The sequence below is a fragment of the Lynx canadensis genome, chromosome C1 (genome assembly GCF_007474595.2).
Source record: "Lynx canadensis isolate LIC74 chromosome C1, mLynCan4.pri.v2, whole genome shotgun sequence".
In the NCBI taxonomy this organism is placed as follows: Eukaryota; Metazoa; Chordata; class Mammalia; order Carnivora; family Felidae; genus Lynx; species Lynx canadensis.
The window spans coordinates 1,924,550-2,198,975 of NC_044310.1; the positions used below are offsets into that span (position 1 = coordinate 1,924,550).

Here is a 274,426-nt window from a genome sequence, read left to right on the forward strand (position 1 = left end):
CCCACAGAGAGCCAGATCACCCATATCATTCATTCATTCGTTCATTCATTCGTCCGTTCATTCATTCACACAGCCCACAGAGAGCCAGATCACCCACATCATTCATTCATTCATTCATTCGTTCATTTGTTCATTCGTTCGTTCATTCGTTTGTTCATTCATTCACACACCCCACAGAGAGCCAGATCACCCATATCATTCATTCGTTCGTTCATTCATTCATCCGTTCATTTGTTCATTCATTTGTTCGTTCGTTCATTCATTCATTCACACACCCCACAGAGAGCCAGATCACCCATATCATTCATTCATTGGTTCATTCATTCATTCGTTCATTCAATTCACATAGCCCACAGAGAGCCAGATCACCCATATCATTCATTCATTTGTTCATTCATTCGTTCGTTCATTCATTCATTCACACAGCCCACAGAGCCAGATCACCCATATCATTCATTCATTCATTCGTTCGTTCATTTATTTGTTCATTCATTCGTTTGTTCGTTCGTTCCTTCATTCATCCATTCATGCATTCACACAGCCCACAGAGAGCCCAGCAGGGCCCCAGCCTGGTGCCTGCCCTCCAGAACACACAGGGAGGTGCCGCAGCCACACATGCTTCGGAACACGGTCCAACCTGTGAAAGGAGGGGCTGGGGCCAGTGTCCGGCTGCCTCCGATCCCCGAGTTCGCGGGTCAAGGCAGCCTCCCAGCACAAGCACCATCCCGAAGCCTCTGAGGGGATCCAAGTCCCCACCCGCCCGGGGGGACACTCCTGCCCTGGGACAGCCAGGCGGGCCCAGGCAGCTGCCCAAGGCTGAGGGCCCGACTGCCCGCTTCCCGGAGCCTGGACTCGGAAACGGGCAGGTTCAGCTCGTCGACACTCACCACCGGGAGCAGGGCAGGTGCCTTCTGCAGCCCCACCCGGGCCACCCCCAGTGCCCCAGCCTGGCTGCGGCTGGGAAACAGGAAATGAAACCATGTTCGCTGCAGGATGAGCAGGCGCTCACAAGGCTCCCAAAGACAGTCCCGCCCGGGCTGGGCCCCGTCACCCCGATGCCGTCCACGTGTGCCCTGCCCACGCCCGCGGGGAGCAGAGTGTCTGTGGCCTCCAAGGGCTAGCGGAGGTAGCCAGCCTGGGCCCCCAAGCCACGGGGGCCACACCGCCCAAGACCCTCCTTGCATGATCTCCTGAGGCTTCCCAGGTGGGCTCGCCAGGCTCTTTGTGACAGCTCTGGGCCCAGCAGGTGCATCCGGGGCCGCCTGGGCCAAGGTGGGGCAGCTCCCAGTGCCACACACCCAAGGGCCAGAAACCTTGGCACCTCCCCCCTCAGACCAGAACGCAGGGGCTCAGCCAGCCCTGTGCTCCCAGGACACAGGAGATGGGAGGGCCATCCCGTGTCCACGCCTGGCACCACAGCTCAGCCAAGCAACGAACAGGCTGCCCAGCCCAGCCCTGCACCCAGTGACCCCGAGGAAGGACAGACAGGGGGACAGTCACTGCCTCTGAACACCACCCCTCGGGAGCCTCAGTGTCCCCACCTGCAAAGTGAGGTGGGGGCTGTGTCGACGTCGGAGGACTCACAGAGCAGTGTGAGCGCCCAGCAGAGTATCACGTCCCGGCTCCCTAGTCCCATAGCCTCTGCAGGGCTGTCCCGAGGGCGGTGACCCCGTATGCAGCTCAAATCAGGGACAGGCTGTGTGAGCTCCAGACGTGCCCACCAGTGGACGAGTTCTCCCCCTGGGGGCTGGAGGGAGAGGTCCTTGCACGGGTCTGGTGCCCAGTGCCAAGGACTGTGCCAGGACCAGCCACCCCATCCCGGCCACCTCCTCCCCAGGACCACCTCCCACCCTTCTAGGGGGTCCTCATCAACCTGGGAGTGGCCAGAAATGCCCGCCCCGGAAGGCAGCAGCTCCGGGGAGGTGGTGATCTGTCCTGGACGCAGCCCAGAAGAGCCAGCTTGAATCCATGTCCCAGCCTGCCCCACCCTCAGTCCGAAAGACAGCCCCGGAGGGGGGCAAATCCAGCCAGAGAGGGCTGGGGGTGAACAGGCCAGCACTGGGCACAGGCACAGAGACCCTAAAGTGATGGCGGTCCCCAGCAGGTGAGGGAAACCAGGACAGGGAGCCAGAATTCTGGGACTGGGCCCACCGGCCTGTGCCCACGGCCCTGAAGGAGGCGCTCAGGAGACCTCAGCTCCCAGCCCGGCCACTCTGACTTCCAGGGCGAATCTGGGTCCCCGGTACTGGATCCCGAGTCCCCAGGGAGAGCAGAAAGGCCCAGCGGCCTCAGTGCTCACACAAACCGCTGGCCCTTCTCCAGAGGCCGTCTCGCCTAGCTTGCAACAGGCGCCCAAACCCAGCCAGCATCGGGCAGAGCCGTCCGCCCCGCGTGCCCGCCAGGACGCAGCCGCAGCGCAAATGGGGACGTGTGGCCGCGCCCACCTGGCTAGGAGGGTGATGCTTGCAGGACAAGGTGTGAGCTCGCCTTTCCTGACAAACAAGTCGTGTCACAGGTTTGCCAAAACTCTAACCCTTCCTTTCCCCTGAGCAGAAAAGGCCCTGCCAGGCCTTGGGAAGGGAAGGACGAGCGCAGAGCCAGCCCATCTGACAGCCAGGGCCATGCCGGGGGGGGGGGGGGGGGGCGGGGGGGGGGGCGCTGCGCTGCCCCAGGGGGCTGGAAGAGTGAAGGCGGGGGCACTCCGCCGGGTGTCACGCCCCTTCTGTCTGTGGGGCCACCGAGTCCGGGACGTAATCCCCAGCTGGGAGCTGGGGCTAAGCACCCGGGTGTGCAGTGTCCAAGAATCTTCCCAAATTCCCAGTTAAACCAAGTGGCCACAGGTCCGCCGGGCTTCTCTGCCCCAGGCGCTCACAGGCCCGCACCCACCCACACATACCGTAGTTTGCTCAGGGTCGAGAGTCCCCAAGTCAAGGCGGCCGCATCCACTGGGGAGAGCACGGACGGACGCGTGGGGCGCCTGCACTCCGTCCTGCTCCGGACTGGCCTCGAGACTGGCTCTGCAGAAACCCAGCCCACAGCAGGACGGGCAGCAGCACGGGGCTCGGTGGGGATGCGGCCTCCTCCCTCCAGAGACCTCTGAGTGCGGGGCTGGCTGTAGAGGGCCCCACAACGGAAGGCTAATGCACAGGTTCATCTCGCCCTGGCCCCAAATGGCGGGGTGACCTCCCCGGTACCCGGGGCTCCCAGGGGAGATGCTGGCCAGAGAGACTGACCGGGGCAGGGGCTCCCGAGCAGCCGGTGCTGGCCGGAGGCCGGTCTGGCAGGACGTCGGCACCCTTGGCCGCCACCCCCTCCTCCTGCGGTAGCTGCCCTGTTGTCAGCTGGCCTGGCTCTGCGCGATGCTGCCCAGGCCCCACTTCGACCCGGGCACAGAGGGCCAGGCCCTGCTCTGGAATGCCTGGAGCCGCCAAGACCCGAGAGCAGATTCCGGGATGCCGAGGCCAGCTCCCTGCTTGCAGACCCCTCGTTAATTATCCTGCCGAGATGGGGAGGCAGGCACGAGCCCCAGGAATCCTGAAAACGAGCAATCAGCACATTTCCTGGAATTTGCCCCCGGAACAGCGCTGGGAGGCCAGCGCTTGGCAGGTGGGCGGCCAGCGCCTGGGGGGATGGGGTAGACAGGAGGCTGAGGCGCTCTCCAAGAGCCCTGAAAATAGCCGGGGGTCCGGGCCCACCCGGACCTGCTGTGCTCACCGCCCAGGCCCTCCCCCCACAGTCTCGGGGCACTGCTGGGATTGCAGACAGGGACGTGGCGGCCGAGGGGCACAACCGCTAAGGAGGCAGCACCAGGCCCAGAAAGGGCTCCTGAGCGCAGGGCTGCACGAGGCAGGAACTCTGCAGGAATTCAAACCCCAAAGCCTCTGCCGAGCCACAGAAGCCCCCACAGGGGCAGATTTCTGGGGCAGCGAGAAGGGGCCCAGCACGGCGGGGAGCTCACTCGGGAGGTGCCCCTTCCTGCATGGGGGGTCCTCACGGGGGGGGTGGAGGGAGGACCCCCATGGCCTCCTACGCAAGTTCCTTTCACAGGTGCCCATCCTCACCTGTGCGGAGACGTTCTCTCCCGTGTCCAGCCTGAGAGCTCCCCAAATGCAAGGACCACCCCCCATCTCGCACTAGCATCCCCGGCCCCCTCCAGCTAACTGTCCCGACCCGAAAGCCCATCTTTCCGCCCCTCCTGGAGTGGGCACCCGCCTGGGCCCACCACGGAGGCCTCCCCAGCTCTGCTCCCCTCTACTGGCGGAGAAGGCCCGAGGCAGCGACGGTCTGAAGGACCCAACGGTGCAGGAGGGCAAGGGGCAGCCTCTGCACGGAGCAGGGTCCCTGAGGGCCGGGGGACAGCAGCCTGCCCGGCTCAGCTCGGCCCAGCCCTTCCTCTGTCCAGATAGAAAGCGCCAAGCCATCAACCCTGGCCAGCTGGGTGCCGTACCATCGGGCACCGCTGCCTCCTGGCCAGCGGGCAGCTGCCAGGCTCTACAGTCCGGCGGACCCCCTGGGAAAAGTTTCCGGAGGCCCGGGAGAGGCCCCTTGGCCCCAAACATGCAGGAGGGAGTTCCTGCACTAGAGTCTGTCAATCCCAAGGTGACGACAGTCTGGGGACCCACATGGGGTACCCGCACTGCACAGACCCCCAGACACCACCCAGGCTCCCTCAACCCCAGTCAGTGGGGGGCCCCCAGGGGCATCCGGCCCTGCCCTGGCGGGTGCAAGAGGCTGTTTACACTGAGTCACCACTGACCCCAACAACTCAGGAAGTGACAGGGCTCAGTGTCCCCATCTGTAAAACGGGACGAGCACCCAGTCCACGCAGGGCACGCCCCAGGACCGCCCTTGTAAGGGACGAGCACTCCACGGAAAAGTCTGGGCCAACCCTGGGGAGGGAGGGCCAGGGCAGTGTGGCCGAGGCGGGCGAAGGGCAGGTTCACAGGGTCCTTTCAGGAGACCACCCATGAGGATGAGGCAGGGCTTGTAGCCTGGGGCAGCACGGGCAGGGGAGGCGCGGAGGCCGTGTCCTCTAATCTGAGCCTCGACCCTGCCTGGACGGTAGGCCCCACGTGGGCGGGGCCCACCGAGATGCCCACTCAGCCAATGCCCAGCCGGGGCGAGCTCTCGGCCCACCCCCAGGAGGGTTGCCCCGTGGCTCTCGGCTATAATTACACCATAAGACCACCCGACTCTGAAGTCAGCCCTGGGAGGGGCCCACAGCCCCACTGGGCACGAGGCCTGCCTGGAGGCCACAGTCATCCCAAAAGACAGAGGCGCCTTTGTGGTTGGCTGGAGCAGGGCGGGCGGGGGGGGGGGGGGGGTTGGCCAACCTGGTAGTTAAGTGATTCACTGTATGAACACGAACACCCCTCCCAGAGTCAGCCGCTTTGAAAGACCTGTTCGATTCTGCGCGTGGTTGGTCTCCACCGTCCCGGAGCAGACACATGGCCCTGCAGGGATGCGGCCCGGCCCGAGTGCGGGATGCACCCACAGTGACCACCCATGGGGCCCAGCCGACTGTCAAGGGCAGCGGGACCGAGGCCACAGGGCAGAGTCGAAGCCACTACCCACCCCTGCATTTGAGCCAGCAGGCCTCCCCTCCCAGGGGCTGCAGGGCTCCCCCCTCCCCACACACACACCCAGTGCCAGGAAGCAAGAGTCACTGGGCAGACGCCCAGGGCCACCTCCTGCAGGGAACTGGGGCTCTGGAAATTTCAGGAACTGTCTTCGAGGGAGGGGCTTGGTGCAGCTAAAGCAGGTGTGCATGGAGAAGACAAAGCCCACGGCCAGTCCGCCCACCCGGGGGGGAAAGCAGGGCAGAGCGGGCCGCCCGCAGCCGGAGGAGAGCCACGCACGGCAGGCCCCCACGTGCCTGGGTTTTCTCATGACCCAGAAACTGGACCCAACTCCTCAAAGGCTAGAGCCTGAGGGCAGCCTCCCAGGGAAGCCAAGGTGTGTCCCTGGCTTAAGCGAAAGGTGCCAGGTGCCCACAGGGGACGCCCCCCAACTCCTGGGCTCAGAAAGCAACCTCACACTGACAGCCAGCACGACTCAAATGGCCCTGCCACCCCACATGGCTGGTGCAGGGAACGGCGCAGGGAACCCACAACTGTGGCCCAGGACCAAGGTCAGAGGCAGGTCAGGACAGGTTAACCCGAGGCCACGCCCACAGGACAGTGGCTGAGCTGCCTCCAAGGGAATCGGGCCAGTGTAGGGCCACTGTGGCTGCCGGCCTCAGGACAGCAACCCTGTGGCAGGTGGCAGGACCACAGAGGTCCTGGAACCTGGCCTCTGCAGGCCGTGCCCTACACAACGAGACAACCCTGACCCAGGGCCCCAGCCCCTCCGAGGCGGGCAGCGCTGGCCCCTCGATGAGCTGGTCACAGAGGTTGGCCAGGAGCAGCCCTTGATGGTGTCTGGACCTCGGGCCGGGGGTCAGTCTCCCACCCTCAGACACAGCGGGCAGCACGGAAGGGTGGCCTGGGAGGGCCTGCTTCCTCCCCATTGATCAGTCATCCCAATTTAGAAACAGAGTCGCCCTTGAGGCCTGCCTCCTGCCCCCACACCCTCAGGGCAGCAGCCTGTTCCGGCAGCTCTGTTTCCCTGCACAGCCGCCTCCGGGGTCTCCCATCCGCTGGCTTCCTGCTCAGAAGGCAGACTGTCAGGGCACAGAGGCTCCAGGCAGGACCGCTGACTTCTCTCCCTGCTGGGTTGGCATGGGGGCAGAGCAACAGGTCACACTGGGTCCCCAGGGGCACCTGCCAGGCGGCCCCGGGAAGCAGGTCTTCCGCCAGCTCAGAGAGGGAGGCTAAGGGCCCTGGGGGTTCCAGGCTGACCCTCCTGCGGCCCCCGCCCAGGCCCTCCAGGCCGAGCTGGCTCACTGTCTCCTCTGTGCGGCTCTGCTCCAGCCTATCTTCCACCTGGAAAGCCCACCCTGAACCACCTGCACCTCCCCAAACCTTCCCCAGCCCACAGGCCCTCTTCCTCCAGGAAGCGCTCCGGGCTGCGCTCTGTTGGGCCTCGGTGCTGATGCCCTGATCGCTCAGCTGGACCCGAGAGCCAGAGTCCCAGAACTGCCTCAGAGACCTGCCCAACCCACCCATTTTACAGGTGAGGAAACTGAGGCCCAGAAGGGAACAAAAGCCAAAGCTTCTTGGACCCAGAAGGTACCTAGAGATAACCCAGGCCTGAGTTCTCAGTCTGCTTCTTACCCAAGAAGTCAAGTGAGATCGAGTCACAAGAAATGACCAGCGGCTGGGTCACGACGCCCAGTGCAAAAGCAAGCTGTGTCCCTAAATGTATGTGTTTCTTGCCTGTATTTTCCTTAAGACCCCATGCCCGGGGCCAGGAAGCACTCGCGTCACCGGCAGGTACTGGCTCACTCAGGAGCACGCGCTTGTGAGCCGGGTGTAGGGGTGGGACAAAGCCGTGTTTTCTGCTGGTGAGAACATTCCTGGTGGATCTGCAGGGCCCCCGGAGCCCAACAAGGGACAGCTACTGGCCCTGCTCTGCTGACATGCAGCTCACCCCCAGGGCGGGGAGGCCCCCAGTCCCGGGGGGTGTCCCTACCAGAGGGCCCACATGTGAGCAGCACCGTCCGGAAGCTCAGGCACGCTGTGCATGCAGTTACCGCAGGAACAAGGGACAGTCCCCAGCCAGCCGGTCATCTACCCTCAGGCCCTCACGCCCAGCAGACCGGGCCTCTGGGGGGAGAGAGCACCGCCCCCACCACAAGCCCCTTCCACCGGGACGCCCTGCGCCTCACCTGCGCTGGCGCCTGGGACTTGCACGGAACACCATTTGATCCCCACCCAACAGAAGGAGTGACTGGGGTCCAGGATGCTGTGCGCGGTCACACTGGCCCACCTACGGGACACGAAGCTGGCCCTGGCGGCAGAGGGCCTGGGCCGGGTGGCGTGGGGGCTCTGCTGCGGGGGCCCAGGGCCCAGCCCCCACACCCCGCCCCACGCCCCGGGCTCTGCCCGCACAGGCCCCCTTTGTGTCCCCTGGCTCCTGCAGAAAGCCTTCCGCCTTCCGGAGGGGGGATGGGGGCGGGTGGAGGTGGAACAAAGGGGCTAAGCCACCGGGCCCCCGAGGCCCCCAGCCCCAGGGAGAGGGGGCAGGCGGGGGAGGGCTCTTCCTAGGGCCCCGCCCCCTCCACGCTCCACCATTCACACAGCTGGGTCCTTTCCTCCCCCCTCTCTTTTGTTCAAACGAAAGAATTTGGGGGAACCAGAAAAAATATGGCTTTTATTTTCAAAACTGGAAGCAATTATAACTGGGGGGTTGGTTAAATATTGCCAACTGTGCTGAGGCTCAGGTCTGCCTCATCCGGACGGAGGAGAGACTGGAAGGTGGTGCTGGTGGACGTTTGGGCAGCAGCACAGACAAGGGCTGTCCCTGCAGGCGGCCCAGCCCTTCCACCTGGCCCTGCACACCCACCGTGCACACCCAGCCTCGCACACCCAGCCCTACGCACCCACCTGCGCGCACCCAGCTTTACACGGCCAGCCCCACGCACCCACCTGGGCACACCCAGCCCTGCACACCCACCTATGCACACCCAGCCCTGCACACCCACCTATGCACACCCAGCCCTGCACACCCACCTATGCACACCCAGCCGTACACACCCAGCCCTATACACCCACCTGTGCACACCCAGCCTTGCACGCCCAGCCCTACGTGCACACCTGTGCACACCCAGCACTACACCCCCAGCCCTGCACCACACCCAGCCTGCACACCACCCCTGCACACCAAGCCTTGCACACCCAGCCTGCACGCCCTCACACCCAGCCCTCACCCAGCCCTGCATAGCTGGCTCTGCACACCCAGCCTCTCTTCCAGGAGACGGCGTCTCATGAGGCAGCCCAGCAGCTGCCCTCCAGCTGGACCTGCTGCTTCCTGAAGGCCACATCTGTCCCACCCCTGACCAGCCACTCCCGGAAAGCCGACCTACCCCGGAGGACTCAGGCCGGTCACAGGGTGTACACGGCAGGGTGGGGACTTGGAGATCTGCCCCTCTCTCTCCAAAGCAGGTCTTGACGGGGCCCCACTGAAGCCTGGTGCGGGAAGACGGTGGAAGGTTCCGAGCACCCACTGCCCCGGCTCTGCTGGGACGTGACCAGCTACGTGGCCTCCCTGATCCCGGTTTCCTCTTCCACCAAGTGGATAAACTGAGGGTTCGGTGAGACGGCGCAAGTCTCCAGGCCCAGAGAGGCCCCCTGATGTGAACGCGGGGAGGGGGGGCTGCTCTGGAGGCAAAGCCAAGCCTAGAGCCCAGGCCCGGAAGCTAGAGGACAAGGCATGTGAGCACGGCTCCCCCCTCCCTAAGACCCCGTGTGTGGATCTGAGCCCACCGAGCAGGTGTCCTGGCCAGACAGGCCCCCTCCCATGGACACAGGGTCACTTGCTGACGCTGAGCGCCCCCCCACTCGATGCTCCCTCCCCATTCTGCCTCTGCAGGCCTCATGCCCCCCACCCCTGGCCCCGTGAGGCCAAGTGTCAGGGTCTCTGGGTGGGGGAGGCTGCTCAGCAGAGAGAGCACCAGCCCTCGAGACTCGGAGCTGGCCACCTGGACAGAGTCAGGCCAGGAGCGGGGGTGGCTGATGGCTGACAGGAAGCAGGGCATGGGAGGAAGGCCGGCCCTGAGGGGGTCAGGGCAGGTGTCCCCAGCTGCTTCCTGGAGGACGTGACCAAAGACAGGCCACACTCCAGCATCCCCTCACTGCCCTCCCCCCGCGGCAGGGACCACAGAGCATCCGTGCTGCCGACTTGGTAAGTCACATCCCTGACCTGGCAACGGCCCCAAAGCCAGCTCACCCCAGGACCAAGATGTGTCTCTTTCTCCAGCCTGCCTGGGGCGGGGGGGTCACAGCCCACAGAGGGGCTCAGGGTCCTAGAGGGCACAGGGCAGGCCCCCCAGCACCCAGAGGGCTTGAGAGACAGGGGGCCTCACTCCCTGGCCCAGGCATCGGTCCTCCCAGCACACAGAGCCCATGAAGCAGCGGGACTGAGGAGCTGGCTGAGCAGAGAACCTTCCAGCTAACAGAGGGTATCAGAAAAGCCACCAACCCGCCAGCTTGTGCAATGCTCAGCACCCTCAGCTACCGGCACCTGTCTCCCCAGGACCCCTACCCTCAGCCCATGCTGGGGACAGCAGGGGGGCCACCACACGTGAACATGCAGGGACCAGAGAGAGGGCTGGGTCTCCTCTATAAACAGAGAGCCTCCTGCTGCCTACAGTTTCCTGATGCCCACCCTCCCCCTGGCTGCCTGCTGGGCATCCGAAGCATTGAAGCATGGTGCAGGACGAACGCCCCGAAAGAAGCCCCCAGCCGCTCACCAGGAGCAAGTTCAAAGCACCGGAAGCCGTCGGGAGTATTTCACTTCCCCCGGCGGCCGTGGCTCTGCGCCCCGTGGCGACAGGACCCGGAAAGCTACACGTTCAATGAAGGCACCCCGGACCGAGCAGGAAACCCCGGAGAGGGGAGCTCTCGCTGATCCGTCGCAGAGAGATTAGGATGACCGTCTGCGGGGGTTCCTGTGACGCGTTTTCACGCACTTGTACTCCCTTTCCTTACAGAAACCCCGTCACCCGCACGTCTGCTCCAAGGCCCAACCCCCCTCCCAGCACCCCGACGGCACGTTGTTAAAAGGAAAACCGCAGGCCCCCAAAATGGCACCACGTAGTGTACGACCCAAGACCCAACCTGACTGCAGTGCAAAGCCCCGGGGGGGGGGGGGTCATCGCGGGAACCCTGGTTGGCACAAGGAAGCAAACCGGCAGATTCCGCTCCCCTTAGGAGGCCCCCCTTGCCTGCAGCCAGGGTTCTTGGCTGACGATTTCCTTTTTCCTGCCCTTTCTCTCTCTCCTTAAAAACCTTTCCTTTCTGTAGCCCCCGGGAGCTCCCCTCCCCCTTGTTATATGGGATTCTGCCCGGTTCATGAATCGATTCCTAAAGCCAATTCGATCTCTAAAATTCGCTCCGCTGAGTTTCTGCTATTTAACAGCATGTAGCGTGGCTGGGTTTTCGTGACACGTCACTTTACAGCTGTGCCCAGTTTTACTGAACCAGTCGCCTCCGATAGGACCCTGGCTGTCCCCCATCTTTGGGGACGCTGGAGGCTCCAGCAAGGCAGGAATGCCGTTTGCAGACCCTGGGACGGGCCGCTTCCCGGCCGCCCGGTAGCCCGGCCGGTCCCTGCCCATCTCTCCAGGGGAGGCCACAACTGGACAGGCCCTAAGATGAAGGGGTGTGGAGGCATCGGTGGAGGAAGGGGGTCTCAGGGTGCCCCCTCCTCCCAACAACTTCAGATGAGCCGCAGGGAGCAGGGTGAGGGGATGAGAGAATGCCCGGCCGTCCACTCACCGTACTGACAGCGGGGACCCTGGAACCCTCGGGGACAGCGGCACAGCTGGACTGAGCTGGGTGCGCAGTGACCGCCGTTAAAACAGAAGCCAGCGCTGCACCGGGCTGTGGAGAGAGGAGAGAAGGTGTGTGAGAAGGGGCCACAGCCTAGGGGCAGCCCCAGCCCAGCCACCAGCGACCCTGGGGACGGTCCCTGAAGTCTCCCCATAAGGCCAGGCCCGGAGCTGGATGGGACCCAGATCCTCACCTCACAGATAGCAAAGCCCAGACTACGCCTTGAAGCCCGAGCCCTTGAACCTTGGCTGGGGGGGGGGGGGGGGGTGGGGAGAGGGGAGGAGGTTTCCCGGGCCGGCAGTCCCAACCCTGCCACCAGATTAGGGTCCAGCTCTGTTCTGTCTTGGGTCATGCACTGGCCCAACACCACCAGAGCCTGCAACCCTCCCCCCACTTTCTTGAGGAGGTGAGGAAGGAGTCAGGGCCAGCAGGGGAACAGCCCCCCACTGAAAGGAAGGCTGCAGGCTTGGCTGAGGACCCGCCCCTGTCCAAGGGGACAGGCCCCCCAAGGAACCCCCCCCCCAACCCGGCAGGTGAGGGAAGAGGTCGCACGAGCAAACACTGAAGAACTGCCCCCCCCCCCCCCCCCCCCCCGCCCAGGCAGACAGAGCACAGGAGCCAGAGCCTGGCTTTCAAATGAGCATGTTTGACACAAGCACAAGGAAGAGGGAGGCTCCCTGTGTGGGAAAGGAACAGGTAGATAGGAAGAAGGACGGAGTAAGAGACCTGGAAACAAAACACGTGAAAACTCGACGCGTGGCTGTTACTGAAGGCTGGACGGATGCCTCGCAAAACGACTTCGGGATTTCCAAGGAACAGATGTGTTTAACGCTTCACGTTAGTTCATTTTTTAATTTATTTTTTATTTTTTTTAACGTGTATTTTTATTTTTGAGACAGAGAGAGACAGAGCATGAACGGGGGAGGGTCAGAGAGAGAGAGGGAGACACAGAATCTGAAACAGGCTCCAGGCTCTGAGCTGTCAGCGCAGAGCCCGACGTGGGGCTCGAACCCACGAACCGAGAGATCATGTCCTGAGCCAAAGTTGGACGCTTAACCGACTGAGCCACCCAGGCGCCCCGGTTTATTTATTTTGAGAGAGAGAGAATACCTAGCAGGCTCCATCCACACTGTTAGTGCAGAGCCTGAACCGGGGCTCGAAACCCACAAACAGTGAGATCATGACCTGAGCCGAAGTCGAATGCTTAACTGACTGAGCCACCCAGGCGCCCCAACATTAGCTCATTTTTTTTAATGAATTTTATGAATTCCTACTACGGTCCGGGGTCGCGACAGAGGCTCGGCTTGGGGACGCCCCCTCAGGCTGTCAGGGGGGCCAGGACTGTGCCCACAGGACCCTCAGGGGCCCTGGAAGGAACCGGTTGCCTCGAGAGAGTGAGAAATGCCAGGGCAGGCAGAGGTGACCCAGGCCCACGGCACCCACGGGTCTGCTGCCGCTGGGTGGCTCTGTTCTCTGAGGGCCAAGCAGGCAGAGGGAGGGCCGAGCCGGGGGAGTCCCGCGTGGCTGGAGAAGCCCCCCAGGAACCACCGTGCACACACCGCCCCACAGCCCAGATGCCTTAGCGGGCAAGGCAGGCGGCTTGGGTGTTGTGCACAGGCGTTCAAGCTCCGGTCTGATATTAGCCAGTGGGTCAGAAAGTCCTGTCAAGCTCCACGACTTGCACACATCGAATACAACATTCTTAGCGACGTTCACACGACCAAGGGTCCCCTCCACACCACTGCCTCAGCCTGAAGCCGCACACGCTACCCGCAGCAGCTGCCAGGGCTGAACCGGTCTCCTCGCCCACGATCTGGGGAGAAAAGGGGGAACACTGCTCTGGTGTACAGAGTGCGGGCTGGAGGTTTGAGGACGGTGACGGTTCACCGAGCGTTCCAGCCCCTCCCCGGACCAGGCCTTGGCTCTGGGGGGAAGGAGGGAGGCTCTGCCCGTATCCTCAGGCTGGCAGGGCCCTGAGGGGCGTCCAGTCGGCAGGATGGCAGATCCCGGGAGCGCAGTCCCCAGGGTGAGGGCGGCACGTGTGGACATCTTCCGTGGCATCTTAGCGCCACTTTCTCTCGAGGTGGGAGGCAAGAAACAGGTGCGCTTGGCTGGAACTCCCCATGCGTGCAGCGGGCGCAGTATCTGCCAGGCCACCTGCCCCGCCCTCCTCTGCGCCGGCCCCGCCCCTCCACACGGCCCCGCCCCCTCCACGCGGGGCCCGCCCCTCCACTGTGGCTGGGGTCCCGCACGCAGGCCCAGGCCTCGCCCCCAGAAGGGCCCCTCCTCTTCCCTTCCTCCGCTGGACAGTAGAGTGGCCTCAGGCGGGACGGGTGTGATCCAGGCTGGCGAGTTTCTCCTGGTCTTGCCAGGCCACCCACCCGCAGGCTCTGAGCACGCGGCCAAGGTCACCAACCGTGGGTGGCGAACGTCGGCCTTCTCCAGGCCAGCGCTGGGAATGAGCCCCTCCCTGGGCCCCTCTGCCGAAGCGGCCCGGAGACCCTACGTGCATTCTGCAGCTGGAGGAGGCCGGGGCTGGGGCGACCAACTCAGACCCAGGACGCAGTGCCCCGCCTGTGACCCTGCTGACTCCGGCTGCCGGCCTCCTGCGCACATCCCCTGCGGACGCCTCTGGCTTCTGTCCTCTCTCGGCAGCGAGGGCTGAGCCAGGAGCAGCGGAGCCCCATCCCTCCGCCAGCTCCCCCACGGCATCCCCAGAGGAGGGGCACGCCTGTCCATGGGATGGGTCTGAGGTCACATCCTGAGCAGACCTGCAGGCGACCTCAGCCCCTCCCTGCACCCCGCGCATGCCCAGTGCCGAATCCTCAGCTTCTCCAGGCCGGAGCCTGGAAGGGGGCTCTCTGGGCCGCAGCTCCAAGGTTGGAACCTGGGATCAGCCCCCCACCGAGACACGTGGTGGACGTGGGGGCTCAATAAAACCGCCCACACAGGCTCCCAGTGTGGGCCAGGCTCAAGGAAAGGTCAGATAGGCCACCCCAAATGCAGCCTATCAATCCGATGACGGCTGGTCCCCAGCTCCCAGCCTTAGCAAGGATAGCAGCGACACCAGCACCCGGCAGCGTCCTGCCTGTGGCCAAAGCCCGCCAGGCCAGCCGGAGGGAGGGTCTGTGAGACGCAGCCGGGTGCCCAGGAAAGTCTCCCAGGACTGCGGGGCACACACAGCACGGTGGAACCCCAGGAGGACACACCTGTCCCCAACACTTCTCCAGCAACCGGCCCTGGAGGCCAGGGGAGTCAGGGCTGGACCCGGCGCAAAGCACCTCCGTCTGCCATCGAGGGAGGCACTTAGGGGTTCGAACAACCCTGGGCGGGGGAGAGCGCAGACAAAGGGGGTGACAGCGAGGACGACACTGGCCCTGGGTCGCCCCGCAGGGCAGGTGGATCAGGGCCGTGGCTCAGGGCAGTCCTCAGCTCCTCCAGCAAAGCCGCAGGGCGGCCAGGTGTGGGAACCACAGTGCCCACCTCACAGCAAAGGGGGGCTGCGGGAGAGAGGCGCTTCCCCGGCAGCCCAGGGGACAGGACAGGCCCTGAGTCCCCCCCCCCCCTTCCGTCTCTCTGTCCCTGGTCTGTCCCCAAACCTGCCGGCTGGGGGCTAGAGGCCAGGACCACGGGCCCCCACCCCAACCTCCGCCCATCCCGGACCCTCGCGGCGGGGAGGGAGGCACTCCAGCTCCAAGCTCCGGAGGAAGAACCGAGCCAGTGCCTGCCCTGGGGCCTGGGGACTCCACGGGCGCCGCTGCGGGCACGCGCCCGCCACAGGCCTGTGCTGGAGGCCCGGGGGAGGAGCGCGTGGTCAGTGTGAGTGCCGGGGGCTGCGAGTACGGGTGCGAGCATACCCCCATGGGCGTGCAGTGCTCACACCGGTGAGCAGCACGGGTGCATGCGCGTGCACGTGAGCACGAGCACGTGTGTGCAGGTGCATTTGTGCGTGTGTGAGCACACAGCACACGTGTGTGCGCCTGTCTCAGGGTGAGCGTGTCAGCACGTGTGAGACCATCCACGTGAGCACGGGATTGTGTGCACACGCATGTGGGAGTGTGAGCACACTCGCATGCACGGGCGCGTGTGTGAGGCCGCGAGGCAGGTCAGCTGGCCTGGGTGGACAGCATGCTGGCCCAGGGCACGCGTGTGCACAAGTGCGAACGTGTGCCAGGCACGGCACCGTGCGGGGCTGCGTGCGACCGGGTGCGAGAGACCTGGGGGTGGGGGGTCACAGCAGGACAGCGTGCCCACCCCTAGCGACCCTGTGGGTGCTTACGTCCACACGGAGGACAGGAGGGCCAGGACGCCAGCTCTCCAAATTCCCACGCTGGGCGCGGGCTGACACGCGTCCAGAACGGAAACGGAAAAGTGAGCGTCAAGGCAGGAAAGCAGAGGGCGGCCGTCCCCAGGCCTCGCGGCTGCCCCCCGGCTGCTCCTTCCCTAACGCCCCCACCAGCGGGGCCCAGAGGAGGCGGCGGCCGTCCCGGGAGGGAGAGCTATAGGGCCAGCCTGCCAGGCAGTCAGCAGCCTGGGCTTCCGTCCCCCGGCCAGCCCCACAGCCCGTCCTGGGCTCCGGTGACAACGAACCATGTCAGTCCCTCCCCTACTGATGTGAAGCCCTCACAGGCCACAGACTTTTTCTAGCTCCCCCGGCATCCCCCGGGCAGCAAGAAGGCATGAGTGACCAAGATGGGGCGGGAAGCCCGTGGAGAAAGCTCCGGGTGGTCACTCCACAGTGTCCTCCCCAGGACCTGGTCACCTCTGAGGGTCTGCTCAGAGTCAAGGGCACGGCTGTCCCACACACTCTGGGCTCACACGGGGGTCCGGAGGGCTCTGAGGTCCTGGGCCCCCAGCCACGGCCACGGCTTCCAGACGCAGTTCCCACTGTCCACGCACTCAGAGTCCGACCCCTTCTCACCATGCTCCCTGATCCCCCAGGGCCAGCCCCGAGGTGGCTCCTCGACTTTGCCTCTGCCCTCCACAGCAGACCGTGTCCCTGCCCCACTCAGACCGTGCCCTGGCTCCCTGTCCTTACAAGGGCCCCGGGACCTCAGAAAGCGACCCCGTTTGGAAATAGAGTGTTTGCGGGTGTGACCAAGGTAGAGCCCGAGCCCACTCGGAGCAGGGCAGGCCCTGCTAGGAGAGAGGAGGTGACACAGGCAGGGAGGAGGCAGGAGGGGGCTGACGCGGCCACAAGCCAGCGGACGAAGGAAGGACCCCCACGCGCACCTAGACTGGACACCTCTGGCCTCCAGGGAGTAAATCTGAGCCGTTCCAAGGCCCGCCCGGCCTGCGGTCCCTTCCCCACCTCCGCGTTCTCCAGAGCGCGTCTCACCGGCCCGCACAGCATTGTTTGCAAGCTTTCCCGCGTGTCCACCTGCCCCAGGACAGCAGCCCCAGGAGCCTCTGCCTGAGAGCAGCGCCGGGCACCGCGTCGGCCCCGCACAGACGTCTGTCCAGTGGGTCAGCTGCGTCGGTGTTTCCCAGGGCCTGCTTTAAGGACCCTGCTTGTTTCGACTTTGTTGTGTCTTCCTCCTTTCTTTTCAAAGAAAGAATTGGTTGGGAACACTACGGTCTGTCTCAGGAATCCTCAGGGCACATTAGCATGTTAAATGCTCTGAGAAGTCCTGCAACAAAGGAACCAGAACTGCGAGGACCGCAGAACCCCTTCTGGTGCGGCTCCCAGCACCTGCTCGGGCCCTGCCTCTGCATCCCGTGGCCTCCTCAGATGGCCGGAGCCCAGCCCTATACGGACAGAGATCGGGGAGCCACAGAACGTATTCTCGGCACCGCATTCCTAGGTGCGTACATGTCAGGGTCAGGCCAGACACCCACCTTCACACTCAGGCCCGCCTTTGATGAGGGGGAGCCAGGACCCAGGGCCTCAGGGGGTCTAGGCAGAACCTGCACCTGACTGGGAGAGACGGGGACTTGCGAGAGCCGCTGGGCAGGAATCTGGCACCCCGACGGCAGAGGGGGTCAGCGCCAGGCTGCCCTGGGGATGCACGCAGAGGGGAGCCATGTGGACCCGGGGAAGCCCCCCGGTCACCAGGCAACGCACCCCACCCAGCCAGCACTTTTCCTTTTCGGTCACCTCCGGGTCACAAATGCCGCTTAGTGGGTCTCTGAGCAATCATGACGGCCATTAGAAGCTTCCTGCCATTCTCCCAGACGGCGTTAGGCCCCCTCTTCGATCCCACACGAACACACGGGGGGCCTGGACGTCGGCCCGCACACAGCTGCACTTCCAGGGCACGAGGCTGGTGGAGCGGGGGCGGGGGGGGCTGCTCCCTGCCCTGTCCCAGCCTGACCACCTCCCACTCCCCCTGGGCCACAGACAGTCTGCACTGGGACCGAGGGAAGGTGCCGGAAGCCATCAGAGGAACGGGACAAGGTCAGAGGATCCTGACCCCCAGGGAAGCGGGCACCCCTCCCAAGTGGGGCCCGGCACCCCGTCAGCGCTCGCACTCGGGAGCCCAGAGACCCTGCCCCAGCCCTGCCACCACAGGCAAGCCCATGGAGAGGCCAAAGGCCGCCCCGCAGACACTCACCTGACCCCCCAGGGCAGGGCCTCCCGGGCGCTGGGGGCTCTGGGCACCTGCTCAGCCCGGGAGAGGTCACAGCAGGAAGCACACTCCCTGTGCTGAGCCCACCTTCCCCAGCCACGGCGGTGCTCCCACTTGTGCTCCCGCCTTCCTCTGCCGCCCCCCGCCATCCGCTACACTTCCTCCTGCTCGGGGCCTCAGCAGGCTCCCTGAATGCTCCCACCCCCACACCCCCCAGGCCTCCCCTGCCCATCTGCACTCCAAAGCCACCCCGAAGCCCCAGCTGGCTCTGCGCTCCCCTTCACACCCCATCACATCAGCATCCTCGAGCAACCAGCCTCCCGTCGGGCCACACCTCCCAGAGCTCGGTGGGAGCTGAGCGACAGGGGGCAGGGTCCCAGGCTCAGGACCCTCCCCATGTGAACCCCCCAGTCCCTCCCCTTCCCATGCCGGCAGCCCAGACACCGGGGAACAAGTGGGTGTCCGGAGAGGCTGGATCACAGGGCTTTTTCTGGAACATTCAAATAAACAGATAAAACCCAAATACGTAAATAAGTAAATCCTGCACTAAAAATGATCCTTTAAAAACAACCTGGGTGGCGCCTGGGTGGCTCAGTCGGCTAAGCATCCGACTTCAGCTCAGGTCATGATCTCACCGTTTGTGAGTTCGAGCCCCACGTTGGGTTCTGTGCTGACAGCTCGGACCCTGGAGCTGCTTCAGATTCTGTCTCAGTCTCTCTCTGCCCCTCCCCTGCTCGTGTTCTGTCTGTCTGTCTCTCTCTCTCTCTCTCTCTCTCTCTCAAAAATAAATAAACATTAAAAAAAAAAAAAGTCAAGAAAGGCAAAGCCTCCAGTTCAGGATACACGCAGAGACCGGTGACAACCGGGACCGCCAAGGACAGGCACTGTGGCCGAGACCCGACCCCCAACAATGTCCTCACCGCCACAGCCCTGACCGCAGCCGATCTCCTCCACCTCTGCAAGGCCAAGGCCGCTCTGCCCCTCTACCGCATCCCCGCTTCTGCCAGTGGGGCCAGACCGGGCAGGACAGACCGTGGTGGCCGCTGGCCCTGCACGCCTCTGCTGAAATTGGCCTCCCATCCCTGAAAAGCCAGCATTTGGGCCCCGTCTCTGCCATGGAGAGAGGCCAACAGGGCCTCCCAGGGTCTGGCCGGCCCTTGGGCCCTGCGGCCGCTCCCTGGCCCTGCCTCTGGGACGGTCTCTCTGAGACACGGGTAAAACCAAGGGTTATGGGACCCCAGCTCATGAGCCTGGGCTGTGGGAACGTGGGGTACAGACCCCGGCCTGCACCCGGGCTCCCCCCGTCCTTGCCTGTGACAGGCTACACCCCAGTGCCCCCAAACCAGGAAGCCAAGCCCAGAGGGCCCCCCACCCCCGGGCCACCATGTGGCTATACATCCGTGTCCCCTCCCAGGTGTAAAAGGCCACGCTCCTCACCCCCACCCGCACCTCCTCCGCCCGCCCCCGTCACCCACCAGATCGGTAGGGACGCCTCTGGCAGGTCTGAGGAGCCCCGGCCTCACAGCGGAAACCAGGAGCCTTGGCTTTGATGTCTGCACCCCCACTCAACAGACCCCTTTGTTTTCCTAGAAGCCGGAAGCAGGGAACACACACATCACCACGATCAGAGAGCGATCAGAGGGCGTGGGGAGAAGGGCCGCTGCCGGGGGTGGGGGGCTGGCCGGCATCCAGGCGCCCCCCCCTCGTCCCCCAAGGCTCTCCTGCCCACAGGGAGGTGGGGAGGCTGGCCAGCATCCAGGCGTTTCCCTCCGCATCCCCCACCCCCAGGCTCTCCTGCCCACAGGGAGGTGGAGCTGCTTCCTCGCCTCCTCCCTCCTGCTCCCTTCCTGGGGAGAATTATTCATTTCCTCTCCCAGAAAACAGCACCCACCATCCTTCTCTTCCCCTTCTCCAACTGGAGTTCGTGTAAAAACGTCTCTGCCCCTGTTCAGCGGCTCCCACGTTCCCCGTGTGTGGAGGGGCCCAGGGGCAGAGACAGGCTGGAACACGGCCCCCCAAGTCTGGTTCCCATCCCAGCAGGGGGGAGCCGGGACCCCCAGCCACCGCCACAGCATGGCCCTGTCCGTCGCCTCACATCAGAGGGCGCCACGGAATTGTTTCAGGGGAGGCCAGACCTCCGAGGCCACTTCTCTGGGAAGGGATGCGGCCTCCTCTTACCCAGTTACCCCAACTGCCCACCCACCTGTCCCCACACCCTCCTGTGCCCACACCTACCTGCTGGCCCACCTGTGCCCACACACCTGTGCCCATACCCACCTGCTGGCCCAACTGTCCCCGCACACACCTGTCCCCACACCCTCCGGTGCCCACACCCACAGGCCAGGAACGGCTTCCCCAATACCCTCTGCCGCCAGACTCCACAGCTGTGACCCCCCCTTCCATTCGAGAAGCAGAGGCATCACAGTGAGGCTCTCGTGTGCTGACACACGGGCTCCCCGTCCCTCCTGCGTCGATCAGGACCCCCTCTCCCTGAGGGAGGCAGTGACAAACCTCCACTAGGCACCTGGGGAGTCTGAGGCCCATGGCTCTAGGACGGGAGGCAGGACAGGAGCTGCCGTCTCGAATGTCCACAGAGGCCGGGGGCCACCGCCCAGCCCCGGGCCCTCCTGGGAACACGGGCCCGCAAGACCCAAGAGCAGGGGTGTGGCTACGGTGGGCTGGCTCCGTGACAGGGCCCTGAAGAGGTTCCTGAGCCCACACACGCCACCGCGTGGTCCCGGGGCTGCCCTCAGACCCCTCCCCCGGGTGCCAGGCCCTGGCCGACAGCCCCCCACCCTCCGCTCGGAGCCCCCACCAGCCCCAGCCCTCTTTCCTTGGCCCCCGCCCGCATCAGCCTACGGAGCTCACTCTTCTATCATTCTGTTTTACAGCCTGGGCGGGGGGCAGAGGGGGGAACTCTCACGCTGTGGGAAGTGCCACCAGGTGCAGAGACAGGGTCTCTACCCCCACCGCCGGAGGACGATCCCTTCAGACGCGGCCTCTTCTGAGGCCCAGATTTAGTGCTGGGGGAGGACACTCACGGGAGAGGCAGCCCTGGTCACCGGGCTGCTGGCTCCACCCGGGGCAGCACCTGAACACGGTCTGCGCCTCCATGGCATACACCTGCCTGTGGCCCGTGTAGTAGATGGTTCTAGAAAAGAAGGGAGAAGGGAAACGTTTACCGTGGAGACACAGCTCTGGCGGCACGTCCCGCTGCTTTTGGCTCTCGCCCACCCACCCCTCCCCACGCTGGCTCCCCGACCGTTCCCTTCAGGTCCGGGCTCCGAGGTGGGGGGAAGGTCTGTGAGCCACACCCGCACGAAGAGGGGCAGCAGGGCACACGTGGCTGCCCTGGAACCAGGACCAATGGCCCCGGCCAGCTCCGCCCGTGGGGCTGCTGCCCCCTTCCCTCTCCGCCCCTGCTGGGGCCCAGCTCCAAGCCAGCGTCAGGACGGGCTCCAGGCCAGGTTTGAGGCCTTCGGGGTCAGACTCGAAATGTCCAGCCGAGGACCAAGAGTGGCTTCCAAGGTGCCCAGTGCTAGGCAGGCTGTGCCCTGGATAGTGCCAGTTCAGACCCCAGGCTCCCAGTACACCAGACAGCAGGACCACCCCGAGCGCTCGCGGTTTGCGAGGGCCTTCTTCCCCACCTGCGGGGTGGAGGGTTGAGCCGAGGACCCAGGGTGACCGGGAGGACAGCCGTGGACAACAGCAGAGGAGCCAGACTGTGGTCACACACAGCACTGCCATCAGAGGGGAGCAGGCGGGAGGGACCCTCAGAGGAGAGGGGACAGGGCGGCCTGGGTCCAAGGCCGGTTCCTGTTCAGGATGGGGGCAGCTCTCACAAAGGCTGAGCGGAGAGAGACAGAGCCCCAAGCAGGAGCTGGGAGGGGGTCCACGCTGGAAGGAGGCACCCGGGTCTGGCCAGTCTGGGGCCTGGCACGGGCAGTGCCCATAGGAGGGCGTTGACTAAACCAGAAAGAGACCAGCTCCCCTGGAGGCTGCCCCAGGCCACCTGCAGCCCCGGGACCTTTGGGGCCGCCCTCTGCATGGCGGGCTGGCCAACCCCAGCCTCCACCCTGCTTCTCTGCACAGCAGCAGGCCCCACAGGGTGGCCTTGGAGGAGCAGTGGTCAAGGGGTCCACCTCCCACAGTCCTGGGACTCGCCCCGCGGCCTCGACCTTGGAGCCGCAGCCAGGGTGGGGGGCAGAAGTGCCTTGGTCTCACATCGCCCACACAGCCCCCCGTCTCAGTGGCACCCCACAGCCCCAGGCTCCTACATCCTGGCTCCACTCCTGCCGGGCCTCAGCCTTCGGAAGGGTCTCTGCCATTCCGGAAAGCTCCATTCCCCCTTGTTCAGAGTGAGTTACAACTGATTCTCCGTCCTCATCCCTGCCCCGCCCACCTCCACCCTTACCCGGTGACGGTCAGCCAGACGGACAGCTAACTGCCCCAGCCCGGCCTCTCTGTTCTCACCTAGAGGCGAAGACTGCTGACCTTATTTGGAAGCAGGGTCTTTCCCAATGGAAACAAACTGAGAGGAGCCCGTACTGACTTCGGGTGGGCTCGCAGTCCAAGGACTGACGTCCTCGGAAGACAGGGAACGGTCACAGACACACCGTTGGAGGGCCTCGTGACCACCGCGGCAGAGACTGGGGAGAGGCAGGTGTGAGCCAGGACACGGCCACCACCAGGACCCGGGGCAGGGAGAGGCCTGGGACAGAAGGAACCAGCTGTGCCCACACCTGGGTCTCAGGCCCCCAGGCAGAGAACACTGAAGCCCCGCCCCCACAGTCTGTCACAACCTGTTACAGCAGCAACAGGAAACTAACGCGGGACCGGGTGCTCAGCCCCTGCCCTTGGGTCCGTGGCCGTGAGGTCCTTGTGTCCATGGGACAGGACTGGTCACAGGCCGTGGGGAGGTGGGCAGGAAGGCCGGGGAAGAGGGACAGAGAGCGGAGTAACAGAACAAAAGGAAGGGGGTGACCCGAGGCCACCCCTGCCCCACCGCCGTCTGTGGGAAAGGTGACCGGGGCCCGTCCAACAGCCATGGGGTCAAGGACCCTTGAGCCCCGGGAGCGGCCCGAGGGCCCGGCATGCCCTTTCCAGGTGAGCAAACACCCTCCTGCCTGCTGGGGCTTGGCCGCAGGGAGCCGTGGGAAACCCACGGCCACCGTGGGGACCGGGACCCCACCAACAAGGCAGGCCACTTCCCGGAAGCGTGAGTTCATGTGCCCGCTGCACACAGCAGCTCGGGAGAGCTTTGCAAAACATCACTTCGGCAGGACATGAAACCGCTTGCCTGGAGAGACACCGACCGCAGCAGTGGACGGCTCTTGGCAGAGCAAACGGTGTTCGGGCCCTTCCGCCGTAAATATTTATCCCTCTCCCGGGGCTACGTGCTGCTGCGCGCGGTCGCCCGGAGAACGGAGCCGGCCGGCCCATCTGCCACCTCCCCGCGCCCCCGCCCTTGGGAGTTAGAGACCCCTGCGACACAGCTGGTGGGCCTGCTGCCCCGTCGCTCCCCTGCAGCCCACACGGGACACCCCACGCGGGATCTGGCCACCGCCCGGGAGCTGGCTTACGGCAGGGCCAGGGGCGACAGGGGGTGGGGGGTCGGGCGGGCCTGGAGGGAAGGGTTCTGGGAGGGCTCCGGGCTCCTCCGAGCACCCTTTCCCTCCCTCCTCCCCCTGCACAGGCCACACCCCCCAAAGGGCAGGGGGCCTTTCCCGTGGGCTGGGGAGCCCCTCCCCCCGGCACAGCCTGAGCTGGTGGTTTGTCGGGGAGACCCTCCTGATGCGCCAGGAGCTGGCAGGTGGGGAAAGGGGGCCAGGGGGCAGGGCCGGCCACCCAGGCAAGCTGGGGCCCCTGTGCGTTCCTGAAGGATGAAGGGGACCGTGCCTGGCAGAGGCCACAGCCTCGACGGCCACTGGAGAAACGTGTGCACGAGGCGTGTGGGCAACTGCCCTCAGACAGCACATGGGGCTCGCTTGTGGCACCGCGGGAGGGGACACACCCACTACGGCGCAGCGGGCGCCCCACAGAAGGGAAGCGGTTAGCACAGGTCGCAGAAACCCTACAGGACACAGAGGTGGTAAGACAGCTCTCATCCACGTGGGGTGGAGGACCACGGGGGGAGCAGCCCACGTGGCTGCATTCCAGGCCAGGCGCCCCCACCCCCCGCAGGCCAGGGACCCAAACTGCCCCAGCCCCATCACCTCAAGCTGGGCCAGGAGACGATGCCAGGAACCCGTTCCGCATGTGGCCCCTCCTGAGCCTTCCCAGGAGACCCCCACACACAACACAGACCACTCCCCACTCCCTGGCAGGAAACGTGGCACAGACCCATGGCCCCCGCCCCACGTGACCGGGCAGCAAGGCCCTCGCAGACAGTGGGACTTTCCTCCCAGGGCCCCAGACGCTCCGCCAGGAGACTGAAGGTGCCCGGATGCTCCCGCCCCTACCCAGGCCAGCCTGGGGACCAGCCACAGGGAAATCGGGGAACTGTCCGCCCTGGGGGCTCCCTCAGCACACACGTACCCCCCTCCCACGCTCCAGCCCTGGGACCACGGGGCCCCTGGCAGCTTCTAGAAACAGCACCTCTCCCCACGGGTCGTCGTGGGGACACGGCTGACATGACCTCATTCCCGATCTGTGAATGCTGGTGGCCGCACACACGAGGAGGCCCGGAGGACCGCACAGAGCACACCTCTGGGGGCAGCAGGAGGGCAGACATCTTCCTTCTGCCCCCGGTTCCCAGCGTCGACGCCCCTGACCTTTGGGCAGGACCCTCCGTGGCTGAGGGGCCACCCTATGCCCCACGGCACGGGCAGCGGCATCCCTACCCCCACCCGCTGGCTATGGCACCCACCCTCGGCGCACCTGGAACAAGGGACGCTGCCCTCAGAGACCACCAAGGGCCCGCGGGGGGAGCTGGCACCCCACACGGATGACGCCACGCAGGCGACCCTCGAAGGCCACGCTGCGAAGCTGGACGCCACACCCCACGTGAGGGCCGCTCCCACCTTCCCTGCACCTAATGGGGGAGCTGCCCGAGCTGAGGCCCCCCCACCATCCGGCTCTGCAGTCGGGCAGATTCCAGAGAGAGGAGAGGTATGCAAAGGCACTCCTTAATTTGATTTTGAAATAAAATCTTGAGCAAGAAAAGGTTTGGCACTGGCTCCCCCGGGAATGAGGCCCAGGGCTCGGCCGAAGCAGCTCCCACAGGGCACCCAGCAGGCCGGGCACCCCACTCTTCCCCTCGCGTGTGGCCACCCCTGCTCCCAGCACCCCGCCTCGGCCACAGGACTCCGTCCTCCTCAGAGCACCCTCCCAGAGTCCCCTCCTCCCTGCAGGGCCCACTGAGCAGCAATGCTCTGTCTGTGAGCTGCCCTCCGGGGCGGGAAAAGCTTTGGCATCAGGCGCAGGGCAGCGGGAAGGGGTGTGGACGGCCCTGGGACCAGGAGAGCCCCCCCCCACCCCGGCCGCCCGCTCGCACACCGGACCTGGGGCCCCAGCACATACCTCCGCTCGTGGCTGACGCACCACGCCTGCCGCCCGCAGCCCGGCTTCCACACGGGCACGGTTCGGCTGAAAGCCTGCACACAGGGCTGGGTTCGGCCCACCAGGGTCAGCTCCTGCTCGGCGCACACGTGCGGCCTGGGACAGAGGACAGACGGTCAGTAGGCCCCAGTCCAGGGCGTGGAGCCACCAGGGGTGGGGTGCCAGCAGGGCCAGGCCCCGCGGTGCCCGTCCCAGGCCTGCGGCAGGGCCAGGCTCGAGGTGTGGGAAGAGGACGAGGAGGGACGGCCACAGGGCCACATCCTGCAGACCCCCTGCAGGGGCCCCATACCACCCACAGGACTATTGTAGCTTTGCCCGGACAACAGGGGCCTGAGGGTCAGCGGGAACAGTGACACGGACCCCGCGTCCGTGTGACTCCCTTCCCAGGCCCCCACCTCCCAGCCATCCTGGCCTCAGAGATGTCCCCTGAGCTGCCCCCGCTGGGCACACGGAGTTCGCTCCAGGTGGGACAAAGTGTGGAAGGCGGGGAGCCTCCAGGGAGCGTGGAAGGGGTGCAAGGCGGAGCCCTCTGATGTCAGTGGCTCCCCAGTGCCCTTGACCCCCCCGCCCCCACATAAGGACAGGAGAGTGCCTCGCTCAGGAAGGAGGTGGTTATAGAGAAGGGGCCTGGGAGGTGGGGGGAGGGGCCGCTGCCCCAGCCAGACACAGGCAAATTTCAAATTTCAGGAGACAAGGCACAAAGTTTTCGAGGCCAGCCAGATTCCACAGCCTCTGAGGAAGGGGACGGGGGGCGGGCTCGTCTCTCCCGTGGACACCCTCAGGGTCACGCAACCCTGTGGGCTCACTCCCACTGGCCACTCTCCCATCCCCTAGTCACCTGCGTGACTTCTCCCGAGGCCCGTGGGCCCGGGCTCCCCCTCCGGCTCTGCTGCTCCCTCCGCAGCCCCCCAAAACAGTCCCCGCTCTGCTGGCTGCCCGCTGGCCTCCCGGGGACGGGGGTGAGCGCGGCACCGATCCCCTCGGGGGAGTTCCCAGCCCTTCAGAAGCACAGCTTGGGCCAACTTTTCCATCTTCGGGGCGGAGGAGGTGGGATGGGGGAGGGAACAGACATAGAGACGAAGTGTCAGCCCGAGTGGCAGGACAGTCACAGGCCTGTCCTTGCAGTTGGCTCCTGGTTCCCATCTGGAGAGGCAAGGCAATTCCCAGACTACAAAGCAAACAGTTCCGTGGGACATCTGCTCCCGGGCAGAGAGGGGCTCCTGGAGGCCGGCGCCTCAGCCCAGAGCCGAGGAGAAGGTGGGCACGTGAGGCGTCCCTTTGGGGCAGGCGGTTCCAGGCCAGCAGGCCCCAGGATGATGGCCCCAGGGTGAGGAGACAGGAAGGGGAAAAGCAGGCGGGGAGGGAGAGGCAGGCAGCCCCGCCCAGCTGGCGAAGCCGGGCTGCGTGCACACCCTCGTGCAGGAGGAGGGCTAGGCTCCCCAGAAGCGTCTCGGTCGTGTCTGTCTTTACAAGCTCCCCTTTTGAACCCCAGGGTGGGCCTCCGAACACACGTCCCCCTGGACCAGGCGCAACCCTTGAACTTGGAAGCCTGCAGGCTCGGCCCTGGGCCGGTTGGAGCTCCAGCGTAGGGGACACTGTCTCCCCATCCCCAGACCCCGCCAGCAGCCCTGGGCCAGCCCTGTGTGTAGTGAGCGGTCACTCCAGGCCCCAGGAAGATAAGCCAACCATTCTTCCAGCAGAAATGCACTTAGAGGCATAAATAAATAAATAAATAAATAAATAAATAAAGACATGTGGTAGGGTTTTCAGTCTGGACACGGTCGGCCAGCGGGAACCCAAGAACCAGCCACAAGCTCCCACACGTCCACAAAGGCCACCCTGGGCCACGGGTCAGTGGGACCCCTACTCCACGGCACCCCTCTTCTCTTTGTCTCCCCCAGAGGCCCACCAGGAAAACCAGTCACAGACAGTGGGGAGGCCTGTGCGGGGCCCTACGGGCTCATCAGACCTCCCCCAGGGGAAGGGGGCAGGGGGCACAGGACCAGCGAGGACAAAGCACTTTCAGGGACCCCGGCTGTTCTCTTGGCCCCCTCCCCTGCTCCTCTGGGGCACAAGGAGCAAAAAGCAAATTCTGGCACCCAGAGCCCACCGGCTTCCAGCACTCCGGGGTCTAGCAGAAAGCTGTCCCCTGTTGAGCTGGCCAGCGGAGCTCAATGCTGCCTAGCGCCAGGTGCCTCAGAGACAATCAGAGACAATGGGGCTGTGGAAGGTGTACCCCGAGGTGCCACAGAACTCAGTCTGCCCAGGGCCATCTGAGAACAGAAGCCTAGCCAAGAAACAGGGACACAGGCCCCCATAGGGGAAGCCACCCCTGACACGTGGGAGGCTCCCTGAGGAGGAGGAAGGGGAGGAAGAGACAGGGCAGAGGAGGCTTCGGGAAAAGCAGGAAGCAGAAAGAGGTCTCCTGCGACCCACTGCTTGCCCCAGAGTGGCCAGAGGCTTCCCGGAGCCCTAGGTGACATGCCAACCAGGGTCAGGGGCCGCCCGCCGCTGTGATAATCCCTTCTGAGCCTGCAGCTTCCCTTGGACAAATGAACTCACTGGGATCACAGGAAAGAAAAATGTCCAGCAGAAGTCATGCAGAGTCGGGACTCAGGCCACTCACATTTCTGGATGCAAAGGCCACAAGGAAATCTTCCTGCCTGGGGCAAAGCAAGACCCGGGGTGGGGGGATGGGGGTCCTGGGGCACCGACTTGCCCTGCCCCCCAGCTCTGCCCCACCAGGTGCACTGGGCCCTCTGGGCGAGTGCCGGGCAGGGGTCCCTAACCCGGGCCGGGCCACTGGCCTGCCCCTTTGCAGCACCCTGCAGGAGCCCTGGGCTGGGGGCCCCCAGCAGGCACCTCCCCTCCTCCCCCTCCTCTCTGGCTCACTTTGGCACCAGCGGTCCTGGGAGGCCAACACGGGATGGATCTGCCGGTTAAGAGAGACCGCTAAACGGCCCGTTGGGGAATCATCTTTCAAAACTGAATTCATCTCCGCTGGCTCCCGGACCCTCTCTTCCTGCCCATTCTGGTGCTGAATTCCTTCTGTCTCTCAGCCCCAGCACGCACGTGTTTAACACATAAACCACGTCCAGCCACCACCACTACCGCCCCCCCCCTCCGCGTCTGGGCGCTCCCCGCCCCTGCACAGGCCCCCCAGGCCCCCGGAGGCAGCTTTGGAAGGAAGTGAGAAGGGGCTGCTTCCTTCCTGCTCGCTAGCCAGACCCTGCCCACGAGGACCCCGACTGGAGCGCGGCGTCTGCCAGAGCGCGCGGTCGCACATGACGGAGTGGAGGGTCACCGACAGGGTAAGGGGAGGAGGAGGTGGCCCCGCCACGGAAGCGCCCCCAGACCCAAGCCCCGACCCCCGTGTCTTAACCACTCCCTCCCCAGGGGCGGCAAAGAGCCCAACTTTGTCAGGGCCCCAGGGACAAAGCTGCTCAGGGGCCCGGGGCTCCGCTACTCACATGCCGGGCTGCAGGCGGGGCAGGGCGCCCGCCGGACCCGCGGGGAGCAGCAGCACCAGGGCCAGGGCCACCGCGCGCCCCGCCGCCGTCGCCTCCGGAAGGACAGGCATCGCGCCCGCCGCCCCGCGCCGGCTCCCTCCTGCGACCCCCAGCTCACTGGACGTCCCGGCGGACCCTCGGAGCCGCCGCCCGCACGTGCGCCATGGCCGGGGACGCGCGGGACGCAGCCGCAGGTGCGGAGGGTCCGGCTTCCCGCCCCGCCGGCGCCCGCTTCGCGCGACACTGCGCGCTCGGCCCCGGCGCCAGAGGCCGGCCCGCCTTTGCCACGCCCCCGGCCCGGACCCCCGCCCCGGCCCCGCCCACCGCCCGGCCCCGCCCCCAACCCTCCTCGGGTCCTCGCCGCGAGCCTCGCGCGCTCGGCTGCTCCGAGGCCGCCGGGTCTAGATGCCCTGCGGGCGAGTGGCCACCACCTCCGGCGGACCTCGGGCCCAGGCGCCCATCTCTGGGGGAGCCCTCCGCCCTCCCTCCGTCCCTCTTAAGTCTCTGCGGGCGCTCGGTCCGTTGTCACCGGCTGCCCTCTCCCCTCCCTTGCCGGGCCGGGGGCAAGGGGGTGGGGGGTAACGGCCCTCCCCGTGCCTCTGGGTGCTCCCCCTTGGGCACCCGCGTCGCGGATCACCGACCACCCCCTGGGCATTTTTACCCTTGTTCTGTGCAGGGCGTTCTTGGCCCGTGGCCTGAAGTGGGCGAGCCGGCCAGGGCGGGAGCCTCCCTCCGGAGACCCTGCTTCTCGCCAGTGTAACCTGGTTGGGGCGGCTGCCTGGCTTAGTCAGTAGAGCCTGCGCCTCTTGATCTTGGGGTCCTGAGTGCAAGCCCCAGGCTGGGCGTAGAGGTAACTTAAATGAAGCTGGGTGGGGTTTGGAATTCACTTACTCCAGGGGTGACGACTAGGTGCTCCAGGGTCCAGGGGCCCGTGGGGGTCCCTGGGGTGGAAACAACCCCCTCCGGAGGTTTTTGAAAAGCCGGGGAAGGTGCAGCCTGGGTAGGACCTGAGGAGTGGCCGGGACTTAGGACCCGCTAGCCACCCGTGTGCCCGGCCCAGCTGCAGAGGCCCACGGGTGGTCAGGGCTCACTTCCGAAGCTGGCAGGCCTCTTTCTTGGGGTTTTCGTCCTTGCCACTTCCCGTGGTCTGGGTGACTGGCCCTCGCCTTGCCCTCCTACAAAGCGCAGGAACTCCTGGCTGGGAGGGGCTTGGGAGACAGGGACCCCCAGCTGTCCAGGAGCAGTGGAGATGTGGCAGTGGCCCCCGCCCCCCGCCGAGGATCTGAGCCCTCCACACCACCTGGAGGGTTATAGTCATCGGCCGAGATGGCAGATGGGGAAACTGAGGTCAGAGTGGGGAGCAGCACCCCCAAGTCGCCCAGCTTGTAAACCGCAGGTCTGAGAATGGAACGCAGGGTCTGGCTCTGGGGACCTTTGGTAAACGCCCTACTCTGCGGCTGTGAACCTAAGAATAGCTCTAAAGCACATGGGGTAGGTGGAAGTCCCGCAAATCTGACTGCCCCACGGGAGTGTCCCAGTCTATCCAGCTGCCGGAACAGAGCACCGCAGACCCAGCAGGGTGAACAACGGACATCCCCCACCGCACCCCCACCGCCCCGTTCTGGAGACGGGAAGTCCAAGATCAAGGTGCCGGCCACTGGTGCCAGGAGAGCACCCTCCTGGCTTGCGGACGGCTGCCCGCTCTCGAAGTTCTCCCTCGGCAGAGAGGGGGCGGCCAGGAGAGAAGGCACTGTTGTCTCTTCCTCTTCTTAGAAGGCACCAGCCCTATAGGGCCCCACCCTTATGACCTCATTTACCTTAACTACCTCCTGAAAGGCCCTGTTCCAATACAGGCACACTGGGATTTAGGGCTTCGACTTGTGAATTCGGGAGGGGCACAGTTCCGTCCATAGCTGGGTGATTTCACTGTCTTTAGAGACGCCCGCACCCCCACCTGTCCCCTCTGCCCAGCCCGGAGGCAGAGGGCATGCTCGGCTCTGGGAGGGGACGCGGGAAATCAGCACCACAGCTGGTTGGAGCCAGAGACAGGGGAATCCTGTAGATACACAAACTATGGCAACTGGAACCCCGCGCCAAATATTTTTGCCACGTCTGCGGGAAGTCTTTGGGGAGCCAGCTCTGAAGTTCATTTCTAAACCTCCTCATGTGCCCCGGAAGAGAAGCAAAACCAAAGAAACAATCCACTCAAGCGTGGCGGCTAGGACGGAGACTCTGGGGCAGGTGCTGGCCAGCTACGTTCCCCTGGACCGGCCCTGTGCCTTGTGCGTGGCCCTGGACACCGTCCTTCTGTTCTTCCGTCCTCACGCGTGAGCCAGAAGCAACAGAGAGGCACCTCCGGAGTTGGTGCCCGCCGAGCCTTGGATTCTACTGCTTGGTGAACGGACAGGCCTGGCCCACACCGCACCGCAGCCGCTCTCTTCTCCCACCCCCGGGGTGGGACGCAGCATCCGGAAAGGGGTCACCAGGGTGTTTGAGGTCACCTGCCACACCGAGAGCAAAAACCTGCCCATTCACGAAAAGCACCAGGTGTCGGGGGACAGCGGTACCGTGGGCCGAACTGTGTCTCCAAAAAGATACAGCCACGTCCTATCCCCCAGTACCTGCACATGTGACTGGATCTGGGGAGAGGGTCTTTGCCGATGTGATTAAAGATGTCAGGATGAAATCACCCTGGACTTACGGCGGCCCTAAACCCACTGATAGGTGTCCTTATGGAGAACGGAGGGAGAGTTGGGACACACAGACAGACAAGGAGAAGGCCATATGGCCTCAGGGAGGCAGAGGTCCGGCCGTGTGCCTGCAGGTGAAGGAAGGCCAGAGGCGGCCACCGAGAGGCCTGGACAGGTGTCCCTCAGTGCCAGAGGGATTTCAGGTTTCCGGCCTCCAAAGAAGGAGGAGAGAAGAATGGGCTGCTGTTTTAGCCACCCAGCCTGCGGATTTCTTCCGGTAGCCCAGGAAGCCAGCAGCCATGGCGAGGCCGACCAGCACCTTCCCCTGGGGCTCCTGGCCGAGAGGGGAGCTGGCCATCCTGGGGGCTCGCGGAGGGCCCCTCCCTCCAGACATCGCAGCAGCACGTGGACACTGAGCGAGCAGAGGCTCCCTGGGGAAGCCAAGTGTGGGAGATGCGGAGTTTGTTGCTGGACACGCTTTCTGCGGGGTGGCCCTTGCGTTTCTTAGAAACAAGGCAGTATGCGTCCCCCTCGCCAGCTGTGCCGGCCAGAACCGGGGCTGACGCTCCAGTCCTTGACAGTGTGCATTCCAAGATCTCCTGGCCCCCAACCTAGCCTGCTGTCCCCAGCACCCTCCTGGCTGCAGCTCGCCCGAGGGAAGCACATCAAAGCTTGACCTCCTCATGGATCCCACGGTGGCTGCAGCTCCTGCCAGGTGTGGAGAGAGACCTCGGGGCACCCGGACCCAGCAAGGTGGGCGGCCTGGTGGAGACAGAGAAAAACCCCCATTCTGGCCGAGGCATTCAGAATGTGTGACAAAGTCACCATGAAAACAACTCAGCTTTTAGAAACTGCAGGAGAACACTCCCTTTCCAATTCTCCAAATCCTGCTTGCCTTAAAGCCATCATGTTTTGGGGCGCCTGGGTGGCTCAGTCAGTTAGGCGTGTGACTCTTGATTTCGGCCCAGGTCGTGATCTCCAGTTCGTGAGTTCGAACCCTGAGTCAGGATCCGCACTGACAGTGCGGAGCCTGCTTGGGATTCTCTCTCTCCCTCTCTCTCTCTCTCTCTCTGCCCCTTCCCCAATTTCTCTCCCTCTCTCTCTCTCTCCCTCTCTCTCTCTCTCTCTCTTTCCCTCTCCCTCCCTCTCTCTCTCTCAAAATAAATAAACAATTATTTTTAAAAAGCCACATTTGGAAGCCTGCCCTCTTGGTCCCTAGCCCCCCATCCTCTGGGAAGGGTGTTTCTCTGTCCACGTCGCCCCTACTTCCGCCGTGACCTGCCCAAGTCAAAGATTAAGGGCCGTCTCTGCCACATAACATCTGATAGCTCTCAGGCGGATCCCTAGGGGCCACAGTGCTACGCAGCCTCGAATGCAGCTCTGGTCCCTTTGGGGAGGGAGAGGTCTCGCCCAGAGTGCACTGTCTCTGGAAGACGAGCTCGGCCCACGGCCCCTGCAGTCGGGAATATTCTCTGGGCTACGCACTAGCCTCCAACAGTCCAGCTCTGAGCTCCCACCCTTGGGGCTCCCATGCGGCACGTGCCTGGCCCCTCGTGCCCCTGACCGCCGCTTCCATCAGAGGCGGATTTTGTAAAACCCTAAACCACAACACCGGGAAGATAAGGTAGGCATCCACACTCCCCTGCCCTCCGCGGGAAGAGAAGACAAACTGGTTTCATCTCACGCCGCGCACTGTGCGAGGCGCCCCGGTTCGAAGGCCCCGTGTGGCCACTCTGCCACCTGCTGACGGGAGGGGAGCAGCCTGTCAAAGTCCCTGGAAAGAAGTCTCGCACGCCCAGGGGGACCCGGCCGGGAGCCGCCTTCCCCTGCCCGATGGCCAGCGTGCGCACGTGTGTGGAGAGAGCGTTTCTGTCGGGGCCTGGTCACCGTGTGCACACATACTGCCCATCTGCCCTGGCAGAACTGTGTCCCCCGAACAGATATGTTCAAGTCCTGACCCCGCTCCCACGAGTGCGGCCTCGTTTGGAGATACAGTCTCTGCAGCTACAGCAGGTCAAGATGAGGGCATGGGGTGAGTTCTCGTCCAACGAGACACACAGGACACGGGGGACACGGCCATGTGACAACAGACGCAAAGGTTGTCGGCATGAGGTCCCAGGCGGAGGGACACCGAGGACTGCCAGTCACTGCCAGACGCTGGAGAGGCCAGGGCGGTTTCCCTACAGGCTTCAGAGGGAGCGGAGCCCTGCAGACAAGCCGGCCTCGGGCCTCTGGCCTCCAGCACTGGGGACAAGTCCCTGGTGTTCGGGCCCCGGAGTGCGGGGGGGTGGGACTTCCCTGTGGCAGCCTGGGAGCTGGTGCACCAGCCGATGCTATTTGTCACCTACCACGACACGCACACGTCATCTCTCGTCATTTCTGCAACTTGCGGGCCTACTGGGTGCCCCCCACACCCACCCGAGGCTCGGGCACCGGGCCAGCATCCTCCTCCTCCTCCCGTCCATTGCTGCTGCCATCCTGGGGACCTCAGGACCCACCCATCTGACGGGTCCCGGGCCCCTGCCTACCCAGTCTTTCATGCCAACACCGCAGCAACCGGTCCCAAGACAGAGACTGGGACTGGCCACCACGCAGAGCGTCCTGTCTGTGGCATCTCGCTGCCAACACCCACCCGTGGGCCACAGCGCCCGGACACCCAGGTCTTTCTCTCCCTACACCGACGCGCTCCCTCCGGGCTCTGACTCTTCGTACCTCCCTCTGTTGGGTGGCTACCTGGCCCCCGTACGCAGAGGGCAGGGGGACCCCAAAGAAAGAGGCAGACGCTCCTGGCTGGTGATTGGTGGGCAGCAGGTGTGATAAGCTACTTACGAGGCTGGTCTTGGGCGCCGCAGGCCGAGGGGATCCCCGCGCCCACCCGCCAGAATCTCACGACAGAGGCCTCCGCGGGGCTCCTGCTGTGGGAATGAGGGGTCATAGCCCACATCCGGGCGGGGGTGAGGGGCCGGCTCCAGGGTCCACCGGCGGTCACGTCCTCTCCGTGACCTCCTCCCACGCCAGGCCCCCGGTGACCCGTGACCGGCTCTCAGTCTCACGGGCCCCCTCCTCCGCAGCGGGCTCTGCGTGGTCAACAAGGGGCGGCACTAGCCTGGAGGGGGCTCGTTCGGTGGCTTTCTGGCTCCACTGGGGGCAGAGGCCACAGCAAAAGTGCGGGCACATGCAGGAGAAAACACACATCGGGACGGGAATTCCCAAAATAAGTGACGGTTTTTTCCACCAAGAGCCCCATGACCGGACCCACTGGTTTATGAGATGCCCTGGGCTGGGGATCAGACGGTTCAGGGCGCTGCCCTGTGTCCTCAGTGTGACTTAATAAAGACGACACCGTAGCAGACTCCTCGGGTCTGAACACACAACTCCTCGAGAGGCAGGAGGCGTGTCCAAGGCCATCCTGTATCCTGTTCCGGAGCGCGGCTCTCCCGTCAGGGACCCTGCAGTGCTCGGCGAGGACTCGCTTTGTTGGCTGTCCCTCACGGCTTGTGGGCGGCTTTGGCGAGGGCCTCTGCGCGCTGTGGCGCCTTCTGGCCCGTAGAGGGCAGACACGGCTCCCGACGACCGGACCCATGGGAACAGAAGGAGCACAGCTGGTCTCCGGGTGAGGGAGGTGCTGCACACACGTACGTGTTGGGGGGGGGGGGCAGGGCAGCATGGTCAGGTGTGAGGACTGGGTGGGTGGGTGCGCCCGGCCAGGAACCCCCGTTTCACGGTGTGTGTTCCATTCCAGCCACCGTGCGTTTCCACCGGCCCAGCTTGTGCCAGATACTGGGGTCCCAGGGAGACTGGGGGGCCCCCCTCACGCATTCCGGGGCCACCCCATCGCAAGCTCAGGCAGACAGCTCCTCTCCCAGGCGTGACGGGCCCAAGGTTCCCGGTAGCACAACGCGTTGATCCAGGGTCCGGGGGCAATGGCTGCTTCCCACCAGTTCCACACGGGGCCGGCCGGTGTTGGGTGCCTCTGCAGGGGTCCTCAGGCTGGCCCGTGGGGCACAACAGGCCCTGAAATTGTAAGAACCCGACAGTAACTCAGTGCACTGGCAAGGTGATTACCTGTCGGGAATTAATCTGCGGGTTCCATATCCTATGTTTCCTTCCTACGACCCCTGCTGCTTGCCGGTTAGGGGGGCGGGGGCTCCACATGGTGGCCTTTGAAATGTGACCCCCAATCACCGTCTGTTCGACAAGGATATCCATCCGTGGTGCTCAGCGGCCCGGATGGTGGCAGCCTGGTTTGTGTGGTGACAGGAGGCCTGGGTTGGGCCAGATGCAGCCTCCGCACGAACCGGGGCTTGTGGGGAGCCTCACTCAGAGGGTGGCACCGGTCTGTCTATAACGTGCCGGTCCCTTACCAGCCCGGGGTTCCGGAGGACGGCCCCAGGCTCCTTGGCCTCCTTGGCATTACGCCACCTCGCCTGGGCACGGTCGTGGCCATTCTTTCTGGGCGCACCCTCTGCTGGGTCTACTGGGGGTCACCTGCTAGGGCTCATCCTCGGGCTGGGGCGTCAGCTTCCTGATTGGGGAGGGGGGGGCAGGGGGCCCAGTGCCTCTCGAGCCAGGATGCGGAAGACGCTGGTGGACCACCTGAAGCTCTCGCGGCTCAACCCGAACGTCCTTCCACGTATCCTGACCCCACAGAGGCTCGTTCACGATCGTCACCCCTCGGCTTCCGAGCCCGAAGGCCCCTCCCTTTCCAACAGCCCGCCAGCACAGAGGGTTAACGGCCAGAACCCACGAGTGGTCACCAGCCAGACCGCCGAGTTCCGCCCAGAGGCGGCTGTGGTTGGTCCCTGTTGCCGTCCACACGGTGTCACTGTTGAGCTGAATGGTAACTATGGTCCGTGTGGACAGATTGCCTCGAACAGACCCGTCCGTACAGCGGGCGTCAGCGGGCGGCGGCGGAATCCGTCATCTGTCTCGTTCCCTCCCCGCGGGCTGGCACGGGGTGGGGGGCGGGGCACGTGAGGATCGGCGCCCGCGGGCTCGAGTGGCACCCGCATCTCCGGAGACGGCGGGCTGGCGGACGGGGCGCTGCTCTGCGGCACACAGGCGCGCCGCTTGCTGAGCGTGGGGGTTTGCGCCCGGCTGAGGTGCGCGGGTGGGCGACGTCCTCACCCACGCGTGGCGGGCGGGGAAGGTCTCGCCGCCATCCGCTGTGCCTCCGTGGGGCGCTCCACTGGAGGAGCTCGGGGCACACTGCTCAGGGCTGCCGCTCTCGGGGGCCCCTTCCAGAGCTGGAACCAGAATCCTGGGGACAGTCGTCGTCTCTGCCACAGCCCCCAACTGGTACCCCCCGGTGACACAGACACGCCCTACTGGAAGGGCGGCCCTGCTTGGGAGACCCCAGACCTTTCACCTGCTTCTCTCATGTTCTCAGAGGCTGCTCCCTGCTCCGTCTCCGGCCCCCCATGCCCCCCGAAGGGACAGAAGCACCGTGCCGGGTGGGGATAAAAGTCCTCCCAAGCCCCCAAATCCCTACACAGGCTCGCACCTGTTTCCTGTCCCCAGGGGTTGGATAGGCTGGCATCTGATCCATCACACATTCTGGGAAGGTGTGCATCTTACACGACCACACAGCTCCCCAAAACCTTACGGGGGGGGTGCCTGGGCTCCACCCCCCCCCCACACACACACAGGTGCTCCAGCAAGGCCCCCAGAGTGTCCTGCTGCAGGGACAAGCCTTCACATGCAAACGCCGCGTCACCAACGTAATGGGGGGAGGAGGACAGGGACAGGACTGCTACCCCTTGACATGGTGGGGGGCTGGCAGGTAGCCCCCGGTCCGCTGCTGCCCCTCCCATGTGAAGGCAAATGGACTTTAGTTCTCACAAGCCTGCACTCGCCCGAGTCTTTTCCATGAATCTCCTTGAAGAGGAAGTAGGTTTGCCAAGCGTTCGAGTAAAACCATACGCATCTGCGCATGAGAAAACACGAAACACTTACAAATCGCCACATCTACACATGTGCTGAGGGGGCCTTGTGATGCACTGAGGAGGAAAGTTGGACATTCCCGTGACACATATCGTTTTTTTTTTAATGTTTATTTTTGAGAGAGAGAGAGAGAGAGAGAGAGAGCACGCTGGGGAAGGGCAGGGGTGGGGGGCGGGACAGAGAATCCCAAGCAGGCTCTGAGCTGAGCACAGAGCTCCATGTGGGGCCCGAACCCATGAACTGTGAGACCACGGCCTGAGCTGAAGTCAGACGCTTAACTAACTGAGCCACCCAGGCGCCCCCCCCCCTCTGTGACATATGCCTTAAAATTATGGCTGATGCCTTCTTACCGGGACACATCAGATTTTTAGGAATTTTGTATATAAATCTGCCCTAACACAAGTCTAACGTCCCTGCTGTCTTGACCACACTTCCCATGGGAGTTAACGTGTCCAGTAAGCCTCATTAGCATAATCTCTCTCTGCCAGGAGAGAGAACCCGTCTTTTGAGATGTTTCAGGGACCTCCGCAAAATCCCAAAGATAGTTCAAGGCCAACGAGGCTTCACCCAGAATTTGACTTTTGGGATCAGCTCTCCATTTAATGAAAATGACAATGAAAGGGGCCCTGGGTGGCTGGACCGGTGGTTGAGCGGTAACTCTTGATGTCACCTCTGGTTATGATCTCAGGGTCCGTGGGTTCAAGCCCCACGTCTGCTTCAGATGCTCTGTCTCCCTCTTTCTGGCCCTCTCCCACTCACGCACTCTCTCTCTCTCTCTCTCTGAAAAATAAATAAACGGTAAGAAATTAAAAAACATAAAATGACAACGAAAGGCTTCAAAGGCAATACGGAAAGTTAAACAGTTATTAAAATAAACCCTTAGTTCTTTTAATAGAGAAGACCCCATTTCCGGAAGTAATCAAAGACCTGATAAAAACAGTGGACGCAGGCAAGTATTTTAATAAGACACAGAATCTTTGTCTTCTAGGTAGATGACCTAAAAGGTAAAGGAAAACCTTTCATAATTCCATCAAGAGAGACCAATCACCCAAGCAACCTTTGTCCTTTCACCAGACGAAAGACAATTTTCGATTTTTCCTAGGTACATCATTGATACGAAAGCGTATTTTTCTGCAAGGCGATTGAACAGAGCCCTTTTACAAATTACTCTCCGCAGTACCCTCGGGGGAGACAGACGTCGCACACAGGGAACACTCACCTGTACACGTCCGTAAACACGCAGATGGGCACGGACACTCCAGCCTCACAACGGTGTAACAGTGGAAACCCACCGCGTCTCCGGCAGGTGGAACAGGTGAGGGCCGCCTCCCGAGGCTGAGGCTTTTCACTGACGTTTGTGGAGAGGACGTCGAAGATTTGGCTTTGCCCTGGACCGGCAGTCCTGCAGAGGCCGTGATGGAGAGGCGGGCAGGGACCTTCCCCGGCAGGGTCTGTGTCCTGACCCAGAGGCAGGCGATCCAGTTACTGGTTCCGTCATCCCCGGGAGCTTGCACCTCAGACATGATGACACTTCCGGCTTCCAGAAGCAGAGGAACAATGCAAGTCTTCTCCTGGGAGTTTTGGGGTATGTTCTCAATTATTAGAAGTCTAGACTAATGACTATCTAAGATTTTCCTTCGTTACCGGTGGGTGGGGCCGCCCGGGGCACTCCCACAGTTCGCCGTCAATCACAGCCCTCTCCCCTCCGCGCCCCACTTTCTGGGGGACTCCACCTGTCAGCGTCCCGCTCCGGCTCCGTCAGGAGCACTGGGCCATCCGTCCTCCCAGCTTGCGCCCTCCTAGCTTTGCGAGACGGCTTGGGGAGCCTCTAGCTTATCACCCTGCGCTCCCACCTCGCCTGCCAGCCCCAGCCCAGCAGAGCGTGGCGCCCTCCCCTAACCTCGGCTCTCCTGCAGCTTTCCAGCCCCGGCTTCAGCCACTTGGAGGCATCGGTGCCCAACGGAGCACCGCAGGGGCCTCGGGCGCAGGAGCACAGGCTCTGAACCTCGGGGCATCCTAGCTTTGTGGACGGGACAACCTCTCTGGGCTGTTTGCTCCTCGGGAAAAGGGGTATCCCTGCCCCCCATGCATGAGTGTTGGGAGCAGAGGCAATATCTGCGATACAGCGGCACTCAGGACCAGCGTAAAAGAGAGCAACCGCCGGGGCGCCTGGGTGGCTCAGTCGGTTGGGCGTCCGACTTCGGCTCAGGTCATGATCTCACAGTCTGTGGGTTCGAGCCCCGCATCGGGCTCCGTGCTGACGGCCCAGAGCCTGGAGCCTGTTTCGGATTCTGTGTCTCCCCCATTCATGCTCTGTCTCTCTCTGTCTCAAAAATAAATAAACGTTAATAAAAAAAAAGTTAAAAAAAAAAAAAAGAGTAACCGCTGACCCAGACACGACTCTTGACACGGGCCTGGCAGAGTGCCAGCCACGTCACGTCATTTGGCCCCCCTGTGGCCATTGGAAGTAGGAACTATTATCTCCCAGAGTCAGTACGAAAGCAAACAGGGCACAGAGGGTTGAAGGGAGCTGGCCCTCGTGGCCAGACGTAGAGGAGGCAGGGTCCAGGCCCAGACAGCAGGGCTCCCGGGCCCACACGCCAGCTGCCATCCCTGATGGGTCCCCGCTCTGCTCCAACTCCCCTGGGTGGTGACAGGAGACCCAAGAGAGGGGTCAGCAGGCCCCCCAGGGGCCCACCCCACAGGGACAGGGCAGAGCACACTCAGCCCCGGCTGTGGTTGCCAGAGAAGAGGGGCTCCCCCAACCCCCGCGGGGACAGGGCCCAAAGAGGGCGTCACCGGCCCTGGGGTCACCAGAAGGCAGCAGCGTCTGTCCCACCCCACCTCAGCAGGCCAGAGGGGATAGAAGCACTCTGCCGCCCACATTTGCACACTCACTTAACACTCTTTGAGATCTCTGTGTTTTTTTGCAGGGAGCCAAGTACCAAAACTATGCCAGTATTGAGAGTCGGAAGTCAGCTAGAGAGGAGCTGGGGGCAAGGTGGCAGTAGGAGTGATTTTGTGGTTTCCAACCTCCGGGGCGGGGGGAGGGGGGCTAGCCACCCAAGAGGAACAGGTGATGAACGTGCGCCCTGCTTCCCAGCCTCGCCTAGCCCTTAATTTCATTACAATATATTGACATTGCCGTCTGGACCTCTCCCCGCCCCCACTCACGCCTCAGGGGGGAGGACGGGCCTTGATGGTTCCAGCCAGGACCTAGTAGGGCCCCAACTCCCCCTCCCAACCGACAAGAAGCCACCTCAGTGGGAGACCACCCTGGCTGTGAGCCATGAAAGACAGCCCTGCCCCCCTGGGCCCGCCCCCTCCCCCATCCTGAGAGTGCACCGTCCTGAACAAACCGCTTTGTGCTCGCTACCTTCCCTCTGGCTGTCTGTACTCGAGGCAGAGTCCTCACGTATGTCTTTTGCCGAGAATGCAAGCACCGAGCCCTCCGGTTCCCAAGAGGCTCTCCCGCCAGTAACAGTACCCGTGGAATCTGGTGCCAGCTTGGCGATGCTGACATTCAAGGGCAGCTGCCGGTGGTGCCGAGGGCCCCCTGTGTGCAGGGCTGCAGCGCCCTCCCTGGAGGGAGGTCCTGGGAGACAGGAGGTTGGGCCATCCTTGAATTGTGAATCTCGTACAAACCGAGAGGGCATCCGAGTCTGCACGGCCCCGGAGGGGCTTAGCTCGTGGGCAGAGCTGTGCCGGCCCAGGGGATGTCCCCAGAACTCTCCGAACCTGCTCTTGCACATGTGGCGTGCGGTGTGGCCAGCCCTGGGCTCTGGTGAAATTTGAAGAACTGTGAAACTGGCTGTAAACCCCAAGGTGCAACCATATGCAAAGGGCTGGTTCCACTGAACTTTCCTAACTAATAAGGCACGCACACAGAGGAAAAAGCGAAGAACAAAACAGTAATCGAGTCATGGTGAATGGCAACGTCTCCTAGGGAGGGTGGTCTTAGACCCAGTGTGGCAGGATGGACCCAGTAGGGGTGAGGCAAGGCTTTCAGGGTTGGGGGAGTGGGGGAGTAAGAGGGTGGCCTGAGTAGAAGCAGCGAAGTCCCAAGTGACCAACTGGGGGAGGATTTGGAAGGGGCTGCAAACTGTCACGGATGCACAGCCCTTGGGTGCAAAGAGGGTGGTGAGGAAGTCCTGGGGCCCGTGGGGGCAAAGACCGAAGCTGGGGCCCCTGACAGGGAGGGCAGATGCCTAGGGTGGCACCAGCCCTGGGCAAAGAGGTCACCCACAGGAGGAACAGATGTGGCTCTAGTGTCCAGGGGACAAGAGCTGGGACCTGGAATGGATCTTTGACGCGTGGCTGTGGTAAGTGACCCGGCTGTGTGCCTCAGTGTCCTTTTCTGTGAAACAGGGATCAGAGGAGGGCAGCTTCCTAGGCTCAGTGAGGACTCTAGGCTGGTCACAGCGCTGGGCGCACCGCCCGGCCGCTCCATCTCTGGAGGCAAGCTGTGCTCAGGACAGAAGCGGGGCCCGCAGCTCCTCCTGGAAGCCCACGCCACCTCAGCCTTTTTGGACAGGGCCTCTAGAGCCCGCGGCCCTTCCCGGCATCGGGGCGCGTCCTGGGACGGTGAGACCGGGACCGCGAGGGAGGGTTGGGGGGTGTCCCGGGGAGAGGGGCGGTGACCGCGGGGGGCGGGCAGGGACACGGGTCGAGCGTGGAGGGGTGGGGGGGGGGGCGGAGACGTCTCGGGGCGCGGGGGACGCGTGCGGGGAGAGGGGCGGTGACGTGAGATGGTGATGGAGGAGGTGGGGCGCGTCCGATGGGGAGAAGGGGCGGTGACCCGGTGGGGGGGGGGGCGGGGGAGACGGGTCTGGGGGTGGAGACCGCGGAGGGGGACACGTCGGGGCGGGGGAGTACGGAGATCGCGGAGGGGGAACGGGCCAGGGGCGGTGACGGCGGGCGGGGGACGCGTCCGGGGGTGGCCGGCAGTGACCAAGGGCCGGGGTCGCGTCCGGGGGACGGTGAGGTGAGACGGTGATCGAGGGGGTGGGGCGCATCCGGTAGGGGGAGGGGCGGTGGCCGCGGGGGCGGAGACCAGGGACTACGGGCGCGTCCAGGTTGGGGCGGTGACGAGGGGCTGGTCGCCCCCTTTACTGGGATCGGGCACACTCATCTCCTGACGCACCCTCTGCGTCTCCCTGGCAACCAGCCGCGGCCCCGCCCCTCCCCTCGCGTCGCGTACAGAGGAAATGGGCGTGCGCGCGGCGTGCGCTTCCGGCTTGGCGAGGGGCGGGAGCGATTGTGAACGGGCGGCGCGTAGGGCCAATCGCGGAAGACGGCTGGGGAAGAGCCAATCGCCAGGGCCGGTGGGCGCGGGTAGGGGGCGGAGCCTCGGGCGGGGCTGGCGAGGCCGAGCCAATCGCACCGGCCCTCGGGGCGGTAGCTGCGGCGACCGAGACGGCGGCCTCGTCGGGTCTGGGTCCGGGGTCGGGGTCTGGGGCGGCGGCGGGCGCGGCCATGCTGCAGCTGCGGGACTCGGTGGACTCGGCCGGCACGAGCCCCACGGCGCTGCTGGCGGCCGGCGAGGAGGTCGGGGCGGGCGGCGCGGGCGGGGGGCGGCCGGGGGCGGGCACTCCGCTGCGCCAGACGCTGTGGCCGCTCAGCATCCACGACCCCACGCGCCGCGCCCGCGTCAAGGAGTACTTCGTCTTCCGGGTGAGGCGGGCGTGGGACCGGGGCGGCCCGGGAGGGGGGTGCTGGGACGGGAGGGGAGCGGGGCGGAGAGTGACACCCCCCCCCCCGCCCTCTGCCCGCGCAGCCCGGCACCATCGAGCAGGCGGTGGAGGAGATCGGCGTGGTGGTGCGGCCGGTGGAGGACGGCGACATTCAGGGCGTGTGGCTGCTGACCGAGTGAGCGGGGCGCGCGGGGCGTGGGGACCGGCCGGGTGGCCTGTGAGCCGGGCGGCGCCCGGTGACTCGTGTCGTCTGCGGGCAGGGTTGACCACTGGAACAACGAGAAGGAGCGGCTGGTGCTCATCACAGACCAGGCACTGCTCATCTGCAAGTACGACTTCATCAGCCTTCAGTGCCAGCAGGTGGTCAGGGTCGCCTTAAACGCGGTGGACACCATCTCCTGCGGAGAGTTCCAGTTTCCCCCCAAATCGCTCAACAAGTAAGACTGTGGGACACAGAGCCTTAGTACCAGGGCCTGTAGCAGGTCCGTCCCAAATCGGCCCCCTGGTTGTCCTGAGTCTGCCATTCTGCGGGAACATAAAAGCGTCTGCTTCAAATCGATAGTTTCTTAGAATAGAAGCAAGTGGGCAGCAGGTGCATTAAAAGGAATTCTGGCACAGAAGACAGCTATCAGGCTGGTAGTAAGATGAACTTGAGGTCTGTTGAAGCAGAGGTGATGTGGTGTTCTTAAGATGAGAGCCACATTCGGTGTGTGTCACCTCTGTCACATCAAGGTCTGCTCTGGTTAAATTTTAACAGAAAAAAAAAGCATCGTTTTTATTTACTGATGTTACTAAAGGCAGAAGATAGTTACTGACCTGCTTTCAGAAGGGCGGATCGTGAAATACGAGAAGCCTGGACTTTAATACAAGGTAGAGCTTTGCTGCAGGGATGTGATCGGGGCTGTACCCAAGTCAAGACCGCTAACCGGCCGGCCGTGGGGCCTCCTGGACAAAGGGCCTGAGGCTACAGACATGTTGTTCTCGTGGTTAGCCTGCCTGCAGCGCCTTCCCGTTGCTGTTGAACTACACTAATAGCATAAAGGGTGTCGGGCCCAAGCCAAAACAACGGCGTTGGTTTGTAGTATTCAAAGTGCTCGGTGCGGGTGACTGGAGACCCCCGGCCCTGAGTGACACAGGTCCTGTCCGCGGTCCCAGAGCAGCCCCCTAACGTTACACCCCGTACCTGCTGGGCTGCCAGGGAGCACTGTGGCCTGCTGGGTGACGTGAAAGCTTCTTTCTTTGTAGGCGAGAAGGTTTTGGGATCCGCATTCAGTGGGACAAACAGAGCCGCCCTTCCTTCATAAACAGATGGAACCCCTGGTCCACCAACATGCCCTATGCCACGTTCATAGAGCACCCCATGGCTGGTGCGGATGAGAAGACAGCGTCTCTGTGCCAAGTAAGACCGTGAGGGCAGGGCTGTGCAGCCGTGATGGCGACACTCGGCCTGTGTGGCTGTTGAGCATCTGGACTGTTCTGTGTCCTAGTAAAACTGAGAAAACAAACTTTTAAGTTTTAGAAATTTTAGCTAACTTATGTTTAAATAGCCCCATGTGGCTAGTGGCTCTTGGTCAGGGTAGCTATATGACATCGCCCCTTGTGGCCATGGTCACCTTGGAGAAGGGCCCGGAAGGGCTCTGGGCAGTCTGTGCTGGGCCAGCAGGCTGCGTGCTCGCCAGCAGAGGAGGCCCTGGGGCCACCGGTGAGGGGAGTTGGGCCTCCCTCGCCAGTCGCGCACTTGGCCTGCTCACTAGTCTGGCGGGTGGTGGTGAGGATTGAGTAGGTCCCTGACGACACAAGTGCTCTGTGAGGCCTGTCGTCTGTCCCAGTGAGCACAGAGCTAGGATCTGACCTTTCCAGAGAGGCGCATCGAGGAGCCGAGGGGAGGGGCTGCCAGGGTGTGGCTGGAAAGGCACGTCCTCCGAGGGCAGGGACGGGGCTGGCACAGGAAGGGGTGGTCCGTTCCACGTGTAGACCACTGACCGGCAACGTGATTTCTGTCTTTACAGCTGGAAAGTTTCAAAGCTCTGCTAATCCAAGCTGTCAAGAAAGCCCAGAAAGAGAATCCTTTGCCAGGACAAGCCAGTGGCGTGCTGGTCTTGGATCGTCCCCTCCTCATCGAGACCTACGTGGGACTCATGTCCTTCATTAACAACGAGGCTAAACTGGGCTATTCCATGACCAGAGGCAAAATAGGCTTCTAGATGGCGCCCACAGGTAGACTTGGGGACGCGGGGCCTCAGACCGGGGCCAGCTCCGCTGCACCGGCAGAGTCGGGGCTGTTAACCTCTAGGGATCTGAGTGTGATTAGAATAGTCGAACGCATTCCCTGCTATCCCTGGGTTTTGGAAGTCTGGTAATAGGAGTCACAGACAAAAAAGCAAGGTGAATCCAGCGGTCCCGCTCGTGGCTGGTGTTCCATCTTCTAGAACTTGTTTCCGTGTTTCTCCCAGAGTGTCTCCATTCGGCTTCTCGTGGTCCTGCCCAGCCCTCCAGCATGTGAATAAACATGTGCCCCCACCAGAGCCTCCCCGCTAGCACTCCACCCGTGTGGATGGTTCCATCCAGGGAGGGCCCCAAACCCCAGTGCCTGGAGTGGCAAATAAGTTTATACTTAGTGTCAAGTTTTGTATTTGGAAATCTAATCCATTTTTTTAAAGCTAAGTGCAAAACAAGCCAGCAGACTGGTGAAGTAAACAGGGGACAGTCTGCCTTGTCGGCTCCCGGATGGACAGTTGCTTTTGTGCAAATACGTCTTTGACCTGAAGTCACACTTTTTCTGAAGTTATATCGTGTTCGTATTTGTGGCATCTTTCCCAGGCCCCAAAGCTGGCAGGAAATCATTTTTAGACAATTCATTAATTTCAGTCACCTTGGTAGGTAGTTCTTTGACAGCTCTACGTGCTTTACGTTTGTACGGTCACGTTCGTATTTAAGATGGGGACTGCTCAGTTTGCTTTCGGAGAATGCCCTTTTGAAAAAGGAGCCGTATTATTAGAGTCTCGTGAAGCCGCTAACGCCCGGCTTGGTTACCGCAGTGCCCACGCAAACGCGAGGCTTTATTGGTGTTGCCCTGAACGTGCCTGGGGCTGGGCGGCCCGCCGAGCACGTCCGTGTGGGAACCGTGGCCCCCCCGCCCGCGGCCCCCACACATCGTCGGCTTGCTGGCTTGCCTGGAAGCTTTGTTATCAACCCCAAGCGCTGGTGCAGGGCGTCCTCCCCATTCACAGCTCTGGTGTAGCTCTAACCCGCGTGGATGTGATCCAGATCATAGCCTGTCCACATCGAGAGGCCGCCGCCTCCATCCTGCCTGGGTCCTGAGCCTTTGCTTTTGGTCTCACAGTAAAGACGTTTACAACCGAATGGATATCGTTCTTTCTTTGAGATCGTTATTCAAAGCAGGGGCGACAACCAAGAAAAGTCACCTCTGAAGTGTGTACGTTAAAGCTTTGTAAACCTGCCACCTTGCTGTGCACGTTCAGGAGGATGCTAGGGAAGTACGGTCCCCTGAGTTCGCTCACAGAAAAACCCAGAGTGACGGGCCAACTGTCTAGCTTTTAGGAAGACGAGTCCAGGTTTGGAGCCCTGCTTCATTCATCACAAGCACCTGAACGTAGAGGTGGGGGGACTCTGTGCGGAGCCGGCCTTGACCCGACGGCCCTGGGGCCGGCAGCTCCTGTCCCCGCGCTCCAGCACGCACCCCATGTGAAAACCGAGCCCGCTCTCCAGAAGGTTCAGTGACCAGGAACGGGGGCGCCAGAGCAGAGCAGGATGTCTGTCTGAGGGGGAAGTTGCTGCCTGGGGTCAGTGACTTTGTGTAAGACCGTGAACCCAAAACCTGAAACAAACCAGAAAACCTTCCTATGACTTAAACCTGTCACGAAAACCAGCATCAGCCGTCTCATGAGTTAGCAAATGTTTATTTTAAATAAAAATTAGTTTCATACCATACATATTTACAGGAATGCTATACAAAAATAAAAGCCGGTCATTTCATCTGGGCCACTGTTGGGGAACACCCCCCGCCCCCCAGAAGCCCCGCACCTTCCCCGTGGCTGCCACGTGCCGCGGTGTTCTCTCATCTCGGCCGGGCCTGGGCACTCGCAGGTCCTACGTGTGGTCACCTGGCCGTCCAAAGGCCGTGCCAACCCTGTCCTCGGTTTCCAGGAAACACAGGCAGAAGTGGTCCTTACTGAGGAGGGCCAGTGAGTCCCCGTTTAAATGCCAGCACAGAGAAAGCACCTGAAAGTCACCTGGAGAAAGACAGGCAGCCGGAGGGTGAAAGGGTGAGGCCAGGGTCCCAGGGTGAGCGCGACCCCAAATCCTGTGGCCGAAGGACAGGCCTGGAGAGACCCAGCTGCAGCCCCAAAGCTCAACTCGGGTGGGCGTCTCTGTGTCCCGTGAGAGCTCGGAGTGGTGGACCCCCACCCGGTGTGTGATGCCAGGGACCGGCCTGAGGTCTCCCCAGATGTGCCCAGAGGGACTCCGACCGTACACCCGAGGCGGTCGCCCACACGAGCCACGGTGCCCAGGTCGGCTGGGAGGGGCTCATCTGTTAGGGTTCTGCCTACAGCCGGTCACAAGCGCCACTGCGCTCACCTTCCCCAGGCACCTGCACGGACACGCAGCCCGCTGGCGACCACAGGTACACCTTGCCGCCTCCCGTGCAGATGGCCAGCCGGGGCTGCTGCGGGTCCCACTGGAAGGAGCGCACGGGGGACAGCTGCTCCAGCACCACGAAGAGCCTCAGCTTCTGAATGTCCCAGATCCAGACGGCGTTCGGGACACTGTCTGAGGAGGGAAGACGCGGACACCCTGCTTCAGCGTCCCCGCCTGGGATGCACGCTGGGGGGCAGGCCACAAGCCCCGTGGACGTGGCTGCTCCGGTGTCTACGAGCCGGATGGTCCCCCCGCCCAGGCTTAGAGCCCACAAGGGCGGGTTTGGCGGTTTTTACAGCCCTCAAAACACGTGAGCCCCCTTCCCGCACGAAACGGGCTGTGGCTGTGGTGGCGCCCGGACCCTGCTCTTCACCCGACGGCAAGCAGCGGGCGGAGGCACCAAGACACCGCGCCTCCGGAAGCTTCTGTGGGCACAGCGTCCCGGCAGGAGAACGCGACGTGCTGGAAGCCCGTCACCCGGGTTTCGCTCACCCGGTCTTCATGCCTGGGCACCGGAGGAAACGGGGAGGGGCACGGCCTGCGAGCGCGGCCACTGACCGCTTCTCGTCGCCAGGAAGTAGCTGTCCGGGCTGAAGGCCAGCGCTCCGATGCCGATTTTCGGGTTCGCTCTGTCGGCAACAGGCTTCAGGGTCTGTAAGGAGACTGGCACGGAGGCGATCTCATCTAGAACACGGAAAGGGAGGGGACAGGAGCCGCTGGCCTCGTCCACTCAGTTCAGACGGAAGGAAAAGAGGACTTCTAACCCACGGAGGCAAGATGCTATGGAAACAGAGGCTTAAGGGGACCCGGCCACGGCGCTGGAGCCCGTGTTGCGGGTCAGCGTGCCAGGTGCCCCCGTGGCGGGGTCTGTGTAGCGGAGAGAGCACGTGTGAGCGGGCAGGGGTGTGGCAACTCTGTGCCTTCCCCTCAGTTTTGCCATACACCTAAACTGCTCTAAAAAAGTCTTAAAAAAAACAAAAAGCCATTATAAAACTCACGGCAAAAGGTGGTAAGGTGATGATGGAAGGCCAGGTGAGCGGGTGTGCTGGCTGTGCCCCCCCCCCCCCCCGTCCGGGTGCTTACTGAGGGGGGCTGGGCCGCGGACACCACACGACCTGGGGGCTGCTCCCCCACCTCCTGTACCTCGTTAGCCCACCATACCGATGCCGGGACTGAGGCACAGGCCACCTGCCCAGGACCCGCGGCCAGTTCCGCAGCCCCACCCCCTCTGGCTCCTCCAAGGGCATCTTACTGGTCCTTAAAGAACCACCTGCAGAGCGCCGCCTGTCACACTGGAACCGCCAGCCCTCCGACGCGAAGAAACATCCCTTCCCCGCCCCCCTCCTCCGGTCAGGCGAGTCTAGTGACCCGCAGGTGGGAGGACACAAGCCGGGAGGTGTCCCTGGCAAACGAGGGAGCACCCCCGCCCCCCACCCCCCAGCTGCTCACACTTGGTCTCCGCGGGGGAGGCCACGCCGGCCGCTGCTCTGGGCGGGGGGAAGGCCAGGCGGCCCGGCGCCAGCCGCGGAGTCTTCTCGGCTTCCTTGTACACGACCTGGAAGACACGACGGTCCTGCCACCACCACCGCCCACGCAGGAGCAGAGGCGGTGACGCACTGGGTAGTGGTGACGCTGGACCTCGACGCGAGGCGCTGCCGTTCCTGGTGACGGACACGGAGACGCCGGGCCACCGGCGCCCACTCCCCCGCGGGGGCGCCCGGCCTGGGTCCCACCCCAAGCCCCACCCCGAGCCCGCCCCTCGGGGGAGTGGCCTGTGCTGGCTGCGGGTTCGTAAGCGCCCAACCGACCGCTGGCCAGTGAGGACACAAGCGTCTCAGTGGTGCCAAGTGACAGACGCAAGTCCTGGGAACGAGGGGACGTCTGTGTCCCGAAGCCTGATGGGCCCATGAGGCCGAGGCGGTGAGGCAGCCCGGCTGCCCCCTGGCCTCAGAACGAGCTCGAGCTGCAGGCCGGGAGGGCCGAGCAAACCCTTTGCGGCCCGCGCGGTTGGCCTGCTCAGCCTCGGCCTCCCACAACCATGGATGGCTTCACCCGCCTGCACCTCCAGCCAGGTCCCACCTCGGGACCTCCGCCCCAGCCTCGCCTCCCCAGCTGTCCCCTCCCCCTCCCCTCCCCTCCCCTCCCCTTCCACACGGCTACCTGCAGCCCTACTCCTGGTGGCCTCCCTCGTATTTCCCACATGTGGGACAGCTCCCCAAGGTTGGGGTCTGTCTGTCCCCTGCTAAAAAGGACACACATGCCCACCTCAGGCCCTTTGTACTTCATGTTCTTGCTCCCAGAACTGCTCCTCCCTCCGATGCCGTATCACTTCTTCCTGGCCCCTGACCCTGCCTGCCCCAGGGACACCTGCCCCCCACTTCTCAGGTCTGCTTCTCCAGCCCCAAATGCCCGGTGCTTGTGGGTGAGGGACCCTGGGTACTCTGCCGAGGGCAGGAACAGACCTGAGAGTGACCCATCTGGGGAGTGGGGAGGGCAGGGCAAGGACACCACTTCGGATCCTTTGGGAATTGGTCGAGTCGAACATTTGAAATGTTACCGTAATGGAAGTTTCTGGTGATGTGAGTACCGACATCATCATGAATAATGTAAAGTGAAAAAAGACTTTTTCTACCTCCCTTCTCCAAATGTGGCTCAAATAGAAACCTGCATTCCAGGGAGGGAGGAAGATGGCGGCTAAGGACGACGCTGGGCTCAGCGCGTCCTGCTGATCGCTTAGATTCTACCCACATCTGCCTAATTTACCCCGATAACCACGAGAAGACTAGCAGAACGGACTCTCCGGAGCCGAGCGCAGACGAGAGGCCCACGGAAGAGGGTAGGAAGGGCGGAGGGGCGGTGCACGCTCCACAGACTGGCGGGAGGGAGCTGGGGCGGTGGAGGGGCAGCCAGCCCGCCCGGCAAGGCAGAGCCCCCGAGTCTGGCTGGCAAAAGCGGAGGGGCCGGACGGAGTGTGTTCTGTCAGCCAGTGAGACTTCACATCTGGAAGGTTATAAGCTAACAGCTCTGCTCGGAGAACAGGAGGGCCGGAGGACAACGGGAGGGAGCGCTGTTGAGCCCCGGACGACAGAGCGCAGCTTGGCGGGGAACAAAGGCGCTGGGAAGCGCCTTCTCCCTCGCCCACCCCCCAGCCAAAATCCCAAAGGGAACCAGTTCCTGTCACGGAACTTGCTTGCACCGCGCAAACACCCGACGCTGTGCTTCTGCGGATCCATCCCTCCGACGGGTCGGCCTCCCTCCCGGTGCCGCAGGGCTCCTCCTGAAGCGGATCGCCGAAGGAAAAGCGAGCTGAGCCTGCCCCTCCCACCCCTGTGCACCTTGCGGATCCACCCCGGCTAATACGCCAGATCCCATCGAAGCAGCACCACCAGCCTGGCAGTGTGCACGTAGCCCAGACAGGGGCCACACCACTCCACAGTGAGTCCTGCCCCTGGGAGACGGGAAGATAAGGTACACGCCAGTCTGACTGTGGCCCCAGCGGTGGGCTGGGGACAGACAGCGGCTCTGACTGTGGCCCCGCCCACCAACGCAAGTTACTCCAGACAGCACGGGGGGAAGTGCCCTGCAGTCCCGCGCCACCCCAGGGACTATCCAAAATGATGAAATGGAGGAATTCTCCTCAAAAGAAACTCCAGAAAATAGCGACAGCTAACGAACTGATCAAAAACGATTTAAGCAATACAGCAGAAAATGAATTTAAAATAATAGTCATAAAATTAATCGCTGGGCTTGAAAACAGGATAGGGGACAGCAGAGAATCTATTGCTACAGAGATCAAGGGACTAAGGAACAGTCAGGAGGAGCTAAAAATGCTATAAATGAGCTGCAAAATAAAATGGAGGTGACCACAGCTCGGATTGAAGAGGCAGAGGAGACAACAGGTGAATTGGAAGATAAAATTATGGAAAAAGAGGAAGCTGAGAAAAAGAGAGATAAAAAAAATCCAGGAGGACGAGGGGAGACTTAAAGAACTAAGTGACACAATTAAACGTAATAACATATGCATAATTGGGATTCCAGAGGAGGAAGAGAGAGGGAAAGGCGCTGAAGACGTACTTGAAGAAATCATAGCTGAGAACTTCCCTGATCTGGGGAAGGAAAAGGGCACTGAAATCCAAGAGGCACAGAGAACTCCCTCCAGATGTAACTTGAATCGATCTTCTGCACGACATATCATAGTCAAACTGGCAAAATACAAGGATAAAGAGAGAATTCTGAAAGCAGCTAGGGATAAACGCGCCTTAACATACAAAGGTAGACACATAAGGGTAGCAGCAGACCTATCTACTGAAACTTGGCAGGCCAGAAAGGAATGGCAGGAAATCTTCAATGTGATGAACAGGAAAAATAATGCAGCCAAGAATCCTTTACCCAGCAAGTCTGTCATTCAAAATAGAAGGAGAAATAAAGGTTTTCTCAAACAAACAAAAACTGAAGGAATTCATCATCACTAAACGAGCCCTACAAGAGATCCTAAGGGGGACTCTGTGAATGAAATGTTGCAAGGACCACAAAGGACCAGAGACACCACTACAAGCATGAAATCTATAGATAACATAATAACTCTAAACCCATATCTTTCAATAATAACACTGAATGTAAATGGACTAAATGCGCCAATCAAAAGACATAGGGTATCAGAATGGATAAAAAAAAACAAGACCCATCTATCTGCTGTCTACAAGAGACTCATTTTAGACCTGAGGACACCTTCAGATTGAAAGTGAGGGGATGGAGAACTATCTATCATGCTACTGGAAGTCAAAAGAAAGCTGGAGTAGCCACACTTATATCAGACAAACTAGACTTCAAATTAAAGGCTGTAACAAGAGATGAAGAAAGGCATTATATAATCATTATAGGGTCTATCCATCAGGAAGAGCTAACAATTATAAATGTCTATGCACCGAACACGGGAGCCCCCAAATACATAAAACAATTAATCAAAAACATAAGCAACCTTATTGATAAGGATGTGGTAATTGCAGGGGACTTTAATACTCCATTTACAACGTTGGACAGATCATCTAGACACAGGATCAACAAAAAACAAGGGCGGCCCTGAATGATACACTGGATCAGATGGACTTGATATATTTAGAACTCTGCATCCCAAAGCAACAGAATATACTCTCTTCTCGCGTGCACATGGAACCTTCTCCAAGATAGATCACATACTGGGTCACAAAACAGCCTTTCATAAGTATACAAGAATTGAGATCATACCATGCATACTTTCAGACCACAATGCTCTGAAGCTTGAAATCAACAACAGGAAAACGTCTGGAAAACCTCCAAAAGCATGGAGGTTAAAGAACACCCTACTAAAGAATGAATGGGTCAAGCAGGCAATTAGAGAAGAAATTAAAAAATATATGGAAACAAATGAAAATGAAAATACAACAATCCAAACGCTTTGGGATGCAGCAAAGGCAGTCCTGAGAGGAAAATACATTGCAATCCAGGCCTATCTCAAGAAACAAGAAAAATCCCAAATACAAAATCTAACAGCACACCTAAAGGAAATAGAAGCAGAATAGCAAAGACAGCCTAAACCCAGCAGAAGAAGAGAAATAATAAAGATCAGAGCAGAAATAAACAATTTAGAATCTACAAAAACTGTAGAGCAGATCAACGAAACCAAGAGTTGGTTTTTTGAAAAAATAAACAAAATTGACAAACCTCTAGCCAGGCTTCTCAAAAAGAAAAGGGAGATGGCCCAAATAGATAAAATCATGAATGAAAATGGAATTGTTACAACCAATCCCTCAGAGATACAAGCAATTATCAGGGAATACTATGAAAAATTACATGCCAACAAACTGGACAACCTGGGAGAAATGGACACATCCCTAAACACCCACACGCTTCCAAAACTCAATCAGGAGGAAACAGAAAGCTTGAACAGACCCATGACCAGCGAATAAATTGAATCAGTTATCCAAACTCTCCCAACAAATAACAGTCCAGGACCAGAAGGCTTCCCAGGGGAATTCTACCAGACATTTAAAGCAGAGATAATACCTATCCTTCTCAAGCTGTTCCAAAAAATAGAAAGGGAAGGAAAACTTCCAGACTCATTCTATGAAGCCAGCATTACTTTGATTCCTAAACCAGACAGAGACCCAGTAAAAAAAGAGAACTACAGGCCAATATCCCTGATGAATATGAATGCAAAAATTCTCAATAAGATACTAGCAAATCGAATTCAAAAGCATATAAAAAGAATTATTCACCATGATCAAGTGGGATTCATTCCTGGGCTGCAGGGCTGGTTCAACATTCGCAAATCAATCAATGTGATACATCACATTAATAAAAGAAAAAAACCATATGATCCTGTCAATCGATGCAGAAAAAGCATTTGACAAAATTCAGCATCCTTTCTTAATAAAAACCCTCGAGAAAGTCGGGATAGAAGGAACATACCTTAAACAGCATAAAAGCCATTTATGAAAAGCCCACAGCTAATATCATCCTCAATGGGGAAAAACTGAGAGCTTTCCCCCTGAGATCAGGAACACGACAGGGATGCCCACTCTCACCGCTGTTGTTTAACACAGTGTTGGAAGTGCTAGCATCAGCAATCAGACAACAAAAGGAAATCAAAAGCATCAAAATTGGCAAAGATGAAGTCAAGATTTCACTCTTTGCAGATGACATAATATTATACATGGAAAACCTGACAGACTCCACCAAAAGTCTGCTACAACTGATACATGAATTCATCAAAGTCGCAGGATACAAAATCAATGTACAGAAATCAGTTGCATTCTTCTATGCTAATAATGAGGCAACAGAAAGACAAATAAAGAAACTGATCCCATTCACAACTGCACCAAGAAGCATAAAATACCTAGAAATAAACCTAACCAAAGATGTAAAAGATCTGTATGCTGAAAACTACAGAAACCTTATGAAGAAAATTGAAGACGTTACAAAGAAATGGAAAAACATTCCGTGCTCATGGACTGAAAGAATAAATATTGTTAAAATGTCAATACTACCCAAAGCCATCTACACATTCAATGCAATCCCAATCAAAATTGCACCAGCATTCTTCTTGAAGCTAGAACAAGCAATCCTAAAATTTGTATGGAACCACAAAAGACCCCGAATAAGGCAAAGTAATACTGAAGAAGAAAATCAAAGCAGGAGGCATCACAATCCCAGACTTTAGCCTCTGCTACAAAGCTGTAATCATCAGGACAGCATGGTATTGGCACAAAAACAGACACATAGGGGCGCCTGGGTGGCTCAGTTGGTTGGGCGTCCGACTTCGCCTCAGGTCATGATCTCGTGGTCCGTGAGTTCGAGCCCTGCATCGGGTTCTGGGCTGACAGCTCGGAGCCTGGAGCCTGTTTTGGATTCTGTGTCTCCCTCTCTCTCTGACCCTCCCCTGCTCATGCTCTGTCTCTCTCTGTCTCAAAAATAAATAAATGTTAAAAAACAAAAACAAAAACAAAAAACAAAAACAGACACATAGACCAATGGAATAGAATGGAAACCCCAGAACTAGACCCACAAAAATATGGCCAACTAATCTTTGACAAAGCAGGAAAGAATATCCAATGGAAAAAAGACAGTCTCTTTAACAAATGGTGCTGGGAGAACTGGACAGCAACATGCAGAAGGATGAAACTAGACCACTTTCTCACACCATTCACAAAAACAAACTCAAAATGGATGAAGGACCTAAATGTGAGACAGGAAACCATCAAAACCCTAGAGGAGAAAGCAGGGAAAAACCTCTCTGACTTCAGCCGCAGCAATTTCTTACTTGACACATCCCCAAAGGCAAGGGAATTAAAAGCAAAAATGAACTACTGGGACCTCATGAAGATAAAAAGCTTCTGCACAGCAAAGGAAACAATCAACAAAACTAAAAGGCAACCAACGGAATGGGAAAAGATATTTGCAAATGACACATTGGACAAAGGGCTAGTATCCAAATCTATAAAGAACTCACCAAACTCCACACCCGAAACACAAATAATCCAGTGAAGAAATGGACAGAAAGCATGAATAGACACTTCTCTAAAGAAGACATCCAGATGGCCAACAGGCACATGAAAAGATGCTCAACGTCGCTCCTCATCAGAGAAATAAAAATCAAAACCACACTGAGACACCACCTCACGCCGGTCAGAGTGGCTAAAAGGAACAAATCAGGAGACTATAGATGCTGGAGAGGATGTGGAGAAACGGGAACCGTCTTGCACTGTTGGTGGGAATGCAAACTGGTGCAGCCACTCTGGAAAACAGTGTGGAGGTTCCTCAAAAAATTAAAAACAGATCTACCCTATGACCCAGCAATAGCACTGCTAGGAATTTACCCAAGGGATACAGGAGTGCTGATGCATAGGGGCACTTGTACCCCAATGTTTATAGCAGCACTTTCAACAATAGCCAAATTATGGAAAGAGCCTAAATGTCCACCAACTGATGAATAGGTAAAGAAATTGTGGTTTAAATACACAATGGAATACTACTTGCCAATGAGAAAGAACGAAATATGGCCCTTTGTAGCAACGTGGATGGAACTGGAGAGTGTGATGCTAAGTGAAATAAGTCATACAGAGAAAGACAGATACCATATGGTTTCACTTTTATGTGGATCCTGAGAAACTTAACAGAAGACCAGGGGGGAGGAGAAGGGGGGAAAAATGGTTAGAGAGGGAGGGAGCCAAAACATAAGAGACTCCTAAAAGCTGAGAACTGAGGGTTGATGGGGGGTGGGAGGGAGGGGAAAGTGGGTGATGGGCACTGAGGAGGGCACCTGTTGGGATGAGCCCTGGGTGTTGTATGGAAAGCAAGTTGACAATAAATTTCATAAAAAAAAACGAAGGGAAGGGAGATGCATTCCAGACTTACTATTTTGGGATTGTTAATGGTGGCTGGGTGCCCGAACTCTGTGATCATTTTCCAAGTCACGTGATTAAGGATGCGCACCTGAGGGGAGAGAGTGCGCGTGAGGGCCCCTGGCGGGCGCCGTGCCCGCAGCATCTCCACGTGTGCTACTGGGTCTCACCTTCCCGTCATAGCTTCCGATGGCCAGGAACTGACTGCTGGGGCTCCAGGCCACAGACTTGACGCCCAGGGACCACTCGTAGGCACAGTACGCGGACAAGAGCCGGCCGTCCAAGGAGTAGAGCAGGACCTTGTACTGTGGGAGACAGTGCAGATGTTGACGCTCACCCTGACCGGAGCATGGGGGGGGGGGGGGGGGGGGTGGAATGGGGACACAGCCGATGGCCAGCGGGAGGTCAGAAGGAAGACCGGTGGAGCGGGACAGGCCCTCCCGCAGAGGGGACAGTGGGGACCTTGGCCGTAAACGTAAGGACTCGCTGGTCAAAGGGCTGGGCTTGGCCTCGGAGCCTGGTGAGCCGACCGAGCCTCCACATTCAGAAAGCGTCGGGTAAACACAGGTCAAAGCGCCCCAACACACAGGGTCTGCCTGGTCACCCTGCATACCTCCAGGCAGGTGTCCCACACTGCCAGCACACAGCCGTTTGGGGCCCACTCGATCCCTGCGAGGTCCTGGGTCTCTGTGTCAAAGTGCTTCCAAAGCGAGACAGGGAAACATTAAATTCGAAAGTGTTTTCTTGAACAAATACACATTTTATCACTGACGTTGGGAACACGTTTAGTATTTAATTTCCTTGTACAGAAATGGACAATGTCTCCAGCCCTGTCCTTCCGTCGTTAAAATCCTGCCTGAGCACTCAGGAGGCCCCAGGCGGGCCAGCACGCAGCTGGAGCCCACCGGGCAGGACAGTGCCCAGCACTGCTGGCTGTGACGCAGCTCCCGCGGCCTGGCACCACCCCCCCCCCGCCCCCCACTCCCTCCCCCTTCCCGCCTGGCTCGGCCTCACTCCTGGAAGATCAGCCCGGGCGAGATCCCGCCAGGACACCCCGTGCCCGGGCCGATGGGGCCACCTCCGTGCTCTGGCAGGAGGGGCACTGCCAGTCCGAAGGCCTCTCCGCACCCACCCGGCCCGTGGAGCTGAGCCCAGCCAGGGGAGGAGGGCCCCGCGCACCCGGCCGGGGCCCATGGAGGCTGGCCCAGAGCAGACCCTCCCAGGGCAGCAGCCCCTGGGCGAACTGCACGCACGGCCCTGACAAGAGGACAGCGGCTCACGCCGATGGCCTGTGGCCGCCCCGCTCACCGGCAGGCCCCCCCCCTCCCCCCCTCCCCGGGCGTGCCCTCCGGTGACCCGCCCGCCATGAGATGGCGCTGCCGCGACCCCTCCCAAAGGTGCCCGGGGCCTCGGAGACGCGAGGCGTCAGCCGCCCCCGCCCCGCGGCCGGCAGGGCACCCCCTACCCGCAGGAGCTGCCAGTCGCTGCAGACGAAGACGCTCACGTGGTCCTGGCAGTCGCGCCGCTCCGCCAGCGCCATGTAGCGGCCGTCCCGGGTAAAGGAGACCCCTGGCGGGAGGACAGGGACACCCCGCTGCAGCCCCAGGGAGCGGTGACAAACCAGAAGCAGGGGTCACGGGGAGGGACGGGCGCCCGCAGCCAGACGGAGGGGCGGAGGGCGACACCGCGGCCTCGGTGCAGCAGCCCAGGCACCCCCCCCCCCCCGACCCCCGACCCCCAACCCCCGACCGGCAAGGGATCTGACGGAAAACCGCAGGAACCGGGCCCCCGAAGAACCACAAAGTGTCACTGAAAATGCAGCTCCTGACGGATCGTCGTTTTTGGAGCACAAATCGTAGGGAGCTCAGCCAGCTTCTCATCACACCCAGTTTTACTTTTTTAAAAGAGTATCTTATTTACTTTTGAGACCGAGAGAAAGCAACAGCTGGGGGTGGGGGGGCGGTGGCAGAGAGAGAGGGAGACGGGAACCCAAGCGGGCTCCGCCCCGACAGCACAGAGCCCGACGTGGGGCTTGAACCTGGGAGCGCAGAGATCACGAGCTGAGCCCAAGGCGGACCCTCAGCCGGCCGACTGAGCCACGCAGGCGCCCCAACTTCCTACGTGTACTTTTGAATTACTCGGGAGAAGAAAACGTAAGGTCGGAGTTTAGAAATAAGCTTTGGTTGCAAATGTGAAACCGTATTTTCCGTTCTGTGTTAGTCGCAAGGCCCCAGGCCCTAGCTCACACTTGGTGAGCCACAAGAACACACAAGGCGCTGCTGTCTGCACCCATCGCGGCAACTTCACGATTCAGGGATGGGCACCCCACTCGCTCTCCGCGGTCCAACCGAGTCCCGCGGTGGCAGGCTGGGTGGGGTGGCCGTCCTCTCCCCGGCACAGAGACCACAGAGCTGGCCAACAGAAGTCTGGAGGCTTGAAGTGCAGAACTGGGGGGGGGGGGAGGGGGGCAGGTCCTGGGACACACATCAACCGAAGGGACCTGATCCCCAGTCCTACGACAGGAAGGGAACCGCACGTAAAGCCTACTTCTCTGAGGTCCTTTAAACCACTGTGGTTCTATCTTGAAAGGGGAGCCCTTGTCCTCGGGAGACACACACGGAACTATTCACAGAGAAGCATCAGCTGGTCTGGGGCGTAGAGAAAGAAGCTGGCCACACGCTGATAAGCCGCTGAGACTACTGTGCCCGTAAATTTTCCGTATTAAAAAAGTGTCCCTCTCCCCCCCCCCCCCCCCCCCCCCCCACCCCCGGGCCCTGAACAAAAACAACAAAGAAACAGCTTTCAAATCAGCTTCGGCCGACTCACCCTGCTGACAGGCTTTGGGGTATTTGATGTAAGACACGGACTTTGTGCACAAGGACCAGACAGTTATCCGCAGCTGTCGAGGAGAAGGGGAAAGAGAAACGGTGCAGGTTTAGCAGCTGGGAAGACGGCGGTTAAGTCATAGACAGGCATCAGTGACCCAGTAAGAGGTTTACTGCAGAACTAAGAACAGCAGTTGCTCCTGGGTGTCCCCCCCCCCCCCAAGTCTCCCGTCCTTTAAAATTTCATGCTCCTGGTGTTTGGTTTTCTTTTTGTAACAGTATCGCGTGAGCGACACAAAGTCGAATATAAGTGCATTTAGTTTAAAATTTCAAAGTAACTGCGGTTTTCCTCTCCTAACAAACGCGCAGACGCCGGCAGGCAAGCTGTCCAGGACGCTGGGTGTCCCGGGGACTGAGCGAGGTCAACCTGCTTGGTCCTCTGCCTCAGCAGACTCGTGAGCAGGAGGTGGGGGCAGAAGGGCCCGTGCGGTGGCCTCGCTGCACGGCTGCTTCCCCACAGGGTTTCTGGGGGTGACCGCTCTGTCAGCCGGCCGTCCCCTCCTCTCCCGCCCGCGTGCCTGGCAGGGTGGTCACGGACACCCGTCCCCAGGAAAAGCCCACAGTATAGCTTTTAAGCGTTCAAACACCCGTCTACATTTACATCTAATATTGAGGTTCTATGACCCCCTAGATCCCATTAGAGTTTAAAAGGGAATAACCAGAATTTCTTAACCCCGATTCCTAGTTTTGTTTCTAAAAACTGTCTCCGTGCCCTTCCCGTTGGCTGACGTGGCAGTTCACTACTTGACGAGCGTCCAACAGCTGACTCTGAACAAGGACAACGCTGGAAAACACACTGACCTGGTTTCCAGATTTACTGTGAAGTACAACAATCAGAGAGTATGCTGTTCGCACAAAGCGAGGCTAATAGGTCAATGGAACAAGACAGAATCCGGAAACAGACCTGCACACACACAGGCAACGGGTTTTTGACAGAAGCGCGAGTGGAAAAGATCTAAACTCAAAATAGGTCCTATGTCTACACTTAGGAGCCCAAACCATAAAACTTGTAGAAGAAAACAGAATAAACTCTTTTTGGATCTTGGGTTGGGTGGGGATTTCTTTAGATGCACAAAACATAAAAAAAACAAAACAAAAAAACCTGATCCGTTAGACTCCATTAAGAGGAAACACTTCTGCTCTTTAAAAGAAGCTGTTAACTGAGAGGGCAACCTGTAGGAGAAAACACTTGCCAGGCGCGTGTCTAGGAAAGGACTCGCATCCGGAACATAGTAGAAGAAACTTCACAGTTGAGCAACGTGACTAGCCACCCGATAAGGAAACGGACAGACAAGTCCTACGATAACGGGCATGTGACAGAAGTCTAATGGCATTAGTCATGAGGACAATGCAAACTAAAACCACAGGCAGGGGCGTCTGGGAGGCTCAGGTGGCTGGGCGTCCAACTTCAGCTCAGGTCATGATCTCTGGGTTTGTGAGATCGAGCCCCATGTCGGGCTGTGTGCCGACAGCTAGGAGGCTGCTTGGGATTCTCTCTCCCTCTCTCTCTCTCTCTCTCTGTCTCTCTCTCTGCCTCTTCCCCACTTGTGCTCTCTGTCTCTCTCTTTCTCAAAATAAATAAACTTAAAAACAAAAACCCACAGGGAGACACCACGACACAAGACTGACTACAGCAGAAAACCGCACTGACGCGTGTCGAGGGTCGTGACAGTGTAGACACCTGAGCTCTAACCTGGGGGGGGGCAGCCACGTTAGAGAGCAGTCGGCAGTTTCCTGAAGCGTTCCGCACGCGCCCCCCCTGGCACCCCCTCCTAGGGATTTACCCGAGTCAAATGACGTGCGTCCCAGCAGCTCGTTCCGGACGGCGCCCACGGGAAAGCGCCCACGGCCTGCCAGATGGTGGACGGAAAGCAGATGCTGTGTCCCCGTGCCACGGAATGGCGCCCGGCCACGAGGGACCGCCGCTGATACCCTCAGTGACAGCACAGCGCTGAGTGACAGAGGCCAAACACAGAGCCCCCCACGCCACGTGGCCCCACCGACAGAGAAGCAGGCAGTGGCTATCCGGGAGCAGCGGTGGGCGCGGACGGGGCTGTCCACGTCCCGGCTGAGCTGCGCGCCTCAAGGGGCGAATGGTGCTCGTCGGTGGTTTTAACTGGCTTTGTGGACACGTAAGAAAAAGGTTTTCGGCTTATTTTTTTTGAGGCAGCTACGGGCTGTTTACAACACAGACAGACACTGAAATTTAAGGACACGGGAAGGTGGAAAAGTAACAGGAGTGAAAAAGAAAAACCACGAGAGCCACAGGCTAGGCGAACAGCTGACAAAACAGGTTTGTGAGGCAAAAAGATCCACGAGGGACCACGAACGATGAGTTACAATCAAGGCTCCACTGGCCGTGAAGACATAACATCCTCCGTCCGAGCGCAGCTGGTAACAGCACCTCACAAGTACAGTAAACAAACCAACACCACAAGGGCAACGGGAGGGGGCAGCCCCACAGACACCGACACGCTACAAACCCGGGGACGTAAACAGTGTGGCACGGCAAACCGGCGTGCCAACAGCGGAAGAGGAAGGAAAATCGGAAATTTTATGTAAACATGAAGAAATTCAGTTCTTGATAAACGTCGTTGGGAAAAAGATAGACGTGGATCCCTTCCTCACACCACACAGTCCACAGGAACCCGAAGCGCGTATTAATCAAGTGTGCGAGAGTGTGCATGTGTGTAAAACAAGGTATGAAAGCACTCAACCTCACTAATAGTCAGGAAACAAGTAAAACCACAATGCACTTCCTCTGTAGCTCCACTGGCCTCGCAGCTACCTATCATCTATCTATCTATCTATCTATCTATCTATGTATCTATCTATCTATCTATTTATTTTTGAGAGAGACAGAGACAGAATGCGAGTGGGTTAGGGGCAGAGAGAGAGAGGGAGACACAGAATCCGAAGCAGGCTCCAGGGTCCGAGCTGTCAGCACAGAGCCTGACGCGGGGCTCGAACTCACAAACCGAGAGATCATGACCCGAGCTGAGGTTGGACGCTCAACCGACGGAGCCACCCCCGTGGCCCTGAAGTTGTTTTTTAAGATTAGATTCATGCTGGGGCACCTGGCTGGCTCAGTTGGGGAAGTATGTGACTCGTGATCTCCGTGTTGTGAGTTCAAGCCCCATGTTGGATGTAGAGATTACTTAAATAAAAATAAAACTTTAAAAAATAATAATAGTAAATAAACTTAGACTCGTGTTGTCAGGAACTTGAATGAACTTAGAAGGAAATTAGAATCTCACTCATTTTTCTTTTTTTATGTTTATTTAATTTTGGGAGAGACAGAGTGCTAGCAGCGGAGGGGCAGAGAGAGACTGGGGGGTGGGGAGGAGACCGAATCCGAAGCAGGCTCCAGGCTCTGAGCTGTCAGCACAAAGCCTGACTCGGGGCTCGAACTCACGAACTGTGAGGTTATGACCTGAGCCAAAGTCAGACGCTTAACCGACTGAGCCCCCCAGGCGCCCCAGGACTGGCAGTCAGTTTAAATCCCGATAAAAAGCTTTGGAAAGTCGAATGCCATCTACTATAAGCAGGCAGTCCCCCAGGCTACCCCCGACAGGGTGCCTCAATATAGGTCACGTACAATATACTCCCGGCACCATGGCCCCTACCCCCTTGAACACCGGTAGCAGCAGCAGAGGGCAGACGGGTGTGCCGTGACTTCCCCTGCGAGGAACAGCAGAGTGAGCCACACCTTCCAGACCGACGAACACCGAGGGCGAAGAGAACCACCCCGGAATACAGAGGACGAACTCGCGTCAGCAAACTGGAAACAGATGCAAAGCAAGCAACAGTGTATACGCTCGTTATGCATGCGCACACGTGTGCACGCACACACACACGACCCAAAGGAAAGCAAGAACGGGTTAACACAGAACGCAGGGTCCGTCCCGCCTCTGTGGGGCATGCAGGCAGCCCTGCTCTGGGCCTCGGGGGTGGGGTGGGGCACACAGTGCTTCACCCTCGGGGACCCTGTGCAAAGGGCCTGTCACATTCGTGTACGGGAGGCAGGGAGGCCCTGGCACACGCCCGTCTGGACACTGGATTCTGGCCCCAAGAATTCTAATCACGGAGACTGTCGGGTGAGGCCGTATAAACAGTTCAACACGTCTGAAAACTTCCAAGTTGCAAACGTCTTTAAAAGGCCAACGTGTGCAGCTCTGGGTCTCGGTCCACTTTCTGTCTGACTCCGGATTTCAGCTCAGGTCATGATCTCGCGTGAGATCGAGCCTCTCACTGGGCTCTGCACCAAGCATATGGAGCCTGCTCAAGATTCTCTCTCCCTCCCTCCCTCTCTCTCTGCCCCCACCCCCACTCTCTCTCAAATTAAAAATGAATGAATGGGGGCGCCTGGGTGGCTCAGTCGGTTGAGCGTCCGACTTCAGCTCAGGTCATGATCTCGCGGCTCGTGGGTTCGGGCCCCGCATCGGGCTCTGTGCTGACAGCTCGGAGCCTGGAGCCTGGAGCCTGCTTTGGATTCTGTGTCGTCCTCTCTCTCTGCCCCTAGGCCACTCGCATTCTGTCTCTGTCTCTCTCAGAAATAAATAAACATTAAAAAAATAAATAAAATAAAATAAAATAAAATAAAATAAAATATAAAAAAAAAATGAATGAATGAATGAAAAGTCACCATGTGCACCGCAAGGAAACCAAGTGCCCTGCGTCCTGCTCAGTCTCCGACAGCCTGTATGAGCAGACACCACATCAAAAGCGGTCTTAAACCGTAACAGAAGGTACGTGAAACCACACGGCCATCTGAAGCGGCCGACTCAGCCGCCCCCTCACGGCTGGACACAGACCTTCTCCCACATGATGCCAACTTGAAAAAGACCCGATGATGACATCCCACAGGGTCGCCCGGCACCCTCACGGCTGGGCACAGACACTCGCCCTCGCCACACGCACGCACTGTCCCCTCTGCAGCCTGGGGCGGGGCTCCTGCAGGGCACCGGGCAGCCCAGGCCTGGGGGTTCGGGCCCACACCCTGGGTCATGACGCCCCCTCAAAAGGCACATCGTTAACGGGATCTGCGCGTTTTTCTGTCTTTGAAAACAACACTGCTGACACCAAAGACCTTCTACCCCAACACCTTATATGTGCAAATTCCCTAACTTTGGCGGGGGGGGGGGGGGGGGGCCCCAGCGAGGCTCGGACAGGACGCAGCAGCGACCGGTGGTCACAGGTCAGGCATCTTAAAGATGTAAAGTCGATCGTAGCGAATCCATCTTCTACCCCCGAAGTAAAGGAACTGTTTAATTCTTAAATCCTGTCATTTAAAACCCACGTTACTTTTCCTTAAATTTGGGCAGAAAGATCATATAACAACCGTGTCGACCTAAGACACACATCTTTCTCCGTCTCTCCCTCTCTCCCCACATATGTATATACATATCTGAAAGATACACATCGTTCTCCAAAATTCACCCGCCTGACCGCTACCCAGCAATTTCCGGAGAAAGGCGCGAGGAGTCACCCTCCTCCGCTCGACGATGTGTGCCGGGGCCTTTGCACTTACGTGGAACTCGGTTGTGTTGAGGATGTGGCGGCCGTCGGGGCTCCAGCAGGAGGCCACCAGCCCGGCCGAGCCCTCGTCGATCCTGCAGTGCCACTCGGGCTGCTCCAGGGACCACACCTGGATGCGCAACGGACAGAAACGCAGACCCACGACACGTGAGCGCACGCGCGTCAAGCTGGAAAACAGCCGGTTCAACGGCACACGGCCAGGACACAGGGCGCGTTTCCACATCCGCCACGAGGCAGGGCTGGGGCCGGACCGCGGCACAAAAGCCACGCTCCCGGGGGACTTAGCAGTGGTGGTTTTAAAGCCCTTCGCCAGCCCTCCAAGCTCCTTCGGGGAAACTTCACATCTGCTAGAAACGCATCTTCGCGCTTCCCCCAACCCGTGAGGCCCAAGCTTCTAGACAGCTGTCTGCGGACACTTCCTCTTACTGAATTCTACCTGATGACACATTAAGGCTAGTTAAGTGTTTTCCTGTTTTCAAAGTACTTAAGCTATTAGGGAACCGTTATAATTTTAAGAGGAAACCGGCTTGAGCCGCCTCGCCTTTTTTCTCAAACTACAAGGGCACAGAAGAGGCTGCTCCTTCCCCGTTACCCTCAGGCAAGAGCCCCTGGCTGGGAGCCCCGCGGGCGGCGCACCTGAACCTGCCCCCGCTTGTACATGGCGCACAGGATGAAGAGGGAGTCCGCCGACCACTCGATGTGCTGGATCTGGTCCAGGCACGTGTACAGGTGAAGGATCTGGAGGGTGTGCACATCCCGGACCACTAAGCGGTACTGGACGCAAGAAGCCTAAAAACGGGAAAAAAAAAAAGCCCTTGATGGTCTAACAGTCTAAGGGAAGGGAGCTCAGGAGCCGGTGCTCCCCTCCGTCCAGGAATTCTAGCTCCCTCTGTCCTTCCGGACGTATTTCCTGCCTGGACGGCCTCATGCTCACAGACTGTCACCCCCTCTAAGGATAAGGGTTCACGAAAAGACAAGGTTGAAATACACAAACTAGGTGTTGACGTTGCTCCAGGATAAGACATTCTGTTAAAACTCTCTACTAGGTCATTTTTTACTTTCTGACTCGCATCTTAAAAACTAAAGCGGGACACGGCGTGGGACCAGCTCTTCTGTGAACTAAGCCAGCACTCTGCTGCTTTAACCACCAGCAGACAAGGCACAGGGAGTGCGGACGGGGGCCTCAGGGTCCTTGGTGAGAAGGACCACGGAGACGTAAGGACGAGGCAACAGAAAAATACGTATTTGTCCCTGCCCCCAGGCCCTGGCACAGGACTCCTCGAGTCCTTGAAACGTCCTGGGCGGTAGGAGCGTCTTTTGTTCTAACGAGGCAACTCTAAGTGGGCTCCTGGCCACCAGAAATACCAGCCATGATTAGAAGCTTGGAATGTTCAGTCCCACTCCCCCTTCTCCAGAGAGGGGAGAAGGGCTAGAAGCGGAGTTAATAATTCATCACGAGGAATCCTCTGTAAAATGCCAACAGGACAGTGTTCAGAGAGCTCCAGGCCGGTGAACACAGGCACACAGGGCAGGTGACGCACCCACCCCCACGGGGACAGCGGCTCCTGCACTCGGGACCCTCCTGGACCTTGTCTTCTGGATCTCTTCACCTGGATCCTCTCTGGTCTCCTTTAGCACAAGTGTCTGAGTTCTGTGAGCCACGCTGGCAAATCAGCCGAACCCGAGGAGGGGGCTGTGGGAGCCCCTGACTGGTGGCCCAGGCAGACGGAAGTTGTGCGGAGCTCGAGGACCCGCAGCTCTGGCTGGAATCTGAAGCGGGGGGCACAGGGGCGCGTGGGGGCACAGCTGGTGAAGCGCCCGCCTTCGGCTCACGTCACGATCTCATGCTTCAGGAGTTCCAGCCCCACATCGGGCTCACCGCTGTCAGCACGGAGCCCACTGCAGATCCTGTCCCCCTCTCTGCCGCGCCCCTGCTCATGCTCTTTCTCTCTCTCTCAAAAATGAAAAAAAATAAAATAAAATAAACAAGAAAATAAACATTAAAAAAAATGCAGTGGGTGGGCGGTCCGCCTCGGGTCTCCAGGGGGACAGTGCCAGAATCGAGCTGTGTGGCACCCGCTGGTGTCCTGGGGGCTTGTGTGTTGTGACACAGCCCCAGCTCCTGGCAAACGTGACGGGAAGTGTCAGCAGTGCGGCGAGTGTAACAGCAGCCGCGGGACAGCAGAGGCGAGCAGCAGCAGCAGGCTGACGCTTTCCCGACACAGGAGGGGACGCAGGGAGGTTTCTCTTCCACTGCGGGGACTTATTCTGAGTACTGACCGTGAAGATGTTTAAGCGTTAATCCTGTTTTCTTGAAGAGGCAGTCTGTGTCCACATTTGTTAATAATATCCATATCTAAGCAAATTATTTGGGTATACTCATCAGATTTTAGATTATATTATAGTTGAAAAATCAAGAACTTGTTTAAAAAAAATTTTTTTTTAATGTTTATTTAGTTTCGAGAGAGGGAGAGAGGGAGAGCGAGCGAGCAGTGGAAGGGCAGAGAGAGAGAGAGGGAGATACAGAATCCGAAGCAGCTCCAGGCTCTGAGCTGTCAGCACAGAGCCCAACACTGGGCTCGAACTCATACACCCCGAGATCATGACCTGAGCCAAAGTCGCACGCTTAACTGACTGGGCCACCCAGGCACCCCAAGAACTGATTTTTAAATGTTAATTGCTTCGTTCTTATCAAGATCAAACTCAATTATTGGTTTGTGTTTTAGAAACCTTTTCCTTTCCTTTTCCAAACCTTCCTTTTCCTTTTGAAAAAAACCTTGGGGCGCCTGGGGGGGCTCCTTGTGATCTCATGGTTTGTGAGGGAGTGTGAGTTCTGTGAGTTTGAGCCGTGGGCTCCATGACGCTGACGAGGAGCCTGCTTGGGATTCTCTCTCTCCCTCTCTCTCCCTCCCTCTCTTTCTCTCTCTCTCTCTCTCACCTCTCTCTGCCCCTCCCCCACTCGTACGCTCTCACTCCCAAAAATAAAGTTTAAAAAACACACCTCATGAGTCTTCCTTGTAAAAAGAAGAAGGGGAGCGTAACTTCAGGTGAGAACATGTGTCACATTGTAGCTTTGTCATCAGTTACAATGAGCTCCTTAAGACAGGGAGCATGTGTCATGGCGTGGAAAAACCATTATCAGATCTGTTGCAAGATATTAAAAACGGCAACACAGACCTACTTTCTTCAGGATTTAGGATAGAGCTTCGAAGAACAAGACTCCAGTAACACCATATTTCCACCAGGGTGGAGAAGCCAAAAAAAAAAAAAAAAAAAGCACCAAAACGAAGCAAAGGAACATAGTCTCTCTCTTTATAATTCAGTGGAATTTTCATAGACGATTTTTTTAAACAACGAATTTATGGGGAGCACTTCAAAAAATACGCGACGGTTTCTGGGGGTGAACTTGAAGCTGAAGACATTGTGTATCTCTTAGCAGAATGCTAATTTATGTATTTAGGATAATACCTCCACAAAGGAGTTCCAGTTTCAAAGAGCTGCACAAAGAACAGGAATGTTCAGGTTCAAACTGAAAAGTCATGAAGCGTTGGTGAGTTAACATACAGAACTAAACAGACACACTTTCTTTTTTTTTTTTTTTTTTTTTAACAGACACACTTTCTATAAGGCTGATCTTTTCCTGAATGGACTTCCAGTGCCAATCATACCGCCAGGTCCCGAGGATACACACTGATGATGCTGGTGTGTTTCCTGCACAGACTGGCTCAGCGATTCCAGCAGCATTTGGTCGCGCCCCCCCCCCCCCCCCCCGTGATGAACAGCTCGAATCCCAATCGTTCGAATAAACAGCAGTGCGGACGACTGGACTCATCTGGGCAGAGACTGCTGGTTATTTCAATCGCTTATTTGCCATATGGTGGGGGGCGGAGAGGACTAGCAAAGACAGTCGCTGCACCAGGTTACAGCCAACAGAACTAGGTATGTCCCCCCATGTGTCAAAATAACAACAACGAGCTGATATCCTCTGTACCCTCAAATGTGTGACGACAACACTGCCATTACCTGCCTCTGACAGATGGAAACTGGGGTGTAGGGAGGCTGGCACCTGCCCACGCCCCATTCCCCCGGGGCCCCTGCTTGGGGCATCTGTCGAGTCCCCAGCCCCGGTGTCCGCCCGGGCCACGTGCCCTGGGTCCCCTGCTCCAGGGCGCCTGCCTCGGTGTCCGCCCGGGGCCCCCGTCCGAGTCCCCAGCCCAGGGTCCCCTGCCTCGGGTGTCAGCCGGGGTCACTTGCCCTGGATCCCCAGCCTCGGGTGTCAGCCCGGGGCCCCTGCTTGAGGCCCGCACGGGCGGACCCCCAAGCTGCCCCCTCCCCCCGGGCCCCGCGGCCGCTCACCAGGTACTTGCCGTCCGGGGAGAACTTGCAGAGCAGGCCGGAGAGCTTGAACACCTCGGAGAAGTTCATGGCGGCCTCCGATCCCCGGCCCCGGGCGCTCCACTCCCGCCGGGTCTGCGGCAACCTCCAACACCGCGGCCGGAAGTGACGGAGGGCGGAAGCACCTCGTAGCCTATCAGGGCCCCGGGTGCCCGCGCAGCATTGTGGGGCTTGTAGTTCGCGCGTTCCCGCGCCGCCGCGCTTCTCGCCACCAGGACGATCCGCCCCCCAGCGAGGGTTGACACCGAAAACGCGGGACGCGCGCTCAAGTTGAATTTCAGGCACACAACGAATCATTTTTGTGGGAAAATGCTCTCAGATACTGTATGGGACAAACACCAAAAAAGTACCCGCTTATCTGAACTTCAAATGTAAACGGGCGTCCTGTGTGTCCGCTTACGTTTGAGTGTTTATACTTACACGTGAATACGCTTAGATGTAACTACGTTTACGGACACCTACGCGCTTCTATCTAAATACGTAATAGTGTATATACACACATTGTATGTTATACACGGTGAATAAGTACGTATCCGTTTTCTGGGTTTTTTTCTTTTCTTTTTTCTTTCTTTTTGGCTGAACTGGGCAACCCTGCCTGCAGGGAGGCCCTCGCCTCCCCTCGGGCACTACGCAGATCTGGGGAGAATGCCTTTGGCGTTTGCACCCGCGCGGAGGAGAGGGAGAGCGCAGGACGCGACCTGGAACCTGCCCACGCAGGACGGCGCGCGCCTGTGTCAGCGCGGGTTTTGCGCACCTTGCTGGCGCCCCCGCGAGCGCCTTGTCCTCTCGCCCTCTGGGAACCCCTGGTCCTCTTCCCCCGAAGGAGGCTTGCCCCATGACCCGACCAGGCCCTGCCTGCCAGAGCCTCCGCAGTCTACCCGGGCCGGCGGACCCAGACACTCACGCTCGCCCCTCCCTTCTGAGAACCCAGACCCAGCCTGGGCCCTCCCCACACCTCTGCGCTCACAGCCCCCGGCCTGCAGCCTGCCGACGTCCCCCGCCACCCCCCTTTGGAACACACGGGCAGGGGATGCGTGCACGCGTCCAGCTAGGCGGTACCAGACTTTTCTGTGCCGGGCCAGCTTCATCCGTCTTTCTGTCTCCAGCCCCCGCGAATCTAAACCAGTGGGTGAGCAGTAAAGGTGTGTGGAAGTGAGCCAGGTCCGCCAGGGGAACGCGGACCCAGGCGGCCAGAGAACCCAGTTTGCACCAGCCCGGCTCGTACGCAGTTCCACAGGCGACACTGACACGAGGGTCACGCGAGCCTGGGGACGCCGGTTCGGAGGCCGATAACGGGTCCCGAGAGCACCGGAACGCAGTTCACGGCGGGTGCACGCCGCGAGAGCCTTTCCAAACGTGTCCTGCGGGTCGGGTTCTCTGGCCAAGGACCCGCCCAGAGTGGGTCCAGACCCGTGGAGCCGTGGGTGACACCGGTCCGAGGGAAGACTCGGCCCGAGGCCGGTGTCTGAGCGTAGAGAGCAATTCCGAGTGCCCGATCCACGTGTCGCCGTGGACGCCCAAGCGCACCTGCGCGAAGAAGAGAAACCAGCCCTGGGGGGCGGCAGGCGGCGGCCAGGGGAGGGAGGGAGCAGGGTGCGCGCCGCGACCTGGGAGTGTTTGCGTCACCAGGTCCTCCCCAGGGGCCAAGGGACACAACCTCCGCCCAGGATGAGTGTGGGCTGGGGCCAGACAGTCGTTCCCAGAGGGTCCCCGCGGATCCGCAATGCCGAGCGGGGCCGGGGAGCGGCCGTGACCTCGGCTCGGTGTCAGTATAGATGGCGCGCCCTCCTCAGAGTCTCACTGGAGCCCCACGGGCGCAAACGGCCCCACCCAATCCCCTCGCCCTGGGACCGCGCCCCTCACCCCTGCTCCCGGCAGCGAGGGCGGACACTCCGCGGACCAGGACGGCTCTTCCCCTGCTCCCGGGGGTCTGAGCGCCCCGCGCACGGAGGAGCCCGGAGCCGGTGGGGGCGGGAGGGCCGCCCGGGGTGTCGGGAAAATGCGGCGTCTGGGGGGTGGGGTGGGGTGGGGCGGGGGGAGCAAGGCGTCGGGACGCGGAGCCTGCTTGGCTGCCCGCCCTCGCTCCCGCGCGCCCTCGCCCGCGGCCCCCAAGCTGGCCGAGAGGGTCGCGGTCCCAATCTCGCCTGCGTCCGGCCCGGGGTAGGCGGCCCAGCGGGCTCCGCAGGGGCGACGCGCGCCAAAAGGCGGCGGGAAGGAGGCGGGGCAGAGCGCGCCCGGGACCCCGACTCGCACGCGGCCAGCTGGGGGGGCGGGGCGCCGGCGGCCACCTCGGCCTCGGCCCGGCCCCGCCGCCCGCGCTCCTCCCGCCGCGCTGAGCGGCCCGCGCTGCCTTCCCGCCCGGCCGGCGGCGCCAGGCGCTAACTTCCGCGGCCGCCCCTGCCCGCGGCGCCTCCCCTCCGCGCGCGCATATAACCCGCCTGGGCCGCCCGTGCCCGCCGTGTACCCACTGCCGGGCCGGCTCCGGCGTCGATGCCCCCGGGCTCCGACTGCACCAGGTAGGAAGCGCCGCGAGCCCGCGCGAGGGGGCCTGGGCGTGGCGCCGCGCGGCCTGCGGGGGCCGGAGCGCGGGGCTGGGGGGCACACGGGCTCAGAAGCTAGGGGTTGCGAGGAGGGGGCGAGCGTGCGGGAGCTGGGAGAGAGGATGACGTGGGGCACCCCTCCGGGGTCCGACCGGCCCCTGGGACGCCGCGCGGGTGGCAGGGAAGTGGCCGGAGTTCAGCCCGCGAGGAGATGGGGGGAGGGGGGGGGCCTGCCAGCAGTGGCTCTGGGGGGAGGAACAGCGTCGCTGGGATTCCCGGAGGGCCTACCTCCAGCTGACCCCTCTCCACCCCAGCGTCTGAGGGGAGGCTCCGAAGGTGACGGGGAAGAGGCCGGGTCGGAGTGCAGGTGCCGATGGAAGTTGGTGAGCGTCCCTGTCGCTGACAAGCTCCTCCCCGCCGGTGCCCTCTCGCGCCGTCTGCACCCAAGAGGGCTGTAGAAATCCGGCCGCGTTACTCCCCACTTCCCCGAGGCTGAGACCCAGTGCTCCCCTGGACCCCGGCGCTGGGCGTGACCACCAAGCCACATCCATGGGGCCAGTCACTAAAGAGCCAGGGTTCCAGAGGGACATCTCCAGGTGGTTCCGAGCTGGCCAAGGGTGCCTGGTCTGTCTTCTGAGCCTGTTTCAGGAGGAGCAGAGTCAGGCCCCCGGCCCACCCTGGGGAAGCAGCTCCTCTGCCCTGGCTCCCTCGCTCCCTACCCTCCTTCCCTCGCATCCACTGTCCTTTCAGCCTTTGGAGGGAGGGAGCTATCGTTACCTTCTTACTCAGCTTGCATTTTTGTCTGGTCCCTAACCGGATATGCAGAAAGTGTGCACACGGCTACATAAATAGACGGGGGACAGGTGGACCATTGTCAACCAGCAAGGGACCAGAGAGACAGTACATGGTTAACTTCTGACCGGAGGTCAATCGGTCCCAACGATTGTTTATTAAATCACTGGACATTTGGGAACCGTTAGCACAATGGTTTGGTTCTGTTTGCTCTCGTTGTTGCTGTTTATTTGTATAGACTTCATAATCACCTCTGGAAGAAGACGAGTACAGAAATGTATCGCATTCCCGGGCTGGGGTCTACTGTTAGGTCCAGCCACCCATCTTTTGATTTACCCATTAAAAAGGCATTGCACTGAGAACAATTTGAGATTTTGCAACATGCAGATTCACGGATTGTGCGTGTGATTTTAAAAATAAGAGGCTGCGGGGCTGTGCCTGCTCAGCGGCCTGTCGGCCGGGGCTGCCGCAGGTGAGCTGGCCCGGCAGCTGGCACTTGTAGATTGTCCGCAGTGCTTATGCCCTGCTCGCTGTCTTTCTAGTGAAGGCCATGGGGAACAGGGTCGTCTCTCCAATTTCTGAAGGGTAGCCCATGGGAAGGCCAGTCTGAGACAGAGATTAAGCAGGGGGATGTGGAAGTCAGAATGCTGGGGTTCGAATCCCCTCTCCCCAATTACAAGGCAATGCCTGTCTTTCACGAAGTGGCTCAAAAGTGATGGCAGATGGTTCCAGGTGCCGCTGCCCAGCTGGGAGAGCCAGGAGCCGGGGCGTGGGGGCAGCTCTGGGGCGGCCAGCAGGTCTCCCCTGGGAGGGAATGGAGTGGCTGGCATCCAGGCAGGAATCTGCCCAGGGCTTGGGCGGAGGCTGATGGCCCCAGTGAGGGGCACTGCCTCCAGGATGCCTCCGTTCGGGATTTATTTATAGAGTATGCCCCACCCACATCTGGGAGTGGATTTGTAACATTGAGCACATGCGAAGACACAGCTAGGGTGGAGGTGGAGAGCCTGAGGGAGGACATAGGGAGAGAGGCAGACATTCACCCCCCCGGGTTCTGATACCTGAAAGGGAACCAACTCATCTCATGGGTGGGAGGGTGGGTGGGGGCGGCAGGTTCATCCACGTGGGAGACAGTTTCGAGGGGAATTTACCCTCTAGATACTTGTATGAAAGGCGTCACCAACATGAAGTAAAATAAAATAAAATAAAATAAAATAAAATAAGATAAAATATAAAATAAAATAAAATATAAAATAAAATATAAAATACAAAATATAAAATAACAATAAAATAAAACATAAAATAAAATATAAAGTATAAAATAAAAAATAAAATAAAATATAAAATAAAATATAAAATAACAATAAAATAAAACATAAAATAAAATATAAAGTATAAAATAATAAATAAAATAAAATATAAAATAAAATATAAAATAAAATAACAATAAAATAAAATAAAACAAAATAAAATGTAAAGTATAAAATAAAAAATAAAATAAAATATAAAATATAGAATAAAATAAAAAAGATAAAATAAAACAAAATAAAATATAAAATAAAATAAAAAATAAGGTAAAATAAAACATAAAATAAAACATAAAATAAAATATAAAATATAAAATAAAATAGGGTGCCTGGGTGGCTCAGTCGGTTAAGCGTCCGACTTCGGCTCAGGTCATGATCTCGCGGTTCGTGGGTTCGAGCCCCACATAGGGCTCTGTGCTGACAGCTCAGAGCCTGGAGCCTGTTTCAGATTCTGTGTCTCCCTCTCTCTCTGCCCCTCCCCCACTTGCACTCTGTCTCTCTCTGTCTCAAAAATAAATAAAAATTTAAAAAAATTTAAAAAATAAAAAAATAAAATAAAATAAAAAATAAGATAAAATAAAATATAAAATAAAGCATAAAATAAAATATGAAATAAAATATAAAAACAAAATACAAAATAAAATACAAAATAAAACAAAATATAAAATAAAATAAAAAATAAAATAAAATAACAAAATAAAACATAAAATAAAACATAAAATAAAACAGAATAAAATAAGGGGGGAAAAAAGACGTCGCCCACACGGTGAACCTCCGGTTTGCCAGAAAGGCAGAAACATTTTCCAAGTGGGTTTCTTCCGTCCGGCCCCCATGAAAGGGGAACGTATACCTTTATTTCCCAGTTTGGGTATTTCTGTGGGAGTGACGAGTCAATGTTTTTAAAACATGTCATGTTCTCATGTATTACCTTCATAGAGCAAGAAAGGGGAAAGGAGCAGATGGCATCTCCCTCGCCACCCTAGGGGTCTTCTCTCCAGGTGGGACCGGCTTTCTTATGCACCGGTTCCCCCTCCCCCTCCCCGCCTACCCCTGCCGAGTGGGTCCAGGTCCTGCCCGGGTTTCTTTCACAAACGCAGAGGACACATCAAAACACACAACCACGTCTCCTTGACAAGTTGCCTCTGAAGCAAGTTACGTGGGACGCCTGGCAAGTCCTTTCCTTGTGTGTCAGGTAGAGGAAGGTGGATTCTGGTTTCTAGAAAAGTTCCCTCTGCTCACTGGGCTTCAAGTTAAAGACACGTCATGGCCAGGTGGGCTCCAAGAGACAAGCTCAAGCGGTTATAAACTTTCCATGTGTCCCCCCTGTCCGCCCACCCCCCCACCTCTGCCCACTCTGAGCAGGATTCCTTAGCAGAGCAGACATTTGCTCATCAAAAGTGCTTTCTTTTCCGGGACACGCTGCCCTAAATCAGAGACCCAAAGAGAAAAAAAAAAACTTCAGCCAAACAAGTTTTGGTTGAACAGCTCTGATAATACCTAACATCGAGCGGTGGCGCAAGCTGGGACTGAGCTGAATGCTCGGTACATTCTTTCCCTGTAATCCTCACAGCCCGCGGACTGGGTGCTCGCTTACAGAGGGGAGGTGGAGATGTCGGAGACTCGCGCACTTGCCCAAGGTTACAAACAGCAGGGTGCAGGAGTCGGGGCTCCAGGGCCGAGAGCTCAGCCGGGACTGGAGCCGCGGGGCTCCGCCACCCGTGCGGCGACCTCAGGGCACCGCCCGACCCTGGTGCTGTGGGACCATCTAAACCGGAATGAAGGGATGCTGTGACCTGCGGTGGGGAAAGAGGAAACCTTTCTTTGTATCATTTCTGCAGCATGAATTTCAGCATCCCGTCCGATTGTGGACGTGACAGCAAACCCCTATTTTAGTGGCGCCTGTGACCTTTCCTGTGAGAGGAATCACCGATGTTTTCACCGTGCATCACAGTGGCCGTAGAAATGAAAAAATTTCGTATCTGCTTGTCACCAAGTTGAAATGAGGAGTTATGAGACCCGCGGTGGGACCTTGTCATTTCATGCGTAAAGAAACACGTCCAGATTTAAGTCACAAATTTTCGTTTTGATAGCTGTGGTGGTTTTCTGGAGCACCGACCGTAACAGATTACAGAGACTGGGCGGCTTAAACAACAGAAACTTACTCTCTCCGGGTCTGGGGACCAGAAGTCTCAAATCAGGGCGTGGCTGTGACTGTTTGGCGGGGGAGGGGGGGGGCAGAGCCTGAGCGGCCGTCCTGATCTAGGCGAGTTCCCAGGGTGTTCATGTGTATGGGAGCTGTGGGCCCGCCTGCCTCCCCGTCTCCCTAGGGAGGCCCTAGCCTTTCCCTCCTGTGAGCTGCCCACGGGAACCCACCTGGGATCCCCGGAGGGCAGGATTCCCCAGGGAAGGCTGGTGCAGCCCCCTCCCGCCCTCACCAGGCAGGCACAGAACACCTGGGCACTGCCCATCGGGCCGTTTCAGCAGCCAGGGTGCGGGGCCCGAGCGCGCAGGGCCAGGCTGGGAACCCGGTGCAGCCAGGGACATCTCTCCTTTGTGATCCTGCTCAGAGTGGCTGCGTGCAGGAAGTTCCTGTCCCTGATGCGCGCCCAGCACCAGCTGGTGAATCGCTCCCTGTGGCCCTGGATGCCTGTGGGGAGGGGGCAGGGGCTGTAATTGCTCACCTGCTGCTCCGAGGTGCCAAGCCCTGGGGGAGGGGGCGGACATCTGGGGAAGCCTCTGGCTAATTGGGCAGGTGGCTTCTCCCTGGGGGAAGTGGGGGGGGGTTGCACCGGTTCCTTTAAAATGGGCAGGGAGGATGTCCCCTCACCCCTCCTGCCCCGTCTCCTGGGGATTTCAGAGGTGACTTCCTGGGTTCTGTTTCCTCCATCGGTCTGCACCACAGGAGCAAGATGCAGAGGTGTGTCTTCTGAGGCTCACCTGGGCCGTGCACACTCTGGCGGGGCTGGGTGGGGGCGGGCGGAGGGGGCAGGGACGGGTCCTGGCGTGGGTCCTGCCCTCCCGCCAAGCGATGCCCAGTAGAGGGGACGTGAGGATTGTGGGCCACCTGCCACAGCGACAGGCGTCACTTTTGCAGAGGTGGCAGCCGTCACGAGGGAAAGCTCCTAAGTGTGGGCGCACAGTTAAATAAACAGACCCGAACGGTGCTTCCCCAGACCGCGTGCTCTGGCACCTGCCCCATGCAAATGTGGGTCTGCGTTAGGGAGCGAGTGAGGGCCGCTAGGCATTGGGGTGTAAATCGAGGCCCTCCACGTCGAACCGCTGTGATCCGCACCGTCTCAACTGCCCGCTCCCTCTTCCTGGCCGTTTTCTGCTTCCCCCTGGCCCCGACCACCAGCAAAACCCCGTAATTAGGCATCTCTTGTCGGGTTTTTTTTCTTTCGGAGGAAGGCAAGCCTCAACTTGCTTCTGGGTTCTTAATTTTTGATCAGGGATGCTCCTTGACTAATTATTTGGCAGTAATGAGGGAGGAGGCATCGAGGGGGGGGACGTCTCCCTGAGCTTTCAGACCAAGCCGTAAATGTAAGGATGAGGCATTTGGTAAACAGGACGCTAATTGGATTAATGCGAAATAATGAGTTCTAGTGAAAATAACAGAAAAGACGATTGTAAGATTGAGGTCAAGGTAATTCCAAGAACACTGTCCAAATCTCCCCCTGGTCGATTTGATCTCTGAAAATATTTAGAATAAGACAAAGAGTCTACTCTCCACGGTGAAATGTGTAGGAGAGTAATTTCTGGACAGCATGTTTTATTTTTTTTTAATTTTTTTTTAACGTTTATTTATTTTTGAGACAGAGAGAGAGAGACACAGCATGAACGGGGGAGGGGCAGAGAGAGAAGGAGACACAGAATCGGAAGCAGGCTCCAGGCTCTGAGCCATCAGCCCAGAGCCCGACGCGGGGCTCGAACTCGCGGACCGCGAGATCGTGACCTGAGCTGAAGTCGGATGCTTAACCGACTGAGCCACCCAGGTGCCCCTGGACAGCATGTTTTAAAACAAGAAAGGCTCAAGGGGAGTGGCACGGGGTAAAGGGCTGGGAACCCTGGCCGGCTGCTTTTCCAGAGTTTCCGGGACTGTCTGGCCCCAGATCAGTGTGAGTGACGAGCAGAGCTTGAGTTACTGACTTTCTCCTTCTTCCAGTTACTGTAGTGAAAACCCCTCTATTTGCTTTGTCTCTCCAACTCCCTTCTCTGGCAGCCAGGACAGCCCTGCCAAATCCAAGAGGCCGGGTATGGACCAGTGCTTTGCCCTTTGTGACCTTTCGAATTTCGTGCTATTCGAAGGCATTCCATTGATGAGAGTTCTTGATGGTAAAAGGTGACAAAATCATGGTGAGGGTGGCCCTGCTTAGGAACCGGCTAGAAAGGGGCTCAAATCCACCCCAGATGTGCTACTTAGTCATGTGATCTTGCAAAGCTTGGCTTTTGTAGGATGAGAGGAAGAAATGTCTTCCCAGAAACACTGTGGTCCCGGAGCGCCGCCCACAGTCCCTCATCTGGGCCCCTCATCTGGGTGTCATACTGGGGGCCACTGGTGTTTCAGAATTCAGATTGAAAGAAGAATACTTTAGAAGAGTAGCACAGTACCTGCATCTTGTATTAAAATTTTTTTTGAATGTTAATTTATTTTTGAGAGAGAGAGAGAGACAGAGCGTGAACGGGGGAGGAGCAGAGAGAGAGAGGGAGACAAGGATCTGAATCAGCTCCAGGCTCCAAGCTGTCAGCACAGAGCCCAATGCGGGGCTCGAACCCACGGACCATGAGATCATGACCTGAGCCGAAGTCGGACCCTCAACCGACTGAGCCACCCAGGCCCCCCCCCACCATGAATCTTGTTTAGAAACACCACCAACGGGTCCGATGGAAACACCCCGCAGTCCGGCTCTCCCCGGTTCCTGCAGCAGAGTGCCAATGAACGTTTACACTGAGTGGGTTTAGAGTTTGCGTCTGCCCAGCGGAGTCTGCCCCAGACAGAGGGAAAGAACTCCCAGTTTTCTGAGCTCTCCGGATTCCCAAAAATGTACGGAAGTGAGGCTAGGCTGTATTCCACTGAAGACTTAATTTGCGCATTCATTCATGGCTCGTGTGTGAGGGGGCGCCCACCCTTTCCCTGCAGGGTCTGAGCAGGCAGGTGGGGGCCACGCCCAGGACCCACCGGACCTTGGCACCCTGCCGAGGGCCTGGGAGCGGGCTTTGTTCATGGGGGTGGGGGGTGTGGGGACGGGTCTTGACAGTGGGATGGGGTGGGGGGACAGCTGGGGGGCAAGAGAGCCCGTCCCCACGGCTCCAGCAAGCCCCTTCCCTCGACGTTTGAAAACCTGCACTCAGGAGGGGGGGTGGTCAGACACCTGATGCTCAGGAGACAGGAGCCCAGTGACGGCCTTGAACCGTGAAAAACAGAAACAGACACGGGAAGTACGCGTGCCGCCCGGGTGCGCCTGGAGGAGGCGGCTCGGTCACGCGATTTGTGCGGGGTTTATTTCCAGCCTCTAACCGCCCCACGTTGGAGAAGTCACGCGACCTCCGCGCCTCCCTTTCCTGGGCTGTAAGATGGGGTCAGTAGTTTTTCTCGTGGGGCTGATGTGAGGGCCTGGGACTAGGGCCTGTAAGGCACTCAACACGGTCCCCGTGCAGAGAAAGCCGGGTGTCAGGCTGGAGCAGGAGGTGTCCCGGCCTGTGCGCTGCCTTGGGGCCGCTGTTTCGCTTTCGAGCACGTTTCCGGGGTCTCGTCCTTGCGAAGCAGGGGTGGCTGGTAACCGTGAGGGAGCAGGAGGCGCAGAGGCGAGGGAGGAAGGGCGGCTGAGCAAACAGCCACCAAGGTCCCCCCGCCCGACCGCAGAGAGGCGCGCCCTGTGTCTCCCCTGCGGAAGCGGGACCTTCCAACTCAGGAATGAATAAATGCCGACCCTGGGCCTTCTCCTGGAAGAGGGAGGGCCCCCCAGACACCCATGTCCCAAGGCCCCAGACCTCTGGTCATGTTATTCACGCGGCCAAAGGGACAGTGACTCAGTCGGGGACCTGGAGGTGGTGATGACCCTGGAGCGTCCAGCTAGGACCATGGCATCCCACAGGTCCCTGTAACCTGGAGGCTGGAGGGTCAGGGACAGAGGGGGCCGTGCCTGTGGAAGCAGAGCCTGCAGGCGTGGGCTCTGAATCTGCAGGAAGGGGCCTCGAGCCGAGGGACATGAGCACCCTGGCAGCTGGAAGAGGCCGGAAGTGGGAGGAAGCAGCCCTGCCACCATCTTGATTTTGGGCCCACGAGACTCCCCACACTCCGGGCTCCGGAACCCTGAGAGAGTGCGCGTGCGGCCACACGGACGGAGCCTCGGGTGACGTCCTGCTCTCATCCTGCTCGAAAGACGCCCAGGCCCCGGGCCAAGGTTCACACCTGGACCTCGCGGATGAACATCGGGCCCCGGCCGAGGCAAGAGCGTCCCGGGAAGAGCTTTCCAACAGGGTCTTGTGGTGGCAGGAAGTTGTGTAGGAATGCTCGTCCGGCTCCCCACTGAGCACCCCAAGCTGGTGGCCATTCTCACTGCCTCGACTGTGTCCAGAGGCCCGTCTGACACCATCACTCAGGGCCACCCACCCACCTTTGGTCTCAGACAGGGACGTCGGGGGCTGTGGCAAGGGTTCTGTGAGCCCTAAGTGTTCAGGGCTGTGTGTCCACCACCCAGCTCAGAAGGCAGGGCCCCAGCCTCCCGAGTCAGGCCGTCCGTCTCTCTACAGGGGATGGGCTGGGAAGGAGGGCGTGCCAGGAGGTCACCCCCACAGGAGCCCTGGTGATGAGATCTCAGGCCATGAGATCTCATGGGCCGGGTGGGGGGGGGGGGGAACCCTCCCAGGGTCGCATGGCTTCAATGAGGGCCGCTTCCCCGACGTGCAGGTCACGGCACCTACCTGCTGTGGTCAACAGCCGGCCGTGGGCAGCCTGGCATTGCCCCCTGGCTGCTTTGCCTCTTTTCCAGGACCAGGGAACACCTCCCTCCCGCCACCGCCCACTGTCCCTGCGTGGCCACGATGCCTCACACCTGCAGGCGTGTGCACACGCACACAGGACTCCCGCAGCCCCATCCCACGCCTGACACACGGGCTGCACACGGACGCGGGCTATTCTGCAGAAATGTGTCCGTGTTCAGCAGGAGTCGGGGAGCCCACAGCTGCAGGCCGATGCTTCCCCAGGAACAGTCAGGGAGCAGAGCCCCTCGCCCTGGGTGGCCGCCCCCCCCCCCCGCCCTCCCAGGGAGTCCAGGTGAGAGCACCCTGGCAGCGTCCCTCAGAAGTGTGTGCGTGCGTGTGTGCTGTGTCCCTGAAGGGCGAGGGCTTTGGCTCCCGGGTCGGCCGCATCTTCAGTTCCCATCCAGCCCGGAGACCTTACCCTGCAGGGTACCCTGCCCCCCGCCCCCCCCCGAGGGTTTCTCCCCAGACTCCACGGGGCCGCGGGGTCTGCTCCGGGGGCTCCAGGAAACCACTGCAAACAACGTTCCCCCAACTTGTGTTACGTGAAACTGGATTGGTCTCCTGTTGCCGCTGTAACAAATTACCACAAATTTAGCGGCCTAGAGCCCCGTGGATTTGCTTTCCCGTAGTTCCGGAGGTCAGAAGCCTGAAATCCGTCTTTCTGGGCTAAAATCAAGGTGCAGGCGCGGGGTGCTCCTGGAGGTTCGAGGGGGAGAATGCATCGCTTGGATTTTCCAGCTTCTAGAGGCACCTGCACTTCCTGCCTTGTGGTCCCTTCCTCCCTCTGCAAAGCCAGCAGGTCAGCACCTGTGCGCCCCCCTGACTTGCTGCCTCCCTCTAACCAGGACGCTGTGGTTATACTGGGTCCCCCCGCCCAGTACAAGATGCCTCCGCCCCTGGGTGTGTCCCTTAATCCTGTCCGCATGGTCCCTTCTCCTGTCAGGTGGCTTGAGCTTTCTATGCTGCTGCCTGTGGCGGGGGAAGGAGGGGCAGTGAGTGGTGACACAGGTTAGGGTCCCAAATCTGGGCTTCCTCAGGGTCCTTCTGGCCAGTTGTTAAAAACATGTGCTTGGAGCGCTATCGACAATAGCCAAACTATGGAAAGAGCCCAGATGTCCGTCGACTGATGAATGGATAAAGAAGATGTGGTTTATGTATATAGTGGAATATTACTCGCGACCAAAAAGGATGACTTCTTGCCATTTGCAACAACGTGGATGGACCTAGAGTGTATAATGCTAAGTGAACTAAGTCATACAGAGAAAGGCAGATACCATATGTTTTCACTGCTATGTGGAATTTAAGAAACAAAACATGATCATAGGAGAAGGGAAGGAAAAGCAATATAAAAACAGATACAGAGGCAAATCATGAGAGACTCCTAAATACAGAGAACGAACCTAGGGTTGCTGGCGGCGTGTTGTGGGGGGATGGGCTAGACGGGTGATGGGCATTAAGGAGGACACTTGCTGAGATGAGCACTGGGTGTCATATGTAAGTGATGAGTCACTAAATTCTCCTGACACCATTAATACACTTGATGTTAGCTAACCTGGATTTAAATTAAAAACAGATAAGTAAATAAATAACCCCCAAGATCTAGGTGCTAGGAAAAAAGAAAGAAAGAAAGAAAGAAACAAAAACCACGTGCTTGGAAAATCAGAATGCGGTCTCGAGGCCGCGTATTACACGGAATTACCCGAATTTGCCATGTGTGTGCGTGTACGTGTGCTCCCACACATACTGGCAGCACAAAACAGTTGAATATCAACTTCCTGGTTGGACCTAACGTTGAAAAAGGTGGGTCCTTTTTCAATCACCCGCTGCTTAGAATCACCCACTGACACGTCACGGGTGGAATGTTGTGTGTGTGGAACTCGCTGTAGCTGGAGGGCAGCCTGCCGCGGAGGCCGGGGGTAGGTTCACGGGCTGGTTGCACTGTGCTCTCTGTTTCTGTGTGTGTGTGGAAATTTCTCTGATGAGGACGACAGGGGGACGTGCGGGCGTGGCTGACACAGCCCCACTCTGAGCCCAGCTTCCAGCTCTGCTTCCTGCGGCCAGGGGCCTGTCCCCAGGTCGCTGTGCGGAGGGCATGGTGCTGCCCGCCAGCCCCAGGGCTCCCAGCCACGCTCCGCCCCGGCGGCCCCAGGCTCCAGGCCGGCCACGCTGCTTCCTTGGTTCCAATGTCATTGCCTAGGCGACCGGGACGCTGCCTCCACCGCCTGCCTGCCCAGCCACGAGCTGCTTTGGGCCTCCCGGCCGCCTCCGCCTCCGCACCGACCCCGACCCACCCTCGGGGCCCAGGCTCCACCAAGGTAGGCTTGGGCTCAGCCTGGCTGCCTCTCTCAGGTCCTGTCCTGGCCTCCTGGCCACAGAGCAGCCACCTGCTGGGGGGGGACAGAGCCCCCTTCCCGCTGCCTTCCACCTGGCACCCAGGAGTGGGGTGCCCTGGGGGCACGGAGGGCAGACAGGGAGCCCGTGTCCGTGGTTCCCCTGATGGGCAAGGAAGACCAACCCCTTCTGGTGGCGCTTTGCAGAGCCCTCTGCCCCTGGGGGGCCCTGAGTGACCCAAAGGGCCCCGGGTGGGGGGGGGGCAGGCTGGGTGGGGGCAGAAGCGGCTTCCTTCCGGCTGCCTCCTCCCCTTGGCCTGCTGGGAACTCTCTCTCTCCACTTCCTGCCAAGGAGGCACGGCCTGCCCAGGCCAGGCATCACCCTCCTTAGCTTCTTGTGTGGCTCAGTCGTGGTCGATAGGTGTGGCCATCCCCGCTGCACAGGCCAGAAAACAGAGGCCCCACACGTGCAGGCCGAAGGCACTGAACCTGTAGCTGGTCGCAGCGCGTGAACCGGCGTGAACCGGCTTGGAAGGGGAGGCGGGACACGTGTCCTCATCCCCCTGCCCCTCTGTCGGCGCGGTCCGTTATGCCATGCGCTCCCAGCTCGTCTGGACCCCGCCAAGGCCTGCCTCACCGACCGCCTGCCTCTGGGCTCGCCGGGCCCACGTGTGCCTGCCAGGATGACCTTGTCCTCGAATGTCCCGCTGCGTCCCCGCTAGAGCTGGGCCCTGAATCTTGCTCCCCGTACTCCACAGGCTCAGGGCCCTTTGTGTGGCCTCCAGAGGGCCCCGTCCCTTTTCCGGCCCACCCTGCTATTCCTGCTGTCCCCGACCTAAAGGCTGCCAGGGCCTGTCCTTGGCCGAGCTCCACCCTGTCGGTGCCCATTCTCCCCGGGCCCCCAAGTTCAATGTCCGCTTGGGAGACCTGCAAACGACGACGGTCATCTGGGCCTTCGCGCACCCTTGTGCTGACGCTGGCCGTGATCCACACCCCTTCACGGCGCCCTTTACACTAGGGGGTAAAAGCTGGTTTATTTGTCTGTCCCCCAATAGAGGGGACCTCCTGGAGAGCAGGGCTGCCTGGTGGGGACGAGAGTGGGCTCGGACCCGGTCTGCGCTTCCCAGCTGTGTGGCCCAGGGCAGGTGACCTATCCTCTCTGTGCTTCTGTGAGAGCGTCTGGAGAGTAGGGGTGCAGCCTGCTTTCCTTCCTCCTGGGTGATTGAGGTCAATAAATACAGAACACCCAGGCTGGAGCTGGGACTGGGCATCGTCGTCAGAAAGATAACCCCCAGGCTGAGGGCGTGGGGGGCAGGGCGGAGCCCGTGGGACAGAGACAGCTCTGTGGAACGCTGATGGATGTTTCTGGAGCGAGTGAGGGATGGCTGGCCGGCTTGGGGGAAGTCACGTGGGATGTGCAGGGGACCTCAGAGCAGGGAGGAACATACTGTGGGAGTCGGACTGAGTGTCAGCAAAGCAGCTGGTGTCAGTGACTTTGGGGGGGGGGAACCCCAGGCAGTTAGTGTGTTTCCAGGCCCAGAGCAGGCGTCCAGAGCACCGGAGGGTCTGCATGGGGGTTGGGGGACACACCTGAGGGGCATCTCCTTCTAGGAAAGTAGAGGTGTCTAGAGGAGGGTGGCTGGGAGGGACGATGGTTTGGGAACAACCGTCCAGAGCACGGTTGAAGGAGCTCACGGGCTTGTCTGGGGAAGAGGAGATTCCAGAGGACAGAGCAGGCGCCTCCAACGATGCCACGCTGGCCTGTGGAAGTGTGACCCCTCGGGGCAGAAACAGGGCCTGGGAGAGGAGGGTTGGAGGAGACAGAGAGGTCAGGGGTGCCTGGCAGCCCCGTGGGTGAGAGGCAGTGTCTGGTCACCGGCACGGGGCTCCACGGCCACCCCCTCCTGGCGGTCCCCGAGGTGGAGGCTCTTCCAGAGAGCCAGGGACCGTGCCGGTCACCTGTGCAGACAGGGAGCAGCTGTCACCTCAGTGTGCCGAGCGAACGCTCCCGGGCTCTGGGGATGCAGCAGTGACCGAGCCCCGGGGGAGCTGACATCTAGAGGAGGAAGCAGGGGGCCCGTCCAAGCCGCCGGGGCATTCCAAAGCTTCCTCCTGTGATGGGACACGGGTCTGTCTCAGCCTGCAGGCGCCTCGTTCCTGCAGAGACCAGGATGCGGGGCGGGGGTTCTGCTAACGAGTCGGGGACGGGCCAGTGACCGTTGCTACCCCTGGGCCAGGGCCTGGCTTATGCCTCCACTGTCGCCTGCTCTGAGCGACCCCTGGCCAACTGCAACCCGTCGCTGTTTCTCGAGCTCCCAATATGTCTCTGGATCACCCTGCAGGCTTCTTCCCACACACCGCAGGAAACAGCGGCTCAGAATGGGCAATACACCTGTCCAGGGTCATACAGCTGCCAAACAGCAGAGGTGGGCTGGCTGGGCGTGGACGGAGGGGGAGACGGAGCAGGGGTGTGGGGCAGTGCCGAGCTGCAGAGCAGGGGACAGGAGCCGTGTGCCTCGGCAGGACCTGCAGGTGTTGGGGGGAAGGACTCCGGCAGATCTGCAGAGGGCAGGGGGGCCCTCGCCGCGGGTGGGGGCTTCGGGGTGCCGGGCAAAGAAAGGGCTGGGCAAGGGGCTTTCCAGGCAGGATGCTTGGTGTGCAGGTGGGGTTGCAGGCTGAGGAGGGTCGGGCCACGTTGAGGGCAGGGGTCATGAGCAAGGTTGCTGGAGCCAGACTGCTGGGTAGGGCTCTCGGCCCCAATTAGCTGTGTGCCCTTGGACGGGTGCCCTCACCTCTCTGTGCGTGTTCCCACATTGATGGTAAAATGAGCCGCAGATCTGCTGGTCTCACGGCACCCCCCCTCGGGGATGCCGTGCTGGTTCGCGAGCCTTGGGTGTTTCCGGTTTAGTTCCTCTTCCAGGAGCTGGTCTGCGACAGCCCTTTCCCACGGGGCTGCTGGGGCATCGCCGATCAGCCGAGCCCTTCTCCCAGCCGAGGCCTGAACTCAGCCCCAGGAAGCTTGTGTTACCATTGTTTCCTTCTAGAAGTGCACAAAGCCCACGTGGTCAGAGGGCCTGTCTTACGTGAGTGCAAAGCCAACCCCTAGACTCAAAGCAAAACTTCTGGCAACCTGACTCACAGTTCTCTGGGCGGGCCCAGGTGCCAGGGGAAGGAGGCTGTGGGCCACGACGGAGGCCGGTGGCCGGGGTAAGAGGCTGGCAGATGAGAGGGGGCAGGGCCGGGCAGGGGGGGCTCCTGGGGTGGCTCCAGAGTCTCCCCCCACCCCCTTCGAGCGGGCCCCAGCCCAGGAGGGAGAGAGGGCAGCTGAATCGGGTACCTCCAGCTGTTTTCATATTTCACAAGTGCACCCTGGCCCAGGGTGGGGAAGCTAAATTTGTCCCTCCTTCCCAGGGCTTGGTCTCCCCCCAGCATGGGCAGAGGGGCGGCAGGGAGTGGTCTCCGGGGGACATGAGGCCCCTAGTCATGCCCCCCTCTCTGGGCCCCGCGGGACCCCGTCTCTCCGGGGCGAGGATCTGGCCGGCCCTGTCCTGACCCAGCCTACCCTACCCTGCGTGGCAAGGTCAGCCCAGCTCTCCTGTGGCCACGTGGCCTGGGCCACAGGCAGGGGAGGGGGGCGAAGGTGGCTGCTGCCACTGCCCCCGGCTCCCTGAGGAGGGAGGCACTCCAGCCAGGTCCTCCAGCCAGGCCGCCCCCCCACGAGGCCAGGGCCACCCTTGTTGCAGTGGGCGGCAGGAGCAACAGAGGCCTCTTGGCCCCAACCGCCCTGAATGCCCCGAGCGTCCTGCTGGAATTCGGCGGGGCCGCCACCCAGGGAAGGACGCCATTTCCCAGAGGGGTGGCCTGCCCACTCCGTCCTCCCCTGACAGCTGCCTGAGCCCTCCACCCAGGTAGGGGGACTTCTGGGTGCCAGAACGTTCTCAGTGCCCTTGAATTGGGGCCACAGGGGTGACTAGAAGGGGTCCAGCCCAGGATGGCCCGGGTCCCCTCCTGCGATGGTCAGTCTGCTGCGTCAGTGTTTACTTGTGGGAGAAGGGGCCTCATCACGGCCGTTGTGACAGAGCGGAGGAGACGAGTGTTTGTGAGTGGGGGTCAGGATGGAGCTCTTGGGCCTCGTTTCTTAGAACTGAAGGAAGTTGCCCCTCCTGGTGTGTGGGCACCCAGATGGCTGGGGGTGGGGGGTGCGGGCCCCGTGTTGGCCCTGTCTCGGGGCTCTATAGGCGGCTGGGACTGCCGTTCCCACGCGTGGGGTGCCTCTGTTTGCGGGGGCCTCGCGGGGGCCCCAGTTTTTCAGATGTGGCGTTGGAGCCCGGGGCAGGCAGCGGGGACAGGCAAGCAACCCTCCCTGACTAGCAAGGCTGTCCTGTGGCCACACAGCTGAGGGGTGCTCCCCACCTGCCAGTGACGGGGCAGAATGAGGGGCATCCTGGCTAGGAGTCAGGGAGGACAGATGCTTCCTAAGGAGGCTGGGGTCTGGCCTGGCCTAGGAGGATACAGGTGGGGTGGGGGCCACGTGGGGACAGGATGGGGTCATAGATGGGCCACATGCAGATAGGGTGGGGGCCATAGAGGGGACCCGTGGGGACAGGGGGGGGCCGTGGAGGAGACATGTGGGGACGGGGTGGGGGCCGTGGAGGGGACATGTGGGGACAGGTAGGGACAGAGAGGGGACAGGGTAGAGGTCAGGGAGGGGACACAGGGGACAAGGCAGGGGGCATGGAGGGGACAGGGTAGCAGGCAGGGAGGGGACGCGTGGGGACTGGCTGTGACAGGTGGTGTGAATACCCAGAGGCCCTGTCCAGGGCGTGGCCAGCAGCACCTAGAAGCAGTGGTGTGGCCCGTGTCTCCCCTGCGCACTGACCTCTGGGCCTGTGGGTTCTCCGCTGTGAGGGGCTGCGTGTTCTGTGCGGTGTTGGGGAGCACCCCTGCCCCCGCTCCCAGAAGTGACTAAAAATGAAAATATCAGCAGATGCCAGGTCTCCCTGGTGAGAAAACCCGTGAGTCACATCGAGAGGCTAAAAGCGGGGAGGGTGGTACCCCCGCTCGAGTGAGCTGGGGTTGAGGGCCCACCCCGCATGCCCTGCACCCAAAACCTGGATCCACCCACGTGGCTCCTGGATCCTCGAGGGCGCGGGCATTTCCGTCCAGGGCGGCTGGCTCCGTGCGAGACGCTCGTCGACACTTTACAGCTCCGTTACCGCCCAAGAGCGTTTCTCACACCCCCCCATACACATGTGGTTTTTAAGATGATTTGCAGCGTTTGCAAAAGCAATTTCCATTAGGTCCGAGAGCCACGTTTCCGTGGTGGACGTGGTCCCAAATTTAAGGCGTGGGCCTTCGGGGGTCACCGGGGACCCTTTGCAGGGAGAGGTTTTGGAGTCGATTTCTTTCTCTCACCTCTGCTGTCCGCGGCCGAAATGCTGCCGTGGGGATAGGGAAGACCGTGCCCCTGCCCCCGCCCCTGTCCCTGTCCCGTGGAGAGAGGAGCGGGGCCCACGGGGTCCTGGGAGGACGCCCGGGGAGGGGCCTGCGTCTCTGCAGCCCCGATCCTCGCCCGACATCACCATATCCTCACACCCTGGCAGGCGCCCCGGCACCGACAGGGACCGGTCTACAGCTCCGTGGGCTCATGGTCCAGGGGGCCTGGGGTCAGGGCCACCAGCTCTGGGGAATTTCCCAGGGACATTGGAAATCGCGGAGCACCGTGGCTTCCTGGCTCCAGCCCCACGCGTCCGCTGAGCAGGGCAGGGCAGGCTTCCGGACCTTCCTTTTGCCGGTGGAACACCTGAGCGGAAGTCACCGGGGGAGGCCAGTGGCCGTCCTCGGGACTGGGTGAGCAGGGCCTGGGGGATGCTCTCCCCGCCAGGGTCTGTCTCAGAGGCGTGGTGAACCCCGGGAGCTAAAGATGCAGGGTTCTGAGCCCCCTCCGCGGGAGCCCCTTGGAGGAGGCTCAGTCTGTGTGTCTGTCTGCCATGGACACGCGGTGGGCGGAGTCCCACGACGCGTGGTCCTTGGCGTCGGCCTCTCTCACTCAACACGACGTTCTCGAGGCTCGTGGCCGCTGCGGCGGGTGTCCACGCTTCCTTGTGCGGAGTAACACCGCGCTGTGTGGACGGACCGTGTCTATCCATTCATCTGTCCCGCACACTCGAGCCGCTGGCATCTTTTGGCTCCTGGGGTCAGTGCGGCCGTGAAGGGGGGGCCTGCAGGGTCTTCCTGACCGTTTGCTGGATGCCGTCAGCCAAGCGGTTTCCATCTCTGGGCTTGGACGGTCCGTCTGCAAAACGAACAGAGTGGGTGAGTCGAGCTTCGTGTCGGCACGCACTACCCACACCGAGAGGCCGCTCCGGCCGGTCCCCGCTCCCCCGTGGGGAGCGGGTGAGGCGGGTTTCTGCCCAGCCTCGGCTGCAGGCGCTGTTCTGCCTCCTACCAAACCCGCCCCATCCCGACCTCACCTCCGCTGGGCTTTGGACAGCTCAGCTCAGGGTGGGAGTGACCTCCCCAGAATAGGAGGCATGCAAGTCAGCACTGCCCAGCCTTGCTAAACCCCTTGTGGGGAGAGCGTGCGCTGGAGGCGTGCGTGCCGTCAGGGGTGACTAACTTAATCTTGAACTCTGAGGGGACCATTCCGTCGTCCTTGTGCGTAGGGCTGTGCTGTACGACCTCAGCAGGTCACTGAATTTCTCTGAGCCCGTGGGAGAGTTGGTTTGGGGCCCGTGCTTTCTAAGCTGCCTGCCCCGGGGCCATCCTGTTTGGCCGGCCTTCGCCCGGGGGCCTCCTTTAGCCAGGGCCCGGCCCCCGAGGCGGCCCCGCTGGCTCGTGCCACTGCTCCAGAGACCAGCGGCCCGGCACGTGGCGGTACCGGGAGAGGGCCACAGACCTCCACCATCGCCCGCCTACCTGGGGACATGGTGACAGATTGCGGGTGTGCCCTCCCTCCCCCAAAGGCTCTGGGCAGGTCTGGGCCTGCCCGCTTGGTCACTGCCAGGCAGACGGTGGCCAGGCTGATTCCCACGGCCCTCTGCCAAGGACCCGGAGGCGGGCCCGGGGAGGCACCACCTCGGCCCGGGTGGGGCAGCGGGCAGGGTGGGCTTTGGTGTCCCTGCCCCTCCCCGCAGGGGGACGGAGGATGGGGGCCCCAGCTGTGCCGGGCCTGGGCAAGGCCATGGCGGGGTGGGGGCTGGGTGTGGACGCTCTCAGGAGAGGAAGCTCTGGGGACAAAGGCCGGTGTGGCCGGGCGTCTCCTGTGACAGGAGAGCACCATGCGGCGGTCCTGCTGCTGTGACAGCTTCACAGCCATGGCCTTGGGCTGCCTCGTGGGGTCCGAGTTGCTTTTGTGTCCAGCCGGGGGGGGGGGGGGGGGGGGGGGGGGCGGGGAGGACCCTGTCTCAGAGGCAGACGGCTGTCTCAACGTGCTGCAGCCTCGGGGCACAGCAGGACTCAAGCCCGGGGCTCTGCTCCAGCCTCTGGGCGTGCCCGGCACATGCCCTTCCCGAGAGGGAGTGGCCTGGGATCTGAGCCGTCCTCGTGTCCCGGGGCATCGGGATCCCCCAAACCCGGCTTGAGCCCCGAAGGCCAAACCCGGAGACACAGCTCAGAGCAATGGTGACCACACCCGTCGGGGCCTTATTGCGGTCCAGGCACAGCCCACTGTATGCAGCACCTGTCTGTTCCCCAGCTCCCACGGGGCCCTGCGGCAGCCTCCCGAGAGGGTGCCGTGGTCACCCCCACCCCGTAGGTGGCAGCTCTGAGAAGCCCCTGCCGTGCCAGGCACCGCCCGGCCCCCCAACCTGGGTCTGGAGTCAGGCCCGCCCGTCTGCAAGGCCGGACCCGGGCCCGGAAAGTGGAGGACGGACGGGGGTGGGGGGAGTGCGAAGGGGTGCCCTGCCTTTGGCGGCGTCTGCATCGGTGTCACGGGCCCTGCCCAGACCCCACGGATGCTGAAGGAGGGCGGGGGCCGGCCTTCCCAAGCACCCACTGTCCTTCTTCCCTCCTCGCAGAGCCAGCTGCCCTCCGGGCCGGGTGCAAGGAAGATGTCCCAGCCCACCGCCGCCGCCGATGAGGGGGCCACGTTCGAGCACCTGTGGAGATCCCTGTGAGTACCTCCTCCAGCCCCCCAGGGCCGGACTCGGGCAGGGCGAGGCTCGGGGGGCTTTCTCCTGGGGGTGCGGCGTCCAAAGTCTGGGCTCTTTCCTCCAGCCAGCACTCCTGGGCCAGGAGGGGTCCAGGGGACAGAGTTCACGTGTGGCCACGCACCCCGGGCACAGACACTAGCCCTGGCGAGGCCGGCAGAGGAGGGAGGGGGAGCAGAGGAGACAGGCGATGGGGTGAAGGGCTCCTGCGGGCAGGACAGGTGTAGGCCTAGCGCATGAGCTCGGGGCCTGGGTGCCCCGGGGCTGACGGCTCTGTTCCCCTCTTCCCAGGGAACCAGACAGCACCTACTTTGACCTTCCCCAGCCAAGCCAGGGAAATAACGCAGTGGTGAGCGGCTCAGGGGCCAGCATGGATGTCTTGCACTTGCAGGGCATGACCACGCCCGTCATGGTGAGTGGGGCGGCTGTCTGCGGGGGTCTCAGGACAGGGGCGGTAAGTGTGGACTGTTCTGTCTTGGGAGCTTGCAGAACCGGGACACTGGTTCTCAGGAGTACAGCTTCCTCGGTAGGCTTGTGAGGACGTTTCAGTTTCAAAACAGAAAACGTATCAGCTCATGAGACTGTTAATCCACGGGCAGGAATGGATTCAGGCATGGCTGGATCCAGGCGTAGGAACGGATTCGGGCATGGCTGGATCCAGGCGTAGGAATGGCTGGATTTAGATGTTGCAACAGCCTCTGCGTCTCCTGCCCTGCTCTCTCCATGATGGTGCCAGGCTCCAGCAGCACCTCCACCCCCTCTCTGCCACCGAGGCCTGGACACCCTGCTGCGGTGTCTCGGGTCCTACCGCTCTTGCGTTCCTCTTGGCAAGAAGGCAGGGCTGTGCTAACTGGGTGGTGGCCACGTCCCTGCTTCTTTCTCTGGCCGCCCGCTGCAAGGCACTGGTGCGCCAGAAGGAGGTTGCAGAATGCAAGAAGGGGGTGTGAGGACCCCTGGCCCCCGGGGAGATCTAGTGACGCCTGCTGTCCCCACCACATGCCTGGTGGTTGCCAGCCCCCCCCACCCCAGGTTGCTACATACCCCCAGACGGCAGCGGTGCTGGTCCCTGGCCTCTCTGCGGCCAAGTGTCTGTCTCAGGGCACCAGCACCAGGCCGAGAGCCTGGGCCCAGGAAGGAGGCGGTGCTGGGAGCTCTAGAGGCCAGGAGGACCTGGCCCCCATTCCCTAAAGCCCCTGTCCAGAAGTTGGAGCCCCTCACCCCAACACACACCCGTCTGAGGCACCTTGAGCATCTGGCAGATAGCGAGGGCCGTGTGGGCTCCAGTGAGCGTGTGAACGAGCCACGGCAAGGCTGGGGTGGGGACAGGGGGCAGGAGGGTCCCCTGTGTCCTCTGTCGTGTCCGTCGAAGCCACTGGGCTGGCCCACATGCGACTTGGGCCGTTGCAGCCGGGGGGTCGGGGTACGGCAGGCAGGGGGCCCCCGTGACATCTGTTCCCCTGAGGAACCTTTCACGCTGGATCTGAGAAAGCTGACTGTCCGGCCCAGCCTCCTGCTCGGGGACGCCATCACAGTGAAGGCAGCCCGCCTGCCTTCCACACCTGTTTGTTCCCATTTTACAGGCGGGGAAACTGAGGCAGGTGCTGGCAAAGGGTGGGCCTCGATGGGCTGGGGCAGAGTCATCCTGGGCCAGGATGCAAAAGCGCGAGCTCTGTCCTGTCCCCCCAGAACCTTCCCTGTTCTACCAGCTGCTCCCCAGGGGCCAAGGGTCCTGACCCCTCGCCTCCCAGGACCCCCTCCTGGACCTCAGTGTCCTCCCCAGCATCTCAGTAGGGCTGCCGTCGGCTGGCTGCGTCTGGGGCACTCACCTGGGGGAGGCCCACAGGCATCTCCCCACGAGCCGGTGCTGTGGCTGGACCAGCCCTTCTTTGTTTGACAACAGCAGGACCCGTGTCATTGCTCTCAGGGCTGGAGGGTTCGAGGCGGGCCCGGGCCACGCAGCCAGGTGGCAGGTAGAGAGAGAAAGAGACAGTGCAGACTGGAGGTTCTGCCTTTATGGGGGTGGGGGTGCGGGCCTGGGTTTCGTGGGCTCACTCTTTACTGGTGAATTTAAAATACAAAAGCAGATTTAAAGCTCAGGAAGGAGAAAGCAGGGTCACTTGATGGTCAGTTTCTAGATCACTCAGGGCTTTCTCAAAGGGGAGCTGCGTCGCAGGGGTGGCCTGGCCCTTCCTCGAGCTGGGCGGCTGGCCGCACGTTTATTCTAGGTGGCTGTCTGCTGAGTGGCCGCCTCGAGATCAAAAGCAGAACGTCAGGTACTTCTGTCACAATAAAAAAAGCTGACTGCCGGTGCTGGCTATGTCCACTGTGTGGAGGGGCAGGGGCTCTAGGGACAGAGGACCCTTGAAGAGTGTCCTAAGGGGTCTGTCTCCTGAGTTTGGGAAGCGGCCCAGCCTTGCCCTCGAGGGCAGAGGAGCCTGGAGACCCCAGCAGCGTCAGGAGCGGGGGTAGGGGTGGGGTCTGCTCCCCAATGGGCAGAGGCAGCAGCTCTGGGTTCCTGAGGGGTGGGGCGCGCTCCCTCAGTCCCCCCGGGAGCATGCCAGGTATGCTGAGCACGTCTGGGCTGGGAATGGAGGGCACATGCCTCCCACCAGCCGCGGGGGAGAGAGAGAGTGGCCTCCCACCCCTGCAAAGGGCAAGAGGCCTGAACCAGCCAGGGAGGGACACACCTCTCAGTAAAAGGCTGGGACTCCCTGACCACTTGGTCAGCCTCGGCCTCGTCCTGAGCCCTGCCTGGACCAGTGGGAGCGGCGACTGGTCTGGGGCGGGCGCCATGCAGAGAGCTTGCCTTAGCCCCCCTTCACCCTCTCGTGGCCGACGCAGCCGGATGCCCAGACGGAGGCAGCCCGGCAGCCAGGGCAGAGCCGGGTGCCTGGCCGCCTCGCCGAAGGGCCCCCCCGCTCCCCGCCCCGTGTGGCCAGGGCCCCGGAGCAGGTGCAGGAGGGAGCCCCCGGAGGACGCTCCACAGCGGCGGTGTGGCACAGCTCTCTCCCCACCCAGCCGCTCAAGGGGAGGTGGGGTAGCCCCAGCCTGGTGACCTTAGACAAGAGGCTTCCCAGGCCGGGCCTTGGAACCAGTGGCCCCGGCTGGCCAGCGCTGCAGTTGTGACTCAGCATGAGGCAGGTGTAAAGGCTTACGCGCACTGCGCCCCCCACCGCTCCTGGGCGGGCGGCCTCAGCCATGGGGCTGGTCCGGCAACAAGGCAGAGCCTAGATGGGCGCGGTCCTTGAGTGGGGGACATTGGTCCTCCAGGGTGGCGCTTTCCACCGTCCGGGGCCTTCTTCCCGCGGGACGGGCCGGTTCCTGAGCGGCATCCCCTCCACGGTCAGAAGAGAGGCCACTGCAGGCCCACGGGATGCCCTTACCCAGAGCTTCAGTGGCCAGTGGGGACAGGCAGAGTGGATGGGGGCCCGCCTGAAGAGCCACTCTGTCCCGGGTTCAAGTTCCCCATGACTCTGAGCCTCAGTGTCCCTGCCTGGGGCGCTGAGGTGTCAGGTGTGGGCCCAGCGGGAGCTCCGCCCAGCCCTGCGGGAAGGACGGCTTCTTGTCCTTGGACCTCCCTCCCGCCACACGGGTCCGGCGGCAGTCGAGAGGACAGGGCCCCAACAGGCGGGACTTGGAGGAGACCTGAGCACAGATTCTTGGGGGGGCAGTGAGCTCCCGAGGTCCCCACCACACCACATGCTGAGGTGACACAGAGGGAGGCCGCCGTGGGCATGGGGAACTCTGGGACGCATCCCATCCCTACCCCTTTTCTGCCAGGGGACGCACACAGGGCCTCAGTTTCCTTGTCTGTACATCGAGCTGGGGCGGCAAGGTCAAGGGTGGTGCGGGGCCTCAGGCGGCGTGTGACACAGCTAGGTGTGGGGTGGGGGCGGCAGGGGAAGGGCCCCGTGTCCAAGAGCGCTGTCCCCCGCCCCCGGGGAGGACCCGACGCCCCTTGCCCAGGGGTCCCTGCGGGGGGGAGCCCTTGCCCTGGGTGGTGGCCTCGGGTTCTGGCCACATCCGCCTGCCGCACACGGCTTGCTCCCTGCCACAAGGAGCTGTAAGCTAGGCCTCCCGCATCCTGCAAGGGGAGAACGGAGAAAAGCCTATCGGATCCCTGGCGTCCCAGGGGCTCAGGAGGGCGGTGGGCTGGCATGGAGAGGGGGGCGGCCTTGTGAGGTCTGTACTGGCCCTGGAGGCCCCCCCCACGGTCTAGGGGGGGCGCAGACAGGATGAAGTCCTTCATTGTGAGCACTCCGGGCGTCCCAGGCAGGCAGTGGGAATCCTGACTCCCGCTGGACAGTGCTGGGCCTGTGTGTCTCCTCTGAGTCTGTGTCCCCGGGGACAAAATGAAAGCCAGACTCTTGGGGGGGTGGGGGGGTGGGGAGGGGCAACTTCTCAGCTCCGATGATGCATGAAAGGGGGAGATGGCGTGGGGCCAGCCTAGGCTGGAGGGCTCGCCTCCCTCCACCCCCTCCCAGCATCTCGCCCGGCAGAGTCCCCTCCCCCCTGCACCCCTTCCCGCCTCTCCTGGCGCCTCTTCTCTGGCGACAGCTGTTGTGGGCAGGTGTGGGCCACAGGGGTAAGGGCTGTAGCTGGCAGGGGCGGCTGACCCATGCTGGGGCCCCACCCCCACCTTCTGCACAGCCAGGCGGACGCCCAGGGCTCGAGACCCCAGCAGTGACCCGGGGCAGGCCTTCCTGGCCTGGGGGTGCATTTCTCCCCAGGTGGGGAAGGGAGGAGACAGCCCAGCGTGTCCTCCCGGGAGGTGTTCCAGGAAGCCAAGCTAGCCCACAGAAGGGGGCAGGTGCGCAGACGGAGGGGAAGGACGCCCCCTCCTCAAAGGGTCTGCGGCTCGAGGTCAGCTCCGGGACCCCAGCCCGCCTGCCCTCCGTAGTGAGCCCCGAGCAGCCCTTCCTTCCACAGGCTGTGGTGGGGACCCCTCTGGGGTGCGCGGAGCTGAGTCCCAGCCAGCCGCCAGGTCACGGAGCCAGCTCCGTGGCATCCTCCGTGGCATCCTCCGTGGGGTGAGCAGAGCCATCCTCCCTTGGGTGCTCAGGAAGGAGTATGAGGAGTGTGGCCCCGAGCTGGCACGTCGCTGGTGCCCTTCCTGCGCCCGTGGGAGGGGGAAGAAATATCCCACCCCCCTCTGCTGCCACGAGCCTGCGGAAGTGGTCGGTGGGGTGGAACCTCCAGTGAGTTAGAATGAGGACAGCAGGTGCCAAGGCCCAGTGGGGCTGCCTGGGAGGCCACCCGGAGGAAGCAGCTGAGGACCAAGTGAGGAGGGGGCCCAGTTCTGAGGACAGAGTCCCCCAATGCCCTGTCCCTGCCCCCTGGGTGGCCAAGACTTAGGACACGTGTGCAGGAAGTGGGTGCTGCTCGGGAAAGACGCTGGAGTCAGGCACATCTGCATATGGTGTCTTGCTCTCGGTCGCTCTAGGACCCCAGCCTGGCCCAGCTCACGGTGTGGGGGACAGTGCTGGTCCTCAGGCCCCGGGTGCCCAGAGCCTCCTCTGTGCCGCCCCTGCGGCCTGGGTGGGGCACGGACCCTCTGCCTCTGCTTCCGACAGCGGTCGAGAGAAGGCGCCTTCCCGACCTGATGCCCTCCCTCCGGAGAGCATGCTGTCCAGGGCTTACGTGTGGCTGGCTTCCCCTGGGCCCAGCCCGTGTTCCCCGGCCATCCCAGTGGCCCGAGCGGCCCCACCCTCACCACACACTTGGTGGCCTAAAACAGCACTCGTGTGTTTCCTCATGGTGTCCGTGGGTCAGGAGTCCCGCGAGTCTCCCCTGGGTCCCCTGCTCAGGGTGTCAGCCAGGAGTGCAGTCTTGTCTGGCCCAGGGACCCCTTCCGCTCCCTGGCTGTTGGCAGAGCTCAGTCCCTTGTGGCTGTCAAACTGGGGCCCCTGCCAGTTTGGGGCTGTTCCGAGGGACACTTTTCTCAGCTCCTGGGGGCTGCCTGCCATCTCCTGCCACATGGTGCCTCTACAGCCTGGAGGTGTGCTCCTTGAGGCCATTTCGAGGACGTCTCCCTGACCTCTTTGAAGGGCTCGCCTGATTAGGCCTGGCCCACCTGTATACTCTCCCTTCTGATCAGCTCAGAGTTGACTGGGTTTGGAACCTAATCACAGGGGCTGTCATCACATCTACGGTGCCTCCCGAGGACAGGGGGCATTCAGGGCACAGACCTGGAGTGGGAATCTTGGGGCCACCTGAAGATTGAGTTCCCACATGTGGGTCCCCTGTGTGCCAACCTGTGCCCATTCCTGGGGTCTCTCACCTCAAATTCTTCTCTCCTCTCCTCTCCCCTTTGGGCTTTTACAAACCCAGCATGATTAAGAAGAAGCCAGCTGCCCCGCATGGAGTCCCAGCTGGAGGTGCTGCCCTCCAGGGGAGTGGCGGGGGACACCAGCTGTGAGAGGTTGGGGTTTGAACCCTCCTCCTCTTCCCCTACCTGGCTCTGTGTCCCTCCATTCCGCCCTCCTGCCCAGCCCACCAGGCGCCTCCACCTCCAGCCTCCCTCCCTGAAGAATGGGCCCCCCAAGGGCAGCGGGCTCCCCCCCCCAGGCCTTTCCATCTTCCAGCCAGAGCTCCCAACCTGGGCCCCCTGCTTTCCTCCCTTGTCTCATTGTGAGCCGGGAGCTGACAGCCTCAGACCACAGGAGTGACTGAGTGAGTTTGGCCAGCCTGCAGAGCAGTGTCTCTGGTGCAGCTCCCAGGGCCCCCCCATGGGCTCTCCCTCCCCATCTGCCGGAGGAGCCCGGGGGCTGGGCCGGGCCTTGGGTGGAGCCTGCCTCCGCCCTGAGCCCTCCAGGAGGCTGGGAATGGCTGTGGACGCGACAAGAATGGGCTGGCGGACAAGGGTCTCGAGGACGTCTTTCCAGCACCTCAGTGGTCTTGGGGGGGGTGGGCGGGGCTTGGAAACTTGAGGGTGGCCCGTCCAATTTCACATGATTTATATGTAACTGTATAACTGATGTCCTGCCTGCTTCTAGGGAGGGCTCCGGCCTCTACCCCAAAGGCAACGTTGAGCCACAGACGGTTACATTGGGTTGGAGATTCAGACTCCAGAAAGGGGGTAGTGGCGGCCCCCTCGGAGCCCCCGGCTAGGCGGGCCACCGTTATGCGGCGCCTGGAGGCCAGCACGCGGTCCCCCTCCTGGGCCACATCCCTGTTTCCAGGGGCTCGGCACCGGTGGGGACAAGGCCAGCGTCAGCCCGGGCAGGGCTGGGGCATCGGGACTCTGGTCCTCCAGCTCGATCCGCTGCTTTGGACCGCGCCTAGGCTGCTCGCTCTCGTAGCAAGGCTCCCTGCGGGTACCGGGGGGAGCAGTCTCCTGGGGTGCCTCTCCTCTCTGTTCAGCCCTGCGGGGTGGCCCCGGTGGACCACACGCTCCCGAGGCAGGAGGATTTGCTCCGCCCAGGATGCCAGGGCTACAGCACCACGTCTTGGCTCTGGGGTGGCTTGGCCCCACCTATCTGGGTCTCAAGGGCCCGGGCTGGCCCCCTCACGCTCAGGGGTGCAGGCCTGTGGCCGCCGAGCCTCCCAAGGGCGGTGTCTTGGGGGGAGCCGGCTGTGGCTTAATTGCGGAGCGGGCCGGTGGCCTGGCGTGCCGCCCCTCCCCGCGCGCCTCCGTGGTGCGGTCCAGCACAGCAGTGGGCAAGCTGAGGCCTGCCTGGACTTTGATGAATAGGCATGAGGAATAAGGGGTGGGCCACCGGTTTTGTTGTTAGATGCAGCCGGTTGACAGAACTGGGGAGATGAGGAGAAGGAAAATGCCCACAGATAGCCCACATGTCCCGGGGCATCCTCCGCCCCCCTAGCCACGGCGTCCCTCCGCCTGGGCCCACCCCGCCGGGCGGCCACCACTCTCCACCTCGCCCCCCGGCCACCCAGACCCATGCCTCGTCCCGCGGCACGCCAGCTCCCCGGCGTGTGCGGACCCCCGCGTGCCCACCATGCTGTATGTCAGTGACCCCGCGCAGCATTTTGCCACGGTAGGTGTGCCGCATCTCTCCGGAACCGTATCTCCATCCTCCTGGGGGAGCCTTGGTGGGGCTTTTGCCGTGATGGGGCTTAGGAAGTGCGTTCTCTCGTCTGTGTCCTGCTCAGGCATCCGGTGCTGGCTGGGTGCCGCGATCCAGGGTAAGCTGAGGCAGGCAGGATGCACCGAGGGGCTGGGGCAGGTCCTGGGCAGAGAGGCAGATGCCTGCCCATCCTGGAGAAGTTTTGGGACCAGTGCCCACTGGCCGGACAGGACCAACAGCCAGGGAGAGGAGGGCGGGTCATGTCTGGTCGGGGCTAGGCGGTTGCCTTGAGTTGTGGGGCTTTCCGCTGCTTCCCGGCTTTGGGCTGGCAGCTCGGTCCTGCCCGCACCTGCTCTCCGGTCAACAGCATCCTCTCCTGGGAATCTGCTCGCTAGGCTGGCTTGGTGTGGTCTGAGATCGAGGTCAAGGACTTGTGGCAAACCGGCCTCAGGGTGTCCGTCTCATGGCAGGGTAGCAGCCTGGCAGAGGGAGGGGAGGGGTGGCAGTGTTTGCTGGGCCCCTGCCGTCTGGGCCCTGGGGACCCAGGCTCATTTCCAGACTTGCCAGGTCCCCAGGGGCCAGGCAGGTACCAGGCTGCTAATTGAGCAGGTGGAGGCTGGGGCCGTCTTTCCTGCCACGGATGCAGGTATAGTGGGGGCCGTTGGGACCTGTGGGAGACCCGGCGGCTGGCAGAGGCCAGGAGCCTGAGCCACAGAGACCTGGGGGTGCGGCAGCCTCTGGAGACGCGAAGGTTCTGGGCAGTGTGCGTGAGTGCACGGGTGTGCTTGTGTGCGAGAGAGCGTGTGTGTGCGTGTATTGTGTGCATTGTGGGTTTGGGATGAGCATGTGTGTGTGCCTGTGCGCGTGTGTCCCCAGCAAGGTCGGGGGTGGGGGGAGTGACAGTGTGTGGCCCAGGGGAGCTATCTGCCTGCCGCCGGGGCACCTGGTTGTCACGCGCACAACCCAAGGCAGAAGCCAGAAGCCCCCGGGGCCCCTGGAGGCCAGTGTCCCTGCGCAGCCAGCAGAGAAGCCTGGACACGTGGGGACCTTTTCTCTCCAGTCAAGTGGCCCCCGCAGTGCAAATGTCGGGCAGGGTTGAGCATGACTGCTGCGTGGCATCTTCCCTGGGGCGCAGGGGTGAGGGGCGCAGGGTCCTCCCGTGGACGGTGGACGGAGCATCTACATTGCTGCTGCGGCCCACACCCTGCTCGGTTCTGTGTAGACGAGGACAAGTCTGTCCGCAAGGCTGGTGCGTTTGTGCCCCGGGGCAGGTGGAGTCTCCCTCCTCTTCCCCTGGGGAGGGGGAGGGGCTGGGTCACTGATTTCTAAATGTGTCTGTTTCCTGTTTCTGTCCCAGGAGACAGAAACTTTCTGCTCCTGCAAACCTCAGGAAAGAGGAAGTGAGATTTGGCCCAAAGCACCTGAAACCCCAAAACCAACAAACAGGGTTGTCCCGAGCTCACGTGGTCATGTCCCTTGTCGCTGGGAGCCCTTTGGGGCCGCAGGGTGCTGTGCCACGAGCAGCACGGGGTCTCCCGTGTGGCCCCGCCCTTGTCTGTGAGCAGGAAGTGCCCTGATGCTCGGCTTCGGTCAGGCCTGCGCCCGGGTCTGCTCAGGGGCTGCTCGGGGGCTGGGGCATCCTCTCTCGCTGCTGTCTTGTACTCAGGGTTTGCCTCCGCACCGTCCCTCTCCGTCGAAGGCTGAACGACCCCTTTCGTGGCTCCCACTTACTGGGGGCGTTTGGCCGACACCGGGGCAGGGGGGGGCTGCTTCTCCCACCGTGGCGGGCCACCTGCCCCCGACCCAGGAGGGAGCTGAGGGCACGGACGGTCCCTTCTCACCTGAGACCACACTGGAGATGGTTCGGAGCAGGCACCTGGGGCCGACTTTTCTGTGTTGATCTCTGTGATCTCCCCTTCACTATCCTCTCGGACTGTTTCACTATTTACCAAAAGCTTTAGAGCCTCAAGAGACAAGCAGGGTCAATAGTAGACCCCGTGGCTCTTTTCAGGCCTGTCTGTTGACCAGGGCCCAGGACTGTCTGGGCTGCAGAGTTATCGTTTTCTTGTTGTTAAGCATACTTGAGAGACAGAGAGACAGAACGTGAGCAGGGGAGGGGCAGAGAGAGAGGGAGACACAGAATCTGAAATGGGCTCCAGGCTCCGAGCTGTCAGCACAGAGCCCGACGGGCGCTCAAACCCACGAACCGTGAGATCATGACCTGAGCCGAAGTCAGACGCTCAACCGACTAGGCGCCCCTGCAGGGTCATGTGGAGCTGGGTCATCAGCATCTGGCCGGTTCCCGCTGTCCGCCAGTCTGGTGGGCACCGGCAGGTGTGTGTTGTGTGAACGCCCGTGCCCACGGTCCTGGCTCAGCGCTTTCCACCCGCTGTCCGACGAGGATCCGGTCACTCTGTGCCTGCAGACAGTGCAGCCTCTGGGCGGGAAGGGCCCCAGGTAGGAAAAGCCAATCCGTGCGTCAGGAACTATGTCCTAAGCGCCTCCTGTATCCCAGGCACACGGAGGGAGGGAGGGACGAGATCCCGCAAGGCTTCTAGAAGGGGCCCCTGCTGCAGTGCTCGGAGGAGACCACAGGAGGGCAGGGCCGAGGCTGGGAGCCCGAAGCCGCTGGCGGATCCTGCGGAGGGATGGTACCTAGGGCCAGGCAGGAGCAGGGGAGGCGGTGAGCACCTGAGTCCTGGACCAGATTTGCTGGTGGGCTGGGGGGTGGGGACGGCGAGCACAACCCAGGTTGGACCCGGGAGGCTGGGTGAAGGGAGTCGCCCCGTTTATTCAGATGGGATTCGGCAGGAGGGGAATTTGGGGTGAAAAGTGTGAACTCGGCTTTGCTTCGTGAGCCACTCATCAGCTGTGGGGGAGGGGGCGGCGGGCCGAGACACCCCCCCTGCCCCCCACAGCACAGAGCCTGCTGGAACACCTGGGGGCAGGTGTCGGGGAAAATGACAGTGAGGAGGGTCCTGGCATGGGAGGGGGCTGCACGGATGGAGAATGACCAGATCCGAGATAAGCAGAGACAGAGAGGGGCAGCCTGGGAGCCAGGAGGGGGGGCCATGGGGGACAGGAAGGGGCGGGGCCTCTGGGGACCTGGACCCGGCAGGAGGGGTTCCAGTGGCTGGGAGAGGACAGGGCTGGAGTGGCCAGGGGTCTGGGCTGCAGAATGGGGCAGCAGCCACAAGGTGTCCTTTCCGACCCGGTTCAGGGCCACTGGGGTCCGGGCAGGCAGGGATTGACTGTTCCGGAAGGGGAATACAGGAGCCTGCCTCAGTGGAGGTGAGGGATGGCCCCACTCGCCAGGCTCGCTGAGCTGCCCCGCCGGTGGACAGTCGGCCAGTCTGGTCTCTGCTAGTGGAAAATCCCTTCTTCCCTTGCTTGTGGCCAAAACGCGGGAGCTATTCTGCAACAGCCAACGTCCCGTTCATTCATCCCGACGTGACCTCTGAGTGTGCCAGGCCCTGCACTGCCCCACGACCGGTATCATGTCTTTGACTCGGGAGCCAGAGGGTCCCTGGGCTGAACCGCTCCCCCACCTCCCATCAGCCCTTCCTCTGGCCGCAGGTGCTCTGCCCTCTGATCTCCAGCATAGAAGCTTCCCTGCGCCTTGCCCATCTTTCACTTCCGGTGGGCTTCGCTAATCCTTCTCATGCGCAACCCCCACCCCCTGCCCCGTGAGCTGCGTGTTCAGCCTGTTGTGAAGTCCTGAGCCCCCTACACACTCAGCGGCTGGTTTGCCGGCTGCCATGGCCACACGTGAGCTCCAGCTCCCGCAGGGCGTGGGCCGCGTCTGCGTAGTGCCGCCATCCCCCAGCACCCGGGAGACCCTCACCCGCCAGGAAGCTTGTCAGGCTCAGAGCCGGCAGGAGGGCCTGGGGTTGGCCTGTCTGTCCGCCCCGGAGCCGTGAATGGGGAGGTGATGGCTGCTTCTCCATCCCCGGGTGTTGGCCGTCGAAGTGACCACCCCCCTCCCCCCACCAGAGTCCCGCCTCCTTCACTGTGCTTGTCGCTGAGGAGACCAGGGGCCGCTCAATGAGGTGCTGTGCAGGCAGGGCCTGATTAGCGCCTGCGGATAGACAGACGGACAAGGGAGACGTGGGCGAAGGAAGTCAGGGCAGACACCTGGGTCAGCGTCAGGCTCTGGGAAGGCTGACTGTCCCCCGTGGGGCTCAGGGGCGAGGGGTCCCCCACTTGCTGCACCCCACCTTTGCTCCAGGCCCCGGGCACCCTGGAAGGGGCTGTTTTCTGGGGGCTCAGTAAAGTTGTACATCCGTGGGCCTCCGGCCTGTTCACCGGGGGGCCCCCCCGCAGAGGCCGGCAGGGAGTCGCACGGGGACCCTGCGCGGCTCGGGCTCCAGGCCGCCGCCCCGGCTGTCTCAGCAGCGCTGTCTGCAGGCAGAGGCGAGCAGGGCCATCCTGCAGACACACGCCTCGGCAGCTGCAGGAACGGGCTGCTGGGGGCACGTTTCTCCAGCGCGAGGTGTGGAAAGTTCCACACGGCCCTGGCGTAGGATTGGGCGAGGAGAGCGCGCACATACTTTCAGGAGGGGAGGGCGCCTCCCCCAGCACGAGTACGGTCTTGTTGGCATTTCCACCCATTTACTCAGACTCCGGGAGATGCTGTGGGAAACACCGCGGGTGGAGGTCTTGCTCCGAGGGGGACGGGTTCTCTCCCCCTGAAGCCCGGACGGCATGCCAGCCACTCACCTCTGGGTGAGGCCACACCCAAGCCCAGACACGCCTGCCAGAGAAGACCAGGGGGCTCGGAGTTTCGTGCCCTATGAAACCTCTGGTATCAGTGTTCTGCGGAGAGCCGGGGACGCTGGGGTCAGAGCAGAAGCCCGCTGGGGGTAGGAGGGAGCCCCCCAAGGCAGAGCCCTCTGAGATCCATGGGGTGCCCGCCTGCCCGCCCCCGGAGCCCACAGCAGGGGCGAAGGGGCCGCAGAGCTGGGGCCCCGTCTCCCCCACTCCGCACACCCTGCCCCAACCGTGCGGGATAGAATGATGCTCGCAACCCCCCCCCCCCCGTGCCCCGGCCCAGGCGGTGCTGCGTCCCAGGAGTGGGGAGCGCTGAGCTGGCCTCACCCCAGGAGGTGACATCCGAGGGGGAGTCAGGGGAGCCTCCTGAGCGGAGGTCTGGGGAGGACATCCGGGCAGAGGGCCCGGTAAAGACCCTTGTATCCACCTCTCCAGTCAGATCCACTGTGGTCCCATGAGGAAGCCACGGCCGACACCGTTCACCCGTTTTCCACAAAGACGGGGGCCACGCAACAGGACGGTGACGTGGTTCCCACCCCGGGGCCGCCAACCTGGGAAAGGACCCATTGCTGTGTCTTACTGTTGGGCTCAGCTCCTGGCTGGAGGGGCAGCCGGGCCAGGATGTTCCTGGGGGAGGTGGCTCTGAGGTTGGAGGCTGGAGGGCAGAACCTGGCCAACGGGATGGGGAAGGGGCCAGGGAAGCCAGGGCGGCTGTCTGGCAAAGGCCGACTATTCCTCCGGACTGTTCACCTGCGGCCGTGAAGGGAGACGTGTTTGCCGGGCCCTCGGGCAGCACGGGATGCACGCGGTGCCGCAGGCGTGGGGAGCAGTGGACACGGCAGGCGGGGCGGGGCGCCGGGACCCAGCAAGGCATGCTGGGGAGGGCAGGAGGCAAGGAGGGAGGAGAGAGGAACCCGTGAAGCCTCAGGCCAGGTGCATCGCCGCCTTCCACGTCTGGGAAGGTCACGGGTGGACTTTGTGACGAGTTGCATTTGGACCTCTCGGCTTTCTTCGGAAGTGCTTGGGAAATGTCCTCACTCCCCGTGGTCAGGAGCCTCAGGGGGCAGATAGAGGACCCTGATAGGACCGGCTCTGCAGCCTCGCCTCCCCTTCTGGACACTCGGGGGTCCCCCGCGTGACACCCAGGAGGCCGGCCGGGGTCACAGAGCAGAGATACAGGCAGCTGACTTCACTTGCTGCTCCTGGTTCAGAGCAGCCTCGGCCCGAAATGCAGCGAGGGAAGTGGGCTTTAGTGTCCAGAAAGAACTTCCTGATGGTCAAGGGTACACGATGCTGGACGAGCTTATCCAGGTCAGCTGTGGAAGCTCTTTGCTGCAGGTTTTTCAAGAGGCGTGAATAGATAGTCAGAGCTGAGCTTTGGATAGCATAGCTTGGAACAGCTCAGTCCTGTTGGCTGTGTTTTGTTTCTTACTAAATACAGCGCAATACTGAAATGTATTCCCTCTTCCTTATGATTGAAAAAAAAAAAAGCTTTTCAAGTTATTTATTTATTTTGAGAGAGACAGAGACAGCGTGAGTGGGGAAGTTCCAGAGAGAGAGGGAGAGAGAGAATCCCTAGCAGGCTCTGTGCTGAACTCACTAGACCGTGAGATCCTGACCCGAGCTGAAATCAAGAGTCAGGTGCTTAACCGACTGAGCCACCCAGGCGCCCCTCCTTATGATTTTCTTAATAAAATTTTCTTTTCCCTGGCTTACTTCATAGTAAGAACACGGTATATGACCCATGTGGCTTACAAAATCTGTGTTACGTGACTTTATGGTATCGGTAAGGTTTCTGGTCAACAGTAGGTTAGTAGTAAAAAGTCATACTTGCATTTTTGACTGCATGGGGTATCGGTGCCCCTAAGCCTATGTTGGTCAAGTGTTTCGGGGTTAAGCTGTGTTTCGGGGTTAAAGCCAGAGGAAAATGGACACCCATGAGGTACGCACCCACAAGGGTATGGGTCATGGTGTTTGTCACACTACCCAGAAAAGCAGGAGAGAAAGCCCCAGAACACAGAGGCAGGTGAAAAGAGCCAGGGAAGCTCCTAAGAGGAGGTGAGCCTTGAAAGGCTTTTCAGGTGGCAAGGAGACAATGTTCCAGGAGGAGGACAGCAGGAGCAAAGGCCCTGTGGTATGGACAAGAGGTACAAAGGAGGCTGGGATGGGGGTTCCTTGGGGGACCCTTTATCAATGCCCCCCCCCCAGAGGCCCAGGGGCTCTATCTTTTGAATCAGTGTTTGAGCCCAGTGTCTCCCACTGCCCCTGCTTGGCCTGGTGCAGGGACGAGTCTGGAGGTCTCCTCTCTCCCTCAAGTCCCCTCCACTAAGTGAGTCAGCCTGGAACTGAGCCTCTGGGGACATAAGAAGAGTCGTCTGAAGTTCTACTGACGAGGTTTTCTGTTACGACTTTCGCTGGAACAATAAGGTCCACCCGGGGGATCCTGCGTGTGGCAGCTGCACTTGGTCGCAGGCCGCGTGCTCACAGCCGGTCTGTGCTCCTGACTTTCCCTCCCGTCTTACTAGCCGCGGGTGCTGGGAAGGGAGGGGAGGCTGAGGCAACCAGCACACAAACTTTAAGAGCAGTTTGCTTTCCATCTACATCCCCAAAACCCGCTTGAGATGGTTTACCGATTGTCAATAAACACATAAAATGAGAATCTTCTCCAAGTGCAAACCCGGCCATGCGTTGTGGCCGCTCCCGGAGGCAGGACCCGCCTTTGACCCCAAAGAGCACCCAGGGCAAGAGCGGTGCTGTGGGCCCACGTGTGTGCTGAGTTCCAGGGTCCGTTTCCTTCAGCCCAGAGTTTTCTGAGCCTCCCGTCTGGGGCTGGGCGCGACGGGACGGTGGGACGTGGCCTCTCTGGGGCACGGGGGCCTCCCCGCTCACCCCATCCCTGTGCCTGGCGCTCGGCCCTGAACTCTGAGTGGGGAGGGTCTGGGGGTGGCCCAGCTTGTTTCCCTGCAGCCCTTACCTTGTTGGGCCTTTGTGCGGAGGAGGGGGAGGGGAGAGGAGTGTGTCCAGCTCGGTCGGCTCCCTGGCTCTGGGCGGGCCCCCTGGGCAGGGGTCATTCCTCCTGATGTACAGTCACAGGTTATGGCCTTCCTGGACCCTCCTGATCCCCACAGCGGTCCTATGGATGCTTCACCCCTACTTTGTAATAGAAAGCTGAGGCCGAGAGCGGTGGAGTCCCGGCTGGGTCACATGGGGGGGGGTGGGGCCTCGGCCCCCAGGTCTGCGGACCTCGGAGCCCCGCTCTACCCTGCTGGACCTGAGGGGTCCCTCCTGTCCTTCTCCTCTTGCCCCAGGACACGGTCCTTGTGGACGGCACTAATCCTGGACCTGGGCACATTAGAGAGTCCTGTTCTGGAGGGTGTTAGGTGGGCAGTGGGATGGCCAGGAGAGCCCTGCGTTCTGGGATCACCAGCCCAGGCACCACCACCTGACCACCTGTGGGGACCCCCGGCCCTGGGGGCTTGGGCGGCGAGGTCTAGCCTGTGGGGCAGGGGCTGGAGGGCTGGGCTGAGCTCAGGTTCCCGGGAGAGGAGGACCAGTGGGCAGGCCGGACCCTCTGCTGCCTGTGGGGGTGCCTGGGGCGCTGGGGCCTGGCTCCCGGGGCCTCTGAACCCCCCCACCCAGCCCCCATTCTCCGCTACCCCCGGGCAGGGGACGGGGGCTGAAACCTGAGACCCTGGCCAAAGTGAGTGTCCCCGCTGTGTGAGGACAGTGCAGCCATCCCCAGCTTGATGCACCCCCCTCCCGCCCCCAGCCCAGTGCTAAGCTTTGCTGCTGCTGCCCTGTGCTGTGACAGCCCCCCACGGTCTGCAGAACAGGGGAGGCCCCGAGGATGGGGATGCAGGGCAGGGCGGGCTGGAAGCTGGGACACCCCCACCCCAGGGCAGTTCCTTCTGTCCTCTCCCTACTCTCCCGGGGCAGGACCCCCTTTCCCTGGGACTCCACTCGCTGTCCCTGCCAGAGACCAGCTCCTTTCCCAGAAGAGGGCCAGACACAGACACAGTTCAGGACCTCCACGCCGGGGGTGGGGCCTCCCATCGGGCAGCCTCCTCCCTCTGCTGGAGGCCGCAGCCTGAGGCCTAAGCCCCTTGCCCCTTCCCAGCGCGTGTTCTGGGCCCTGCGTGTGAGCACACTCGAGCGTGTGGCCCCGAGGCCTATGTGTGCCCTTGCCTGGGATTCTTGCCCCAGAGGTGCTGACCCTGGGAGCCAGCCTGGCCCCCTCCAGAGGCTGTGGGATGGATTCCCTGGTGCACTGGCCGGAACTGCCTGCACCCTGAGGGCACGTCCACCCTCTCTGCCCCTGCCCGCTGTCCCCTCCAAGTCAGCAGAGAGCACCAGAAAACATGTTTGTGGAGCAAATGGACAGAGACTGTGTTGGGGGGCCTAACTGGCCCTGGTGGGAGGAGCCCCCAGGCCATCTGCCAGGATCCAGCAGGGCACACTGAGGATCTGGGGGGAGATGTACTCCCCCGGCCCCAGCCCCTCCCGGAGCCCGGGCCCGGTGCATCCTCCGCGGGACCTGGAGGGGAAGCCGCCCGCCCGCCCGCCCGCCCGCAGCCCGCCCGCAGCCCTGCTTGGGTCGGGCCCAGGAGCCCTGCACGCACATGTAGGCACATGCGGGCCGCCCCGGGCTGGGCATGTCCTAATCAGCCCGCTCTCTTGGGAGTTCTGCTTGAAAGCAAACAAACCAAAAAAGTCCTGGTTTTGCCCGAGGTTCCTCCCGCTGCCAGGGGCCTCCGGTCTGGGCGAAGGGCACCCCAGGCTTCTCTGTGGCTGTGCTGGGCCCGGTTTGGACAGCGAGGTCGGGGTGAGGCTGGTCCCCAGGGTGCAGTGCACCCCATCCGGCTGGGAAGGAATGCAAAGGGAAGGAAGGAAGGACCTTTCGGGAGCCATGCAAAAGCCGCCCCACTTCCTAAGCAGCGGGGTTCCCTGCAGCAAAGCGGAAATGGCACAAAGCAAACCGGACAGAAACCCCTGCCCTCTGCCATTTCCTGGGGGTGTGGGCGCAGGTGTCCCTGGGGAAGCAGGACTCAGAGGAAGGGTAGCAGGGATGGCCCTGGCCCCGCACAGGGGCCCGACGCTCTCCTAGGGAGGAGGGGCGCTCCCCAGGAAGCTGGACCACAAAATGCCACGGAGTCACGGGGCGGGAGGGAGGAGGGTGAGCACAGGCCACTGGCTGGCTCGTGGGCAGAGGGAGCCTGTCTGAGGCGCCCGCCCGGTGTGCAGAGCGCTCCCTTCCCGCTCACCAGGGCTCCCGCACACGGGCCCTGCCCCTTGTGGCTGCCGGTACATGATGCTATCAGCCTTGCTCTTTTGGTTCAGTGACTAATTCCCTGGCACCCGCCGCAGATCGGTAAAGAATGTGGACAAGTTAAAATCTGAACAACGTTGTTGTCGTCGTGGGGCTGTCTCTCATTTCTGGGGGGGGGGGGGCCGTGGGGGCCCTTTGCCCTGCTGGCCTGGGCCGTCCCGGTGGGAGGGGGCGGGGAGGGGGACAGACCTGCACCCCGGGTTGTGCCGTGCTCCCCGAGGCTCCCACCGCCCTTCAGTCGCCCAGGGCGCAACTGGCAACATGGCAGACGCTCCCCGGGGCCACGGCTGGTCACCTGGGAGGGAAGAGAGAGGTCACGGAGCCTGGGGAGGAGGGTGCAGGCTGGGACCCCCGCCCTCCCCCCCCGGACCCGGTGGGCTCTCAGCCTCCTTGAGCGGGAGGGCCGGCTTCCCACCTGGCCTCCAATCCCGGGCATCGGTCCGGGGGAGACCTCCTATTGCCTGGCACACCCACGCTCCGTCATTCATTCACTCACTCACTCACTCACTCACTCACTCGCCCGCTCAGCAGGCCTCTCGGGAAGCACTCTGTAATGACAGCCCGTGGTACCCCGACAGGGGCCGGGCTGCTGATCGCAGCGGTTGTGATGCTGGGGAAGGTGGCAGCCTCCGGAATGCCGTGAGCCCCTGGCGGCCCGGGCTCTGGCCCGGCCCGGAGCAGATGGCTGTGAGCTGCACGTGTGATTTCCAGTAGCCACGTCGAAAAACAAACGGCGAAGAGCAACCCGTGGAAGTAACTCAACGCTTTATCTCACTTATGGGAAACGGTGCCCGTTCCGGCGCGTGCTGAACGTGAAATCGCGAGCTGGAGTCTGCCTTTTATGTTCTCGTGGCCGAGCGTGTGGAGTCGGGGCGCCCACGCCCACGGCAGCTGCCTCGGCTGTGAGGGCACGCCGGGGTCCCCGGCCGGGGCCCCACGTGGAGCGGGGAGGCTTGCTCTCCTCCCCGCCCCTGCCCCCCACCCCTGCTGGGCCAGGAGAGGGGAGGAGCCGGTCCCCAGTTGTTTTGTTGTAAACAGCTTGATTGACTTACATTTTACCTGACACACGATTCACCCATTTCAAGTGTGCAATTCGGTGGGTTTGCGTATATTCACAGCTGTGTGTACCCGCCTTGACGGTGAATTTTAGAACCTCTTCATCACCTCCAAAGGAAACCAGCTGCCCCTTAGCCTCCGCCCCCAGCCCCACCCAGGCCCTGGTGGCCGACTGCTCTGCCTCTGGCTGGACTCGGCCGGCCGTCAGCGGGGACCCCACGGCAGGCATACTCGCGTCTGTGGCTGGCTTTGTGCCCTCGCTGGTGGCGCTCCCTGTAGGGCGTGTCTGACTCCGGAATGGTTGTGTCCCACTGCTCCCTCAGACGGACCCCACACTTTGCTCATCTGGGTGCCGGGGCCTCCCAGGTTGACAGGTGAAGGCACGGAAGGCTGTGGGGGCCAGAGCGGGGAAGGAGGCCTCTGCGGTTGCCCTGCGGGGTCCCCTGTCCACTGCTCCCCTGTCCCGCTGCCGGCCCTTCCCCAGGTTCACAGCGGGCCACGGCTCCGGAGGTCCAAACAGAAAAGGCCTGAGGCCCGCCCGAGGGGTCTGTCCGATGGCAGTTTCAGCCGGGGGGGGGGGGTCAGGTGGCTGTCCCCTGGGGGCTGGAGCATCCTGGGCTCCAGGAGCCACGAAGCCACGGCCACCTGTCACCTTCTTGTGCTCCATCAGCCCTTGTGGTAAGCTTCCTTCAGACTGGCAGTCTTCAGTAGAGGCTCCAAGGACCCTTGTCACCAGCAGGCCCGATGGGGGAACGTGTGCTTTCCAGACGGATGCTGAGCTGGAGGGGCTCTGGGTTATGCACACCTCTCTCCTGATGGAGGAGGCAGAGAGGGGCTGAACAGCCGGTCCCCCTGGGGGATGCACCCCTGTGCTTTGCAACTTGGAGAAGGCAGGCTGGTGAGGCGGGGGCTGCAGGGCAAGCCCCCCACCCCGCGCTTGCTGCTGGTCTGTCCCTGCCCCCCAGGGGGACCCCAGGCCCCCTGCCCGCAGTTCCCACCATCCCCACCCGTGTCCGGGGCTCTCGGGGCCGCTGCCTCACCCTAGGCCGGTCACTCCCTCTACGTGCCTCAGTGTCCCCGTCTGTGAAACGCGATAATGGCAGTGTCCACCTCGGGCTCCTAGAGAGGATTACGGTAAACCTCGCCGCCATCCTGGCACAGAGAGCAGCTCACAGGTTTGCAGGCAGGGGCCCTTCTGGCCAATATCAGCTGCTCTTTGCTCCGTCAGCCCACCTGCCGCTCGAAGCCTCCAGATTGGGAAAGGCGTCTTCCTTGCCGGCCCTCCAGGAGGAGTCTGATCTGCCCGAGATTGGGCTGGTCCCCTTGCTGGGGCCTCCTCAAGGCCCAGGCAGGGGCTGGCCCATCTCGGGGTCCCGGGACCCCAGGGGGGTGAGCTGGGGGTGCACACACACAGTACAGCTTAGAGTCCCTGTTCCTCCTGTGTAGGGGGGGGGGAGGGGCTGGGCTCCCGGGTTAGGGTTAGGATGTGGACCAGTAGGAGGGGACTCTGGCGGGCCCACCTCTCCCACAGTCGGGCTCCCTGGGCCTGGGGTCTCCCCGCTTCTGGCTGGAACACAGGGTGGGAGGCGAGGGTGTCCGGCTGGATACCACCCTCTGGAGAGTGCCGCTGAGTCTGCTGGCCTGTGAGAGGGTCCGGAGGGCCGGGAGCCACCCCCACCAGCAGCTCCCTCCAGGTGTGCTTGGTGGAGCCCCGGAAACCCTGGCACCCGGAGCCGATGGAGGGGGGAGGCGAGGTGAATATGTCAGTTTATCCCAACACAAGCAGTGACCTGTCGGGTGGGGGGGGGGGGACGGGGAAATATTTGGGATGACTGAGCTGCTGGCCCTTTAAGTCTCCTGTAACAGGACACCTCTGGCCGCGCGTTTCCACTCTCCAGCCTGACTGTGTGTCCCCCTCCCTCCCCCTTCCCACGTTAGCCCCAGTTCAATCTGCTGAACAGCACCATGGACCAGATGAGCAGCCGAGCGGCCTCGGCCAGCCCCTACACCCCGGAGCACGCCGCCAGCGTGCCCACCCACTCGCCCTACGCGCAGCCCAGCTCCACCTTCGACACCATGTCGCCTGCACCGGCCATCCCCTCCAACGCCGACTACCCCGGCCCCCACCACTTCGACGTTACCTTCCAGCAGTCGAGCACGGCCAAGTCGGCCACCTGGACGGTGAGTTGTGCGTCCGCTCCCAGGGGCGCCTGCGGGGTGCGGGCCGGGGAGGGGTGATCGCCCCGGGCGGCCGGCCGGGTGTCCGCGCGCCGCGGGGTTCCCGGCCGCCTCCGGGAGGAGCGAGGAGCGTAGGGCAGGAGGCGGGTCTGGGGCTGGGCAGTCTGGGCGTGCCCACCCCTCGGACGGACGCGGCCAGAGCGGCCAGCCTCCGCGGGGCCCCAGAGGGGCAGACCATCCTCAGGGAGACCCGCCGGCGTCCCTGCACCCTGGTGGGGTTTGCGTCCTGTCCTGGGTGAGCAGGAGGCGCGTGGATCGGCCCCCCTGGGGTCTGCAGAGGGCCACTTCCTGCGGGTGGTGCGGGGCGGCGGGGAGGTCCGGAGTCCGGCGGTTGGCGGGCTTGGGCTGTGCCCACATAGTCTCTGGGTTGTCGTCTGTGAGCGTGGATGTGAGACCGGGACGTCAGGGCTGGGTCGGCAGCTGTGCGGACCGGGTCTTTGGCGCCCGTGCTTGGGGGCATCCTGGCCCCTGGTGGGGACGTTGCCAGCTCGGATGGCATCCCGCACACCCACCAGTGCTTCGAGTTTACTCTAGAAACCACCCAGCAACGCACGAGATAGAATCTGTTATTGTCCCATTTTACAGCCAAGGAAGGAGGCACCGGAGGGAACATAGCTCGCTCGGAGTTACGCCGTTAGTAAGGGCCAGCAGGGAACCCCGTGGCCGGCTTCCCGGTCGTGGGGTCACTGGGGTTACGGTCCTAATCGCTGAACCGCACTGCTGCGGCTGCGAGAGGAAGGGGCTGCCAGGCATGCCCACGGGGGCAGGGACGCAGCAGGGACCCGGAGATCCCCAGGACGGACCACAGGCTTTCCTCTGAGGGTAGGGCACGCAGGGCTTTGGCAGGTCACCTGTCCCCCCCCTACAGGACAAGGACAGTGAGCCTTGCCCAGTACCTACCCCGGACACATCTAGGGGGTCCTGGCCATGGGACAGCGTCACCTCCTGCAGGGGACAGCAGCTCCATGGTCTCCCCCAGTCCATGGAAACAGGACCCTGGAACAGGGAAGTCTCCAGGCAGGGTGGCTGTGTCCCTTCAGGAGCACCAAGCAGGTGACCCGGGGGCTCTGCTGCTTTAAGGGGGGGGAGGGGTCCCATGATCCCCACTGCCCTGCTGGGCTGTTTCCCATGCTCCTGTGGGTGGGGGTGGGGTGGAACCACAGGGAGCTGGTCAGGCTCTGCAGGGGCCAGTCTGGGTCTGGCTTCCAAGTCACAGCTCCCCCTGATGCCCCAGCTGCTGACCCATCGCTGGTCTGGGGCTCCCACCCCGTGGGCGCCCAGTTTTCCTCATTTGCGACTTTTTCCTGCGGTGTTCCTTGTCGCTGGTGGTAAGGCTTAAAGGGCTGTTGCCCACGCAGCACGGGCTGGCACAGTAGGAGCAGTGCGTCACCTTAGCAGCGGAGCTAGGGATGGGGTGCCATAGAGCTGGTCCTCCTGGGTGAGGTTCTGAAGCTGCAGGTGCTAGAGGGTTCTCTTACTGCCTGCGGGGTCCTGGTCCTCCCACCCCGATTTGAGGTTTGACTGGATGACTGTAAGCCAGGTCAGGAGGCTTCTGAGGCATCCCCACACTAGCACACCTCTGGTGACAGGAGACTCACTACCACGCCTACTCCACGTTCATACCGTTCCCCGAGCCCTTCCTGCAGCCTCTCAGGGGAGGGTCCCAGCCTCCTGCACCAATGCTGTCACCCAAGCCTGAGCTGCCGGACCCCTAGGAATCTTGGCAAGCACTGGAGGGGGTCCCGGCTGTCTTCCTCTCCACTGTTTGAGGAGGCAGGAGGGGTCTCTGCAGTGTCTTGGGGGACTTGGAGTGCCTTGGATGGTCTGAGCTGGTCCTCAGGAAGGGACAGAAGCTGCGCCTCGGCTGGCTGTCCCCCCCTCCCCACCCCCCACCTGGGGCCTCTGTCCCCACCTCCCCTGGCAGGGGAGTGACATTAAGGGTGGAAAGCCCATGGCTGGGTCACAGTTGTCTGCCCCTAAGTGGCCCCATGGGGTGGCCTGCCCCGGCCAGCCACACCAGAGGGCAGGGGAGGGCTTACCTTTGCCCAGCGGCTCTGCCCACAAGCCCTGACCAACCCTGCCCCGCGTACCCGAGCCCCGATCCCCACCTCCCTGTCTGGGCCCTCTGCTTTCGCGTGGCTGCTCTGAGAAGGAGGTGCTGTTGTTGGCGCACACGGTCCCCCCCCCCCACCCAGACCTCGTCAGCGCAGGGGGTGGAGGTGGGACAGACGTTGATAATGAGATTTTTGGCACCTTGGCTCTCTGGGAGAAGACCCCCCGTAGGCTCCTTTCCCTGCCCGGGATCACGGTGCAGGACGGGGACTGCCCGGCCGCCCGCCTGCTCGCAGCTCTGGGGGTCTGGCTGCGCGGGCGCTGCCCGGACTTGCTTCCCGGGCGCGCTGTCTGGGCTCCGCACCGCGCTGTGCGTGGCTCCCGCCGTGCCGGATGCCTGGTAACTGATAGATAATTCATATTTTTCTCAAGTACAATTCCAAATTGACTGTTACCTTCACTCCTGTCCCCGCTCGGAAAAAACACCCTCACCAAGTCCCCAAGGGACCGCAGCTGTTAATGGGGTCTTTGGCCTGTGCCTGGCCGAGGCCCCCTGCGAGCACCCCCACATCTCACATCCATGCTCCTTGGGCACCGAGGGGAGCCCTCAGCTCACAGGCGTGCGTGCCACACGCGGATGCACATACGGAAACACCTTGCACACGCGTGAAGACAGGGACATGCAGACGTGCACAGGCATACACAAACACATGTGCACATGTGCAGCCTCTTCTGGTCCCGACCCAGGGTTCTGACAACCCCTTCCGCCCACAGGCCAGGACCGGCGGGTCAAGCACAACTGAGCAGACAAGGGATGTGTGTTCAGCCTCCAAGATTATAAACTGGGGGCCAGGGACGGGCCGAGGTGGGAGTTTGGCTGGCAGGGTCCAGGTCTCGGGTCTGTTGCACTGCTCTGGGCCTGGGTCTGAGGGTGCGGTCGTGACAGGACAAATGAGCTGCCTCCTGGGACCACTTCTAACGGGGCCTGGAGCCCAGGGAGCGCCCCACAAACCGCTGCTGTTGAGCCGTCCTGGTGAGGGCCTGTCCCGTGTCGGCGCTCCTCGGGGCTCTGGGGGCGTCAAGGGGAGACCTACATCGCAAAGGTCAGGGCGGCGAGTGAAGGCTGGCACCCGGGGGCGCTGATGCTCTTTGGACCGGTGGACGGTGGAGCCCGGCCGGCGATGGCAGTGACTGTGCCTTTGTCGCTGTCCCAAGCCCTCCCCAGCACCCTCCAGCCTGGCCTCTGGGCCCTGACGGCCACTCTCACCCCGCAGCCCCCCAGGGATTGGCGGTGACACGGACGGCTGGTCCCAGGAGCCTGGAGGAGCAGCCGATGAGAGGGGCATCTGGACGCCGTCCAGCCCAGCTCAGTCTCCCCCGGCTCCTAGGCTGGCCCTCGCCAGGGAAGAGGGCTGTCCTTGGGGTTTGGTAGGTTTGGGAGGGGGGTCCGAGGTCAGGCAAGAGGCTTGGGACAGTCGGAGCCCCGGCCCAGCTGGGTAGCGTGAGGCGTGATGGTGAGGGTGCACGTGGCGTGAGGGCTCAGCTAGTCCCCGGGGGGGCCTGGACACAGCCCCCTGAATGACCTCCAGCCGCCCCACACACGAGCATCAGTCTGTCCGTCTTGGGGGCCAGCCAGCTCACGCAGCGTGAGCGCCACCCTCCTGGCCCAGGACGCTCCTGTGGAAGGCAGGCGGGAGACACAAAGGTTCTCCACGGGGTTCCTGGCAGAATGTGGCTGAGTCAACACTAATGGATTCGGGAGAAAACTTTCCAGCCCCTCGGAGGTTTGCGAGCAGGAAAATAATAGTGGATGTGTCCCGACATGATCACAGTATCAATTGCGTTATCCTAAAAGTTTATGGAATGCATAAGTGGAATTAATACCTTTTACTGGCACCAGAAGCAGTTACACGTATTTAAGGCCGAGGGAAGAGCTCTCAGTGTCTGTGGTGGAGACAGAATGAGGAGCGAACAGGGGAAGTGGCCGTGATTGCCTGCATTGTGCAAAGCTCCTGGGGCGGGGACCCGCTTCCTGCCGGCTGGCCCTGGCTGGTGTCGGCGCCCTAGCCTGTGGCCTGAGCTGGGGATCGCTTCTCTCACCACCCTCTGCAGCCGCTGGGGCCCCTGGGCTTGGAGGTCGCAGAACTTGGCCTTGGAGGCCGAGTGGGGCCGGGGCTGGGGCCCGGGGGTCGGGGAGTCGGGAGCGGGGCCTGGGGACAGCCCCTCCTCGCCTCTCCCTGGGCATCTCTCAGGCCCTGGCTGCCCAGCCAGCATCAGTAGCTGCCGTTATAGGGGGGACAGCTCCTCCTGGAACCGGGGCTGAGGAGGCCACGCGGTCCTGAGGCTCCCACCCCCGTCCTGTGGACTCTGGGCAAGGGTCTCTGCTGAGCGACCAGTGAAGCTTTTCAGTGGTCAGTTGCGGGGGAAATCTGTGTCAGGATTTTGGAAGTGGGACTCGAGTTCATGGACCCCAGTCCCCAGAATTCCCCTGGCCACGCCTCCCCCCCCCCCCCCCCCGCCTTGCAGGGGCGGTCCGTGTATTTGTCCAGGCGGCCCCAGGAAGAGGAGGGGGCAGAAACCCGAGGGCGGCAGAGCTGGGGTGAGGTGTGAGTTCCCCGGGCTGGACAGGGCCACAGGGCTGCTACGCTCGGGCTCGTTTTAGGGCAGGAGCACCGCCTCGCACAAGTGACTAGCACTCCAAGCTTCAGTAAAGTGGAAGCTCAGGGGTTGCTGGGGGATCCCGCGGTGGCCTAACGCCCAGGGTCCCCCTGGGATTACAGACCTGCCTCGTCCACCATGGCCGTGTGCCCCGGGCGAGGCAACCCCTCCCCTCTCCTCCTCGTCCTCCTATGTGAGGAGCCAGCTGGCTCCTCCGGGGCCTTGGGGAGGACGAGACGAGGGGGTGCCACATGCTCACCACCTGGCACTAGGAGCCACTGCCCTCTGCAGGGCAGTCAGATGTTTAGGGTCCCAAACTCTCCTTTTCCCCCGGGGCTTCGCTGGGTATTTATCTTCGATTCCAGCCAAGCATTGCCTTAAAAGCTGGAAAATGCCCATCCCCACGTGTCTGGGGCATCCCCGAGCTCACTGGAGAAGCTGTGGGCTCCTGTCCTGCTGGCAGAGGGTGCAGTTTCTTAAGAGTGAAAAAACCATGCTCACCACTGCCTGGCCGGAGGGCAGGTCTTTAACTGAGGTCCTGAACTGGAGACTGACCTGTAGCTTCCATGGCAGGAAGGTCAGAGGCAGGAGAGCCCGTGCCCAGGGCCCCCAGCTGGAGCTGACACAGGGCCATCGAGGCCATCCTGAATACCCGTCCCCACTGTGGCCACGGCCGGGCCAACCTCCCCGCTCCCAAGCCACCTGCAGCTGGGCCGGCCCCAGGCCCAGGCCATCTGGAAGCCTCTGGGCCCTGGGGGCAGGAGCTGGCCCACCTGCGCCTGCACTCACCAGACTGGCAGTCCTGTCCAGAATGGGGTGCCTGCAGTCAGAGGGTCCCAGGACCATCCTCTGAGCAGAAGGTGCCTGCTGGCCCCCACACCCTGCCCAGGCGGGCTGACCCTATGAGCACTACACTGACAAGGCCAAGCAGCTCAGAAGGGGAAGGTGGGCGTTAAGGGTCATAGGGGATCTTTCCCCTGGCAGCTGAGGGGACCCCTGTGGTGAGCAGAGCCGGGCTGGTGGCCAGCCTCCTCATTCTGTCCCCACACGGGTAGTTCTCTGGTCGGGCTCACAGACATGCCTTGCTGCATTCTTACCAGTGTTTTCCCCATGGGGCCAGCCAGCGGGGTGTCTGCCTTCTCTGGGAGGCCCGGACAGACAGGCTTGGGCTCTCCAGCTGGCAAAGCCAGAAACCAAGTTCACAGGCAGAGGAACTGTGCTTGAGCCTGGCTGAGGCAGATCCTGGTGCTTCAGACGTGGCCACCATTTGTGCTCTTGGCCAGGAGGGTGGCTCCTGGTGGGAAGGCCGGGGCTCCCCGCAAGCCCAGCTGGGTCCCCAAAGATACGTCCTGCTTACCCTCTCCATCCTCAAGGCCCCCTCCTCAGGGTCCAGGGGAGGCCAGATGGCAGGGCCTGGGTATCTGAGGCCAAGGGCAGGTCCCCGCCCATTGGCCCCCTTGCCCCTGACCCCAGGCCAGAGGAAGAAGCATGTTGTGCCTGGCACCTGTGTCCTTGCTCTGTCCCCCTGCATGCCTCTTCGGGTGGCAGTCTTCCTGGACCCAGGGCTAGCCTGGTGGAGACAAAGGGGACTCAGGGGTCTCAGCGCTCCCACCCCTGATGTTAGCCCAGGACAGAAGCCACCAGAGACATCCTTCCCGGCTTGCAGCCATGTGTGGGAGGAGGGCGGAGTAGGCCCAAGTCCCTGTGGCCTGGGAGTGCCTGAGGGGGATGCTTGCCACTTCCCAGGGCGTGGTACTTCCAGGTCGTGAGGGTCCCAGGGGCTCCTGCTCCCTTGATTGGGAACAGGCTCTAGGATGTGGGGGGGCAGGCTCCTGAGGGGTGTCGCTGCCAGCCCCAGGCCCACCTCTCACAGGTAGGCAGCCTCTGGCCCACAGCCTCCGGGGATGCCCCTGGATAGTGGTCAGCGTCACTCGGCACCCGCAAAGCCCGCTTCTGCCTCCCGTTTATCCTTCTCTGGGCTCCCGGCGAGGGAGCCCCCTGACCAGCCTGTGCAGGGTGTCAGCAGATGCGTGTGTCTCCTCCCCTAGCCAGGAGCTCTTGAGGATTCTCGGCAGGCTTCTTTATCAGGCACGGTTGCAGCCTACCGGCGTCCAGGAGCTCCCAGGAGCCTCCTCCAGCCACCAGGCCCGTGGCCAAGGTGGGGCGTTGGCTGTGGGTTTCCTTGTGCAGGGACCCTCACCGCCTTCTGTCCATGGGTGCTCTGAAACGGGCTGGGGTGATGGTTACAGGCTGGCACCCTCCCTGTTATCCTGCCCAGACCTCCCTGACATGTCAGAGCCCACCCCATGTCCCAGCAGCTCTCCGTGGAGTAGGGGAGGCCACCAGGAGGGGGTGTGGCAATGTGGCTTGTGTCACTCAGGGGGCCCCTCCTTACCCAGGAGGGCTATCAATGGGGGCTGTTGGCCTAGGCCCCCTGTGGGTCTTGGGGGTCACCCTATGAACCCACACAGCTTCTTGGTAAGTGTTCTTGTGGGAGTTTCTCTAGGGAGGAAGGCAGTCTGTGGCCTTGGGTAGGTCCTCAAAGGGGTCCATAACCTGAGAGAGGAGAGAAATGTGGCTCTGAACACACACGCACGCACACACACACACACACACACGCGGCAAGCAGATAAAAGTGGGCTATAAAAAAAAATCATTTAAAAAAATAAAAGCCCCCCCTCAAGGCCCCGTCTTCCAGAATCTGTTGTAACAGATTCGCCCAAGCTGGTTAACGGTATTTGCGGTTTGCAAGATGCTACACGTCCCTGGAAAATGACAGACAACCTATTATCACCTCTCCACTCTCCTCCTGTCCAAACCTGCCCATGCCGGGCACCCAGCTGCCGGGGAGCGGGTGCGAGGAAATTAACAGCCACGGAGCCTCGCCTGCCACCCGCCACCCTCTCGCCTGCCACCCCCGCGCCGGCCCTGCCAGGCCCCAGGCTCCCAGCCAGACAGGGCCCGTCGAGGACTCTAATGGGGGGAGGGTCCGGTGGGGGAGGGCAGGGATGGGCAGACACCAGCATTTGGGCAAACCGTTTCCTGCAAACACGAAGGGATACATGCATCTCGGGGCAGGCAAGTCTGGACGGCTCTGTGTCAACAGCCGAAGATAAATAAGATTTTATCAGCTCAGAATCTGTTGAAACACATCCATCTAGCGGTTCTAGGGAAGGAGAGGCAAGAGGGAGGGAGAGGAGGCGTCTTCACGTGACCTTCTCTGTGGACCAGGCGGGACCCAGGAGTCTTCCTCCCCACCTGCCCATGCCTGAGTCCCAGGAGCTGCGGGAGGAGGGAAGGAGCTGGCTGGGGGGTGGGGGCTCACGCCTTCTTAGACACAGGCTACCCCACCCTGACCCCACCCTGGGTTTGGCCACCCCACGCCTCCCCCCTCCAGGCCCACCTCCCGCCCCTGTAGCCCAGCAGCTGTGCCCCTGCAACATGCTGCCAAGTGTAGGGAAGCCTCAAGGCATCCCTCCAGCCTGCCGTTCGCTGTTCTACCAGGACCGGGCTAGACATTTGTGGCTTCAATCCCCGCAGGGGTGGGGTGGCTGGTGTATGTGCCCACGGCCATATTATCAATCATCTTGGGGTGGCACTAGACTAGGGACACCCCTGTGGGGAGTGGGACCAGGCCCAAGGCTGGGGGTGGCCCTGCCAGGGACGCAGAGGGAGGAAGCGGGGGGCCCTCTCTCCTCGCCCACCCTACGCGGCTCCGGGCTCCCAGCCCAGCCTGGTCCGGCGCGGGTACCACGGACAGCTCCCCGCGGCTCCTCCCCAGGGCGGGGCGTCCTCCGCGCGCCCCTCCGTCCCCGCCCTTCCTCCACCCCGCGCCGGCCACGTGTCCCTGCGTTTTCCTGGGACCTCCTGCGGCCCCCTGACACGGAGAGCACCCCCGGGCGCCCCCATCCCCGCCTGCCGGCCACGCGCCCCTGCGTTTCCCCCGGACCTCGGGGCCTCGGTCCGACGCCCAGACACGGACACCGAAGGGGCGCCCCCACCCCGCCGGCCACAGGGCCTGCAGAGGAGGGCTCACAGAGTCTCCGCTGGTCAGGGGCCTTGAAGCCCCGCCCCACCGTCAGGACAGGCCTGCGGGGCTGCACCTGGAGTTCTGCTCCCTCCCTGCTGGCTGATGAGCCAAGGCCCCTGGGCCTTCGGGGGCCAACAGACCCCATCTCAGGCCTTGGAGGGATCACGAGGTCAGAGGACTTACTGATGGGAGCCGCTGGGTAGTCGCCCCAGAGAGGGGACTGGAGGGCCTGCTCGCAGAGGGGCGGGGAGCCGTCCGGCCTGGAAGTGACACTGCACACTGGGCCATGGCCGACGGCTCAAGGGTGTTAAGTGTGGTCAGCCAGTGGGCCGCCTGCCCAGCCTGGGAGACGTCTGTCCAGTGGAGTATAGCATCCCGCTGACAAGCACCAGAACCTGGGGGCCAGGCCTCAAAGGCCGTTCTCCTCTTGACGCTTTCAGGCGGGAGCCTCCAGTAAGTCCAAATTCTTCTGAAGGCTGAAGGGGCCTCTCAGCCCATTTTCTTTCGTGATTCTGGGGCCTGGCAAACGATAGGCACCCCACAAACACTGCTGCAGGGATGGCCCTCTGGACCCCGGTTGCCCCTATCATTGGTTCTGTTCGGGTCCCTGCAGTCCAGCCGGGGCTCACAGTTCCCGGGGGGCCTCCTCCATCAGGAAAACCCCCTGGGTGACTGCTCTCCTGCTGAGCCTCTCCGAGGGCCTCCAGGATGCTTGCCTAGCAGCTCCCTGCCTGAAAACACCTGCACACTTGTCTGAGAGCCGGGGACCTGTTCTGAAGCCTCACTGTGGGTCGACAAGAGAGCGGGGTGCCGAATTGGCACCCGGTGTCTGCTTTGGGCCGGGCAGGCTGCTGCTGTCCTGGGCAGGGGCACCCAGCTTATCCCCCAAACTGGTGCTTCCGGGAGTGAAGGGGCAGCATTTGTACTGATGAGGACATCGGAGGTCAGCAGTCACCCCCTGGGAAGCAGGACTGAGCCCCACAACAAGCAGGCTGCCCCCACTCCCTGAGCCCTGTTTTCTGCTCTTCCCAGAAGGGCCTCAGCAACCCCCCCTCCCCAGGGCTGTGTGTGATCATTCTTTCCTGCACTGTAAGCAGGTCTGGGCACTCTGCTTCTCGCCAGAGGTGGGGGTCCCAGGTATGGGGTGGCAGGCTGCACTGGGCTCCAGGGAGCCTGGCGAGTGGGAGGGGGCGGTGAAGCCCACGGCATCCAGTTTCCTTCTGTGACGGGGGTGTGAGGGGCGGGTACTGAATTCAGCGCCAAGGGAAAGTTGAACAAGGTCCAACACCCCGAGAATGCCTTGAACTCCACCCCAGGGATGGGTGTTTCCAGGAGGGAGCCCCGGTCAGCTCATCAGGGGAGGGATGGCTCACACTGTGGGGCCAAAGGCTGTGAGGGCACCGGTGACCCCCTGCTCTGGGGCTCTGGGTAAGTTCCATCTCCCTATGTTTCCCACCCCTTGCTTTTTGTACACTTGGAGTAGCTGAGGGTCCATTGTGTCCCTTGGTGGCCAGAGGGGGGCGCTCTGGAGGCCAGTGGGGGCCTTACCTTAGCATGTGAGGGTGTCGGGGCCCCCCAGCTTCCTTGGCAGAAGCGGGCTGTGACCTGCCCCTTCTCTGGCTCTGTCATCCATGTGTCCGGCCTCAACTGCCCTGACTCTAGCATGGTGGGTACACTTCCCGCTGTGAACCGTGAGCCCCAGCCTGTGGTCTCCAGTCCCCTGTGGTGACCGGACCCCAGCTGGGCACCTGTCTGAAGCGGTGTCTCCTGGTACAGTACGGTGTCTCTGACCCCACCATGGTGGGGTGTGATGGGGCACTCTCCGGACTTTGTGTCTGGGGTGACTCCAGGTCACCGGGGACTTGTGGGGGGGCAGGGAGATTGTGGGGTGGGGCCAGGAACCTGAGACCAGCAACACTGTCCCTGGGGGAAGGAGGCACGAGGAGCCCCAGACGGGTCTGCCCAGAAGCCAGTCAGCTTGGAAACTAGTGGCTACCCCTGTGGTCACCAGCAGGGTCTCCTGTGAACTCATGTGAGGGTCCTTGGGTGGGCGACCTGGTCCCCCGGCCACTGCCCCCAGAGGCCCCTGCCAGGGTCAGGAAGGGCATCATCTGACCCTCCCTGGGCAGGGACCCTGGGCTGCAGGTACTAGGGCTTTGAGGTCCCCGGTGGCCCATGCCACGCTGCAGAGCTCAACCCCTCAGACTCAATGTTTCACATTCTTCTTCACTCGATTGAGAAACACATCTGAAAAACACTATAAAACTTCCTATTTTTAAAGGGTAGGCTTTGCAAGCGCTCTTGCTGGGCCCTGGGGGCCTACGGTTGACAGCGATGGGGCTGTGGGTGGGGAGGAGCCGGGCTCGACAGGGCACCCCTGGCTCCCAGCCCCCACTCTCCATCAGCTTCCCCCTTCCCCGGCCTTTCCTGGCCTCACCCGTGAGATGGACGTAATGGTGCCAACCTCTCCAGCCAGCGATGGCGGGATGAAAGCCGTCTGCTCTCCGTGCCCAAAGCGGCCGGTGCTGCCGAGTGGGCGAGGGGATGCGGGGAGGGGCGAGACTCCTGGCTGGGGGTGGGGTGCAGCTGAGCGAGGGTGCCGAGCCGGGGCCTCAACCCTGCCCCCCGATCCCCACCAGTACTCCCCGCTGCTGAAGAAGCTTTACTGCCAAATCGCCAAGACGTGCCCCATCCAGATCAAGGTGTCCACCCCGCCGCCCCCGGGCACCGTCATCCGGGCCATGCCCGTCTACAAGAAGGCAGAGCATGTGACTGAGGTGGTGAAGCGCTGCCCCAACCATGAGCTCGGGCGAGACTTCAATGAAGGTGAGGCCCCCGGCCCCGTGCCCAGCAGCCAGGGCACCCCGGGAGGGAGGGCTCGCCTCGGGCGTCCGTGATTAGAGACAGCAGGGGCTGACAGCGTGGACCCGGCAAGTCCCCTCCCCAGCCCCTTTTCCTCCCAGCTGTACTTGGGGCCTGGGGTGCAGGTGCCCAGGGACAGTGGTCAGCAGCGATGCTGGGCCAGGCACCCTGAGGGCATCAGGGCTGGTGGCCCGAGCCCCACCAGGCTGGTGGGGCTGGCCTTTGCGGTCCCCAGTCTGCTGCGATGTGCCTGGCACAGGGGTGACCGGGCCCCGGCCGGGCAGCCCCCTGAAGCGGTATCCCCTCCCGGCAGGACAGTCTGCTCCGGCCAGCCACCTCATCCGCGTGGAGGGCAACAATCTCTCACAGTACGTGGACGACCCTGTCACAGGCAGGCAGAGCGTCATGGTTCCCTACGAGCCCCCACAGGTAGGTGGGGGCCCCTGCAGTTAGCCACGAGGGTGAGGGTCCGGTCACGGAGCACTCATGTCACTTCAGATGGCCAACCCACTGTCCCCAGCGCCTCCGGGTTAAGTCTTGCTGTGGAGCAACTTCTTCACCTCCTGCCCCCACCCCCAGCCCCTGGCGCCTGGCACTCATTTCTGGTCACTTCTGTGCAGGTCTAGGTGGGACCCCCCTCGGCCTCTCTGGCTACAGGAGAGAGGCCTGGAGATGAGGGTCCAGGCCAGAGGTGGGCAGTGGGCGGGGCGGAGAGCTGTGGGCGGGGCTCTGCTGTGACCTGAAGGCAGCAGAAGGTTCTGGGGCTGCTGTGAGGGCCCAGCCAGAGAAGCTGGGGGTGGAGCCAGGTGGGGGTGGGGGTCTGAGCAGTGACGGTGGGTTGGGGGTGGGCCCCGGTTGGGCCCGTGGGCCATGCTTCCACGGGTGAGGGGGCACAGCGAGCCCCACCTTTCTTCTACCTGGCTCTGACCCCTAGACTCCCCAAACTGTGATCAGTTCCCCAGACCCCCAGGCCCCAGCCCTGCACCTGGCCCCTTAAACCCCCAGCCCCCAGGAAGGGGTGTGACCACCCTGCACTCCCTCCTCCCTTGCCCTACGTCACCTGCCAGGAAAGCAGGGCTCTCCTGCCCCCTGGTGGCTTCTGTGTGCCAGCAGTTTGGTGAAAGTCCAGGTTTGCCTAAGCCAGTGACTGCGTTTTATATCCTGACCCAGGGAGACCATGACACCTGCCCATTTTGTGGTCCTGGGATGCCCAGGAGTCAAGAGCCCTGGATTCCTTGTGCAGCTGTCCACAGACTCCCTGGGAAATGGACACATGTGCTGGAGATGGGGGTCCACTCAGATGGCTCTGGTCCCTCTCTCTGCCAGAGCAGTGCCATTCACCTTTCTGCCCACGAGAGCCTGCCGCACGCAGAACACACCTTTGTGCCCACAGGGACCTGTACACATGCCCGCTCACACCCAGCCTCCAGGGCTTGACCTCCAATCTATGTTAGGAGACGTGGTTGGGGCAACCAGACCACAGGACTTTGGGCTTCCGAGAGCCAGCACAGAGCATGGCACTCAGTGTAGTGCATGATTGGGTGGGTAGATGAGAGGTATAAGTGGATGAGTGGTAGGAAGGAAGGAAGGAAGGAAGGAAGGAAGGAAAGAAGGAAAGAAGGAAGGAAGGAAAGAAAGATGGAGGTGGAAGAATGGGTGGATGGATGGATAGATAGGTGTAACTGGATGAGTGGTTGGAAGGAAGGAAGGAAGGAAGGAAGGAAGGAAGGAAGGGTGGATAGAAAGATGGATGGATGGATGGATGGATGGAAGGATGGATGAATGGATGGAAGGAAGGAAGTATGGGTGGATGGATGGATGGATGGATGGACAGAAAGAAGGAAGGATGGATGGATGGGAGAAAGGAAGGAAGGATGCATGGAAAGAAGGAAGGAAGGAATGATGGATGGAGGTGGGTCAGTGCATGCAGGTGAATGGTTGGATGGATGGGTGGGTGCACAGAAGGTAAATGCATAGAGATGGAAGGATGGGTGGATGAATGGATAGATAGGGGTAACTGGATGAGTGGTTGGAAGGAAGGAAGGAAAGAAGGGTGGATGGATGAATAAAAGGATGGATGGAAGGAAGAATGGGTGGACGGATGGATAGAAAGATGGATGGATGGAAGGATGAATAAAAGGATGGATGGAAGGAAGGATGGGTGGATGGATGGATGGAGGTGGGTCAGTGCATGCAAGTGAATGGTTGGATGGACGGGTGTGTGGACAGAAGGTAGATAGATGGAGGTGGATGGATGGATAGATAAGTTTAACTGGATGAGTGGATGGAAGGAAGGAAGTATGGATGGATGGATGGATGGATGGATGGACAGAAGGAAGGAAGGATGGATGGATGGATGGATAGAAGGATGGACAGATGAATGGTGGATGGATGGGTGGATGGATGGATGGATGGACAGAAGGAAGGAAGGATGGATGGATGGGTGAAAGGAAGGAAGGAAGGAATGATGGATGGAGGTGGGTCAGTGCATGCAGGTGAATGGCTGGATGGATGGGTGGGTGCACAGAAGGTAAATGCATGGAGATGGAAGGATGGGTGGATGGATGGATAGATAGGGGTAACTAGATGAGTGCTTGGAAGGAAGGAAGGAAGGAAGGGCGGATGGATGGATGGATAAAAGGATGGATGGAAGGAAGGATGGGTGAGTAGATGGATGGATGGATGGGTGGGTGGAAGGAAGGATCGGGTAGGATGGATGGATGGATGGAAGGAAGGAAGTAAAAATCGGATAGGATGGATGGATAGGATAGGATAGGATAGATGGAAGGAAGGAAGGAAGGAAGGAAGGAAGGAAGAATGGATGGATGGAAGGAAAGATGGGCGGATGGATGGATGGATGGAGGTGGGTCAGTGCATGCAGGTGAATGGCTGGATGGAGGGGTGGGTGCACAGAAGGTAAATGCATGGAGATGGAAGGATGGGTGGATGGATGGATGGATAGGGGTAACTGGATGAGTGCTTGGAAGGAGGGAAGGAAGGAAGCATGGATGGATGGATGGAGGTGGGTCAGTGCATGCAGGTGAATAGCTGGATGGAGGGGTGGGTGCACAGTGGATGGATGGAGGTGGATGGATGGGCGCATGGGTAGGTAGACGGGTGGATGCCAGGGACCACAGCGCAGGGGCCTGCCTCTCCCCCAGGCCCACCTAGAGTCGGGGCCTGGCCCAGAAGCACCCACCACGGAGGGTGGGGCCCGCATGCTGATAGCACTGCTTCCTCCCCTCTCCCTCTCCCGTGTGTAGGTGGGGACAGAGTTTACCACCATCCTGTACAACTTCATGTGCAACAGCAGTTGTGTGGGGGGCATGAACCGGAGGCCCATCCTCATCATCATCACCCTGGAGACCCGGGAGTGAGTCTGCTGGGCTCGTGGGGGGGGAGGGGTGGACGGGGACCTGGGGCGGTTTTGCTGGGGGCTCGGCATGCAGAGGGGCAGGGTGAGGAATGGTGCTGGCGCTGGAGGTGAGTTTCAGAGGGAGGGCTCCCCCTGGCTGCGAGGGCTGCCGGAGCAGGGCCTGGGATTTGGGAGGACGCAGGGGACCTGGTGTCTCAGAGTGGCTGGGTGCTCAGCCTTGGTCCCCTGGCTCCTCAAGACCCCGCCGTGGGGGCCGAGGTGGGTGGCGCAGGCCCCCCGAGGCTCACGGTTCTGGCCGTGCCCGCCCCGCCAGCGGTCAGGTGCTGGGCCGCAGGTCCTTCGAGGGCCGCATCTGCGCCTGTCCCGGCCGAGACCGCAAGGCTGACGAGGACCACTACCGCGAGCAGCAGGCCCTGAGCGAGAGTGCGGCCAAGAACGGGGCCGGCAGCAAGCGCGGTGAGTGGCCTGGGCTGGGGCGTGGGGGCCCCCTGGGACTTCAGGGCCGAACGTGCCTCGATGGGCGTGAGCCACGAGGCTGCCGGGGCTCCGGCCCCATCCAGCGTGGGCCCCGCCTTGGGTTTGCCCCTCTTGAATGGGCTACTGGTCTCTGGGCCCATCCACGCCGCACGCTGGGTGTCAGGGGTCCTGTGGCTTCATCTGCAAGTGGCCTGCCTCCCCTGCCTCCCCTTGCAGCCTTCAAACAGAGCCCCCCGGCCGTCCCCGCCCTGGGCACCAACGTGAAGAAGAGGAGACACGGGGACGAGGATGTGTACTACATGCACGTGAGTGTCCTCCGTCTGTGACGCCCAGGCTGGGGCGGCCGGGGAGGACGCCACGGGCCACCAACTCGTCGCATTTTCTAGTTCTCCGAGAACGATCGAAGCCCCATGTCTGTTGGGGGTGCAGAGCCCCGGGGAGGGGAGGAATGGTGGGCGCTCACTGGGTCCCGGACCTGCTCCTGGGGAAGGGGGGAGAAGGGGTTCCGGGGAGCCCGGTGGAAGAAAGGGCGCCTTGCTGCACGAGCACCTGTGCAGAGGGTCCCCCCGTGTGTACTCAGGTGCGGGGCCGAGAGAACTTTGAGATCCTGATGAAGGTCAAGGAGAGCCTGGAGCTGATGGAACTGGTGCCACAGCAGCTCGTGGACGCCTACCGGCAGCAGCAGCAGCAGCTTCAGAGGCCGTGAGTGCGGCGCCCCGAGCCCCAGGCCCCCTATGCCCCCTATGCCCCCAGGCACCGGGACCCCCACCCCCCCCCCTGGCCCCGGGCCCCCTACCCCCCCAACTCCGGACCCCCCTATGCCCCAGCCCAGGACGCCCCCCCTAACCCCCCAGCCCCGAGACCCCCCTAACCCCCCAGCCCAGGGCCCCCCCTACCCCTCCAGCCCCGGGCCCCCTACCCTCCCCCAGCCCCAGGCGCCCTGCCCCACTGAGTCCTCACTGGGTCCCAGACCTGCTCCTGGGGAAGGGGGAAGAAGGGGTGCTGGGGAGCCCAGCCCCAGGCGCCCCACCCCACTGGGTCTTCACTGGGTCCCAGGACCCCCTACCCCCCCCAGCCCCGGCCCCCACCCCACCCCCCCTGCCGGCCAACACCTGGTGGGAAGTATGGGGCCACTTCCACCCGCCAGGACGGGCATCCAGCTCCCCTGCTTGGTGCCCCCCTCCTCCTGGAAGCCTCCCGTGCTCGTGCTCAGTGGCCATCTGGGCTATCCCTCCACCTCTCCCGCAGGGGGGCCTAAATGGCCGCTGACAGGAAGGCAAGGAGGGCAGGTCAGAGCACGGCCGACCCGCTGGCTGACTCTGGTGGCAGGAGCCGGCTCTCCCTCCCACCCACCCCAGGCCGGGTCCCGGGGGACGGCCAGCGGCCGGGTGTGGCCCGGGTGTGGGTGGGAGTGCTGGGCAGGAAGGGAGGCCCCCAGCAGCCCGGGGCATCATGTGGAGGTGAGCACAGGGGGACGTGGCCGCCTGGGCCTCTCACCAAGAGCTGTCGCTGTCTAAGCAGGAGCCACCTGCAGCCGGCGTCCTACGGGCCCGTCCTCTCGCCCATGAACAAAGCGCACGGGGGTGTCAACAAACTGCCGTCCGTCAACCAGCTGGTGGGCCAGCCTCCCCCGCACGGCTCGGCGGCCGGGCCCAACCTGGGGCCCGTGGGTGAGTGGCCCGGGCCGTGGGGGCGCAGAGCGGGCCGGGGAGGCACACGGCAGGGGGTCTAGCTCGAGACACTTCTGCACAGCTCAGGGCTCTCGAGGGCAGCCCCCCGCAGCAGCCCCTGCCCACGGGCGGGGGGCACAGCCACGGACAGCCCCCCGTGTCCATCGCCCACCTCAGGGAGGTCCCGGTCACGCAGAGCGTTGCGGGGGGCGGCCCGGCCCAGCTGGCTCTGACTGTCCCACTTGCCCAGGCCCCGGGATCCTCAACAACCACAGCCACGCCCTGCCGGCCAACGGCGAGATGAACAGCGGCCACGGCGCCCAGTCCATGGTCTCGGGGTCCCACTGCACCCCACCCCCCTACCACGCCGACCCCAGCCTGGTCAGGTACGTGGGCTGCTGCCGGGCCCTGCCTCGAACCCACTGACCTCAGCCCCTCGTGGCCGCCGGCCAGCTTGGCCCCCAGCCCTGCGGGCAGTCCCTGCCTGCTGTCCTGTGTGTCCTCACATCCACTCTGCCACCACGAGGACAGACACGGGCGGAGGAGAGGTCAGGAGTGAGAGTCCAGCAGGTGCCGGGGGAAGCACAGACACAGGGTTCCGTGGAGGCTGAGCCCCGGGGTGAGCACCTGGCCCCCGCCGGGCTCCCAGCCGGACAGAGCAGCCGCGGGCTTGGAAGTTACTGCCGCTTTATTTCCCACGTTGTCTCTGCAGTTTTTTAACAGGATTGGGGTGTCCAAACTGCATCGAGTATTTCACCTCCCAAGGCTTACAGAACATTTACCACCTGCAGAATCTGACCATAGAGGTAGGAGCCCCGCCCGCGGACCCAGAGGCCAGGGCCCTGTGCCAGGGCAGAGCGGTTCTCCGCTTTGTGGGCCACTCTTTCCTGCTCTTGCTGAGGGAGGGAGGCACGGGGGGGGGCAGAATCTGGAAAACCCTTGTTCCCACGACTGAGCTCAACCAACTCCCTCTCGTCCGGCTTCCTATGGAGTCAGCTCTGGTGAGAGAGTCGTGGGTGAGCTGAGCTGCTCAGGCAGTGTCTGGACGGGACGCCCGCCCGGGGCCCCTGGCAGCGGGCCGCTCACTTGGACTTGGCTGTGAAGCTGCTCTCAGGCACCCAGCGGCCCGGCTGCCTTTGATTTGGGGGACAGGCTATTTCCAACTCTCCAGAGTTGTGAAGGTCAAGGCCGGAAGGGTCTTGGAGCTGGCGCGTCTCAGTGCCACTTACTGGGGGAGAAACTGAGGCCCAAAGAAGACAAGTCACACCCGCGCGTCCTGGGTTCAGATTGTGCCAGGCTACAAGCATCCTGGGCACCGTGACCAAACAGCCGTGGCTCACCTCTGGGTCGGAGGACAGTGCCAGCACTGAGCCCTTCCTAAACCACGGAAGACCGCACCTGCTCGCAGCCTAGGGCCACCTTGAGCTGTAATGTACTGTTAGCCAAGGGAGGCGCAGGCCTCAAGAGCCCAGAGAGGCAGAGGCCACAGGGGACACTCCAGCCCGGGAGCCCCCGCCCCCTCCCCGCCTGCCGTTCTGTTCCCATCCAGTTTGCCCAAGGCGCTGGGGCCACTCGCTCAGCCTTGACCATGTGCTGTGTCCACCGCTGCCCTCCGCCTCCCCCATCCCCACTGACCCCTTCTGGCCCAGCTCAGTGCATGTTAACCCCCCGTCCCCGTGTGACCCGCCTGCCTCGCTGGTGCGGGGAGGCCCCAGGGGCTTGATGGTCGGCTCCGGTCCCCGCAGGGGCCGGCAGCCCCCAGGGCGTGCAGTGGAGGCGTCACAGAGCCCAGGAATGACTTCACCCCTGCACGGGGGCGCGCGCGCGCGCGCACGCCGCTTCTTAGCTCCCCGGTCACCTGGCAAATGCGGCGCCGCCGGCGGCTCCGTTGTCCCACCGCCAGGTCCCGGAAGGGCGCCTTCGGGGCGGGGCGGGGCGGGGGCGGGGCCCTAACGGCGGCTCTTGCAGGACCTCGGGGCCCTGAAGATCCCGGACCAGTACCGGATGACCATCTGGAGGGGCCTGCAGGACCTGAAGCAGAGCCACGACTACGGCGCCCAGCAGCTGATCCGCTCCAGCAGCAACGCGTCCGCCATCGCCGTGGGCAGCTCCGGGGAGCTGCAGCGGCAGCGGGTCATGGAGGCCGTGCACTTCCGCGTGCGCCACACCATCACCATCCCCAACCGCGGGGGCCCGGGGCCCGACGAGTGGGCGGACTTCGGCTTCGACCTCCCGGACTGCAAGTCCCGGAAACAGTCCATCAAAGAGGAGTTCACGGAGAGCGAGATCAACTGAGGGGGGCCGGGAGGGCGCGGCGGGGTCCCCGGGCAGCCTCGCGGGGTCTCCTCTTCCTCGTTTTCACAAACTGCCTCGGGAGGCAGGACCAGCAGGCTGTGCCGGGGGAGGGGCGAGGTCCACCCCGCGGCTCCCGGAGGGCGGCTGGCGCATCTGGACGCGATCTGGGCGGGGGAGGGTCGGCCCCCCCGGAGCCAGCGCCTTCCCCACCTGCCCCGTCCGTGCGTCCTCCTCCGGGCTCTGCGGCTCCCAAGCGAGATGCTCCGGGGACACAAGGATCGCCTCCGCTGGCTGACGGACTGCCAAAAAGTATTTTTCGATGTCTTTTGTTTCCTGGCAACGAGCGGCCCCGTGATTGTGACCTAAAACACGTTTATTTTGGGGTCAGCGCTCCAGACCCTGTCTCTGCCGAGGCAGGGGCCCTCTGCTGGACTTGAGGGTCCGTCTACCCCTCACACTTCAAACCTACTGCTACCTTCCACTTCCCGCCCCAAAACGAGAACCGGAATTTCCCCGGACTTGGAGCCGACTGGGGAGGAGGGTGTCTCTCCTTGGAGGCAAGGAAACTTCTGGTCAGTTGCCACCAGCCAACACCCAAGCCAACACCACCGGCCACGGCCAGAGCTCTCCAGTGAGCTTCTCCGCACAGACACGGACAGCATGCTCCTTGGACTACTGGAAATTGTCAATATTTGATAAAAAGATACCCTTTGTACTTGGTGGGTCAGCTTTTTTTTTTTTTTCTTTCATTCCTAACATTCCCTTCAGGGTTCAACCTGGCGGGCATTCCTGGCATCCCCGGGTCTGTCTAAACAAGCTGGACTAAGAAAGCAGAGGGCAAGCCAGGCAGGGGCCGGCGGCTGGACAGGAGTATGGAAGAACGGGGCAGGTCCGGCCACTGTTTGGCTGGGAGGCTCTCCACTTGGGACACTTCCAGTCTGGTGGCTACTGTGGCTAGTTGGGGGTAGGGCTGTGGGTTGCCTTTCTCGGGGAGAGCCCCTCCAGCGGGGAGGGAGCAGTTGGCAGGAAGGCGCACCTGTTGGGGGCTTGGAGGGAGGCGGGGGCAGGAATGAGGCCGGTTTCATTTGTAAGGAACCTCCTGAGCCTTTGTGGCCAGAACCCTGACAGACCCAGCGCACTGCCCAGGGCAGGAGACAGGACAGGAGAGACGTGGGCAATGGGTAATGAGGCCAACACCCCCGGTGGGATAAAGGGAAGCCTGCCTGATGTGTGAGCCGAGACAAGCCTTGGGTGCGGCCACACGGCACTTCCCAAGCACAGCCCGGGGAAGCCTCCAGGCCAGGGGAGGGTGTAGACGACGCAGCCCTAATCGTCCTTTGGGTCTGTTCTCGTTGCCATAAACCGCCCAGAAGATGCCTCCCTCCCTCCCGGGGAAGACAGGACGGACTCTCTTCAGGCTGCGTGTTCAGAGGTGTCCCCTGGGAGCGGGAGCACCGTCCCCCTCCATGCTGAGCCCAGACCGCGTTAACACGCCAGCTTCTTTCTTAGCTGTCCCCACTGGGAAGACGGGGGGCCGGTGTTCCTTGTTTCACAGTGTTTCTCGGAGACTGGCCAGCAGGGGGAGGGAGCCCCACAGGCTCTGAGCCCATCCCGACTCCCCGAAGGAGCCCGGAGCCAGCTCCGTCCCAAGCTCGCTCTCCGGCCGTCTCCAGACAGGACTTCATCTTGGAAAGTCACGCCTGTACATGTCTACGGTCTACACTTACGTGAAAGTGCGGTGTGTGCAGACAGGAGTGCCTGCGTCTAGGGTAACGCGGCCATCCTCCCCCTCCACCTCCCCATCCTCTGGGGAACCACCTTCCGGGGTGTCAGAGTCCCCCCCCCTCGGGCCCTAACCTCCGGCCAGGGCTCCGGGGCCACGGGACCAGCTCATTCCAACGGGCAGCAGGCTCTGCTCACCAGAAGGGGTGTCCGTGCCCACAGGGACCTGCAGTCCGCCCAGGGTACACCCCTACTGCACTCACAAGAGCCGTGGACTCAGGACCACGGCGGGTGCGTGTGGCTGCCCCTGCCCCCCATCCCCCGTTTCCTCACACCCCCTCCCCCTGAGGCTGGGGAAGGAAGTACACTGCCCGTGCCATTTCACAGATGAGGAAACTGAGGCTAAGTCTGGGGTCTCAGGCATCACAGCTGGGCTGGAGTCTGGCACTTGCTCCGGTGGCCATATGCCTGAGCCCCCCCACCGTGTGCCCCCTTGCCCCACCTCAGGAGTTGGGGACCCGTCCCTCAACTCGCTGGGGTCCATGAACCTGGGCGCAGCCCTCTGTCTGCTCCTGGAGGCCAGAGTCCGGTAAGGGAATGCCACAGCCCACCCCCCACCCCAACCTGTGTGCCCCAGAGAGGGTCAGCGCGGGGCAGGAGGGGCCCCAGCTGTACCGGTGCTCGCCAGACCCCGCACACGGTCCTGGAGCCTTTCTCCCACTGTGCTGGGGGAGGGGCACCTTGGGAGAGCAAAGCCAAGAACTCACGGCATGGAGGAGAAGCTCTGTGTGCTTAGAGGAAAACGCAGATCGATCGAGGGGAGTCACCATCCCTGGGTTCCAAACTCTGGGTCTACAAAACTCAAAGGTTCAGAGAAAATAAACCTTTAAGGTGTGAAGAGGTGGGAGGGACGCTCTCTCTCGCAGGGGAGCATTCTGGAGAGGGGGGTGGACCTCTCTTCAACACCGACACCAGCCACTCTGGGGCGAGAAAGCGTGCCGTTCCCCCCACCCCACCCCCGCCCGCCCCAGGGCCCCAGTGTACGACCACCAGGGACAGGCCAGGGTATCAGGTCAGTCGCAGACTGCCACGTCTCTCCATAGGCTAAAGCACTTTAGCGCTTTAAGGCTAAAACAAAAACAAAAAAACAAAAACACCACCCATGTTTTTAATGTAATTAATCCTTTTCAAGCAGTATTAATGGATCTATTCCAATGATATTAACTTTTTTTGGTAATGTAATCTTGGGAAGACGTGTTATTTTTTTAGCTGTGTTTTGGTGGGAAGTTTTGTTTTTGTAACATAATAAAGCCAAGTTCCGAAGGCTGTCTCTGAATAACTCCGCTAAGACAACAGCACGCACGAGCAGCAGCTCCTGAAGCCCCCACGCCAGGCTTGAGCAGCGACCCCCACCCCGCCCCGTCCAGGGTTTCTCCCGTGTTTTCAGTGGGAGGAGCCCGCGGGCGCCCTCCTCCCCAGGGCTATGTGCTCAGCGGGTGTCCGAGGTCACACAAGAACGGCCTCAGGGCAAACTCACGGCTCTGTCCTTGCAAAGCTGGTGAACCTCGCAGGCCTGACTTGGGCCTCGGCCTGCCAACTGAGCCTGGAAGAGTAGGCTCATCCGAGCTCCGTGGGGGCCGAGAGGGGGGTCTGGACTTCAGAAAGGTCACGCGGGGCCGGGGAGGTCACAAATTCCCTCCCAGCAAGCAGCCTGGAGTCGAGCACATTCACGTTTCTCTGCAAAACTTAGGAAAAGACGGCAGAGAGCTCACGTGTGTTCAACTGGGGCTGGGCCCACGCGGGCTTGTTTCCATGCTTCTAGTTCTCAGGTTTCTGCATTTCAGAACTCGAAGAGTCAGGGGCGCTGCCCCAGCAGAATAGGGCTCTCGAATCTGTTCAACCTGGAGGGAGGTCCAAGTCTTTTTAGACCTCGGGCGGAAACGAAGCACAAGATAAAAGGGACAAAGGCCAGATAGAGCCATGCCCACAGTCCTCTGGCACACACCGAGGCAGGGACACCACATGAAGGCAGGTCAGGAGAGGCCAGGTGGGGCCAGGAGAAATCAGGTGAGGCCAGGAGAGGTCAGATGGGACCTGGAGAGGCCAGGTGGGGCCAGGAAAGGCCAGGAGAGGCCAGGTGGGGCCAGGAGAGGCCAGGTGGGGCCAGGAAAGGCCAGGGGAGGTCAGATGGGACCAGGAGAGGCCAGGTGGGGCCAGGAAAGGCCAGGGGAGGTCAGATGGGACCAGGAGAGGCCAGGTGGGGCTAGGAGAGGCCAGACAGGACCTGGAGAGGCCAGGTGGGGCCAGGAGAGGCCAGACGGGACCTGGAGAGGCCAGGTGGGGCCAGGAGAGGCCAGGTGGGGCCAGGAGAGGCCAGGAGAGGTCAGATGGGACCAGGAGAGGCCAGGTGGGGCCAGGAGAGGTCAGATGGGACCAGGAGAGGCCAGGTGGGGCCAGGAGAGGCCAGGTGGGGCCAGGAGAGGTCAGACGGGACCAGGAGAGGCCAGGTGGGGCCAGGAGAGGCCAGGTGGGGCCAGGAGAGGCCAGGCGGGACCTGGAGAGGCCAGGTGGGGCCAGGAGAGGCCAGGTGGGGCTAGGAGAGGCCAGGAGAGGTCAGATGGGACCAGGAGAGGCCAGGTGGGGCCAGGAGAGGTCAGGTGGGACCAGGAGAGGCCAGGTGGGGCCAGGAGAGGTCAGATGGGGCCAGGAGAGGCCAGGTGGGGCCAGGAGAGGCCAGGTGGGGCCAGGAGAGGTCAGGTGGGACCAGGAGAGGCCAGGTGGGGCCAGGAGAGGCCAGGTGGGGCCAGGAGAGGTCAGGTGGGACCAGGAGAGGCCAGGTGGGGCCAAGAGAGGCCAGACGGGACCTGGAGAGGCCAGGTGGGGCCAGGAGAGGCCAGGTGGGGCCAGGAGAGGCCAGGTAGGGCCAAGAGAGGCCAGGAGAGATCAGACGGGACCAGGAGAGGCCAGGTGGGGCTAGGTGTGGCAGCCTGGGCCCCAGCTACACCTTTCTGGTCGGGCCCATTCATTTTCTTTGAGCAAAACCTGTTCAACCCTCTCCTCAGTTGTCATCTGTTCCAGGGCCCACTGTGGCGGGCTGAGCGGAACGTGCCCTCGTCCCATCACAGAGACAGGAATCCCAACACACCGACACCTCTGAACTGGAAGGGAAACAAGGCTCAGGTTGTTTAAATAAAGGCAGCTTCTGAGGAGCCAACACAGCACGGCAGTTTCCCCACGAGGGCGCCTTTAATATCCTCGCTCAGAAACTTTTGAAAAGTAGGGTATGAGCGACGCGTCCAATTACTTTCAAACACATAAAACACCTCCAGTATGTCTGCGGTGTAATTTAAGAAGAGATCTGGGCTCCGAGCAGACCCGCCACTTTGCAAGGCTCTCTTGTTCCGGGAGCGTCCACACCACCCCTATGTAGCTGCGGAAAAGAGAAGACAGGGCCTGCTTCTGAAGCGTGTTCCCCGCCCCTCGGGAGGAAAACGGTGTCCATTCGCACCCCCACCCCACCTCCAAAGGGAGCCTATATTCAGGCAAGAATAGCAAACAGCAAAGTGGGCTTTCACACGGTGTCAGGATATTTCGTCCCATCTCCCAGGACAGTGCTGCGCATTATCGTACGCAGACACACGTCTCCACGGGTTCTCCAAGACATCTGTCTGGTTTTTAGTATTTTTATTTGTTTAAGTTTATTTATTTCGGGAGACAGGGAGCAGGGGAGGGGTGGAGAGAGAGAATCCCAAGCAGGCTCCGCACGGTCAGCGCAGAGCCCGAAGCACAGATCCCGCGAACAGTGAGATCACGACCCGAGCCGAGATCAAGAGTCCGCCGCTCAGCCGACTCGGCCCCCTAGGTGCCTCGACTGTTTGGTTTTCAAATACTGCTACCACTGCTCAAAACGCCCCAGTGAGACCTGCAGCCTGCCGCTTGCACGTGACATTTAGTTTCGAATATGCCCCACCAACCTCAGCTCTGCTTTCTAGAATCCACACTATCAACACCGGTCTACACCTCAGGCACAAGAGAATAACCGGAGAGAAAAAGGGCTTTGGCAAAACGAACTGCAAAAACGCTGGCAGCGAGCACGCCCGGCTTCTGGCTCTAACGAAGCACGCAGCCCGGGTCAAGCCAGAGGACCACACAACGCCACAAACACAACCCTGGTAAGATTTTCAGAGTAATGATGTGCTGAGCTCCCTCAGTGATCACTGAGCTGACGGTGCTGGGTCTGGGCTGGCAGGGGGCCCGAGGGAGGTCCCGGGGACATGGCGACATGCTGGGGGCTGGTCACATAGGTTGTTCAGTTTTGCAAAAACGCGCTGAGCTCAGGCACCTGTGTACATGCCGTGTACCAATGTGCGTTCTCTGTGTGTGTTATGCTTCAGTTACAAGGGTGCAAACTCTCCTAAGGGAGCCACCAGGAAGACAGCACCATAGATCATCTGAAACTACAATCTGCCAGCTTGCCAAAAACCCACAAACTTTAAACCTTTACACACATGCTTAGGTGATGAAAACGAGACTAGTACGTACTATAGCATTCAGCCGAACCCTTTCAGAACGCTGTGCGCTAACGAGTCATGATTAAGCCTTCTTAATGCGTTATTAGGAATGGATTTCCCATTAGGAGTAGTTAGGGACTTGGGAGAGGCAGGTGGGCAGGAACTACAGGCGCTACAGCAGGCCTGGCGGCCGGGGCGCACCAGCCAGCTCCGGGTCAGCAGGCACCGGGAGGGGCCCTGCCCCCCTGTGGCTGGCTGGGCTGCACCTGACACCGGCCGGGCTGCTGCCGTTGGTGGCAGCGGGTCCGGATCGCTGTCACTCCCAGTGTTAGGCTCAGCTGCTGGAGACACCGCTACCTGACAAGGGCTCACGTCCCCCCCCCCCCCGGCTGTGAGTTAGGGAGCAGGGCTCTGCGTTGAGAACACCTCAAATCCAACCACAGGGCCACTGTGGTCCGAGCCTGAACTACTGCGGCGCCCCAGCCCCCGCCCCCGCCCCGCGTCTCCCCGCCTCCTTCTGCCCCTGGGCCGCCACCGTGGGGTCTTCCGAAGGGTGCAAGGACCTGCTGGAACAATGCTTGCAAAGCTCCAGCCGGGTCAGTCAGCCTTCCATGCGCCACCCGCAAGGGCTTCCCAAGGACCGAGCCACGGAGCACCACCCGAAGCCTCTGTGCCACCTTGTTTCTGGCCCTCGCTACCAGCTCGCTGCACTCCTGCCAGCTCGGTGGCTTTCCTGTTCCTTGAACAAGCCACAGGGGGCCTACTTCAGGGCTTTAAGAGGATTTAGCTTCCCCTCTGTGCAGATACCTGCACAGCCCGCTCACCCATTCGGGTGCCCGCCCCAGTGGCCGGACCCTCTTCAGAAGCCTCCCCACCCTCCTCTTCCCCGCCCCGCGTGACTCGTCTTCGTGGAACCGAGTGGCGCCGACGTTCCATTGTACTCGTGTTTGTCCACCGAATTCAGCAGCTCGGAACGAGGACTCTGCTGCGCTGGGGGCCGTGTCTACAGCGCCCAGAGCGGTGCCAGCCCGGGCAGGTGGTAAGGGAACATCTGTATCCTGCTCTCGAGCCCCCGGCGCGCCCAACACTCCTTCGCGAAGGAGGAAGCCAGCGTGCTTGCAGCCATTCACCTCCGAAGGAGCGCTCGCGGCCACACCCCACCCCACGTCGGCCGGGCAGAGGCGGCCAGGGGACCCGGCCCCGAACGACCAGGCGTCAGGCCTCTGACGGAAGTGTTTGCTCGGCCAGCTTTGAGGGCACCGCCGGCCTCTTCACTTGGAGAGCAGGAAACACGGAAAGGGGGCCGGCAGGGCAGACGTGCCACGGCTGGTGGAGGAGCTGATGGCACGGGGAGGGGAGAAGATGCCCAGCGCAGACGCCCGAGCGGCCGACGGGACGACCCCCACGACACGAGGTCGGCGTGGGGTGCGCGGACCCCTCCCTCAGGACCGGGTCCCAGTGCTACCCCACCGCCAGCCAGAAGCGCGCCCTCCCGCGGGAAGACGGCGCCCGGGCCCCCGGGGGCGGGAGGGGGTCGAGAGGCAGGGACCGCAAGGACGCCCGCAACCGGAGTGCGCCCGCCGGCGAACGCCCGTTGATTTAAGGCCTCTGAGAACCCCGCATCGACCCGGAACCGGAAGTGCGGGGAAGGTCAGCAGCAAGGTCTAGGCGTGAGGTGTGGCTCTGGACGCGGGGCGGGGCCCGGGCGGGGCGGGACAGAAGCACTCCTTGAAAGGACGGGGTTCCGGACGCGAGGGGGGGAGAGGGGCGGGGTTAGGATGGTGGGGCGGGGCCGGGGGGGGCCGGAGCGCCTGGAAGGGCGTGGTTCTGGACTCGGGGCGGGTTTTAGGATGGTGGGGCGGGTCTGGGGGCCGGAGCACCTCCTGGAAGGGCGTGGTTCTGGACTCAGGGCGGGCGGGGGCGGGGTTTAGGATGGTGGGGCGGGGCTAGGGCGGAGCCCTGGGCTCGCGGCTGGGGGCCGGAGGGCGTCCTGGAAGGGCGTCGTTCTGGACTCAGGAGCGGGCTCTGGGCGAGGGCGTGGAATGACGGCCACTGTCTCCAGGTCCCCGAGGCCCTCACCTTCTGGCGGTGGCTCTGTGCCTATTTCCCTGCGGAGCCTCTTCCCCCACGAGATTTCCTTGATCAGCGACAGGGCTTTTTCACATATTAATGTCTATCTTTGCAAAACTTGGCTTTCCAATTAAAAATTTTTTTAATAACCATAAATCATAGGCTTTTGGGGCACCTGAATTTTGCTCGGGTTTTGTTAACGGGGTCACTGAAACCCCCAGGGTGCGGGACTCCGGCACCTGCGCGAGCTGTGGGGTGTCTCACTAGCTGAGCAGGGCGCTCCTGGAAAATTGGCTGCTGCGGGAGACCCCGCCAGCGTCCACTCGCTTCCAAGATACATTATCCGGTGTCTCCCAGTCGGTTAGCCAACTCCCTCCGATTTTCGAGAAAATCTAGTCCTTTTCTTGCAAGGTGACTGTACCAGAAAGGTGACTGGTTTACGTGTTGGAATCACTGCCCCAAGATAAGTATTCTATTTAATACTGACTTCTCTAATGATTGCCACCTTGGGTTAAAGGTTATTAAATAGGCTTGTTTTATAAGTTTCTATTTAGCTGCACAAGTAATCTGAAAGCATTTTGAGGTGGTGAATTTATTTTTTTAAATAAAAGTTTCTTGCAAAGATCATATCATGAATTTCCTTCAGCCCGCAAGAAAAGAAGTCATCCGACCTCCACTCCCACCCCACTAAAAGCTTGTATAACTGGGATTTTGTCTCTGTGTCGTTAAAGATGTCCTGAGGAGGGCTGGGAGACCATCAGCAGGGAGCCAGGCTTCTCTCTCTCGTCTTGCTTTCTGTGTTTTTTCTTAAAGATGCTATTTTTAAGTAATGTCCACACCCAACGCGGGGTTCAAACTCGCAACCCTGAGGTCAAGAGTCGCACATTCCACTATGGAGCCAGCCGGGTGCCCCCTTCTTGGTCTTTCTTGGCCAAATGGTTTCATTCTCAAGGCCAACTCCTGGTGTGGAACTTTGGACATCCATCTTTGCTTGAAAGATGGGAGAGTGGAAGGTAACAAGATCACAACTCGAACCTCAGCGAGCCTCCACGGAAAGACCTCTCCGGAGACCCAGTGGCTTCTTTGGCACAGCTGCGGAATGTTGTCTTAACTAGGTTAACCCGTGCCAGGCGTAAAACCCAAGTTCTGTTAAAGGAGAGAACACCTGGGTGGCTCAGTCGGTTCAGCGTCCGACTTCGGCTCAGGGCATGATCTCGCGGTCTGTGAGTTCGAGCCCCGCTTCGGGCTCTGTGCTGACAGCTCGGAGCCTGGAACCTGCTTCAGATTCTGTGTCTCCCTCTCTCTCTCTGCCCCTCTCCTGCTCGTGCTCTGTCTCTCAATAATAAATACACGTTAAAAAAATTTCTTTAAATGAATAAGCGTTGAAAAATAAATAGCAGGATACTGGATAAGCAGCCGTCCAATCGGGATGTGATCCCGTTTCTAGATTTTGAACTCAGGATGCCTTCCTGGGTCATATCTGAGTGACAGTAAAGGTGAAGACCGAGTGTCTCAGGATGAAGTGTAAGCTCCACAGGACCAGAGACCTCACTGCGCTGTCCCCAGCCCCGGAAACAAGCCCGACATTTTTCCTGGCTGTAAATATTTCCTGAACTGAAGTTTAAAATAAGCTGGAATATCCTCCGCTTTTACTGCATTTTTCTTCAAAGTCCTTGAAGCCAGAAACGGTACTTCATTCAGCCAGACATTTTTCAGGCACCTGCTATGTACCAGGCACCTTCCTGAGGCCGGGGAATCAGGTCTGGAGAACTCCCTGAAATCACTGCTGCTCGACCGAAGGCAGTTCTGATGGGTGGTGAATTGCGTCTCCCCCAAATTCGCATGCTGAAGTCCTGTGAACGTGACCTTCTTAAGAAACAGGGCCAGTGCGGATGTATTTGGTTAAGACGAGGTATACTGGAATAGGGGGGCCCCCTCTTCCAAGTGGCCAGTGCGCTTATAAAAAGGGGAAATTTGGACACAGGCGCACAGGAACAACGCCACGCAAAGATGAAGCAGAGGTGGGGAAGGTGCTTCTACAGCCACGGATCCCCAGAGGCTAGGTAGGGAAGAGGCTGGGAACAGAGTCTCCCTCCCGGTCCTTAGAAGGAGCCAGGTCTGTTGACGCCTCGATCTTGGACCTCAGAGGTGCGGGAGAACAACCCCGTGCTGTGAGCGCCCAGCCTACGGTGCTGTCATGGCGGCCCCAGGAAACCGGTACATGAGAGTCACCCTTAGGGATTCTGGCTGCATCCCCAAAGCTCTTACACCTTCCACAGAGGCACTCCCCAGCAAGAGGAGTCCAGGCCCCAAGAATCTGGCCTCCGCTGCTCTTTGAACAAGCCAAGGTCACTCCCACGTCCAGCTGATGAGTTGGTCTCTGCTGGCGATGCTGTTCCTCCCGATTTCCCCGTGGTGGACTCCTCGGCGTCTGGGCCCCGGCGTCAAGGGGAACAGCCCACCTTCTCCAACCTGCCCACAGCACCTGCCATTACCGGCTCCCTCCCTCGACCCCCGCGCATCTCCATCGGAGCCCTTACCGCGAGCCAAATGCTCCTGTGCGTCTGCGCCTCGGTTTTTGTTGTTTCCTCTGCTGGAGCATGAGAAACGGGAGAGCCAGGATTGGGCTGCCGTCTTTCCATCCCAGTGCCCGGAAGCGCGTCAGGCTCGCAGGAGATGCTCAAGCCACGCAGGGAGCCGGGTGGTACGGCGTACTCAGATTGCCTCCAACAGGTGCCTTAGGACCTCAGGGCACGTGGGCTTGCATTCGGCCCGTGACCACCCCGAGAATTCTTCTGGGTCCTTCCCAACCCCTTCTCATCCTGTCGCCTCTCCATCTGCTGGAGAAGGAGGGAATGGTCAGGGATGGTTAGAGGAGAAGAAAAGGACTCTCCCACGCCTTTTAATAAGCTTTTGTCCAAGTTCATGTATTGTTGAGACAGAGAGACGGAGAGAGCGAGCGGGGGAGGGGCAGCACGGAGCCCGATGCAGGGCCGGAACTCACAAACCCTGAGATCGTGACCTGAGCCGAACCGACAGTCGGACGCCCAGGTGCCCCTCTTCCACACCTTTTAAAAAGTTATTTGTTAAATAAAATTGGGGCAAAAATATAAAGAGCACAAAATTGACCACTTCAAACGTACTGCTCCGTGGCATTAGGGCACAACATTCCCCCTGTGGTGCCGCCGTCATCACCGTCCATCCCCAGGACACTTTCCGTCTTGCAGACTGAGACTGAAACTCTCCGCCCTAAACGCTAACCGCCATTCCCCCTCCCACCTTGGGTCTCGAGGAGTCTGACTCCTCTGTGTGCTGCGTGCGTGTGGCATCACACAGGGTTTGTCCCTTTGTGCCTGGCTTCTTTCACAAGCATAATGTCCCCGGGGGCCATCTGTGCTGTGGCAGCCATCAGGAGGTCCTGCCTTCTCAGGGCTGAGTGAGATTCCATTCTGTGGATCTCCTCTATCGTGTTTCTCCATTCGTCCGTTGATGGGCATTTGGGTTGCTCCTGCCTTTTGGCAACTGTCACTAATGCTGCTGTGAACGTGGGTGGGCAGACATCTTCTCTGCCTTTTTGTTTTTAATTTTTTATATTTATTTGTTTTTGAGAGAGAGAGGGAGCACCAGCAGAGGAGGGGCAGAGAGAGAGAGAGAGACACAGAATCCGAAGCAGGCTCCAGGCTCCGAGCTGTCAGCACAGAGCCCGACACGGGGCTCGAACCCATGAACTGTGAGATCACGACCTGAGCCGAAGTTCGACGCCCAACCGACTGAGCCACCCGTGTGCCCCTGTTTCCCCTTTTTATAAGGACCCCAGTCAGATGGCTCAGAACCCACCCTCATGACCTCTGTAAAGACCCCATTTCCAAATCAGGCCACATCCTGAGATTCTGGGGGTTAGGACCTCAACAGAACTTTCTGGGGGTAACGGTCGCTGTGTGTCCCCCACCCCGTTGCAACGCAGTGCACCAGGTGGTGTGCTTGGGCGGGGCGGGGGGGGGGGAGCATGGCCACACTTCCAGGCCAAAGCACTGCTAACCAGGGGCCCTCGGGGCTCCCACCTCCTGCCTCCGACGCTGGTCACGGAGGTGGAGCCTCCTCAGCCTGGGTCCCTGACCAACAGACAGAGACTCTGTCCTCGACCCAACTTTAACGGGGCCCCTCTGAGCCCTCTTCTCGCCCCCGAGGCCCCCATCCTGGCCTCCCCCATCCATGTTTGGCCAAGTCAGTTTTAGCAAGAGTCCTGCAAGGCCAGTTTTCAGAGTCCCTGGCCCCTTGTCATCCAACCACACCCCTCTTCTTCCCCTCCCTGTGCGTGAGCCCTCGGCCTGCCCCCGGAGAGGAGCCCCCACTCTTGCCGCCCCGCTTAGCAAGGTCCATCCACGACCCCCTCAGGCTGCTCCTGGGCTGGGGGCCCCGCTCACCTGCCGCATTCAGAGTTGAGTTCAATCTCTCTTGCCTGCTCTACTCTTTGAATAAAGTCTCCCTTTCCGTCCTGACGAGGGTCGGAGGAATTTTTCTGCAACGTGGCCAGTGGTGCCCAGCGAGGCAGGCGGCAGGGTCCAGAAAAGCCGTGCTGTGCTCAGCCCCTGGGGCCCGGCTGGCCGCTGCCACGGCGTGCCACGGGCTGTCCCACGGACTCTGTGGTGCCCTTGGGGCCCAGGGCAGCGTCTGGCGCCTGGCAGACACTCAGTAAGTGAGAATAAGTGAAAAGCCCAAACGCCAAAAAGACAGACAGAAAGGCAAAGTTAGAACTAATTTGCTTCTGAGCTCCTTGGCGTCCAAACTGCTGACGGTGAACAGCAGTGAAAGCGGAGGTCAGTGCCACATGTGATTCATTAGGCCCCTGTTTTGTCCCCCTTCCCAACTACCCAGCTGGGCCCGGTCCCTCTAGGACGGCAAACAGGTGGCAGCACTGAGGACGAAGGGAGTTAACGATGATCATAGTTAACAGGCCGTCCTTACTACGTGCCTCAGCTCTTTATCTACTTTTCCCGACTGAATCCTCACGCCGGCTCTGTGAGCTGGGGATTATCTTTACCCCCATTGTACAGATGAGAAAACCGGCCCAGAGAGGGGACGTGGCTTCCCAGGGACCAGTCATAGGAGAATGTGGGTTCCCACCCAAACCAGACGGGGTTTCGTGCGTGAATGTGTGTACGCGGGTCTGTGCGCGTGTGGGTGTGCGCCATGTACGTGAGTACGGGACCCGCGCCTGGACCGACGCCTGCAGGGAACACAGGGTGGCACTCGCGGTGTGACCTGGGGGTGCCTCGCACGCTCCTTGCTGCAGGCTGTGCTAACGGAGCCCCGCTCTCAGACAAGCGGTGCGGTGAGGGAGCAGGCTTGCACGGGCGGGGATGAATTTAGAGGGAGTGAGTGTAAATTAAGAGTCTGTCACAAAAATTCAGGGGAGAGGGGCGCCCGGGTGGCTCAGTCGGTGAAGCGTCCGACTTCGGCTCAGGTCATGATCTCACAGTTGGTGAGTTCGAGCCCCGTGTTGGGCTCTGTGCTGACAGTGCAGAGCCTGCTTGGGATTCTCTCTCTCTCTCTCTCTCTCTCTGCCCCTCCCCACCTACCCTGCTGGTGCGCACGTGAGTGCTCTCAAAATAAACTTAAAAAAAAAATTATACAAGAAACGAAATGCTTCTTAAATTTCCATATCGGAGCCACGGCAGCGGGGTCCAACTTCAGGTAAGGCAGAGCACTGATGGGGGGCGAGGACAGAGACATGAAGGGACAGGGCCGCCGGGGCCTCGGCCGCCTCTCCTGGGAACAGCTTCTGGCTCCCCTCGCGGGCAGGAAGTTAAGACGAATCACAGAAAATTAGGCCAAACGGCACGGCCTGTTTCTATGGAGACGTCAGTGATGCCACACACGCTCCCCGGATCCCACAGGACGCGGGGCTTCCGGAGCCGGCCCCGCCCGGGCCCGAGCGGGCGTACCCGTGAGCCCGGCTCCCGCAGAGGCCGACCGTCCACGGCGCCCTTCCGCTGCCCGACCGCGGTCTCTGCACCCGCCCTGAGGATGCCGCGGGCCGGAGCCCTGCCCCCGAAGAAGCGCAGCCTGGAGCCCAACCCGCCGGAGAAGGGCGTGCTGCTCCTGCGGAGCGTGGCCGGCCACGGCAGCTGCGGGTGGCGAGGCCTCAGCAAGCCGGCTCGGGCCCTCAGCCGCTTCTGCGGGGAGACGGTACGGGGTCCCGGCGGGCGGACGGCCTGCTTCTGCCCCTCGACCGAAGGCCTCCAGATACGCTCCGCCGATGGCCCCAGAAGGGCAGATTCTGGGGGGTGCAGAGCCCGTGAGCGAGGAGGCACCGTCCGCCTTGAGCCTTCCTCAGAGGGGTCTCCAGGAGGAGCCAACGGGGAGAGGAGAGGATGGGGGGGAGGGGAGGCACAGCCGGCAGGTCCCTGAATGTACCTCAGGCTCCAGGAGACCAGAGAGCCAACCCGGGGTCCCCAAGGACTCCCCAGGCGGATGCCGCCGGTGTCTCCAGCCGGTGCACACGCTGTCCTGAAGCTCGCGGTGCTCGGGGAGAGGGGCAGGCGGCTTCCAGGGTCTCCTCTCTCAGTGTCTCGTTGTCCCCACTCCGCCAGGACGGACGGACGCAAGACGCCAGCGCCGAGGACACCAGCTTCACGGCCGAACTGGAGGCGCTGAGAAAGGTGTTCCTCGCGCGGCCTCACTGCCCTCGGTTCAGCACCAGGGCCACGTCCATGTGTCCTCACGGTGAGAGCCACCGACCGGGGGCTCCCGCGTGAAACCGCCTCCTTCCCCCATGGAGTCGGGCGGCCTTCCCTGCTGGCACATGTCAGCCAGAGCGGCGGCCCGCGGTGGCTGTGCGCGGTGGCCGCGGTTGCCGCTGCTGCCGAAACTCCTGCTGTGTGGGCAGGAGCCCCAGCTGGAACCAGCAGCAGAGGCAGAGGCCGGAGGGGTGGGAGGAGTGGGAGGAGGGAAGGGTGGGAGGAGGAGGGGTGGGAGGAGGAGGGAAGGGTGGGAGGTGGAGGGGTGGGAGGAGGGAAGGGTGGGAGGAGGAGGGGTGGGAGGAGGGAGGGGTGGGAGGAGGAGGGATGGGAGGAGGGAAGGGTGGGAGGTGGAGGGGTGGGAGGTGGAGGGGTGGGAGGTGGAGGGGTGGGAGGTGGAGGGGTTGGAGGAGGAGGAGTGGGAGGAGGAAGGGTGGGAGGAGGAAGGGTGGGCGGAGGGAGGGGAGGAGGGAGGGAGGGGAGGAGGGAGGGAAGGTAAAGCCTCCTTTCTTTTCCCTCGTCTCCTTCAGCGGACTTAATACGCTTGGGGGAGAGGGGAGAATGTTGAAAATTCTGGAAGCTGCCAAAAAGGGGTCATAAGGCCAAAGACAGGAACAAACCCCTGTGAGGAGCCCGACAGCCGCCTGGTGGTGCCGCGCCCCGTTCTGACCCGGGAGATCCGGAGGCTTTGAGAGGGCAGCCGGGCACCCCGTGGTCACCAAGGGCCACTGGCCAGGCCAGGCAGCACCCCATACCCCTCAGGTCCCAGCCTGCACTGGGCCCACGTGCCCACACATGACGTTGTCCGTAGGGACAGGGCAATGGAGGCTTAGTGCTATGGCCGGGAACCGGAGTCTTGTTTGTGTCTGAGGTGGGGGCCCCACCAGCTCCCCTTGTCAGGCCTGGAACCTCAGCAGCCTGTGCTCCCGGTCCTGGACTTGTGGGCTGGGCTGGCCGGGACGGCTGGGGGACCACACTGCGTCCTGCCTGCTGCTCGTGGCGCGAACCGTGACAGCTCGGGGGTAGCCGGGTCTGCCCTTCGGGATAGAGGGGCTTCTCAGACACCATGAAGCTGAGCCTTTTTTCCAGGAGATGCGGGGTCCTTCCGGGGAGGGGTGCCTCCACTTGGAGAGACTCAGCTGCACCTGCTGCTCTGGGCCGGCACGCCAACGCGGGCAGGAGGACGGAACCGTGTCTCCGTTCAGTCCCAGGGTTCCCGCGGGTCCCCTGACACGGCACCTTTAATCCCACCTGAGGTTTACAAAGAAATGGAAGCGTGGCCCCTGCCCTGGGGGTCGTGGAAGGTGTAGCCTTAGCGGCCATCAGCCGGCGTCTTGAACCCCCTGCAGGTTCAGCCATCTCAGCCGAGTTATCCGAGGAGTTGCGCGTGGCACTCGATTCCTGGAAGGCGACCCAGGACCCGTTCTCCAGCCAGCAGGTGGACGGTGAGGGCAGGGCCGGCTGCCACCGGCGTCCTCTCCTCATCACGCCAGCCCCGAGGCCTCTGCCTGCACCTGCCCCTGGCCCCTGCTCTCCCCAGGCCTCCCTGATCCTGCCCCGTGGGGACCACCTGCCTGGCTCTGTGTCTCTGACACAGGGTGCGTCCCTCCTTGAGTAGAACACACTGTTCCCACACACGAATATACTTTCTTTCCTTTATCCAAAGACGATCTCTGCACGCAGAGGTCTCCTTTGTCTGAACGCCAGGAAACCCCTCACAAATGTCTGGGCCACCTGGCGCACCGCGGCATCAGCATGACCCCTGCTGTCCTGGCCCCCAGGCCCCGGGAATCTCGAAGGGCTGCTTTCACCATTTCCCTCCCTTTCTTCAACACACACATGGGCAGGTGGGGAAGGACGGACGAGGGTGGTCACAAGTAGGGGTGTGGTGAGCCCGGCCGGGCAGTGAAGGGTTTCTGGGGGGGGACACGATCATGGAAAGCGCCGGGGCCGCTCAGCATGGGACTAGTCTGACTGCCCCCTGCTTCTCGACAGGGCGCCTCCTTCCCTTTAGTAAGAGCGCCTGTGAGTTCAACTACTTGAGGACAAGCGAATCCCGGATGATAAGCCCGGTCCCCAGCAGCCCAGTCCTGGCGCACAGCCAGCTGAGAAAGCGCGTGCCCTGGTACATCTCCGTCATCCACGAGAAGGTACGGCCGTGTGCGGAGCCCTGGGCACAGACCCTGAGCCGCAGGCCCCAGCTCCGCATCCCGCTGGAGAGGAGGGCCGCGGCCACCCCGGGGGCTCTCGTCCCTGGATCCGGTCAGCTGTTCAGGCAGGTCCCCAGACGCGGCCGAAGCTGACCCCCAGCTCCCTCTTCCGGTTCCGTGAATCAGACGTTTCCAAACCCTGCAGCCCCCATGCGCCTTCACCCCAGCGGGCAGCGGGTTAAGCTGGCGTGGGTCCCGCCCCCTGGCATGCAGCTCGCCCCACGAGTCATGACCTCAACCATTCACATGCCTTTGACCCGATATTTCCACTTGGGAGGATGTATTCTTAAAGATTAACAACCAGCTCGGTGTGCAAAGATCTACCTACGAGTTGATTTGTTGGGATTTGATTCTCTGCATCCTTGTTTGTGACAGAGAACGGCCAGTAATTCACCTGTCTGGTAATTCTCTTGTTTGCTTTTGGTGTCAGAGTAAGTCTGGCCTCGAAACAAACCACCAAGCGGTGCCCGGGTGGCTCAGTCGGTTAAGCGCCTGACTCTGGATCTCGGCTCAGAGCGTGATCTCACGGTTCATGGGTTTGAACCCTGCATCGGGCTCCATGCTGACAATGCCGAGCCTGCTTGGGATTCTCTCTCTCTCTCTCTCTCTCTCTCTTTCAAAATAAATAATAAACTTAAAAAGTTTTTTTAAAAACCATCGAAAAGTTGGGAGGCATTTTCTCCCTTCCGTTCTCTATTCTCTGGAAGGGTCTACACGAGATTGGTGAAGAATTCATCACTGAGGACTCCTGCAGAGTCCTCAGAGAGAAGGTTCTACAAATAATGAAGTCACTTCCTTGAAAGATATTCAGAGTTCCTTCTCCCTCTTGTTTCAGTTTGGGGAAGCGATGTTTTTTGTTTTTTGTTTTTTGTTTTTTTTTTAGAAATGTGTCTGTTTCATGTAAATTTTCAAATTTATTGGCCTAGTCCTGTACAGGATGGTGTTTTATTACCCCTCTAATTTCTGCAGAGAGAAAGCATGCCTCTTTTCCATTCCTGATGGTGCTAACTCCTGCCCTCTCTCTTTCTCTCCATCTGTCCTGCTAGGTGTTTATCAACGTTAATAGTCTTTCCTTAGAACCTGCTTCTGTAGTTGTCTTAAAGCTGGTGAAGCTTTCATGGCCGTCATGGAAATGAGCACACAAAATGTTGAGTAGCTGGTGGGCACACAAAACCCTGAGGGTGTGGGTCCATGGGTCTTCGTGTTACCTTTGATTCCCGAAACTCTGCCTCGACATTTTCTGATAGGTTTCACAACTTTGAAAGTGTTGATATCCTGGGACCACTTTGGGGAAAGCCTGAGGCTCTAATTAGCTAGAGCCACACAGATCTGTGTAAAAGAATGTTCTTTGCAACATGGTGTTCTTATGCAAACAGCGGGAAGGGGTATTACCAGCTGGCGGATGTGAACGGGCCTGGGGAAGGGCTCAGGCTTGGCTGCCTCCAGGAGCTCGGAAGGTGTCCTTAGGGCTGTCTTTCCCTCACCGCCTGGTCTGAACTGGCTGAGGTGATGCTTCATCACTGGAGGGAGGCCAGAGAGCCACCTGCAGCCACAAGCCCCCAGTCGCACCGAACATCCTCTTTCCAGTTTGGGACACATGCGTGGGTCTCGATCACTATGGCAGGGGAAAGAGGTGCGATTTTGACAGTCATTTTAACGTAATTGTATAAGCAGTTCCGCATTCCTACAGATCCCCCCGCCCCCGCCTTGCTGCTGGCTCCGCCCCCTCTCCCCTCCCCACCCTCCCAGATCCTCGTCCACCCTCTCCTCTGCCACAGCCTCAGCTCTTCTCTGAAGCCCTGAGGTGGATGGCTAGCCCGTTGGTTCCCTGCGGGCCCCAGTCGGTGCGCGTGGGGCTCGGAATCCGTGCCCTCCGTGGCCTCGGCCTCACCCTACAAATCTCCACATGTCTTGATGTTGATCATTGTTCCGTTTCAAACTTCTAACCTCCTTGGCGCATCTGCTTCTTTGACTCGTGGGCCCCGTGGAAGCCTGGCACTTAAATCCCAAACATCTGGAGGGCTTCCTAGCTGCCTCCTTTTCCTCCGGCACCTGTGCCTGGACCACCTCCCTCCGGCCTCAGCTCAGATCTGCTGGTGGCAAGTCCTCCGGTTTCCGTTTGTCCAAAAACATCTGTATCGTGTCTCCGACTCTGAGGAACTGGGGGCACCGAGATTTTGAGCACAGAAGGTGGAGGGGCAGAGGGCGGGGCTCTCTGACAAGGCCCCAGGGCGGGGGTGGGTGGCTGGGGCCAGGCCTGAAGGGCAGGTACCAGGAGCCCACCCCCCCCCCCAGGCAAGGATTTGGGACCTGCCCTTAGGCAGGGGTGGCTGGGATTTCAGGGTGCCTGAACGGCAGGCCTGCCCTTCCTGGGCTCAGAGCTGCCGGTGGGACAGGCGCCCCGAGAGGGTGGGCCCGGGAGGGGCTCGAGCGGCACATGGGGGCCACCTGCGCTTCTGTGCAGGATCACTGCCTGCGCACGCTGGGGGAGGAGGTGCAGCGCCTGTCCCAGCTGGAGGCCCTGCTTCGGAAGAAAGACGAGGAGGTCTCGGCCCTCCAGGAGGAGAGGGAGGCCTTGAAGAAGCAGCTGAAATTCCTCCTCCAAAGCACAAGCCAAGAGATACTGGTATGTCAGGGCATGGGGTGAGCAGGGGGTCTGAGCCACGAGCTCTGCCGCCAAGGGTCCAAAGCTCCGGGTAGCCCTCGGGCCCCCCCGCAAGTGCCCCGTCGTCCCGGAAGCCTGCCACGTCCTGGTGGGGGCAGGGGCTCCGCGTACAGACCCCTGTGCTGTGCTGCCCGCTTGCTTGGTCCCTGGGGCGGGCGGTGTGTCTGTCTGGACTCCGCTTCCTTCCCGTAAGATGAGGGCCGGATCCTCCGAGATCCTGAAGGATGGAAGGAGCCCTGAAGGTGGCGTCCGGGGCTGAGACATGGACCCGGTGGGCGTGGCGGCTCAGTTGAGCCAGGTCTGTTCTGCCTGCAGGACGTTCAGTGTCCTTGCCTATAAAGCCGTTGGGGGGGGGGGGGTACGGTGCTGCCCCTTCCCAGGTCTGAACAGAGGGCTGAACCAGGCAGGTGCCGGTAGGGCCCGGGGAAGCAGTCGCCTGCTTCCTAAAACTTGATTTCTTTCATTCCTGAGGATACAGCCCAGCATTATGCTGGGGGCACACATGAGGCGGGGGCGGGGACCCCCGAGATGCCACCAGAGAGAGCTGGACCAGACGCCGATGGCACGGTGCCAGCAGGCAGGGGCAGCAGGAATCTCCGGGGGCCTGGGGGCGTCAGCCTGCCTTCCCTGCTCCCCAGCCCCCCACCCCCCCGGGGGCGCTTAGAGAGCTGTGAGCCACAGGAAACTTGGGCCTGCTCACGTGCAGGCCACCGCCCCCCTTCTCAGCAACACAGCACCCTTGGCAGGAGGACACTGGCTCCCCTCCCTCCCCTGCGACTTGGAGAGGCTGCTGTCCCCTTCCAGAAGGACAGGTCTCACCCCCCGGGGGAGCCGAGGCTCACGCAGGCGTCTTACAGGAGCAGCCCTCAGAGTCTGCACCAAAGCCCTTGGGGAAGCTGAGCGTCCTGAGAACCTTCTTCAGAGACGAGGAGGAGTTGCAGCACAGAAGGCAGGTGCGGGCCTGTTGGGAAACGGGGGGGTGGGGGTGGGAGGCCTGACCCCGGGCCACATCTGCAGGGCAGCCGGGCGGGGCCCAGGCCACGGTGTCCCACCCCTAGCTCTCACCTGCTGGCCTTTCCCCAGTCGTAGGCCCTCAGACACACCTGGGGGGAACAGGTGCAGGGTGGCGGGACTCCAGCCCCCCCTGCCCCGGGGGGTGCCAGGGTCTCCGAGGGGACGAGGCTGACCCTGCCCCGGCTGGGGGGCCGCGGCCCCACGCCCAGTGCACTCCTGCCCGGCGTGCCTTCCGTGTCCCAGCCGCGGGACGAGTGTTCCGCGACCCACAGGGGCAAGGACCTGGAAGTGGATGGCGGCCAAGAAGACGAGGCAGGAGAAGCAGAGGGCGGAACGGGCAGCGGGGAGGCCGCGCCCGAGGAGGGGGTTGAGGTGGAGGTGGCCCAGCTGGAGGAGGAGGAGGTGCAGGGGGCCGAGGCTCAGTCTAAGAGAAGTTCGAGCTCCCTGGAAGAGGCCTTCGAGCGGGAGCTGGTGGCCCAGCTGGAGGAGTACGAGCAGGTGATCTGGGAGCTCCAGGACGAGCTGCAGGTGACCAGGACCAGATACTCGCTCGCGACAGGTGCGGCCCCGGGGCCTGGGAGCCTCGGGTGGGGTTGGGGGGGAGCCCAGGGGACCGAGGCCCACGGGGCGGGAGGCCACCACCCTCAGCCCGGCTTCTCAGGCCCCTGCTCTCTCTCCTCTCCTCCGCGGCGCCCACGCAGGAGCCATCGCGTCCTTACAACGCCTAGTGGGTTACCAGGAGTCCCGGCTGCGGCAGGTGCACACGGAGAGCGAGGCCCTGCAGAGGGAGCTTCGGGAGCGGGAGGACCAGCTACGCGCCATGTCCAGCAAGGTGGCCGCGCCCCTGTCACCCTGGCACTGGGAGCCGGGAGCCCGGGCAGCCCCGCACCGTCCACCCCGGGCCGCTCGGCTCCGGGCCACTTCCCAGGACCCCCCGCCCCGCGTCCACCCGCCCCTAGCTGAGCACCGTGTTTGCTCGAAGTTTTTCACACTCACAGCGTAAAGAATCAAGGAGTCCCACAGGCTCGTCGCCCCAGTAGGTGTGTCCACCCTCCTCCCCCTCACGCGCCCCTCCCCCGCGGCGACCTCTCTCCACTCTTCCTTAGGAAGCGCTCTGCAGGTTCCCGGACGGCATGCTTCCAACGCCCATTCTGGAACTTTCTGCATCATCACATCATCTATTGCTTCCTCCTTCCTCCCCTGCCTGGGGTCCCCAACGCAGGGAGGCCCGCCTCCCGCCGGTGTCCCCCACCCAGGACCCCCAGGGGGGTGGGGGTGGGGGCACGTTGTCAGCAGCACACGCCCGCCTGGGGCTGAAACACGGGCTTCCGGAATGAGGATTAAGGTCCACTCTCTCTTCTGACCTACTCCCGCGTCTTCATGGGCGCGCATCCTGCAGCGATCTTTTGATAAAAAAACGAGTATGTGTAAACTGGGGGGACACCGCACTCCGCGAACGGCCTGCTTCTACTTGGCGGCAGAGTGTGGCCGGGACGGCGCCTTCCGTCAGTGTGTCCCCGCCTCTCGCTCGCCCGGGCCCAGGCCAGGTGGCCGCGGTGCCGTCCTGGTCCCCGGTGCCCTGAAAGCTGGCGGACTTGTGCCATCGCGGCCCGTTCACCGTCCTGGGCTCTCCGGGACCAACCGGGAACGCGTATCCTGTGGTTCTGGAAGCTCACGTTTATCTCGGTTTTTCATTTCCTCCTCTTGTCTCTCGAACCTTCCGTCCTCCTGGCGTCCCTAGACCTGGTTCCCCCTCCTCTTCCGTCTCCTGGTCCGTCTGCCGTGCTTTCCTCGTTCTCCGCACTTTCTCCGCAGCCTCCTCCCTCCTGCCTTTGTCACACTGACGCTTCCCCGATCCGCCTTGTTCTCCTAACGTCCTCGTATCTTCTTTACCTCAAGATCGGTGGCGGGTCTGACCTCGCGCAACACTCCTGGCTGCCGGGCTTAATTGCTGCAACATCCCTCTCTCTCCTGCAGGTGTCCTGTGTCCCTCCGCCTCGGTCTCTGTCGTTCGCGAGAGAGCTTTGCTCCAGCGTCAGGGCCGAGCGGAGTGGCCACGCGGTGCTCATTTTGTGCTTCACGCACAAGGGCACACGGGCCCCCCGTCAGCCCAGCGTTCAAGGTCGTCTCGTTAGGGCTTTCCTCTTAATTTGCTCAGATTGCTCCGGAATCTGGCACCTGGGAGGGTTTCTTGCCTGTGATGTGAAGGCCCAGCTGCTGGTGTCGCGGGAGGCCCAGGGGGTGGGGGGGAGCCCACATCTGGAGCCTGGGGCCGCCACCCCCACACTGAGCCTGGCACCTCCCCCGCCGGAGCCCCTCTGCCAAACCCCGGCCCCCAGCCTCCCGCCAGGCGGACGAGGGGCAGGCTCCTCGCCGCTCAAGGTTGGGGACCGGTCTGCCACTCCGTTCCTGAGATAGTCACCACCGACCCCCACCCCACAGGAGCCTCTACACCCAGAAGCAGCCGCACCTCCAACTCCTGAGCCTGGGGGACTCCGGGAGGGAGCTGGGCTCGTCAGCTTTCCCCGCCGCTGGCTCAGCACCCGTCCTCCTTGGCTCTGCCCAGCTCCCTGTGTGTTTGCAGGCCCCCCGTCCTTCTCCCTGCCCTTGGCAGGGGTCCTGCGGCTTCTGCGGCACTGAGGCTCGGGCAGACGGGTGGACACCGGTGTCCCGCCCGTCCTCCCGTTCCCTGAGCCAACCCCCCTTCTGCCTTCCAGTTCTCCAACCTCAGGGAAGACAAGAAACACGAAGAGATGATGGGCCTCATGGAGAAGGACAACTTTCTCCTCCGCCAGGTGACCGCCAGGCGTGGTTAAACGGTCAGCCAGATCTTGCTGTTTTTGCTGTAAGTCCTGACGCCGTGTGGGGGACACGAGCCGCGAACCCCCTTCGCAGTCAGTCGGGGGCCCCCCTCCGTCAGGCGGCACCCCCATCAGCAGTGGCTGGAACGCAGGTGCACACAGAGGCTCCTCGCCACTGCTGGCTCCACATCTGGCTTGAACTCGGTGACGCCGGCCGTCTTGGGGGGACAAAGGGGCGGGGAACACGGGCGACCCTACTCCCCCGTCCTCCCTCCCCCCCCCCGCCCCCGCAGCAAGTGACGGAGCTGCAGAGCAGACTCGCCAAGCAGGAACACGTCGTCTCGGAGCTGGAGGCCAAGGTCAGCCAGCTGCAGGACCAGGTGAGCCAGAAGGAGGGCCAGCTGCAGAGACAGAAGTGGCTGCAGGAGGAGATGGGGAGCAGGAACGAGATGATCCAGCAGGCGGAGCTGCAGGCCCGCGTGGCCCTGGAGAGCGCGCAGTCCCGGGTAGGCCCCGCGTGCAGAGCCAGGGCGCCCCGGCCTGGGGAGCTCAGGGAGTGAGCAGGGGCTCAGGCTCTTCCCCCCTCGTATCCCGGCCCCCCTGGCGCAGAGTTGTGCTCCAGAAATGGTGGTGGAGACAGCAGAGGTGTGAGGGGCCTTGCACACTTCGGCCCCGAGGCGGGGGCAGCCTCGCCCGCTTCGTGGATGGAGTCGCTGCCTTGGCTCGTGCTGGGAGTGGGCACCAGGGCTTGGCCGGCCAGGAAGGGGGGCTCTGCGGTCAGGGGGTATGCTAGTAACGCCACCATCTCCTCGCAAGCTACGGGGTGCTTGCCATGGGTCCGACACCGTTCTAAGCAGCTCGCTGAAGTCTTCTAACCTCGTGCACAAAGCTACAAGCAGGTATTCTCAGCGTCCTCACTGTGTACGTAAAGGCACCTGCAGCAGGGGAGGTTAAGTAATGCGTCTGAGCCCCCAGGGCTGCGCAGGGGTGGTGCTGGGATTTGAAGAGCAGGATCCCATATCGGAGCCCCTACGTGGGACGGGACGTGAGCAGAGGCACAGAGGGAGGCCGAGGTGCCCTCTGCTATGAGGGACCTCCCCCCCCCCCCAGGCGGGAAAGGAAACCGGCGGAAGAGCTGACTTGATTTAGAATCCGAAAAGCGGCAAAGGGAAAGGTCCTCTCTCTTTCCCACCCAGAGTGCCTGTGGCCACCCAGGTGCGCCCAACTCCCCGTGGGGGGCCAGCCTCCTGCTGGGCGGCTCTGAGGGCATCACCGAGGCCCCCCCCCCCACACCTGCTATCTTTCATCAAGTGGTGTCCCACCCAGCTGGAGCGTTAGCGGGGTGCTGGGTGCTGGGGTCTCAAGTCTGTCTAGTAGGGCCTGGAGCGCTGTGCTGAGAGGGTGAGCCTAGGCCTGGGGTTGGCAGGAAGGGGTGCCAGGACCTGCCAGTGATGCCTGAGACAGCCCGGGCGTGGGGCACTGTGGCCGGACACCCCCAGCTGACGGCCACCTCCAGTAGAGAGGGCGAGACCCCCACACCAGTGCGGTGCCAGCTCCGAGCTGGCATCGGTCCACACTGGAAAACATGGGAGCCCCCCCCATCCCCCGCCCAAGGTCCCGGGGCTCCTAACATCCCCTCTGTCCCGGAGCCAAAGTGGACCCTCCTGCAGCCTCTTCAGGCTGGTTCCCCTTTGGCCCTCCTGCTCTGTCGGGGCTTCCGGACGCGGAAGCCGAGGAGCTGCTAGCGTGCCGCCGCCAGAACTCGGGGGGCCCTGTCTGAGGGCTTGTGGGGTACAGGCGGGCGGAGGCGGGCTGGGGCCCTGCACGTGCACAGCCAGGCCGATGGCAGCGAGACCAGACAGCCTGAGCCCCGTCCTCGTCAACACCCGGTTAATGCCCTGTCAGCGGCTAGTTACCGCCAGCAGCACGAGGCAAGGAGGGAGGGACCCCCGAGTGCCCCCTCCAATGCTAACAGGGAGGGGCTGACAGGCTCGCAGGGCGCCCTGGGGTCGGGAGGGGGTTGCGCCAGTTCCCTAGGGGAAGGGGGTGGCCCGGTGGGGGGTTGTTCAGAGCTCTGGTACCCCCCCCCTTTTAAAACCATTTCTTTTTCAATTAAAAAGGAAAAAAAAGCAGTAGAAACTCTTAAAGCCTTGGTGTCAGGACCCCCTGGGCCTGGGTTTGGATCCGGCCCCTTGTAGCTCCCGGGCAGACCAGCCGGCCTCTCCCGACCTCTTCCAGGTTCTGAGGCTGTGAAAAGCGAGGGCACGTCTACCTTCTGAAAAGCTTCAAGCCGGGGTGGTGACTCCCCCGCTCCTTCCCTTTGCTCACAGCTCGAAAGACTAAGAAACAACATCATCCAGGCCACCTTCAGCACCCCCGGGATCAAGTCCTTGGCCACTGAGATCTCTGACAATGACATTCTGGAGGCCTTGCAGGTACATTTGGCGCTGGGCTGCCTCCTTGTCCCCGAGGCCGCGTCTCCGGGCGGGAGCTGACTAATTTGCAGCCAGACGCGGAGGGGAGAAGCCAGTATGGATGCCACGGACCCCCGTTCTGGTTCTGTGTCACTGTTCGCCGTCACCCGGGGATCATGCTTACTCTCTGCTCAGGCAGAGGGGGACCGGACCCCCCGAAAGGGTGGCGATGTTGTACGGCTGGTGAGGCCAGCCGCTCTCGGCCTTCGGTGACCCCCAGCAGCAAGTCCGCGGGGGATGCACGGGGGCGGGGGGCCGAGCTGCTGGAGTCCTGGAGGTTCCCCCGCAGCAGGGACCCTGGCCCACCCAGCCTCTTCAGAGATGCTTCTCAGCACCTCGGCGTGGCCTCAGCTGGGATAGTCATCTGTTCAGGCAGGACCCTGGCACAGACCCCCTCCCTGGCCTTGGCCCGCGCTGTCATCTTGCTGACCCCAAACAGAGGCCTCACAGGGGCACGGTGGTGCAGGGAACATGGTGCAGACTTTGGGGCCGGCAGGGGTCAGTCACCACCCCTGTGGCCCTCGGCTGAGAAGCTGTGGCCGGGTCACTTGAGTTCAGAGCCACGGAGTTTCCCTCTGCACGTGGGAGACAGCGCGTCTGCCTCGGGGTGTGGTGGGGAGAGGGCCCTGGGAGCCGAGCCCCTGACCCAAACGCGCTCTGTGCGGCCCCGTGTGCTGCTCACAGGGGCTGCTTCGGTCCCCATGCCGCAAGCCTCCCACGGCAGGGCGCTTGCCACCAGGGCCTGTCCCCTTCCAGCGCCCCGCGTTTCCCTGAGACCTGATTTCTTTCCTCTGCGCCGTGGGGGTGGGGCCGCGGCCAGTGGCGATCCCGCAGGGTGGCAAAGGTCTCAGGGGAGGGGTCCTTGCATGAGGACCTGGGAGGAGGCCTCTGCAGCCTGGCTACCGTTGCTGGGGGAGAGGGAGAGGGAGGGGGCAGAGAAGAAAAGGGGGAGGAGAGGGAGAGAGAGGGAGGGGAGAGAGAGGGAGGGAAGGGTCCTCGGTACCACCCAGTAGTCAGGGAAGAATCCTTTCCCCTGCCGGTGTCGGACACAAAGGACACAAAACAGTGACCGGTGGTGAAGCAGGAGAGGTGAGGGAGGGGGCAGGACAGAAGGGCCTGGAGGGACAGGCTCCGTGGCCTCTGAGGTCTCTCGGTCGGGGGCTGCTGGAGATTCGCAGGGGACCTAGTGCTGCTTCAGGGGAGAGTGACCGCGGCCCGAGGCCCGTGGGGGGAGGGGCTCTCTTCCCCACTCCGAGTTCTGTGGGCTTCATCTCCGGGGGCCTGACCAGCAGCGGTGGGAGCGTTTTTTGCACAGAAGTTCGCAAGTGCTGCAAGACCACAGCTTTTCCCCCTGGAGAGCTGGTGTCAGTGCTCGGAGCTCCGTGCAGGCCCTGCTGCCGGCTGCCCTTGGTGGGGGGGGGGGGGTGGTGGTGGAGGAGCAGCGGCGCCCCCGCAGCCTCGGCCTGTGCTCCTCCCCAGAGGATCATCTCTGAGCGAGCCGACTACTACAATCAGCTGAAACAGAAAGGCATCAGGATGCCTCCCCTGCACCAGTCGGAGGCCCCTTCCTCCCAGAGCAAGTCCAAGAAGCTGGCCTCCAAGTAGAGCCCGCCTGCCCACGCGCCCCCCGCCCCCCCAGACGCTGGGCCCCAGCTCGCGGGGCCATCGTGTGTGGCCCGGTCTTCTGGCTTTAGAATTAAACCCTGTCCTTGGCCATGGGCTCAGCTTCTCTTTCCCTCCGGGACTCGTGGGGGCTCGGGTTCCATCCGCAGCCCCGATCTGCATCCCTGGCTCCTTCCTGGGGAGACCCCCACACGGAGCAAGGGCCCCCTCCAGAGGCCCCGGGCTTTGAAGGCCTGAGCCTGGGTGCCTATCGGCTCCTTCAGTTGGGCCCACGGGGGGCCACCTCCGAAATGGGGGCTTCCCTGGCTGGGGCGACCCCTTTGGAAGAGGGTGGATGGAGGCCGTTTTTCCTGCTGCTGTTCCTTTCCATCACTCTGCGGGAGGGACAGCTCCAGGCGGCCGGCCAGGCACCTCTGTCTGCGTCCTGCGCACCGCAGGCTTCGGGCACATAAACAGGCGCTGAATGAAGGAACCCGTCAGGCGCGGCTGTGCTCTCCGCCCGCACCTGTGCGCGCAGCCAGACCCGCCTCGCCCAGGGCGCGAACTGGAGGGACCAGCGGGGAGTTCCGCAGCGCCCCCCCACCCCACCCCTGCAGGCCGCCTCAACTCTCGGATCAGACCCAGGCGCGTCCGGAGCCTCCGGGCCCCGCTTCTGCGACCGAGCCCGTCCCTGCGCGGTCTTGGTGGAGGACCCCCGCTCTCACGCCTGGGACCCCCCCAGGGCCCAGCGACTCCTTCGGCCTCTCTCCCCAGCCGCCCCTCGAGCCTGACAGCTCCTCTCCCTCGCAGCGCCCCTTCCCAGCGTGCCCTCGCCCCTGCTACGCCCTCCCTCACACGCTTCTCTTTCCCGCGGTCTCCTCTCCCCTGCGGGCCCTCTCGCCCCCGCCGCACCTACCGCCTTCCTTCCCTGCAGTTCGCACGCCCTCCGGCGGCGCCCCCCGGAGCACCTGCGGCCTGGGCTCGGCTTCCCGGCTCGCTTCGCCCCTAGCCCCGCCCCTAGCCCCGCCCCTGACCCCGCCCCAGGCCCCGCTCCTCCCGGCCGGCTACACGTCTGCGCTGCTCGGAGGCCCGGGGGCCGAGGGGCCCGTGGGACACGCGTCGGGGCGCAGCTTCCTGGTGCGGGCGGACCGCGGAGGTGGACCTGGCCGCGGCCCCCCTGGCCTGTGAGCGTCGCCCAGGAGAGCGGAATTGCGGGGTAGGAGGCGGGGGAGGGTCTGGTCCGGCCAAGCGACCCCCTCTCCCCGCCCCGGCCCAACCCGTGGAGGGACGGCCACGAGCCGGAAAGGGCCATCTGGTTCCTGCTGGCCGCCCCGGGACACCCCAGGGCTCCTCCTTTCCCTCCCCGGCTCCTCGCAGAGCCGGTCCTCTACACTTTATTTTCTGTGGGTTTTTTCCCCCCTATTTTTCAGGTTGGAGGCATAGGCCGCACCTCGGACCTTGACCTGTGGCCTGGGAGGAGGTGAGATCTACTGGCCAGGCTCTGACCACCTGACCACCTTCCTGGGCGCCTGAGTCTGGGTTTCCTCGCCAGGACTCTCCCTTTGTAAGTTGTGGGCTCCTCGGGGGTGCTTTGGGAGCGAAGGGGTCTAAGGTATGCGGTGGTACCCGCGAGGGCCCCCAGCTTGGCTGGTGGCTCTGGGCAGCACAGCCCCAGGCTCTTGCTACAGGGCGGGACCTTCCAGTGGGGGGCTGGAGAGTGAGGCCCTCAGGAGCCCAGCTCTGGGCACTTCACTGGCTTCTAGGGGCTTTGTCCAGTCAGGGCAGCTTGAAAGCCACAGTCTCCCATCAGTTGGGAATGCTTTCTGGTGCACACGACGGGAATTCCTTGTCCCAGGCTTGAACAGGTGTGGGTTGAGTCTTCTCACACAAAGAAGCCCACAGGTGGGTAATGGGTGTGGATTTGGAGACCCCCACCCTGTAAGGGCTGGTGCTGCGTGGATATCCGGTAGCAGAATGGCTGCTGCAGCTCCGGCCATCACTGCAGGGCGGCCAGAAAGAAGCCGCTGCTATTTCTCTCGTGAGAGCAAAAACTCTGCAGCTCCTGCTACGCCCAGCGGCCAAGGTATTAAGCTTGAATTAGCCCCCGGCTGTCATTTAGGGCAGCACCTTGCTGCCTGGAACCGGCTAAGGATTGTGCCCCCAGGTGGAAGAAGGTGGACGTTAGGTAGACAGCTAACAGAGGCGGCCCAGTAGCCCCTTTCCCAGACCCACCTGGGAAAGCGGAACCCACACTCAGTGCACGCTTGGCCTCCCTTGGGCCTGAGAACGGCCACTGACCCGAGTGGCTGTCACCAAGCAGGTGGCTCCCGCCTGAGAGACAGGCCTTGAGGCTCCGAGATGGGCTCCCTCCCTTCCTCCCGCTGGCCTGGGACCCGGGAGGCACGTCAGGAGTTTAAGAACTGCTGGGTTTCAGCAGTGTCTGGGTGGGCCTCTTGCCGTTCAGGGGCCCGCTGTGCCTTTAAGCCCCTCCCCAAGTGTCCGTGGGAGGGGGTCCCGGGAAGAGAGGCGCCTGGACTCCCCCCCCCCCCCCCAGGCCCCAGCTTCTCCCCCAGGCGGTGTCGGGGGAGGGGCTGCAAGTCGAGCAGGCCAGAGGACACAGGACAGGGCCGCCGGCCTGCCCCGGCCAGCCAGCCAGCCTGTACCAGCCGCCGCCCCGTCCCTGTCCTTCCCCGCCTCCGGGGAAGCTCTGGGGCCTGATCTGTCGGGAACGGGGAGGGGGGCAGCAGTTATCCGCCCAAGGACCCGCCGCGTCCAGTCTCCAGGGCCCAGCAGCTGTCCCGGAGGCCCCCGCGAGGGCCTGGCCTGGGTGGAGGCAGCCTCTCACATTCCTGAGGGTAGGGTTTGGCGGATTTGCAGCCTCCCTGGGTTGGATTCCCGCTTTGCCGGCTCCCATGTGACCCTGGCAAGTGGCTTGACCACTTGGCGTCGGTTCACCTGCTGAGCCAGGTGAGAAGGTTCCGGTGCCCGCCCCCTCAGCCCGCCCCTCCCCCCTCAGCCTGCGCCCCGCCCCCTCGGCGCCCCCACCCCCTCCCGCCCCCTCAGCCCCCCTCCCCATCCCCTCAGCCCCTCCCCTGCCCCTCTGGCCGTAGCCCGGGCAGCATGCAGACCCAGCAGAGTGGCGTCCAGTACAGCAGGTGGGATGACAGCAGCCGGGACGAAGTCCACGTGGCTGCCGTGTCCAGCACGGAGGAGGCCTCAAGCTGGGCGAGGTGAGGGCTGGGGGGAGGAGCCCCGCCCGCTGGGTCACGCCCTCCGCCTCCTTGTCTCCGCCTGTCGGCAGAGTGCCAGGCCCTCCTCCTTCGGGGCCCACTGCCCCCCCCTTCCCCCCCCCCTCCCCGCCCAGCCCCCGCAGCCCACTCGGGCTCACGTGCTGGCGGTTCCCTCTCCAGGATCTCCCGGAAGCTGTGCTCAGGCAAGCTGGGCATCGCCCTGAAGGTGCTGGGCGGAGTGGCCCTCTTCTGGGCCGTCTTCATCCTGGGCTACGTCACCGGCTACTACGTGCACAAGTGCAAATAAGGCTTCCCAGCATGCACGCATGTGCCCGGGGACGCGGGCCCGGGCGGACACCCCTGTACACCAGAATCCCCTTTGCATGCACAGACCCTCATGTACACGGATCCTCGTATACACCAGGTTTCCTCCACGTGCATAGACTCGCCGCCCCCCCCACAGACCCCACTGTGCAGCAGTCACTGGCCATCCAGGGGCACGCAGAGGAACAGGCACACAGGTCCTCGATGACATATACACATGCCTCGCACAGGCAGCCAGCCAGGGGCACACGTGGCCGGGAGACTCGGCCCAGTCTGAGCTGGGACCACAGGACACACCCTCTGGGTCCTCCCTGAGCGGGCGCTGTATGGGGCTGGGGGTGCCTGGGTGGGCCTCCGGGCCCTCTTGTTTTGTAAGGATGGCTCTGGGGGAGGCGGGGCTATGTATGTCCCCCTGCCCACCCCCCTCCCCGGGCTGAGACCCCATCCTGGAAGTCGATCCTGGGCAGGGTGGGGAGCGGGAGCCACCCTCAAGTGTTGTCTGCGGTGGGGTGGGCATAGTTGCTCCGGGGCTTGGAGCCAGCAGGAAGGCCGCTGCCCCCGCCATGCCCAGGGCGGATGGGAACCTGTGCACCGATGCAGTCATTAAAAATCTGTTGCATGAAGGTTGGGTGAGGGCCTCTCCCACGGGGGCCCCCCAGGCGCCTGCCCACGTGAGGCCAGCTGGAGGCCCTCGGACAACAGTGGGAGGCTTCTGGGAAGGGCCCGTCCACTTGGCTCTGGGACCCCGTGTGTGTGTCGGCTGCGCCCTCTGGTGGGAAGCGAGCCTGGGGGTCGGCCTGAGGGCTGGCAGGTGGCGGGACGTCTTCCTGCCTCGCGCAACCGACCGTGGACAAGGCCTCGAGGCTCAGGCTGCCCCTGCCTGCCCAGTGGATTCCCGAGACCTGCCCTCCTGGGCCTGTGCTCACCCCCACCTACTTGCCGCAAGCTCACATCTCTGGCCCCGCAGACCTTTTGTGGTAGAAACACAAAGTTAGGAGAGTGCTTCTTCTCCAAGGACTGAGGGCTGGAGATGAAGGACACTGTCCTTGTGGGGCCTGAGGTTGAAGGCCATGTGGCAAGCCTGCGTGTCCGAGGCCGAGCTGGAGGGGAAGGGCAGAGACCCCCCCCCCCCCCGCAAAGACTGGCCTGCCCATCGGGCAGGGCTGCACCCAGGTGATCCCAGCCAGGCCCTGTCCACCAGGAAAGCGGAGCACCTGGTGGGGTCTGTCCTGGGCGGGGGTCTCCAAGCAGCGATGCTTCAGTAGCGATCGGCTGCGGGCTGGGGGCAAGGAGAGCTGGTTAGGGGACAGCGGCAGAGGGTCTGGTCCAGTCAGCCCCCCATCTCTGGGCCTCAGCACCTGTCTCCGAAAGACCCCACCTCCCAGCCCTGTTTGGGCTTCCACACTGCAGGCCCACGTCTGTCCAGCCCAACTTTGGTGCCCCAGCTGGAGCCACCACAGGGTGGGCACTGGGTGGGTGGGGCTCAGTTGGGCTGCATGGCCTCCGTGGACTCCAGGAGGTTGGCACTCTGTTCCTGAGGTGCAGGGGCTGGGCCTCCCCGAGGCTGGGTGTAGCCGCTGCCGAGAGTCGGGCTGGGGTGCTGGACGGATGCTCTCTCTACGGCCGTTCTGGCCTCCCTAGCTCCCGAAATGCCTTGCAGGCTCTGGGGTCATGCTCCATGGGCAGCCGGAGGGCAGGTCAGATGGAACTGGCCGGGGACAAGGCTAGAGTACAGTGGGCAGGGGAGGGGCGGGGAGGATAGGGTGGGGTAAGGAGGGGCAGTGAGCAGGTGCTGTCCAGGCACGTGGGTGCTGGCGGGATCAGGGGAGGGAGGTGCCCTCAGCCTGTGCAGCTCATCTAGCCCCGCCCAGTGAGCCCTGTGGGTCCACATACCTACTCCCTGGACTGGGGGTCCCCATGGGGGACAGATGATGGGCCGTTTGATGCGGACTTCATGCCCTGTGTGCCCTGAGGCCCCTAAGCCCCTGGGTGAGAGTGGGGTGCACAGTCCATTCCCTACACAGCGTCCCCTTCCCTGGGCTCCGCCAGCAGCCCGGCCTCTGGCGCACACGACCCCTCCCCCCGCCCAGGTGTGGTCCCCGGGCCGGCCAGAGCCGGATTGGCTGCGACAGAGGTGGTGGTTCCTGCCCCACGGCCCCCTGGGGAGCCCCCTTCCGGCCCCGGGGGGTAGGGGAGGATGCTGGGAAAGGGATGTGGTGCCCTGCCATCTTGCCCCTGGGTGGGGGTCCGCCCCCCCCCCCCCAGCTCCAGGCCTGGAGAGCCCAGCAGCCTCTCTGGGCTGAGACTGTGATGATTCAGTGCCTCTTGCTCTTTGCTGGCAGGCGGGGGTGGGGTGGGGTGGGTCCAGGTCCTCAGTTTCCCCACAGACACTTCCCCGAGATACTGGCAGGAAAGGCTTCACTGGGGAGGAGCGGAGATGTTCTTATTAAACGTTTATTAGAGGGCCGCACTGGCAAAGAGAAAGAGTGTCCGGGTTTATGAGTGGGTCGGGCCGGCCAAGGGAAGACGACCATCCTCTTTCCGCGGTGAGTTGAATACATCCAGCACCTCACCCGGGGCTGAGCTGGGTCACAGGCGGCGGGGCTGGCGTCTCCGTCCATGTCAGCGAGGTCACAGTCCAGACAGGGCCTGGCCACGGAACCGAGTGCCAGGAGCCAAGAGAACCGCTCGGCCGTGGCCCAGCCGCAGACCCCGAGCCGGCCACGGTGCCAGCAGTTGCTGTCCCGATCGCCCAAGGCTCATAAGATGACAAGCCAGAGCCACCAACACAGACATCTGGCAGGTCTGGGGTTCCCAAGACCAGGCAGAGCCACCCTGGTGCACCTGCTTCCGCCCAGCCCAGCCCAGCCCAGCCCAGCCCAGCCGCCGTCAGGCGCCAACGGGAAGGCTTGGAGGTGACCAGAGCCGGGACAGGGTCTCAAGGCAGCTGGGTCCTGTCCTACAAAGCAGGTTGGCTGAGCTCTGAGAGAACCGTGTGGCTTTGTGAGTGTGCCCCGCCCCCCCCCCCCCCCCCCCCAGGAGGAGGCTCAAGCTTCACACGTGTCTGGTCCTGGCGGCTAAGGGCCTGGGTTCAGCGTGCCTCTTGCAAATGCTCCCCAAATCAGAACACACAGCTCGTCTTTTGCAAGTCACAGAACACAAAACAGACGGAGTCAGTAAATGACAAAAGCCAGGGAGGCAGTTTCTTGACATCCAGGCCACCTAGGAGGCAGAGGCCAGTAAAACCCACCTACTCTGTGGCTGGCTGGTGCCTGGCTGCAAGCACGTTCTGCCTCCAGGGAGGAGTGTGTGTGCTCACACACGTAAACACACACACACGCATGTGCGCGCGCACACACACACTCACTCACTGGTGGTCTACGGGCCCAGACATTCAAAACTGGAAATCCCTAAAACACAAGATGCTGCACAACAGTTCACCCCTCATGCGGCCATGGCTACTGTCCGTCCTTGGGCCAGCTGACGGCAGAGGTGTCCCGTGCATCTGTGAAGCCTGTTCTGCAACCGGAAACCTGCGTGCTGGCCCTGAGCTTCATGTTCCCACATCTGCCCGTCCCTGTGGTGCGAGCGCACAAGCGAGCGAAGCCCCGATCCTCTTTCTGCCCTGCCGGGGCCGCACGAGGGACCTGTGCGGCTCTACCCCTAAAGCATCCACAGTATTAAGAAAAATGCCTTTGCCAATTCCAAGATCACATAAAAATATTCTTTTCATAAAAAGATGATTTGTGGCCAGCTAGGGACATGGCGTCACTCCAGGCCTCTAAGCTGCACTACTGGTTCGGTGCGATTTTAAAAGCTGCTGTATCGTAGAAAAATAATTGTGTGGTTCTGTAAAACGCACATTGTTCAGCTTCCCAGTTTAGATCTGAATGGCGAAACCAATCAGTGTCTTTCTCCCCTGAATGACATTAGTCGCTGTGTCTACGTGATTTCGGAACAAACATCCTGAACGGCTCACTCCAGTATTTGAGAAACTTCATACAAAGCGTTAGTACAATCAGTTTGGTGCCGAAAGGCAAAGTCACCTAAGCACGTGACAACACGGCATCATCTGTGACAGAATCGTCTGGAAAAGCAAGGGACGCACATCTTAAAAACCACCGAGGTGAAACTTAACAAACAACATAACAGCACCGCACACACGCCCTGCCGCGGCCCGGGGCTCAGCGGATCACGGTCACGTGGGGAGCAGCGAGGCCCAGGTCCGTCTTGGAGGGGTACACCACCCTCAGGTGCCCTTCCTCATCCACCACCCGGACCTGCTCCACCACCAGGGAGGCGTTCCCAGCCTTGTCTGCACTTGCGTTCGCGCTGGGCTCCGGAAGCTGTCCAGAAAGTGCGTCGGCTTCAGTATCTGAAACGGATCCGTCCTCTTTATTTTCTAAAGTGTATTTGTTGATTTCTGCCATTTTCTGCAAAAGAAAAACATCTTTTTAGAGGTGATCAGGAAAGATACGCAGCAAAGGCAGCCATGCGAGGGGTGGCAGGAAGATGGGGGGGGCGACACATGTCATCTGTGCCTCGCGGCCAGAGCGCCAACGGGGCGAGATGATGAGGCTGGCTCACCAGCACCAGGGCGTCCATGATCTCTTTACATATCTGTAGACTCGTGGCGCTTGTTACTTCCAAAAACAAATCTGAGGTGGTTTTCTTAATCTTAAAAGGAAATGAGAAGGATTTCAGAAAAGAATAAAGTTGTCGAAAGTAAGACGTCAGCAACTGTTCCAAAAAAAAGCCTCTAAGACAGTGTCTGTCCCCTTCCCGAAGACAGGCATGAGCCAGAACGCCGTGCACACGGGGGCCCTTGGTGCGGCACTGAGTGTGACGGGGACGCCCAGCTCTGTGCAAGCGGCCCGGGCTCTCAGGCCTGCGCGTCCGTCCCATGGGACATCACGTCACTGGACGACTGACGCTTGTGCTAAGTCTCCACGTGAAACAGCCCCGGACGCGCATGTGCAGATGGCGCCCTACCTTCGTCTTCTCGCTGTTGGTTATGGGCGGGAAGGAGATCACATCGCCATCTGCATCCACGAGGCAGGGGTAACTTTCTTTACCGTCCAGCAAGTGCAGGTACCTGTGAGGGAGGAAACACAGAGTGGAGACGACACTACGAGAAAACGTGCCTAGAGGCCCGGACAAATCGGTTCTTTACGCAGAGTCGGTGCAACACCAGCGAATGTGTCCTCAGCTCTGGACGAAGGACATTCTATAGCCTGTGCTCACACGGGAACGGTGGCCGGCAGGCTGGGTGCCCTCTTGGTTCTGTGGCCACGGGTCGCCCTTCACCAACCTGTGCCCCGCGTCACATGAACAGAACGTACGGGGTGACCGCAGTGCCCTCCTGTGTCCCTGTGCATCCGGCGTGGACCCCGCTGTCCCTCCAGGCCACAGAGCCTGCACCTGAGAAAGACTGTTCTCCCCAAAGTGGCATCTGAGCCCCGGGGCCCCTGAGAGGAGAGGCCTAGCAGCGCTGCTCTCACCCCAGGCAAGAGTCCCTAATAGCCTGCGGAACGAGGTCTGGGAGGTTTTCTCAACATCAGGGAGGAGAAGAGGAGAAGGATGCGCGCCAGTCGGCCTGGGAGCGAGCGGGGGTGGGGACAGCTCCCCGAGGGGACGCCCGCTGACCTGTGCAGGCCGGAGACGTTCTGCCTCTTCTTCTGCTTCCTGTGCTCCTCGGCCTCCAGCTGTAGCTGCCGCACCAGGTCCTTGGCCTTGACTTCTCTGCGCCCCAAGGGGACGATCTGTGGGGCGGACACTGCTCCGTGAGCTCCGGGGGGGCCTCCTGTGCTCACTGGGCCATTGGTATCAACGTCCCCTCTTGGCTCTCCCTTGGGGAGGGAGCCCTGTGACCACGGGGCCCCTCTCCGGCATGCATGAGCACCCCTCGGGGACCTCACCACCACTCGTCCCCTCAAGGCGGAGCGCAGCCTCCAGCCCACCCGCAAACGACGGCGTCTCCCAGGCCTGCGGCCCCTGGACGACCCGAGGGAGGGGGCAGACCTGGACCAGCCAGGCCCACGAAGCTCAGCTCCACACGAGGGGTTTTGCGGTTTGCTATAAACCACAAGTTTTGCTTAAAAGTGACCACACGAAGGAAACCACTTTCCGGCTGCTACCTTCCCCGAGGAGTTCACTTTTACAACGGGCCTGACGAACCCGCCAGGAGCAGCCTGAGATTCTATCTCAGAACTGGCGTCACCAGAGCGCACCTGTCGGGGGCACGCGGACAGGGCCGCTGCAGCGGCAGGCAGGGAGGGGCGCAGGGCGTCACCTTGAGGTCCTGCGGCGGGCGGGTGTCGTACAGCAGGGGCCCGCGGACGGCTCTGAGGTCGTGGGTGGCGATGGTGGCGGCCGTTCTCTTCTCACAGAGCTCCTCGTGGAGCTTGGTCTGCAACACACGGCCCGAGGCACCCAGAGCTCAGCGCCCTGCCCCCGATGCCCTGCCCCCCTGGCCTCCCCAGCCAAAAATGTATTTTGTGGAAACTTCCCCGGATGATTATCTTATCTGTTTACTGGCAGAATTTCTTGTTTCTCTAACTCTGGAACAGAGTATTTGAGACTTCAAAGAACCCTCCTTGAACTGGAATTTATGACTGAATAAACAGAAGTAGGACTTAAAAAGAAAACTACCCCCAGCATGGTTTCCTTCCAAAACACCGATCTCTGGGTTTTAAACTCCCGGCTGGGAGTGCCCTTTGCTTCCTCCCTGAACATGAGCTTCCAGAAAGCTGCCTCTGTCCCCACGGGCCACACTGGGGGAGGGGGGGGCGGTCTGCAAACTTCAAAGATGGGGTTTTTACTTTAAAAGCTAGCAGACTGCATACAAAAACAAATCAGGAAGTTCGGCTAGCTAAAACCCCAACAAAAACTAAACAGCTCACACGACAACAGGCTGGCCAGTGCTGACGATCTCCGTACTGTCTTCTACGAAACCAACTGTGCAATTCATTACAGAAACCCCAAATCCCATCCCCCAAGACGTCAGAAACTCGGGAAACGCTCATCTCCCACCGCAACAAAGCCTTCAGAAACGAGGCAGGCCTGGAAGGGTCTCTGTGGACGAGCTGACAGGCAGGCAGCCTCCTGGGGCCGAGGCCCAGGTCCGACCTGCCCTGGGGCGCACCTGGCGGGTGTCATCCTCACCCGTGCCCAGAGCCAGGTCCCGCAATGCACAGCGTGACACCGGGCCACCTCGCCCCCCCCCCCCCCCCCCACCGCGGGCCGCGCACACCCACCTGGGAGGTGAGGAGCCGTCTGAGCGCGTTCCCTGTCTGCAGGTCTAGGCCCCTCACGATGGCCCCCACGATGAACGGCCGGATGTCCTTGACCGTGGGGCTGACCCGCACCGTCAGCGGGGCGGGGCTCTCGGACACGTGCAGCACCCGGAGCAGCGTCCGGCCGGCGTCGCCCACCTCCTCGTCCTCCGCCTCGCCGCTCTCCCTCCTCCGCCGCTCACGCCGCCTCCTGCGGGCCTCGTCCTTCTCCGGGCCGTGCGCCTTGCCCCCGCCCCGCCCGCCGCCCCGGCCCCCGGCGCGCAGGTACTCCAGGATGGACCTGGTCTGGCAGCCGCGGACCATCTTCTCCAGCCGCCGGTCCGTCAGCTTGTTCCCCCGGAAGTTGACCTCCTTGAGCTTGGGGCAGTCGGCCAGCTCCGCCGGGACCTCGCTGAGCTGGTTGTTGGAGAGGTCCAGCGTCTGCAAGGGACACAGAGGACCCGGTCACACGCAGCCCACCCAGCCACGGGGCCGTGCCGCCTCCTCCAGCACCCCCGCCCCCCCTGCGGTCTGTGCCCAGACTGACGCCCGCTACCGCCACCAAGCAGCCCTGAGGGGGACGGGGGGCTGGGGGGGGGGGACGGTGGTTGCCAACGGTCCCCACAGAATGCCTGTCCTCCTCTTCCTGCTCCCCTGCAAGTTCCCTGTGACAACTGTCCCAATGGACAAGGTTAGAGGAGGAGCACAGGACACAGAGAACGTGCGGTCATGAACACTGCGTGCTTCAGAAACACGCTCCCCACAAAATGGTGCTGAGATTTTAAAAATTAGACGAACTAAACAGACAGAACACGGCATCACCCTTCATGCAGGAACACGGTGCACGGTGCTCCAACTCTGCGTGCACAAAACGGCAGAGCGGCTCCGACCCTGGCCTGCTCTCGGCCTGCGTCTGGACCCAGGGAGGGGTGTCGCAGCCTCAAGAGGCGCACGGAAGCCGCACAAGAACCCACCGCCGCTCCTGCTGCCTGGGCTCTGACAAAACCATGTGTGGGAATCAGCAGCACAGAGACGTGTTACCAACGGGCCGCCCTGAGGGGTCAGGCGGGGCAGGAGGAACACTAAGGAGCGAGGTCAGACCCCAGGACACCGAGGCAACATCTTCCGGTCGTGGGGTCTCGGCTTCCCCTTCTGCAGCCGGGTAGAGGACAGGCCCCCAGGAAGAGGCCAGCCGCTGTCCCCTCTGCTCTCCTCCCAGGCAGCGCGGGGCACCGTGCACAGAGCCCCTTTCTTGTTCTCCTCCTGGGCCAGTGGGAAGCTCTGGCCTGGCCTTGCTCGGCACGGCTAAGAGCAGACAGGGGGCATAGGGCCTCGGAAGAAACCCTCCTATCTGGTCAGCTGGAGTGAGCGCGGGGGAGGGCGGCTTGGGGAGAGCTCTGGGGCACAGGGGGCCTGTCTGGACTGCACCCAGGGTCAAAGCCACACTGGCAGGCAGCCATCTGCACGCAAACCTACGGCAAGAGCTCACACTTGGTGGGCGAGACCGCTGACCAGTCCCGGTTCTGGCTGGGATGCTAACGGGCCCGGATAAAGAGGGTGACAGACTTCATCACGAACTGGAAAGGGGGCAGGGGCTCTGATGATCCAGAAGATGCCTCCACTTTGGCTGGTACAGAGGGCTTCGGACAGAACTTCACAGACTCAGTTACCAACAGAGCTGTCCTGGCTCAGGCCATCAAACTGCCGAGAAGCCGGGGAGCCAGAGTGGAGGAGGGGGTCAGAGCTGGGGGAAGGGACGGTGTCACAGAGGAGCCTCTAAAGGCTATGCTGGGGCCTCAGCAGGGCGGCAGGCTCCCATCTTGCACTCAGGATGGGGACGAGGAAAGGAGGCATGGCTCTCAGTCACCTTGGGGGACCAAGGGGCCTGAGAGGCTGTGGGCAACGCAATTTCGTACAATTGTGCCCATTTCGTGCCTCACTGGGCCCTTCTCCCCGGCTTAAGTGGGAATGGGAGTGGGGGATGAATGGACTGTATCACGGCCTGTCCCAGTCTCTGCCACACGGAGGCTTGTGAGTGGCAGCGAGGGGCTGACATTCTGAGGTCAGCCTCCCCCCCCGCCCATGCCAGCTTTGGAGTCAGCCGCACTGTCCAGGGGGCTTTGGCCGGCTCAAGGACTGCACTGGGACGGGCCTCACTGCTGCACGGAACCAGCCAGCCGGGTAGACGGAGCGCGCAGGTAGCAGAGGAAGAGCCGGCAAGGAGGGGAGACTGGGGGACGGGGCCTCACTGCCCGGCCACTTCAGCCGCAGCCTCTGCAGGCTGGGGAGATCTCCGCAGAGGACAAAGGTGTGGGGTTACCGGGGGGCCAGGGGAGCTCTGCCTTCAGAGGCAACAATGACCGAATAATGGACATTTCAGGCCCTGTGCCGCGACCCTGTGGGAGTATAAACAGGGAGGGGAGGAAGCAGCAGATCAGGGAAATTGTGCCAGGCTCTAGAGGTGGGGGCCTTGTAGAGATGCGGACACCTGCACGTAAGAGGACAAGCCGCCCCCACACCAAGCCTGCGCTCCGTTGGCGCTGGGCACCACAGCAGCGGACTCCATGAGGTCTCACGCCTAGAAAAGCAACACTAATGGAAGACAGGACCTTCAGGAGACACCGAGGTGACAGGTAACGCCTGTACGCAGCTGAAATCACGCAGGACCGGGGAGCAGAGAGAGCTCTTGCTTTCCGACGGAGGAAGTGGAGTCTGGACTGTAAGTGCCAATCCCCAAAAGGTACAAAATGCACAGAGGCTGAAGGGAGTGGCGTCCAGGAACCTGCCTCTGCCTGGAGCCGACCCACGAGGACACCCACTTACTCCCTTCCTGCCGGTAACACAAGCATCTCCGACCTGGGTGAGGCCGCTGACTGCCTTCTGGGAACATCCCTTCTGCTGGGATGTGCTGCTGGGGTGGGGGTGGGGTCCTAGATCCCCGGCTGGGCGAATGGGCGAACCGAAAACAACATGTCAGCCAAGGGCGTGTTGGCCAAGGGGACCCGGACGTGACCTGGGCACCCAGTGAGCCTGTCACCTCTGCCCTGCTGAAAAGACAGAGATGGACGAAGGGCTCCTTGGGGCTGGACAGGGGTTTCACATGCAAAGTTTGGTTTCTCTGGGAAACCTGACCACAGTGGGAGTCCCATCTGTGAGCCACGTGGACGGTCCCAGTGAACACGGGCCCTGAAACAGGGGGAGGCCTGGCCGGTGTGGCCTTCCAGCCAGCTTCCAGCTGCCAGGCCCATTCCTCTGTCAGCCCTGAAGGCCAGCGCCCCGGCCTGGGTCAGTCGCCTACGACAAAGGCAAGGGTGACGCAATGGGCCATCATCCCTGGTGCACCACAGGTGACAGAACCCCAGAACAAGGACACATGCCACCAGGAGAAACCACTCCAGATTCTCTTAGGTCTCCCATGGAGAGCCAAGCTGGATGGCCAGACAGCAGGACAGCGACAGGGCGGGCTGGGTCCGGGCAGTTAAGTAGGTGGTGAGGTTATGGCACAGTGGATACGCAGTGGTCTCTCGGGCTCCCTCGTCCCAGGTGGTGGGAGTGGGGAAGAGGGTCTGGGGCCCCCATCCGGGACAGCTTCCTGGGGGAGGGTGCATGAGGCACGCATCTCCTTGCCTCAGGGGAAGTGAGGGGACAAGTGGGGGCCCGTGGGATGCTACTCTGGTGGCCCCCGTGGAACCGAGCCTCTGGGCATTTACATCCTGTGTGGCGTCTCCCCACGAATCTGGACTGGGCTCGCTCACTTAACCAGTGGGTGCAGTGGGAGCCAGGGTGCTGGTTCCAAGCCCCTTCTTCAAGGAGCCCTGTGGTCGGAGAACTGGGCCACCCTGCCGCGCGGGGAGAGGTGCCGAGATGACATGGGGCCAGAGGAGCCGGCACAGCATCGCAGCGGAGCCCAGCCCCGAGCACACGTGATCTATGGCAAGCACGGGATGGAAAACGGGCAGCACGTGACATGACTGGTGTTGTTTTCGGCCACAAAGTTTTGGCACGGTCCTCAGTCACGGTGACCGCAGCACCACCGCCCCTGTTCACGGCACTGTGGCCGTCCCCAGTCTCTCTCACAGGTGCAGGAACCGTCAGCAATGCCAGGACACGCTGAGGGGACCCCCACCTCCGCCTGTGAGCTCAGTTCTCCACCCAGGCCGCCTCCCTGCAGCACCCACAAGGACGAGAACACGTTTGTACTCAGGACCCCAGCGCGCACACAGGGCAATGCGGCCTCGCACGGATCCGGTACCGCTCCTCACGGAGGCATCGTTTCAGAGAGGCCCCCGAAGGACAGCTGAGTCCAAGAGGGACTCCAAGCGGCTCTGGCATGACCCTCCCCAAGACACAGGCGTCTTCCTGGGGAGGAGAGCCGATGGGGGCCTAGCAGCGGCCAGAGTGGAGGAGGCCAGGGGGCTCAGCAGAGGAGACGCACCCCGACCTGAATGCAGGTGTCTGCACACGATAAAGGCCACACGCGTCACCAGTGGGCACCAAGGACGCGGTACAGAACGTCTGAAACGAAGCAGTCGTACACACTGGCAAGCGATTCCGGTGAAGTACAACACCCGATCCTGCCCTCGAGGGACCGCGCTCAGCTACACACCTGGCCCGTCAACCTTCTGGAAAACCAAGAGACCGAACAGACCCGAGCGAGCAGCGCTGTACATCACCCGTCACACCTCTGCCATAAAGGGACGCCTTATAGCCGGGGGTGACCAACAGGTCCCAGGAGCACCCCCCACAGCCTCTTCTGGAAATGCCAGCAAGCACTCTGCTGAGAGGCCTCGTCCGTTTCTCTTAACTACACACACGTGCACACATATTCATGCACACTTGCAGACACATCTTTACACAGACATACACGTTTGTTAAATCAGGTGGCAACACCTTAAGAGTAACTTCGGCTGGAAATAGATCAGTTGCTAAACTGTATACACATTTTACTGCTTAAAAAAAGTCTGTATGGGGTGGCCGGCGGGGGGCAGGGGGGGCTCAGCCAGTTAAATGCCTGACTCTTGATCTCAGCTCAGGTCACGACCTCACCGTTTGGGAATTTGAGCCCGGAGACCTGCTTGGGATTCTTTCTCTCTCTGTGCCCCTCTCCTGTGTGTGCATGCTCTCTCAAATAAACATTAAAAAAAAAAAAAGGTCTGCAAGAAAAGGATGAAAACTAGGAGCAACAAGAAACAAAGACCTGCTTTTTTCAGGACAAAAGGAAAAGGGAACACGGGGAAAGAGGGCTGCCCAGGAGCCTCCAGACTGGAGTTAGGGCAGGGCTCTGCAACGTCCATCCTCCCCTCTCCTGCACACCTGTCTCAGCCAGCATTACGCTGGGGCCTGCAGACCTAACGGGAGTACGTTAGCAGCCTCTGGACAACGGAGTCTAGAGAAAAGCCCAAACGATTTGTTGTGGACTCGGCAACCCCTTCCGGCCTTCGGTAAACCAGGAATAACAACTCTTACTTTAGAAGGCGGTCGTCGGGGTGAAGGGAACAGCATACAGGAAATCACACCGTGTGGCATCATGCGAAATCCCGGTAAATCACATCTCCGGGCCTTGCCTGGGTACCCCCCCGCCCAGAGTCACTGAATCATTTCACAAATGCGTGAAGACACAGAAATTTAGGCGTGGGGCCCTGCTGTTGAGCCAACCACGTGAGGATGGGGAGCCCAGTCACGGGAGGGAGGGCGGCTGGGACTGCGGCGTCCCCGGGACGGCTCGCCCGGGAGCAGCTCCCTCCCCACCGCTCCTCCAGGGCCCCGGCTCGCAGTCCCCGCTGACCTTGAGCGAGGCCAGGTGGGCGATGTCGGGGCTGAGCTCTCGGAGGCAGTTGTCGGCGGCCGCCAGTTCGCTGAGCAGGGGCAGCGCGCCGGGGCGGAAGAGCGCGGCGGGGAAGGAGTCCAGGCGGTTGCCGGTGAGGTTGAGGGTCTGCAGGCGAGGGGCGCAGCGCGCCAGGTCGGCGGGCAGCTCGCGCAGCCGGTTGCCGCTGAGGTTGAGGCTCTGCAGCTGCGGGAGGCCCGGCGGCTCGGCAGGGCCCAGGCCCTGGCCCGGCGGCAGCGCCTCCAGCGCGTTGCCGGACAGGTCGAGCACGCGCAGCGCGGGCAGCGGGCCGAGCTCGGGGCTCAGGCCGGGCCCCAGCGCGTTGCGCCGCAGCACGAGGCTGTGCAGCTGCGGGAGGCCCTGCGCCAGGCCCGGGCCCGGCTCGCGCAGGCTCCCGCAGCCGCTCACCTCCAGGTAGTGCAGCAGCGGCAGCGTGAAGAGCCTCGGCGGCAGCCGCCCGCCCGCCGCGCGCACCCGCTGCTCCAGCCCGGGCCCCGTCAGCAGCAGCTCGCGGCGCCGCTCGCGCTCCGCCAGCTCCAGCTCGGGCCAGGCCTCGGGGACGGGGGCCGCCGCCGCCGCCGCCGCCGCCATGGCGCCGCCGCTTCCGCTGCAGCTCCCGGGGCACTTCCGGGGCACGGCGCGTCACTTCCGGCTCGGGCCGGGAGGAGAGAACGTGCGGGGCGGGACTGGTCGCGCGGGGGGCGGGGCGAAGCGAGGAGGGGCGGGGCGGGCGGCTACCGGGGAAGAGTGGCAGAGAGGTGCCTCCTGGCGGCCGAGGGCCTTTGCCAGCGCTCCGGAGGCCGCACCTCGAAGAGTCACCGTAGCGGAGCGGCGCGTCCTGGGGAGGCGACCCGCCACCCGGGTCCAGCCCCTCGCCTCGCGCTGCCCCGGGTCCGGTTCCTCGCCCTGATAGCCCTTGACCGCCCCTCGGGTCCAGCCCCGCGCCCCAATCGCCCCGTGGGTCCCGCCCCGCGCTCCGCGCGACCCCCTCCCCGGTCCGGCCCCACGCCCCGCTCGTCTCCCCGGGTCTGGCGCCGCGCCCTGATCGCCCCGACAGCCCCTCCACCCCAGGTCCGCCCTCGCACAGGGGTCTGGGATCGAATCTCCTGGTTTGCACCAGCACCCAGGGCAGCTGTGTCGTCCACAGATGAGTGGCTCTCGCATCAGAAGCGGGAGATTACCAATGACTGAGGCCTGGCCCCTGGTTAGAGAGAGATTCTGGCCTAATTAATGGTCTGGGCTGCGGGTCGGCCCGGGATGGCCCCCAGTTCCCAGGTGTTGAGTGGGTGGCAGGGTTGAGAAGGTGCTTGGGGATGGGTCAGTTTTCCCTGGTCAGGCACCACGCCAGCTGGGGCGTTGGAGGAGGGAAGGGGGAGTGCGAACTCAGGGTAGCTGCCCCTCTGCTCATTAACGCCCCACCCCAGGGGTTGGGGGGTTCCGTTGCTTCGTTTTGTTTTGGAAGTTTTGAACTTTGTATTGAAGTGTGATCTACACCCAGAAAAGTGTGCACACTTTGAATTTTGCCCCAATTGAACACATCCGTGTAGCCATCATGCACAAGAAACAGGTTATTGCGTCTCCTCAGCCCCCTGGTGCCCCCAAGGGGCGTGGCTTTCTTGGGCCCGGACACCACACATCAGAGCTTCCTGTGTGATGTGCAGGGGTGTTCGCCGAGCCTGGCTGCTTTCCTTCCACACCATGCCTTTGGGATTCATCCACGTGACAGGCAGCTGTGGATGGTCTGCTGTCTAGTATTAGAAGTAAATTGTGAATATGCCGTATTTTTCTCCAGCGGGGTCCTCGGGCTAACTGGGAACTCGCCCCCCTCCCCGCAGCACGTCACCTAGAGAAAAGATGGTATTTTGCCTTGGTTGCCTTTGCGACCAACTCCATCTGTGAAGGACACGCATCAGTGGGGGCGAACTCGGAGCCTGCATCTGGCCCTCCTTTCTGAGCTGGCCGCAACTCAGAACCTGCAGGACCTCGTGCTCTGCATCCTGCTGGAGCCACGCCACCCAAGCGCCGCAGAACTTTAGCCTTCCCCAGGGATTTCTTGGTTTCTCTGGAGTAGATTTTTGGGAATGAGTCCACCAGCTCATGCTATTTATATTGCCCTCCTGACCGGCTATGAGAACATTAATGGTTTTATAGTAGCCAACACTGGAAACAAACCAGATGTCCATCAACAGGAGAATGGATCAATACTGGGTGAGACATCTCCTAAAATGGGTGAGCGCGTCCGGAGTGAGTATTCGGCGACGCCCGACAGCATGGTGATTCTCAAGGTCGCGCAGAAGGATATGTAGTGTGATTCCATTTGCATGGCTTAAAAACACGTCAAGCTCAAGGTGATATTATTTAGGGATACGTTCCTATGTGGTAAGTCTACGTAGGCAGCCAAGTGTTGAGACGTTTCCTGAGAAGCAAGGCCGAGTTTACTACCTTGTAAAGCAAGGGGGCCTCCGGTCCCCCGAGCACTGCCAACAGGTCTCCAACACATTATGCAGGTGGTTAGCAAGTGACTTGTTTCTCTGGAGCCCCGCTAATGCCTCCGAGCCAACCTTGTGACGCTGTGTGGGCCAGCGTTTATTTATTTATTTATCATGATTATTTTTTTAATGTTTTTTGTTTTTAAATTTTTGAGACAGAGCATGAGCAGGGGGAGGGGCAGAGAGAGAGGGAGACACAGAATGTGAAGCAGGCTCCAGGCTCTGAGCTGTCAGCACGGAGCCTGACACGGGGCTCCAACTCACGGAGTGTGAGATCATGACCTGAGCCGAAGTCGGACGCTTCACCGACTGAGCCACCCCAGCGCCCCTGTGTGGGCCAGCTTTTAAAGAGGGAAGGGACGGGCGACCGAGTGAAACTGCTTGCCCCGGAGTGTAGGTGGAGTGCATCCGCTGTGGGCAGGGGGCGAGGGAGCCAACGACCAAGTGCGCACTCGGGACTGGTGTGCCTGCCTCCCGGTCATGTGGCAAGAACTAGGAGGAGGCACCTAAGTGTGAATCTGTAATGGAAGCTTCCATCGGTGTTGAGGGAAAATTCTTTAGAATCACAGTCAGGGCTGGAAGGAACTCAGCCTTGAATCCTCTCAAGCCGCCGCCACAACGGGAACATCTCTGCTTTGTCCCCTTTGCAGTTCCTGCCCTGGCTGAGCTCTGCCACCTCTGCTCCCACAAGGCTTTGTGTAGGTGGCGCCTGCCCTGCCCCAGGGGAAGAATCAGGGCTGGTCACGGAAGTCTCTTTGCCAACAGTTATTCTGAGGATAGACTGACTTCAACCTGGTCCGTAAGCAAAATGGATTTCTGCTGCGGGCTCCTGGGGAGTTTTTCTTTCCTGAGAAGACAGAGGCACGTGAGGAGAAAGCCCGTTCTCTCTTAACCACCTTTGTTTTGGCTTAGCACACTGGAAGTAGGATGTGATCCTTGGTGCTGTAGTAGCCATCTTGTGACCATGAGGAAAGACAGCACCAAATCAATGAGATCTGGAAGGAGCCCGGACCATTTCCAGTGGTTTGCTGTTGTTTAGTTATTTTAAAAATTCTGAAAATTTAAACTATGCACTGAGTCAGCATTGCTAATCTAGCAAAGTGACCTGCACTTGCTCAGGAAGTGTTCTTGTATACCTGCCTAATCCTCAAGAGAAGAAAGAAAGTACCGACCAAGAAGGCACAAGCTTCTGTTGCGGGATGATTTGGAAAGTGACGGAATAACTCAGCAGTGGCATTTCCGAGGGCTCCTGGGACACACTGGAGGTGCTTCCTGTGGAAAAAACTGCTTCTCATTATCATTAGAGACAGTGTCGTTCCACACACAGAGTCTTCTCTGAATACTACGTCCCCACCAGCGTGGAATGAAAAGGAACATTTTTTAATATTTTTATAAATTTTATCCTCTATTTTTTTTTTAATTTTTTTTTTCAACGTTTATTTATTTTTGGGACAGAGAGAGACAGAGCATGAATGGGGGAGGGGCAGAGAGAGAGGGAGACACAGAATCGGAAACAGGCTCCAGGCTCCGAGCCATCAGCCCAGAGCCCGACGCGGGGCTCGAACTCACGGACCGCGAGATCGTGACCTGGCTGAAGTCGGACGCTCAACCGACTGCGCCACCCAGGCGCCCCTATCCTCTATTTTATTTGCTTATTGAATGGTTACTTACACTTAATACTTACCTTTGTGAATTTATAGTTCACTTCATATTTTGTAACATGTTTATAAATTATTAAAATTTTTTTTTAACGTTTATTTATTTTTGAGACAGAGAGACAGAGCATGAACGGGGGAGGGTCAGAGAGAGAGGGAGACACAGAATCCAAAGCAGGCTCCAGGCTCTGAGCCGTCAGCACAGAGCCCGACGTGGGGCTTGAACTCACAGACTGCGAGATCATGACCTGAGCCAAAGTCGGCCGCTTAACCGACTGAGCCACCCAGGCGCCCCTATAAATTATTTCAAATGCATTGGATATTAAGTTGCCCTGATATTTTTGTCATATGAATTGTGAACAATTTTTAGTAAAAATACTGTTTTTATGTAAATACTGAAGTGCCTGCCAGTATTGTTATTTTTTTCTGGTATCACCATCAGTAATCTTTGTTAAACTTTTTCTGAATATCCTCCGGGTTGTGAGGGCCTTTTTGAAACGTGATGTAGACATTAGTCATGTGGTGTCCTTACACGTACGGTGGGCGGAGTAATGGCCCCCAACAAAGTCCACGTCCTAACCCCGGAAGCGGGGAGCGTATTAGGTTTTATGGCACAGGGGAACTGAAGCTGCGAATGGAACTAAGGTGGATAGTCGGTGACCTTGAGGTGCTGGCCTTGAGCGTGGGGGGAGGGGCCCTGGGTTCGGGAAAGGGGGTGCCTCTAGAGGCCGGGTTCTGCTCGGAGTGCCCACAAAGGGGTGCACCCCGCTGAGCCCCCGTCTTAGTCCAGTGAGACCCCGTCAGACTCGTGAGCTGCGGAACCGTGAGGGGGTGAGTGTGTGCCATCAGTAACTCTGCTCACGATGACTGGTCCCGGCAGCAGCAGAACACTTGGGTGCCATGTTCTGGAATTACCTACTTGTTTTCACTCACACAGAAAGCCTGGCTGGAGGCCTGCTGGTCCCTTTCCTGATGACAGTAGGAATTCCGCGTCTTTTGGGTACTGATCCTTTGTCGTCTGCGTGTGTTTTCCATCTCTGTAAGGTGTCTCCATGTGCCTTTCTCGTGCACGGACGTTCATGATTATACTGGATTCCAAAGACGGGTTGTTTAGTTGTTGTGTTTGTGTCGTTTCACAAATCTCTACCTCGTTCAGGAGCAGAAAATACAAAACATCAGCTCCAGGTAGGTGACAGGTGTTGGCGTTAAAAAGCAAACTTTTAAACTTTCAATAGGAAGAAGGTAAGTGATTATTTTTTCTGTTCCTGGCCCTGTTCTGTCCCAGCCCCGCCCAGGCTGAGACTTGGAGCCAGGCCTGGACATCTGCAGGCTCGCCCTCTGGCCTCCCCCAGCCACCAGGGACTGCGCGCCCCCCCCCCCCCCACCATTCCAGGATCCCAGAATTTGGTAAACAGCACTCCCAAGGTGCTCCCTACCCCATGGGGAGAGAGAGAGATCTCCATCCAGAACCCTGGCATTGGTTCCCACAATGTCCCCCACCTTCAGGCAGGACACTGGTCCCAGGACACTGAGAGGTACCAGGACCTCTCCTGGGGAGTCCTGGGGGGTCCTCAACCTGCAGGACCACAGCACACAAAAGGGCTTTGCTTAGGGATGACCTCCTCCTGTGCACAAGGAAATCCAACCAATGGGGAGTCTGACCTCAGCCCTCCCCACTCTCCAGGCCCCTCCCCTGGAATCCCAGCACAGTGCCTCAGGTGGGCAGGTCTGGGGTCTGGGAAGCTCGGTGGGGTTTTGAGGCCTTCTGGGCAGGGGGTGGTCCATGCCTGGGTCTCCCCGTTCCCCAGCCCCGTGCTGCTACAGCCTAATGAGGGACGAAGGGCTGGGGGGACCCCTCAGCTTAAGTGTGGGCTCCCTCCCCAAACTTGCGGACTCACTGCCCAGGCTGGGCCTCTTCAGCACCTTCTATTTGGCTCCACTCCACAGAGGGGAAACTGAGGCAGGGATCAACTGCTGTCCACCGGCCTCCCTGGTCTGACCCATCGCGACCCAGGTGCACATTTGGGCTCACTGCCTTCCAGGAAGCCGGCGTCCCTGTGTACCATTGAGGATATCCTCAGCTGCGTCGTGCGGGCCTCGAAAGGTCCCGGGAGACCCCGGGGGGACACGCTCTGCAGGAGCAGCACAGAAGGTCACCAACCCACTGACCGCTTTCTCTGGTGGCCTGCATTTCAGAGCCAGGGGGCTCAGCCCGGGCCTCATCCGGGATGAGGTAGGTGGAGGCCCCAAAGCCCCGAGGGGCAAGAGCCAGGAAGGCTGCTGCACACACACCAAACTGCTCAGCGGGCCTAGGTTTCAAGAGCAAATACGCAACGGCACAAATGAACACCTAATTCGAACAGCACACGGACGGGTTCTTTCCCTCTCGCACATCTCTGCAGGTGTGAATGCAGCGCACGCCCCTCGCTTGCCCTTGGCTTCTTTGGAAAGCGTGCTCTTTCGTCCTGCACTCGTGCAGTGCACACACCTAGCACCCGTACGTTATAACTTCAGAACGGTAGCAATTATACAATTACCAAAACTAATAAAAGCTTAAAAACACTCCAGAAATCAACAGAGGAAATACTGCCGCTTTACTTATTTGAAAGCAAAATAGCCTTGTTGGCCGGCATAAGTTCCTCTGTCAAAAGGGAAGAGCCCGTGCAGAGACCGTAAGTGCAGCCCCCACCCCCCACCCCCCGCCCCAACATTCCGACTTTATCCCACAAGATAAAGCGGGTCAGCGATTCTCTCCAATTTACACGCACTTAAAATTCTTTAGCTTCTTCAGCGGGAAACTCCTTTCGACACACCCTATGTGGGGCCAGGCTCGGCCCCCCCCCCCCCCCCCCCCCCGACGCCCAACGCCCAACCCGCCCCAGCCATGCCCGGTGTGGGCCAGAGTGCATGCAACTCGTTCACCTTTTAATTACAATCTTGAAATAAAAGTGACAGGATGTTTTGTGACCTTTTTATTGTGTTAACATGCTCAGAGTGAACTGACCCCTAGGCCCTGAAATAACAACAAAAATATATTGGTTAGATACTATAATTCTGGTGCCTGAAATAAAGACAAATAGAAAACTATATTAAAACATTAAAAAGTTAAAAATTTTCATTAAAGGTATTTACATGTGTATTCTGATGCCAAATTTATAGACACATTTCTTTTAAATTAAAATATTTTGAAATATGAAAATAAGAGAAATAAATATCCACAACATATTCATAGTGAAAATTATTAATTCTTGTTCCAAATTTACATTTTTATTTATAAATGGCCAAGGGATCCTACACTTCCTTCAGAATTGCCTGTCCTGTATTTTCAGTTCCTTAATAGCCTCTAACTCTGCAAAGCTCTTTGTAGCCGCTAAGCAGGGCTCACTTCGACAGAAACTCCCGCTCCTTCTGTAACCAGCAAGGCTAACCGGTCTTGAACGCATCCAACTGTTCAATCACTAAAGTGAAATATTTTTATGAATCTTTTTGAAGTTACGATATATGGAAAATATTACATACATGTTTTTTGCGAGTGCTGATTAGAGGGAAGAGAATGGCTCCTCGATTAGCGTTTCTCATCACTGCTCGTGTTACGGAGCGGCTCGCCTGGAGGAGGGGGGACCAGGTCGTGGCCGCGGTCTGTGAAGCCAGGAGGGGTCGCGTCCCAGTTCCCTCGGCGTCTGTGTTCTGCTCTGTCTGATGAAGGTTTACGTTCTTTCTCCCCACTACTTATTTCTTAATTGAGTTATTTTTTGCAGAGGCAGTTCTCTTAGTCCTATTCTTGCTGTGTTTTGAGTCAACCATATGAGAAAGTGTTAGTTCACCCAGAACGGAGAGTGGTTAGTGCAAACTCCCCGTCACTAACCCACTCAGGGGACGCACTGCTCCAACGGCTATGAGGGGTTTTCCGAAACGTGTTTTCTTTCACGCGGCGGGGAAGTAAACAGGTGTGTATGCTGATGAGGCGGTACAAATCCCACCCATTTCTCAGCGGCACCCCGGAGGCCTGCTGTCTACTCGCCTACCACTCGGGAGAACGGAAGCATGCTGGGCCGCGGGCGGGGTGGGAAGGGCCGGCCTCCCTGGGTCTCCGGGGGCCCGGCAGGCAGCGGGAGCGCAGGCCGGCACAAGGGAGACGGGACGCTTCTCGGCAGGTTTCAGACACACCCTGGCTCTGCCCCGCGGCCACCTGGACACGAAGCCCGGGAACCGCTTCTGTGGGACACGAGGGCCGGTCTCTTCATTTTAAGCCATGTTGGGGTTTGAAGTGTCGCGGGGCGTGTTTGAGACAAACGAACTTAGGGCTCCGATTCGTAGATCTGCGAGGGGCAGGACAGGCCCAAAGCACACACCCGAGCCTGCTGGTCCGCGCTGAAGGCTCGTTCGCGCGTGTTAACCAAGCGCGGCTGCTCCCCACCAGGGTCGAGGGCGAGGCCATGCCTGCTCAGGGCTTTGAGAGAGGGCTGCTCTGACCGACACGTGTTCAGGGCGCAGGACAACCGGTGGAGAGGCGGGTCCTAACTCTGTTCTAGAACCACAGGTGTGGTTCTAGAAGGAAGGAGCCGGAAGCACCGGGAGGAGAGCCCCGATGGAGCCACAGGGCGGCAGGCTCGGCTCCCAGGGGCTGCAGCTTGGGGTCGGGCGGGACCCAGCACTCCGCACGGTGGCAGGGGTGGGGGTCGGGGGGGGGGCCCTAGCGGGGCAGGTGCTGCAGGGGGACCCATGCGTGGCGACCGCAGGTGCGTCTTTCCCTCTCGTGACGGCGGGAGGTGCGGGGTCCGCACACAGTGGGGAGGTGCGCTGGGCGGGGGCCGGCGCCCGCCGAGATCCGTGCCCGCCGTCTCTCTCCAGGCTGGTTCGCGCGGCCCAGTGAGCCAAAGCCCTGCGGAAATTCTGCCACGTGAGAGAGAGAGACCGACGTGCACGAGGTTTACAGCGAAGCCTTTATGGAAACCACTCCAAGCGCTTGAGGAGAGGGCGCTCTGCTCGCAGGACACCCGACCCGGACAGGGAGGCCGGTCCCCTTCAAACGGAGTGGCTGCTCTTCTGGCCACGGCGGCCTCGGAGGCCAGAAGCCTGGTTGCTTCAAACCGCGCTGAGCTTGGTCTGAACCCCGGACGCAGGCTCTCGCGTCAGCCCCTCACAGGGAGCGGCAGGTGAGGACAGCAGGGCCGGGGGCGGAGGGACGGCGGGGGCGGAGCACAGGGTCGCCACGTCCAAAGGCGGATCTTAGGAGAGATGGTTCGCAATCAAGAAACTTGCTCAGTCCCTCGTGGGGACGAAGGAGACAGAATGTGGGTCACGTCACCGCTTTGTGTATGTTCTGCCGGAGCTTTTGCTCAGTCCCTTTGGGGTAGGGATCTTGCTTCCGACCTTGGATGCGGAGGTCCCTGATTTGGTCGTGGCTGGGCCTTTACCTGCTGGACACACAACACACAACACACAGGCCCCGTGTCAGCAGGGAGACTAACACACCAACAGGGCGCCAAGCCACAGTGAGGGCATGGCGGCCAGGTGTCGTCAGGCCCTGGGGAGCAGCAGAGCGCCAGCGGGGTCTGCAGGGGGCGGCACAGCGGCCACTCGGTCCGCAGGCGGCCGGCTGAGCGGGGCACGTGTGGGAGCTGGCTGCCGGGCTGAGGAGCAGGGCTCGTGCGTCCCCAACGGGCTCACAGGAGACGCCTGGCCCGGGGGCGGGAAGAAAGAGAACTTGCTCATTTGCCCGGGGGGTCGGCTGTAGAGACTCACCCCCGGAAACGAACAAAAGCAGCAGCCACGTGACTACAGCTTCGCTTCCAGGCTGAGTGGCCCCGGGCAGGCGCCCCCTCCAGGTGCCCATGTTCCCTCCGTTACGAGAGAGCCACGCTCGGCCCTCGGCCGCGTATCTGGCAGGTGGAGCCCAGAGCCCACATCCCGCCACACTCGTTTTTATTACTCTCTCACTTATTAACGCCCCTGAAGTAAGAACGTCCGTCCACGGTTTTTCGTCAGGAAGAATTTTCTAATGAAAGACGCCCTGCTTTCCTGTCGGCGTTCTCAATCCAACACAAAGCAGCTGCAATTACAATTTACGAGGCAGGGAGCGGCGATATCTGTGAGTCTACTCTCCGTCTGTTTCCAAGCGCTCCGCTTTGGCGATGCAGAGAGCCGGGAGCAGGGGCGTGCGCCCGAAGGACGCGGCGGGAGCCCTCAGGCAAGAGCGAGCGTGGTGCTGACAAGAGGTCTGGGCACACATCAGCCTACTCGCTACGGGCCATCGGCCGGACACGAAGACGGGAGGGAAGCACGTCTGTGTGACCCCAGGGGTGCGGGGACCCCGCCACGCGGCACCCACGTGCAGCAAGGCCCCAGACCTCACCTGGCGGCAGCGCCTTGTGCAGCACGTGCGTCTTGCGCAGGTTCATCGTGCAGCCGGCGGGGCCCATGAGGTGAGCCTTCCACGCCTGAAACAAAAGAGGAGGCACACGCCGCGTCAACCAGGCGACCGAGAGGGAGCAGACGAGCTGAGCTCCTGTCAGACCTGAAACCGGAGGCGGCCGCAGCTCCCGACGTGGCCGCACCTCACATCCTGACGCGGCACGCGGAGCCCCTCGGTCCTCGTCACCTCCGAGCACAGCGCGCTCGGACTGTTGTCACATAAGCACGTGCACGTGAGTGGATTCGGGGAGTACACGAGGCAGGGTGACCTCCAGGAGCGGGGAGTGGCCCCTGGCTGCCAGCCGGCAGAAAACAGGGACCCCAGTCCTGTAGTGACAGAAGAATTCTGCCAGCACTGGGGGAGCTCGGGAGAGCCCCCCCCCCCCCAGCCGAGCCCACGGATGAGAACGCGGCCCAGTCTACGTGTCGCTGCGGCCTGGTGACTCCTGGAGCAGAGGACCCGTTCAGTTGTGCCCACGACTCCTGCCCCACAGAAACTGACATCATAGAAGGATGTTTGAGCCGCCAAGCGTGTGGTGACTGGCTGCAGGCATGGACCACTGAACCGAGAGCAAGCAGAGAAGTCCAAGAGGCCTGCTGACGGCCTTGGAGCCGCGAGCTGTCGGACGCCGGGGGACACGACTGCCAGGAGGAGAGGGGCTGAGGTCTGCATCACACGGAGCAGGAGATGACGGCAGCCACACAGGGACCGGGTGTCCCATGACAGCTAGTGTCACGGTAGAAATCCAACCCCGGACACAAAGCCTGAGTTTCACACGCGAACGGAGAGAAGGTGTGTGCACGTGAGGACTACTTACACGACTTTTGAAAGGGAAAACCACTAAAAACGGCCCTGTTAGGAAGGAGGGGTGGTAGGCAGGGGCAGGGACTGCAGCTGCTCTCTGTTCTTCTGTGCATATGTCCCATTTTACAGACTTCAGAACTGGTCGAGTGTTTTATATAATTACAGGACTTAATTTTACCCCCCCCCCACCGAAAACCGAATACACAATAAAGCAGGTGACTGTAAACGCATTGTGGCCGTGAAACAGCTCGTGGACCCCCTACCGCCAGGGGACACGGAAAGGACGTGAACGGGGACTCGCGGCCCCGAGTCTGGGCACTGCCGCCAGGCACGTGCTGCGTGTGGGGTCGCGCAGTGCGCGTGGACGACGGGCGGCAGGCGGGTCTGGCATCTCCGGGGCTCTGAGAACCCAACCCTTGGGCTGGGGAAAGGGGACGCCGGGAGACACAGGATGCGTCGGAAATGTCTGCGTCGGAAATGTCCGGCTGAACTCACGAGGTGGTCATGTCAGCATTTTCACCTGGCTCTGTCCACCGGGAAGGCCAGCGACAGTGACCAACTCAGTAGCTGTGAGCGGGGGAGACACCGATGCTGTTCTAAAATATCCATTTCCACCGGAGGGAGCCCAGGTCCGGGGCCGGCCTGGGCAGGGTCAGCACGGAGCGGGCAGACCGTGACAACAGCCGGGGGGTGCCGAGAACACCGGGGTCCGACCAACAAGGCCAGGAGCCCGTCCGAGAGGCCGCGCTGGCCAGAGACCAGGTGACTCAGGCCTCAGAGAGGCTGCAGGACACCGGTTGAGTCTGCGTGTTTACGACACTAAGGGACACGCTGGTGAGCGGCTTGCTCCTGTGCAGCCCGTGGACCATGCGGGAGGCACACACGTTCTCGGCCGGGGGCGACTGCAGGGCAGAGGGAGGGACGCTTCTCTCGGAAGCGGCGGCCCAGCTGACGACTGAAGGGTGGCAGGCTGGGCTGCGTGGACCTGACGGTCCCTGACGGTCGTGGGATGTGCCCGGTCACGGAAGGGCGGGCCACTGGCTAAGAAGTGGCTGCGGGCAAGTCTGAGGTTTAAACGGACCCGGCCTATAGAGCCCACCTGCGATTCAAAGGAACCGGGAGGGAACGACCTCTTAACGGTGCCGAGAGGGAGGCCATCCGCAAACCCAGCCCATGGGAAACCCAGCCCATGGGAAACCCGGCCAGGCAGACCACTTCTTACCAAACTCTAAAACAGAGCACACGGAGGAGGCTACTTAGAAACACATCCAGCAGTCTCCGCGTGCGGCCTCACCGGGGGCCGGGACACTGACCCTGAGGGGAGGCTGGGGGACGCGCTCGAGAGCGCCTCCACGAGCACTGTTTCCGGAGCCCCACGGCAGAGCATTTCCAGAGGAAGCGACGTGCCGTCTGGCTGCACCTCAGCGTGGCCTGGGTGGGGAGCCGCAGCTGGGTGCACATGAGGCAGGGGTGGCTGTGAGCCCACGGCCACACGAGCTGGCGATGGGACGTGAGGGGTGCCTGCGGGCCCCTCTGCCCTGCCGTGCACTGTGTTGTGTATCTGACGTTTTCTGAGAGAGGGACGATAGGCCTGGGACGACGGCATGGGTGCAGGCCCGTCTGCTATGTGCTCTCCCAGAGGTCGAGGGCGAGCTGCAGAGCACGGCTGGGTCTGAGCCGTCTCGTGGGCACATCCCAGACGGTTGGGGCAGGGAGAGCCCACGGCGGGACCCGTGGGGAACTGCAGGTGCAGCGGTTAAGGGGGCTGGAGTGGAAGCGACGGAGCCAGAGGCAGGTCCCCAGAACCGCCCTGCCTGGCACGTGGAGGACATCACCACTGTCGTGTCAGCTGAACCACCGACACGAGCCTCAGACCTGCTCTGGTCAGAGCAGGGGGCCCAGGGAGGAGGGGGGCGGGAACCGGAAGCCAGAGTCCCCGGCGCCGGGGAAGGGAGGAGAGCTTGCAGTCGTCTGCGAGGTAGAACCTCCCAACTGCACTGGGCTGGATGGCAGTAATGAGAAGAGACCCGCACGTGTGGCCCAGACGCCACTCAGGGCCCCAGCGCACAGAGGGGTGCCGCGCCCAGATAGAGGCGAAAGCCCCTCGCGCTCACCCACCCAGAGCTGAGGCCCCCGCAGAGGGTCCACGGCGCTACAGGAGGGAGAACTCACGGGAGACGGCAGGTGACAGCGTGTCAGGCGGACCTGAAGCAGGACCGGGGTGCTCCCCGAACACTCACGGTCCCCCACCCGCGGCCCAGCCCTGACAGCCTCGTCGCCGGGTCAGCCCCGGGTAGGGTCACGCTCCAGTTAGGTCCTCACCTCCTCCCCCGGTGAGAAGTTCTCGTGGCACAGAGGACAGCGGTTTGCCAGCTTCTCCGGTTTGGCGGCTGAAACGGCATCAGCAGGACAAGGCTCAGCTCCTCCCGAGACCTGAGCCAGGAGCTATAGACACGGGACGGGCCAGCGCTCCACGCGGGGCCTCCCCGGGCAGGGCCCGGGGCACAGCGGGCACCGAGGGGTCTGGGCGGGGCCGAGCAGGCACTCACGATTACAGTCCTTTGCTTTTATGTGTCTGGGCAGCTCTTCCTTCAGAACAGCCTCATTGCAGCGGTAACACTTTCCAAACCCGTCTTTCTTGTCGCATTCGGTCAGCAGGTGCTCCGTCAGGCTGGAGATCTCGACCACCTGCATCCAGAAATGCAGAAGGAAGCAGGGTGCTGAGAGCACGGGGCGCGTGCGGCACCACCTTGCACTTGTTCCCCAGGGGTGGAACACGCACACCTCTTCTCTCACTCGGTCCTGACCCCACCGGCCCCAGGGGGCTTCCTCGGGTGCTCGCTATACTCTGCTGAAGACCCCGTGTCCCCTGTGTCTCCCTCCTTGTGTTATGGTGGTAGTGCACAGAGGACACTGCCAAGGCGGGGGGGGGGGGACGGAGGAGCGATGGCTAACCCCCGCAGTACACGCAGGAAGCCGCGGAACAGCTTAGCCGTGTGGCCTCTGGGTTCAAATCCCGCCTCCCCGTTGCTTGTAAGAACGTGCAGAGACGGGGTCACGAAAAGACTGTTAGGAGAGTCTCTCACCACCCAGGCACGTTCAGCAGGAGTGACCACTATGCACGGACTCATACACCTGCTGGGAATCCAGCCACCAACACGGGCTGGGAGTTGGGGGGAGGCTAGAAGTCTGCACTGCCAGGCTGTGGGGGGTGGGGGTGGGGGCTCTGCCTACTTGAGAGCTGCTGTGTAGCCTGCAAGAGCCCCAAGGTAGAGGCCAGAAGTTCATTCTCCTCCTTTATTAAGAGGAAGGCCTTACTGCATCAGAGAAGATATGCAAATCCGGGGGTGGGAGTCTTCTTAAACAAGATACACAACGCGTAAACCACGGGCAAGACGAACAAGGTGGACAGCGTTCAAACTTAAAAGACACGCTGGGGTGACAAACAGGCCAGACCCCAAGCGGGAGAGGGCAACTATGGCACCTGGGGCTGGCCAAGGACTCCGGTCCGTGCACCTGAAGCATGACTACAGATCAGTAGAGCAGGACCGGCAACGCAATTCAAAACGTGAGCAAGAGACTAGAAGCTATTTTACAAAAGAGGGCACTCGGGTGGCCAAGAGACGGATGGACAGGGGCCGCACCTCACTGTGGGCAGGAACCACGGAGCTGGCGAGGATGTGGCACAGCCCCCCACGCCCTTAAGACCCCTCCGGAGCACGGCCTGCGTCAGCCCCGCAGCCCAGTGCTGGCTCGCCCAGCCACTCCGCCCCCGGGGGTGCACCCAAAAAGGCATGTTCGCAGGCGCACTGGGAGCGGATACAAGAATGTCTGTGGCAGCGTTATTCGTGATAGGCTCTAACCGGACGCAACCTGAGTTCCAAAAACAGTAGGATGGAGGGATGAATCGTGGACTGCTCAAACAACGGAACACTATAAAGCTGGAAGACCAACCTGACATAAAGTAGGTACATTTCGTAGGGTTCTATCACGTAAACCTAAAACACAAGCAACACTAACTTGTGGTGTCAGAAATCAGGACGGTGGGGTGACTCAGGGCGGGGGGAGGTGGTGCACTTTGAGGGGCCTGGGTGCTGGGGACACGGGTGTGTTATTTTGTGGGGGCTCCACGGGCTCTCACACTCATGGCTTTACGGACGGGCACCTCCTGTCATGTGCTTCGCAGATGCCGTGTTCTCTGCAGACGGAGGGGCTGCGGCGACCCTGCACTGACGGGGTCATTCGCCACCACCGTCCCGGCGGCATTTGCGCACTTTGCGTCCGTATCACGTTTTAGTAATTCTTGCAACACGTCAAACGTTTTCACTGTCGTACGTGTGACGGTGACCTGTGATCAGCGAATAGGACTTTGCCAGAAGCCCAAATGCTGGCCAGCGTTTTTTAGTACGTGTGTGATGCACGCACGTTGTTTTTTAGGTGCGGCTCACACACTGAACAGGCCACAGGCCACAGCACACGTAACTTCCCCGCGCCCCGGGAAGCCACAAAGGTCACGTGACTCGCTTTCTTGCGCTCTGTGCGTTCCCGGGGTGGTCCGGAACGGAACCCTACCGCTGAGGTGCGCCTGCACGTTTACGTACGTGGGACACGGCTCGCTTAAAATAGCGGGAAAAAGTAAGAAAACGGGGTGACAGCCATTCAGCCACTTTCCCCACGACTTCTCCCTGGGGAGCGCTACACGTGGGGCAGGTCTGTGACGGGCCGTGGAGGGACCGCGTGTGGCCGGGCGCCTGACCTGCCTGCAGCAGGTGCATCTTGTCAGCATGAGACACTGCTTCCAGTAGTGTAGGTCCAGGCCCTCCTCCGTGAAGGACTCACTCCTCTCCCCACAGAAGATACATAAACTGAAACGAGACAGGAGCGAGAGATGAGGCGCGGAGGGGCCTGGATGCACGCGCGCCCTCGCCTTCCCTGGGCGGCCCTGCTGCCCTGGCCGGAGGCTCCGTGGGGGGCGGCCCACTTGTTTGACACAAGTCGGCTTTGGGTCCCGCAAGTTCTAACCCGCCAGCACAATCAGGCAGAAACGCTAACTTGCGTCGGAAAAAAAGGCAAAGGTGTTCTACTGAAATTCCTTGCACACGCGCTGTGGCAGCCGCACAGGGGACGTGCTTCGCTGTTGTCACATCTGGTACCTTTAACAGCCCTCTGACCATCAGCCGCCAAGCAGTGTTGGGTAAAGTGCGGGGAAACCGGACACACCCAGAGTTAAGCCCGTCAGTGTGGAGGGCAATTTACCAACTCGTACAAATGAGCGATGCGAGCCTATCAGCCCACAGGCTTGCAGTGCGCTGGGGCGAAAATATCTACTGAGTCGCGTTTTATGTGGCCGGTCCCTTCCATCTCTATACACCGGGCTGAGGATGACCCCACGCACTTATCTAAGTAGTGAGCGGCGGGGACTTCCGGGGCAGGACGTGCGGCTGCCTTCCCTCCTTCCATGTCTAAAATGAGAAAGAAAAAATGAAAAAAAAAAAAAAAAAAAAAGGTTATTTTTTAAAATGACCTTTTGTAGAAATTATTTTCCCAGTTTCAGTAACCAGTTTGGTGTGAAATACACTTAAAAGCACGTGAGTTAACAAAGGTCGTACAATGTCCCGCCCTCCAGTATTTGCTGAATGGCCGAGGGGACCGAGCACCTACCCTGACTGTCTGCCTCCAGTGCGGGGCCTGCCGTCTCCTAAGACACAAGAGCAGAAAGGTCAGGGACAAATGGCTGCACACAGTCTGTCCAGGGTGTGTTGACCCTGAAAGCAAATTCTTCTGTTTTCAGACTCTCTTTTTTCTTTTTGTTTTTAACATTTACTTATTTTTGAGAGACAGAGCATGAGCAGGGGAGGGGCAGAGAGAGAGGGAGACACAGAACCGGAAGCAGGCTCCAGGCTCGGAGCTGTCAGCACAGAGCCCGACGCGGGGCCTGAACCCACAAACTGCGAGATCATGACCTGAGCCCAAGTCAGATGCTCAACTGACTGAGCCCCCAAGGCGGCCCTGTTTTTAGACTTTCTACCAACAAGTAACACAGCTCTGTGAGCTCCCAATGCCCAAATACGTGTCTTCCCCTCTCAAGTCCCTGCCTCAGGCTACTGTCCCTGCTGCCGCTCCCCTGCCCTCACCGCTCCCCTGCTCCCCGCTGGCTCTCCAGCGGCTCACCTTGGTGCTGTGAGCTCTGGGCAGCACGTGACCATCGCCCTGCCCTGTGGATGCCCAGGGTGCCCCTCAAACGCCATTTCCTCAGCCGTCTCCCCTTTCCTAGCTGCTCATGCCAGGGGTGCCCTCCCCGGCCCCCCAGCTCGCCACCCCCCCGTGTGGATGAGCAAGCGTTCAGCCTTCTCTCCCTGGGGGTCCCAGGTCCCGGCTTCTCCTGACCAGGCCTAGCAGCTGCCCCGCCCACCCTGCTGTGGAGGAGGCTCCAGTGCCCCAGGTGCAAACTGGGGCACAAACCGGGAGAGATCTGGGCTTCTCCCCCTCCCCCCACGCAACCTCCATGAGCCAACCGGCGAATCCTAGGCTGCACTTCACGCACGCACAGGCCACCCTCCTCGCCTCTGCCCGCACGGTCCTCTCTCCAGGCCGGGGGCACTACTCAGGAGTCCTCCTGCGTGAAGGCCGGTGGCCCTGTGAAGGCCTCGGAGAGCAGATTTACTCTTGCTTGAAACCCTCAGACAGCTTCCTGAGTCACTCAGCTGTCCGCTCAGCTCGTTCTCTTCGGTGCCCCGTGCGCCAGCCACCCGGCTCCGGCCGCCCCTGAGGGCCCCTGGTGCTCAGGCTCGGGCTCTGGCCTCCTGTCGCCAGGCCTTTCCCAAGACAAGCCCCACAAGAGGCCCCCCGGAGCAAGGCGCCAGGCAGCAGCCCCTCCTCCGAAGCCGCTCCTCTGCGGTCCCCCACTCTCTCTCACAAGCTCCCTGAGTATCTGGATTGCTGTCGGATGCCGCCGAGAGAGGACAGGGTCCCTGGGGATGGGGAGTTTTGTCTGTTCTGTTTTCTGGCACACACCGTCCCCAGCCCACTGGCGGACCCAAGGGATGAAGGTCAGAGCAGCACTGTTCGTGGCAGGGACGCTGCTGGGCGCCACGCCCTGGAACCTTCTCTCCCGCACAGCTGACACTTCACGCTCCTCCGTGGCTACTGCCCACCCCCTCTCCCCCTTTCTTTCTTTTAGAGAGACGTTCTTTCTACTCAAGGAACCAAATTACGAAATCAGTGGCATGCAGCCGGTGTTTATATCCCCCAAGCACCTCCTGACCCCCCGCGGACGACGTCCCCCCGAGGCGGAGGACCCGGGGCTCCCTGAGGTGGAACGTCTACCTGAACCCCCCCCTTTTTAGTGCACGGGAATCGCACCTTCACATTCAGCCATATTTTCCTCCTTTGCCCCTGAAGGAGGCCGGGAGCTCCGGAGGGGAAATGTCCTTGTACCAGGACCATTTAGCCCGGAAGTTTCCTCTCTAGGAAACCTCCCCCCAGGCGGCCCTGTTTTTAGACATTAGCGGCTGCGAGCCGCTCGTGCCACTGCCTGGGAGGTGAAGAGTGGGGACCCAGAATCTAACACAGAGCAGCTAGTGGGAGGTCCCTTTATTCACCCCCCAGACTAGTTTTAGAAGCACTCGCAGCAGAGAACACACACAGCCACCCGCCTGAGGCCACAGAAAGTCACGCGAGCCTGCCGTGCGTCTGTCTGGGGGGCCGACAGCGGCGACCGGGGAAGGATGCGCTGACCTTGCCAGGCTGGACTCCGGCCTGAATTTCGGAGAGCACTGCCAACTGCCCTTGTAAAGCTTTAATTTCTTCTTTCTTTCGTTTTTCCGCTTCTTCTGTAGCTGCTTTCTTCTGTGCCTGATATGAAAATTATTTTTTCGTTAGAACAGCTTTTTAGGATGGTCTTCGAAATTGGGAGGGAATTACGGCATATCAATTACATCTCTTATATGTTAGAACGGTCGCTGACAACGTAAGGAGGGTTCAAAGTAAATTCGCCAGATCGGCCTGAAAACATTTACTGGCAGATAAAATCGCCCATGTTCTCTCAGCTGTCGTTGCTCTGAAACTGAGGGTCTCACAGGCAGCAAGTGCAAGGGCCTGCACCTGAGCTCAGAGTGCTGGTTTCCTCTACGTGGAGCTCCTCTGTCACTTTAGTTGGGGACCAAATAACCCCTTCGGTACAGGATCAGATCACAGTTTCACACAAACTAACGTACCTTCGTGTCAGCATCTGTAGGTCTGCCGTCTATTTTAGCAAATCCGTCAAAAATTGTTTTATAGAGAACGTTCTTGCGCGTGGTGTTGTCGTCTGGAGGGAGGTACTCTAGAATAAAAGCCCGGTGCTGTTTATACATGTCCAAAATAATTCTAACCGCTGTCTCTCGAACCTCATACACTCTGTGCTCCAGGGCACTCACTGAAAACTAAAAATAAAGTTGGGAGGGGTTCTTGTGGTTACTGATTCTTACAATAACAGTATTTTTTCCAGCATAAAAGAAATAAAGGCACATGACGAAAATTCAAAAAACAGACCACCACCCACACAATTCCATTATGACAGAGAGTTTCTCACCGTGTGTCTCACACACGTGATTGAACTCTGGTCGTATATGTAACTTTGTTTTGCTCTTTTCCACTTAACACACTAACAAGCATTTGTTTAGGTTACAACCTTCCATAAACTTCACATTAAATATTACAAAATATTCCAATCACGGAGAGCAAAGGTGAGAAACTTTACACGTCCACCATCCACATCACCAAAGCTGTAATTCTGCCGTGTCTCTGTGGGGCCTCTGTCTTTCAGAAGCAAGGCACCGCGGTGATGGCGTGAGTCCCCCGTGGAAGCCTCCTGGGCCCACTGTCCTCCCGTGCTCCTTGGAGGCGTGGCTCTCCCGAAGCAGGCCTGCAAGCTCCTACCCGTCCACTAGTCCACTAGCATCAGTGTGCGTGTACCACGGTGTGTTTAATGTTTTAAACAGCATCCTGCGCTTATCTTTCTGGAGCTTTCTTTTCCTGCTCGACACTCCTCTGTCAAGGACGCCCATGTGTTTCGGCCGCAGGCGCTGTCACGGGGACCTGTGGTGACACGTTCACCCCATCGCAGAATGGTGTTGCCGCGACAGTGGACCGACACCTCCCCGTGGTGGTCTGGGCGCCAGGCTGCTCACGTCCCACGGCGTCAGCCTGGCCACGGGCTCTTTGGTTTTACCCCAGAGCCTGTCTGCCCCCCACCGCCCCCCGGAGCGGCTCGCCCCCAGGTCTCCTCCCTTCCCCACTTTCTTGTACTCCCTCCCTGACAGCTCCCCAGCCCCACTGGGGCTCCGGTCCATTCCTGCACCCACTACCGTCTCCTCCTGTCTGTCACCTCCCTCCAGCCGTCCCTGCCCTGGGCGTCCAGCCTGGACAGTGCGGTCCATCGCTAGGTCACTTCCAGTGTTCATGCACACCCTTAGAGTCTGGGACCCCGTCTTCTCCTGCGTAGTCGTGGGCTGCGTGGACTGTGCCTGCAGACTTGAGGCACGTGGTGACTGGCCACCGCAGGTATCACGGGGACCCCGGTGCACAGGGCACCGACTGAGGCATTTCCAGTCACTTCACCTTCTCAGACGTCCAGGGGGCGTTTCATATTCCTTCTTGTCTCTTGAACCTCTGCCATCGGGTCCGGCTTCCGTGAAGCCCATGTGTTCCCTGCTCCACACGCAGCCAGCCCGCTGAGTCTTTACCAGAGCCACTCGGGACTTTGCTCCTGCGGTAACTGACCCCTCCTTCCCACTTCCGTTCATTTCTTTCTTCTTTTCCTTCCATCAGGATCACTCCTTCCAGCATTCAGATGGACCCGAATGTGGCTACGGGCTCGACAGGCCAGCCTCCTTCTTCAGTGCACACAGCCGTGGCACCCTTCCCAGGTCCTGTGTGTGTGGGCCACTGCGGTCACAGGAAGTGTGGCGGGAGCAGCCTGGCCCATAAGGACACCCTCACCACCCTCTCGTCGCTTCCTTCATTCAGTGACCTCCCAGGTTGTGCGTGAAAGCTGGTGGTGGCGACCCAGGAGGAAGCGGCGGCCCTGAGGGCCTGCGTGGGCCAGAGCGCCGTCTCTCCTCCAGAACCAGGACTGCAGGGGAGAGCCGCAGGCACCGCCCCTGCCAGCTTCCAGAACCGATGCTGACGTTGGCACCGTGGAGCGGGGCGCCCGTAACAGAAATTTAAGTGTGCGGGGCAGGCTCCGGGCTCTGTGCTGGGGAGCACGGAGTGAACGTGGGGGCGAGAAACATGGAGGTCCCCGTGGCCGCGGGGCTGCTGCCGCCAGAAGTGGTGGAGGCGGCTGGGTACTGTGTATGGGGGCTACCACTGGCTGCCCCTGGCATTTGTAGAAGAAGAGACAGGAGCTCAGGAGCGACCACTGATGGCCAACAGACTGCAAGTCGAAGCTCCTATGGGAGCCAGGCACGCGGAGTCCACAGAGGAGGGAGAGACGGCACTGAAATCACGCCGCAGACCCTGCCCTCCCGCACCGACAGGAGCGAGTACAGGGCGGCTGCACCGGACACCGTGTGTCCGCGTCCGGCCAACACGCTGGTGGCGTGTACGGAGCTTCCGTGCGGGCCATGTGGCACCAGGGACGCGGGGCCTCTGCTGTGGCCGTGTCTCTCCAGCGGCTTCTTAGTTGCACTAGGTTGTCCAGGCACACTAACTCCCTGCACTTCTGTAAACCTGACGTTCTTGCGGACTCGGCACCCGCCTCTCTGTGACCTGTCCACTGCGGCCAAGATCTGTACAGACCAGTTACCAACTCGGGGCACAGCCAACAGCAGGGAGACTTCTGGTGCACTCGTTTGTGACATGAAACAGTGACCGTCTTTCTGAGGTCATGCATTCGTTCGTTCGTTCAACAAGCAGTGACCGGACACCCACCGCACCCCAGGCCCACCTCCCGTGCGGAGGCCACAGCAGCACACACACAGGTGCACTTACCTTCATCACGTTATCGACGGTGAAACCCGTGTTCCCGGTGCCCAGGTCTCTCAGGAGCCGGGCCAGGAGGTCCATCTGACTCATTGCCAGATGAGCCGAAGAGTTGGCTTTTAACGGCTGTACCAAGTAAGGTGGGATAATCTGGAGAGACCTAACTTCCTTAAACAAGGCCATTTCCTATAAAAACCAACAGAACTTGTTAATTTTTACTGGAAAACGCTAGAGGCCACTTAGTATAATTTAGCATGATCCTCCAAATATGCTCGTGTTTCTATTCCAGGTGTACTGATTAAAAATAAAACCCTAAAGGAGCCTGTGCGGCTCAGTCGGTTGAGGGTCCGACTCTCGATTTCGGCTCAGGTCGTGATCCCAGGGTCACGGGATTGAGCCCCGTGTCGGGCTCTGCGCTGAGCGTGGAGGCTGTTTAAGATTCCCTCCCAGCCCCTCTGCCCCTCTGCTCCTCTCCCCACTCACACTTGCTCCTTCTTAAAACAAAAACAAAAAACCCTAAAGCATGAGAAATAAAACCATGATCACCCAAAGATAAATGAAAGATTTCCACAAAATGTGAGCGAAAACTTAAGATTTCTCTTCTCAGCATTTCCCAACTGTAAGAAAAAGGTTTTCTAATTTCTAAAATTCTCAAAGAAATGAGTGCTGTGCTACTATTTAGGAAACGTCAACTGAGAGCACAGCAGTCACAGACGGCTGGCGGACGGGGGCCTTGGGGGGCTCACAGGACAGCACGTAAGTCCACTAGCAACAGACACGTCTTCCTGTAATTAACGTGCTTATCACTCAGCAACCAGACACAGAAAGAAAACGATAAGACACTAAAGCATATGGGCTGCAATACAGAAAAAAATCCGTTAACAGCAGGCCACACCACCTCAAACAGCCTCTGGCTTTTCCAGAAGTCCCCTTTACGTCCGGGCCCCTGAGGGACTCTGCCCACGATCACAGGTGCGTGGGCGGCCAACCCCGCCCACAGCTCGTTCACGGCCGGCCCTGCGGTCTGCTGCTGGACGAGGGCACCGCACCACGGCACCTCCAAACTACTCGGAAACCAGAGGTCTTAAAAATGGCTTCATGGAGGAAAGACACGCTCTCATTTTCAACACCCCTTTTGAAAACTGCCATCTCCCCAAACCGAGTCACAAGCAAGAGGGGGTGTCTTGTAGGACTCTGGGGTCACTTTTACCTTATTAGCAGAACTCCCTCCTCCTTTTTCATACTCAACAAACTCAAGTTTGTTGAAGAAAATGAGATTAGTGGTTCTTCACACTAAAAAGGATCCCTCTGAGAATGTTGTACAGGACTTACGGGGTTCACAGACTTGCTGAAGCCCAAGCATGGACCTCGGGGCAAGAGCTCCCTCGGGATTTCCCACGATGCCTGGCCTGGAGGAGGCTCGTTTGCGGCAAGAACACAACTACTTAGATTGAGGTCATTGCACGTTTATCTCTTTGCCCCCAATTTCCTATTCTGGCTCAGCTTTCCGTCTAGTTTCACTAGAAGTTACTAGCGCGTGTCGACGCAGACAAATACCAGACGGGCCAAACTATACTTTACCGAAGTTTACGTCTAAGGCAAAACTCAGCTTTCAGAGCACAAGAGACGCAGGGCAGGGCGTCACGAAGGAGAATGGGTGACGCTCTTTGGGGAGACAGAACCTCGCAAGGCCCAACGGCTGCAGTGACACGCTTCTTTGCCGTTTCAAGTTTCACGGCGGCATCCGTACCTGGATAAAATTGGAAGCTATGACTCGGAGGCGAGCAGAGGAGTCTCCGGTCCTGGTGAGCAGAACGGGAATGGTTCTCTCCACACAGTGGGCCGTTTCGAGCTTACTCAGTTTGTGTTTGGGAATATATTGCGTAATTATCATTTTCAGCAATTTCAAAGAAGCCTGAAAGACCTAAGGAGAAAGTGATAAAAGCCGAGGCGCTCCTCTGACATTTACCGTGAACGATAAGCATGAGCATCGTGCTGAACATCACGTGCTACGGGAAGGGCCGCAGAGGGAGAGCTGAAAACCACTTCCTGAACACGGCGCCTCGAGCTGGGAAGACACGTGCCCGCACCTCACGTGTCAGGAGGCACCCACTTCGCCCTGGACGCCAAGCGCCTGACCTTCCTGCCGGGCCGGGGAAATGCGGACGGCGGTGCCGCCGGGCGAGCTCACTGTCACGGCCCCTGTGGGGTCGGGGGATTCGCTAATGGCCCCGGGCTCCTCGGGCTTGTGAAACATAAAAACGTCAACCGAGTGCCTGCGGGTCGCGGGGAGCCCGGCCTCAGCGAACGCTGCTTTAAAGAGCGCGGCAAAGCTGGTGCCGTTCGAGAGCAGAGCGCGTGGCCGGGCGGAGACGGACTCCGATGCCCTTGGCTGAGCACGCTTCGTGCCACAGAACCTTGATTCCCAGCGACACCCGTGCCCCCTCCCGGGCTACCCCGAGCCCCGGGGGCACCTCACCCGTAGAGCCGGGGCCACTGAGGGGCGGAGGGGACTCACTGGGGTCACGAGGTCTCTGACGGCTCTCCTCACGAGGAAGATGGACGCTCGCAGAACGTTCTTCAGCTCCTCCTTGGGGGCTCCAGCGGGCATCTGCATCAGCTGTTTGCACAGTGCGAGCAGCGCATCTTCCCGGTACGACCACGTCTTGGAATAGGCCCCAGCGACCTACCACAGACCGGAGGCTGCCTTACTCCGTGCAGGCGTTTCAGTGATGTCACGCCGCCCCCCAGGACCCTGCGACCCCAGCCTCTGTTTGTTCCGGAGAAAAATCTCTCGTGAGAACAGAATTAATACATACACTTAAGGAATGATTTCTCTAACGCAGAACACTGAAGGCCCTGCTAAAATACGGAAAGTGTCAGAAGTTCCGCCAGGAGAAGTACGTGAAGCTGGCGCCCAGGGGCCCGGGGACCAGGGAGAGGCCCACTGGGCTCATTTCAAGAGGAGACTGCCGTCCTCTGTTTTGTTTTGCCATCATCCCCCCCCCCCCCCCCCGAGTTAGCAGGTGTTCTGGGAGGGGCAGATTTTCAACATGGGCTCTGGCAATACTAGACAGTATCTTCAATACCCGTTCATAAAACCTTAAGTTCTAGCTTATGCGTCTGCTGTTTTATATAATTAATAATTCTCAGAAGGCTTCAATCGAACAACAAGGACATCTCAGACACAGAGCCGTGGGCGCCTGCCCGCCCTCGTCCCTCCCCGTGGCCCGTGCCCACCCGCGGGGCCCGCTCGTTACCAGGGCTTCTCCGAGTACGTCCACGGCAGCGCTGGCCTCTCCCAGTGCCTTCTCTGCTAAGGGCTCCGGCTCCCCGGTGGCAGCTCCTCTGGGAGCCTCGCTGCTGTCCCAGTCACTCTTCGCTGGTTCCAGGGCCGCCACAGGCTGCTTCCGCGTAGCAGGAAGGGGCCGCTCATCGTAGGGCACGGCCTGGAGCTACAGGAGAGGAAGGGCGGCTACAGAGCTCCGGCGGGGCTCCCCCACTGCCAACACCATGTCTACACTGCAGGCTTACTGCTCTGCGCTGACCTGGCCTGAACAACGGTATTTCGCTAAATATCAGTTTCATCAGATTAGGACGACTTATACAACGGTAGGATTTAATAGGAAAAATTAGACAGGGTCTCTATTCCTTTCTAAGTTCACTACAGACCTAACGACAAAGTGGCCCGAATTCTGCGTCAGGTGCTATCCACTGCTGGTAATTACAGTTCACAGGACATGGAACTGACTAGGGTACAAGTCATTGCGTTTTCTTGACAAGACTTCTGTTTTTTTCCATACTTTACGACTTAGCAATAACGATCAGGCCTCATTTTAAACGTGCTTGTCATCCGGCAGACTTCTAGGAAGACGGGCGGCCCCGCCGAGGACCTCAGGGCAGCCTTCCGCTCCTCCTGCTGCTCCGGGCGGGCGCTCAGCCCCACAGGTGTTCGTCGGGCCCCCGGCCCAAGCAGTGGGCGACACGGACTCCCCGCCTCCCGGGGCTTCATCCCCACGTGGAGACTGACACGCACCTCGACAAGTAAGCACGTAGCAGACTTCCGGAAAATTAAGCGAGAGCAGAAATTGCTGAGTCATTTCCCGAGGCAGGTGTCACTGGGACGCTTCACTCACACTTAATACCCACTGAGACATACACGGGGGGTACACTGTGTGCGAGAATGAGTTTCTCATCTTCCAAAATCTACTCTGCTATAAAACACGTTGATGTGGTAACAAAGGGGACGTTGGGGTATCATGTGCCGAGGTATTAAATATGACCTAAAATAACGAAGTTACACACAAGATGCTCCTGGGGAGGCAGCCACACAAGTGCCGTCCTCGCTGGCTTTCCTGGGCCTCAGGCTGCAGCAGAGCCTCCCCGTGCCCGCCTGGCGCCCTGCCTCCCCACCCAGAGGCCACCGGCCACACCGCCTGGCGCGCGGACGGGAGCTCTGGTGAGGCCCTCCTCTGGTCCCTGTCACACTTCTGGGCCGGCACGTGACGGATACGTTCAGGTGCGCACGGTCCCTTTGGACGGGACGCCGTGTGCACCTGAAGCCACGTGGCAGGTCCAGCCCCAGGGCGCCTCGGACCCACGGGAAGCAGAGTTGAGACAGAAGGCAGCGGGCGTCGAGGACACTGCCGAGCTGCTGAATCAAACCAAGCCCGAACCTACGCGGGCCCTCGCGTCCCTTGTTACTGAAGCCAGCAGGCCCCCAGTTTAGCCGGGTTTGCTGTTACCTACAACACAGAAGATTCTGGAAGCACGGTACCTTGCATGTGTACGTGACAAGCGCATGACTCATCCTGAGGGTCTACCGAAGGCAGCTTACGTTAGGCCGCACAAACACTGTCTCATTTATTCCTGGAAGCAATCCTTCCGGCTGCTGCTTGCGCCTGCTTACAGGTGAAGCACAGGCTCCGGAGGCCAGCGTGTCCCGGGCCGCCTGCGGCGGGAGGCCCGGCCGGTCCAAGTGCACACAGGGCCTCCCCGGGAGGGGTGATTACCTGCCGGCTGCTTAGGCTTCGGCACTTACGTCCCTGTCCTGGAACGCGGGACGGGTGGGGGCTGTGCGGGCATGTGCCCTGATCCCTGCGCTGGGAGAGCCCGGGCACCAACGGGTCCTCACTGCGTGTCTCTTGATTGTGCTGCACCCAACGTGAAACTGAGTTACCTACGTGGGTCCTGAAGTGAGGGTCCGCGGCGGGCGGGGCCTGGTCCGCTGTGGCGGGCTGAGGAGGGCCCAGGGGACGTGCCGGAGGCTTTTCCTGAAGGAAGGGCTCTGCACGCAGGCTTTCCGGGGCTCTGTCCTCTCGCGGTCGAGAGAGCGCTGGCTGCTGGTGGCGAGGACTGCCAGAGTGCACCAGGGGCTGCAGGGGCAGGTCAGGAGGCCTTCGCACCTGGGGAGAAACGGGACCCTTCATTCCCGGGGCTGCTGCCGTGCCATTCCCGGGCGGGGGGGGGGGGGGGGAGGGTGCGACAGCTGAGGCAGGCCGAGGGGCCCCCAGTCCTGTCGCCCCATCTGACCCGTCTCTCGATGGCTGTGTGCGCTACGGAAGTGGCGGCACGCCAGAGCGCCAGCGTGACCGCGAGCATACCGCCTGGGTCACTGCAGGGCGGAAGTGCGCGCGCACACCTGCCAGCAGAGACGAGGTACGTGGGCAGAGCGCGCCTGGCGAGACCCGAACCCGGCACGGCCGTGCGCTCCGCCCTGTGGCTGCGAAAGCGGGTGCCTCTGTGTCATCGTGACATCGGTTAGCTTGCGCCGGGCACGGAGGGAAGTGCACCGGACAATCTCCTTTGAGGTACGCCTCGTACATAGGGTAAGGAAACCGAGGACTGGCCCTGAGATCACACCACCAGCAATGGGGCCGGATCTGAGCCCGGCAGTGCCGCGGCAGGGTGCGCGCTCTCACACGGACTCCGTTGTGCGGCTCTGGGCCTCAGTTTCCTAGCCTGTGATGTGGGATGGACACCACTGCCCGTGTGGGCTCTAAAGGTCCGAGGCACGGCATCTCCCAGGAGACCGTCTTAACGAGCCGGGGCTGTCGGGACTGTTCACGCTCGACGCTCCCGAGGCCATGAGGCACACGTGAGGAGGGCTGGCAAACGAGGAAACCGGGCTGGGGAGATGCAGGGAGATACGGGCCCCGGCCTGTTCCCCTCTTCCTCTCCCGTGAGTCTCACCGCTCGTGTCCAGCAGCACCTCCCACGGAGGCCGAGGGAGCTGAAGTCACCTATCTTTTCTTTGGATCTTTTAGTTAAGAAAGTTTTTTAAAGTTTTATTTTAGAAAAAGAGCACACGTGTGCACACGCACAAGCAGGGGAGAGAGGCAGAGGGAGCGAGAGAACCCTGAGCAGGCTGACGCGGGGCTCGAACCCACGACCAGGAGATCGTGACCCGGGCTGAAATCAGGGGTTGGGTGCTCCACCGACTGAGTCCCCGCAGGTGCCCCTGAGGTCACCTATCTGAACTGTGACCTGAGCGCCACAGGGCGTGTGTCTCACAAATGCACGCTGTGGGCGAGCGGCCCCTCGGGGCGGCCCGCGCACCTACCAGCTCGGCGTCCACGAGGCTGTGCAGCCGCAGCTGCTCGTACACTTGGCTGCGGAACCGTTCCATCTGCTGCTGCTTCTCCTTGGCGCGGTCGTAGTCCTCCTTCTCCACCGCGCAGCGCTTTTCCACCTCGTACCGCCCGAGGCGCTCGCCCACCTGAAGCACACAGGGTCACTCTGCCTCATGCGGGCCCGCGCGCCTTGGGCACACGCACGGCTTGCCCCGCGAGGCTCGGGTGACGGCATCACTCGCCGGGGGGGGGGGGGGGGGGGCTGGGGCCACGGGGCAGCAGCCACGCAGGCCCACGAGGGGCGCTGCGTGTCCCTGCCCCAGCGTCTAAGACCCTGCGCGAGTCACAGGGACCATAAACCTCTTGGGTTCCCTGGCACTTCAGGACAGCGACGCGGCCGTGGAGGGCGAGGTCTGAAGAGGCGGGGCCTGTGCCTTCACTTACGCTTAACCTAGGGGCTGGACCGTCCCTAACTTCGTTTTGCTTATGTCTTTGGACCCGCGCTAAACGTCCACGGGCCTTTGTTGTGCCACGCGTCGGGGTCACGGGGGCCTTCTCACAGAACTGAGGGGGGGCCGCTCTCTCCAGAAGCAGTACCTTTTGCAAATCAGCAATAGCTTGTTTCAGCTTCTTGGCATAGTCATAACGTTCCTTTTGGACGGCTTCGCGTTTTCTTTCGTCTAACTTACGTATAATCTGGGCAACTTCTGGATCTTGGTACATATCGAAAGCTAAGTCATCTAGTGGAGAAATGTAGTCAGATTTCCTAAAGGAACGAAACGGGTATTTCAGAGTGGACAGGGCAGTGGTAGAGGGAGCCCCGAGGGTCCAGTGCCGAAGACAGGGTCGCAGACATGGCACCCCCATCACTTCTGCTCCTGGAGCCTTCTTGCCTGGGAAAGCAGAGGCTCAGAAAAACTGTGACGGGCTTCAGTCACCCAGCTCTCAGTGCAAGCAGGTCTTTCTGACTCCACAGCTTATGCTCTTGGCCATTAGTTAAACTGTACTTGGGGCGTCTGAGCCTTTGCTGCATTCTTCAACAGGTATTTCTTTTTTTTTTTAAATTTTATTTCTTTTTTAACATTTTATTTACTCTTCAACAGATACTTTGAGTGCAGACTCTGTGCCCAGCTCTGTTCTGGGCACCGGGGACAGGACAGTGCACGTCAATCATCTGAAGGACGGGGAAAACCCGAACTAAAATGAACACATTTCTATGCACCATCCTTAAGAAGTCTGACTTGTGGGGCCAGGAGTCCAGGCGCCCAGCATGCCTGACACCAGCACCACCCTCTGACGGGCGCTATAGATGGAGAAGCACTTTGCCTGGCCTTCTCCTCTAAGTGTCTGTCTGTGGGACATCCCAACTCCTGGGGAGACCAGAAAAATCCTTCCAGGAATAAATGACCTTTTTGGTTATCTGAACACCCCATTTATGATTAACTGTCACCCCACTCTTTCTTTCAAATTCCACAGCAGGCTGGCAGCCTTCTCCTGGGTCTAACATTTAAAACAGCAATGCCAACGTAACCGCTCAACAAAAATGCTGACGACATGCTTCAGAGTCTCCGTCTGCTGTATGAGCTACACAAAGTAAGCCAGTTGTTAGCTTTGGCTTAGAAATTTTTATATACAGGGGGCGCCTGGGTGGCTCAGTCATTTAAGCTTCTGACTTTGGCTCAGGTCATGATCTCATGGTTCATGGGTTCAAGCCCCGCGTTGGGCTCTGTGTTGACAGCTCGGAGCCTGGAGCCTGCTTCGGATTCTGTGTCCCCCCCCCGCCCCGTCTCTCCCCCCCAGCTCACACTCTGTTTCTCTCTCCTTTAAAAGTACATAAACATTAAAAAAAAATTTATATATAGGTGGATTTTGATGAAAATATTCCTCATCATAAAAGTCTGGTTGTCTGATATCATTGTTCACAGCCCCCCAGCCCTTCCCCACCCCTGGAATTCAGCACTCCACCAGACCTGGTGGTGGGGTCAGCTTCAGCAGCTTAGAACAACGTCAATTAATCTCGATGATGGGAAGGGAGAGAGAACGGCTAGGGGCATCTGGGGGGCTCAGTCGGTTAAGCGTCCAACTTCGGGTCAGGTCACGGTCTCATGGTTCAGGGATTTGAGCCCTGTGTTGGGTGAACTTGAGCCCCACTTTGGGCTCTGCATGGTGTGGAGCCTCTGTGGGATTCTCCCTCTCTCTCTCTCTCTCTCTGCCCCTTGCTCACTCTTGCCCTCCCTCTCAAAAAGAAACAAAGGTCAGTGATGACCAGGCAGTAACATGCTTTGGTACTGGTACAAGATTAACCATTTCCACCTAAACGTATTCTATACTCTTCAGTCAAAGTTGCTTTGCCCCGAAGTCCTAGAGATGAAAGCAAAGACTCCATCTCGCTATGAAAATGCCACAAAGAGAAGAGTGGCACCTGTCCTCTGGCCCCTTGGTCACAATTCCAGGGCGCTGGGCAGTTTCAGGAGCGCGGGTCTCCCCACGGTCCACGAGTACCCCCTGGCGGTGACCCGGGCACCTTTATGCCCGGTGCCACCGCACGACACAGCACACAGGCTTTCTACCGACCTTTCTGTGCCTTCAGCCAAGCCCTGCGGATGCGTCAGGATGGGCATGCTGTGCACCACCGCTCCAGCGGGCTAACTTGATAAAGAACTAACGTAAGCAGAGTCCAAATAACCTAAAGAACTTCTGTGGGAGCTACTAAGACCAGCCAGAGGGTCTGGCGGTCCCTGTTCTACCCCTGGGGCTTCACTGAGGGCAGAGCCAAGGAGCTGTCTGGGGGGTGGTGCTGACGGACGTGGAGGGATCACTGTCAGTCCTCACCCGGAAAGGTAAGGAGGGCATTGCTGTCACCCTGTGGGGCACAGGGAGCGTCTGAGGGAGGCCGAGCGGCCTGTGGAGGTGAGAGGTCACTTTCCTCATTATTTTTATACACACGTAGGGACAGTGTCCCTACTCACATCCTTACACCCATGCCGTAACTGCCAGGCGGCGGGCCCGGGGACGCTCCGCAGGAAGCAAGGCAGTCCAGACTGCTGACACAGAGTAATTCGTTCCTAAGCCGGGCTCCTCTGCTTGCATAAAACATGGACAGATTCTCTCTGTGGCTCAGGAGGCACTTGTGTCCCAAGTACACACACCAGTGGACAGCGAGCCTCGCTCCCAGGGGAGCCTCCCTTGGGCCTGCAGCGCAGCCGTCACGGGGTGCGTGTGAGCGGGGAGTGTTTAAAGCAGACATAAGATGAAGGCTCTAGGAACTGACAATTCGGGTCAACTAATTCCTTTAATTCTTACCCAGAAAGTTGCCTGTGCCAATAAAATATCAAAGCACGGTGGACAGATCCTTTACCTGCGTGCATTTTAGGAACTTTCCAGTAATACCTGAACACACGAGAAATGAAGATGTCTCTGAAGGGCAATAAATGAAGACGTGCTAAAGAAAACAGTGACCTTAATCTTTAAGTGTATTTAAGTCAATCGCATCAGTGGCTTATCTAGCTCAGAATTGAACTGAGGTGACTCACACTTTGGTGGTTCTGAGGAGCGTCACAGGAGTTGATGGCCTTGGGAGGAGGGACTCTTACCCAGTACAAGTTCCTTCCAGAGCTGGGTCCTCGGTGTTGTGCCCCAGATAATGATCAATCAGCTTCTCTCTAGAGGTCTTTGGGAGCAAAACATTCTGCTTAGCGTCTCAGAGGAAAACAGGATCAACACAAAACCTTAACTAAGAGGTGACGTGATAGGAAGGTGTCAGCGGGCTTTAAGGAACCTAGTCTTTTGGAAGGACAGTTCAAATTCTTGAGTGAAAGAAACTTTAATACACTATAGCTGCTAAAAATTATCTGCTAGTTATTCAACAGACAATTTTACAAACATTTTCAAGAGGACACTTTATGTGACAAAAGTGATCAATCCCCTCTTGCTAGAAATACATTTTCTTCTCTAGGAATGAAACTTCCCAAACTTACAATATTGCTTTCATCACCAAAATCTGCAGGGTCTCCAATGATATTTACTGCAACCAGAGCAACCTAAGGGAGAGTTGACCAACAGAAATTAAGTATCAGATTTGTGACTTACTCCCTTTAAGACAAGCTGCCCACTCATACTGTCATCGAGGATGATGTACATCAAAGCACATTCATTGTAAAATGCCAAGTGTATTGAATTCTAGTGTATAGAATTACCACGAATAGTTTCTACGAATCACATAAGTTGATATTCTAATACCAAATCGAGTGGCTATTTTAACGTCTAAAGTATATTAAAACAATAAAGGCTAAAAGATCTCCACGGGTTGGTTTTTTTTTAATTAAAAAAATTATTTTTAATGTTTATTTATTTTTGAAGGAGAGAAAGAGACAAAGTGCGAGTGGGGGAAGGGCAGAGAGAGAGGGAGACACAGACTCTGAAACAGACTCCAGGCTCTGAGCTGTCAGCACAGAGCCCGACATGGGGCTCGAACCCATGGACCGTGAGATCATGACCTGAGCCAAAGTTGGACGCGTAACTGACTGAGCCCCCCAGGCGCCCCAAAACCTCCACAGGTTTAACACAGCCTCATGTTGAACTGCTTCCTCACAGTCAAGTGTTGGGGCCCATCCACATGATCCTGGTAAACTAGACAACGAACTGAAACTCTACACTGACGTAGCTCAGTCTGTCTGGATCAGTGATTCCCTGAAGGGGGAGGAGTCCCCTTCCCACATCCTCCCTTTCTTGAGGATCACTACCAGAATGAAGTGAGGGGAACTGCAGGTTCACACACACAAGATGGGGAGGAGAAAGTGTCAGTCTTCTAGTTTATGGTCAAGCATGGCTGCAATGGACCAAGTAACATCTCAGAGCTTGCCTCTAAGTCACTGGCTGAATATAAAACTTTGATTTGGTGGAATGTTTCCATTCCTCTTGGAGGGGGCAGGGAGTGTTGAAAGTATCTGTGCTAATTAAGAGTCTGCTGTGGACACAGTTGATTTCTACTACATTAATCATGCCCAAAACAAAACAAAACTGAAAAACAGAAAAGAAAAAGAAAGATGGGAAGGGAGGGAGGAAAAGATGAGAGTTATTTGCTTGGAGCTTGACTACATGCAACATTTCATCACATCCCCAATTTCTCCCAGGGGGTTGATTTATCTTGCAAAATTTAGTGGGTTTATCTAGAAGAGTGTCCTCTAACAGAAACGGTGCAAATCACACAGGTAATTTTAAATTTCCTTTTTTTTTTTTTGAGTTTATTTATTTCGAGAGAGAGAGAGAGAGAGAGAGAGAGAGAGAGAGGGTGTGCGTGCACACAAGGGAGGGGCAGAGAGAGAGGTGAGAGGGAAATCCCAAGCAGGCTCTTCACTGTTAGTGTGGAATCCCACTCGGGGCTCGATCACACAAACTGCGAGATCATGACCTGAGCCAAAACCAAGAGTCAGATGCTTAATCGACTGAGCCACCCAGATGCCCCAAGTTTTCTAATGGACACAGTAAAAAACTGTGAAAAGAGTGACGTCGATTTTAAACTGAACATGGCCACAATATTATCACTTCACTGTGAAAATGACTCTCTTCCTCACGAGAAGCCTCTGAACTCCAGTGTCCAGTTAACCCGCGCAGCCCCTCGCGCTTGGGTGCCCAGGCCCCCAGGGTGCAATGTCCGTGTGCGGCAGCGGCTCCTGATGGGACAGCGTGGCTCGGAACGGCCTACCGCCCTTCCGTAAAAGTTACCATCTTAGAGAAAGACTTGAAATGTCTTTGCCAAGGGGTGCGGGCCCACGCAATGCCACCAGGAGGCGGGGGGCGGTCAAGGGGAGGGCCCGCGTCTCACCTGATTGTATATGTTGTACTTGTTGAGGTGGTTTTCGTGAAAGGTCAGCTTGAGAAACTGTCCCACCGCGTCCACGTAGACGGACTTCAGCTCCCGGGCTCTGCAGCCCGTCTTCTCGTTGTCACAGAGAGAGACATAGCTGAAAGAGAGCACGCGCCAGAGTCACGTTGACAGGGACTGTCCTGCGCAGCGGAAGTGGCCGCTGCTACCACTGAACTCCACAGGGTTAAATACGAGTTAAGTCTAGAGTGGAAAGACCTAGGGAAAAAGCTCAGAAGTTGCACTCTAACCAGGCTTCTTAAAACAAGTTCTAGGGGCGCCTGGGTGGCGCAGTCGGTTAAGCGTCCGACTTCAGCCAGGTCACGATCTCGCGGTCCGTGAGTTCGAGCCCCGCGTCAGGCTCTGGGCTGATGGCTCGGAGCCTGGAGCTTGTTTCCGATTCTGTGTCTCCCTCTCTCTCTGCCCCTCCCCCGTTCATGCTCTGTCTCTCTCTGTCTCAAAAATAAATAAAAAAAACGTTGAAAAAAAAAAATTAAAAAAAAAAAAACAAAAACAAGTTCTAGATCTGAGGCAGAGACGAGCTCCATGGAAGAAAACGACAGCCCTGCTTACAGAGCATATTCTACGTGGGGCGGCTGCTCAGACACCATGTCCCCGGCAGCAAAGACAAGTCTGTGACACAGGACCAACCGCAGGGGGCGATCCGTTGGTTTGCATCGCACTGAGACAGGCAGTCGGGTTGACAGTTCCCACCAGACCTTTCCAGGTCACGCTCACCCGAGCCTTCGAAAGCGCTCTGCCTGGTAGGGCACGAAGTACTCGGGCAGGCTCTCGCTGACGTAGAACTCCACTTTGCTGGGGATCATGTACTGGTGGGCGAGCAGCTGCAGCTTTCTTATTCGACACCTCTCCACCATCTGGAGAACGATCTCTTGCGGAAACTGGCAAAATCTGAAAGCAAACCATTGTTTTTTCCACACGGTCACGGCCGCGGTTTCCAGCCACGTGCGTGGCGCTCCCCACGTAGCAAGGCGGTCCGGGTGCTGACGTGAGGGCCCCACGCGGCACGGCTGCTCCCTCCAGCCTCCGGCTTCGCAAGGAAGGGCTGAGGCTCTAGTTCACACCCGACCTGCGTGAGTCAGACTTTTCACGGTAGAAAACAGTCCAAAATGAAACCTGAGGTTTACCACGAGATCAATACTTCCGTCTTAAGAGGCTGTTCTAGTGGGCAAGCAGGGCCGAAGGGTTTTCCCCAGGAACCCAGATGCTTCAGGGAAACCACCTGCTTGGCAAATCCCGAGCGAAGGGTGCCGGGCAAGAATCAACACTGAGCGAGGGCCACGTGTGCCTGGCGGTCCGCAGAAGCCTGCGACTGGCCACTGTGGAGCTTCTAATTTTGCTTAGTACGCGACACAGCGCGTTAAGAACCTACACTGGAGGTCAGAGAACCGCAGTGTCAGCACAGCCCTCACGCTGCGTGATCTGATCACGATGAACAACAGAGCACAGCGTTTGGGCAGTAGACGCCGCGCCTGCTGAGCTGGCACACCCCGGCTCACAATGGTGGGGCATCCAGGGCCCCGGGAGGGGGACGCACCCAAGGAGGGGACAGGTGGAAGGGGCTCGGCGGCCTGCAGGGTGTGCTCACTCCTGCCCCCTGGTTGTGCTCCCTGGCCCTCCTCCGCCACCTCTCCAGGCGCCTCCCTCTCCACTGAGAAGACAAGAACCTCAGATGGGGCTGCTCACTCCCCGAATGGGGTGGTGTCCCTGCCGGTGCCCCGCCCCCCCCCTCAGCCTCCTGAACAGTGCTAGAGCAAGCCTGCCCCCGAAACTTCCAGCAACACACAGACGCACTCTTAAGACCCCCCCATCCTAAGAAACCCCTCCTGTGACCGCACCGGGGCCTGGCTGCCAATGTTACACAGGAGCTGTCTGTGGCCACCAGCTCAGCTCTTCACGCACCCTCCCCAGTCCCTCCAGGGCATATGCTGTCACAGCCAACTCTGGCCAAGGCCATGTGCAGTGGACTTCCCAGTCCTGCTCTGTTCAGTCCGCAGCTCCTGGCCTCCTCCTACCTTAGGGCGCCCTCCCCTGGGCTGGGTTCCAGGCTCCTTCCTCTCCCCACACTCACCATAGGGGGCCTATCTAACCACGGCTTTAGAAACCTCCTGTGTCAAGGAGCCCCAACTAAACGTTGCCCGGGTCCAAGCCTACGATCTAGCTGTGACCTGACATTTCCACGCAGACACCCATAGATGTTATTAGATGTGACAGACAAAAACTCCTGACCCCTGCCACCTTCCCCCATCCCGTGCAGCCAGTCTCCTGGTCCCCTGCTTTGCCAGCTGGGGCCCTCCTCCCCATCCGCTGTGGCCTCCCTCCCTCCCCACTGCTGCATAACGAGTGCCTGCTTCCCAGCAGCACACAGAAAAGAGAAAGGGAAGAGGAACACAGGAACACCAGGCTGAATGCAGGAGAATCTGCTCAGCCTCTAAGTCCAGCTCTAGCTCCAAGGGACGTGCAGGGGTGACGGGGCGGGTGAGCACAGATCTGATGGACTTTCGCCCCAGAGGCACAGTCACCAGAAATCTGCCAGCACTAAGGTTTTGAGGTTTCAAAGATGAAAAGCTCGTAAGAGAGATGGCTCTGGGGCAGAAGGCAGCTAGTAAACACCGGGAACCAGGAACCCAGCAGCTTGTGACTCGAACACTCCTCAGTCGCTCACGGTGGTCAAGTGTGGCTTTAGACGTTTAAGATAGTTACTATTTTCAAATGCTAAGCACATACGTCATACTCGGTGGTGAGATCATTCTGGGCACAAGGACACTCTGAAAATCCTATAGTATGTTTAAAAAAAAAAAAAAACCTCCACAATTATTTAAAGAAAAATAAGACACCAGACAAAATCAGAAGTTCCAGGCTTTTTAAAATCCTTCAAAAACCAGGCCCGTGACTCAGTTGTTCAAATGCAGCTTACAGAGTCTGTGCACGCATCAAAGCTGTCGTTGAGGGACACTGAAGAGGCCACAACGGGACGGTGGGAAGCGTGAGAGGCGTGGACGCTGGGGAGGGGTGGGGCGCACGGGGGAGCTGGCCCCACAGGCAGGAAGCCTGTCAGGCACTCGCGTGATGGGACTCCTATGGTTTCACCTTTGGGGAAGACTGACGACCTCTGAGGAAAAGGCTTAGTTTCAGAAAAATACCAACTCGTATAATGTTACTCAAGCAACGGACAGTTTAAAAGGTGTGCAAATATTCGAGACGATCAATTGAAAGAGACGTTCTTGGTTAAAGTTTGGGGCTAACAAAACCTTGACCACAGGAGCTCGGCTGTGAAAGCAGCGACCTGCAGACACACCGGCCGGCACGGGGCACAGTGAGGACGCGAGGCCCGGCGGACAGTCAGGGGAGACGGTTCAACAACCGTGGCCGGTCAGTTTCCGCCCTCTCCCCGTATCTGTACATTTCTGAAGCCAATGTCACTTAATGCTTTGAGGGAAAAAAGATCCAACAAATTTTCTTTAAAAACACAGAAAGAGGGAGAATGCCCACTGCATCACTACGCAGACGGCACCGCGGCACGAAAACAGCAGTGTGGTTCTGAGGCCTGAGTTGCAATAGAGCAGAAACTTAGCAGGAAGGGAGCCCGCCGGCCCCGCCCTCACCCCCCCACCCCTGCCCGGCCCACCTCACCTCGGTGACCTCCACCCGCTGACGGTAGGTGCGTGGGTCATTAGTTCCCGGGCACTGAAGCCATCTTCGTGCCCAGAGGAGCTGACAACAACGAAGCCAATCTTGTGCGGCATCCTGGGCGCTGGGCTGGTTTTAAGGGCAGGAAAGACTTCTTTAAGAGAAAGGAATCGGCAACGTCTTAGACCATGGAAAGGGTCAGTTCGTGCTTTGCTAACAGATGACATAATTCACAACATATTCAGAATTTCCCCATCACTTTGAAAGAATCTAGTTTTTTGTTAAGCGTTTTTCACAGGAGCCTCTAATTCTACTTAAGGGATCATTTACCTTGACTTTTCCCAAACACATGTCCTAAAAACACGATCACGTTGTGGGTCGAACTGTGTCCCTCCAAAGATACGTTGAGGTCCTAACTCCCAGTGCCTGTGAATATGACCTTTTTCGGAAATAGGGTCTTTGCAGATGTAATGAGGTTGGGATGAGGGCGTCCTGGAGCAGGGCGGGCCCGATACAGCAGCACCAGGGTCCATTTAGGAGACACAGACACACACACAGCCAAGGAAAGGGCCAAGCGCCCGGGGCGATATGTCTACAAGCCAACGACCCGACCCGGCAAGTACTGCTGTCACCACCAGAAGCTGGGACCGGCAGGGGCGGTCCTCCCCTTCAGAAAGAGCGTGGCCCTGCCGGCAGCTGGATTTTGAGCCTCTAGCCTCCAAAGTTTTGTTGTCCTAAGCCACCCAGTCTGTGGCACTTTGTTATGGTAAAAACACAGTTTTGCTAAGACACAAATACCAAATTTTTGTTTTTTGTTAAATCTGAGTTAAGAAAGCAATGTAACCAGCGTGTTAACGAGTTACACAAAAGTAAGAGGAAAGGGGCAGTTTGATCAGCAGTGTGGTAACGGCTGACGGCAAGCACACGCCCGCAGAAGGGAGGGCAGGACTCCGGGGAGGCGGGTCGGATGCAGAAGTGGCACCCGGGGCCTGCTGGAGTGACTGACTCGTAGCAGATACTTAGCCATTGGTCGAACGAATGTTTTATGCCATTTTTTAGTGAACCGTTCACAGCTGAATATCATTTTGAGGGTGGATGTTGCGACGTCTGGTTTTGCCATCCTGTCCCTGTGTGAAGACGGCACCCGACTGCAGTTTCCCCCGCACGCTCCACGTCCCTCCCCGGCAGCTAGTTCAGGGACGGGAACAGGAGAGCAGGACCCACACTGGACCAGCGAGGCTCTCCCCAAGGACTCTGCCGGGGCTACTGGGAGAGAGAAGTATTCTTCCTGCTGGGGCTATGGCCGCAGAATATTTCCCAGGGGCCTCCTGGAAGGAGAGCGGGCTGACACGGGGCAACAGCCACCCTGGGAACCCTGAGGTTCAGCCACATTTAAAGCCCAAACTACTCATAAGCTTCGGGTTATTTTCGAGTCGTTGAGCCAATCAAATTCCTCTTCAGTAAGCCAACCTGAACTACCTTTAAGTATCCGCAATCAGAAGAATCCTCACTAACATGGATAATGAAAAATTCTCCAGAAAGTTCTCTGGGATAGGACATACTGTCAACTGAAATTCTGAATGGGGCGTGACATATAAACATATCCCGCATGAAATTTTGCTTATTTTAATGTGCTTGGTGCGTGATCTAGATCTCTCTTTTACTTCCATTCTGAACCTGAAAAGGCCCACATGCATAAATTACTGGCTGGTACTTGCTAACGTTTCTTGGGCTGTGGGAACACAGGCATTCCAAATAGAAAAATAAACCATCATTAGGGAGCCTGGTTATTTCTGATGCAAGCTCACTGCAGGATGTCACAGTACCGGAGGAAAGCTGAAACTCGCCCAGAAGGTAATGAAAGGCAGTGATTATATTTGGGGTGTGCCTGCAGGGGTGTGGGTGGAGCCCCACCTCTGGCCTCACCAGGGCAGGGATTCGTCCTCTGCAGGGGCTCTCAGCCTGCACTCACTCCCTACACCCCGACCATCTTGCAGATGGCTGACTAGGACTGAATCTCCTCTTCTCCACCACTCTTTTCTAGAGGACGACTGTGGCCTGTGGCCAAGTCTCCCTGTCTGGAGCACTCCTCCCTCCCTCAACTATCCTGTGCTTCTCCTCACGCCCAGCTGGGCTCATCAGCATCTGTGTCTTCACTCAGAGCTCCAGATGTGCTCCCTATCCCGGGTTGAAGGGTCATCTGTGTCCTGACCCAGTCTGCTGTTTGAACCCCCACTTCTTATCATGAATTCTGAAGTCCAGCCGAACTGAAAGTTCTATGTCTCTGCTCTGAATTCCTCAAATCCCTCAATCATCTTTTTAAAAAAACTTTTTATGTTTCTGAGAGAGAGAGAGACAAGAGTCCGTGTGTGTTCACGTGCGAATGGGGTGGGACAGAGAGAGAGAGACAGACAGAGAGAGAGAGGCAGGGAGACAGAAGCTCCGAAGCAGGCTTTGCACTGCACAAGCTGCTCGAGCCGTGAGATCATGACCTGAACCGAAGTCAGCCGCTCAACCGCCTGAGCCACCCAGGCGCCCCTAAATCCCTCAATCACCTTCAAGGGCAGGGCCCACGACTTCCTGTTCCACCTTGGAACTGTAGGTGTCTACGAGGTACCTTCAGCTGAATGTGATCATGTGGACACTACCTTTGAAGCACTTGCTGTGCGCCAAGGGCTGTCCTCAGCCCTAGACACACACTTACACCTTCGTCACACTGACATAGGTTTGTGGTCACGCCAACCTCAGGCATAAGGAAGCAGAGACACGGACAGGCTGTTGCTCAAAGTTACACAGGTAGTAAGCTGTGTGGGCAGAATCTGTGTTTAGCCGCTCGGGTCCCGGAGTCTCTGACCTTGAGCAGTCCTCTCTGCTAAGGTGCTAAGACTTAAACGTGAGACTTCCAGAGTCCTAACGAAGGAGGTGTCCATTTACTACACTGTCTCATAAGCCCCAGACAGAGTGCGGGCCTTCGGGACCCAGGTAGGAGGAACGCCTGGGCACTGTGAGGACAACACTACCCCACTGTTTGGAAACGATTCCTTTCTGTCCACCTTCTTCCACGGCCCTTCCACCCTGCACCCTGTGGGACCCTTTGTGGGAACCTTCAAGGGCTGCGTGATACCTGGGGTGTTACTACAGGACGCTATTATCAGCCTCTGTGAACCTCACCACTGATATTTTGGGGAAAATCAAAGCTCCCCGAAATACTCAGCTCCCGGCAGGTAGGACCGTGGCAGCAGCAGCAAGGGCTCTCACCTCGGCCTTGCGGCACACGCTAGCGGCTGCGTGGACGAAGGCAGCTCAGCGGTAGCCTCACCAAGTCTATCAAAACGCAACTTTCCGAGATGTTCTCAGGATCGTTGACCTCCATGAATCAAAGCGAAACAATTCAGCAACTTCCGAACGTTTGGCTACAAGATTAGGAGACAAACCTTGTTTCCACTGTTCTTTTGCGGAAACCTAACTGTTAGGCGGGTAAAGAACGGTTGGCCAAGTAATCTTAAAGGCCGCAAGTGCCGCCGAGCGCACGTCCGAAACCGAAGATGAGTGGGGAGGTGGGGGTGGGGAGCCGCACCGAACCCGCACGGCGACACGACCGCATTCCTCACTCACTCGGGTCCCCGTCAGCCGTGCGGCCCGAACACGGAGGTCGCGACGTGCAGAAAGTACCCGACGCTAAATGCGACGCCGACTGGAGGCAACCGCAGGCCGGACCCTGGGCTGCGGCGGGCGGAGCGCGGGCAGCGCCCACCCGGGCCCGGGCACCCCGCTCCGTACGCGCTCCCGGGCCCGGCCCCCTGCCCCTGCCCCCAAGCCCCTCGGCCTCCGCCCTCCGGCCCCCGGCCGCGCCCACACCGCCAGGCCCCGCGCGGTGTCGTCGGGACTCCCGGTACCTGTCAGAACGGAAGGCCCGCCCGGACCTCGGCGCCCTCACGGCTCCCAGGGCCCTCCGCCGCCCCTCGGCAGCGGCTTCCGGAGCTCAGGCGGCGCCTCCTCCACCGCCCCGGGCCGGCCTGCACCCCCGAGCCGCAGCGGCGGTGGCCGCCGAGGAGCAGCCCCGGCCGCCTGCGCCCAGCGCCAGGGCCGCGGCCGCCGCTCTCATGACAACCAGACGGGCCGGGCTGGGCCGCGCCTGCGCACAAAACGGGGTCTCCCCGCCTCCACTTCTCCGGGCCTTCTGGGTAATGTAGTCTCGGGGAGGACGGCGCCTGCGCACAGGCGGGGCTGCCGCTCCACTTCCCCAGGCCTTCTGGGTAATGAAGTTCCCGGAGGACGGCGTCTGCGCGCAAGGCGGGGCTGCACCTCTGCTTCCCCGGGCCTTCTGGGTAATGGAGTTTCCGGGGGGACAGCGCGCGGCCGGGGTCTCGGTCGCAGAGCCCACCGAGCTCCGCACCCCGCCGCTCAGCTGATCTCTGGGTCCTGGGCGAACAACAGCCTCAGTGGCCGGCCAAGCAGGTGCCGCCGGCGGGGCCGGAGGTCCTGAGGATGTTTACGGTGTTCCGGAAGCCCAAGACGTTCAAGCTGCGGGCTCTGCACAGGACGAAGAAGTTTGGGGTGGCGGGGAGGAGCTACCAGGAGGTGCTGCGGAAGGGGTGCTTCCACTTCCAGGTGCCCGGGGCCGGGGTTCGGGTGCCTTCACTTGCAGGTGCCCGGGGCCGGGGTTCGGGTGCCTTCACTTGCAGGTGTCCGGGGCCGGGGTTCGCGGGCCTCCACTTGCAGGTGCCCCGGGCCGGGGTCCATGGGACCTGGCGCCTCCTCAAACTTCTTCCTGTAGTCACTCAGCCCTTCAGCGGGAGTTTCTGGAGGGTTCTGGCGCAACACCTCCCTCTTCTGACCGTGAAGATTACGGCAGCTCTGGCCTGAGATTCTGGGACTCCCGGTTCTAGTGCGTATCTGCTAACTTGCTGTGTGCTCCAGGGCACAGTCAGTGGGCCTCTCTGGGCCTCAGTTTCCCCTTCCGTAAAATGAAGGAGTTGTGTTCACAGGCCAGCACTGTTGTCGCAGGGATTGCAGTCCTCATCCTCACTGGAGTCTCACTGTATTTGTTGTCTTGACCTGGACCTGGAACAGCGCGGGTTGTGGGCGTGTGTGCGTGTGGGGGCGGGAGCGTCAGGAGTTGCCGTGAACGCTCGTAAAGCTGACGAGCGTGGAGGGGCAGTGTTAGGAAACCAGCGGACCGTGTGCCGTTCACACTTCGTCAGCCAGAGGCAATGAGTCATTTTCAGGAAGATGTTCGCTTTAATCATCGCCCGGGAAAACAGAGTGTGCTGAGCGGGCGTGTCCTGATACCAGTCGGGTGATGTGTCCTCATTGGTGGGGGCGTGTTTATGGGCTTAGTGGAAGCAGTCAGGCATCATTTTCTGAAACGGGCTTGGATTTTAAGTGCCTTTAAGGAGCCCGTTTTGAAAGGATCTGTGTGGTGAATCCTGTGGAGTCGACACCGCTAGGTATATGTTTTTATGTGACTTGTCATATTTTGGAACGACGTGTAACCCCGGGCACGATTCTTTAAAACAGTTTTTTTTCTGATTGTGAGGACCGCAGGTGGAAGGGCCTCAGGTTACTGCTCCCAGGCGGCCTGCCTGAGACCCAAGACGTTAGCTTCCTGCCCTACCCTCCCTCTCCGCAGCTCCCCGTCACCGGCTCCCGCCTGTGCCTCTACGAAGACGGCACCGAGCTCACCGGAGACTACTTCTCGAGTGTCCCTGACAACTCGGAACTCGTGCTTCTCACCTCAGGCCAGACCTGGCAAGGCTGTAAGTGGTGGGGACGTGGGAGAGTGGCGGGGAAGCCGGCCCGGCTTTGGAGGTGCTGAGGGCCTGCTGTGGGGGACCAGCCAGGGAAACGGAGAATCTTCTCGCTCTGAGCTCGCCAGGGGGGAGCCCCGAGTCGGGAGCCCGGTTGTCCAGTTGGGTGTTTTAGGTGTCTTTTCTAAGTTGTGTGAATTTTATGTTCGTTCTGGGTGTCCTAGTAACTCCAGAGGGCAGAAGGGAGGGATCTGGGGGTTGGGACCTGCACAGGTTTGTGGGTAAGGCAGAGCCAGAGAGAGACGCCATCCTGTGTCGTCGGGCCGTGCGAAGGGAGCGGTGGTGGCTCAGGTTGTGCTCTGTCTGCTCTGTTGGTGTTTGCTGATGTGCTGTCACGTTGGGGGCCCATCAGAGGCATCGCTTCCAGGCGTGATTCTTTAGGGGCATCAGGATTTAAGAACCAGCTCGATGACAAGTTGCACATTGGAGCTGTAGGCCAGGGGCAGAGCCAGTGTGCGTTCCTGGCTCTTGTGCAAAGTGGCTTACGTTTCAGGAGATGCTTCTGGTGCTCCAGGAAGTGGGAGCCCTGAAGACAGAGATATCTGCCTCTTCGGCCGAAGGGACAGAAAGGGGCCCTAGAGTGGGGTACGTGTGGCTTTGCCCTGCGGTTGGGACTCCGCTGTTAGCAGTCACATCTAGTGTCTGCTCCAAGGTTGCAAGCGCTCTATCTCTTTGGGGCCTTGTCCTTCTCGAGGAGGCAGCCAGAAAGCAGAGTCACTGTGATGCCTCCTGGGACGGCCCCTTGCAGGAGGTGGGGACTGGGCAGGACAGGGCTGAGAGCCTGCCTGGCTTTTCCTTTTCTTTCCCATTTCGTGGTAGCGAAGTGAACAGACTAAGAAACACGGACTTGTTCAAGTGTGTGAATCGTGAGGGATTGGGATCGCATCTCAATATTTTTTTTAAGCTTATTTATTTATTTTGAGAGAGAGAGAGAAAGTAAGAGCACAAGTAGGGGATGCAGAGAGCAGGGAAGTGTGAGAATCCCAAGCAAGTTCCACACTGCCAGTGCAGAGCCCGACGTGAGGCTCGACCCCATGAACCGTGAGATCATGACCTGAGCCGTAATCAAGAGTTGGACACTTCACCGACTGAGCCCCCCAGGGCGCCCCACATTGTTGTTGTTGTTTTTAAAGAAACGGGCTGTTTTCCGGAGTGGGAACACCTGTCCCACGGCCTCGGCAGCCTCCCCCACTTCTGGCTTCGCCACTCTTCTATTTTAGCTATTCTGATGGGCGTGCAAGGTGTCTCCGTGTGGACAGCTTTGCGTTCCTGTTGGTAGTGCGGTTGACCATCTTTCCCTGGGCTAGTGGGCTGTCCACCCGTCCTCGCCCAGAAGGCGTGTCTTTGTCCGTTTGTATTTTGTCCATTTTCTAATTGGAGTTTTAACTGTTGAGTTTCGGGTTTTTCTCAGAATACGTACTGGATATGAGTCTTGGTAGACGTGTGGCTTCTAGGGATTTCCTCCTGCTCCGTAGCTTGTCTTTACGTCCCCAGAACAGGCTCTTTCACAGAACAAGTTTTCCATTTCGATGAAGCCCACATTGCCCGTGCTTTCCTTTTGTGCTCATGCTCTGCACGTGAAGACTGGAAACTTGTCACCAAGCCCTGGGCCCGGAAGCGTTTCCCTCCTGCCTTTCTCGTCAGTGGATATGATCATGTGACTCTTTTTCTTTAGCCCATGAAGGGTGGGTTTATACTGGTTGATTTTCGAGCACTGAACAGCCTCTCATCCCCGGAACGACCCGCTGGGCCGTGGGAGCATTGTTCTTTCTGTGGGTTGCCGCTTCTGTTGGCCGAGGTGTCACGAAGGGTCGCGGTAGACCGTGGTTCCACTGGGTTCTAAGCGCTGGCTGGACTGCAGTCAGGTGGGTGTGGGAGGCTCCAGGAGGGAGGTCCGGAAGGAGGCCCAGAGACGTGGGAGGTTTCGTTTGGGGAAGAGAAGGGCAGCGACCCACCGGCTGTCGTGCCTCCGCATCCGGCCCCTCCCCACGCTGAGGGGTGGGCGGCCAGGCCCAGGGGAAGGGCTAGCTGGCATCCGGGCAGGCCCGGGGCCCCGGACGCCCCTGAGGTCTGGCAGGTCCAGAAGCGTGGTGATGCTGGGCGTGCGGAGACCCCTTCCTCACCGCAGCGCTCAAAGGACCGCCGGCTTTTCTGTCTGTGACTCTTCTGGTGGCAGATGTGAGTGACATCCATCACTTCCTCCACGCGTTCCACAAGCCGCAGGCGGGGCTCATCCAGGCTGCCCGGCAGCTGCTCTCCGGGGAGCAGGCCCCGCTGCGGCAGAAGCTGCTGGCCGACCTCCTGCACACCGTCAGCGAGAACACCGAGGCCGAGACCAGGGCCGAGGACCCGCCGTGGTTCGAAGGTACTCCGGGGCCCGGAGCAGGGGTGGGGCTTGCTGGGAGCTGGCCACGCAGGGGACACCAGGTCCCACCGCAGTCCCTGGGTGGGGGGCCTGCCTGGCTTCTGTGTGCTAGAGGCCCTGGGACTGGCCTCCTTACTCCTCCGTCAGCTGTGGGAGAGCGTACGTGACGTAACGTGTTCCGTCTGAATCATTCTAAGCGTACGGTCTAGGGTCGAGCACGTTCTCTGTGGCGTGCAGCCACCACCAGCATCCGTCTCCAGAACCTTCTCACGTTCCTCAACGGCAGCCGTCCCTGTGTCCCCTCCCAGCCCCCACCCTCCACCCGGTCTGGATCTGACTCCCCTTGGGGCCTCCCCCGGGGGATCACACGGGACTCGGCCTCCTGAGCCTGGCCTGCTCCACGAGACACCGTGCCCTCGGGTGCACGCGTGCTGCAGGATCTCCCTCCTTCAGGCTGGATCTCGTTCTGTGGTGTGGCCGGACCGCGTTTTGCTTGTCTGTCACCCGGCCGTAGTGGACACTTGGGCGTGTCCACCTCGGGGTGCGGCCTTCAGGCCCGCCGGAGCCGCCCTTGGACTGCAGGAGAGGGGGTTCGGGTGCCTGGAGCCGAAGCCCCTCTGTGGTGTCTAGATGCCCACGATGCAGGTGGGCCAGAGAACCCTCTCCAGGCAGAGGGCAGGAGCCCACGAACGGGACACGATCACGTTTCTCAGACGAGGCGGGTGGCGCTCGCAGCCCTGCCGCCCGGGAGAGGATGGCCGTGGACTCCAGGGGGTGGGTCTCATCTTCTCTTGCTCCTGGCAGGTCTGGAGTCTCGATTCAAGAATAAGTCTGGCTACCTGAGGTACAGCTGCGAGAGCCGTATCCGGAGCTACCTGAGAGAGGTGGGTGTGCGGTGGCGGGCACGGGGGCGAGGCGAGGCGTGGAGACGGTGCCCGGAGCTACGCGCCTCTGCAGGCGGACGGCCCCGCCGGGGCCCAGCTCGCGGTGTCCCTGGGGTGCAGCTAGCGGCCGGTCCCCGCACTCTGCCCTGAGCTGGCCTGAGCTGGCGCCCTCAGCTGGCGCCCTGTGGGGTTGTTGGGGCCCCACCTGGGACCTTGGCCCCCTTTATTTTTGCTCTGGAGTCTCAGTGTGGGTTTTGAATAGAACCGACCTGTGAACGTCATCACCCGTCAGGTGGTTGGATTTTGACGTGAACTTGTCTTCATCCAGCACTGGCTGTGACGGACGCCCACGTGGGTGGGTCCTGGCCTCTTTCCCCACGAGGACACTTCTGTCTCCAGGCTGTGGCCCTGGGTGGGGGGCCTGACCTCCGAGAACTGGGAAGGGCCAAGCTGCATCTGCTTTTGGGGTGCTCCGAGCCGTTCTGGGTGTGAGCTCTGACTCCACGGGCCCAGGAAGGAGATGACATCCTTCCTCCCCGCTGGGAGATCCAAGAAGCGAACACAGATGGAGATTTAAAGCTTCGGTGCTCCCGCTGGACGTGGCTGTCCGTCCCCAGAGAAATCTGTGCCCGATGTGGCCTCTGTCCTGCTGCCCCCCTCAGCGAAGAAGCAGAGCCCACGGACAGATTGGCGGCACGGAGGGCAGAGCTGGAGCGGTATCCCGTCCCGCTCAGAGGAAAATTTGGTCCCGTGGCACTCGCCTTTTGCCGTGAGGGTGGGGGTCTGTGCAGCTGCCTTCCGACCTCGTACGATGGGACAGAGGTGGGGTGCGTTCCCCAGGCGCTGACCTCTGTAAGGATGAAACATGGAAGAGGTCAGCTCCTCAGAGTGGACGGGAGTCCAGGCCAAGATCCCGTGACCCCTGCGCCGGGCCCTCCACGCAGGGGTGAGATTGGGTGCTCCCTGCAGAGGCGTGTTGGGGGGGGGGCTGCCCCTGTGCTCATGTGCTTGGAAGGCAGTCCCGAGGCCGTCTTGCCCCCTGACTTTGCAGATGTTCTTCCTGCCCCGCTCCCTCCCCCTCTCCCTCCACGCCTGCCCGCGTTTCTTGGACCGTAGATCGCAGAGTCTATGGTGCAGGACGATGCACGGCCCGTGCTCCACCGAGAAGGAAAGCTCAGGACCGCAGTGTGGAGGCCCCTGTGGTCCGGCCCGGCTCCCCCACCTTCTCTGTCCTCCCACCTCCGCTCCACCCTGGCCACCCTTGCCTGCCCCCTGCTGCTGCCGAGAGCGTGCTTCCTGCCCTGGCCGCCCCGGCCTGTCTCTCAGGCTGTGACCCCCTCGGCACCACACAGACCCTGCCGGGCCCTCTGTGCCCTGTTAATGTGTCTGCCGTCCTGTTGCTCGCACTCGACCAGGAGCCCCGTGGGGAGGAGGGGGGTCTTTCTCTGCCTCCCCCCGGGTGCTCAGCATTTGGCTGCATTGTTGTGAGCCTCCCTCCAGCTTGAGTGGGCAGCGTGGGTGGCGGGCGGGTGACGTTCCTCGCCTGCCCGCCTCCTCTCGAGTTTCTTCCCACGTGGCAGCGGCGAGCGCCAGGGAGACGGGGCCAGGACTTGAGTCTGTTACGTGGCCGACCCTGACCCCGGCTGCACGTCACGGGCCCAGAGAAGCTGGCCGGGCTTGGCCGGCCAGGGACCGTGTGAACTCAGCGCACTGGGACTCCAGGCGGCAGGGTCCCCCGAGGGCCATGGCACCGAGTGGACTCGGAGTCCCCCGACCGCGCCAGCCTTCAGCGATGTCCCTTGGCGTCTTCAAGGTGAGCGCTTCTGCCTCCACGGTGGGCGCGGAGGCTCAGGAGGAGTACGTCCGGATTGTTGGCCTCATGTGCCGGAAGCTCAGGGCGGAGCAGTACCACAGCAGCTACTTCGACAGAGGAGCCGAGGCGGACAGCCGGCTCTGCACACCCGAGGGCTGGTTCTCCTGCCAGGTGAGCCGGGGGCCGGGGCCGGGGCGGCCCTCCGGGCATCAGCTCAGCTCGTGGTTCTCTGGCTTCAGTGGCCCTGGAACCCCCGGACGGTGCCGGGAAAGACCCCCCACCTCCCGGCCCCCAGCTGCTCCTCACAGGTCTTCTGCCCGCTTCCCGGGCGGTGCTGCTGCCGCGGGCCGGGAACCCGCCGGTGGCAGGGAGTATGCGGGGCACTGGGGACGGAGGGCGCCACTTGGCCCCCTCGGGAGAAGGGTGGTGGGCAGAGGAGAGGACGGTTTCGGAGCTTCTGAAACGTGGTGTGTTCCCGGGCAGCCATCTAGGTGACGGCTCAGATTTCAGGACTGGTGGCCAGATGTGATCCCTCGGGTGTTAGTGTGGCCTGACTCCACTCCCTGGCGGGGTGTGGTGGCAGCAGCTGGGAGCAGTGTCCTGGGCCTCCTCCCGGACACTCGGATAAATGACAGAGATACCGCTTCCCAACAAGCGCTGCCACCTCTGGGGACCAGGGTCACAGTCTGGAGGCTTGGGGCCGGCGACCTTTGCAAGGACGGGCAGGGGCTATTCCACTGCCCACGCTTCCTTCCCGGCCTCCTGGACCCCATGCATTTCCAGTAAAATGCCCTGTCCCCACTGGTGGCTTTTCTAGTGCCACTGAGGGTACGGAGCAGGCCCTGGAGGCGGGTGTGGGACCCAGCAGGCGCTCGGTTGGGAATCCGGCATTCCTAACAAGTATCTTACTGGGGGTAACGAGGGAAAGGGGGCGCCGTTCCAAAGACAGGGTTCCTGATCGCCCCAAGCAGCACACCGTTTACCAGGACTAAGTCCCCTACCGGGGGCTCGTCAGTCAGCTCCTCCCGCTTGCCTGAGACCCGGGGTAAGGCCCTTTGAGGACCTGAGCTTGCTCTCTGTTGCCTAGGGTCCCTTTGACGTGGACAGCTGTGCATCCAAACACTCCATCAACCCCTACGGTAACAGGGAGAGCCGGATCCTCTTTAGTACGTGGAACCTGGACCACATGTGAGTACGGGTTCCGCAGAGGTCAGGAGTGCTTGTTGTTGAGAACTGAGCTCACAGACCCACGGGGCACCTGCGGGGGCCTGTCCCTGCCGTGGCGTCCGTGGCCTGCCTGCCGGCTGCCTCGTGTTTCATGTGCCGAGCTTGTGGGTTGTGGACCCAAAGGTGTCCTGGGTGTGCGTGCGGATGGGTGCAGGTGCCCACTCCTAACCTGCCTGATTAGGTGCCCTCCACGGTGGGGGCCTCCGACAGGAGCTGGTCCAGGTCCTTGTCCACGTGCGTGCAACCTGGTACGTGGCCCCTCGGTCACGTCCGGCTCCACCTGTGGGGCCCAGTGGGTGGCTCTCACCGCATCGCACTCTGGGGGTGTCCTGCCCCAACCAAGCAGGAGGTGCTCAGAGCGGGGGCTCTGGGTGGTTACTGTGCGCGGGGCATTTCCTGCTTTCACTGGGGTGCGTGGAGGCCGGCAGCAGTGTTCTTCCACGTGGACGAGCTCTTTCTCAAAAAGGCGCACAAGTAAAATTGTGTTATCTTCACAGACTCTTTTCTGGAACATAATGATGTCCTTGTCTCTGCTTTGTGAAGACAGAGGTCTTCCAGTGCCCTTCAAGTGGCTCTGTCACTTTGGGGACAGGTGGCTTTGCACATGTGTAGGAGATCACAGGGACAGCTGAGGCTCACTTTCCACCCCTCCTGGATGCACCCCTGTCCTCGCCGGGGAACCGCTCTGCTGCCAATTGCGAGCGTCCCTGTGATGCCTGTTTACGTAGACCTTTACCCTGTAGGTATGATTTGAAAATGGACATAAGTGGTATCACATGTGGTGACTCTACACCGGGCTTTTCCGTCCTATGTCGTGCTCGCGGGGATGCGTTTGTGGGTTTCGTGCACTCACTTCACCAGGTGCAGAGTGCCTCGCTCTTTCAAGAGAGTATCATTTGAATATCCGTTTCCATCCCGGTAGGCGCTTCTGGCCCTCCACCTTCCGCTATTACAGAGCCCCCTGGGCTGAGCGCGCACGCGGGACCGACCTGCGTGGCCATGTGGGTGTGGCCCGTGGACTGGCAGCGTCCTCAGCATGTGGGGACTGGTCAGGAATGCAGATTCTCGGGCTCCGCGCACCGTTACCCGGGTGCTGGGGATTGGGGTGCACGTTCAGGTGAGGAGGCTGTCCTGGTGCCCGAGCTGAGGAGCTGCGCTCCCCTCTAGGCAGGGTGCTGGGTCTCACCCCTTCGATGTGCACGGAGCACCCAGAGACGATTGCCGGGTTCTCCAGGTCATCTGTCGGCTACTTTCCGTGACCCGCTGGGGCGTGGGGACATCGATCTGGGGGCGGTCCCAGCACTCAAGGGGCGGAGCAGGCCAGCCTGGAGCAGAGTGCAGACGAAGCAGCAGAGGCCGGAGCAGGGTTGCCTGACACCCTGGTTTCAGGTGCATTTTCTCTGTCTCAATACAGTACTTCTGTTTTCCGGCAAATCGGCCCGCTTCTCTGCACGCGTCTGACTTCCGGTTTTCTGTCCTATTTCAGGCTCGTTTCTCCCAGGAGGGTCCTGTGGGCACTAAATGTTCTTTGGTCTTGGAAAATGTCCCTCTGGCCTCTACTCCTGCGTGGTCATTTAGCGATACTGAATTCTGGGCGGTGGGTGTCCCACCTTCAGAACTTTGAAGACGTGCTCACACTCTCCCGGCGTCTGCTCGGGAGAATTCTGCCCACAGCCTGTTCTCTGCCGTTTCTGCGGACATTTCAGGTTTTCCCTTTCTCTTTGAGCATGGCGTGTGTGTGGGTTTAGATCCTTAAATTCTGACCGGGGCTTGTCTTTGTTCCGAAGACAAGTTTCTCTTTCGTTTTGGAAAACACCTGAGTATTTTTTAGTTACCCCTTCTCGGCTTCTCTCTGTCCGGCTTCTCTGGAGCTGCCGCTGGCCGCACGTTGGACCTTCTCATCCTGTCTCCCTTGTGCTGTGGGGGTGGTGTTGGGGAGCCCTCCGAGGCCTCTCAGCGGTCTGTTTCAGAGTGCTCTAGCCCAGGTCCTCCGCCGGGGTCCTCGCCCTTTGCGGCGTGCTCCTTGTGACATCTGTGCGTCTGGATTCAGAGTCCGCCCTCGGTGGGGACTGTGTTTTCTGTGCACTGGCTTGTCGTGTCCCCACAGGGTGGTTTTGCATTTGTTTCTGCCGGACACTCACGGAAAGCCAGGGCTTCCCGTGGCTCTGAAACAGCAGAGTATTAATTTCTGGCTTGGGTCCCGTCCCCTGTGGCAGGTGCAGTCGGACTGTGGGTCTGTGTGAACGGTGAGCCGAGGGTCCTGGGTTTCCTGGTGACTGTGGAAATGGTCACGCTGTTGGTGCGCCCGAATCATGCCTCCTGGGGCCTCTACCTTGTGTGCTGTCCTCACCCCTCCCGCTGCTGACCGAGGCTCGGCCATGTGGCTCCAGCACACAGGACGCCAGCGGACGCCTGATACGTGCTTGCGCGCTGGGGCTCCTTCTCTTTGAGCGCTGGCGTCAGTGGGGAGGGCCCTGGCCTGGCCTCCTTGAGGGTGAAAGGCGCCATGGGGAGCAAGGCCGCCCCCAGCCAGCCCTCCAGCGTCGCGCAGCCACAGGAGCGGTCGGGGTCAGCAGATGCCCCCCTGTTCTGGGGCTGGGCAGGCAGCAGTAGGTAGAGGGTAGGGTGGCTTCTCCTCCCTCCCGGAGCCCCGGGCGCCCCTGCCGCTTCCCTTCCGCTTCCCTTCCGCTTTAATGGCTGGACTGGGGTCTGGGTCCCATCTCCCTGGCCCTCCCCTTGGGCCTCTGTCGGGACCAGAGCCCCAGTGGGCTGCAGGAGGGTGGCTCGCCCCTGCGGATCAAGTGTGGACTTGAGTTCCTGGCAGTGGGGAGCCCTCACCTGCTCAGCTTTGTACCTTTTTTCCCTTTTCTTCAGTGTTTCTCCGTGTTGGAGGGACAGGTGGGCCCAGCATGCTGCAGCGGCCCTCCCGGCCTCGTTTCTATTCCTCGTGTTATAAGCTCAGTTCGCAAGCTTTACCTGTCAGTACGCGGGCTTTGAATGGCGTGTAAGCAGAACAGGTTTACACAAAGCAGTATCGCGATTGTCTCCAGTGGACACACACACAAGCACAAGGTCACGGCTGGGAAGACAGACGTCAGGCCCTGAAGACTCTCCCCAGGGAGGACAGGGGCTCAGCTTTACTTCTGCGGTTCAGCTGGGGAGGTGCTCCTTTGTCACCACAGACGGGTGTCGGTGGGGACGGGTGGCATAGGGCTCCACCCCCTTTCCCTGTGTACTTCTCAGTACTTACAAACACGCACCGCCAGCCCTCCTCCGTGAGACATTCAAGCTGCTGGCCCTGGGGCCGCATGCGGTGAGGACCGTCCCCCCAGTGCTGCCCCTGCTGACAGCCGCGGCCAGAGGAGGGGTCACTGCCCCGCCGCTCCTCGGGCGTGTTTCCAAGTGCGGCTCCTTTTGAAACCTGAACCTCTGGCCACGTGTCCTCCTGTACGCCCCCAAACGTCAGCTCACATTTGGGCCACAATGACCGGGTGAAGCCCTCCAACGTGTCCCCCTGCTGCCATAGCAGGCTACTCGGTAGGGGCCGTGGGACGCCGGCAGCAACCGTGACCCTGTCTCGCCTTGCCCTGCAGAATAGAAAAGAGGCGCACTGTCATCCCCACGCTGGAGGCCGCCGTTGCGGAGCGGGCCGGCAGGGAGGTGTCCTGGGAGTACTTCTACAGCCTGCTTTTCACTGCACACAACCTGAAGCTGGTCCACATCGCCTGCCATAAGAAAACCAGCCACGGGCTCAGCTGTGACCCACGCAGGATCTACAGACTCCAGACGAAGCCGAAGAGACGGCAGCCGGCCCGCAAGTGCCAGTGATGGGCCACGCGTGGCGCCTCCTCCCCCGGCGGGCACGTCCTCCCGTTGGGCACTGTTACTATACTTTTGCCGCTGCAGTGGTTTCTGGAAAAACTTCACAGAGCCCTCCTACAAGTTCTGACCTCGCTACACTTCCGAATCTGTGTTCGCACCTCCGACGGCCCGAGTGCCAGCGGACAGGCTAGCCGTGCCCTGGGGCGCGCGGTTGGCTCAGGAGCCCTTCCGTCCCTGCTGGGCGGCCCCCGCAGAGACGCAGCGTCAGGCCCGACGTGGCCGCGCTGGTCCGAGGCACGGGCATTCTGTGTCAGCTCTCTGCTGGGTCTCTGCTCCCGGGCGGATGTGAGGCTATATCTGCTGGACTTTTCCGGATGCTCCAAAGAGTGGCATCCCATTCAGGGTGAAATGTTTGTAAAGAATGCGCAGGGACACGCGCTGCTGTATGGTTTATGATGGCAGAAAGCGGGAAACCCTCCGAATGCCTGTCCACAGGTGAGTCCTGCTTGTGGTATCGTGCTGAACCGCGGGAAACCGCTGGCTTTGTAGCTCAGAAGCTGTCAGAGGCCATTAATTTCTGGGTTCGTCTTCCACGTGGACATAAGGCACAGCCACGTGGCAGCTCTGTGTGTTTCATACGGGAAAGGGAAGCTGTCGAGTGCACAAAGCATCCGGTGGCTTGACCATGCAGAGGACAATCTGTTGGTTTTATAAAAGCCCGTGAGTGTATGTCACACGCACGTGTTAGCGCGTACAAGATGGTCAGGAAACACACCGTGAGGACAGCAGTAGTCCTGGGGGACAGGGTGGGGGGGGTACTGGATTTTAAAGAGCCAATTTTCTAAATCATGTACTTTATAATACTTGAAGTTTTTGAAATGATCACTTATTTCATGATCCTTTAAACATTCATTTTTTAAAATCACAGATTTTAATATTTGAATTTTTACATTTATTGTATAATCATAAAAAGCAATAAAGATTTTTCAGAAAAAGACTTATCAAAAAAGTTTGCACTCACTGGGAATGATGAAAATGAGGATAAAAATAGGGGTTAGTGATTTTTTTTTCAAAGGTTTTAATTTATTTCTGAGAGAATGAGCAAGCAAGCGTGAGCAGGGGAGAGGCAGAGAGAGAGTGAAAGGCACACAGAGAATCCCAGGCAGGCTCTGTGCTGTCAGCACAGAGCCCGATTGAAGGCCTGCACTCACGAGCTGTGAGATGGTGACCTGAGCCAAAATCATTATTCCATTTTCGGAAATCAAGATCTCAGAGTGAGTCAATCCTGTGTGGAACCGTACGAGTGCCACCTCAGCACGTGGTGTTTACCTGGCTGGACGGGGAAGCCCAGACCGTCGGGGAGTCAGGGCCCGTGGGAAGCGCGCCCTGCTGTCCCGGTGGACCCTCCTTCTCCAGCCCAGCACAGCACGACCTCTTTGCAAAAACGGGGTCATGGGCTGTCCATTTTCAACAAAAGAAGGGAGTTAAAACGTAGCGGCTGGGAGTGTTGAGTCTGGTGATCTGTGGGTGCAGGAATGCTGGGTGGTCCGGGCAGGAGGTTCCTCGTACCGGCAGGCCCGTCACTTGCTGTGGGCCGGCTTTTTGGTCAGCAAGGCTGCAGAGGGAGGACCTCCAGACCCAGGGCCTGCAGGAGGGAGGGAGGCGGCTGGCAGTCAGCCTCTGATGGCAGCTGAGGGGCAGAGGGAGCTGGCTGGAGAGCGAGGGCAGGGAGGCCCAGGGAGGGAGTCGGCGTGCAGAGCCAGGGCGGCGGGGGGGGGGGGGGGGGGGGGGGGGACGAGGTGAAGGGTCCGCAGTGGAGGCCCTTGGACCAGTGTGAGCAAGGCACAAGGGCTCTGGTGAGGCGAGGCCTGGAAAGGGGGCATTTCAACCCCAAACACTCTAGGAAGCCCTTGAAGCAATTTAGGAAGGGGCCCCGAGTGCCCATTGCCAGGACAGGCCGGTCTCCAGCCTGCCTGAGGCTCCAGGAACACCCCGCCCTGGGGGTGTCTGTCACCACCCAGTGACCTGGGCCGGGCTGGCGTCCAAGTCCGAGGTCCTTGGGTGGGCATTCCAAGCTCGTGTGACCCCAACAAGACCCTGGGCGGCCCTAACGTCTGGGTGAGCTTCCCGGGTCAGCAGCCCTCACATGCACTGCCCCTCATCTGGCTGGAGAGGGAAGCCAGGTCTCCACCACCAGCTCGAGGCCTCTGCACTTTGCCCCAAGCGTCCTTCCCACGATAAACGGGGACTGGGAGCATATCCTTTCCTGAGTCCTAGCAGTTGTGGGGATCGTCCAGCCTGAGGCCCGTGGGAGGTCCCTGTGCAGCGGGCGTTTAAGACAGCGTGGAACGCCTCTGCTGCTCAGCGAACCACTTGGGCAGCACTTCGTGAAGACCAGTAAGTAGAGATGGATCCTAAAAATTCACACTGTCACAGGGCCTGCTAGGTCACAAGTAATTCTAACGTGTATTTCGCTATGCCTTCTGAAACTTTATTTTGTCCCGAAGGCTTAGTCTGCATTCCTTTTGTACTGCTAAGGTCTCCCCAACGGGCCTCAGCCCAACGCTTGGTCCCGCAGCACGTGAGCACAGCACGGTTTCCCCAGCTCCATGCGGTCTGTGCCGTCTCTGCAGGGGACACCTGCTTGCTTCCTGCAGCACCCCTCACCTGGGAGTAACCGTCTCTGGCCCGCTCGCCACCCCAGGAGGCCACGCGGTGGGAGCAGGGGTGGGGCCCCCAGGCGCACGCTCGGTTTCGTTCTGCATTTTGGTGGGAACGTGATAGCAAGGCTCTTCTGCAGGTCAGGCCGATGCTTCTCCCAGAGGCCGGTATGTAGGCCAGAGACTCCTGGCATCTGACGCAGTCGTTCACCACTAACTCAGGTGCTGTGATCACTAGTTAATTCTGCAGTAACCCCAACTAGTTAGTTGTTTTCCCTGGCTGCCGTCAAAATGCCTTTATAAGCAACAATTTCAAGTTATTAAGTAGTTTGTTGATCAATAAACCACAAAATTATCCAGAGTCGGTGGTCACAGTTGCTAATAGTCACATTGGGCAGTGTCTCGGGTGGGTGTTGGAGGGGCTCGAAAAGCTTATAGGGCAACTCAGCGACCTACCTGCCCCGAATGATCTTTCACGTGAGATCCTTCCGTGCCTCACAGGACATTGTAATACGGTTAAATGTAGCTGCTGTCAGGACTGAGCTCCTGTTACTGGAGCGCCCCACCCCCGCTTATCGGCAGGGGGTTCCTTCCAAGACCCCCAGTGGATGCCTGAAGCAGAGGTGGTCCCGAACCGGCTACGTGCCAAGTTCTCTCCTGTACGCGCACCTGTGACAAAGTTGAACCTCGCATCGGGCACAGGAAGGAACCAACAGTAAAGCAGAGCGGTCACGACAATGTGCCGTCCCGCACTCATGACAAATGCCCGTGTGCTGGGATGAAGGAGGTCGATGATGCGGGCAGGTGACACGGAGTTGGGCTACTTCCAACCTTCTGACCTTGCGTCACAGGGAGGACATTTGCTTCCGACCCCGCGGACGAGGGGGACGACTGCAGCTGAAGAACAGCCTCTGATGCTCCTCAAGAAAATCCCAGTCTTCCTGAATCGCAGGCAGCCTCCCTCGGCCAGTCGTGGGGATCCCTCGTGGGTATTCCTCACCTGCCCACCCGCTCTGTAACCGCACCGCACGGGGCGAGGACTGTGCTGAGCGCCGCTGTCTCAGGAACCCCTCAGTCTACACGGAGGGGCCCTCTCCCTTCAAGGGCACAGCCTCAGCTCTCGACTCTCGGGCCTCACCTCTGCCCACAACCCAGGGAGCAGGTACGAAGGCTGACCCAGCCTTAACAAATACAGGCGGGAAAGGATTCGTTTTCCCCACTTGACTCTCAAATATTGTAGACAAGCATGGAGTTTTTGGAACACGAGACTCTTTAAAAATACTTCCAAAATATATTTTATTTCTTAGTCGTATGTGTTTTGCAAAATTCCCAAGGTAAACATTAGCTTCATGTACAGAAATAGAAGGAGAGTTCTTTAAGAACTGACACTGACTCAATCATGAGAATGATCAAATTTTGATAATGGAAAATAAACGCATGTATTATCAAAACTAAAGAGCTTAAGTGAGCAGTTTTCTTTAGAAAGATCTCCCAGCCCCCTCAGGGGACTCAAGCCATCGTCCGCACACACGGATATCAGAAACCGCACGATCTCAGAGAACGTTCTGGGTCACACGTGTCCATGCTGCAGGTATCTGGCGTTCTGCACTAGGGCGTTCGTGGGTCAGCTTCAACGTGTGGTGAAGGACACATTTTCTTGGGAGATAAGGTCGTGTGAATCCCAGAACTTGCTCAACTGTCAGACTACTACTGACTGTCAAATTCGTGTTTTATTCTCTACACTTCTGCACCATCATCATCATCTTCATCGTCTTTGGCTCTGAAATGCATCTTCCTGAATTCTCGTCTGCTCATTGAAGGACAAGACGAAGACGCCGGGGGAAGGTCCTTGGGGGAAGGAAACACTCCCTCAGCCACCGCCGGCCCACCGCACCTGTCGGCTCTTGGGCGAGGACTCGTCCCCCACCGGCTGATGTGGGGGACGCAAGGGTTAAACGGAAGAGGACGCCCCACAAGTGTGGGCAGTCGCTCCCCACCCGCGACCGTGCGGGGAGGCCCAGAGTCACCGCCAGGCCCCCCGCCCCCACCCGTGGGCCGAGCGGGAAGGAGGCCTCCCAGAAGCAGCTGTGCCCTGGCAACCATCTTCCGCTGAGGATGGGGAAGGGGTGCGCCCACTTAGTGACTGGTCTGTCCGCTCGTGGGGACCGGAGCCTGTCCCCGAGGCAGTGCCACATGCAGGGAGAGCAGAGAGCCGGCCAAGTGCGCGCCCCGCGCGGGGGCAGCCACGGAGGCGCCAGTCTTACCTGCATGAGCTCCACGTTCCCGAAGAACCGGCCCACCGGCATCGGCTGGTTGCTGTCCTCGTCCAGAAAGACGCTGTCATCCGTCTGCAGTGCCGCCCCGCCCCGTGCGGTGCGGCTGCCGTGGGGGTCCTCTCCCGTGAGGGGCCCGTGTGCCGGCGGGGACGGGCCGTCTTCAGTCTCTGCGGGGCGAGCGTCGCCCACAGCGGTGCCATGCCCGAGGGGGCCGCCCGTGGCCGCCGGCTCTGTCGGGGCACCAGCTCCCCTTCCTGGAGGCGCCGTGGGCTCTTCGGCAAACCCCAGAGGGTCACTGTCACAGGGGCGCTCGGGTGGTATCTTGGGCAGAGCAGCACTATCGCTCTTGGGGACTCGTTTCTGTAATTCTGATTTCACAAGATGACCTTTGTCATACTTGAACTTCTTGGAAGTTCGCCTGTCGGCGGCTTTCTGTGATGAGGAAGTCTGTGGAGAGAAAAGTGTGTGAGAGAACCAGACACGTGTAGGATTATGAGGCGGACGGCGAGTCAGAAGGCCTCCGTCCTGGGGGCGAGCCCTCCTCACACCTTAAGCAAGAGACGTCGTTGCCACAACTTGCACGATGGGGTCACGTCACTGTCTCCCTCGGAGGGACACGATGTAAACTGGCGGTTGGGGAAGAATCTAGACACACACCCACCGGGGCCTTCTACTTCCTGAGGCACCTTCGGAAGCACAAACCACCGTATCGTAGTTACAGCGCGGGACTCCGGGTCGCACACATCTCTGCTCGGACGGAAGCCGTTCTTGACCCCGAGCAGGTGCACAGCCAGGATTTACTAAATGGACTGCAGTCTTTAAAGCAGTGTAGGCCACTGAAACTCTACGCTAGTTGTTGGTGTAAAACCCAAGTCCCAACCAGACCCCGGAGCGCGGCCCGAGGCAGGTCGAGCTTACAGCAACTTCGTGGGCTAGGATCGCTCGGCACAGACAGAGGCAAACCTCTCTCCCGAAGCAGTCAGGGCTAAAGAAGCGTGGCGCCATGGCAGCCGACACCACGCAAAAGGTGGCAAGGAATGACCAGCAAAGGTGCACGGTGAGTTGGACTCTGAGACACCCCTGCCCGTGGACGGGCGAACGCTCCAAAAGCACAGCCCTGGGCTGGAGAGCACACCTTCCTCTGAAAGCAGTTACACGGTTCTCTCCTCTGGGACAGAAGCACCACGACACTTTTCTAACACGACCCATCTCAGGGCGAACATTTCGCATACAAATGGCCACACCGGTCAAGATCCGGCAGCTCTGTTACCGAGACTCACCTGACATACCGTCCTGGCAGACGTGGCGATGCTGGCTTCCCGAGCAGAGGCCAACCTGGCTGAGCGACGGCGGGCTCTCAGGCGCACCGAAGACCGCACTTCACCTGTGAGCTAGACCAGGACCCAAGGCGTCAGAAAACGCTCTTGTGAGACGCGAGCCCGGACACAGCGACTTCCTAACCGAAGAAAACCCTGTTGAGTCCTTCCCACCCCCCTCTTCACCTTTCTGGAAAGTGCCCTGTGGCCTTGTGCAAATTCAAACTAAACTGTCTTGGATTGAAGATGCAGACCTACTCTTTCCAACGGCCTCAGAAGCTTGGGGACAGTCTGTCCCCGTCACCTTATACCTCCATTTGTAGGTTAACAGATACTAAGCTAGCTGCAAACGTTTAGAAGCAGGCTTCTCAGAAGGTTCTTGAACTTTTACATGGTATCTGAGTTCCTGATAAAAGGTAATATGAAAAAACAAAAAGGCATCCCCACCCCCATCGCTCCCTCACTCAAATTACAGGTGGAAACAGTCCCAGTTCTACTGGTTTAAAGCAGTTGACTTTGGACTAATCTTAACATGGTCTGCCGCCAGTTTACTCCGAATGCAAGAGTCTTCTAATGCAAGAAAAGAATTAACGAAAAAGTAAAACTTATAACCCACGGTACGTCTGGCAAAATGGAAAAGTTAGCACTGGCTCACCCCTGTTCACTAAACTACAGATTTATCTGAATTCCACGCTTTTTCTCTTTTTAAATAAATATTTATTTTTGAGAGCGGTGTGCACACACGGAGGAGAGGCAGAGGGAAGACAGAAAATCCCAAGCAGACTCTGAGCCATCAGCACAGAACCCGATGTGGGGCTTGAACTCACAAACCGTGAGGTCATGACCTGAGCTGAAATCAAGAGTTGTTCGCTTAACCGACTGAGCCACACAGGCATCCCTCACCCATTTTTCCACTAATTCCTTATTCTGTTCTGGAATGGATACCAAGTGCACGTGGTGAGCAAGGGTGGGCCGGCATGCAGGTGGAAGGGCAGGGGCTGGGGGCCGAGGGGCCGGGGGAAGGAAGAGGAAACCAATCAAAAAGGAGACCGCTAGTTTAGAAATCTGCAATGGCGTCCCACCCATCCCCATCTGCAGCCCCGGAGGTCTCCAGAGGCCCCTGGAGGTGGCGGCTCACCCAGGCCGTGAGATACTGGATTGTCCCATGTGGCATTCAGGATGGAGGGAAAAGGAAAGGCCGTGGCCTGTGCGCACAGCGGGGACACGGAGCTCCAGGCCAGGTGAAGGGCCTGCCGGGTGGGTGCAGCAGGGTCTGGGCTCACAGCCACTTGTGGGGGAGTCTGCAGCGGTTCCAGCACGCCCGTCCTCCCTGCCCTGCCCAGATGACCCCTGAAGTCCTCCTACCTCCCAGGAGGGAACGGCCGCCTTAGTCCCAGGCCACCAACTGTCCTCTCTTCCCCTACGAGTCCTGCTCCCGACACTCCCCCTTGTGACTGTGCTCGGTGCTGGTTGAGAGACACGACTGGCCTTGAGGATGGCTGCCGCTATCACCGAGTGCTGATGTAGCTAGCACGTGCTGTGCTTGGGGCCCGAGCAGCCTCCTCTTTAAGAGGATGGCGGCTCCGGTGAGGGGCCTGTGTGAGCTTACACAGGGATGCGTGGCCTCAAAGTCCTCCTCACCCTGCTTCATCATGCACGGCTCTCCCCGACATGAGCTCCAGGAGCCGCCCGCTCCCCAGGACGGAACCGGAGAGCAGCAGTCCTGGCCCCGTGCCGCCGAAGCGCTCGGGCCCTTCTGCGCAGCCGCGTGCTTCCCGATGCCTTCCAGCTTCACCTCTGAGGTGGGGGCTCCAGGCTCCCCAGGCGGGCTCCTTAACCTTCACTTCCGGGCCCCCTGCAGAGGCTCTCTTGGCGGGCATAGGCCAATGCTCGGGAGCTGCCGTCACATCCGGCATGGCATCGCGCTGGCTTCGGGTTCGTCGCGGGTGGAGCCACCCCCCAGGCGCCAGCTCCCACACGGGATCCGGCAGTTTCTTCTGCCTTGGACAGCCGCTTTGCTTCCCGCCGTCGGTCTTCTGCCTTCCAAGTGAGTGGTTAAAAACTGGGATGTCACAGGCAACACGGTGGTTTCCCAAAAGGGCAGGACGAGACTGACTTCCAACGGGTCAGCACAAGGAACCCCGCTGACCCCCACAGAACTGGCAAGAAGTATGAAAACCATTTAAGACTTCTGGAAATGGTCCTATGGCATGCAAAGGGTAAAAGAATGTTATTCAAGACCACCCACAAAATTCAGTGGTGTATGGACTCCAGACTGCCACCAGACCGCCACCACCAGGACGCTGGGCTCCCAGGCGCGAGGCGGGTCCCGGCCAGGAGAGGCAAGCCTTCCTCCAAGAGCTCAGGGGCAGAGGTGTCACATCAGTGAAGGCACTGACGCAGACATTTTGCCCGGGGAGGGACAGACTTAAAAGAGTTCCTAATCAGAATTCTTAATCTCTTCCCTACAGAACTGACTTCTTTTGCAAGGAGTGTGGATAAAGTTCATGCGTAAAGGGGCTCTCCAGAACACTAGAGGTTGTGGAGAAAGGCAGTTAGAAAGAGACATCAAGATAAACTTTAGGTCAGATAGTCTGCAGGTGACAACCAGGGAATAATGCAGCTGGAAGAGCCCTCCTGGGGTCAGCACAAACATCCAACGATGACCCCAGAAACTAGGCCTTCAAAGAAGCCACAATTAGACTGGATTATCGGCAGAGCAATTTATGCCCCAGGCTATTGCTGAAAACAATTGAGCAATCAACAGGCATTTACTGGGAGCTTAACAGCTAGGTGTGGTCAGGGGAGGAGAGGATGAGAGCCACCCCAGGGAGAATGCGGGCTGCCCGGCAGGCAGGGGCACGTCCCAGCTGCCCAGGTGAGAGGGGGAAAAGACTCCCATAGAAGAAATCTACCCAGTCACCAAATAAAAAGCCTATAAACAATAGTCCGTGGGGGTGGGAGACAGGTACCCAGAACTGCTGCACTATCTACTATGTCCAGGTTCAACAAGAAATGATGGCGCGTGCGAGAGGAAGGCAGATGTCTACAGCGGAACAAGAGCTGGCAATGTTCCAAGAACCTGTGATGGTGCCTGGGGTGGAGTTTACCAGAAAAAGCCTTCAAAGTGGCCATGATGAACATGTCCAAAGGCTAAAAGGAACCACAGTTAAGGAATAAAAAATTTGACGACAATGTTGCATCCAATACAGAATGATGACGATAAAAAGAAATTATGAAAAGGAACCAAAAGGAAATTCTGTAGTGAAAAAGTACAAGAACTGAAATAAACTCTTCACTGGAGGGAACTGGCAGAAGAAATAATAAGCAAACCCAAGGTCATGCAAGTCAAACGAGAGAGAAAAAAGAATGAAGAAAAATGAAGAGTCTTCAAGAAACATGGGACTCAATCAAGGGCACCAACATATGTGTAATGGGAGTGCCAGGAAGGGGAGGGAAGGAGAGAAAAGATACATAGAGAAATAATGGCTGAAACTTCCCAGTTATTGAAAAAAAACAAAAACAGAAAAAAACCAACCACCTTCACACACAGGAATGTCCAGGAACTAAACTCCCAATAAGAGAAATGGAAAGAGCTGTGTAAACAGACGGCGCCGCTTAAAGGCTGAAAGCCTAAGACCAGAGAACTCTTGAAAGTGGCAGAGGAAACACTCACCAGGGGAGCCCGATAAACAAACACACCGCTAACTGAGCAGGGGCAATGGATATAGTCAAACATAGTCAAAGTTCTTCAAGAAGAAATGTGCCAACCGAGAACCCTGTATCTAGCAAAGCGATCAAAGCAAAAGAGACACTTCCGGATAAGTGGAAAGAATGCTGCCCGTGTTACTTGCCAGAGGTACGGGGGGGGGAGCTCTGCAGGCTGACGGCAAGCGGCCCCGGACGGGAATTCAAGTTCACAGAAAGAGGGCGCCCTTTTTGTCGATGCTTACCGACAGCGTACATGCAGGGGTGCCTCCTTTCTTGGTGATTTATAAGCGGTTGTAGAAATAAGATTATACAACGTAGACAGGAATGTGCTTTGGGGTGCCTGGGTGGCTCAGTCGGTTAAGCCTCCGACTTCAGCACAGGTCATGATCTCACACTCCGTGAGTTCGAGCCCCGCGTCGGCCTCTGTGCCGACAGCTCCGAGCCCGGAGCCTGCTTCAGATTCTGTGTCTCCCTCTCTCTCTGCCCCTCCCCTGCTCACGCTCTGTCTTTCTCTGTCTCAAAAAGAAATAAAAACATTAAAAAAAAAAAAAAAGGAATGTGACTTATTTGCCAGTTACAGCACAAAGGACGGGGGTGGGAGCAGGACTGTTGGGGCAACGAGAGGACCACACATGGAGAAACGATCAGAACAGGTCGTTGGGTTTCTAACGCTAATAGATATAACAGGTATCCCCACATACCAAGAAAGTGGGTGAAGGGAATAAAGGTACATTTTTAGGTCTCACGACAAATCTGGAGCTTGTAGAGGCCGCTTTTAGGCAAACAGGCTGGAGCAACCGGGTGCAGAAAGGGCGCCGGCGCCCACCTGTCTGAAAACAGACCCACGAGGCGACTCCGCCCCCGGAAATAGCCATAGGCCCCAACTGGCCAATGGGCTACTTACAACCGGCACAGGTCCCGAAAAGGGAGAACCCCATTGGTGGTCACACCTCCGCTTCTTCCTGCTTTCCCGCAGCCCCGCCCACTGCCTCCCAGCAGCCCCTCCTGCACTGCGCCCTTCCAGCTCCTGGGTTCGCCCTTCCAGCTCCTGGGTTCGGCCTCAGGTGAATTTTCACGCCACTGCCGCCCCACATGTGGGGGCCCCTGACCGATCAGTCACCCCATTTACACACCACAAAGCCGATTCCACTAAGTTACAATGCATACGGTGAAACCTAGAGCAACTGCTAGAAAGAAAACACAAATGCCCACCAGAAAACATTCATTTTCATCCATCTACACAAGGAACAAAGATAACAGACGTGCATAAAGAAAACAAAAGTAAAATGGCATGCGTGCATCCAACCAGATCAGTAACTTTAAATGTGGCCCAAAAGATTCCATCAAAAGAGAGGCCAGGCTGGTAAGACAGCCCCCCCACACCCCCCGCCCGGAAAAGGGCCCGCTCCTTGGGCACCGGGTGCTCTGTGTCCCGGTCCGTCGCCAGGTACGGAGTGCCAGGAACCAGTGCCGGGTCAGTCCTCTCCCCCTCTGCAGTGGCCTCCTCCCACCCCACTCTACACTTGAAGTGACTGGGGCCAGGCTGAGGTCACATGCTGAAGAACAGAGGGCTTGGGTGGCGGCAGCAGTACTCAGGGGTCCAGACCAGTTCTGGACAGGGAGGCCCCCTTTCCTGGGATGTGGTCTGGCAGCCCCCTACCCTGAAGAGCGACCCAGTACCCCTCTCTCCAACTCGGGCAGTAATCTGGGAGCCCCCTACCCAGAACTTTGACCCAGGACCCCCCCCCCCCCCCCCGGCCGTAATCTGGCAGCCTGCTACCCAGAAGGCTGACCCAGGACCTGCCCCCCCACTCAGGGCCGTAATCTGGGAGCCCCCCTACCCAGAAGCATGCCCCAGGACCCGCGCCCGCCTACGGGGCCGTAATGTGGGAGCCCCTACCTAGAAGCGTGACCCAGGACTCCCTCAGCCGCAGGGCTGTAATGTGGGAGCCCCCCCCACTACCCAAAAGCGTGACCCCAAACCCGCCCCCCACCCAGGGTCGTGATGTGGAAACCCTCCCGGACGTGGTCTCAGACCTCAGACCCGAGGGCGAGGGCAGGGAGTCCCGAGCAGAGGCAGCCCCCGGCCCAGGGCATACCGCGGCCTCCTCAACTCCCCAGACAATGGGTGGCGGGAACCCCAGCCTCATCGGCACGGCTCCCGCGCGGTCTCGGCGCCTCACCTTCCGGCTCCTCATGAGTGTGAGCGGCGCGCTGCCGCCCCCAGCACTGCCCGAACCCCCGCGTCCCGGCCTAACGCTTCTCAAAGGAGCAGCGACCCGGCGGCCCTCGGCCCGCGCCCGGCGTCTGACGGCACCAGAAGTTTGGCCAATCACAGCCCGGCATCCTCCGGCATGTGACCCAACAAAGTCGGCGCTGGGCGTAATGGGCGGGGCGGAGGCCATATTTGTGAGGGGCACCCTCGTGGCGGCCCCGTTTAAGCGGGGCGGCGGCCATGTTTATGAGGGGCAGCCCCCGGAAGGCCGGCCACGTGTCTGGGGGGGATGGCGGGAAGTGGTTGCTCACAAGAGGGCGGTCTCTTTCATCCTCGCCCCGGAGGTGGGCTCCTGCCCTGGCGTGTGAATGCCCGGCAGCGCTAGGGTGCGCCCGGCCTGGGGGCTGGCGAAGCCCCGGATCTCGGAGGTGGGCCGGCGAGGCCCTGCGTGGTTCTGCCCCTAAGCTGCCCGCAGGGACGCCCCCAGCCTCGAGCCTCTCCCCGGCGCCGGTGGAGCGCAGCTGGCCCTCGGACGGCCGTACCTGCCGGGGTTCAGCCCTTTCAGTCCCGCTTCTCTGCAGCCCTGGCCTCACGGTGACGGTCCCAAAGGCGCTGCCCTCTCCCCTCTCCGGCGTCCTGGCTTTTGGCAGCTCAGGGACTGTGCATTAAAGCCAGTGTCTGCCTTTGAGAGTTTTAAAGTTAGATGAAATCCAGCCTTGCCTTTAAACACTCCAGGCCCCCAGCTCTGGGCTCTAGGACCTGTGCCTCGAAGAGGCCTCGGTGGGCCCCCCGGGGGCCGAGGGACGCCCAGCCCTGTCCTCCAGCCCATCAACCCCCCCACCCCCTTTGGGGGCCGAGGGATGCCCAGCCCTGTCCTCTAACCCTGCTTGCTGGTGCCCCTCCGGAACTGGCCTCCCGGAGTCGTGGCACAAAGGCGGAAGCAGCCGTACGTGCGCTTTGCGAGTCAATGACAGTGGTGTTTATTATCATGTGTTTACAGGTGAGGACATTTAAACCAGGCAGTTTTGTCAGAAAGATTAGATCTTCCGGTTAAACTGTACAGGTTGAAAAGTGACCTGTGTTGTGCTTCGGCCTCAGGTACCGCTCGAGGGTCCCGTGTGCATTGTTCCGTAGCAGAGGGTGATTCATATTCTCCTCCAGAAACACTAACGTGCTCTGCTCCTGCGGAATGACTCCCTCAAAGCCCGGAAATACACTCGATGCCTCTTTTTAGTGCATAAAAAGTGAGGGTACTTAAGGATCCTGCCAGCTCTCCCCTCCTTTCACACTACCCTCTCCTTGCAGAGGCATCTTCGGGTAATTAGGCGGAGCCCCTTCGATTAGGCCTCATGTGGGGTCTGCTTTGGGCCGTGAGTGAAAGCACACGCAGTGTTGGTGTGCACACAGGCACGCTCGCGTGCTCACACGTGCTTGTCCACCCGGCTGCCTGTTTCCCGTGGTCTCCGTGGAAGGGAGAAGACAAATGTGGACTGGCAGGAAAAATCCATTTGAAAGGGAAACTAATGTAACCACTGTCAGCTGTTGAAGAAACACCCAAGGCCGAACCGCCTTAAACACCTGTCCCATTTTCACTGAAATTGGTTTCCTGATAAACTAGGTTCAGTGGTTTTATTCTGGGGTCCTTCAGAGCTCCGGTTCTCATAAACTAGGAGCTGACTGTCACCAGCTAGCGTTTGCCTCGAAGGGGATCGTGGTGTCCGCTGATGTCGGGACCGCTGCCCGAGCCCTCGGTGCCTCTGAGCACGGCCTCCCAGAGGGGGATGCTTCATCTCTGTTAACAAATTTGCCCTGCGCCCCCTCCCCTGGGTTTGTGTGAATGGTGTTTCCAGCCCCCCAGCTGCTCCGGCCTGACACCCAGGGCCACCCGGGATAGGTGACACTCCCTCAGCCCCTGCTTCGAATCAGCGACCATTCCTGCACAGCCGCATGGCTGGACCCCCTTCTCCTCCTGCCCACGCTGCCCACGGCAGTGGGGTGGTCACTTCCCAGTGGTGGCCTGACCCCCTGCTGAAGCTCTCTGTTGCTTCCCCCCTGCTTCTGGGATCAAGAGCTGGTCCTTTTTTTTAAATAAGTTTTTTTTTTTAAAGTTTGTTTGTTTAGAGAGAGAGAGAGAAAGAACAGGGGAGGGGCAGAGAGAGTATCCCAAGCAGGCTCTGTGCTGCCAGCACAGAGCCCGACGCGGGACTCCAACTCACGAACTGTGGAATCATGACCTGAGCCGAAATCAAGAGTCGGCAGCTTACCCGATGGAGCCACCCACATACCCCAAGAGCCGGTCTTAATATGACCTGTAAGGCCCAGCACATAGTAGGTGCTTAGTGAATGTTTGTTGGATGAACGTGTAGCAGGTGGGGCGCCTGCTGCCCTCTCCCCTTACCCTCCCCTGCTCACGCTGCTCCCCTCCTGGCGCTCAGAGTGCAGCAGATCCCCTCCCCCTCCCGGCCTGGGCTCTGCCTTCTTCCTGGAAAACCTGCTCTCCCGGCCCCCTACCCATCTTTCCGGGCTAATCCCATGCTTCAGACCTCAAATCGGCTTAAACTGCATGTCCGCAGGGGGAGGGGGACATTACCAGCCGTCCTCCTGCCGCCCACAACCTGAGTTTCCTCATTATGGCTTTATTTAGCATTCTGCTTTTCCTTCAGGATGGGGGCAAGTTAGCTCTTTTCTCTCCCAGAGCATGGCACACTCACTCACTCACTCAGTCACTTAGTATATGTGTGCTGAGCCCCTCATGTGTGCTGAGCCCCTCATGTGTGCTGAACCCCTGATGTGTGCTGAGCCCCTCACGTGTGCTGAGCCCCTCACGTGTGCTGAGCCCCTCATGTGCTGAACCCCTGATGTGTGCTGAGCCCTTGATGTGTGCTGAACCCTTCATGTGTGCTGAGCCCCTCATGTGTGCTGAGCCCCTCGTGTGTGCTGAACCCCTCATGTGTGCTGAACCCCTCATGTGTGCTGAGCCCCTCGTGTGTGCTAAGCCCCTCATGTGTGCTGAGCTCCTCTATGACTGAGCCAGGCCCAGGGATACAATGGTGGCCTGCTCCAGTGAATCACCAGGTCTGCCTTTTAGTCCAGCAGGGATGGGGGTGGGCGTTGGTGGAATAATCACACAAGGAATTGTAAATCTGCAGTGGTAAGAGCCACGGGGGAGAAGCCACATCGGGGGACAGCATGTGGGGGGTGGAGGTGCCAGCTCTGCTCAGGGAGTCAGGCTTCTTGTGGGCAGTGACAGTGACAGTTATTCAGGGTCACCTCTTTCCCTCCGGGACCGAGCCCCTTTCAGGCCCGGCGGGAGGAAGCAGGCAGGACCCCACACCTGGGCCACGGCCGCCCCTCCTGGTGGGGCGGGAGGCCTCGAGCTGGTGGAGGATCCCTTCTTTGATCTTCTGGCTCCCGGCGTCGGGATGCCATGAATCCCGCAGGGCACAGAGACAGACCGGAACCCAGGCTCACGCCTCTGCACGGTTCTGCACGTGCGATTCAGTTCCCTCTTCCAGCTGAACTGTTCCCCGCCTTCCTGCGTGGAGGTACAGTGAGGGCCGCCCTCACAGCGGCAGGCGTGTGATGTTGCTGGGGTCCTGGCTTGTGGTCGGCCCCCCACGGGGACCGTAAGCTCCCTGAAGGCGAGGACCGTGTTGTGCTCACCACCGCGGCCTCAGAACCCAGCTCGGTGCCGGGACATGCTAGGTGCTCAGCAAATCTTTGTTGAATGGATGGATGGTGGGGATAATGCACACAAAGAAATCGAGGATTGAATATTCCAAGGAAACTTTGTATTCTCGCCCATCACGCAAACTCACTCCTCAAACACTGGTATGTCTACAGCTCAGTATTTGCCTTTCACAAACACTGGCAGGCCTGGCGAGAAAGTTGAAGAGAATTTTCAATTGATTAAGTCAGCGGATTTGTTCACTGAGGTCATCCTGGCCTGGAGCGCGTCTCCTTACCGCCAGCACACGGTGGCCTGTATGACGAGGGATTGTCTCTTATATGCTGACCCTTTACATTTAAAAAACACATACAATAGTTTTTTTAAAAAGCGAGGGAAAGCCATACGCAAAAAAGCTCACAGAAGAACGTGAGGCAGAAACCCGTGGCTGGTGGGAATGCAAAATGGCACAGCCACTTTGGAAGACAGTTTGGTGGTTTCTTACAGAACCGGACATGCTCGTCCCATGAGATCCAGCAGTCACATTCGTTCGTATTCACCCAAAGGAGGTGAAACTTATGGGGGCGCCTGGGTGGCTCAGTCGCTCGAATGTCTGGCTCTTGATTCCGGCTCAGGCCGTGATCTCACGGTTTGTGGGGTGGAGCCCCGCGGGTGGGCTCTGTGCTGATAGTGTGGGACCTTCTTAGGATTCTCTCTCTCCCTCTGCCCCTCCCCTGTTCTTGCACGTGCACATGCATGTGCTCTCTCTCTCTCTCTCAAAATAAATAAACTTAAAAAAAAAAAAGAAGTTGAAGCTATGTCCGCACAAAAACCTGCACAAGGATGTTGATAGCAGCCTTATTCGTAACTGCTAAAACTTGGAAGCAACCAAGAAGTCCTTTTGAGAAGGTGAGTGGATAAATAAAATGGTCCATCCACAAATGGAATATTTTTCAGCGCTGCAAAGAAACGAGTCATCAAGCCATGGAGGAACCTTTAAAAATTTTTTTTAAATGTTTTGTTTATTTTCGAGAGAGAGAGAGAGAGAGAGAGAGAGAGACAGAGTGTGAGTAGGGGAGGGGCAAAAAGAGAGAGGGCGAGACACAGAATCCGAAGCAGGCTCCAGGCTCCGAGCTGTCAGCACAGAGCCCGACACGGGGCTCGAACTCATGGACCGTGAGATCATGACCTGAGCTGAAGTCGGACGCTTAACCGGCTGAGCCACCCAGGTGCCCCAAGCCATGAAGGAACCTTAAACACATCACGCTAAGAGAGAGAAGCCAAGCAGAAAAAAAATACATGCTTCCAAGTACGTGACCTTCTAGAAAAGGCAAAACTAGGTGTAGCGACCAGGCCAGTTGCCTGGAGATGGGGGTGGGGCAGACGGATGAGCTGAGGACAAGGGAGTCTCCGGGCAGTGAGGCGGGTCTGGGTGAGCAGTCTCTATTTTTGTCCAAACCCATAGAATGTACAACAGCAGGAGCGAACCCCAGTATAAACTGTGGGCTCTCGGGGACGATGATGTGTCCACACTTGTTCAGCAACGATAGAAAGTGTCCCACTCTGGGCGGGGGGGATGTTGATAGTGGGGAGGCTATGGGTGTGAGGGTCAGGGCAAATCCCTGTATCTTTTCAATTTTGCTGTGCACCTGAAGTGCTCTGAAAACCAGTCTATTTAGAAAAGGGGTGTGATACATTTCAGCATTGATTGAAAAAAAAAAGGGAAAGGAAAAGCTCGCAGCCTGGTTTTCACTGTACGTGGCTGGGCAATCACAGCCCTACGGTAGGCAGCCGTGTGCTGTTGAAAAGATCTTAATTCCTCACCTGGGTTAAGAAATACCACACAGGGGCGCCTGGGTGGCTCGGTCGGTTGGGCGGCCGACTTCGGCTCAGGCCATGATCTCGCAGTCCGTGAGTTCGAGCCCCGCATCGGGCCCTGTGCTGACAGCTCAGAGCCTGGAGCCTGCTTCGGATTCTGTGTCTCCCTCTCTCTCTGACCTTCCCCCATTCATGCTCTGTCTCTCTCTGTCTCAAAAATGAATTAACGTTAAAAAAAAAAAAAAGACATACCACACAGATTCACCAAGACCCTACTAGGGGTGAGGCGTCTTCCGGACGTGGTCGGAGAAGGGTGTGTGGGCTCCTGGCTGCAGAGAGCAGGGGGGAGGGCAGGCAGAGCTCCTGCTGCGGCTGCCAGGAAGTGCCACGATGTTCCAGAGGGCGCCAGCGTTGGGCAGGAAGTGGTGTCTTGTAGAGGTAGTTTGGGCGAGAAGAGGTTTCTGGAAGACGCAGTGCTGCTGAGCGTGTAGGGCGCATGTGCACGTGCCTGAGAGGGGCTGGCGGGGGGGTGGGGATGCACGCCTGAGCAGGGGTGGGGGGGATGCCCGATGTTGCCCCTTTACAAAGCTTCCCCGGTAGCTTTTTTTTGTGGCCCACTTTGCAGGCTAATCAAACAGTTTGTGGCATTAAAATGTTTGGGAACAATGGGCTGTGTTGGGCTTCAAATCCCCTACACCCTGTTGGGAACAGTGTGCCAGTGTGGGTGGTTACACCTGCTCATGCTTCAGGAAGTTCATGATCAATGGAAGGTCATCATCCCCGGCCGGATCCTCTGGCTCGGGGCTCACGGGACAGGGGGGTGGGGAGGGGGCGGTGTTCTCCACGCTCACAGCCGTGACCCCGAGGACACGCCTCTACCAGGGGTCCCGACTCAGGAGTTCTCGGTACTGGTTTTCCCCATCCCCTTGGCTTCCGATGTTGCCTTCTGTCTTTTCTGTGATCAAGTGTGGGTCCCCCAAATCCAACAGCGCTTCTGTTTCCATTGATAGTCACGCAAAGTCATTTTGGGAAGTATCGAGATGTGAACGCGCATGAAGGAACATCCTTACGATGCCTCCGCTCCCCACCAGAGCTGCACCAGTGGAAATTGGCCAGGATCTCCCCGAACCCGTCTCCCGACACCTGCGCACATAGTGACTGTTACTGTTATGTGTTCATGTCGTTCAGCAAGCATTGATGGAGTTCCGTGCGCTTCGGCATTGGTAGCAATATCGCAGGCACCACCGAACCGCCGGGGCCCTGACCACGGGAAGATGTGGTTCCCGCTAAGGAGGGTGGGGCATGCGACCAGAGAGACCGAGGGAAGCGTCTGCAAGCGAGCAGAGAGCTGTAGGGACCACCCCTTCTCCCTTTGCCCCCACAACGCAGGGAACATTAAACACACCCACTGGGGGCGGCGGGGAGGGGGGACGGCAGCCTCAGTGTCCTCTGAGCAAAGAGCCCGGGATTTGCGGAGCCCGGAAGAGACTACATTTCCAGCTAGATGAGGACAATGCCGTTTCATGAGAAGCCTTGAGCAGGCAGGAAGAAAACCACAGGATGGAAAAGCCCAATTTTGAGAGCTCCCTCGCCCTCCAGCCAGCGGGGCTGTGCAGGTAGAAATCAGCTTAGGATCCTGTGAAACGGCCGGGCGAGGTTGGGGCTGGGGAGCCCGACGTGTCAATTAGGCGCTCTCACCAGGTTTGTTTCTGCCTCCCGCGCACAAACGCTTCCGTGTCCCATGGCCCTTTCGGCTCCTTTCGGCTAAGCGTCAGCGAGTGACACGTTAGGGGCAGCCGCCAGAGAGACGAAATTTGCCCACAAATGTGGTGATCATTAGGGGGTGGCTGTTTTCCCTTCTGCGGCCACGCGGGAGTCACTCGTGGTGGGACGGTCTGTGTTCCAGGCACCCCAAGCATCGGCAGGGCCTGGCCACCACTGATGCTGGGGGACGGCCACCCAGCAGAAGACACAGCGGTGGCCCTGCCAGTTCTCGCTGGTGTCCCATACTTGGTAGCACCAGGAACAACTAACCCCAGGTCTCAGTCCGTTTCTGGCTGTGGCCTTGAAGAGCAAAACGTTATCAGATTCCAAGTCAGATGGGTGTCCTTGGGGCTGCAGATATGCTCCAAGGTGCCCGCATCCTCCTGGGTTGTCAGTACAGGTGACGGAGGCCCTCGAGGGCGGTGGGAAGGGCAGGGAGGGAAGGGCCAGCACCGGGAGGCACAAGTGCCCCCCCCCCCGAGGACGTGACAGCACACAAGGCCCTTCTTTCCAGTGGCCCTTCGAGTGCAAGAAAGACACGCTGTTAACATGCACAGTTTGGGCTGGAGAGATTTTGCATGAGCAGCATTTGTTCAGAAACAAGGCAAGGTCAGGAAGAACCCTCTAGGTCCCCACGTCACGTGGGTGGTGGCCAGCTCGGGGGACAAAGAAAGGTATCCGATAGGGGAAGTGGTTAAATCACAAAATGGTACCGGGTGTTACGACCAAACCCTGGTCCTAAGGGACACCGGCAGCGCCCCTGTGCCCCCACGGCCCCGCGTCCATCAGCGGGGGTCTCTCTCCCGTGTGCCACGGGCACCGGGAACAGCGTGGCACCTGGTCGTCCCGCCCTCGCTCTGGCTCCTCTGCACGAGGGAACCCCCGCCATCCCCGAAGGGCATCTGTCTACTCCTGTCCCCGCGGCTGTGTCCCCGTCTGGCTGCTTGCTAAGAATCCAGAGCAGATTCAGGTCAGTGCATCTGAGGCAGCTACGTGCTGGATAAATGATATTGTACGTAAACTTAAGTGGCTTAGCCAGGCGGTCCCATTCACAGCAGCTAACAGGTGTGAGCTAATGTCACGGACGTAACCTTGCTTCTCAGGTGGTGCCGTTGCCAAGGCTGGCTTGCTCCCCGGTCCTCTCCCGGCTGCTGCGTGGAACGGTTCCAGCCTGCCTTCCTCCAGTCGCCTTTTCGAAGTCTGGGCACAAAGTGGCAGGCGGGGCCTGCTTTGTTATCTGGTCTCCACACACCGCTCTCGGTTCGCGGGGTGTTGGCTCACGCACAAGGAGCAGCGAACAAGGTTTGTGCCTCGTCGAGGGTTTTATGACTGAACCATCTGGAATTCTTGGGCATTTTCAAACTAACACAGTTGGCATGAATTTAGAGGTGAAAAGGTGGGGGTGATGTCTTCCCCTGGATTTTGTCAGTCCCAGGATATAGAACTTCGGTATTCTAGAAGACACATCCGCACCAGATCAGGAGTTGGGGGATTGTGGGAACGATATTCATCCTCTCTCTCTTTGTCTCTTGCTCTGTCTGTCTCTCTCTCTCACACACAGCATGAGCTTAGCCCAACTTCAAAGTGTAAGGATGCCGTCCACACGAGACCTCACTTCAGTTGCCAGCTTGGGAGTCCCCAGACCACCCTCAGGCGAGCTAATTCTCTAGAAGGACTCACGTTGCTCACCGAGGGCTGTTACCCCCACGGTTATGGTCTCTTACAGGGAAAGGATACGGGTGGAGATCAGCCAAAGGAAGAGACACATTAGCAGGGTCCTGGAAAGTGCTCAAGGCGGTTTCCGTTGTCCCCTGCCCCTGGAGTCAGGACACGTTCTCTCGGCCGTGGAGTGTGACGACACACATGGAGGACTGCCATCAGGGAACTCTCCGGAGCCTCGCTGCCCCACACGCTCCTTCGATGGGCTGCCTTTCAGAGGTATGACTGATGATTGACCAACTGCTTATCGATTGGTTGGTGGCCCACATTGTTGATCTCAGTCTCCGGGGGACCGATCCCTGTGACCCCAAGTCCCACTCTAAATCACAGGGTCTGTGTTTCTGACAGGGCCGGCCCTATCCTACGACTACCACTCTGGGTCCCCTTGTTGGATTATCCAGGGTGACCCACGGCCCCCAGGAAGGCAGACCCTCCGGTCAGGCAGGACATTTTAGACATGACTGCCCAGAAGTGGGGGGACAAAGGCCAGATTAAACTCTTTGCCCCGCCCCCGCCAGCACGGAAAAGCGGATATAAAGTGTCCTGGTGGGTCTGTAACTCCCTCGCGCTCTTTCCTAGGCTGGGTGGAAATTTCTTATCTCTTTTCTCCCGATTGCTGCTGAATTCCCTGGAACTAATGCCCATTGTATGTACCTGATTACAAAGGGAGCGGTTTTACAGAACATTCTTCCTCTCAGGAAAATGAGAGTCACCTGCCTTTTTCTCGGTAAGAGGGAAATGTTCTTTTGAGTAATTTTTTAATTTACTAAAAGTTTTTGATCCCATTGTCGTGGGGATGCAATCTTCCAGACGAGAGGCACACAGACAACGATGTTTTAATATTTGCACGGCTCCGAGGTGAGGCCAGCGAGAGCCCAGGGGCCGCCCGCACAGCCTTGCCTCTCCCAGGACCATGGGGACCGGGCGAGCCTCCTGTCCCCAGCCCGACCCCGAGAGACACTGACCACTTGTGTGCACCAGAGGCCAGCCTTCCCTGCCAGTCAGAAATTAATTACCTGGGTCTCCAAAGAGGTGGTGCTGTCCACTTACGACCTGGAGTTTTTTTTTTTTTTTAATGTTTATTTATTTTTGAGAGAGAGAGTGAGAGAGCCAAAGTGTGAGCTGGGGAGGGGCAGAGAAAGAGGGAGACACAGAATCCGAAGCAGCTCCAGGCTCCGTGCTGACAGGGGCCCGAACTCACGAGCTACGAGATCATGACCTGAGCTGAAGTCGGACGCTTAACTGACTGAGCCACCCAGACGCCCCTTAAGTTTATTTGTTTATTAGCGAAGGTTTTTAAAACTTTGCAGCCAGGACAGTCAGCATCCGTGTGCCCGAGTCTCTGAGACAGCAGAGCGGCTACCGAGGTCCGGCGGTCCAGGCCTGCATGCCCACGGACCTCGTAATCCTGCCGGCCTGGGCAGCCTTCACGCTGAGGACGCTTTGAACTATGAGGTCACTGGTTCAGCACCGTGCCTGTTGGCTGGCACTGGAGGTGCCGTGCGGTCTTCTGGGGACGGCCGGGCAAGCAGGGTGCACAGGCATCGGGAGATGTGTGGTGGCCCAGCTTTGCAGACTCGGCCACCCCAGCTCCTGACCAGCACGAGGCTGTCACCTTTGTAGAGAATGGGGTGTCCTTCTGCCAAGGGGGCTGACACAGAGGTGGGCCTGCTGGGACAGAAGCCGGGCCCTTAGCAGGTCCCTGGTCACTGTTGACTGAGTAACCAAGTCAGGCGACCTGGGGGCCATTCTAGCGTCTGAGCCCCCGCGCCGATGGGGTGGGCACAGGGACGCTTACATGTTCCGAGGGTGCCTCCGTTTGTGCCTGGCACTGTTCTAAGCCGGCCTCTTCCGGGCGTTACGTCATGTGATTTTCGAAGCACCCGGAGGTGGTTCACTCATTGCACCCATTTAGACCTGGGGAGACTGAGGCATCGTGGGGTGCGGGGCAGAGGCCCCCTGTCCCCCACGGAGGGGAATGCGGGGTGCTGAGCCCGGGGCTGGAGAGCCGTCCTGGGCGCCCTCACCCTGCGGAGTCTGGCGTCTGGGTCCCGGCAGCAGGGGGCAGGATGAGACAGGGAACTGCAGCCGTGGCCGCGGGTCCTGCTCCGGGAGGCTCCGGAGGAGGGCGGCAGGTGCGGGGCAGGGAAGGTGGCTCCTTCCCTAACGACGAACAGAATCTGTGGATGGGCCGGGGTCGGGGGCAGCTACCTCTGTAGAGACGGTGCCTCTGGGTTCCCCACACCCTGGGGGGCACCGGGCGTGAAATCAGAACCGCGTATTAAACACGGGAAGTGGCAGCCGCTCAGTGCCGGCTCGTCACAGAGGAACCCACCTGCCCGCCGCCTGCGGGGACCCCCGTGCAGTGCCCGCCCGCTGGTCTGGAGGCAACGGTGATCAGGTCCGCAGGGACGCCCGTGTGCGTTCTGTGCTGGGGGTCCTGGTGGGGGGTGGAGCTCTGCTCACCCTGCCCTCTTCCACCCTCTGCTGTCCCGAGCCCAGTCCCTCCGCGGAGCTCTCCCCAGCGCGGCCAGGAGGGACAAGCTGGGCCCCCCACGCCCAAGGGGCCTCTGCCATGGGACCAGGAGGCACAGCCAGGACTTGGGACGCAGGCCCAGGTTGCAGACTTTCCTTCTCTGCCCGAGCCCCACTCCGTGGCTTCTTCTAGAAGACATGTCTTCCTTTGTGGGGCCTCCGATGAGTCCTGATGGAGGGAGGGTCGTGCTGGTCCAGATTCCTCAGTCGCGAGGGGGGACGCCGAGGCCCCGATGGAGCCTTGGGGGCGCTGGCTGAGGGGCTACTGGGGGTGAGCGTGGCCCTGTGGGCAGGACCGCGTTCTCCGTGTCTCTGCTTGTCACTCCAGCTACTACTTACTCCCTCCTCTCCCCCCGGCTTTCTTTCCCATGCTGTGTGTTCAAACCTCGTTCCTTCCTCAGCCTCTCTCCTGGGGCGCACACCCGGGCCCCCAGCCCAGCAGGAGGAGAGACCCCACCAGCCCGTGGGTCCCAGAGGCTTTAGGGCCGTGAGTCTCGTGCTTCCAGAGAGGCCGGCCTTGATGGAACGTGGACAGTCCCCACGGACACTCTGCCTGGGGTGTGCCCTTTATCAGGAACTCGGCCCGGGTCCAGAGACGGGGCTGGAACTGAGCACCCAGACCTGCCGTCGGACCACCCAGCAGGCACAGCAGGGGGCATCGAGCACCACGGCATCTCTTTGCAGGGAACGAGAGACCCGTCACAGACACAGGGCTCCTCCAGAACAGAGCCTTCTGGGTGCGGTCCTGAGCTGCCTTGTGACCTGGAGCTTGCAGGACCGCCTGGGTGTCTGGCAGTGAGTGGAGACAGAATGAAGCCAGGATGTGGAGGTCAGGGCCGCCCGCCTGCCGAAGTCAACACACGGCGGCGACTCCCTCGAGCTACTGGACCCATCACCGAGCAGGCTGCGCCTGGGGGACTGGAACGGGGGCTTTGAGGGGCACCCTAGCCTGGCCTGGGTCCTGGCAGCACCTGGATGCCAGCTCGTGTCACAAGGGGATGCAGAGTCCTCACTGGAGAATGCGTGGTCCATGCTGGGAGGGCCGGGCGCCGGGCTGACTGCTTTTCCTGGGTCGCCACACGTGATTTTTCCACGGCTGTCTGTGCTCGCTGGCCCCTGGGCCGAAGGGGGGGCCCAGGCAGAGAGGGGTTTTGTGCAGCCCTCCAGCTGTGACCCCTGTTTTAACCGCAGCTCCCTGGCCCTGCCCTAGACCCCAGTAAACGGGTCTGTCTACGGCACGCTCTCCTGACTGCCATCAGACTGGGCCTCTTGTGACCGGGTTGGGATCTTCTCCGTGGAGACGGGCCGGGGCCGGGGGGCCGAGGAGCACAAGTTTGGCACAAGCTTCTTTCTACCCAGACCGCATTCCCGCCTCTAGACCCCAAGGCCCAGGCGAGCCGCACCTTTAAGAAACACGGCCGTTTGGTGCCCGGGTGTAGCCCACCCCTCACTTCTCTGCCCTCTGGACAAGGCTCAGGAAGTCACCCCCCTTGCCCTCGATCCTGTGTTGACACCTGTCCCCAGGGATGCCCAGGCAGCCCGTGTCCCACTCTTGCTATTTCGGCTTCTAAAAGCCCAAGGAGCGCCTGACGTGGACCCGGGGAAGGTAACAGTACAGGTGTGTGGGTGTTGAAGATGGTGGACAGAAGCCAGGAGGCACTGTCTGTGGCCTCAACCAGACAGGCTTAGGTTAGAATATGGTTAAAAAAATGTTTTTTAAATGTTTATTCATTTATTGAGAGAGAGAGACTGAGCGCCAGCAGAGGAGGGACAAAGAGAGAGGGAGACACAGAATCCGAAGCAGGCTCCAGGCTCCGAGCCGTCCGCACAGAGCCCGACGCGGGGCTCGAACTCACGGACCGCGAGATCACGACCTGAGCCAAAGTCAGTCCCTTAACCGACTGAGCCACCCAAGGGCCCCTAGAATACAGTTTCGAAGTACTGATTATCCGTTTATCTAACACACATTCATGGAGCATCTGTTTTGCGCCTGACAACGGTGCAGACAATGTTGGGGACACTGCTGTAGACACGAGTGGCCCCACACGCCTGCCCCGGGAAGGTGAGGGTCCAGGGGTGGGGGGATGGAAATCAGTGTCCAGATGCCGCTAAGCAGATTGCACGGCGTGCGGGGCCCCATGAGGACGCTGGGGACAGACCGGGGCAGGTAGGGGTCGGGAGCGTGGGGAGGCAGTGAGCGTTGACGTCAGTACAAAGAGCTGGTGCATCGGAAGCCGGTAGCCTGGGTCCGGGTGTGAGGCGGGAAGGGCCCCGCCACAGAGGCCCGAGGACCAGTGAGACCGGGTCTCCCACGGGCTCGTGAGCTGTCGGCCTCTGACGCCGAGGGGCAGCCTGTCTGCTGGGGAATAAGGGAGACACGAGGGCAGCCGACCCCGCCACCCTGCCCATCCCACCGCCGGACGTACGGCTGGATTCCCGACTGCAGCAAAGGGCTGGCAAAGACAGACGCTCGGGGGCACCTTGTCTGAAGACAAAACATGGCCGTTTATCTCATGTGTCGACTTGGCTGGGCCACAGTGTCTGGGTACGGGGCCGTCCATTATTTTGGATGTTTCTATGAGGGTGTTTCTGGATGAGACTGACATTTAAATCAGTGGGATTTGAGCGAAAAGCAGATTGCCCTCCGTGATGTGGTGGGCCTCCTCCAATCAGCTGAAGGCCCCGACTGGTGTCCCCCAGGCAAGAGGGAATTCTGTGGCAGGCGGACTTGGGACTTGAACTGCGACATCAGCTTTTCCTGGGTCCCCAGCCGGCCTGTGCATCCTTGCAGCTTCCACAATTGCGTGAGCCAATTCCTCGAACCAAATCTCTCTCTCTCCACATGTGCACACATCGTTTTGTGTCCGTTCGTCTGGGGAGCCCAGACTCACACATCGAGACGGGACACAACTGGAGTTTCCTAAGACAGAAGAAATGGAGGTTGAGAAGCAGCAGCCACCAAGGGCTGAAGAGCGTCCCTCTGGACCTGGGTGAGCTCTGCACGGTCACAGCGGGTCTGATGGAGTAAAGGCCATGTCAACTCGACCTCGCCATCCCCGGGAAAGCCTCTCCTTTACTGCATAACACGCACCACCGGTGCCCCTCCCCTGCCCTCCCAGCCCCCTCCCAGCTCGTTCTGGCCGTCACCCCCGCCCCCTCGTCATCCCAGCTTCTCCCCCTCGTGGCTTGACCGGTGCTTCCCGGCCTCCCCTGACTCATGGGTACCTCCAGGAAGGGAAGAGAAGGGAGAATCTGTCTGCCGTCATCCTGAAGAGTCCCTTGGTGCTCTGGCCACGCTGGACCGTCTCCTGCATTCCTCTCCAGTCCACCACGGGGGAGGTGCAGCCCCCCAAGTCCCACAGGGTCCCCCCCCCCCACCCCGTTCCTGAGGATCAGACCCCGTCATGTCTACCACCCCCGCCAGAGGGCTGGGTGGTCTCTTGTCCACTCACCAGGCCCTTCCTGCCGAGGCTGGAAGCCGCCTCTGGGCGGGGGTGGTTGGCCAGCGTGAGGTCTGCGGGGTGCAGTTCAGCAGAGGCCGTGTTCTCAGGTGGCCCTGGTGGCCAGAGGTGGTGGCACCGGACACAGCGGCTTTCTCAGCTGGCCCTCTCTAGAACCGTGCGTGGCCCCTCTTGGGGCCGACACCCGGGGCCTCGGCTCCCGGGACTCAAGTTTCCCCCCCACCTGCTGCTGTTTCTGGCTGGAGGGGCTTGTGGTTTTCTCCCCACCCCCCCCAGACCTTCACTCCCCCAGCCGCGCCCCCACATTCTCAGAAGCCATAATTCCCATAAGAAACTCCCTTTTCCTGAAACGTGGGCAGGATGCCTGCCTTCCTGAATGGCGGAGGCCGGCTCGGCTCGCACAGTAAGCTCTCGGCAGAGGTGCAGCCTCCTCAGGGGGAGGGGACGCTGCACGAAGCAGGTCAGCTGGTCTCTCCCCAACCTGTCCCATGTCACAGAGGGCTCTGGGCACAGTCTCTGTGTCCCCATGAGGCCTGGGCGTCCGGGTGGGTGGTCACTGCCTGTCCCTGATGTTCCCCCCTCGGGTGCGACCCTTCACGGAAGGCTGGGCACCTCTTGCCCTGTGCTCTCTCTCTCTCTCTCTCCCCTCCCTCCACCAGGAGTGAACCTGCTGGGGGGTCCACCTTTCCCAGTGGGACACAGACTAAATAGGACACATCATGGGCCGAAGGGACTGGGTCTCTCTCCTTCCTTCTTGTCTGCGAAGACCGATGAGGCAGCCAGCCGGGTGGGTGTGCCCCGGGGCTGCACCCCTTCGTGACAGCAGTGAGATTTGGGTTCTCCCAGCCCTGACTCATTTGTCTGATGGGAGTGAAGAGCAGTGGACTTGACTTTGCTCCTTAACCCCTTCGTGCCCGAGTTCCCCTCTGAAAGCAGGGGCAGTATGGGTGACGACTCTGGGTGTTTCAGGCGGCACAGAGAAGCCGCCCAGATGGGCGCCGGCCCAGGAAGTGACCATGTCGTGTGGCTGCAAAGCCCAAGCTTGGCCACAGACCCTGGCTCTGCTCGCCTCCACGCGTCATCTGCTCCTGGGGCGACCGGGCCTGGTGGGAGGGGGCCCGGGAGAGTGGGGCTGCCAGCATTTTGAAGGGGGCCCCTCCTGAGGCTTGCCTCGTGAAGGGCACACAGGAAAACGTCAGATTGCATCGCAGTCTTGGCCGGGGAATAGGAGTGGGTACTTAACCTCCTTTTTGAGGAATAAGCACACGCGGAATGAGCTCGCGGGGGGGGGGGGGGGATGAAAACCGGCCCCCGGCCTCACTGCGCTGACATTCATACAGCAGATTTCCTACGAAACTCTTGAACTAATTCCAGGTAGAATTCTCATCCAAAAACACCCACTGCAAACAGCTGGGATGCTGGAGTGATGTCAGAGTGTGACCGCACGGCTGAGACCCAGAGCCCTCCCGGACGCCGTGAGTAGGGTGGGGGACTTATTTCCAGGATCCCCATCCCGGGGACTCGCCGAAGAGGGGGCAGAGGGCTGTTGGGACACAGAAGCATGGTGCTGCGTGATCCCGATCCTTCCGGCAAGACGCCCCTGGCTGCCTCCCTCCCGCCTCTGGACCCCCGTCAGGCGACTCTCCGGCGACAAAGGGCTCGCCCTCTCCAGTGCTATTTGTGGCTCCGCTGCTCACGTGGGGCTCCTTCTCGGTTGGGAGGAAGGCTTTGTGTGCTGGGAAGGCCAGCGTGGAGGCCAGCCCCTCCTGCCATTTAATCTTAGCCCACGGACGTCAGCTGCTTTTGCAGGGACGGTCTTTTTCCTTTTCCAAATAGGGCACGGCAGGCATCTCTGTCGCGACACCCCCCTTCTCAGTGGATGGCTCTGCTCTTTGCTGCTAGGGAAGTGATACTCTGGGAGTGGGCAGGGGTGGGGGTGGGGGGCTGGGCTTATTCGGACACCCCCATAGTCTCTTTGCCACTTTTCCTGGTGATCAAGGCACATGTGTTGTCAAGCCTGGGCCACCAGGAAGCGGGGGATAAGTGACCTCCGGGGACTGTGCACCTGCTCAAATTCCAGGGAGGTTTTCATCAGCCGGTAGGACTGTTGGAGAAAGATCCAAACGTGAGCTGCCATCCTCTGCCCATTGGGAGCCCGGGAGAAAGAGACAGAGACTGTCCAGTCCCAGGGGCACTTTTGACCACTCGGGAACGGCTCCCCCGTCTCCCCCCTCCCCTGGGATTGCTCTGGAATCTTCCCAGCCTGCTGCCTGAGGCCGCTGTGGTTCCCAGGCCGTCACCCCACGAGTGCAGGTGGGCTGGGCGAACTCTGTGATCCGAGGGTGACAGGAGCCTGTGAGCCACACCCGTCTGCCCCCTTCCCCGGGCGTCAGCCGGCTGGCATTTTTTCCTGCCCAGGTTGGCAGGTTTGGGGGTGACGGTGGACAGTGATGTGTCAGGGGCCTTGGGGATGGCGGCCAGCCCTGGCCTCTGCTTTAGGGAGAGCGTCACCCGGATTGGGGCAGATCCGCCCGGATCAGGGGCTCAGGACGCAAAAGCGAGGCCTCTGCAAGACATGGGTGGGGCTGGGGCCCCAGGGAACTTTCGGGGCTGACGGAGAGGACTACTGCTCTCCCCCTGGGGTGGTGGCTCTGTGGGTGCATGTCACTGCCCGGCTCCAAAACGAACACTCACGCGGTGCTTTCGCTCTCGTGTGTGAATGACCCGGCAGCTAAAAACGTGCCACACGCACCAGCCAGCACTTTCTTCCCCCCTCGCGGGCAGACGGCGGTTGTGATAACCGAGGCGCTGTGTCAGGCTCTTAGCAAGCACACCCAGGACACGGTGACTGTCAATACAGGCTAGCTGTCGTATGTCACCATCCCTCCCACGAAGCAAAACGCATTCTTTCTGCAGCGGAAACGGAGAACGTCTCTTGGTTTCATATCCACCCTTCCGGAAGGCCTCTCGCGTCCCAGGACCCAGACTCAGGGTCTCCTCCCCCGTCCCACGTAGCTCGTGCCGGGACAATGCAGTTAGACGTGCTGTTACGGGGGCAGATTTTCACCTGCCGGCCACCTACCCGCCCCAGGTGGTCAGTTTCACGACTGCAGGGACCAGGTCTGTTTTCCTCATCGCCAAATGCTTGGTACCCGGCGTAGTCCCAGGCCCAGGGGACTCTTTAGAAACACTTGTAGCATGATTCGAGGCTAATGATGGTGATTTTAATGATTATTATAGTAGTTAACTTTCAAAACCTTTTCATTGCAAAATAAAGCACGGGTACAGAAAAACGGTGAGACAAATGTTAGCTTGATGGATTATTAAAGCAAACAGCCTCGATGCCCCCACCCACGTCGAGAAATGGAACCTGGTTTAGTCTCACTCATTATTTTTATTTATTTATTTATTTAAAATGTTTCATTTTGGGGCGCCTGGGTGGCTCGGTCGGTTGAGCGCCCGACTTCGGCTCAGGTCACGATCTCGAGGTCTGTGAGTTCAAGCCCCACGTCGGGCTCTGTGCTGACAGCTCGGAGGCTGGAGCTTCTTCAGATTCTGTGTTTCCCTCTCTCTCTGCCCCTCCCCCGCTCATGCTCTGTCTCTCTCTGTCTCAAAAATAAATAAAACATTAAAAAAAAAAGTTTCGTTTTGAGAGGGAGAGGGGGGTGGCGTGCATGAGGGCACACGCGGGAGAGGAGCGGAGAGAGAGGGAGGCGGAGAATCCCAGGCAGTTTCTGCACCGTCAGCGTGGCGCCCGACGAGGGGCTCGAACCCACGAACCGCGAGATCGCGACCTGAGCCGAAATCAGGAGTCGGAGGCTCAACCGACTGAGCCCCCCAGGTGCCCCAGAGCTGATCTGTCCTTAAGTCTCTTTTAACACACAGGTTCCACATGTATCCCTTTCTTTCCCTCACACCTTGTCTGTGAGAGGCCTGGGCCATTGGACCCACACTCTGCGTTTGCTGACCACATCGTCACCGTGTGGTTTGTCACGTCCCCCCATCCTCGGGAACTGCTGGCGAGAGGCAGCTGAAGCCAGCGGCCCCGTCGAAGCCGGTGTGGTCCCCTTGGCGAGGCGCTGAGTTCTCCCACCCAGGGGCATGTAGTGCCTGGTTTTTCTCTGGTTCGATGTTGGCAGCTGCACTGGGCAGAATTGCGTCCCAAACACACGCTCAGGTCCAAACCCTGGTACCTGTGAATGTGACCTTATTTGCAGATGTCGTCACGTTACGAGGCCAAGCTGGGTTAGGGTGGACTCTCGTCCAGTGACCACTGTCCTTACGACAAGAGGGAGATTGGGATATAGACCTCACCACCCCAGTGGTGTGTTAGGGTTGGGGCCCGATCCCTGGACATCACACAGTGTGGGTTAAGGGGCCGGCTTGACTGGGGTGGGGGTGAGAAAAGACGACTCCTCAGGCTGGGCAGTGAGAGGGGTGCCAGATCTGGTGTGTGTCCCAGGGCCCCGGGGGACGAACGGCACCTCCCCGGACACCCAGCTTTTTATAGGGCACACGAAGGAAATTGGCCGTGCCTGGACACGTCCAGCTGCCCAGCACTGAGGCTCCACGGCCACGAGGTTTCAGCCCCTTGGCCTGTGTGGGGAGCTGCCCCTGGGAACAGCCTGTTGGCCGTGAGAAGGGGGAGCCCCGTCCCAGCCCCGCTGTGGTCCAGACAGGTCAGCGTCACTGGGGACCTTGCATCGCATGTTTCCTTGGTGATGGATGGATGGGTATGAGAGGCACTGGCGGAGTTAGATTAAGAGCAAGTTCGAGGTCAGTGGGGACACCCTGACATCTGCCTGCGGAGTCACCGACTGGCTGCCCAAGTGAGCCCTGGGTGAGGTTTGCCCTCCTGAGGGTTTTGCTGGCAAGATGGACCTTGGGAGTCATTTGAGGAGCTGGTTCGGGCCCTGCTGCCCAGCCGGGAGCGCCACGTCCGCAGCCTTCCTCCTCCTTCCTCAGGACCCCACTTACCTGTCCTCTGGCACGGGCCCTTAACTTGCCTGCGCCCACCCCTTCCAGGGTGGCCTCTTGGGCAGCAGCAGTGCCCCATCACTGTGGGCGGGGACGGTGACAGTAGCTCTCCCGGCTGCCAGCCACGGAGAGAAGGACGCGGAACGGGAGGGTGAAATCCCTGCTGTGGGAGCAACAGGATCCGCTCTTCAGACAGGGCTCTTGGCCAACGGACAGCGTCCTCTGCCTTGTTCTGAGGTTCCCTGTCCCCCGGGCAAAGCCTGGGTGGCAGCCGCCGGGTCAGCCCGCAGAGGCTCTCCCGGTCCTGGAAATCTGTGGTTCCAAGTGAAGCTCACTCCTGTGTTCTGCAGCCCGGCTCCGACCTTTGCCACTGGCCATGATCTTGGCCGGCCCTCAGGCCTCTGTCGCTCCAGGCACCCCGGCCAGAACCAGCCGGTCACCTGCAAGTCTCTGTACCTCCCGGCCCCTCAGGGAATCAGCTTTCTCAATAACCCTTGGACCCGCTTCCTCCTCTGCAGCCCCCGCCCTGGGTGGGCCTTAGCACCTCTCGTGGATTCTAGAGTCACAGTGAGCTGCGGACACGTCTGTCTCCAAGCAGATGGCAAACTCCGTTCCTAGCTGGGCCCATCTGGCCCAGTGGGTACTCAGTCACCGTCTCCTCCAGGAAGCCCTCCCTGCCCCTGGGAGGCGGGATCCTCCCCTGTGTCCCCGCCTGAAGGAGTTCACTGCAGTCCAGCAATATCCTTCCACCCAGTCCTTGGGCTTCCGGAGGGCAGGGGCCCTGTCTGCTACCCCCCCCCCCCCCCCACCAGGGCTCAGAACATGGGATGCATGAATCGAAATGTTCGGGAGCTCAGTTCTCTCTCCGAGGCGGTGCTAGGCTTGGGAGGGAGGCGGAGGCCGCCGAGGTCATGGTCCCAGACAGTGAGTCACAGAGTTCCTCGTGGGACTTTGCTGGCCCAAATCCTCCCTCCGCCCAGAGCCGCGTTGCTACCTGCAGCCGCAATTACTCCTACCTGAGCCGTGGAGGCTCTTTCTTTCACCTTTCCCGGAGGCTCTGTCTCGAGACACGGCAGCACTGACGTGGGGACACTTCCCACTTCCCGTGGGGCTTCCAACGTGCTGGTGCCACCGTCCGCGCTGTCCTCAGACTGCTCTGCGAGGGGGCGGAGCTGCGGATACACGATCCCAGCTGCCCCGAGATTTAGGATTATGTCCGAGAGAACTGAGGCACCTGATCCAGGCCCCGGGGCCGGGAAGGGGTGGGAGGTGGGTTTGAAGCCGGGGATCTGGAGAACTGGGGTGGCCAGGATGAGAAGAGAGAAAGTCCTTGTATCAATCTCCTAGTGCTGTTGTAACCTAGTGCTGTTGTCTTTGGCCGTCTGGGCGTCGGGAGTCTAAAATGGGTCTTCCTGGCTGTGCTCCTTCTGGAGGCTCTACGGGAGAATCTGTTCCTTTGCTTTCTCTTGAGAGGTGCTCACATTCCTTGGCTTGTGGACCCTTCCTCTGCCTGCAAAACAGCTCTCTGTGACACCCCCACACCTCCCTCTTATGGGGACCTTGCGATGACACTGGGTCTGCCCACATAATCCGGGATGATCCCCACCTCAAGGTCCTTAACTTCCTCACATCTGCAAAGTCCCTTTGGCCACGCAAGGTGACGCATTTATGGGTCCCGGGGCTGGTAGGGGGGCACCTTTGGGGGCCATCGTTCAGCCAACCACAGCCCCTGTGGGCTCTGCCTAAGCAGTCACCAGTGTCTCTGGTGCTCAGAGAAGAGGGGGAGCAAGGAGGAGACTCCTGAGCAAACATGGGACTTGCTTAGATCAGAGGCCAACTTTCCCCGGCCTCGGGCAAGGCTCCCGCGAGCAAACGTGGTCCATTATTCAGCATCTTTGTGGAGGGAGATTAAAATTGCATCGGGCTCTGGGAACTCCTGCCCCCCAGCACCTGACAGTGACAGAAGGGGCTGCTGTACAGAAGGCTCATTAAAAATGAAAGCACGATGCTGATTTCCAGCACACTTGACTTACTTAAGCTGGTCTAAGTGGATAAATATTTCATGCCACAGTTTATTAAGTTCGCACCGATGGAACTTCTCTGAACGCTTCCCAGCGGTCTCGGCAGGGGGGCGGGGGACCCCCACTCCAGGCCCCGCCGAAATGCCGCGAGCAAGTGGCCCTGTGGGTTCTCGGGGTCACGCTTGGGCCCAGCTGTGAGTCACCAGGGTCCTCGGGCCGCCCTCTGATGCGGCTCCCAGCACAGTGGGCGATGATCAGAACCAGAGAGAGTCCGTAAGCGGCAAGAACAAGCAGGGAGCGACTGCCCGGTGCTTGTGTTTTTCTTGGCGAGGGAAACTGGGACCCGGACAATTTGGGAAGTGAGCTTCCTGCCCTCCCGCTCTTGCAGATGTGCGGAGGCTGGCGGTGCCCCGAGGCCGCTGGCACTGTGCTGGCGGCCGGGGAGCCCACGTGAGCACTGTCTGTCACGTGTCTGCGGCTGCTGGCTGCGGGGTCACCTGGACACGGGATGGGATGCCTGTCACTGGCTCTCCGTGCTCCTTCCCAGCTTGACATTCCCCTGCTCCCCGGAAGCTCCAAGTACAAAGAGCAATCTCTGTCCTAAGAAACTGTCCTACAAAGGACTCGTCTTCCCCCACAACGGAGCAGAAAATAGACACGCGGGCAGTTTGAGGGGGCCCAGCTGTGGCCTGGTGGGGGCTGTGGGTGTCACACGCTCCACGGTGTGACGTGAAGAGTCCTCTGCGTGAGCTCACGCACAGGGAAGGCGTTAACCCAGAGGGCTGGTGACAGGTGCATGGTGCCCCAGCCCCACGTGCTGAAGCCCTAATGGGCGTATCTCAGAATGTGACCCTATTTAGAGGGAGGGTCTTTAAAGAGGTTATTAAGGTAAAATGAGCCTCTGATCCAGTAGGGCTGGCGGCGTCCTTGAGGGGAAATCTGGACATTCAGCAAGAATGCCGTGTGAACATGAAGACAGCTACAAGCAGGTTCCCCTCAGACTCAGAAGGAGCCACTGGCCGACGCCTTGATCTCCGACTTCAGCCTCCAGCGCTGGGGGGAAGAAATGTGAGTGGTTAAAGTTCTTCTCCCTGCCCCCCACTCTGATGCTTCATTACTATTGCCCCAGAAACGAAAAAACAGCCATATTCTGTTCCTTCGGGGAGGGGAAGTCGTCGTTGGTGGCAGTGACTGGGGGGGGGGGGGCAGCCCGTTTGTGGTTGAGCGGCACATTTTGGGTGGAGAAGCCAAGTCTGGGGGAGTTTCTAACGTGGGCTCATTCAGCACTCAGCGGGGCACCGTCTTTTCCCCACCTGACCGACACAGGGAGGTGGAGACTCACCCGAGGTCACGCTGGCAAGTGGCAGAGCTGGGCTTTGACCGTATGACGTCCAGCTTCAGGGCCTGCGTTCCTGCAGGGAGAATGGAGAACGTCGAGGACGTTTCTTGCGTCAGGAGGCAGAGGGGACTTGGCAGCCAAGGGGTCGCATGGTCCCCAGGCTCTGCGGCCCCTGACTCACCTGGAGCGTGGTCCGAATGGTACTTGGGCAACACGGTGCCCACACCCTTCTTCCTGCCCTGAGGCGAGGCCCCTGGGGGCCTCCACCCACACAGACCCCAATTCCTTCCCTGCACGACCCAGATGCCCAGTGACTGCCTCGGGCTGAGACCCCTGCCCTTTTCCAGGTTGTTCCCTCCTGTCTGAGGCCCTTCTAGCCATTGGCGTCTGTCCGCACCGTTGTCGCACGGGTGGCATCTGGAGGAGCCCATCCCGGACCAAACGCCCACCCCGGCCCCTTAGTTCAGTCACAAACTGGAAACACATCTGCACCAATAGTTCAGTCTGCACAGCCCAGCGGGGGGAACAGCAAACGGGCCTCTGGAAGCCCTCCCTGCACGGGGCGTCAGACCGCACTGTGGAGCTGTGGGAGGCTGAGAACGGCGACACTGAGACCCGTCCTGGTTTCCGACTTAGCCGTACTGGACCCGTCAGCAGTGTCAGGAGAGCGAGAAAGCCGAGAGCCCTGCGGGTCGGGTAATGTGTGCGGGGGAAATTCCATGGGGATTGCTAGCAGACCAAGCAGTGCTGTCACTGGGCACTACGTGGTCCTCCCAGTTGTAGATGAAGGCTGGGCGTGGGGAGGGGGCTGACACCAGAGGTCTGAGCTGTTTTCCGTGTTTGCACTCTCCACCTGATTGGTGGGGGGGAGGAGGAGTCCCCAACCCTGACACAGGACTGTGTGTGGGCTGAAAGCATTAGAAGTGTGTGTGTGTGTGTGTGTGTGTGTGTGTGTGTACGTGCTGCTTTCCCCTCCTGGCAGGAGGAGAGTCACAAAGGGGAGTCACAGCAGGTCCCAGAGCTGGTGGAGGGCTGCCAAAGACAAAGGCAGTTGAGCCACAAGCGGGTACCATGCCTCTGGAGCTGGAAGGTCAATGTGTCCCTTACAGTGGCGTGGAGACACTTCCTCTGCATCTCTCAGATCCCTTCGTCCCCTCTACTCTGACCTCAGCTGTTTTAAAGGTTAGGGGTGGAGTCGAGGTCTCTCTGTCTCCAAGAAGGAACCGGAGGTCTTGTGCTCTCCTCCAAATATGCTGGAGGTGTTCAGGGAAGAGAGGGGCTCAAACCGTTCATAGCTCTGTTGAATGTGAGCAGCCAAGTCACCATCCCGCACGGTTCCATGGGGGAAAGGGACACTAGTACAGGTGAGGCTGAAGGTACCGAGGACGTAGGGTGAAGCCATGGTGGCATGTGAAAGGCAGAGAGTCCAGGGTACCCCCTGGAGGCTGGGAGGAGCCTGGGGAGGGGAGATGGACCCTGGGTCGAGGAGCCAAGGTGGGGAACACCTCTGGTGGCTCCAGCTTTCTCTCCATCCCTCCCCCCCACCCAACTAGAAGGCCATGTGATCTCCTGGAAGCTGCTGCCATGAATCTCCACATGCTGAATTTAACTGTTGGAGTTTGAGAGAAAATGTTAGGAAAGGAAAAGAAGGCCACGTCACTTTAGGACCGGCCTCTTTTGTGGATTCGAGATTGGAGTTTCTCTGGTTTGTCCTGTTTGTGGTTCACTGAGATTCTTCAACCTGGTGGTTTGTCTGTCACCAAATTTGGGAGGCTCCTCAGCCACTATTTCTTTAGTATTGTTTGCACACTGTGTTCTTTCTTGCCTCTTTCTGGGACTCCGATGATGTGAATATTGGACCTTTTGCTTTTTAATTGTCCCATAAGTCGCTGACCCTGCATTTACTTTTCCAACTGTTATTCTCTGCGTTGCTAAGAATTGATCATCTCTATGGATCTACCTTGAACTTCACTGAGCCTTTCATTTATTGTAGCTGATCTACTATGGCCCTATCCAGTGAGTTTTAAAATTTCAATGATTGTGTTGTTCAATTCTGAAGTTTCCATTTGGTTTTTCTTTGTGTCGTCTACTTTGCTAAGTGAGACTTTCTATTTTCCCTTTTGTTTCAAGAGTGTTCGTGTTTGCTTTTTGGAGAATTTTCCTGATGGCTGCTTTAAAATCTTTGTCAGATAATTGCAACATCTGTGTCATCTTGGCATCGGTGATAGTTGTTGATGTTCTCCATGTGAGTTGAGATTTTCCTGGTTCATCATATGCCATGTAATTTTGGATTGTATCCTGGACATTGTGAGTGTTATGAGACTCTGTGTTCTGGTTATATACTTTGAGGAATGGTGGTGTTTTTGCTTTAGCAAGCAATAAAGCTAGGTTGGGTTCCAGCCACATGATCCAACACATCTTGTGTGGGTTGTGGTTTCAATGTCAGTACAGTTTTCAAAGCCTTTGGAACACCCTTCATATCTTTCCCATGTGTGCTCTGCTGAGGGGCCAGTCTTTGAACCAGAAGTGGTTCAGTTCTTGAAGTCTTTGATATACCACCTACAATCAGATTCGTGCCATGTGTGGCTTGGGAGGAGAGACCAGGAGTTCATAGCAACTTTATGGGGCTGCTTTCCAGAGCTTTTCCCTCTCTGCACTCTTCCCTGTAATCTCTGGCTCGATTTGGTCCTTTGGCCAGGAACCTAGGGCTCTAGAGACCCTGCTCTGACATGCACTTCTGTGGCTCTACCCTTTTCTGGTGCCAGTGATGGAGAAAGACAGAGGAAAAAGAGCAGCGGGGCTTCCCCTACCCTTGTGGTCACAGATCCACTAACTGGAAAGGAAGATTCCTCTGCCTCAAAGTTTTCGCTCCTAATGGTTTCTGTTGTGGTCCTGCCAACACTGTCACAGGACCACGTGGGATCTGGGGTGTGAGAAGGTAGAGAGAAAAGATGTGGGGTGCCCACATTTTTTCTGAGCATTAGGAGGCTCCATTCTTTCTCCTTTAAGTCCTTTTTTTAACATTTATTTCATTTATTTATTTTTGAGAGATCGAGACAGAGCACAGGTCGGGGAAGGGCAGAGAGAGGTGGGGACACAGAATCCAAAGCAGGCTCCAGGCTCTGAGCTGTCAGCACAGAACCCGACGTGGGGCTTGAACTCACGGATTGCGAGATCATGAGCTGAACTGAAGTCAGATGCTCACCCGACTGAGCCACCCAGGCGCCCCATTCTTTCAGAATTAGAAGGCTTCCCTTAACTTTTCTCTGTGCCAATGCCCAGGGGTTGTGAGCTGCACTGTGTGCAGACCAGGGGACACTGGAGGAAAAAGCTGGTGAATTCACTACTGATTTAGTGGTACTTAAAAAATATCTGGTTTTCTTCCTCAATCTTCCTGCCACTATTTACTTTTCAAAACTCTCAAATAACTCATGCATATATGTGTCCGGGTGTTATAGTTGAGTTTAGCAGGAGAGACCAGGTGGGGCATGTTTACTGTATCTTATCTGAAGTTGGAATCCTTGCCTTTATTTTTAAAAGATAATTTCACCCTATAAGGCTTCCAGTTATGGAATGAATAAGTCACGGGGATGACAGGTACAGCAGAGGAAATATAGTCAATGGTATTTTAATAGTGTTGTATGGTGACAGATGATGGCTGCACTTGTGAGTGTAGATAATGTATAGATTTGTTTGATCACTATGTTTTGCACCTGAAACTAATGTAACATATTGTGTCAACTATACCCAAATAAAACTTCTACTTCTTAAAAAAAAGATAACTCACTGTATAAAATTCCACGTTGACAGTTTAAAAAAAAATTCAGTGATTTAAAGATGTTGATCCACTGTCTTCTTGCTCACATTGTTTGCAATAAGAAATCGGCTGTCATTCTGATTTTTGTTTCTCTTTATGTAACATATCTTTTTCCTCTGGCTATTTTGCAGATTTCCCTTTATCATTGAGGTTAAGCAAATGGTGTGCATTTATGTTTCCAGTGCTGGAAGTTCGCTGAGCTTCTTGAATCTGTGGGTTTGTAGTTTTTGTCAAATTTGGAATATTTGAAGCCATTATTTCTTTAACTAGGTTTTATGTTCCTCTTCAACTTTGGTGATTCTAGTTACACTCTATCAGACTGTGTGAAGTTATTCCTCAGCTCACTAATTCTCTGGCATTTTTTCAAAATTATTTTTTCTCTTTGTGTTTTGTTTAGGATACTTTCTTTTTTTAAAAAAATTCTTTTTACATTTATTTATTTTTGAGAGACAGAGCATGAGCAGGGGAGGGGCAGAGGGAGAGGGAGACACAGAATCTGAAGCAGCCTCCAGGTTCCAAGCTGTCAGCACAGAGCCTGACGCAGGGCTCGAATCCACGAACCTCGAGATTGTGACCTGAGCCGAAGTCAGACGTCCAACCGACTGAGCCACCCAGGCACCCCAGTTTAGGATACTTTCTATTGCCATGTCTTTAAGTTCATTGGTCGTTCCCCTTTAATGTCTAATCTGCTGCTAATTTCATTCGGTGTATTTTTCGTTTCAGATATTGTGATTTTCATGACTAGAGATTTGATTTGGGCCTTTTAAACATTTTCCATGTTTCTAACTTTTTGAATATATGTGATTGTGGTAACTTTTTCTTTTTTCTTGTTTTTAGAAAGACTGTTCCTTAGAGCAGTTTTAGGTTCACAACAAAAATGGGGGGAAGGTACAGAGATTTCCCATATACTTTGTGCCCCCACATGTGCATAGCCTCTCCCATTACCAACATCAGAGTTATATATGTGTGTGTATATATATAAAACCAAGGAGGAAGCTATGTCATTCTTGGTGTTGTACATTCTACAGGTTTAGGAAGGTGTATAATGACATGTACTCACTGTTGTAATCTCATACAGAGTATTTTCACTGCCCTAAGAATCCCCTGTGCTCTGTCTATTCATCCCTCCCTCCTCTACCCCTGTCAACTGCTGATATTTTTATGGTCTTCACAGTTTTATCCTTTCCAAATGTCATACAGTTGGAATCATGCATAGGTGGTCTTTTCAGATTGGCATCTTTCACTTAGCAATCACATTTAAAACAGCGATCCACATCTTTTCATGGCTTGATAGCTCATTTCTTTTTTAGCTCTGAGTGATATTTGATTGTCTGGAGGCACCATAGTTCATCATCCATTCACCTACGGAAGGGCACCTTGGCTGCTTCCAAGGTTTGGCAATTATGAATAAAGCTGCTGTAAACATCTCTGTGCAGGTTTTTGTGTGGACATAACTTTTCAATCCATTTGGATTAATACCAAGGAGCATGCTTGCTGGCTCATACGGTAAGAGTGTGTCCAGTTTTGTAAGAAACCACAAAACTGTCTTCCAAAGTGGCTGCATCATGTTGCATTCTGACCAGTAATGAATGAGAATTCTCATTACTCCACATTTGGTATTGTTAGTATTCTTGATTTTGGCCATTTGAATAGGTGTGCAGTGGTGTCTTATTGTTGTTTTAATTTGCATTTTTCCTGATGACATATGATGTGGGGCATCTTTTCGTATAATTATTTGCCATGTGTATATCTTCTTTGGTAAAGTACCTGTTCAGGTCTTTTGCCCATTTTAAATTGGATAGTTTGTTTTCTTACTGTTGAGTTTTAAGAGTTCTTTGTATATTTTGGTTAGTATTCCTTTATCAACCGTGTCTTTTGCAAATATTTTCTCCTGGTCTGAGCTTGTCTTCTCATTATCTTGACATTGGTTTTCACAGAGCAGAAGTTTTTAATTTTAATGAAGTTCAGCTTTAAGAAAACAATTTTCATGTATATTTTTGAGAAACAGAGAGAGAGAGAGAGAGAGAGAGAGAGAGAGAGAGAGAGAGAGTGGGGAGGGGCAGAGAGAGAGGGAGACAGAGGATCTGAAGTGGGCTCTGCACTGACAGCAGAAAGCCCGATTCAGGGCTCAAACTCACACACCATGAGACCATGACCTGAGCCTAAGTCAGATGCTTAACCAACTGAGCCACCCAGGCGTCCCTGAAGTTCAGCTTTTTAATTAGTTCTTTCATGGATTGTGTCTTTGGTGTTGTCTCTACAAGGGTATCGCCAAATCTAAGGCCAACTAGGTTTTCTCCTATGTTATCTGCTAAAAGTTGTATAGTTTTGCATTTACATTTATATCTAGGATCCATTTTAAGTTAATTTTTGTGAAGGGTGTAAGTCCTGTATCTAAATTAACTTTTTAAAAATAAAGTCTATTTTTTTAATGTTTATTTTTGAGAGAGAGAGAGAGAGACAGAGAGTGAGTGAGTGCACAGCAGGGGGAGGGCAGCGAGAGAGAGAGAGAGGGAGACACAGAACCCGAAGCAGGCTCCATGTTCCACGCTGTCAGCACAGAACCCAGCATGGGGCTCAAACTCATTAACTGCGAGATCATGACCTGAGCTAAAGTCTGATGTTCAACCAACTGAACCACCCAGGCGCCCTATAAATTTACTTTTTTTCAAAAAGTTTGTTTATTTATTTTGAAAGACAGAGAGAGCAAGAATGCTCGAGAATGTGTGAGTGGGGGAAGGGGCAGAGAAAGAGGAGAGAGAATCCCAAGCAGGCTTCATACTCTTAGTGCAGAGCCTAATGTGAGGCTTGATCTCATGAACCACGAGATCCTGACCTGAGCTGAAATCAAGAGTTGGATGCCTACCTGACAAAGTCACGCAGGTGCCCCTAAGTTTACTTTTTTGCATGTGGATGTATGATTGTTCCAGTTTGTCAAAGAGAACTTTGCCTCATTGTCCTGCCTTTGCTCCCGGTTAAAGACAAGCTGACTGTATTTACAGGGATCTACTTCTGGACTCTATTCTGTTCCCTTGACCTATTTGTCTATTCTTTCATCAATACACATTGTCTTGATCACCGTAGATTACGTAATAAGTCTTGAAGACAGGTAGTGTTGGTCCTCCATCTTTGTTCTTTTCCTTCAATATTGTATTGGCTGTGGTAACTTTATTTATTTATTTGGGAGCAAGGACCTTTGAAATTTGCTAGCTTTCTTTTTAGGCACATGGTAGTTTGTTTTTTTTTTAAAATTGAAGTATAGTTGACATACAATGTTATATTAGTTTTAGGTGTATAACAGTGTGATTCAACAATTCTATGCATTATTTAATTCTCACCCCAATAAGTGTAGCTACCATCTGTTACCATACAGTGCTATTAATACAATATTATTGACAATATTCCCTACACTGTACTTTTTAATCCCCATGACTTATCTATTTATTTATTATTATTTTTCCTTTTAGGCATGCAGGTTTATTTTTTTCTTTTTTTTATTTTTAAATTTTATTTAAATCCAAGTTAGTTAACTTATAGTGTAATAATGATTTCAAGAGTAGAATTTAGTGATTCATCACTAACATAACATCCAGTGCTCATCCCAACAAGTGCCCTCCTTAATGCTCAGCACCCAGACTTATTTATTTT

General features: G+C 60.0%; 10 protein-coding genes and 1 long non-coding RNA gene across 26 annotated transcripts; 5 read left to right on the forward strand and 6 right to left on the reverse strand.

The window, feature by feature from the left end:
• Window positions 1-43,107: 43,107 nt before the first annotated feature.
• Window positions 43,108-46,763, forward strand: TPRG1L (tumor protein p63 regulated 1 like). Its single transcript, XM_030328319.1, has 5 exons — window positions 43,108-43,376; window positions 43,480-43,571; window positions 43,657-43,833; window positions 44,642-44,795; window positions 45,406-46,763. The coding sequence occupies exons 1-5, from the start codon at window positions 43,179-43,181 to the stop codon at window positions 45,598-45,600; spliced, it is 816 nt and encodes a 271-aa protein (XP_030184179.1). The 5' UTR covers window positions 43,108-43,178; the 3' UTR covers window positions 45,601-46,763.
• A 597-nt stretch (window positions 46,764-47,360) lies between these two features.
• Window positions 47,361-70,492, reverse strand: WRAP73 (WD repeat containing, antisense to TP73). Of its 3 annotated transcripts, XM_030328315.1 has the most exons (12): window positions 69,714-70,459; window positions 65,994-66,146; window positions 65,350-65,466; window positions 59,761-59,833; window positions 58,400-58,503; window positions 57,548-57,634; window positions 57,105-57,239; window positions 56,948-57,025; window positions 49,505-49,610; window positions 48,614-48,739; window positions 47,996-48,187; window positions 47,362-47,649 (listed from the first exon to the last, which is right to left on the reverse strand). In XM_030328315.1, the coding sequence occupies exons 1-12, from the start codon at window positions 70,047-70,049 to the stop codon at window positions 47,507-47,509; spliced, it is 1,650 nt and encodes a 549-aa protein (XP_030184175.1). In that variant the 5' UTR covers window positions 70,050-70,459; the 3' UTR covers window positions 47,362-47,506. The 3 variants fall into 3 exon arrangements, with proteins under 3 accessions (XP_030184176.1, XP_030184175.1, XP_030184177.1); XM_030328317.1 differs by lacking the exon at window positions 47,362-47,649 and having other exon boundaries at window positions 48,095-48,187; window positions 48,548-48,739; window positions 69,714-70,492; XM_030328316.1 differs by lacking the exons at window positions 65,350-65,466; window positions 65,994-66,146 and having other exon boundaries at window positions 47,361-47,649.
• On the reverse strand, window positions 70,322-73,062 carry LOC115522445. The gene is made up of 2 exons (XM_030328318.1): window positions 72,581-73,062; window positions 70,322-71,279 (listed from the first exon to the last, which is right to left on the reverse strand). Exons 1-2 carry the CDS (start codon window positions 72,880-72,882, stop codon window positions 70,487-70,489), a joined length of 1,095 nt encoding a protein of 364 aa, XP_030184178.1. The 5' UTR covers window positions 72,883-73,062; the 3' UTR covers window positions 70,322-70,486.
• Window positions 72,159-135,731, forward strand: TP73 (tumor protein p73). Of its 3 annotated transcripts, none has more exons than XM_030328310.1 (14): window positions 72,159-72,268; window positions 91,718-91,812; window positions 92,141-92,261; window positions 112,967-113,209; window positions 124,646-124,832; window positions 125,182-125,297; window positions 128,132-128,241; window positions 128,558-128,700; window positions 128,938-129,026; window positions 129,302-129,423; window positions 130,243-130,391; window positions 130,642-130,777; window positions 131,104-131,197; window positions 132,360-135,731. In XM_030328310.1, exons 2-14 carry the CDS (start codon window positions 91,751-91,753, stop codon window positions 132,684-132,686), a joined length of 1,899 nt encoding a protein of 632 aa, XP_030184170.1. In that variant the 5' UTR covers window positions 72,159-72,268; window positions 91,718-91,750; the 3' UTR covers window positions 132,687-135,731. The 3 variants fall into 3 exon arrangements, with proteins under 3 accessions (XP_030184170.1, XP_030184168.1, XP_030184173.1); XM_030328308.1 differs by lacking the exon at window positions 72,159-72,268 and adding an exon at window positions 82,692-83,684; XM_030328313.1 differs by lacking the exon at window positions 72,159-72,268 and adding an exon at window positions 86,367-86,906.
• Window positions 135,732-146,179: 10,448 nt separating this feature from the next.
• CCDC27 (coiled-coil domain containing 27) lies at window positions 146,180-160,763 on the forward strand. Its single transcript, XM_030327296.1, has 13 exons — window positions 146,180-146,185; window positions 146,792-147,178; window positions 147,583-147,715; window positions 149,079-149,174; window positions 149,725-149,879; window positions 152,404-152,565; window positions 153,462-153,557; window positions 153,862-154,177; window positions 154,320-154,450; window positions 156,336-156,413; window positions 156,713-156,925; window positions 158,750-158,854; window positions 160,373-160,763. The coding sequence occupies exons 1-13, from the start codon at window positions 146,180-146,182 to the stop codon at window positions 160,496-160,498; spliced, it is 2,004 nt and encodes a 667-aa protein (XP_030183156.1). The 3' UTR covers window positions 160,499-160,763.
• On the reverse strand, window positions 151,270-152,075 carry LOC115521961. The gene is made up of 2 exons (XR_003971217.1): window positions 151,887-152,075; window positions 151,270-151,554 (listed from the first exon to the last, which is right to left on the reverse strand). It is a non-coding gene; the product is annotated as an uncharacterized LOC115521961 (long non-coding RNA).
• An 856-nt stretch (window positions 160,764-161,619) lies between the features above and the next one.
• On the forward strand, window positions 161,620-164,672 carry SMIM1 (small integral membrane protein 1 (Vel blood group)). Of its 5 annotated transcripts, XM_030325438.1 has the most exons (5): window positions 161,626-161,711; window positions 161,926-162,059; window positions 162,501-162,578; window positions 163,606-163,725; window positions 163,906-164,672. In XM_030325438.1, the coding sequence occupies exons 4-5, from the start codon at window positions 163,616-163,618 to the stop codon at window positions 164,030-164,032; spliced, it is 237 nt and encodes a 78-aa protein (XP_030181298.1). In that variant the 5' UTR covers window positions 161,626-161,711; window positions 161,926-162,059; window positions 162,501-162,578; window positions 163,606-163,615; the 3' UTR covers window positions 164,033-164,672. The 5 variants fall into 5 exon arrangements, with proteins under 5 accessions (XP_030181296.1, XP_030181299.1, XP_030181298.1 ...); XM_030325436.1 differs by lacking the exon at window positions 162,501-162,578 and having other exon boundaries at window positions 161,620-161,679; XM_030325439.1 differs by lacking the exon at window positions 162,501-162,578 and having other exon boundaries at window positions 161,625-161,711; window positions 163,580-163,725.
• A 1,813-nt stretch (window positions 164,673-166,485) lies between these two features.
• On the reverse strand, window positions 166,486-177,749 carry LRRC47 (leucine rich repeat containing 47). The gene is made up of 7 exons (XM_030325434.1): window positions 177,109-177,749; window positions 171,306-171,764; window positions 170,342-170,458; window positions 169,696-169,811; window positions 169,042-169,144; window positions 168,637-168,726; window positions 166,486-168,482 (listed from the first exon to the last, which is right to left on the reverse strand). The coding sequence occupies exons 1-7, from the start codon at window positions 177,736-177,738 to the stop codon at window positions 168,234-168,236; spliced, it is 1,764 nt and encodes a 587-aa protein (XP_030181294.1). The 5' UTR covers window positions 177,739-177,749; the 3' UTR covers window positions 166,486-168,233.
• A 6,501-nt stretch (window positions 177,750-184,250) lies between these two features.
• On the reverse strand, window positions 184,251-219,610 carry CEP104 (centrosomal protein 104). Of its 6 annotated transcripts, none has more exons than XM_030328262.1 (23): window positions 219,458-219,610; window positions 218,820-218,974; window positions 215,565-215,715; window positions 212,649-212,822; window positions 211,872-212,010; window positions 210,025-210,087; window positions 209,641-209,717; window positions 206,645-206,813; window positions 206,038-206,193; window positions 204,659-204,880; window positions 202,736-202,930; window positions 201,994-202,161; window positions 201,226-201,399; window positions 199,485-199,661; window positions 196,727-196,933; window positions 196,248-196,364; window positions 194,172-194,208; window positions 193,906-193,972; window positions 193,267-193,375; window positions 191,060-191,198; window positions 190,833-190,900; window positions 187,647-187,731; window positions 184,251-186,708 (listed from the first exon to the last, which is right to left on the reverse strand). In XM_030328262.1, the coding sequence occupies exons 3-23, from the start codon at window positions 215,675-215,677 to the stop codon at window positions 186,596-186,598; spliced, it is 2,769 nt and encodes a 922-aa protein (XP_030184122.1). In that variant the 5' UTR covers window positions 215,678-215,715; window positions 218,820-218,974; window positions 219,458-219,610; the 3' UTR covers window positions 184,251-186,595. The 6 variants fall into 6 exon arrangements, with proteins under 6 accessions (XP_030184122.1, XP_030184118.1, XP_030184117.1 ...); XM_030328258.1 differs by having other exon boundaries at window positions 184,251-186,711; window positions 215,565-215,690; window positions 219,458-219,608; XM_030328257.1 differs by having other exon boundaries at window positions 184,251-186,711; window positions 219,458-219,607.
• A 288-nt stretch (window positions 219,611-219,898) lies between these two features.
• On the forward strand, window positions 219,899-232,118 carry DFFB (DNA fragmentation factor subunit beta). Of its 2 annotated transcripts, XM_030328264.1 has the most exons (7): window positions 219,899-220,172; window positions 221,194-221,320; window positions 223,548-223,736; window positions 224,541-224,620; window positions 226,434-226,604; window positions 227,521-227,621; window positions 231,254-232,118. In XM_030328264.1, exons 1-7 carry the CDS (start codon window positions 220,050-220,052, stop codon window positions 231,486-231,488), a joined length of 1,026 nt encoding a protein of 341 aa, XP_030184124.1. In that variant the 5' UTR covers window positions 219,899-220,049; the 3' UTR covers window positions 231,489-232,118. The 2 variants fall into 2 exon arrangements, with proteins under 2 accessions (XP_030184124.1, XP_030184125.1); XM_030328265.1 differs by lacking the exons at window positions 227,521-227,621; window positions 231,254-232,118 and adding an exon at window positions 225,461-225,566 and having other exon boundaries at window positions 225,737-226,501.
• A 3,295-nt stretch (window positions 232,119-235,413) lies between these two features.
• CC1H1orf174 (chromosome C1 C1orf174 homolog) lies at window positions 235,414-243,724 on the reverse strand. 2 transcript variants are annotated; one of them, XM_030328266.1, is made up of 5 exons: window positions 243,629-243,724; window positions 237,699-237,809; window positions 236,967-237,104; window positions 236,407-236,865; window positions 235,414-235,990 (listed from the first exon to the last, which is right to left on the reverse strand). In XM_030328266.1, exons 1-5 carry the CDS (start codon window positions 243,641-243,643, stop codon window positions 235,880-235,882), a joined length of 834 nt encoding a protein of 277 aa, XP_030184126.1. In that variant the 5' UTR covers window positions 243,644-243,724; the 3' UTR covers window positions 235,414-235,879. The 2 variants fall into 2 exon arrangements, with proteins under 2 accessions (XP_030184126.1, XP_030184127.1); XM_030328267.1 differs by lacking the exon at window positions 236,967-237,104.
• Window positions 243,725-274,426: the final 30,702 nt, after the last annotated feature.

Coding starts and splice junctions, on each gene's coding strand:
- TPRG1L (XM_030328319.1), top strand. CDS start 43,179: ATGCTGCAGCTGCGGGACTCGGTGGACTCGGCCGGCACGAGCCCCACG. Junction 43,834..44,641: donor CCCCCCAAATCGCTCAACAA/GTAAGACTGTGG, acceptor CTTTCTTTGTAG/GCGAGAAGGTTTTGGGATCC. Junction 44,796..45,405: donor AGACAGCGTCTCTGTGCCAA/GTAAGACCGTGA, acceptor CTGTCTTTACAG/CTGGAAAGTTTCAAAGCTCT.
- WRAP73 (XM_030328315.1), bottom strand. CDS start 70,049: ATGATTCGTTGTGTGCCTGAAATTCAACTTGAGCGCGCGTCCCGCGTT. Junction 58,504..59,760: donor CCCCAAAGCCTGTCAGCAGG/GTGAGTCGGCCG, acceptor TCCTCCCGCCAG/GGGTCTCCTTTACCCGGGAC. Junction 57,026..57,104: donor TCGGAAGCTATGACGGGAAG/GTGAGACCCAGT, acceptor CTCTCCCCTCAG/GTGCGCATCCTTAATCACGT.
- LOC115522445 (XM_030328318.1), bottom strand. CDS start 72,882: ATGTCCCTCTGGAACCCTGGCTCTTTAGTGACTGGCCCCATGGATGTG. Junction 71,280..72,580: donor TGGAGAGGGGTCAGCTGGAG/GTAGGCCCTCCG, acceptor TTCTTCGCGCAG/GTGCGCTTGGGCGTCCACGG.
- TP73 (XM_030328308.1), top strand. CDS start 83,553: ATGTCATTGCCTAGGCGACCGGGACGCTGCCTCCACCGCCTGCCTGCC. Junction 128,242..128,557: donor ATCACCCTGGAGACCCGGGA/GTGAGTCTGCTG, acceptor CCGCCCCGCCAG/CGGTCAGGTGCTGGGCCGCA. Junction 129,424..130,242: donor CAGCAGCAGCTTCAGAGGCC/GTGAGTGCGGCG, acceptor CTGTCTAAGCAG/GAGCCACCTGCAGCCGGCGT.
- CCDC27 (XM_030327296.1), top strand. Junction 149,880..152,403: donor TCTCCGTCATCCACGAGAAG/GTACGGCCGTGT, acceptor GCTTCTGTGCAG/GATCACTGCCTGCGCACGCT. Junction 153,558..153,861: donor AGTTGCAGCACAGAAGGCAG/GTGCGGGCCTGT, acceptor TCCGTGTCCCAG/CCGCGGGACGAGTGTTCCGC.
- SMIM1 (XM_030325436.1), top strand. CDS start 163,616: ATGCAGACCCAGCAGAGTGGCGTCCAGTACAGCAGGTGGGATGACAGC. Junction 163,726..163,905: donor GAGGCCTCAAGCTGGGCGAG/GTGAGGGCTGGG, acceptor TTCCCTCTCCAG/GATCTCCCGGAAGCTGTGCT.
- LRRC47 (XM_030325434.1), bottom strand. CDS start 177,738: ATGGCGGCGGCGGCGGCGGCGGCGGCCCCCGTCCCCGAGGCCTGGCCC. Junction 169,812..170,341: donor GCCCGCCGCAGGACCTCAAG/GTGACGCCCTGC, acceptor TCCGCCCCACAG/ATCGTCCCCTTGGGGCGCAG. Junction 168,483..168,636: donor TCATGGACGCCCTGGTGCTG/GTGAGCCAGCCT, acceptor TTTCTTTTGCAG/AAAATGGCAGAAATCAACAA.
- CEP104 (XM_030328261.1), bottom strand. CDS start 215,677: ATGCCGCACAAGATTGGCTTCGTTGTTGTCAGCTCCTCTGGGCACGAA. Junction 193,973..194,171: donor ACTGGAGGCAGACAGTCAGG/GTAGGTGCTCGG, acceptor TTCTCATTTTAG/ACATGGAAGGAGGGAAGGCA. Junction 187,732..190,832: donor ACTTCTCACCGGGGGAGGAG/GTGAGGACCTAA, acceptor CTTTTGTTTCAG/GCGTGGAAGGCTCACCTCAT.
- DFFB (XM_030328264.1), top strand. CDS start 220,050: ATGTTTACGGTGTTCCGGAAGCCCAAGACGTTCAAGCTGCGGGCTCTG. Junction 226,605..227,520: donor AGGGCTGGTTCTCCTGCCAG/GTGAGCCGGGGG, acceptor TCTGTTGCCTAG/GGTCCCTTTGACGTGGACAG. Junction 227,622..231,253: donor ACGTGGAACCTGGACCACAT/GTGAGTACGGGT, acceptor CTTGCCCTGCAG/AATAGAAAAGAGGCGCACTG.
- CC1H1orf174 (XM_030328266.1), bottom strand. Junction 237,105..237,698: donor CTGCCAGGACGGTATGTCAG/GTGAGTCTCGGT, acceptor GTGCTTCCGAAG/GTGCCTCAGGAAGTAGAAGG. Junction 236,866..236,966: donor AACGACGTCTCTTGCTTAAG/GTGTGAGGAGGG, acceptor TTCTCTCCACAG/ACTTCCTCATCACAGAAAGC.